Below are 263,704 nucleotides of genomic sequence, written 5' to 3' on the forward strand. Positions count from 1 at the left end.
TCAAATTAAATATAAAATTAAAAAAAAAAAACTTATATTTATATAATAAAAGTATAATATTGTATACCTATACTGTTAAAAAAATAAAAGAAATATGCATTTTAGAAATGCATAATCAAATATAGTGAGATAATCGAGATTAAAACAAAAAAAAACATTTATGAAAATATATATATTTAAAAAAAAAAACAAAAGTAAGAGTAAAAAAAAAAAATAAGAACATTAAAAGTTGTTTTCTTCCGTCCACATTGTTAGCTTTCATAATGTTATAATTATATTATAATAGTTTTGGGCAAATTATACCTCACTTTTAAAAAGTATTGAATTTCTTGTTTTTTGAACACGATGACAATGTAGAATGGTAGTTTTCTTTTTGTGACTTGTATTTTTTTAAATAAACAAACTGTTAATAAATTGTTAAAACAAATAATAATAATTATATATATTATATTATAATACAAAAAATATTGCATCTTGATTATAATATTATGATCGAAAGCATTTAAAAACAAAGCATAACATCAAAAAATCATTGTGTGAATATAAAAAAATGTTACCTACGTCAATGGTATTTAATCCAAACATGATAATGGTAGTATTTTGTTCATACTTAAATTAAAAAGAAGAAAAGTTTTGTATTCCAGTTTAGAAGTTATGAAAAGTGTTTACTACAGTTAAAGGTGTAATTGTTATTTTTTTGTTTATTAAGTTTAATGATGTTTCCATATCTAACTTCTCTGTAATATGAGATTGACTTTCATCTCATCAGATTGGTAGGTAGAAACTGCTAACTTAGAATGCTAATTGAATTAATTAATTACTCCTCAAACTATACATTTCATTCGTATTCTCAGCTAATATTGTTGAGATGGATAGTTCTGTTTAAGAAAAAAAAAAAATTCGTATAAGAATTATTAAGTATTACCAACTTTTGAAAAAGGCATCTAAAAGTGACTAACAACTCATTCCTAGCTTCGTCCTTGTTTTAGAACATTTTGCTCCAATTTGTTAATTTGGTCTATAGCCTAAAATCAGTTAATTATCACGTTTATATTCCAATATGCAATTCCATTGACAATGAAAAATGATCAGGAAATGAAGAAAACTAATTAATTTCTGAAATACAAAGTGCAAATTAAAAAAAATACATTTTTTGGAGTTATATATTGGAGTGAATTAGTAACGGGATTTATAGAAATTTTTAACTTTTTATTTAAGTATGTATATTTTATTAAGGTGTTTTTTATCTAAGATTTATTCCTTTTTCGAAATTGACAGAAATGTGTAGAAATAATTTAGAGATAAAAACAATGATTATTTTGTGAAACTTCTTCTATGTATCTACATAAATTGGTATCAAAAATGAAATAGAACAACATTTAAAATTTAATTGCAGTTGCACCTGCGTAGATTTTACTTTGCAAAAGATTGCGCTTTAGCAAAAGAAACGACGAACAAAAACATTAATTGAAATCTAAAACTCTTTTACGAAATTTCGTGAAGTCATCCATCCCAGGCTTTATAAAAGTCGGTCAAATTTAAAAAAAAAAATCTTGGGATAGTTTTTCACTTCTTATACACTCGTATTGTATTGGATTCATGATATTGGCCCATATGCATACAAAATAGTAAATACTTGTACTAAGGTATAAATAAATGTGAATAGAAAAATTTCATACTTTTCAATTTTTCAAGTAAAAGCATTTAGTTTGTATTATGCATATCAATCATTTTATTGATAGATGGTATACAAAAAGGAGGTCTCGAAATTTTGCTCTATGTACTCTCGGTATAATAAGTTTTAGCATAAATGGTTTAGACTTTAGAAAATTTGTCACCTATCATCTTAAGAATACTCTCTTCATCTGAGGAGGTTTGTTCGGTTGACACTACATTGCGTAAGCAAAAAAATCTTATTTAAAATCTATATTTTAGAGAAATGTTCTGTTAATAGCAGGAGGTAATTTGATCAATCATCTTGGTTACAGACCGTCAGATAAGTCAGCTTGCACAGAACGCTATTCTTGTAAGGCCTCAATTTTAGGAACAAAAATAAAGGTAGGGTGTTTTCATAAACGTCGGAAATCTGCGTCGGTCCAATCGTCTTTCTGCTTTGCTGCATTAATGAACACACCAATTCTGCAGAATAATTGCAGGCCTGCGTTTGTACAATTTTCAGCAGTCACTGAGTGTTCATAAACGTCAGAAAAAAAATATAAAAAAATTACCATAGAATGAGTTTTGTTTAAGCGAAAAAAATTTCTTTTTCAGTTCCCGAAAATATTGTTTTTAATAACACGAAAAATTTGTAAACCGTGTTACATTAGGGTGGGTAAAAAAAAATACTCTCTTCTAAAAAAAAAAAAAAATAATAAAAACACCGAGTAGTTGACATTTAAAACAAATTATCTATGGAAAAAATATTTTTAATTAGGGTGTTCAAGAAAGTTTTTTTATGCGTTTGAAAAAAAATGATTTTTATTGCACAGAAAATTTGTTAAGTGCGTTTTTGCTATAGTAATTTTAAATTCATGCCGAATTAATTAAATTGAATTTGGTTGAATTCCAAGCGTAAATGTTAAATACCTATACCATTTTTCTGAGCCCCCTAATTCGAAAATACCTACCCCAATTTTACATTATATTTCATAAACCATGTTTTACAAACTTTCTTTGCAGTGAAAAATAATTTTTTTTTGTAATTAATTAAAAAAAAAAATTTGAACCACCCTAATGGAAAATTTTTTTTTCTTCGATAATTTGGTCAAAACAATATCCACGTTGTTTTTTTTTGGATAATTCAAGCATTTGTAGAAGATAACATTTTTTAGAGCCAAATTAATACAAACTCCTTTTTTCAAAAAACACGATTTCGAAATTTTCTGTGTCATTAAAATTTAAATTTTTTGAAAAATGAAAAAAGAAACATTTTTTGCACCACCCTAATTAATATGTTTGTTTTTCATTTTTTTTAACAATATTTACATTTATTAACAAAAAAAAAATCGAATCAAGAGTCAAATAAATTTCTTTTATAGTTCTGCAGCAATAAAATTTTGGCTGCGCAATCTGCCCGATGTTGACGACATACTGACGTTTATGAACAGCAAAACTGCAGTTGGACTAAGTTAGTCCGATCGCAGATCTGAGTTTATGAACACGACTAACGCAGGCCTAAGTTAGGCAGACGTTTATGAAAACACCCGTACTTTCCATAATAATAATTATTAAGAAAGTAATTTTATAAGCTTAGAAACTGCTCATATAGTATACCAGTACTTAAGGAGAGTTTGCTTTGCCAGGTTAAATAAGTTCCAATTTTTGTTGGGGTAGGTGATTTTGTAAAAAAATTTTAAAAGTAATGCAAAAAAATATATAAGACTCATGCATGTATTCAAATAACATCTACAAAAATTAAAGTAAAATCACCTTCTCTTGGACAAGAAAAACCTCCACTTGAATATTCTAAATTTAGAACAAAAATATTTCTTACGATTTCGATAAATCTTACAATATTAGAAAAACATGGTGTGAGTCCCGACACATATGGTTGAAATCTTAGTCTAGGATTGATAGAATCTACAGTCCGAAAAATGTATTTTTATGAAAAACTTCAGGCAAAAATCCACCCTCTATAGTAGGTCCAAAGTCTCCAAAAATCCTTAAAGATTTTTTTTATAAACGACGTTTAAACAGGGGTTTGTGAGAAGCTATTCTTATCAATATTTCGTTTATAAAAAATAACAAAACTAAATCATCTTTTATGATTCCACTGGAAAATCGAAACTTTTCTTCCTCACATACTTAAATAAAAAAAACAAAAACAACTAATAAATTATAACCATTTTAAAAATAAAAATTCTATTTTTTTGTAAATATTATCTAAAAAAAAAAACTAAGCCTATTAAACTCCTATCGAACTGAAAATCAATATTCACTCAACAATCAATATGTGCAATTTTTATCGTACTATATTATTCCTTTTTCTCCCATTCTCCCAAAAAAAAAAAACATAAGACAAAAAAATCTTCCCCATTCCTCTCCCCCATTACCTAGAGTAAAGACTTGTTTAACAAAAAAAAATATATATATCTACAAATATATATATAAAAATAATTAAACGAAAAATTTTAAATTTTAATTAAAAAAAATCTTCTCTTTTCGTTAGAAATGTCTAAAAATTTCTTCCACACATCATGTATTATACAAAAAAAAAAAAAAAACTTGAAAAAAAACTATAACAAAACAAAAATAAAAATCCAAACTGAACATCTAAGGCAATATTTTGTGAAAACAAAAGCAAAACAAAACAGAAAATAGTTTAAAAAATAGTAAAATTTTATCAAACAAAACAAAAAAATATATATCCAATTTATACGTATGTATTGAAAAAAAAGAAGGAAAAAAATCTTTAAAACTAGAATTTAAATTTAAAACAAAAAAATACGAATTATAAAAATAAAATCACACAAGGTAAATTACTAAATAAAACAAAAAAATATATAAATTATACTTAAACAACAAAAAAAATAAAACAAAAACCAATTACTTATGAGAGTGCTTGTTAGTTGCTAATGAGTCGTACAATGCTTTATGAATATAAATAAATTTTAAACAAAAAAACAAAATTTAAACCAAATGAATTTTACTTCAGAACAAAAAATCAAAATTAAAAACAAAAAAAAAATATTCTCCTTTTTTATTGAATTTGAATTTTCTTCAACACAGAATTTTCACCAAAATTTTAAACAAAAAAATATAAAAAAAAACTTTATAAAAATAATTAAATGAAAAAATAAATTATATATATTATATATTTAAATATATAATTATTACCTAAGTACCTAAGCCATTTGGCAAAAACAGTAGTAATTTAATTTAAAAACATAAATGAATAAAAAAATATATATACATAAATTATATAAAAAAAAAAAACAACTTAACACCAAAATTATTAAAGCGAAATCATACTGATTCATATTTAGCTTAGGAATATTACATGTATATGTACCTTTACATATACATATATATGTTTGAGAAAAAAGAACAAGTAAAAAACTCATTTAGATTGTTAGCACTAAGCGTATCAATATTTTTACTATTATTACCACAAAATCAGAGAGAAACAAAAAAATTATCTATATCTAATTAAATTAAATTAAAAAAAAAACTTCCAATTAAATTAAAAAAAAAAACACTTCAGAAAAAAATACATAAATCTTTCCAAAAGAGTAAAAAAAAAATACTTTTTAGTAAAAAATACGAGTTATTAAAAAAATACTACTTCTACTCTACCACTTCTACTATAAAACAAAACAAAAAAAAACTATAGTCAAAAGGCCTAGTCTAATGCAGGCAAAGCCAAATGATTCCTGCATATTTTCTTAATACATATTTAAATTATAATTAATTATATAGCCTATTAATTATATTCTTAAATAAAACAAAAAAAAAAAAAAAAACAAATAAATCGAATTGTTACTTCGCGCACTTGAATACTGCGACGACTCGGAATGGGGCTTGTGTTTTGAGATAGCTTAGCTATATTACACACTTTTCCTCTTAATTTTATCCTAATTTTTTTCTCTCTCTCTCTCAGACATTTAACACACACTCACTCACTTACACACACCCTGTGTCCGATCGTACTTAATAAGCTTTAAAAATAAATTTAAATTAAAAATAAAAATTGAATTTAAAAAAATAAAACAAATAAAATCCAATTTTTATGAAGTTTATTAGATATAAATTAAAATTACATAAAAAAAAAGTTATAAATGAATTAGTATGTTTAAACTTCTTTGAAAAAAAAAAAAACAACAACAAGAAAATGAGGTAAAAAAAAGTTAAGAAAATTAAGTCTTGTCGTTTATCATACAAAAAAAGAATTTAAATAAAAATAATTCAAAAAAACACATATTTTTCTGATATTTCAATTCTCTCCTAGTAAACTTAGATTTAATTTTAAAAATTAAGTAAAAAAACAAAAAAAAAAATCATACTAAGGGCCAATTTTTCAATAGTCAGATAAACCTCAGATAGAGCTTATTCCTAGGAATAAAAGTTTTTTTTATATTGACATTTGGCAGTTTTTATTCATCTGATAGTCTAACTGACGATTGAAAAATCAGGGCTAAATCAAAAAACAATTATTTAACAAAAATAATAATAACAAAACTGAGCTAAATCCATTGTTTTCATAATTTTAGAAAAAAAAAAAAACTTGTTTATTCGTTTCTTTTATTGTTATAAACTTGAAAATGAAAAAAAAAACTATGTAATTAATTACAAACTACACTTATTTTATTAAATATTAAACTATTAAAAAAAAAACTATTTATGGAATTTTTATTTGTAAAAATGGATGCTTTAAACCTTGGCTGTTTATTCAAAAGACCCAAGAACTGAAGGTACATGATCATAAAGACCAACCATTTTTTTTAATAAGAATTAAAATAAAAGCAAATATTACTCCAGTCAAAGCGTCATTTGACCTTGCGCACAGAGGCACTGTCAGTTTTTATTTCACGGATCGATAGGGGTATATTCAAAAGGATTAAAACCCAATTTCTCATCACCTAATCATTATTTTTAGCGGAGTTATTCACAAAAATGCATTTTTTGGGATATTTTACTTCCAATCTAATATCTTTGCTCCAGTATGTCGTAGACCAAAAAATGAACATTCATTCTCTTCCTTATAATATTTTCTATCGTTGTATGTAATTTTATTGCATTAAAGTGTGTTACTACAAAATGGCAGCCAGTTAAAAACAATTGATAAATGAACGCATGCAAAACCGGTGCGAAAACACCCAAAAATATCGTTTTCTTGGGAATAATTCGGCTTCAGAATGTCTTACGACAAAAAATAAAGCTATAGATTGTTCGTTACAACATTTTCTATAGATTTGGTCCACATTATTTTTGTTGAAACAAATAAAAAATAAGTAATATTAAGTCAAAGACGTTTTTTTGTTTAGCAAACTCTTGCCTTATTATTTTGTAAACGGTGCAAGTATTGGCTAACAAAATAAAATACTACTGTTGTAGTCCGAGCATGTCCCGAAGATGTCCCGAGAATGTCCCGAAGATGTCCCGAGCATGTCCTGAGCATGTCCCGAGCATGTCCCGAAGATGTCCCGAGAATGTCCCGAAGGTGTCCCGAAGATGTCCCAAGCATGTCCCGAAGATGTCCCAAGCATGTCCCAAGCATGTCCCGAGCATGTCCCGAAGATGTCCTGAACATGTCCCGAGCATGTCCCGAAGATGACGCGTCCCAAACGCGTTCGACGTTGTTTGCAATAAATACATAATTTTTATGACGATTTGTTTTCTTATTCAGTTTAAATCGCCTAATGATACATTTAGAGTGTTAACATTTTTCACAAGCGGTCACGGGAACAAAAGTGATTATACCGAAAAAATAGTTTTCTGACCTAAAATGTTTCACCGATTTTTTTTGAACTGCACTGTATTTATATTGTTTTTAAGAGTAATGGGGCTTTTCACGAGTCGATTTTTGCCGTGCGGCGAAGCTTTTCGACTCGTGTGAACGTAAGTCGCAGGCGACTAAAGTGACAAATCCTAGTCTAACGACATATCGTGCGGCTAAAATCGACTCGTGAAAAGTGGGCATAACAACATAATATATTTCGAGGCATAAAACTCACTTTTAGGTTCCTGATTTAATCCTTTATTATCAAAATCTTTATCCGGCAGTTTCATTTTGAAGGCTTGACTTTAGAGCCATGAGACTTACAATGAACACAAATCTTACTTTCTTTTAACAAGAGTGATGTGATAGACCAGGGTCGATAATTTTTGAAACCAAAAAAAATCATAGTAGAATGAAACCCATTGGAAAAGGAGGTGAATATGATGAAAATTAAAGGAAAAATAAATTACGGGCGAGCCGAGTTCGGGAAGTGGGTGGGTTGAGTTTTTAATGGTAAAAAATGGTATATCTCGATTTCCGGCAAAACTACAAATCCTATAGAAAAAAGTTGTATGGCAAAGTTGTAGGTAATAAAAAGATCTACAACTTTTGTATCAACAATTTTTTCACATAACCTCAAAATTTATGTGAAAAATTCAAAAAACCGAGTTTTTGGTTTTTTATTTTTATCTTTTTCGAAAACAAAAATTTTTCAACGAAATTTGGTGAAAACTTACCTTATTATGTCCCAAATACACTGTAATTTATTTGATTTAAAATATTAATTTGTTCACCTTATTTTGACTTAATACCAAAAAAATACCCTAATTTTCAATCGAAAATTCACGTGTCAAAATATCAGCTTTTTTCAAAAAGTCAGTGAGCATGACGTTCGTTAAAATGTCTATTTTCTGATGGTGTAAAAAAAAATTTTACATTAGTATACTATAGAACATGTTCTAGTAAAATTCAAAAAATGAAAAAAGCTTGAATTCGAAAATTTTTTTATCATTGTTTACAATTTTGGCCTATTTATTCAAATTTACACTTTAATTACTCAAAAAACGTAAGATTAATCAATGTAACATGAAATCTTACGTTTTTTGAGTAATTTAAGTGTAAATTTGAATAAATAGGCCAAAATTGTAAACAATGATAAAAATTTTTTTTCGAATTCAAGCTTTTTTCATTTTTTGAATTTTACTAGAACATGTTCTATAGTATACTAATGTAAAATTTTTTTTTACACCATCAGAAAATAGACATTTTAACGAACGTCATGCTCACTGACTTTTTGAAAAAAGCTGATATTTTGACACGTGAATTTTCGATTGAAAATTAGGGTATTTTTTTGGTATTAAGTCAAAATAAGGTGAACAAATTAATATTTTAAATCAAATAAATTACAGTGTATTTGGGACATAATAAGGTAAGTTTTCACCAAATTTCGTTGAAAAATTTTTGTTTTCGAAAAAGATAAAAATAAAAAACCAAAAACTCGGTTTTTTGAATTTTTCACATAAATTTTGAGGTTATGTGAAAAAATTGTTGATACAAAAGTTGTAGATCTTTTTATTACCTACAACTTTGCCATACAACTTTTTTCTATAGGATTTGTAGTTTTGCCGGAAATCGAGATATACCATTTTTTACCATTAAAAACTCAACCCACCCACTTCCCGAACTCGGCTCGCCCGTAATTTATTTTTCCTTTCATTCTTATCATATTTCCTTCCTTTTCCAATGGGTTTCATCCTACTATGATTTTTTTGTACTTTTTAATGTTTTTGAAGGCATCGGCACTGGTCTATGATGAATGTTATGAAAATAAAAAACAGACCTACAAAAATACATATAAATTAAAATCAGATTTTTTGATTCGGGACATCTTCGATACATCTTCGGGACATCTTCGGGACATGCTCGGGACATCTTCGGGACATCTTCGGGACACCTTCGGGACATGCTCGGGACATGCTCGGGACATCTTCGGGACATCTTCGGGACATGCTCGGGACACGCTCGGGACATGCTCGGGACATCTTCGGGACATGCTCGGGACATCTTCGGGACATCTTCGGGACACCTTCGGGACATCTAATACCGATATACTTGAAAAATTATCAAAATGTCGTTGAAGTACTGCAAAAAAGTCAAAGTTTTTTCCAAGTTTTCTACATTGAGGGCAAATTTTTATAATTTTAGCTATATTGCTGTCCTTCAATTGTTTACCCTGCAATAAAGAAGCAAGGACAAAAGGTTAATATTTTAATATTTTGCTTAACGTACAAAAAATTAGTTTCAACTTTGAATTAAATTAGGATGTGGAACACTACATCATTGTTAAATTTTGAATGATATTCATTTTAAATCATTATGACATTCAATTAGAGTAACATATCGCTGGCTGAGAATTATAAGAGTGTATTTCATACAAAATACAAAAAATGAGTTTTATACACCAACATTTTTGTAATTTCAACGGCTTTCAGATACAATTTAAAAAAAAAATTAGAAAAAAATTAATGGCGACGGTACAGGTAAAAAAGACATACAACTTTCATGATTTCACATATAAATGTATTAATATAATAAGGTTCTATGTCATTCAAATTGTAACATAGAATAGAGCTGTAGCAAACCGTATGTATTCGTTACTTAAATGCGGGTATTCACTTCAGTAACGAGTAACGAAACGTTACTGCCCAAATAATTTCGTTACTCGTATGTTTCGTTACTATAGTACTGAACAAGTAACGAAACATGCGAAACATACGAAACGTGCGAAACATACGAAAAATACGGAACATACGAGTAACGACGATACTCCAATTCCAATACCAATTTGGAAATGCGAAACGAAAACAAAATGGTACACTGCATTTGTCGTGTGCGCATTATTTCGCATCTCGTATCGGTTCGGTATCATTATTTACCCCGTTTGTATGGCGATTTGAATCCGAATTGAATCAGGATTTAGGTCTATATATACCTGAATCGAATTGAATCCGGATTTGTCGATCCGATCCGACTCGGGGAGCTGAATCGAATCGAAAATATGCATATATACCAAACGAATTGAATACTCGAGATATAATTTATGGTGGAAATTGTGTGTGATTGTCTTCTTATTTGCAAATTTTACTGTATGTATGTATTATGATATCTAGTTTTACTTGCACTTTGTTTTTGGTTAGATTTTTCTATTTTACTGCAAATATATTTAAAAGAAAAATTGTGTTTTCGATTCTATTTCAATTCGATTCCTCGATCTGGTACTTCCATATACCTGGATCGAATTTTCGATTCAGTTTCAATTCGATCTTTAAATCAGTCATACAAACGGGGTAATTTATGTATTTTACGATTTTGTTGTTCTGTTTTTGTGTATCAAAAGGGGTAAATAAGAATTCTGTTTCTTTCTCTTTCGTACCTTTTTTTTATGGACATGTGCGTGTGGAGTGAATTATGTGAAAGTGTGTTTGAGTGTAGTGTAGATACATTCCAATTAGAATACCAATTTGGATAGGTATACGAAATGTGAAACAAAAACAAAATGGTACACACTGCATCTGTTGGGGACTGGACATCCGGGTCTGAACACCCCGAGGACAACCTAGTCAGCAGACTTTTTAAATTAAGTTTATCCATGTATAATATTTATTTATATTTTATAACTTAGTCATTGTATAAGGTTAGGCCCCTTCTGTGCCAACAAAATTTTATATCAACCAATGTATCTTAGAAATAAGTTAATTTTAAGTCAATTGTAAATAACAAGTTCAATAAACTAAATTGAAAAAATTGAAATTGCATCTGTTGGGGCGTAGCCGTACTTGTATTCTGTTTTCTCCTTTTTTCCTTTTGTAATTAATAAAAAGAATTTTTCTTTTCCTTTGTTTGATTTGTTTAATTTATTTTATTCTTTAGTTTGATTCAAACAAATAATTACTATTTTGGTTTTATTCATGGTTTAAAGTTTTTGTTTTTTTTTTCTTTTGATTTCAAGTAGGTACTACTTTCTTGCTTGTGTGTGGTGAGGTGGTGTCTGACATGAGTGACGACAACTTTGAATGAGAATATGGAATGAATGTGATTGAATGAAATGATTGAATGGTTTTTTATTTTAGGTTGGCTGCAATGACAATTTTTAAGTTTGGACCGGGAGGAAACGAAACATGGGCGTGTTCGTATATTCTTATTTGAATCTTGAATTGTTTGGTTTCTTAATTATGTTAGTTATGATTCTATTTAACTATATCTGGTAAAAACTTTATTCAGCCCCGGCACATTCATATCTTAAAAAAAAAATTACTTTTAGGTACATCGAAAATCTGATATTGAAAGCAGATTCTTGAAAACTTTACTCTTTGCTAAGCTAGTTGAGCTAGAGAATATTTGTATACCATTTTAAAAAAGATTTCTTGTCATTCAAAATCTTGCATTATTAAATTTTTAATGTCGTTTTTACTTTTAATATATATTTAAAAAAAAAAACAACCAAAATAATAAGTTCTTAACGTAAATCGTGAGACAAAACAATAATACCAAATGTAGGAAATATACGAAATATACGAAATATACGAAACATACGAAATATACGAAATATACGAAAGATACGAAGCATACGAAACATACGAAACATGCGAAACATCCGAAATATACCTAAAGTAACGAAAGTAACGAGTAAAGATATCGTTGATGCGGGTACTAAAACCAAAAGTAACGTATACATGCGGGTACTCATTTTGTCGTTACTTTTACAGCCCAAACATAGAACCCTTTTATTGATTTTTTTCAAACAAAAAATACATTGATTTAAGTTACGTAGAACTTTTTTGCTCAAATTTTTCACAAAGAAATCTTATGGAAATGATCTTTTTTTAACTAAAGTAAAAATAAAAGATCTTTTGATGTTTTTGCTGGTATTGAACAACAGGGGTGGAATCGGCTAACTTGATAGTCAATAGTTGACAGTCAAAAACGACGATTTTGCTCCATAATTCTTCGTTTTTGACTATCAACTATATCGACTATTATACTAGCGGATTTCATTCCAGGGCTTTTGCTAAACAGCAAAGAATTTTTGTATCTCGTTCTGTAGTCTTTAAATTTTTTTTTGGCATACATTTTGCACCGTAGAAGATGATTGTTTTAAGACGACTGTCTTTTTGGAAAAAGCATGCAAAATCCGATTGATTTAATACAAATTTTAATTGTTTTTGGCATGTCTTTTATCTGTGTACCTAACTCAACAAAGGCAGGAATTGCTGTTTTCTATAAATGCAATAACGTGATTTGTGGTATTTATTTTTTTATGTTATTTAAAATAGAATTTGACTGTTTTGTGCAAAACTTGAATAAAACTAAATTAAATTAAAGTCTATTTCACTATGAAATCATTTTATTTCATATAAAATCCATTTATTACATGTAAGCTCTTTATAACTATAAGGTTCTATGTTGAACATAGAACCTTTTTCAAATTTTTTTACAAACTTTTTCATAAAAAGGTTCTATGTAATTTTTTTAAAATGCTCATAGAATCCTTTTTTGTGGTGAAATTAATGTTTTTTTTTCATTGTTTTATGATTTTTTTGGGTCCTTTATAATATTGCATCATGTAACTATTTTATTAAAAAACAAGCCTTAAAAAACTTTGAGATTAATTTTCTCACAACTAAGGTGGGTTGACATCCAACCCTATAATTCTCAGCCAGCGATATATAGATATAAAAATAAAATAAATGGAAATTGAAGTAAAATATAGAATAAGATCGTAAAGACCTATAATTAATTTCGCAAATGAAGCTAAAAAAAAACACACACAAACAAAAAAAAATATAATTTATACTAACATTTGTGAGTGTAAATACTTACGAAAACTTTACGTGGGGCATTTGAAAATGACCCACGTGGGGCATTTGGAAATGACCCACGTGGGGCATTTGGAAATGACCCACGTGGGGCATTTGAAATGACCCACGTGGGGCATTTGGAAATGACCCACGTATGTTTTAAACGCGTTTTTGGACGCGTTTTGGACGCGTTTTACACGCGTTTTGGACGCGTTTAGAAGCGTTTGGGACGCGTTTTGGACGCGTTTTAGACGCGTTTTGGACGAGTTTTGGACGGGCTTGGGACGCGTTTTCGACGCGTTTTTGGACGCGTTTTGGACGCCTTTTAGACGCGTTTGGGACGCGTTTTGGACGCGTTTAGGACGCGTTTGGGACGCGTTTTATGAGCGTTTTTGAAGCTGATTATATTTTTTTAAATCCTTAACATTTTTTAATTTGAAAACGTTTATGAATGTTTCTGTTATCTCAATTTTTAAAAATTTTTTATTTTCGAATTTAAAACATTTGAAAACGTATATTTGTTTGAATAAAGTTAAATTAAAAAAAAAAAAAAATTGTTAAAATACTTCGAAATAAAATTAAGTCCGGCTTTTGTCCTTTCCACTGAAAAATATTGGAGCACAATAATAAAATATTTACATATGTACATAAAATTCTATCCATCATGATGGATAATCCATCCAACCGAAAAAAATAAGCTAATTTGTACCTTTTAGGAAGCATAATTTGTATTTCTCAATTTTTCAATCCACGAGACATGTTAAACATTTTGTCTATTTAATGTGAGCACTGCTACAAAAATGTTTTGTTTTGTGAGTACTTTTATGAGGAAATACAAATACCACCTTTCGGAGAAAAAAAAAATGAATGACTATAACCTTTTTTCCAGGTTAAATGCCTAACCAATGTTTATCAGATGATTGGTTGTTATCTGATTGTAAAATCTATACAGGCTTGGCTGGAATTCTAACATCTATTGCTAACTAGAACAACAAATTATTAAGTTAAATCATTCAAATGTGTATCACCTGTTCGTTTTTTTTTTTAAACATTTGGCTATATAGTCGTAGCTATACAAGGAACTTTAGAACTCTATTCAGATATGTAGATACATTTTGATCATATTAATCTCTGTTCAACGTTGTACACAAACAATTAAATGAGATAGGTACCTACCCTACTTACTTACTACCTTTTACCTAGTTCCATTCCAAACACGCAAACAATTTGTCATTGTTGCATTTAAACAACAACTTTCCACACCCATTGTTTCCCTCCATATCGCCATCGCCATATCTAATCAAAATGGAATATCTCATCCGTTTTCCTGTCTGACTTTTGTGTTTCATATTTGCTTACTTTGTGCACTGAGACTGGCTAAGAGAAGAATAAAAATAAAATATATCGTTATTAATCATTTGTCAATTGCATTGATTACGCCATCATCATCATCGCACAGTTTAGGTAAAGGCATATGGAGTGTATAATCTTACAGGTAGGTTTGTGTGATGATGGCCTATCAGGAAAGGGAAGGAGAAGCCATTTTCATTGTTATGATGTTGCAGACAGAGAATTTGCTATTGCAAAAAAAAAAAAAACATAATCCCGGAATATGCAACTCACATTCCCAAATGGCACAATAATTACCTTTATACCTACCAACTATACAACCATCAAACAAAATCACACATATCCGAAGATCCATCAACCATCACTTCACTGCAAATCTGTTTCTATTGAGATTGAGATACTAACGACTATTTTTCCTCGGCAAAAAACCTCACATCTGCAATTCACTTAAAAATTAGAAGAATTTCACCAGCAATACAGTATTCATTCAATTTTTTATCTCAGACTGCCGAAATTGGCTATCGGTTTATATTCAATTTTGTTTTCGTAGTTTATACTGGTATATTTTTCTAAACAAACAAAGATACTAGTTACCAATTGAATAGTTTGAAGATATTATGAATGTAATGGGTCACATTGAAAATTTGACAAAGTGGTTATTAAAGGAAAGGAAAATTAAGTTTATTTCTTTAGAATGGCACACCAATTTTTGTTTGAAAAATATTTGAGAATTTGTTATTTAAAAGCTACCAAACCAAGTGGAATAATTAAATGGTAATTAAAACTATTTAGAAATAGGTTTTTGTACTTATAAAAATAACATTATTAGTTTAAACATTTGAAACATTGAAGAAATCAATTTTCGAAATTTGATCATAGCTTATGTTTATGAATAGTAAGTTTTTCTTAGAAACGACAAAATCTCAGCTTATGAAAGAACTATGGATTTGGTCCATTACTTTTACAGCATGTGAAACTCCTCATTGTTCGGGCATTTCAAATAAAAATATTGTCTTTTTGTATATAAGACTGATTTTTAAACTACAAAGTCAATTGGATTCTGCGCTAGTGCTTATTTTGTTATTAAAATTATACGAGAAGCATTTCGATACCTTACATCAATCTATATCATAAAAAGTTTCATTGTTAACAGAGTTTGCACCCAGCTCTTTTTTGAGGTCAGTAAGGAAAATTTAAATTGAACACAAAATTCTTTTTTTTTAAGTACGACAAAACAAATTTAGTATCTAAATTATGTGTAAAAACAATACCTTTAATTTAATATATAAATAGTTAAAATAGCCCCATCTGGAGCTAGAGCTAATTTTCTTCGCAAACCAATGAAAAAACAGAGATTTTTGATACTTTTAGCGAGTGTCGGCAATATTTAGACTTATCGAATGGAGCTGAGATTTTGGCTGTCTAAAAATCTGCAAAGGCTGAACATTTTATGGGGTTCCCCCGAAAAAAAATTCGACAAAAAAAAAACAATAAAATACGTCACTTGATTTTTTGCCCCCCGATTCTCTACCAGCTTACATTTTTGCTGCATTAAAAAACATATCCCAGTATATGTTTTTCCACAAAACACAAATAAAAAACATTAAAACAGTATAATAGCGTTGTAACAACTAATCATAAAAAAACTTTGTATAGATATGGCGTATGAGTGCTTTGTTTTCATACGAAATTGAAAAACTAAAACTTTCATATAACTTCGTTTAGTGCCAACTATCAACCAATAATAATAATAATATATATATAATAATATATAATAATAATATAATAATAATTATAATTGCTTTCCAACCACAGACAAACTTTGTGGAGTTTTGCAAAAACGAGCCATTTTGTTGAGTTTTGGAAAAACCTCCAATAATTTTGTTGAGTTTTGCAAAAACCTCTAGTAATTTTGTTTAGTTTTGAAAAAACGCTCGATTTTAAATATTTTTTAAAATTAAAATTGTTCACTTTTTAACATTTTTATTTTGTCATCTTGTGCGCCTGGTCTTGCCAAAAATTTCGATACCAATAACTCATTTTCGCAAAAAATGCGTTTGTTGAGTTTTGAAAAAACGCTCCTCAATTTTGCCTTTCGGAAATGGTATCATTTATTACTGTAAGTGTTGCCGTTGTTTTTTAATAATTTTTTTTTATTTTGATAATTTTTTTTTAGAAAAATGCCCCTCCCACCTAAACAGGGAGAGATAGACCCCCCTCCCAAAGAAAAAAATGTTTGTATTGAGCTCCTCTACAAAAACCCGTTATCAAATCCTGGCGCCCAAGTTATCCTACTACGTGCCGAAACAACATTTTTGTTCTATAACTAAAAGTTCGAATTTCTGTATCTGGGTTGAAATCGAAAAAATTTTTTTTCTAAGCCAATTTTAAACTGATTTTTATAAAAAATACCTCGATTAATTGGGAAATAAAAATAGTTTTAGAATATATTTTTTAAATAGCATGTTGTTTTGAAAACATATACTTTAAATTGATGCCGAAGTTGGGCAAATGACAAAAAAAATTTGATTTTTGAACTTTGACAGATTATAAATTCTAAGTGGTTTAACCGAGTTACATGTTTTATACATTGTTAAAAAGGTATATTTATTTTCTATCAGAAACTATAAAAAAATCGAAAATGGGTAAAAAATTGTCGAAGCTAGAATTTTTTCAATGGGTGAAGATCAAAAAAACCGTTTTTTGCCCGTAACTCCAGATTTTGGGGGTGTTAGGGGATTTTCAAATACCGTTACGTATTCAGTGCGACTAGCTCTACAAAACCTGATAGGTCTCCGCCCGCGTATATTTTGAGTGTTACACCGTGTAATTGGCAATTTTCTAAAACTATGCACTAAAACCTTTGCTTAAGTTAACTTTACAAATTTTAATGGATAAAATCTTCTCCTCCATTGGCATTTGCATTTCCAACACATGCGTCGAAAAAAGAGTATTGAGCTCAAAATATTTAATTCTACATGTAATTGGCTGGCGAAATTCACACTACGCTTTGCTCACCTGTAAAAAGAGTTTTGTTTCTTTCTTCATTTTTCTTTAACTTTTTCGCGCTTCATTTATTATATTTTCAACTCCAATTTGACGTCTACAAATCGGACACACGATTTACTGTTTTTTACCCCCGTAGTCTCTTCTTCCATAACCATCTCAATAAGAGTGAGAAATAACTAATTTATGAGATATTGTAGAAGTTGCAAGGAAGGCATATGTACGTCCATCGTGAAAAGAGTCATGCGGGGCTAACAAAGTAATTAGCATACTTTTCATTTAGAAACTATCTCCACATCTATCAGCGTATCGACACCACAGAATTACAAGTCGTTGTGTCGGCTTCAGACATTCCACAAGACTAATTAGTCTTGGACTTAATAGTTTGAACAACTCTAAACTGCTGGCTATATGTAGAAGGTATCTCCGTCGTTGATCGTCCGATCGACACTCTATCGACACCGGCTATTGTCCTAAATGCCTTTCACACTTCCACCATTATGAGTTCAGTAAAAGGCATAATAACACGAACAAAGTTACTATATGATCCCCGCTAACCTTAATTATCAGTCAAAGTCATAGCGCTCACGAAAACACTCGAACTCTAACACTCTCCTGGACAAGTTCCCAAGCGCTGGGAAATTGACCATTTCCATTGCCATCTCCCCATTGTCCATAGGTTATCCGCATGCAACCATAAAAGAGGAAAGGAAGGTTCAAACAAAAAAAAAAAAAAAGTAGAAAGTATTGGCAATTATGATCCCTTTCCCAGGCGATCGATGCCGACCGATCGATGCTGGCTGTAGCACTGGGCCTGTTAAGACTCCTGGCGCCATCAATAATTCTCAGCCCGCTGCTGGCTGGGTTATATGTTTGTAATCTTAGAGCCAATAGCCACAGAGAGGGCTCCTATTAACCTGTCAGTTAAGCCCAATCGATTTTCGATATTTTCGAAAGGTTCTTACTGTGCTCTTTCCGATCTTTTTTGACGTCTTTTATAGGTTCGAGTCTTTGTTCTCGCAAAAGGGAATGGTTAATGTGGCCGACGCGGTGGACGTAAAATCAAATTAGTTAAGAGGTTCGGTGCTGTTCGGACTACGAATCAATAAAAACAAAGTAAAAGGAAAAGTAGAGCACGCAGAGAGCGCGCACCCTTTTAGGTTCGGTGTCCGCCTTGCGCCGGTCTTATCTTATAGCCTAAGTTTTTCTTTCTGGTTTTTCCTATTGTTGTTCATTTTTTTATCTAAAGAGAAGTGCTTGGCGACTCTCTCTCGTCTCTCTCTCCCGTCTCTAGATTCATTCATTCCTTCATTATCTGTCACAGCTTGATAGCGTAATCGGAGTTATTTTGTTTTTTTTTGCTGTTTCGACTTTATCAAAGCCTAATGTGATTTTCTTGTCATCACTTTTGGGACAGCAGCTGAGGCAAGGAGGAGAGTCTTGGAAGAGAAAGATCTTCACATACTGACTTGATATGGAAGTGCATCATTTCTATATAGATGCAATGAAGTGTGTCGTCGTGCAGGTAAGCAGGAAGGCACAGCCAGTAAGGTAAGCAGGCAGGTAGGTTTCTCTACATCTTTGGTGATTGAGATTAGTTTGCTCACCCGGGTGGTGATCTACTTTTAATTAGGGATCAAGGTGTCTTGTCTACATTAAAATATAAAAAAAAAAAAAAATACAAAAAAAAAAAAGTGGAATCGTTGTTTTTTTTTTTTTTTTTTTGTAGTGTTCAGTATTATGTTGAATTCCATCTTAAATGAAGTCAATGTTCTTCGTTTATAGTTTGTTAAACATTCTTGTTTTTTGAAGTTGTGAAACAGATGCTTTTTAAGGCGATGGACTTTATATTTTTTGTGAGTCACTATTTTATTTTTTTGATAATCTTATGTGAATTATGTACATACAAATATTTTTTTTTTCGTGGAATGTGTGTTTTGTCGAGACTCAACACTCTCGTTATTATACCTGATATGGATACCTAGATGGTGTTTTATCTGAGTGCACTTTGCTTCAAGATTTATTTTGTTGATATAAAATTATTTTTTATTTGTTTATTTGTTACTTGCATCTGGTATTTTTGTTCACTTTTATAATATTTAATTTTACAAAAGATCTGTCTTTTTATTTATGATTCTCTTGTTATTTAATTACTTAACGGGAGTCTGAGTACTTAGATTTATTTTAGATAAAGACTCTAAAGTAAAGTAAGGAAGTCAAAAGGTTTGTTGTTACTGCGTCGGTTTTTGATAGACTTGAAATGCAGCTGACTTGCCATGCTTTGCTTATACTTGTTAGTTGAAGTTTAGAACTATCGCCTCTATTACAAAAAACAAAAAAAAAAATGATTAGATTAATAAACTATACTACATACAAGAAATAGAGAACGTAAAAAGAAATCTGTCAATTTGTACACAGTTACAACTTAAGCACTTGATGAGTTTTTCTCAATGCCGTCTTTACCATAAGGGCACACGGGGCCCGTGCCCAGGGCCCCCATTCTCAGGGGGGCCCCGAAGGAACGAAAATTTCTCTCACACATTTATTCTCAAAACATTTTTGTCGGGCAGACCATCTACCAAAAAATTTTAGTTTTTATATGGCAACCAAATAAAGTTTTTTCTACACCTATACGGAAAATACAATATGTTTTCAAAATGAAAACAAATTATGTGGCGTTGTATGCGGACAAAAATTTAAATCCAAACGACCAAACCTAAATTAAATTTTCCTAAAAATAAGACAATAATATTTTCAAAAAACAAGAAAACACTGTAGGTAAGATTATTTATTATTGATAAAAACAACGAATTCTCTTCCATTATCTTTTTCCTTAAATAATAATTTTGTTGGAAGTTCGCAAAACTGTCAAATTTGTAGTGCGTGTTAAAATCAGTGTAAAAATATTCGTTGGCAAAAAACATCAATACTTTTTCCGTTGGAAAACGTTTAAAAAGAAACTATTGCCGGCTCATCGACGGTACATAAATGTTTTGATAATTTTTTTGTATAAACCTTTTTATGTCAAAATATTCATTAAAATCGGTTGTGTCGTTTACATTAAGAAATCGGTTCTATGGCAAGAAGGTACCGTTAATTACGGTCCAAAAAATATTTTTCTTATTTCAAAAGTGCGTTCTTATTTGCAGCATTACATGTTTTTTTTTTCAAAGCAAAATCCTTATCCGTTTTTGAGAAAATTGCAATATCTCGAAAACTTTATATTGGAGATATCCGTTAAAAAGGAGACATTAAAATAAAATAAAATGAAATGAAATGAAATAAAATAAAATAAAATAAAATAAAATAAAATAAAATAATATAAAATAAAATAAAATAAAATAAAATAAAATAAAATAAAATAAAATAAAATAAAATAAAATAAAATAAAATAAAATAAAATAACGTCTCTTAGAAATCACGTACAAATCGTCTGTATCGAGTTTTTAGCGAATCTATCAATCCGTTTGAGCTCTTTTTTCCAATTCTTCAAACAGAAACTTATAACCGGTACAGGGAAATTATTGGCAGTATAAAATGTACAATTATTGGCAGTGGCAACGTTTGATGTCTCAATGTGCGTATTATTGGCACCCCCTACCAATAATAAAGACACTAGGTACTTTATATGGAACGATATATTGGCAGCCCTTTTTAACCAACCATTGCTTTTTAGCCAACCATTGTACTTATTTTACTTTCCAAAAGGGCCCCAAATTCTTGTGTGCCCAAGGGCCCCAAGATAGTTAAAGACGGCCCTGGTTTTTCTTCTAACTAGGAAATCAAGTATTATAAAATAATTCCAAAATATTAGGTATATCGAAAAGTTTTTGATTATCATTTTGCCACAACGATTTTTTTTTTTAGGCCATAGACTTTTTACACTTTTTTGAATTAAATATTCGCACTTTTTTGTGTTTTTTTCTCCCTCGATCTTAAACAGCGTTTTTTTTACTGTTCACTATTCTAAAAGATGGCATTCAGAAATTCAATTATAAGATTTTTGCGGAAATCGTTAACATTTTGAAATTCTGGGAGACCTCTCTAAATGTGGAATTAGAAAAATAATATTTTGAGTCAAAGGTACCTAAATACCTATACATTATACATTCCAAAGCCGATATCAAAAAATTGATTTTTAATACCTTTATCATTTTTAAACCACTTAGAATTTTTTTTCCTGAAATGCTTTAGTTAAATTTTCATCAACATAGTAGGTACAAGATTTTAACCTTTATGAATATAATTCATCTATGACTTGTTGAACTTATGTTCAAGTCCCAGTTTTTTTTTTTTATAGAAATTTGTTCTGTTGCCACATTTGTTGCACCATTTTTTAAAAGACGTCGATCCATCTTATTAAAAAACCACTTATTTCATTTTAATGAAAATTTTAATGCTTTCTGAAAATATAAAAATATTTTTCTTGATAGAAGAGTTTGGTTTTTGTACTACAAAGTTAATTTTTGTATAAATGATTTATAATATAACTAGCTGACCCGGCGGACTTCGTTCCGCCATTTTTTGTTTTTATTTTTAATTTTCGACTCTATATAATTAGTTAACATTTTAAATGAAAAAGGGAATCAAAACTTGAAAAGTTCGTAAAATGAGTTTAAAAATATTCACTTTTAAACTTTTAGCAAAAGTGGCCTATGTAAAATATGGCCTATGTTAAAAACGGACAAAAAACTTGGGACAAAAAAATATTGTTTTTCCCGTTATTCGTCAAAAATCATTTTAAAATTTAAAAATTTGTAAATGCTTGCGCATGACTAAAGCCTATATTTCCAATAAGCTTGAGATTTTTTGGAGGCTTATAAAAATTACAAAAAAATTAAAAACTACTCAAAAATGTCCCTAAAAATTAGTTGTTTTTCAAAAATTCAAATTTCAAAATCCAGGGCCTATGAAAAAAATCCGTACAAGACGCCTAAATTTTTTTCTTAGTATCTTTCCAATCGTGTAACTCAAGTTTCCGTAAAAAATTTTTACTAAATCAAATTTTTATAAGCTCCAGATCAAAAGATGTAACGTGTTGAAAAATAGAGTTTTATTTTACCGTTATTTCAAATTTGTCATTAGAAAATTAATTGAAACTTTGTACAAATATAGTCTTGCCCATTATCTATCTACACTGTAAATTTCATTTACTTATCTATTGAAGAAAAAAAGATAAAAATAAAAAACTGTTAAAAACGGCCAAAAAACTTGGGACAAAAAAAAATTGTTTTTCCCGTTATTCGGTCAAAAAAATTCAAAAGTTTGTACATGCATGCGCATGATTAAAACCTATATTTCCTATAAATTTGAGATTTTTTGCAGACTTTTAAAAATTCCAAAAAAATAAAAGACTACTCAAAAATGTATCTAAAAATTAGGTTGTTTTTCAAAAAATTTTATTTCAAAATACAGGGCTTATGAAAAAATCCGTTTTAGACCCCTAATTTTTTTTTAAATATCTTTCTAATGGTGTAACTCAAATTTCTGTGCAAAATTTTGCTTACCTGTAATTAGTCTTTTGTCGAAGGTCTATGACTGCAAAAAAAACTTCACAACTTGGTTTTGTAATTTTTTTGAATTTTTTCAATACCTTAAAAAAAAAGTCAACTCTTTACGACTTACCGTTTAGAAAATAGCCTCTTTTTTCAATGTCTTGTTACCCCTATTTACCCTATAAAATCTTAAATTTTGTTTGCCTTAAACCTTCTCCTCTTATGCCTCTTTGATTAAAAAAAAAAATTAAGAAAATAAGTCAGTCGGTGTGGCCGGTTAGCGAACGTACACAAAACCAAACTTTAATATATATAATAGATAACTATCAAAGTGCGCCATTTTGTATGTCTATTTTGAAAGAAAAACCAAAATTACACGGTGTAACACTCAAAATATACGCGGGCGGAGACTTATCACGTTTTGTAGAGCTAGTCGCACTGAATACGAAACGGTATTTAAAAAAGTCCCTAACACCCCCAAAATCCGGAGGTAGGGGCAAAAAACGGTTTCTTTGACCTTCGCCCATTGAAAAAAAATCTAGCTTCGTTAAATTTTTACCCATTTTCGATTTTTTTACAGTTTCTCATAGGAGATAAATATACCTTTTCAACAATGTATAAAACATGTAACTCGGTTAAACCACCTAGAATTTATATGCTGTCAAAGTTGAAAAATTCCATTTTTTTCGGCATTTACCCAACTTCGACATCAAATTAAAGTAAATATTTTCACAACAACATGCTGTTTTAAAAATATATTCTAAAATAATATTTATTTCCAAATCCAACGAAGTATTTTTTATGAAAATCAGTTTAAAATTGGCTTAGAAAAATTACGATTTCAACCCAAATACAGAAATTCGAACTTTTAGGTATAGAACAAAAATGTTGTTTTGGCACGTAGTAGGATAACTTGGGCGCGAGAATTTGATAACGGGTTTTTGCAGAAGAGTTAAAAACAAACATTTTTTTCTTTGGGAGGGGCTCTATCTCCCCCGGTTAGGTGGGAGGAACAGTTTTCTAAAAAAAAATTATTAAAAAAGAACGGCAACACTAACAGTAATAAATGATACCATTTCCGAAAGGCAAAATTGTACATTTAATTCTAATTTTCAAATCAAAATAAATAATAATCGATTTCGAAGTTAAAAATAGGCGAACAAAAATTTTTTAAACTCATTTTATACTATTTTTGTCCAGACTGTGAATTTTGATAAAAAAAAATTACTCACACACAAAACTGCCTCAATTAATTCCTTATCGAACAGTGAAAACTATATGTCTTCTAGTTTCTGAGAAAATTGAAAAATAAAAACAAAAAATGTTTTGAAAAAATAAAAATCTGGTAAAATAATTTTTCAATTTTCTCGAAAACTAGAAGACAAAGAATTCTACCTATAGTAGAATTTTAGAATTTTAAAGCGGTTTAGGAAACGAAGTTTTTCTTACAGTTCAAACTTGTTTCAAATGTGTACTTAAAAGAATTTTTTGCAAGTAAATTTAATTATAAGTTTTTGAAAAGCCAGGCAATTAAGCGGGGAAGGTAGTAAATTAGTTCTTAAAAGATGAATTTTATGTGAAAAAATCCTTAAAATTTGGGTTCTAAAAAAACAAACTTATGCGGGTTAGGCACCTAAGCGAGAGGCACTTATCCGGGTTTTACTGTATTACACCTAGAGCAAAAAAGTATTTTTGTAAAGTTTTTTTTTATTTTTTTTTTTTTAAACATCATTAAAAAAATTACTGAAGGGGGAAAGTCCATTGTGGGTCAAAATAGTCGAAGTGGAAACTGTACAAAAAGATTGTCGTTTTACATTTTCTTAAAATCTATCAAATTTAAATAACCTTTGTATGTAGGTTCGTAACTTACAACCATTATATGACTCTACTACCAACGATATAACAATCATGTAAAAAGAGTTAACAAAATAAGTGACTTGCTTAGTAAATTACAGATATTATTTACCCATAGCTACTCGCGTCTATTAAGAAAATAGTTGTATATTGTTTTTGGACATATCAACTTTAATGCCAATATTTTTTCAATAAAACTTACTTAATCAAATTAAAATTACAAATAGCAGAGATCCTAATGTAGCAGAAAAAAAAGCTTTTAATAATCGAGATTGACAGCAAACAAGGAAAATTAACAACTAAGATACCTAATTATCAGACCATTGACAACTTCTGTTTGTCAACACCACCTGTAGTAGGTATCTCTACACCTTTCCGAACTCTTAAAGCTTCCATCTTAAAGCTACTACTTAACTATATCTTAAACACGTAGTTTATATGTATAAAGCAAAACTCTAAATGTCATTATATTCTATGGCAAGTACCTCCTCTAGATAGATCTTTAAAATTGCATTTTATTTATAGTCCAGGAAAAAGGATTGTATTTTTATATTTTTTTATAAAAAAGGTAAAATATTCTGCCGATTGAAATTAGGGATTTTAAAAGCAGAAGAATACTACAATTGAACTACACCGTCACGTACAGACAACTCTGCTGTCACGTACAGGCAAATTAGCATTATTTCAAACATTTTTCATCTTTTTTTAGTCTGTCTTGTTTTGAAGTACATAGTTTTAAATAATTTGTTTATTTCTTATTTGTAGAAGACATCATTCATTAAGCATTAACCCTTTACTTTTTTGTATTAAGAAAACAAACTAAACAAAATCAGAGAAACATCAGGTACAGACGGGGAAAGTCAACAAAAAAAATGTATAGAGATGGGAGAATTATTTATGTTTCAGAAAATTTATAGAAAATACAGTCAAATAAGGTGAAAAAGGGGTAAACCTTGGAATGAATGCTAATAGAATTTCATTTTGCTCAATACCTTCGTTTTGGCATTCTATAACATACCTCATGTCCGCAAGTCACGATTTTCAAGGTCAAAGCGCGAAATGGAGATTTTCAAAATTAGCAAATATAGACGATGCTATTATATACACACATGATGCATGATTTCAAGGTATTTTTTAATGCTGAATTCAAAAAATCTTAAATCATGGCAATATGACGTCTCTGAAAAAAGTTATATGTGTTTTTCATCAGTCAACCCATATTATTATAACAGTTGCAATCTTACTACCGAAAAACCCTTAAAAGCTATGGTAGCGGAACCAAATTTTGTATGAAGGTTTTCATATCCATTATCATTAAGAATCAAACAATACAATGAAAAAACATATAAATCTATGAACAAATTTTTGGATATGCACTAAAAAAAACATCTTGGTACAATCTTGGAATTAGTGGTAATGGGCAAATTTGTTGGTTTCTATGTTTATTTGGATATTCTATAGTTTATGTCAAAAATCTAAAAAAATCTAATGTCTGCCGCAAGTTCAAATTTTCAAGGTTAACTTAAAGTTAGGAGCAGATTAAAAAAAAATAAATTAGAAAACTTTAGATTCTTATTTGTATACCAACATAACCCATATGATTTCAAGAAATTTTTTAACGCTGATTCCAACAAAACCTACAAACAAATCAATCTCACCATTCCTGAAGAGTAATGTACCTTTCATGTTGAACTGAAATATCTGAAGTGTAGTTTTTCAATTTTTTAAAATCTTTACCTTTTCTTCAAACCAGGAAAATTAGGACTTGCGGACATGAGATTTTTTTTAAGATTTTTGACATAAGTTATAGAATATCTAAACAAAGATAGAAACAAAAAAATTAGCCTATTAGCACTAATTCCAAGATTGTACCAGGATGTTTTTTAGTGTATATCCCTAAATTTCCCCTTTTCCCAAAAAATAACATTTGTTCATAGATATGAATGTTTTTTGCATTGCATTGTTTTGATTCTTAATGATAAATGGATATAAAAACCTTCATGCAAAATTTGGTTCCGCTACCATAACTTTTAAGGGTTTTTCGGTAGTAAGTTAGCAACTGTTATAATTATATGGGTTGACAGATGAAAAACAGTTTTTTCAGAGACGTCAGATTGCCATGATTTTAGATTTTTTGGAATCAGCATTCAAAAATACCTTGAAATCATGTATCATATGTGTATATAATACCATAGCCTATTTTTGCTAATTTTGAAAATCTCCATTTCGCGATTTGACCTTGAAATCGCGACTTGCGGACATCAGATTTTTCTAGACTTTTGAGGTATGTTATAAAATGCCAAAACGAAGGTATTGAGCAAAAAACTGACTGGATTAAAAACGTTTATTTGAACTTATTGTAAGCCTAGACTTATGGCCATTGTTAATGTTAAATGTCATGTGTACACGTGAGCTTGTGAAATGCACCTTTTCCAACTCTAACTCTTCAACTATAATTACAATTTCTTAATTATAAAAATTGCCACACTGTCTCACACGGAATATAGTAAGATACCCAACAGTGCGCCTGAGAAAATAGTATAGAAAATTCAGGTGTGATAAAGACGTATTCCCTATAAATATGCAACCTGCAAAAAAAAAATACAAAAAAAAAAAAGTACCTCGAACAGCGTGAAAAGAGAGAGAAATTGAATAAAAATAATATCAATCTCCTGCCGAGTGTTTTATCTATAAATCTGTCCAAAAATAGATGTTTCTACGATTTGACAGAAATTTTGATTTATTACAACTCGTTTGTTAGCTGCTGCTACCCACAGTTGTTGTATCGATGTTTTTGTGTTGCGTTGTATGTTGTATCAGAGAGCTCTTATAATCCGCTAAGAAGTCAAGATATCCCTGCAAAATCCAAATCCACAATAATTTTTATTACAATCAGAAAAGTAATAATAATGATTCGCAATTACACATGCAAAATTATAAAAAAAAAAAAAACACACACACTTTTCTGGACCGTTTCAAGTCAGTCCGTCCAGGGACAAATTTATAGCCAAGATTTGCATTAATTGTGCTCTCTTGTCACATTATTATTTAAATTATCTAACTTTGTATCGAATATACTAGAATTTCAAAGACAAGTTCCAATGGAACCAACTATCTATCTTTTAATCTTTTCTGTAGCATAGAAGAACATATCTACAACAAAAAAGAAAGGTAATCAGATGTTTTTTTTCTGTTTTTTCTTCTATCGGCAAAGCTTAATGACATTATGAATGAGACAATAAGGAGATATAGGAGCCGCCTTCTTGTATCTTTTCTGTCATCGAAGCAACTAATTCCATTTTCCAAAAGCAAACTCTACGACAATAGTGAATCCGAATCCAACAATTGCAACACAGAGAGCTCAGAGCTCAAAAGTAGAAAGAGATTGAATGTCGTACAGAATGAATAGGTGCACTGGCACAGTGCACAGGCACACACAGGTTTCACGTTTCGCTCGTTTTGAGACCTTATTTCCTGGGAGCGCCCTAGTTTGTTGAACACGCTCCTCTATTCATAGAGTCCACTCACTAGCAAGCAGCATTTCTGCCAGTGACTATTAACTATATACAACACGCAACGAATACTCACCGTTCTTCATACAAAATCGTTCAACCCGAAATATCAGCTAAGTGGGATGTTTGGAAATCAGATACTCTTTTGATGCTGCCAGAGGGAAATGAGAGGGAAGTACCGGATAAACAAACACAACAGACAACTGAACCAAACCAAACCGACAACAACTAAACAACAACCTGGTGAATGGTTCTTTATTCCAATCTTATAACTGTGTTTGCATAACATCGGAACGGAGAGTCCCAATGCCCAAACTCGAGGACGATCGTCATTGTCAATAGCAGAGCAGAGAGTGTAACGTATTTTCTAGAGAGAGATAGGAACTCGCCCTGGGCCTCGCAATCCTCCTGGCAGATAAAAAAAAAAGATGATGGAAGAAAGGTGAACACATTGAACACAATTGAAAAAGGCAGCTAGTTCCTCCAGGTGATCTTATCTTTTTTCTGTTCTCCGGTTGATGATGTAGATGACGATGATGATGATTGCAATCGCACCAGAGAGAGGAAAGATTATTGAGTGGTTCCGATTGTTTGGCGGGACAATAGATATGGGATTACATTTACCTTATACCTACTTATATCGGAGTACCTTTTCCTATTTGGGCGGATTCTGTTACAATACGATGATGATGACAAGCTGCTTGACAGTTAATTAATCACTGAAGTGCATTTAACTGAGAGTAAAATTATTTATTAGCCTTATAGAGGTTGACTTGATTTGATTGGTTTAGGTAATTGGCTGAGTAACAACGGATGGGATATGTCTCATTAAGTGGCTCTATCCAAATTTGATTATAAAGGTTTTAGTCCATTATTGGAAGCAATGTGAGTATATGGTGGGGGTGTTTTGTTTGATTGGATATGAAAGGGACAAGGATATGTATATTTGTATTGTTTTAACCTAATTCTTTTAAATATAGGGGAAATTAAGATTGGGAAATAAAAATGCATGCAACATTTGGAAAATGAGAGTAATATTGTATCTCACCATCTTCATGTTAAACATACTCTAACTGTGTAAGTCAAAAGTAGAATAACTACAAGTTTAACATTCTTGCTAGCATGCATATTTTTGATCTCATTTTAATAGCTTAAACCCTAAACTATAGATAAACTGAAGGCCAAACATAAAAACATTGCATTTTTTTTTTTCAAACTATTCGTCGTTATTACGAAAATTCGAAAATTTATTTATTAAAGTGGATACAAGTAGGATGCACTAAAAGGCAATACAAGCATTTAATAACGGTTTGTGGTTATTTCCATTATTGGCTTCCTTTTAAAAGTGAATTATACCATATTTCGGGTTAATATTTTGAAAAAAAAAAATTAATACCATTCTAAATACTTTTATTCTTTCATTAACAAAAAAAAAAATGTCAATCTGCATTTAGTTGGCAATAGTAAATTCGACTTCTACTCTCTACACCAGGTTCAATGATGATGCACAAAAAAAAAAAAAAAAAAACATGTGTGCAATTCACACGTGCTTGAAGTGAAACCTTAAAAATCATTTTAAAAAAAATTCGAAAAAAATATAACTTTTTTTTATTCCATCACTTTTTTTATATGACAACCTACAATAAATTGCATACCATCTGAAAGCTTATTGTTTCAGCTCAAAATATTTATATCGACCATGTCTATACAACATCTACAAAAAGAGCTAGAATTTTTTTAAACCAATTAGTTTTCATAAAAAAAGCAAAACAATCAATTTCTTTTCTCTTCTAACGCCATTAAATCCATTTTTTAAAAGACAACCTATAATAAATTTTATATCATTATTATTTCACCTTTTATATGACGCAAGTAGTAAGTAAGAATTTTTTAAAGCCAACCATATCGAAATTTCAAACTGAGATTACGGTACTTCCTCTACTGCTAGCTGGTCATCGACAACAAATCTTCACAGGTGTTTTGAGGTATTTTTCAAGTTTTTCAATTAAATATTATATAACTTGTAGAGCACGTACCGTTATGTGTGATATATTAAATGAAAGATAATATTATCAGCATGCGTATTTAAGTTAAATAAATTTGTTATGTGCTCTAGATCAAAAGATGTAACGTTTTAGAAAAAGAACATCTTTTCACCGTTATCTCAGAATTTTGAATATGAAATAAATTGAAATTTTGCACAATCATAATTCATTTAATTACCTATCTACTGTATAAATTTCATTCATCTATCTATTAAAACAAAAAAGTAATGATTAATTGATTTTTCGTGTCGCTTTTCGTTTCATTTTGTTTCAAATCACTACGATACTAAAGAAGTTTTCACTTCAAAAAATGGTTGTAAAAATTGACCCGACAACCAAATGTTGTCCTTCACACAAGGTGTTTTACGGGTGGTAAATCAGAGGATCTTTTTTGTCATGAGCACTGGGCCCTTAAAGTGGAGTTTCTGTTTCTTGGCATCTTGGATCAAGTCACTGCAGATATTTTCTAATGATCGTACATTCCTTGAAATCAAGGGATTGCGGATAAGTTTTACAGATGCAGAATCACCTCCTTGAGGCTTATAGATATACTTGACAGCAGCAGCCATACTTAAGAAGAAATTTTTTAAAACGAATTTGAGCAGCAGTGAATCAGCTTTCTTATGATATAAAATTGAAATTAAACCATTCCAGTTGAAGCTGCTCAAGTTGTGATAAGGGAATGAATGAGCCAACGTGTAGTGTCTCAGCAATTCACCAAAGCCAATCTTGCGTTACAAAAATAAACAGAAGATATGAAGAAATTAAAAAGTGTATGCGAAGGCCGAGAAATTGATGTCCGACTCCGCAGAGTGGTATTGAAAAAGATAATATATTCGTCGTAAGGACTTCATTCTGTAATTGACTGACGTTCATGTATACATTAAAGCTTCGTCGGTCGTATGTGAATGAACCATTAGGAGACGATTTAACGAATCAAAAACACTAAGTTGATCCTTGCAACTCCTAGCACCTTAAAACTTTTCCAGAAGTTCGTCAGCCAATCTCTGGATTATCATGACTGGATATCATTGGTGCGTATGAAGGAAATCAAACACGAAACTTGAATACTGTTGTTCGTAGACGCCTGCATTGCATAAAACACAAACACGTTTTAAAAGATTTGGTGAATTTAGTCATAAAGTTGTCTGCCCATTTGAGGTTTAATATGCTTTACATGCATCATTATAGAAGTACTCGCTGAGAAAAATGGATCTCCTCCCTCCCAGAACTACCATTTTATACACATACCTATTGTTCTGAGCAAAAATGATCGAAAAGAAATAGAGAGATTCTGGGGGCTTGTAAAGTAATGTCGCAAACTAGACGAAATATGAAACTTTCGAGTTGGAACGTTGAAAATGTGAAGAAAGTTGTGAATATTGTGATATGGTAGGTATCTAAATTGGTTGTGAGCAGGTGAATAAAATGAGTGGCTGTAGATTTTCAGAACCCGCAACTAAGCACATTCCCAACAGAAAGAATTTCGGGCGTTAGTAGAGATTTAAACGAACAGGTCAGGAAGACAAACAATGTTTCTTGAATAAGCAAAAAGTTACTTGATTACATCTTATTAGGTAGTGTGAAAAAAAAAATAAATCTATTTTTTTTTTTTTCTTTTAAAAAATTGTTTCTACCGACAAAGGGGTAACGCTGGTACTTTTTCGATCAAACTTGAAACATTTTTAAGCATAATACGGCATCGCTTTTTTGAGCTTTTCGTTGTGATATACCTATGCATTAAACATGATGCAGAGTGAGATGTAAACGTCCTATCTTACCTGTACTGAAAATTTTTATTGGACAGAGTATAGAAGTAAAAAAAAACCTTGTGACAAAAATCTTGCTGAGCAGTGTAATTATTATCAACTTGTGCAAAATACCACAAAAATAGGGCTAAATTTTATGGGGCGGTGTTTGTTTTTTGTATAGAGTTAGTTGGGGTAAGTGCGCGCACTTTTCACTTTAAGGCGAAATTGTGAAGATTCTGTAAGAGATATCAGCATAATTTTTTTTTAGATTTGATAAACCTATACTTTGGGAACAAGAAAACACACAAAAAAGTTTTTTAATTTACCTAAATATTGCATATGATTAAAAACAAAAATCAAATGAAGTCGAAGTGCGCACTCTTTCCCCAAAGTCAGGGTAAGATCGCGCAAAATCTTGGGTAAGAGCGCGCACATAATTTTAATAGGAATCTTGACAGTTTACGGCAACTAAATGTCTAAAAACTTAATGTTATACTTAGTTAAACAAAACTTTATTTCAAAACTTTCAAGTTTTCACTAAAATGAATGAAAATGTTAATGAAAAAACAAATTAAGTTCAAATAGAAAAACTTAAACTTTATTTATAAAACAAAACAAACAAAAAAATATTTCGAATTAAATTAGAAGATTACGGCATTTCTTTTTTGGAATTCATGAATAACAGCCTTCGTTTTTCAATATTCAAGTTTCAAATGTTTCTGACCTGTTGAAAAAAGAAAAGTTTAATATGGGGAGTAGTGCGCGTTCTTACCCACAAATGGACGGCGCGATTTTACACACAAATGTACTTTTTTTTCTATTTACCAAATTTATAATAAAATGCAACAAAATCTAACAAATTTATGACTTTAATCAAATATAAATATGCACAATTCCAAAATATGTACTGCTCTCGGTATATAATGCTCCCACGCCGACGCTACACACTTTTCCCGCACAACTTTTTTTGTTTTGTTTTGAGCCGGGTGTTTTCAACCCGCTTTTAAAATAAAATGGAGCTGAGCACACAATCGCGAAGGTCATCACTTATTGACGTCTTACTAAGCGCTGATTTCCTCATTTTTTGTTTTAGTTTTTTTTGGACACAACTCGAGAAATAAGCACTGCGCGCTCTTACCCACTGAGCGATCTTACCCCAAATGACTCTCTTTAGGCACTGCACCGGTCCACCAGGACAAATGTCTGTTATCTACGTATTTCAATACGCTAAGAAATCCGAAATCCGTTTATCCGGTAAAAGTCAAGGCTTTGAGTGAATATTCTTAGCGATATTTTGTACATTACTGAAAACCAAAAACTGATGGAACCAAAAAGGACAAGCATCGCATCCTAATACCTACATAAATAATCTAGGTTGGTCTAGTTCTATGTAGGTACACACGCGATTTTTTAACCAACATTCAAAAAGGAGGATGTTCTCAATTCCTCTGAATTTTTTTTTATTTTTGTTACCTCCAAAGTTTGGAGTGGGTGAACTGATTTTGAAAATTGTTTTTGTGTTTGAAAGCAGGTGCTTGGTTCAGTTTTGAGTTGACTATGGCATCCATGATTAATATTCAAGAAATACGCCAAAAATTGTCTCTTAAAGAAGAAGAAATTATTAGGAGATTTTTTCGATAGAATTCATTAATAATACTCAAGGCCAGCCTGCATATCGCACTTTAAAGCCCCCCTTTTTCAAAAGGGGGTGTAGGTGCATATTGTTATTACTGATGATGATGAGTATCACTTTCAATTATTTTTTTTCATGTTTTCTAGTAATGCAAATATTTGATTAATGGTTAAAAATGTCTGTATAAAAATTATAAGGAAGTTCCCACAATTTGTCATAACAAATCATGTAGGCGTTATTAATAGTTTATAACAGTGTTCTCCCTGAATTCTTTCATTATTTCGCAATAATAAAAAAAAAAAATCGATACTTTATAGGTACCTTGATTTCTATAACCACTTCATACTAAGTCGATTAATTGTTTTATAAAACGCTCCTAGATCTGCTAGATAAAATATATAGGTTCAATTAACACCAAATATGTGAACCATTAGTCACAACTACAGTATTCTTATAGACCTACCTACCTACAATTTTACTAATCTGTGACAGCTCTCGTCAGTCACAAGTCACAGTAAAAAGTTCTATTCTATATTCTTAACAAACCGCCCAAGTCTCCTAACGAACAAAATTATATTCATCAATATTGTTTATTTTTACGATCACTTATTAGTTAACAAGAAAAAGGTAAATTGGTGCATAATTTTTATCGTTTTCTGTCATCGCACAAAGACAAAGTTCCCCGCCGTTACGTTGCGATCAAAAGCCGATAATAATTTTCAGCACCAATTCTCGCAAAGAGTGGCAATTATTGGCAGTTCTTTTTTTCGCTTCTTTACAAAATTGTAACAAGAAGATAAAAAAAAAATCTTATTCATAACCCAAGCTCAAGCTTAGCTCGTGTTAGCCCTTTTGTATATCATGTCAACGGTTGTCGTCGTCGTTCTCGCGTCATAACGAGTGTCATGGTTTGTAAAACATTTTTATTCGTTGCGGTCTTTTGGTGCAGGCTCTCCAGTGATGGAATAAGAATACAAATTTTGTCAGTTGAGAGATTTTATCTAAATTTTTAGATCTTTAAAGATCACAAAGACTCAAAAAGTTGAAAACCTTGATGAGTTTTTAGGAAACGGTTCTTGAAGCTTTAAATTAAAATTTGAATAACGGAAGTGGACGGATTTAAGTGGAATAGGCTGCATTCCAAATCCACTTAAAGCATGCTTCGCGGTCTTTAAGATACCCTCACCCCAAGGCTTGAATCTGGTGCTCTAATCTTGTATTCCAACACTGTTTCAAGCCTCAGATTTTTGTTTTTTATTAACAATTTTTTTTCGGTTAAGCTGAGTGCTCCAAAACTGCTCTGCAACTTCATAAAACCCAAATCCATTTCTGCGCCTGCTGCGTATAGAGAGTACAAGCTTGACAGCTGTAATTGAGCGCAAATTATCACCTCAATGTCTGACCACCTACGGCCATTATGTGCGCCTTGTCAATGTTTATCAACTTGTCTAATAAATAATTTTTATTATGTGCTTTTATTATTTTATTTTTTTTTTGTTTCATATTCATATTGATAGGTTTTTTTTAATTTTTATTATTTTTATTTTGTCGTCTCCATTCGCGCTGCCCTGGTTGGATAGTGTACTCGGAATCAAAAAAGAGAATAAACCAATAAATTTGTTATAGTTGTAAATGGATGGAAAATTGACAGCTAAATGGAAATGGGGCGGAGTACATATACACGATCGAAATGGAGGGTGGGTAGGAATGTAATATTAGTAGGTTAGGACGGTATAAACAATAGATAGGAATATACGAACGATTGAATATTGTTGATGTTGATGCAACGATGACGCCGTCGTTGTTTATAATTATATGCAAATAAATCTTAGATATCTATTGGAATTATTAGTTTTATAGGGTGATATGGAATTGGTTTAAATTGAAAAAAAAAAAAAAAAAAATTCATTTGTTTGTTTCAGTTAATGATGCGCTTTTATTGAATGTTTCGATTAAATTTGATGTGTTTAGTCTTCAAAATAATTTTATTAAAACTGCGTTTTTATAAATTATCAAACAGTTCAGAAAACATAAATATAGCGTTGGCGTTTTTTGAAATGTTTTTTTGGTTATTCTTCTGTTATAGCTATCTTACGTTAATTTTATTCAGACGATATGTAAAGAGTATGATATTGAACTCACTAAAATGTTCCCAATTTTTTTTTTTTTTTTTTTTTTTTACATAATATTTAAATTTTTGTAAAACTCTTGAATTTTATTTTTATTGTATCAGCAAATGTTCTTAGTTGTTTTGTTCACAAAATATATCGAATTCGTTGTTGTTTTAACTGGAATACAATCATAGAACCGCGATTAGAGATTTTTGTTGTCAAAAGTTTTTTGTGTTTTAAACGATAAAGCTTTTGAAAATTTCCATTTTATAGCAATGTTCTTGAAAATGGCAATAATTATTTTTATAAAACAATTAATTTGTTACTTTTTGAAACTTGAATAGTCCTATTCTATATTAAATAAAATAGTGTGTGTTCACCATGTACACGCCATTAAAGTAATACTTCTTTCTCACAGAAATTCACTTACCATAAAAAAAAACTGTTTTACAATTATGAACACTAGATGGTGCTACTTGCTAATCCTTTTGACATTTCTTTTCAAAAAGTAAATTTTCATACCCCAACGCCGCAAAAGAAGTACCTATAACTTCAAAATCCACATCATTAAAGGCACCCCTCCCATAGAACCGTTTTTAATTTTTTGTTCTTAAGCTTTTTATAACTTTAATGTTAATTAAAAAGTAATTAAAAAAAGAAATTATTTTCAGGATTTAAGAAAAGTTTGAATTTTATTGAAAAATATTATCTTAGACCTGGTAGTTAAGAGTTTTAGGTGCTTCTTTAGAGAGGAAATTTTGAAATGTTATTTTCAGGGTCAAAATTAAAGGTATCTGCCAAATGATCAAAAAATTCAAAAAAAATTTTTTTTTAAATATTGCATTTTTTTGAAAATAGAATTTCTTGAAAATGGACCCATGAATTTTTTTTTGACTTCTTATGTGCCAAAAAATAATTTTTAACAATTTCATTTCATATTTTTTTGATAAATCTTTGAAAATTAAAAATTATATCGATTTTCAAAAAAAAAAAAAAAAAAAAAAAAAAAAAATGCACGACTGTGGTCGCACGTACTTGCTCTTATGCTAAAAGTAACTCGAATGTTAAAGCTTTTTATCCAAGAAAATTAGGAAAAATTTTAAATTTGATATTTTCAAGAAATTTCATAAGTAGTGTAAAAAAATAAAATCGGATTTTATAATTAATTAAACGCCGTCTTAAATGATGTTTTACAAAAAAAACAAGTATGATATTTTTTTACTTGTATAAAAAGGTATTTTTAGAAAAACAAATTTCGAAAATCGTTAAAGCCGGTTTTCAAAAAAATAATTTTTTATATTTAAAAAATTTCTAACATTTTTCAAAAAAAGTTGGTATGCCATTTTTAAGAAATAAATAATTTACACATAAAAACCAAATTTCAAAATTTTTCACCAACCCGTTTTCAAAAAATTGAAATATTTTTTAAAAATCCAAAAATGCGTTTTTTGAAAATTTTATAAAATTTTAATATTAGCTTAATCCAAACGCTTTTACATAGAAATTTTCGTTGAAATCGGGCTAATTTTGTACAAGATATTCAGAAACCAAAAAAAACGTTCTATCACAGGCACCGTTAATAACGGTACAAAAAATATTTTTTTTATTTCAAAAGTTGGCTCTTATGTGTAATACTACACACAAAAATTTTAATCAAAATCGTTAGAGCCGTTTTTGAAAAAAAATTAGCTTTCCTATTTCCGTTATATGGTAGGTACCGTTAGTTTTGGTCATAAAACCCCCCCGAAATTTTGTTTAGAAATTCATATGATGAGAATTTGAACAAATAGATACGACCCACATACTTGTACAGTATACATAGTACAATGTACAACATATTTGTATGCAAAACTTGATGGATTGATTTTATATTTTAGTGATAAATCGAAAATCTCCATTTAAGTCTATTTCAATTTTGTCGCGGTTAAGTTTCAAAAAGCTTTGAACAAAAAAAAATATCTGAAAAAAGTATTTTGTTATAATAAGTTGTATAGACAAAAGCGGATAAGCATAAATTGAGTGCCTCTTCTTTTTAAACAATTTGTTTTTGCTAAGAGTTCACTTTTAAAATAATACATCATAAACACAAAAAATATTCATCATTTGTTTTTTCTTGGGAATGTCATTCTTAAGCCTTAACTACATTGGCTCAAAAAGTGAAAAAGTACAAAAGTGAACATTTTCAAACGCATTTTTGTATAGTTTTTCGGGCTAGAAAATTAAAACAATTGATGCAGAAAGCTTATTTTTTGGTCTAAAAAACAAATCGTGTACTCTTTTTCACAAAAAAATTTCGCTAAGCAGAAAAAAAATATTTCAACTTTTTTACTTTTTCAAAAATGTATGTAGTATGTGTATGTAGTTAAGCCTTTAAGTTGTAACCACCACCCCATTGACCTGTTAAGGCTTGCGTCAACACAGCAAACTAGGCTGACTATATGAACAATCCTAGATATTTGAAACTTTCATTTGACGAAAACGGATTATTTTTGTACTTTCTATATTTGAATCTTAAACTGGTGTAAAGGAAACAAATTTTTTGAAATATATGGCTAAAATTCGGAACTAGGGGTTAAAAATTCCATTTTTCAAATTCATACGTGATATACAAAGGTACAATTTATTTTACATTGAAATTTAATGAAACAAATTCCTTGAGGTGTAAGATTTCAACCTGAATTCGATATTGAGGTCGCGTGTGAATTGAGTTGAATATTTAGGAAAGGATATAGACACTATAAAGGTGAACATAAAATTTCAGCTGTTAAAGATATATCCTGATGTTCAAAGCACAATGCGTTTTGGGAGTTTGAAAATGTAAGGAATTGCTAATATGTTTTTAACACCATTAAATCTTTTTTTTGCAGCTTAAGGAAACTTTCAAGCCGTCAAAACGTCAAAAATGTATTAATTTAATATTCAACACATATTTGGATGTCAAAAATTTGTCTTTGGCTAAATATTTAACCCAATTAACAGACTACGAGATAAGAACATTAATTTTTGGTTATTTCTAAATAACTTTTTTTATACAAACCATCAGTAAGAGAAAAGTCCATTTGTCATTTTATTGCTGTTTAAACCTTTGATTGTATCTAGTGTTTTTTTATATGATATTTTGCGAAACATTTTTCTTTATAAGGCTAAGTAAAGCTTCTAAAATTTTCGTGTTTTTTTTTTTCTGAGTTAGTATGAAAGAAATAAATACGCTACTCCAAGAATCGATAGAAAAACTTGCCAATGGTAGAACATTAGTTGCAGATGTGGGAGAAAATTATAATAAGTCCTAATTTGTGCTAATTTTGACCGAATTTCAACGCAATGAAAATCATTTTAAACTAAAAATTCTTTGTTTTTCAGATTCTTGTGTTTTATTCCTAAGAGAAATTAAAATTAGTTTTTTTTTTAAATAATGTAAATATTACATTAGTCATTCATTGTAAAAGATTACATCTTCTATTGTTGCATCTTCATCAGAAGATATTTTCATGCAGAGGAAAAATAAAATGCACGACTAGGGTCGCACGTACTTGCTCTTGTAGTTCAAAGTATCGTTATCTTAAATAGCTATTGGAAATTTAAGATTTTCTTTAGTGTCGAGAAAAAAAAATCAAAAAAAATTGCAAGTTAAAAAAATTAAAATTAAAATTTTTTTTTCAAAAACTTAAAAAAAATTATTTTCAAAAACTTTTTAAAAATTTTTTTTTATTTTTGACACTTCAAAATTATGTCTCTAAATTTTGAATAAAATTAACTAATGCTTTGATGAAATATATAAACTTAAAAAATATGTCAATTTTTGAAAAACGGCAACGCCATATTTCCGTTCTCCGCATTTTTTGAGAAAAACTAAAAACGCAGTTTTGTTGGAATCAATAAGAGTATTCCGCACACCAAATTTGATCGAAATCGTTAGAGCCGTTTTCGAGAAATTTGCAATACCTCGAAAACGTTATATGGGAGGTATGCGTTAAAATGGAGATATTAAAAAAATAAAAAAAACGGGTCTAGGGAATTACGTAAAAATCATCTGTACCAAGTTTCAAGCGAATCCATCCATCCGTTTAGGCCCTAGCTCGATGTACAGATGGACGCACAGACGCACAGACGCACAGACCGACGGACGGCATGACGAAAACCACTTTTTTGATCTTCTCCATCATCGTAATGTTGGTTTTGATTAAAACCTCGATTTTTTTTTTCTACACGAAACCAATACTTGCCCTATAGAGCAAGTAAAAATTAAAATTAAAATTTTTTTTTCAAAAACTTTTAAAAAAAATTTATTTTCAAAAACTTTTTAAAATTTTTTTTTTATTTTTGACACTTCAAAATTATGTCTCTAAATTTTGAATAAAATTAACTAATGCTTTGATGAAATATATAAACTTAAAAAATATGTCAATTTTTGAAAAACGGCAACGCAGTTTTGTTGGAATCAATAAGAGTATTCCGCACACCAAATTTGATCGAAATCGTTAGAGCCGTTTTCGAGAAATTTGCAATACCTCGAAAACGTTATATGGGAGGTATGCGTTAAAATGGAGATATTAAAAAAATAAAAAAAAAGGGTCTAGGGAATTACGTAAAAATCATCTGTACCAAGTTTCAAGCGAATCCATCCATCCGTTTAGGCCCTAGCTCGATGTACAGATGGACGCACAGACGCACAGACGCACAGACCGACGGACGGCATGACGAAAACCACTTTTTTGATCTTCTCCATCATCGTAATGTTGGTTTTGATTAAAACCTCGATTTTTTTTTTCTACACGAAACCAATACTTGCCCTATAGAGCAAGTAAAAATTAAAATTAAAATTTTTTTTTCAAAAACTTTTAAAAAAAATTTATTTTCAAAAACTTTTTAAAATTTTTTTTTTATTTTTGACACTTCAAAATTATGTCTCTAAATTTTGAATAAAATTAACTAATGCTTTGATGAAATATATAAACTTAAAAAATATGTCAATTTTTGAAAAACGGCAACGCAGTTTTGTTGGAATCAATAAGAGTATTCCGCACACCAAATTTGATCGAAATCGTTAGAGCCGTTTTCGAGAAATTTGCAATACCTCGAAAACGTTATATGGGAGGTATGCGTTAAAATGGAGATATTAAAAAAATAAAAAAAAAGGGTCTAGGGAATTACGTAAAAATCATCTGTACCAAGTTTCAAGCGAATCCATCCATCCGTTTAGGCCCTAGCTCGATGTACAGATGGACGCACAGACGGACAGACGCACAGACGCACAGACGGCAAGTAAAAATTAGTGAAACTTTTTTTTCTTCATAAAAGTTTAAATAAAAGCCATCGGTGGCAAAAATCCTAAAACACTGTTAGATATATTGTAAGAGTCATAAATTGAGAAGAATCTATAGTCTAGATTAATTTCACCTGCAGCCATGTTCCAGTACAATTGAATCATTTATTTGCAAAACATGATAAGTCCATGATTTTAAATTTTTCAGGAGAAGAAAAAAACGTTCTATTTTCTTTTGATATGCGTAGAAAAATTTATAAAAAATATATTCTGTAGAACTCTTGCCTAGCTACAAAATACCGTTTCGTTTTTAATTTTTGGAGCGATAGCTCAAAAGATAAAAAATAAAAACGCTTTTGGACTTATCATACTTTGAAAATAAACGGATGTGAAATTAGTTTTTAAATGGATATGCAATTTTGCTTTTAGCCCCAGTCTATCAAACAATTGTATTTGAGAATAAAATACAATGTCCGGACTAATTATTTAACTTTAAAGTAGCTTTAAACTTAAGATTTTCAGCCATTAATCTAATATACCATTTACACAAAAAGAAGCTGTTGTTTATTTTCAAAAGATGATAAGTCCGGGAGTTATTCTATTTTTGATACTAAAAAAATATTTCGCGTAGCTGTAAAATCGGATATAAATGGAGTAGATACTTCATATTTTAAAGACAGGCGTGGTTATCCCTGGAGTACAAATTTAGTCAAAAAAACGAATTTTGAAAAAAAGTGGACTTATCATGTTTTGCAAATAAACGGTTCAATTATGAAGAAAAATTAAATTAAAGAGGTGGTGGTTTTATGCCTAGAATCAACAATGTCTCCATTTAGGTGGACTAGCCCATGAAACATTTAATTTAATTGGAAAAAAATAATTAAGTAGGTTTGCAATTGTTTTCTTTTAACTAAACATGAGAAATTCTGAAAAAGAATTAATTTTTGCATAAATTAACCCTATAGCTTTGAAGGTCAATCTTTGATTTAGGAACTTGTGGTTTGTATAACACAAAATTCCTTCCACCTACACTTTACCAGTTATTGACTCACGCACTTAAATCTTATTTGCTTTGTAAAATGCGGTTTCTATTTCACTTAATTGAATCCACTAAAATAACTGAAGAACACGAAATTCATCTGCTTAGCATTTATGCTATTTTTAGTTTGAACACCTGATTAATGAACCAAAGTGAAAGGCAAAAAAAAACTACAAACATCATGAATCACAAAAATCCAATACCAACTGTCATCATAGCCATCATCGACCACTAAATCAAGCTCCTCCTTTTTGCTCATCCAATAAAAAAAAAAAGATAAAATTTCAAGTATGTCCAACTTTGGATTGAATTTTATTCCGCTAATGAATTTTTATTTCGCTAAAATTGATCTCTCAATCTCACTATGAGAGTCTTATACCTACCTACCACAACAACACAAAATTAAAACAAAAAATACAAAATAAATATTCAACATGAACACCAATTAACGTGCGGTTTCCCAACTCCAGATTCGATAACATTGCGTCTGAGCAAGATGACCTTTTCCGTTTTTTTTGTAGCTGCTGCTGCTGCCACTGGCAACTGCTGCTGGCTGCTGTTGGATTTCTGTTACATGAAAAAACCATCTTGAAACTAAACGTCAGATTATTGTCCCCAAACAAAAACACCAACAACACGCAACTATTTAATGTAAACACGTCCACAGCGCACCAGCACCGATTTTATCGGAATGCAAATAAATTTTGTGGAAAATATCAAAGTGGGTTCTCCTTCACCCCTCCCACTATCACTGATCAATTTGACGCTGAAGCTAAGGCTGGAGGCTGAAGTGCCGAGCCGGGCTACTATCGGTCGTGGGTTCGATTACACACCAAATAACACGACAGCCGTGAGCCGTGATCAATTAGTCGACTCCGAGATAAATCTTTGCCGCCGCATGAGAAAGTTGCGTAAGGCCCTGTAAAGCCCGGGGCCAGGGGCCTTACACTTTGTACTACAATGCTGCGAGCCGGGCGCTCTCTGGTGAAGACCAGAGCGGAATCACCTTCAGCATCAACCAAAGCTACAAGCAAGTGCCATGTCTCCTACGGGCTTATTTGCATATCCGATGAACACATTCCAACTTCTGCGGCTCTTCCCGTCCCTGTGTTTCTGCGCCCTGCTGGGGGCCTACGCCAACGTGGATGTGAGAGCGCGCGCGCGCGCGCGCGCACTCGCTGATATCAGGTGCCAACCAAAAGGCCATAGCGAATTAATTTTACTGGCAAATTTAAGCCGGCCTGATGTACGAGTAAATAATAATTTATGGACCGCTTCTGCCGCTGTTGCTGCTGCCGAGGAAGATGATGGTTGTGTTGATGTTGAAGCTGATGCGCACTCCAATCAGGTTCATCATTGTCACCACAAGGGGCAATAAGCCATAAGCCACCACACAAGCACCTTTGATGCAGTCTTATCAGCGTGTGGGATCCATTTACAGATCACGATGAGATTCAAGCTTTTTTTTTTATTAGGGAGTGGGTGAGGGCGTCAGTTTAGTTGTTGTTGTTGTTGTTATTCTCATCTGAATGGAGAAACGTATGCAAGCAATCTCTCAAATCGGTGGCGGCGTGATTTATTGTTTGCTCCACCTCGCGAGCAGTAGTGCATTCATCAATTTTCGCTTATCCACTAATTAAATCATTATCACTTCTCACTATACTTTATGCGCATATCTTAAGCTAATTGTTGTAAAGTCTCGAAAGGTACATGAAACATACATTTGCTAAAAAAAAAAAAACAACAATCTTGACAAAACATGCGCTGATGGTTGATGTTGATTTGAAGGGAAATTAATGGACATTGGGGCTGGCTAGGGTGTGAAATAAGGAACACATATCTATACTCTCGGACTTTGCTTATATAGAATAGGGGGGGGTCTATTGGAGGATAGACAGTTGATCAAGATAAGCTAATTGAAAACTTGATTGTTATGCAGCTTTTGTTTTGTGATAACAAAGGAATTTTCGGATTTATGAATAACTTGACCTCTTGGTGAACTTTTTTTCTCCACTGCGATAAAGATGTCAATCAGATGGAATATTGGGTGCTATGCCAGCGCCACGTTTTTGTTTAAATTTAAATTGTTTCTTATCTTTGGCAAATCAAAACTTAAGTGCAATTAAAGAATCAATCTAGTATTCCATTTTTAGGGTTAGGGTCAAATCGCGGAATTCAAATTAGAAATATACCAACAACTGACAATTAGGTACCAGGGTTCGGACTTCAGTTTCAAAATTTCGAAGCTATTTTGAAAAAAAAAGTGAAGTAGATCCAAAATTTCGGAAGTAGATTTAAAAATTAAACTTTTAGAACATTTATTTACAAAAATTTATTTTAAAAAAATTTATTTTTCATCAAAATTATTTGTCTTAACTTTTTTTATAATGTTCTTTTCCGAAAAACCTTTCTTATCAGTGTTGGCGGCGCTGGCTATTTATTGCCAAACAGGCTCCTTGAACTTTTAACTCGCTCTTAAAAATTTTGATTTTCGATTTATAGGATTTCGGCTCTTTTAATTTTGAACTTTGCGATTTAAGGCTCCTTTAAAATCAAAGCATTTTACAGCAAAAATTCACCAAAAATGTGAACAGACAACCAATTTGCATACATTTTTCATTTAAAATTTAATTTTACGCCCGGAAACGAGCATGAAAACCAGAAAATATAAAAAAAATTTAAAAAAAATTATTCTTGAAGTCTGATAAGCAAAAATTTTTTGAAAATTAAAAAAAAAAATTTTAAATCTCATGCCACAAAAATTGTTTGCGTTTTTTTGGACCATTTTTGAAAGCGGCTATTTTTATCTCCAAGATTTTTCAAAATCGGCTCCTTGCCTTTAAAATATTCTGTCAACACTGTTTCTTATCTTTTGGTTGCAACAGTGATGTGGGGTAAAACGGTTAGTTCAGCATAATCTAACAAATTTTTGATCAGGAATTCTTCAAAATCAGTCAAATATACTTTGATACATTTTATTTATATCTTGAATTCGCAAAATAATTGAACTTCACTTATCTTTCTAGATTTCAGTGAAGTTTTATTTCTTAATGCCTCGACCAGCTTCAAAATTGAAGTTAAATCCCTTTCTTTAATTTCTCATAATTTATTGTTTGCAAAATATTTTTCAAGCAAGAAATAGAAGTATTTACTGAAAAAGAGAAGTAGGGAAGTAGATTTTAATTTTTTCCCAAAATCGAAGTAAATCTACTTCGATCGAAGTAAAGTCCGATCCCTGTTAGGTACCTCTTAAAATTTTCGAACTACCTTTTATCACTTTTACTACAATAAATATAAAATTATGGCACTTTTTTATATTAAGTAATAATTTTGAATTTTTGTGTTGCTGTTTAGCAAAAAAATTAAAAATATATATACCTAACCTGAAAAAGTTCTGTACTGAAATGATGAATTATTTATAAAAACATATAGTTTAAAATTGTTTTTCACACCTTTACAAGCATGCGCGTAGGAAGGGGGGGTCCTGGGTGGGCCAGGCCCACCCTAGAAAATCCATGGCCCACTCTAGAAAAATTGACAGTACTATGGAACTTTTAAGCCAGAACTATAATTGGAGGAAGCAGTCGGAAGCTTATGTCAAATTCACATTTTTGTTGTTGTTTTCTTTGTCTTTTTGATAAGTTTTCATCCGTCGAGTGTGGTTGCGAGCACTGTTGCCGTCCGTTTTATGTTCATCCGACAATTATAGTTCTGGCTTTAGTCTGGTATTAGCTCCCACTGACAGTTTTTTTTTTTTTTGCATAATATCGCTTGCTGAGAATTATAAGGTTGTTTGCTATAGTATAAGTACATACCTCGTTTATATGAGCAGACTCAGGGCCAGTTGTACAAACGTGGTTCAGCTTCGGATCAGGAATTTAACTCGTCGATTTCGGCGGATGAGCAGTGGATCAACTTTATTTAAAGAATGGATCTAGCTATTTCAACCTATATGGACCTAGAACCAGTGCTAAAAGTCAAATTTACCACCGAATTCAGAAGATAAGAGTTGCTGAACCATGGATTTAATATTTGTACAACTGGCCCTCAAAGGCCGGATTCAATAATTAGCTTTTTCAACTTAAAATTTTGGCACAAGACTTTATTTTGATATTTAGGCCGTGTGTGAATCGGGTAAAATATTTAGACGAGAATACATTTTTGACACTTTTGAGGTGAAAAGATAATTTCAGTTGTCAAAATAAACATTATGAGTGTGTATTAGGGAAAATTAATATTTTTCAATATACATATTTTATTTTATTGATGATGAAAAAAATTGTTAGTGAATGGGCAGGTTCAGAAACGTTAGGGACTAAATATTTAGGTAATTTCTCGGTCTCTGATTGGTCAGCTGTCAAAAAAAATCATTCCAATTTAGGTAATTTTGTTGGAAAGCTGACTGGAAAGTTAGGCAAGAAAATGTTCCCTAAACATTTAGGAAAGTTTTTTTTGTCAACATGACAGCAGATTGTTTTTAATTAAAGAATTAATTTAGCAAAATTAAATTTATTTGTGCGAAAAACAACTAAAAAGTGCATTATCGGTTATAATTAATTTTATTTATTCATTACAGTTAAGTGAAATTTGGTGTCTTACCCATGCGACCGGTAAAATTCTTAAATAAATTTCGAAATTTGACAATAGCATCTAATCCAAACTAATTTAGTCAATTTGCTCAAATTTCCGTTCAGAAAATGACGTTGCCTAAATATCTAGTCCCTAATATTGGGCAGGTTCAGAAACGTTAGGGACTAAATATTTAGGTAATTTCTCGGCCTCTGATTGGTCAGCTGTCAAAAAAAATTCTTCCAATTTAGGTAATTTTGTTGGAAAGCTGACTGGAAAATTAGGCAAGAAAATTTTACCTAAAAATCTAGGAAAGTTTTTTTTGTCAACATGACAGCTGATTGTTTTAAATTACAGAATTTCGTTAGCAAAATTGAATTTATTCGTGTGAAAAACGCGTTAAAAGTGTAGTATCGGTTATAATTAATATTATTTATTTATTAAAGTAAAGTTAAATTCGGTGTTTGCCCCATGTGGCCTTAATTAAATTTCGAAATTTGACAATAACATGATATCCAAACTAATTTAGTCAATTTACTCAAATTTCCGTTCAGAAAATGACGTTGCCTAAATATTTAGTCCCTAATATTTCCTGAACTTGAACATTTCCTGAACGTGCCCAATGGCAACACAAAAAAAAAATTCACAGGAAAATGTGTGTTGGAAGCTTATGTTAATATTTATAAATTAATTTGACATCATTAATTCTTTTGTTTTGCAGAAAAAAAAAATATATCTACGTTAAAAATTTATTCAAATTCACACAGGTAAATTAAGCCAAAGATAATTTTTTTACTAACCAGACATTCAAATTTCTTAACTTAACCCAATGCCCAAAATTTAATTTCCTACATTTCGGCTTAGGTTTTCAAGTAAAAAATAAAAAGCAAATAAAATAAAATTGACAGCTTGGTAAGGTCAGTTTTTAAAGCCAATCGCTGTCATATATTTTGAATGAATTCAACATGTGTGTCCATCAAAATAAAAGTGCTGTAACTCCATCCAATTGCATTTCGAGATAACAAGCTTTTAAAAAAAGGAATTCCATATACCTAACACCACACAATATAAAAACAAAAAACAGTAACTATCAAAGATATATTGCGTAATTGGAGTTGATTCCTCTTTATATTGAATGATATTAACAAAATACGATACCATTAATCAAAAAACACCTTTTTTAAAAAAATTGAGTTACACAACCATTATTTTTGACAAAATGTAAGTTATTTACAACAACAGAACTTGGCGAATAATTTGCCATTGTAGGGAGCAAAGTAAAAAAAAAATGCATGGGTTCAGGTGGACGATATCATCTGGCCCACCCTAGACAAAATCTCTAGCTACGCCCATGTTTACAAGAAGTTGACCTTTTCAACAACAAAACATTTGCGAAGTTTGTTTTTCTTCCCAGCTGTTTTAATTTTTTTATGATGGAAAGCTCAAATACAATGTTACAGATGATTTTGTTCACACGGATATTTTACGAAAATGCATGCTTTTTCTTTTAAGTTTATTAACACTTTTTTATACTGGCAGCAAGAACGTTTTTAATCCTGATTAAAAATTATTTTAATGAGAAATCGGCTTGGTTTGGTTCACTTTTCTGACCTTGACACTCGAAATGGCTCAATTCGATATCCAATAGATTTATCTATGGCAACTTTTCCAGATTATGCTAAATCAAGTACCTAATGATGGGTTGAAAACTTCAATTTATGATGTATAGAGATAAAAATTTAGGTAGGTAAATAAGTAAGTATCCAAGGTATGGTCAATTTTCATGGTCTTTCCCCCCCCCCCCCCCCCCCTGGTCAAGGTATGAATGGTATTCTTAAAAAAAAATTTAATTGTATATGCAACTTTTTTTTTCAAACGGAGGGGTTAAAGTTTTTTTTTAACATTAGTGTTTTTAAAATAGCGCAACACGCCACAAAATTTCATAACCTATATATGTATTATTGAGCTGCTGGATATGTAGAACAATCTTGCATTTCAAGAGTTTGCACAATTTTGCACCACCGAAAATAAAGACCCCTTGAAAAAAAACTCCTCAAAAGCGACTCTTACTTATAGATTTTTATATTATCTATTATTTTTCTCCAGGGATACCTTTAAAAATATGTAAAGAAATAGTGTTCTAAATTTCAAAAGAATCGGTGCAGTAGTTTTGAAGTTATGAGGGGCACCGGCTTTGAAAACATTAGTTGTGGGAAGAACGATTTAATATTTTGAACTCTAGACTAAAACGTTCGTAAGCGAAGTATCAAAATACACATAACTTGGTCAATTTTCCAATAGATCTACAATTTGAACACAATATTCTTGAGATATAAAAAAACTTTAATGCAAATAAAAAAAAAAACGGGATTTTCCGTTTTTTTTTTCATTCTTAGAAACTTTAATATTTATTAGAATGAAATCTGTAGTATTTGATTAAAAACTACCATGTCATAAAATAATGGTATAAATATGTCCATAATATTGCAAAAAAAAAATCAATTAAAAAACGGAAATACTATTTTTTTTCTAAATTTCATCTTTAAAACTTTATTTCTCAAAAACTATTTAATGAAACAACTTGAGTCAAAAAATAAAATAAAGAATAAATAACTAACATTAAGAAAAGTTATAGCACAGGTTTGTACGTGCATTTTATGATTTTTAATATTTTTTTCTCCCGGCTAATCGGGATGTAAGTGGGTAAACAAAATTTTTCCTTCTGAATAACTTTTTTGTCATTTGGTACCAATTTGATGTGGAAAATGTGCCCAAATGTTTTTGGCCAGGTTTGAGAATTAAACCAAAATACCGCACTGTGCGTCGTTTAAATTCGCTGCTTGTCAGTCAGTCTTATGAGACTTTACTTTATTTCTAACTGTTATTGCTGATTTTTTGTCAATCCGTCCCTTGTGCCCCCCCAGAAAAAAATCCTGGATCCGCCCTTGACTGTACCTATGCCGAACCCTGCATTTGTTAATTAAATTCACGACTGGATCGCGTGTACTTGTTCTTTTAGTTTAAAGTAACTCTATATTAGCAAACAATCAAAGATAGGAAATTTTAAGTAGGATTCTCGAGTTTTAGACCAGTGCCAATAAATTTTGAAAAATTTAGGATAAATGGTATATGAAAGGGGAAAATAAATTACCCACCAACAAATTGGTGGAAATTGGGTGGGTTGGCGGAAAAGTGGGTTGGGTGTCAAAAATCGTGATTTTTTACGATTTCTGTCAACACTAAACCTTCTATCGAAAAAAGTTAAGTACAAAAGTTGTAGATAGTAAAAATGTCTACAACTTTTGCATAAATCATTTTTTTATATAACTTCAAAATTATTGAGAAAAAAGCAAAAATAAAATCCAAAAATGGTTGGATTTTAACAAAACTTGGTTAATAATTACTTTGTTATGTTTTCTGTCTATTTTAAATGATTTTTGAGCAAAAAGTTAATGTATGTATTTTTGACGAATTTAATTTGAAAAAATACCCTATTTTACAACCATTAAAGGTAATGAAAAAATTTTTGATTTTTGAAAAGTTTGGAATGCAATTTAAAAGATTAAGAATAAGGCAGTTCATAATATGTCAAATTTTGCGTAGGATACCGATAATTCAGTATTCGGCCGAATATTCTTCAATGGAATTCACTTCATGAACCATTTTTTTTTTTTCGAAATAATTTGGACATCTTTTTTAGTTCTTCATAAACGATGGGGAAGCAATATCTGTATACCTACTTTTCCGTTTCTTTTTGTTGCGTAAGACCTAAGAAAATTCCATTCAATTGCGAAATCTTTTGGATATAAAATTTTTTAAAGATGTTGTTTTTTTTCCTTTGAAAAATTAATTATATCTTTTTCTTTTTCAAATAAATTTACCAAATTTGAATATTGTCCAGTCAAATCAGGATTTAACTTGGGAATTAATGCTTATAGGCCAAAAATTTTGTTTTGTTCGAAAATTCTGTAACTAACCTCAAAAGCCTATTTACAGGAACCTCGTCTCTGGAAGTCCCGATTTTCAAGGTCCAACGGGAAGGTTCAGGTTCATAAAGTTAACTTATTGTCGAATGATATCAGTATAACAGTGAAATTATCACTGAAATCGTTTTTTTTATACATACGGCTTCAGCCAGAGTTAACTATGGAGTCAATGAGCCTCTTAATATTATGTGCAATGGACTTTAATAAATACTATCAAAGCAATAATTTTAATTTTGTTACTATTTTGAACAACTAAGACACTTAAGTCTGTAGTTGAATAAATAAATAAATAAAAACCAGCTAAATCATTTTTTTTTTAAATTAATTGAACTTGGGGACACCAGATTTTTAACACTGTCGAGGTAAGTTTGAAATATCCAAACAAAGATATCTACAAAATTTATAGTCTATTTTCTATTAGCATTCATTGCAAGGTGTACCATTATATTCGCCTTATTTTACTATCTCTAATCTCTTATTTTATAAGTAAGTATAAATGAACGATATACTCGAAGAAGAAAGCACCTTCTTTAACTAAATCTTAAATGTAAGAGCATTAAACTGCTATAAATATGATGGTGCACAAGCGCACAAAGCTACTTACGATACTTTAAATAATTTTTAGAACTGTGTACCACTTGAAACAAAAAAAAAAAAATTCTCTATAAGTAAATAAGAGACCGTAAAATTAGGCCCACACCAAACGATCAGAATCGGCTTATTCTCATTAATGACCTAATTTCTATTAAAATTAAACTGTGCGCAGCAGCAGCTTAAGGTTTTTATTTTATATTTCCTTATTTCAAACTTATATGTCTATAAATATGAATATTGATAAAACTACATCTCTAAACTATTAAATAATGCGAAAGAGCTGAAATAAAAAAGAGGCTTATTGGCAATACCTACAATATGCAGTTCTTTTTTTTTTTCCTTAAACATTATTTACTTAGGAGTTAAGGCCTATAAATTACTACCAATTACTACAAATTTCCTTCCAGCTACTGTATTCATCTGTAAAAGATCCCTATCCTCTTCGTTTCTTTAACATATCCCTTAACCCAATAATTAACTAAATCAAAATAATAAAAATTATATCTCAAAGGCGTATAATTATGCTATACTAACCTCTCTCTCTCCATGTTAAAATAACCTTACACAATTTAGCAATATAAACTTTAATGACTACCCATGTCCTTAATTGCTTAAAAGCATCAATTTAAGCCAACACAGACCTTGAACCCAAAAAACGAATTAATCACCAATCTTGGATTGTAAAACATTTTTTTTTTTTTTTTTTCAAAAAATACCTCCGCACATTCCTTACTTGGGGCTTCACCAGCTTCTACATACATCAATTCAGCCAGATGCCACCGTCTAGCTATCTTCTTATAAGCCAAAAGCCACTATACACCTCCATACACAACAACAAAAAAAAAAAAAACATGTATTTATTTTAGTAAATCAAAAGCCTTACTTAACATTAACATCTTCATCATGTTATATTTGCTTTGTACCGAAAAAAATTACCATACTACAAGAAAAAGAAAGATGTGCGCGGCTGCGCACTGAGGAGGACCGGCTATAACATTTCAGCCACTCAATCGTGTGCGCACTCTTCATCCAGACACTTGAAATTATTTGAATTGCACTCTTGGGCACTCTTGGGCAAAACTTAAAAGCAACCCAATGAAACATCGAAACTTCACGATTAATGACCCTTGCACCTTTCTGAGAGATATCAAGATCAAGAATAAGATAAATGCAGCTGGATATCTCCAAATCAAGATCAAAAAGTCCCACCAAACAAAGCCTGCATATGTAAACGAAATAAAGCCTCCCATTAGAAGGATCTCTTCGAGGGCAGTCAATTATCTCAATCGGACAAGAAATCCTCTGAAATCTTGCGAGAAAATCAATTCGATATTCTTGCTGGTTCGCGATGGGGATCGCATCTGATCGCATCGAAACAGAGCTCCGTATCTATTTTAAACAAGATGTAGGTGCCATTCAATTACACACACTAAATCCTACATGATACATGGAGATTCGATAAAAATTACTTCAGATTCAGGCTTTAACCAAGCCAGCAAAGGAATGGTGTCCGTCGACGAGCAACGATCTCCCGACAACAAAAGGTAAACTCGCGCAGAGGCAGCAGATGATGATTCTGCATAAAAAGTCCAACACCCAGCGCAGAGATTTCAGCCTCTGTGGAACATCTTGAAATGTGGATAGTCTTCATGTTTCGATATTCATTTGATTTCGATTTTATTTCATTCGAATTTCTTTTTTATTTGCTTTTATTCGAAAACTTATAATTCTTCAGATCTTGCTGCAGGTCTTGAAAGTTAGCGCAGAAAAACACACAAGAAGAAAAACGAGGTGCACTTGTGCTTGTGGCCTGACGATGCTGATGATCAAAAGAGAAGTCATTTTTTGCGTTTGCCAAAGTCATCGCGATTAGGCCAACTTGAATCTTGGTAATAGCACATTTCGCGCATTCACTTGGAATGGAGAGTGTGCAGCACGATGAGAAAGATTATCACAGACGGCGCATGCAGCCTGAAGCACCACAGAGCAAAAGTGGAGCTCACTCTACTGAGAGAGACTTGATTTTGAATGAGCGGGACCCCACCATAACACATTTTTGTGTAACTGTGATTTCTTCCCCAATGGCAATGGATGAAAATGATTGGAGCCATTCTCTCGCACTCTCTGTTATTATATGGGAAATAGATTAAATTGAAGTGGCAATATACAGTTGGAGTGAAAAGTAATGATTCACTTGGTTATTTTCAGCGACAATTTTTGACGTGATAACGTCTTATAAATTGATGAACCATGGCAGCCACCACAAAAAAGTGACGCCATTTTCTCCCGTTCCACTATTGCACTTTCACAGTGCTGCAAAAATTTCAATTCAAAATTAAAAATAATCTATTAGAGATACAAAATAACCTAAAGCTTTATCCAAATAAAGGATTTTTAATAATTCCGTCATTTAATAGGGTAAAAAGGGGTAAAAGAAAATTGCAAAAACTTGGCTATTTTCTTAACGCGACAATGTAAAGAGTTGAATTTTTTTTTAATCAATAGGTAGATACATTTATTGCAAGACTGACAATGGTATTGAAAAAACCTACTTATTTTGGGGTATTTTTGGGTGAGTTTTAATTTTTTTAAATTTTTTGTAGCGCATACATGTACAAAAAATTGGTATTTCAAAATGATTTTTGACCAAATAAAGGGAAAAACGAGTTTTTTTGTCCCAAGTTTTTTTACCGATTTTAACCGTTTTTTATTTTTTTCTTTTTTTCTTCAACAGATAAATAAATGAAATTTATATTGGAGGTAGATAATAGACAGGACTATATCTGTGGAAAATTTTAATTTTCTAGTCACAGTTTTGAGATAACGGTAAAGTTCTATTTTTCAACACGTTCTATCTATTGATCTAAAGCAAATACAAATTTGATTTAACTTTATTAAGATGATGTAACCTTTCATTTGGTATATCACACATAACTGTACATTCGCTACAAGCTGCACAATGTTAAATTAAAAAACTTGCGAAAAGCCTCAAAACACCTGTAGAGATCTGTTGGTAATGAACACCACCAGTGTGGGAAGTACCGTAATCTTAGTTTGGAATTTTGACATGGTTGGCTTTAAAAAATTCTAACTTTTTTTCTAATCATCGCAGAAATAAGATTGAAACGTCATATGAAAGGTGAAATAATGAGCTTTCACATGATATAAAATTTTTTATAGGTTGAAAAAAATTGATTCAATAGCATGAGAACATAAAATTATATGTTTATTTTGCTTTTTTTTGATGAAAATTGATCGAGTTCAAAAAATTCTAGCTCTTTTTGTAGATGTCTAATAGACATGATTGATGTATATATATTTTGAGCTGAAGTAATAAGCTTTCAGGTGGTATAAAATTTAATTTTATTATAGGTTTTAAATTTATTATAGGTTGTTATATCAAAAAAATGAATTTTTGGTGGAAGTGATTTTTTCACTTTTTCATAAGAAATGATTGTTTTTAATAAATTTTTATAATCTTTTAGCTCATTGTAAACATTTAAAAATGGTTTTATACTTTAGAAATACTTGGATTTTAAATGGCATAATTTTTTTGTAAGCGTTTAAAATAAAAAAAATTAATATAATGAGAAAATAAAAAACGTAATTTTTTTAGCTTTTTCTTGGAAATTATGATTGTTTGAAATAAATGAACGCTTCAATTGACTCATTTTAAACAAAAGCATACAACCTGTTTTCTTACGACGTTATCACGTAAAATCATCGTCCGTAAACCGGCTTTACAGACAACCTCTTTTTTTTTTCGTTCGGGACACATTCGGCAAACATTAAGGACAAATTAGATTTTTCCTTTAGTGCCTGGAAAAAACTATCAGCCTTCGAAATGGTCGAAAAAAACTTTTTTGAAACAGGTATCAAATTAATTTGAAACTTTTTAAAAAGCCATCTTCAAAATTTTAAAATGTGGTTGATATTTGTTTGAAGATCACTTTGTTATCAAAACAAATCAAATCAAAAAACCAAGCTTAGAATTATTTCTAATTTAAAAATCGTACCAATTCTTCTTTACTCCACTGTACAGAGACCAAAAAAAGGTCTATTATGATCGTGAGACCTGAGACCTCTCACACTGCACTAGCCAATACCTCTCGATAAACAAACCAAAACATCCACCTTCTTCATCATCATCATCGTCATGATCATACCCCAACAAAATACCAAATATACTCTACTACTCTCAAGTCTTTTCTCTAAAATACCAAGCTAAGGTTGATGCTAGCTAGCTAGAGAGTTTCATGCTTGCATGCAAGCTCCACCAACATCGCAGGCAGGCACCAACAAACCTCTCCGCACATCACAGTCACAGAGCATCAGAAACAGCAGCAAGCGAGTCAGTGTTTCGCTTCGTGTAAACCTTTCGGGTTTCTCAGATTTTTTGGTTCAATTTTTTTTTTTATAAATTTTTATTTGTAGTACTAACTCTAACTAACTACCACCGTTCGGTTGAATCTTTGGTCCAGTTCTGATTCGACTACCGACTCGGAAGGTTGCTCTCTTTCTCTTTTATTTTGTTTTTCCTTTATTTTGTTTTATTTTAACTTTCGTATATTCGATTTTTCGACCAAAAATTTGAAAAGAAAAAAAAAAAAAAAAACTATCTACAAGATACTCACGGGCAAATATTGTATGTTGACACTGTAACCTGCAACTACCTCTCATAAATAGCATAGTGGTCTTGGTCTTCTCTCGTTTGTCGTTTTTTTTTTTTTTGTTGTATAAGAGCCAGCAGCCAGGAATATAAACACCGGATCAGATTCGGATCTAAGTGAAGTTTCAAAAAAAAAAATAAAAGAAAAAAAGAAGAAGAAGAAGAAGTGTACCTTGCGCCAAGGTTTCCCTAGAGAGATCGGAATCTCGTTTTCTGCTCCATCGCACATTTTTTATTAAAAAAAAAAGAAGAATCCAAAAGATATTTCGTGTTTTTGTTTTTTTCATCTTCTCTTGTTAGTCTTTTATTTAATTTTTCCCTGAACCTTATCATACGGAAGAAGTTTCAAAGAAAAAAAGATGGAATTCTTCTCAAGACCCATAATGAGTGTCCCATTAGAGAACAAATGGTAATCTATTTGAACCTTTGAGAGGAATTTTCGGCCTCCACGGAAACGTGATACGCGAGCGCGCGCGCTTGCTCACAACCAGAAGCTCCTATAAAGACCCTTTAAAGAAGTTAAAGAATCCATTTATTTTTTTGAGGAAGGGGAGTGAACTTGTTGGAACAAAAAAGTGAAAAAAAGGTTTTAGAAACCCAAAGCTTTTACAAAAAAAAAAAATAATAATAAAGGCCTTAATTGTCCACCTGTCAGTTTTTCAAATTCCAATTAGGGAAGAATTTTTTTTTTTTTTTTTAAGAAATTTTCGATCAAAAGAAAGATATTTAAAAATCGATTAAAAATTAAAAATCGATAAAAAAATTAAAAAATCGATAAAAAAATTTAAAAAAAAAATCATAAATAATGGAAATTTAAAGAAATTTTAGATAAAAAAAAAAGATATTCAAAAAATCGATTAAAAATTAAAAATCGATAAAAAAAATTAACAAAAAAAAATCGATTAAAAATTAAAGAAAAAAAAAAAAGAAATCATAAATAATGGAAATTTAAATAATTTATTTTTTTAGTGAATAAACAAAATAAATGTGAAGAAATTGTTGTTTGAAAAAATGTTTCAACTGACACCGAAACCAACAACGACAGTGATAATAACAACAACAAATTTACCAACGGCAACGCAGACGACGACGACGACGACGAATTATTCAGAAGCGCCCAAATAAATTCATCGTCATAATTAGAAATGTTGACTTTTCGTAACCGGCCGATACTTTTCTTACTGTGGATTATGAAAATCAGGTAACTGTTTTAATTAAAATCAAAAACCAAAAAAAAAAAAAACTTAATCAAATAAAAAAAAAAAAAATCTAAAAAAAGAAATAAAAAATAAAAATTTAAATAAAATAAACAAACACAAATTAATGTGTTTAACATAAATTAACAAAAAAATAAATAAAAAAAATTTTTATTTTATTTAAGAGATAAGCCAAAATTTATATATTTTTTTTGGTTAATTTTTTTTTGTCCAACATGAGGTCTTCCGAATTAATTTGAATTTAATTATGGGACTCATTTTAGAGAATTTTTTTTTTTTTGAAATTTATAGTTCTCATTCACATTGTTTGGGCGGGGATTTGGATTTTTTTTTTGGGCTTTGCGATCGTTTATTTTATCAAGATGTGGACAGGATAGTATGGAATTAGTCCAAATTTGTTTGGAAATTTATTGCTCTCTAAAGCTTAAAACACACAATCGATTTTGTGTGGTGGAAAAGTAATAAAAAATCGAAGAGGGTATCATCATCATCATCATCAATTTGATCATCAGCTATCAGCACCCAAGATCGATCCAAAATACCATGTTAGGAAGTTGTTTGGGAGAGGGATCTTTATTATATTATTGAGAAGATTGTGTGTGAAGAGCTGTTTATGGTTAATTGAATTGTTTTTTAATGAAATGGGTGCCATAATTATATTGGCTAATCATTAGCCAGCGATTTTTTAATTTTTTTTATTTTCTATTTCTTTATTATAAATTCCGTCTAGTTTTTTTTTAGGTATTTATTTTTTTTTTTAGAAATTTTATTTAAAATTGAATTTGTAATTTGATACAAAAAAGACGACGAGACTATAAATAGTAACTGGCAACTGTTAGGAAGAGTTAGAATTTCACCAGTTTTTTATGAGTCATTTTTTTTTTATAAATTTAAATTTTGTCGTTTTAAATAAATCAAAAAATGACTAAATACGGCGGCGAATGGAATTAATTTTTATTTTTCTTATTTTTTTTTTGTAATAAAATATGAGAAGCTATTAAATTTTTAAATTGCACACCTCGCAGCTAAAATGGGTTTTGTATTCATTTCTTAGAGTCGTATAGAGTATTTGCCTACCGCAGACCCAGACGACGATCGACGTTAGACGTTAACCAAAACTTTTTTGCCATTTTCAAACATTTTTGATGATGATGATGGTCTGTTTAACGTTAATTGCATGTTTATGGTTGGTAAAATGTCCAACTAAATACAATTTGAAATTATGATTATATCTTTGTTTTGACTGTTTTTTAATGTTTCATTTTTCTTGTATTTCTATAAATTATTATTTTTTTTTTGTAAGTGGGTTTTTGGTTCCTTAATAAAATTGTTTTGTTTTTGTGTCTGGTAGATCTGCCAACAACACATTTATTGAGTCTCCAATGGTTTTGTGTTAATTGCAATTTATTTAAACATCAAAATGGATAGGTTTAAACATTTGATTAGCACAATAATACTAATTGAGTTGTAATTCAAATCAATGCAATGCAATTTTGAGATATGCTTGTTAGATTTTATTGACTTAAAGTACTTTACCTTACCTTACCTTACTTATACAATGATTAATTAGATTTCATGTGTTATTTTGATTTAAAAAAAAAAGATTGTATTTACCAGGATAACAACAATATGTAAATAAGTGTGTTGTTTATTAGAATGTCCAAATCAAGAATGAATGGGAAGAAATTGTTCTTGATTGAAACTATCTTAAAATACGTATAACTCTCGGGCGCCACTTTCAATTTGTAACATGGAAAAATTATTAAAAAACGTTTGATCATCGCTTTAAAAATCAAAAATTGAGAAAACAAATTTTTGGCCCAATAATGTCTACAAAAAAGTATATAATTAAATTACACTAGTTTACAAAAAAAATAAAAAATTTTTGGACACCAAGTGCCCTTATACTTTTCGGATAGATTTGAGCCCAGAAAAAAAAATATTTATGGATAGGTTTTTGAGGTATGATTTTTCAAAGTCTCCAAAAGTTTAAGTGCATTGTATCAAAACACTTAAAAAAAATCGACTTTTAAAGGAAATTTTTTGCAAAAAAAGGGTTTCTTGCTGACATAAAAAATCTAAATCTTGCGAATCCTCATAGTTTTATATTTTTTATGTGTAGTACAGTTTCTGGTAAAGATAACAAGATAATTTTCTTCAAAATCTATGGATAAGTTATAAAGATCTGATCATTTTAGTAACAATTAATATTTTCAACTTTTTTGTTATTTTTTGTGTTTTCGTCTATAACTTGAAAAATGGCTCAAAGAGACCAAAAACAGTAGATTTTGAAAGTCCATATTTTATCCAATTTGAGCCGTATTCAATTTTTGTGACCATTATGTTGAAAGATAAAGTATTTTCTTTTCTCCGTTATATGTTCAATATCTATAAATGCTTCAAGGATAAAAATAGACTATTTAGTAAAAACACCAAAAATGTCATGTTTTTCTCTTTTTCGAATAGTTTTTCATTTGTTTTTTAACAATATTTTAATTTTAAATTTTTTTATACATATCGATAGGAAATTTAATTATCTACAAAAAATGACTTGATAAAAATTTTCATATTCGGCTTCCTTTTCAAGTTATAGACGAAAACACAAGAATTTTTTTGCAAACATTTTCTTTAAAAAGTCTATTTTTTTAAAAGTGTTTTGATACAATGCACTTAAACTTTTGGATTGGACCAAAAAAGTTATTCCAGTGTTTGTTGCTTATTTGATCAGCTTTCAGGAACCAGTTTTTGTGTTCAGATTAGTTGTATATTACTCAAGATATAGCCCGATTACTAAGTATGCTGGAAAAAAAACGACAAGAAACTTTGAAAAATTACCTATATCTCAAAAACGAATCCATCGTAATTTTTTTAAAGTTATTTCCGAATTCTTGAGATCAAAGTACGTAAGAAAAAAATAGTGGGATTGAGTGTCCATTTTGGCTGTAAACCAGTGTTATTAACGTTTTTTTTATCGCACCACCACCGACCAGTATCGGTTCATAATAAAAAAATAAAAATGTGAAAATTTAATAGATAATTTTAAAACAAATACATTCACATCAATTAACCATTTCGAGCGGTTTTGTAATTGTTTGTTACAAACAATTTTTATTTTATAGGGCAAACATTTCTAATAAAAGATAGGATTTTGAGAGTTGAAAATTTTAAAGCATAATTTTAGTGTGCCCTATGATATAGTCCATTTTTAAACTTATATGAAAAATTTCATCAGGTTAATCTTAAAACCATTTAAAATTTTTTTTTTTAAGTAGGTACCTATTTATTTTTCTTCCTCTTGATTATTAAAAAATGTTCTGTCGTTGAGGTTTCAAATGTTGTCGTCACTTCTTTTCCAGGACTTATTTGCTAAATTAGAATTTTAATTCATTTTTCTTTTGGCGCGTTATACGAGTAAAATTAATATTTGAGCGGTCATTTTGATGGATAGAAAAAATTCATATTTTAAAATTTTTCAAGTTATATTATACATACTTTTTTCACTCAGAATGTTCAAAATTTTGAATGTTGTGTTTTAAATTATTTCAAATAATAGCGCATGCAATCTGATGAATCCTTATATTTTCCTACTGGCAAACCAACGACTCACTTGAATGCTGCTAAAATCGATCGTTGACTAATTTGACTTCAAACGGCTAAAACGTCAAATCGTAAAGTGTTTGAATTCGAGTTCCCACAAAAAAAAAAAAAATACTTCAAAAACAACGTGATCTCATACTTACATTAACAGGTTTTTAAACTATTAATTTTTTCGCGTTCAAGTAAAGGTAATATTAAAATTTTAGAAAATTTCCAAAAAATACATTTTTGGATTTTTAAAAAATATTTGAACATTTTTTTTTGAAAAATCAATTTTTTGAAAACGGGTTTGTAAAAAATTTTTAAATTTCGTTTTTATGTGTAAATTAATTATTTCTTCATAATGGCATACCAACTTTTTTTTTGAAAAATGTTAGAAAATTTTTATATATAAAAAATTATTTTTTTAAAAAACGGCTCTAACGATTTTGGAAATTTTTTTTTATACTTTTTTTATATTCCTTTCTATACAAGACATAAACTGGCATACTTGCTTTTTTGTAAAAGATTATTTAAAACGGTGTTTAATTAATTATAAAAACAGATTTTATTTTATTTTAATTTTCCCAAATATTCTTGAATAAAAAGCTGTAACATTAAAGTCACTTTAAGCATAAGAGCAAGTACGTGCGACCCCAGTCGTGCAATTTATTTAATATTGAATTAAAGCAAAGAATTTTTCAATGTCTCCATTTTGATAAAAATGGGTACGAGTCTTTGGCTAAGAAATGTTTATGTTCCCAATTTGTGTGTACATTTTTAAAAGCAAAATTGTATTTTTCTCTGTGTCGCTGGGTTTTGTAGAACTAACAGTTGTGTATTAAAAATAATATGTTGTTTGTTTGATGTTTATAATAAAACATGATTACTGAGCATAATTTCAAATATCTCAATATAATAGTGGTTTGATTTTCAATAAAATTGTTACAAAAAATAATGTTCAACAAAAGTAATAAAAACAACTTCTTTGTAACTTGAGACAACCATAAAACATGCCATTACCTTCCGTCAATTCTGTTTTCTGTCAATCACTCTACCTGTATCTTATAGTGTCGGTTAGTAAGTAAATATTTTATATGTATTGTAAATAACATTTAATTTATTATGAATGAATAATCGTTTGCTGTCGAAGGGCCAAAAATGTATAAGTTCAGCAAACAAATTTAATGGTTGTTAACCGCATCAAGGAAATACCTTTGTTTTTCTTTGGCATGTTTTTTTGTTTTAAGCCGTGTAAATTTTGACTTACTATGTATATAGATACCAATTAACACGGTTCCTCAAAACCACAGTCAAAGCCACTAAGCCAATAGCGATAGCGCATGAAATTGGTAAAATCTCGGAATCCAGGGAAAGTCGATGAATCTGTAAAACTAGCAAAGGGCTGCATAGCAAAAGGTCAAATAAGAATGTTAAAAAGAAAAATAATTTTTTTTTCAGGAATTCGTATGATATTTCGAAATTTCGAAAAAGGGTTATTTAGTGTCTTTAGTTTTGGATTGTTTGCCAAATTTTTGATTTAACTTAGTTTTATGGCTTCTTTGTTTTTAGAAAAATAAAAGATTTTTACATTTTAATACACTGTTTAACAAAAAAAAAACGAAATTTTAAAATATTTTTTTCGTTTTGTAGGCCATATTGAACTTATTTAAACTCCATACCTCCAAAATTTTGATTTAGGGACAAAAAACGTTTTTTTAGAACAACAAACATTGCATTTGCTCTAGCTTTGTCAATTTCCAACCGATTTTAATTTTTGAACCTGTTTTCAAAAGAAGATATTTCAACCTTTCCAACAATATGTAAAATATATTGTTTTAATTTAAAACCAATTGAACCTTAATTTTTAGCATACCTTTGAACTAAAAAATATCAATTTTGATAATTAAAAAAAAATATCAAGTTTTAATTAAAGGACTTATTTGTATGAAAATCGATTGAAAATTGACGAAGTTAGAGTATTTACAATGTTTATAGGCCTACAAAAATGTTTTTTTGTTCTTAAATCCAGATTTTGGAGGTATTTTGAAAAGCAAAGTATGCAGTTTTAATAAGTTCAATATAGCCTACAAAACGTGTTAGGTAACAAAAAAAAAAATATTTTAAAATTTATTTTTTATTTTTTGTTAAACAGTGCATTGAAAAGTAAAAATCTGTAATTTTTTCAAAAAAACAAAGAAGCCAAAAAATCAGAGATCAGAAATAACAGTCAACCTTTATTTTCAATTGGTTTCTCTCTGAGAGTTACCATATTGCTTGAAATACGTTTCGGTTAAGGTTTGAGATTTATTTTAAAAAATGAAAAATAACGGTTAAAGGTTGAGATTTATTTTTAAAAATCAAAAATAAAGGTTATCGATTGACATTTTTACAAAAAAATAAATGGAAAAGGTCAACCTTTAACCGTTTTCGCTGAAAATAAATCAAAAATGCTCAATTCAAATGAAAATGTCGAATATGTCAAGAATGTCTTTATATTGCTAAAATAAATATGAAAAGGATGTTTTTTCTAAGTTTATGGAAGAACTAAATAGACTTTCAAAGTTCTTTAGACCCCAAATTATATCTTTTTTTGTTTAAAGTAAAATCTAAAGACGAAAATGTGTTTTCCACTGTGATTTGAGTCGCTGGGACGACAAGCACAACCAATGCAATTTCGAATATTTCAGGAGACCGATGTTCTAATATCTAGGTCAAAGCGTTCAGCTTCCAGAAGTGTTTTCGCCCGCCCAACTTCAAACGGCTATATCTCGGAGTTTTGAAAAAAATGAAAAAAAAATTGTTGATGCCAAAAGGTAGCGGGGACTCTAACCTACATTTGGGTACCACTCCCGTCCCTGTAGGTGCACGCGTTCTCAAACCGGGAGAACTTAAAAGTAAAAAAAAAGTTAAGCCCGATCCTGAAAAAAAGGCATGATGTGGCGGTTTAACATGGAAGATGATTTTTTAAAAATCTGACAATGTGCAAAGCGTAGGCCCATTACACAAGCTATCATTTGGCATTACTCCCAAAATTGCTCTCAAGCGGTTTAGCTTCCAGGAGCGATCAAAGATTCGGGGATTTTTCGAAAAAAGAATTAACCTCAACTTTCAAACGCGATTTTCTCGGAATTTTGAAAAAAAAATCCAAAAATCCGATTATACCACTATCGGGTAGCTGAGAATATAAGCTTTCATATGGCACCACTCCCATGTCTCTAGAAATTGATACATTTTCAGATGAGATTTATTTTTTTCTCTCAGCGATAAATCTCACTGGTTGACCGAAACATAAAAAAATACAAAATAAAGGTTTCTCTCAGACCTTGACCGAAATTTTTCTTTTTTAAAAATAAAGGTTATTTTATGACCTTTATTGAAAATGGCGACAAATAAGAGTTATTAAGGAACCTTTCAAAAGGTTGAGATTTATTTCTGATCTCTGCAAAAAATTAAGTTAAATCAAAAATTTGGCAGTACGTGTCAAGTTGCTTTGTTTTTCTCTCTAAAAACATAAACATCATTTCAAATACCTTTCGTGCTGATTTTTGGTGAATTATTTCTCAAACATTAAATATCACGGTTTTGACTTTTAAATGTCCATTTGTCGAGTTCCAGATTTTTTACATTTTTTTGTTTATATGTGTGATTTTTATATATTAACAATATCTATCGATTCCAGTATCAATCTTTTTTCTATCACTTTTTGTTAAAGACCTTTTTTGTAATTCACCTCAGTTTACCCTATTAAAACTTCAAATTTCTAAAAATTCCCAATATTCAATTATGAACTTTAAAGCGTGGCAACCCTATGCCTTGACAGGATGTCACACAGTCAACTCTTTTTAGACACTACCTTTCAGAAAATACAACTCCCAACTGGTATAACGTTGAGGGTAGGTCTTCCTTGGCGATTTAATTGAAATATTTACTCAAAATTAATTTTTTTTTTTTCATTCATGCTTCACATGCAAAAAAAGGCTATTTTAGATAAAATTAAAAACCTTCTTAATGGCCTTAAATTCCCACCTTGCTGAAAAATAACTGAAACTAAATTACATAAACATTTTCCAAAGCTATCATAGAACAAAACAAAATAAACAAATCAATTATTCAAAGTTTGATGGAGAGTATTTGCCAGCTTATAAGACAATTTTTCTTTATTTATTCAAATTATTAACGTCGCGTCATAACGAAAGTGATTGATTGCTGTCATTCACTTTAAATAATCCTTAACAACTTTAAAACAATCTCTTCAATCTGGAGATCTGACAAAATTAACTGTAAACATAATTTAAATCAACAAATTAGAAAAAAATAAATAAAAATACCACACGACGAAGTAGATCTTTTGTTTCCAAAGGAACGAAGTACGGAAACTCACACTGACTTTGCTGTTTTGTTGTTTTTTTTTTTTTCTTTTTTTTTCAAACAAAACATTAATGAACTTGCTAAGTACCGGAAGCTTCCTTTTTTTTTTTTCATTGACCAACTTAGGTAGGAACTGTGCCATATCCTTCGGAGAGAGAAGAAAACACAAATAATGTGAAAAAAGGTGTATAAGTAGGGGTTGTCGTTTCGTTTTTTTTTTTTGTTTGGAACCTCTTGAATGGTGTTTGTGGTTATCTCCTTCTGAGATTCTTTATCTGATTCTCTTTTTTTTTTCAATTTAAGGGTAAACAAAATAGTTATAAAGGAATGACGAAATACTTATAGAAATTGGAGTAATTATTGCGTATATCTTTTGTATGGTCATGGAATAAAAGTCCAAAAAAAAAACTCCTCCTTTTGTTCAGAAATAATATTAAATTGAATTCAAAACTGTTAAGTGTTTATGACTAAGAGTAAAATTTATGTCTTAATCAACATTTGTATCATTCTATTGTTAAAAAAAAAAACATAGAAACAGTAGTCCATGAATTTTATTTGTGTATATTTTTCCTGTATAGTGTTAGTTTATGTGTTCGATTTAACCATAAACATTGTTTATGATTGTGTTTCCTTGGTCTTAACATGCCAGAAGGTATTTCTCCAATTCAAAGTTGGCAAAGGAATTACTTGAACCATGACCAAGAACTACTGTTTTCATGTTTTTTTTTATTAGTAACATATCTCTCTCGTTTGCTATGGCAGCTAATGGTGTTGTTTTTTTTTTTTTTTTATTTTTTATTATTTACAACAAACAATTAATGATTGTTATAAAATTAATTAAATGTTAAAAAAAAAAAATGTGTTATGTTTTACAAAATTTAATATTGTTGTTTTGTTTAATTACTAAACAAATTTGCATAGACTCGTGGCTCTGACGGGCGTGTAAAATTAAGTTAGAGAATGCATGAAATTGTTTGAACTCCAAAGTGACCCCAGACTGTGAAATGATGTTGATTTTGAATTCAAGGTTTGACCATGAAGTTTTAGAAAACATTGATTTTGAAAACGAAAAAAATTTAAGGAATTGGTGCCAATGCCAATGCTTTATTATTTTGTTTTTCTTTAGTCAATGTTGGGTGACACAATTCACCCACCAAGCCATAGGATTTTGTAAAGTGCATTGGATGTGGAATCATGTAGGTTGTAGGATTCATTTTATAAATTTATCGAATCCAAATAAATTTTCAATCTGTTTTTTTTTTTTTCTTTAATGTTTACATTCTAACCAAAAGTATGCCTTTTGTTAATTTTTGAACTTGTAGTTGACATTACTGAATTTAATTAAAAAGATGACTTTAACTTTCCAAGAATTGTTTGGGTTTCATCAGTTGACGAAATCCTGTTTGGAATATTCAACGGCTTAATTTTTTTATATAAGTTAAGCAAGTTATATAGTTAACACTAAAAATTATAAAAATTTAACAGTAGTTGTTAAATCTTTTTCAGGTATGTTTATCAAACTAAGACTAAGCTATTAGGAGGTCATTTACTTACATAACAGTATTTCCGATTTTTAGCAGCCTTCCGCTATACCAGTTTCAGTTGACATTGATACTACTTTATAAACTTTTTTGTTTATCTAACCGTTTAATAGATATTTGAGGTTCAAAAATCGAGAAATTCTTTAAAAAATCGTTTTTGTTCTTAATTTTGTAACAAATTGAAAAATTATACCTAATTATGAAACGCGCAAGACATATTCTTGTAGAAAAAGGTTGTTCCACAAAAAAGATCTTAATAACTTTTTTCATTAATCAAACCATTCTAAAGATATTCGAGGTCAAAGTTAAAAAAATTATAAAAACATTGTTTACTTTTAAAAATTTTCCATTTCACTGAAAATTCATTATTTTCAAATTAGCAAGATATATTCTTGTAGGGGCTTAAACATTCTACAAATAATTCTTTGACATCAAATTGATTGCATAGAAGATATTCGTATCCAAATCGCATAAGAATGCATAAGAAAACTATTGAAATCAGTGGTCATTAGTTTGGATACGAATATCTTCTAAACGGTTAAATCAATCAATATGATGCCAAGGAATTATTAGTAGAACGTTTAAGCCTCTACAAGAATATATCTTGCTAATAATTAATAATAATTTTCAGTGAATTGGAAAATTTTGAAAAGTAAAAAATCTAATATATAAAATTCTCCTGTCGCAGTGTTTGTTATTAAACTCCTCCGAAACGGATGGACCGATTTTTATGAAACTTTGTGTGCTTATCGGATAGGTTTGAGAATCCGCCAACATCTATCTTTCATACCTCTTAATTGTTAGGGTGGCCCACTCAATTAATTTTTTTATCTTTTTGGAACGATCTTTACGAAATTTTTTGTGTTTGTCGGGTAGGTCTGAGAATCGACCAACATAATTTCCATGCCATAAAATGGTAAGGGTGGTCCAAACAAAATTTTTGAACGATTTTTATGAAATTTTGTGGGTATATCGGGTATGTCCAAGAATCGCCCAACACCTATTTTCATACCACTAAATGGTTAGGGTGGTCCAATCAAAAATTTTTTATATATATTTTCGGAACGATTTTTATGAAATTTTATGTGCATATCGGGTAAGCCTAAGAATCGGCCAACATCTATTTTCATACCACTAAATGATTAGGGTGGTCCACTCAAAATTTTGTTTTGACGTACTCCAAAATTGGCAACACTGACACGAAACGTCAAACACCCAATAATTTTTGTCTGCCAATTTTAATTTCTTTATTTTTATTAAAAAGTGAAAAAAATTCTATTTCATTGATTAATTCTTGTATTATTAAAATAAAAGTTTGTTTTTCATTTACAAAATTACCAAAAAGTAATAAAAAGTAATAAGTTTCTGCAACTATAAACGTATATACGCAACATAACCTAAAAATATATGGGATCAGCACAAAAAAGAGCGCTTCATTTAACTTCGCCTGACCAAAGTGCACCAAATAACGCCAAAAAACATTTGGAATCAAAAATATTCACCAAAACTATGAGTAATAAATTCGGCTCACAATCATCACAACCACCACCTGTTGCTGCTGCTGGGGCTGATGCCTTTGTACCTGCTGTTGTTGCGTCTGCGTCTGCTGCTACTACTACTGCTGTTACTGCTGCCATAACTCCCGATGTCTTTTCATGGTCTATATTTGACCAAAAACTGGGAAATATGTTGGATAGTAAGCTGGAAGATGTCGCAAAAAAAGATGACTTATTACCTCTTCGTCAGGAAATCGAAAATCTTCGTAACGAGAACATCATGCTTAAGGAAGACCTAAATATAATGAAAAAAAGGCTTGAACTTATTGACAGAACGTCTCGGCGTGCGAAGATAATCGTAAGTGGGTTGCAGAGCACTAATTTAAAACTGGCTGTGGACGAATTCCATGACATATGTTCCCGAGTGCTAAAAATAAACGTAATAGTCATCGAATCTCGTCAGTTAAAAACAAAAAATGGACTCTCATATGTCTTTACAATGGAATCTGTACTTCATGTAAATAATATTATGTCTGCAAAAAAAAATCTTGGTGGTACAGACATATACATACATAAAGATTACACTGCGGATGAAAGGGAGATGCGATTTAACTTCCGTCAACTGAGCAAAAGTATCTCAAAGCTCGATAAAAAAGTTAAAATTCGCCTCGGTGAGACTTCGATTTACATCAATGATAAACCCTTCAACTGGAATAGTGGTAGCTTCGTTGCCAAACAACATAAAGACGCTGATTTTTTGAGAAGCTTAGTACAGAAGGCCAACTTCCAGTGCAATGTGATTGTAAGGGATATACAACAACCACCTTCAAAAGACGCCGATGCTGCTTCTACGTCCAGGAATTCAAATCAACATTAGCAACTAGAAGTCTGTCAGATGGTTGCATACAATGTAGCAAACTTAAAAAGTAAGCTTAATTTTTGTAACTTCTTTACGTATATAAATAAGTTTGATATTTTCTTTTTGTTTGAAACTAATGTATTAAATGATAAAAAAAATGAATTTTCACGTTTCTTTGATGATTATATGTTGTATTGGGAAGATGCTGAAAAGTTTCACAGTGCTGGTCGCGCAAGCGGTGGTTGTTTGTTTGGCTTTAAAAAGGCCCTTCAAAATAAATATAATTTTAAATTCAATAATTTTTCTGGTAATTTTGCTCTATCTGCTAAATTCGGTGATAAAAATTTCTACTTCATACCTCGATATTTAAATTGCACAAGGTGGGCTAGTGATTTTGTAAAGTTTGAAGAGTTCTTAGGTAGCATGAGATTTGAATCCTTTTGCATCGTAGGTGATTTAAATGCTCGAACGGCTGATGGTCAAATTGTTGATGGAAATTTTTTGAAAGGACTTGCTTTTATTTCTCAACAGAGAAAATCAAAGGATAAGGTAGCAGACGCGAAAGGGAAAAAATGTTTGGAACTTTTTGAAAATATAGGTGGTGTTATTCTCAATGGAAGAGTGCAAGGTGATGAAGATGGTGAATTAACATTTTGTGGCGTAATGGGTAATTCAATCATCGATTATGGAGTATGCTCGTTTGATTTTCTAGGGTTGATTAACAATTTTTCGGTTCAGAGTAAGCCATATTCGGATCATATGCCTTTAACATTGAGTTTTTCTCCACCCCTACCATTAAATGCTAAAGTAGGTCATTTAGATCTTGATAAAAAGTTAATTTGGTTCCCCAATATGAGTTCTAAGTACACTGAAGTATTAACTCGTCTAGCTAACTGTGAATACATTCAAGCAAATGAATCTATTGAAGTGAAAGTTAGTAAACTAACTAATAAAATAAAGACAGCTGCTGGTGCTTTTAGAAAAAGAACAAAAATTGAATTTAAACAGAAGTGGTTTGACTTTCAATGTTTGCGTGCAAGGAAAAAAATGTTAAAATCGCTTCGTCTCTTTCGTTTGTATAATATAAGCATTTATAAAAACCAATATGTTCGATACAGATTTCAATACTTACAAATTTGCAAAAGAAAAAAGTTGCTTCATCAGCATGCAAACATTGAAAAATTAAACACTGTTAGAAATTCGAGCGATTGGTGGAAATTGGCAAATAAATTGAAAAGTACCTCGCATAAAAAGAGAAGCATTCTTCAGATTGTTGATTTTTATAATCATTTTAAAATTATAGAGGGCTTTCCCTTTTAGATACATTATACAAAATTTTCACGGGGCTTATCCTAAATAGAATAAACGGCTGGATAGATGAGAATGATATTTTATGTGAGTTCCAAGCTGGCTTTCGATCTGGCTACTCAACAATCGACAACATTTTTAATTTAACAAGCATCGTCCATTTAAATAAAAAAAGGAAGAAAAATACATATGCTTTTTTTGTTGATTTTTCATGTGCGTTTGATCTGATACCACGTAATTCACTTTTTTATAAGCTGTCTTGTCTAGGTTTGTCAACAAAAATTATAACTATTCTACAATTACTTTATAAAGAAACAATTTGCCAGGTTTGGGATGGAATCTCTCTTTCTGACTTCTTTGAAGTTAAAGTTGGTGTAAAGCAAGGATGTCTACTCAGTCCAATGTTATTTAGCCTCTACTTGAATGACTTGCATTTACATTTACCAGGAGGTATAAGTGTCGAAGATATAGTTGTGAAAGTATTATTATATGCCGATGACCTCGTTATCATCTCTGATTCCCCTATCGAACTTCAAAATATGATTGATTCTTTATTCAGTTACTGTACGTTGTGGGGTTTAAAAATGAACATCAACAAATCTAAAATATTGGTGTTTAGAACAGGTACTAGAATTTCTAGCAATCTTAGCTGGAAATATGGTTCGGATCGGATTGAAATCGTGAATGATTACAAGTATCTAGGGGTAACTCTGAATTATAACCTATCCTTCAATAAACACTTAGACTTAAAGCTTACAATGTCCAAAAGCACAATCATCTCAACTTGGTCAAAATATATTCATAACCCAAATATCTGTTTCTCGAATAAGCTAAAAATTTTTGACACCGCAGCCCGTTCCATTATGCTATACGGCGCTCAAATTTGGGGATCTAAACAATTTGACCAAGTGGAAAAACTGTTCAGGTTCTTCATGAAACAAATGTTAAAGCTACCCAACAACACCCCCAACTACATGTTACACTTGGAAACTGGCTTGAAAACTCAATTTCTCCGAACGCTCTCTCTGCATTTCGACTATGTCAATAAAGTACTTCAATACCCTAGTAGAAGATTACCTCGAATCCTTGCACAAGAAACAATTGTACAGAAAACGTTTTGGGTTTCAGATTGGATAAACTTAGGTGAAATGCTTAACATTGAAATAGACCTTTCTACCTCATCTTTCAATAACCTTCATAGTATTTTATTGATAGCACTAGAAGCTAGAGAACATGAAAATCACATTGCAGATGCTAAGGGCTCTCAGTTTCATGATGTTTATGCTCATTTGAACTATAATATTACACCTTACTTTATAGATGAAAACTCTCCCTACTTGGTGAGCTTAATTCTTAAAGCTAGAGGTGGTCTATTAAATATTAATGCTAGAGCATTTAAAAAAGATACACTGGGAATCTGTTCAATATGTAATATGGATGAAGTGGAAAACACATATCACCTAATTGGCAGATGCCCGATTTATAAAAATACGAGACTAGCCTGTTTTGGAAAAGAATCTTTGTCCATTGAAGAATTTTATAATGTGTTAAATGGTAGTAACTTCTCTTCCCTTTACAACTTTTTATCTTACTCTCTAAAATATAGATCTTTGTTAATAAATGAATTTGCTTAAAGCAATGAAAAACTTTTTTTAAAAATATTAAGTATGAACTGATGAAAAATTTGTGATAATAAATTTAAATAAATTATTTAAATATTACATTCCATATTTATTATTGTACCTATTGTTAATATAAATATTACAAATCTCATTTTAAATTTATAAAAATATTAAGTTAAAATATCTACAAATGTATAAGTTAAAGAAAATTATTAGCAACTTACGTTACCTATAGTATATTTAAATTTGAATTTATAACGCCAATCTGACAGACAACAAAAACATGTTATGTCAAAACATTGTATTATTACATTAAGATTTTTTATTACTCCTGTTATATTAATTGTAAAATGAAAACTAAATAAAATCTTTTCTAATCTAATCTAAATCTAAATTGGAAGTAAATAGCAGAAGAGGTGTAACGAAGTCCGCCGGGTCAGCTAGTGTTTTTATAATTTTTTTCAACTTTGACCTCGAATATCTTTAGAATGGTTAGATTAATGAAAAAAGTTAATAAAATCTTTGTTAGTTATTTTTCATCATCTTTTTTAATATTTAGGACTTTATGTGGTGTGAAAATAAAAGATATATTAAAAACACATCATTCGTATGATTAACTGAAAAATCTATTTTGAAAATTCGTTTTTTATGTTGTCTTTTTTCATATTTGACAAAAGTTGTTTCATATTTAAAAAAGAGGTTTCAATGAACATAATCTTGTATTGAAAATTTTTCACAAAACTTTTTTGACTGAAAATGGTTTTTAAAAAAATATATGAACCAAATTATTATTTAAAATGTACATAATAGAAATGATCGAGAAAACAACAGAAATGAATTTTTACAGATTAGCTATACAAAAATAACACTGGTGAACAGTGATTTTGTTTAGTGAAGTTTGAAAACCTGAATAAAACTTTAAGAAGATCACAGCATTACTCACCACCCCTCTTCAAGGCGGTGCACACGTCATGTACGTGTGTAATTCTATTCAATTTCCACAACCGCAAGCCCTATTCATTGACCCGATTTCAAATCGATCAATTAAATTACTATAATTGTTTACTTTGAATCAATACAATATAATTGCCTTCTAAGACACTTTGTGGGAATTTTATTCCACCAGCACCTCTTATAATTTCTAAAAGTTTTATTGAAATTTATTTATCCAACTTTACTCATAAATAATTGTTGTGTTTATGATAAAAAATTTTCCCTTTTAAGCCAGTTTAAATAACAGAAAAAACATGACTTCATTTCTCCGAACATGATAATTATACGAATATATCCCATCATCTTACTTATTTGTCTAAAGATTTATGAATTCTCCAAGGCACTTCCTTCTAAACAAAATAAAATCAATAAATAAGTTCCAAGTTCAAGAGAAAAATACTACAATACTAACAAAAACAAAAAAAAAAAAACAATATACAACAGCCCCTAAAGTTTGTCGTCTGCCTATTAGTAATCTGATGACACAACCATTAAACCCAGAGAGAGAGCCCAGACAGTAAACGGATCTTATGGAGACGAGAAGGCTATGGAACTTCCACTTAATTTTTTTTAAGCTCGTGGGATAGATATTCAAAACCCTGATGCTGACAATGCATATATGGAAAAATTGTCTATATGGAAAATATTTCGTCCCGAACTCGCGATGACTGAGTCACACATCGTCACGATGGCCGAATGGATTCCATCCGCATGATTTTTTTTTTGATTTATAGCCCGATTGGCGTGATTTCTGGTAAACACACATATTCAAGTTGGTTAAATTACTAAACTATGTTGGCCAAAAGGGTATAATTTCAGCGAAAATAATTCCACGACGAGAGTGGGCAATTATTTATTAAACTCCACTGCAATCATTACTCATTACCTGACCCCCGCCAGTCTCTGCCCGGGTTGGATAGAGTACGCGAGAGGATTGTTCTCAGAACTTGAGATCATCATCGGCAGATAATTTTAAATTACTCTCAAAAACTGCAGTCAGTCAGTTACGCCCTTAGGCCGGCTCCATCTCGGCTGTGGCCCGATCCGAAAGCCTAACTAAATTACACTCATTCAATTAACCAGTCCTTGGTCATATCGAAATGTTAATCATTCGCAGATCTCTCTCTCAGTCTCGCAGTGTTTTCTCTGGAGCTCTGGCACTATCGAAACTCGAGCTATGCGCCGGGAATGTACTGTGACTCGTATAACCAAATTGCATGCCCCAGACTGGCGATCGCTATTTTTGTGCGGTCAGGAACACAATGGACGGGACATACTCGTATATCTACTACCTTGAAGCTATTGACAACGTGAAGACTGAGTGTGGTGCGCTACGTATAAATATTACCCGGGGGCAATGACGACGTCGTCGTCGAAGTCGTCGACTTTGTTCATGTGCATTCGCACGAAGCATTTAGGGAGATGAGTTAAGATATCACATGAGAGTTGAGTTGAGCGTGCTGCTGCCTCAAATTCTAAAGCTTGGTTTATGGTTTTGGTGTGCAACTTACAACACACTAGGAAACTGAACAACTGTATACCAACAACTGTAATCAGAGCTTCGGGGGAAGCAATTGTTTTAAACTCCTTCACTGGAGAGAGATTTCCTTTTGCTGATAGTTGTGAATGGTGCATGCTCGGATGCTCAACATTTTTTGGTTCATAATGACCACTGTTGCAGGGTTGCCATGTGCTAGTTTATGTAAGATTGTGCTAAATGCTTTAAGAAACTATTCAATTTTTTAGTAAAAATAAAATGAGATTATTATTTAACATTTTTGAATTTTGAATACAAGTAGGTATACATTTATAAAATTTAATTTAAAATTTTTTTTTTATTCTGAAATGTTTATTTGGAATAGAGTTTTACATAAAATTGTATTGACTGAAAATAATAAAGCGAATTTGTCGTTCAATTACAAATAATCGAAATCAAATTAAATCTTAAAATCTAACACACCGACCTCTAACGACTTAAAATTTAAGTATCAAAATTCTTGGCATATTTGGAATGTAGATTGCACTAATTTACGAGAATAAACAACTTCAAAAGCAATTTATTATTCGCAATGTTTGCATTTACTGCTTTTAACTTAACAATCGTTCCCCGATCCTAGGAAATTTTGTTTTTGTTAGTGGTTTCCACTGAAATAAACAAAAAATAATAAAATTGCATTATTTTATGAAAATAATCAAGAAAAAAATGAAGATACAAATTTTCCCATTAAAACAAAATGAATAGCTATATATTCCTTAAATAAAATAGCAAGGATTTCTTTAAAACCATTTTTTCATAGAAGATTAGTACACTGGAGGTAAACAAAAGTTTAGGAGTACATGGACAAAATTATTAACAGGACTTTCTTTGAATTTTATTGTTGCTTGAAATCTACACTATTTTGAACATTTTATGTCACAGAAATAACACAATTTTCCAATTCCAATTTTACACACCTTTACTCTTTGAACAACAGAAGTTGTATTATTTCTAAAAATGGGTAATGACGAGCGACTTCGAAATTTTCAATTATTTCCATTTTTACATTATAAATATTGCTATTAAAGTGTGTTGCTGTGGTGAATAATTAAAACTTCAAAAAAATTGAATTCTGAGAATTTTGACCATCTCTATCTTCTCAAAAAGTAACTACAAAGTGTAAAAATGCTCAGAATCTTGAAGTGCATATTTTTATTTCCACACTTTTTCCCCTAAGTAAAAAAATCGTTTTAAAATAAAATATACGACTGGGTCGCAAGTAGCAAGTAGGTATTTACTTGCTCTTGCAGTTCAAAGCTCTTTTATGTTAGTTTACTTGTAGATTTTAAGAGCTGACTCTATATAAATTTTTAAAAAATTGTATGCTGGGCAAGAGCCGACATTTAGGGCAAAACTTTAAAAAAGTTTTTTGTTATTTGACTTTTTTGAGAAAAACTTAAAATACAATTTTATTGCAATTCCTTTAAATATTACGTCTGCAAACTTAAATCAAAATCGTTAGAGCACTTTTCGAGTAATTTTCTATATATTGAAAATTTTTATGGGAGGTACATTTTCTAAGCGAGATATAAAAAAAAAAACAAAAAAAAAAAAACAACTCTCAGAATTTTTTGTACCAAATTTGAAGAAAATCCGTTAACCCGGTATTGTGAAAAAATTAGTTCTATTTACGTGTTCTATTCATTTCTCCTTAAAAAATGTAAAATATAAAATTTGTCTTTTTTTACCACTAAACATATTTCTTTATGATTTTGATTACTAAAAGAATTATATCATTTGGTTTAAAAAAAAAATTAAATCTGTTTTTTTTTAAGAAAATAAGTTTATACATGTTTAAAAATTACTTAAAAATATAAAATTCAAAAAACAATCCTGGAACCATTTTCAAAAACTTATTTTTGATTTTTTTTAACTTAGTAAGAAAATTTTACTTGAACGAAGAAAACGGTTCAATAACCATTATTAACTGAACAAAAAAAAAAATATTTTTCCCCTTTATTAGTAGGTATGACCTTATTTGCAAAAGAAAATTTCAGCGAAATCTTTTTAGCTGTTCTCAAAACATTTTAACTAAGCTTTAGTGAAAGTGGCTGATTATATTCAAGGTTTGTTTTTTTTTTAATTTTCTTTCTAACTCATAAGAACAAAATTAGAAAATTTCATGCAAATCGGTTAAAACTCTTACGAGAAATAAACATTGAGAAAAGTGGTTGTAACTAAGGGATCCGCCCCCATAACTCGCTTTGTGCAAAGGTTTTGATTTTTCAAATTTGGATTTGCGTTCACTAACTACTCCAGAAACAACCTATCCAAAACCTATATTTTGTTGGTTTATTTATTCTATGATGTTTATCAACGCCGCGCCACGGCGCGCCGTCACCATGTTCTCAATTAGATCTTGATCTTCCCATTATTACATACCCTAAAAATCGATGGACAGTTTAAAAGAAATTTGATCTTGACATTAAAATTAAAGCTTCTGCTTACATAACTTAGAGAATGCACATTAAAGTGAAAGTAAAATTGTGTTACTTCAAGTTTTTAAGTTATAACATCGTTTTTATGAAGTTAAGTCCCTAAACAGCAGCTTCCGTCATCAGCTGGCAGCTATTTTATAACTTAAACTCTGACATCTTCACGCATTAATGATGAGATATGACACATAATAGTTGTTTCTCCCCACATTCATTCATGAAAACACCTTCAACTCTTCTTCAAGCTGACATTATATCAGCTAAGACTAAAAAACTTTTCTTTGAACTTTAGCTTACCGCTCAAAACTCCCTGCAATCTGCAACTACAACTTGTGCATCGTTAACAAAAAATAGAAAAAAAAAAAAAAAAAAATCTTTCGCTATAATACTGTCAATAAAAACTGTCGACGTAAATTAGACATTAAAAAGTATAAAATTACAGTAATTAAGCTTCCAGTGAGAGGTTTTATTTTTCGATTTGTTTCTTTTCTGGGATCGGTTTGGTTCGGTGTTTCTTCGGTCGGTTGGTTTGCCGGTCAATAAAACGGTTCCACCTCCAATTCCATAATTGAATAAAATAAAAACAAACAAACAGACAAAAAAAATCTGTTTCACAGCTCGCAAGTCTCCAGACTGTGTGAATAATATCTACAACAAGTCATCAATAAAATGGCAAATTGTACAACAAAAATAATTATAAAAAGCTTGTCATTCAACCAGCAACCACCAACTTGAGGTCTCTGTGAGTCTGTCGTCATCGGACAATATTATCATCATCTGCACCTTTCTGTCTATTTGAGAGTGTCATCGATCACAGTCACAGGTGATGCATGCGGAACCACACCTAACAAAAGGAGACGCTTTGTATCCGTTTTCGGAGCTCTACGGAACACACGCTATATTCCGCCATCATAGCGTAACGGTCATGCCCTGAAACGTTTCTGGCTATAGCATAGAGTACTCTATGGTTTTTCGGTTTGATGCGTACAAGGCATTCATCGACATCGACAAAGAATGAGCATAATAATAATATTGAAGAGTCGACCATGGCTCTTTTGTGGCTAGTTTCCGGTGTAAATACTTACTTGGCCTCTGACTCTGACACTTTCAATGCTCCTGGCAAAATGGTGGTTGTGTGTTTTTATAGAATCTGCTTTTAAAACTCGATCACTATGAAGTTGCTTCGTGATTTCATCGTTCATCCGTTTACAGGACAGAGTTGCCACAGTTATGTTGCGAGACTATAAAATAAGAACTTAAAAGCAGTAAAATTTGTATTTTAAAGATAAATTGTTGAACTGATAAATTAAATGAAATTTGCTTTCATTTCCTTTAAAATATTGCCTTTCAAATATTATTCGTAATAAGATTATTTCAAATAAATGAAAGCTTAAGTAACAAATGCATTTGGCTAGCAGTTGAATAATGTCAAAAAATATTGGGAAAATTATGTAAAATTGTTCAGGACAATTTTTAAAGTCTGAGTTTTTATGTGACGCGATCTTAACGTCACCATCATTATTGAAAAGAGAGGTATTTCGCGTGAATACTCCACGACAAATTATTTATTTCAAATGCTCTTCCAATAGCTTATACAGGTTGATTCACGAAGAAAGTGTTAAAAAGCCAGAGCTAGAGAGACATGAAAAAATCGTATAGGAGGGATTCTATTTCCCGATGGGACAATTTTCTAGCCTCTAGCAAGAGCCATGGGGAAATCATCGGACGATCGGAAGGTGGTAGGTTGTAAAAAATTACTACATATGAAAAATGCCAAGTAAATGGGAAGAGTCAGAATTTGCGACTGAAAAAGACTGAAATTAAAGTGTTGAGCTTTCGCGATGTTAGTAAAAGCAACAATAACAACAGAAAATAGGCCAAATTTCGAAGCTCTTAAGGAAGAAAAAGATTAGGGCTCCAAGAAATGATTCCAGCTGTTAAAAGATTTTTAATCAATATTATCTATTATATATATTAAAGTTTGGTTTTGTGTACGTTCGCTAACCGGCCACACAGACTGACTCATTTTCTTAATTTTTTTTTGAAATCAAAGAGGCATAAGAGGAGAAGGTTTAAGGCAAAAAAAATTCAAGATTTTATAGGGTAAATAGGGGTAACACGACATTGAAAAAAGAGGCTATTTTCTAAACGGTAAGTCGTAAAGAGTTGACTTTTTTTTTAAATGATAGACAAATTTATTCAATAGTTAAAAAAGGTATTGAAAAAATTCAAAAAATTTCAAAACCAAGTTGTGAGGGTTTTTTTTTGCAGTTATAGACCTTCGACAAAAGACTAATTAGAGGTACGCAAAATTTTGCACAGAAATTTGAGTTACACCATAAGAAAGATATTTAAAAAAAAAATTAGGGGTCTAAAAAGGATTTTTTTCATAGGCCCTGAAATAAAAATTTTTGAAAAACAACCTAATTTTTAGGGACATTTTTGAGTAGTCTTTTATTTTTTTGGAATTTTTAAAAGTCTGCAAAAAATCTCAAATTTATAGGAAATATAGGTTTTAATCATGCGCATGCATGTACAAACTTTTGAATTTTTAAATCGATTTTTGACCGAATAACGGGAAAAACAATTTTTTTGTCCCAAGTTTTTTGGCCGTTTTTAACAGTTTTTTATTTTTATCTTTTTTTCTTCAATAGATAAATGAATGAAATTTACAGTGTAGATAGATAATGGGCAAGACTATATTTGTACATAGTTTCAATTAATTTTGTAATGACAAATTTGAAATATCGGTAAAATAAAACTTTATTTTTCAACACGTTACATCTTTTGATCTGGAGTTTACAAAAATTTGATTTATCTTTATTGAGCATCCTGATAATATTACCTTTCATTTGATATATCATACATAACGCTACATTCACTACAAGCTTCACAATGGTTAATTAAGAAACTTAAAAAACGTTTTTAAAATAGGATACTTTTTTTAAATTTTAAAAGTGAATATTTTTAAATTAATTGGACGAACTTTTCAAGTTTTGATTTCCTTTTTGTATTGGGAATTATGACAAATTACAAAGTCGAAAATAGAAATAAATACAAGAAATGGCGGAACGAAGTCTGCCGGGTCAGCTAGTTATTCTATAACATGGTTAATAAAAAGGGAAGATTGAAACAGTAACAAATAAACCAACATGGCCGACAAAAATAATTTTTCTGTCGAGTGTTAAAAATTAGATTTTTGATATCGCATTTCGGATTTATTAGGACATCTTGTAATAGAAAATAAACTGAAAAAAAAAACCTAATTAAAGTTTTTGAATGAACAAAAACAACTTGTGTGTGTTACTACCAGTAGGCTGCAGAGCTGCAGTAATAACGGCAGCGGTGCGGTCGGTGGTGCGAAGTGTAGTGCTTCGCCGCGGCGGTGGCGCACAGTGCGTCGATTGTATGGAGATGTTGGAAAAAAATCAAATTTTTGAAAATAAGTTGAGTTTGGAAAAAAAATTGTTTTTAAATGTTATTACAACACGTTTTACAAACTTTAGCGAAATTTCCACGCCCCCTGCCAGGCCCACTCCTGAGTGTGCATATTTATATCTAGAAAACGGCTTGCACAATTTGAATAAAATTGAAGAAATTTGATTATCTAGGCGAGTTCAAAAATACAAAATAGTGTCGACCCTATTCGCCCCCTGCCACGCCTACTTTTGTATACATTATTCAATCCAGGAACTTGTATGTATGGGAATTCGGGAAAAAATAAAAAAACAAGTGTTTTGCTAAGATTTCTTGATTTTCAGGCTCTAAATTTGATTGCATATTTAGTTTTGACTTCATTAACTGCAAAACACCACGCAATCGGGCTGTTGGGTTGGAAAAACAAGCATCAAAAAGCTCCCTAGCGGAACACATTATGTAAAAAATACTCGTAAACAAACACTTGTTGCAAGAGAAAGAGCAGGCTTCTGCAAAAAAAAATTACTTTTTTTAAAAGGTATAATTGTTTACTTTCTTTAAATAAAAACATTTTTTTCCCATCGGACCCCTCCAAAAATATATAGCTTATCGAAGTTAGTACTTAACACGCACAAAGAAGCTTTGATTTGGACTCTCAAAAAAAATATAAATTTACATGCAAAAAAAAATAATGCAGTTAGAATAATTATATTTTCTCTCCTGAATATGAATCTAGCAAAAAAAATATCATATCTTCTTTTTTTCTTCAACAAATGCTCTTTTGACCGTTAACTAAAAATCTTACTCTCATTATTTTTTTTTTTTTTATTTATCTTCTGAGCATCTCTGACGACAGAAGATTGAATTTTATCATAAATTAACTGTTGATTCATTCACTCAGACTAATTACCTTGAATTTGGCATACTTGCTCCACATTTTTGGCAATTTTTTTTTTTGATTTTTTTCCACTAGTCGCCGCACTGTGTGGCGTCCCAATCGCTAAGTTGCTTTTTCGAGTCCTACACGGGCAATTTTCATAATTAATTAAACACAAAGCAACTTAGTACCACTAAAGGATTCTGATGATCGGATTGTTCCCCGTGAAATAGCTTTATTTTCAGCCTATGAACTTGAACAATAATACAAGTTGTTGTTGTTCATTCAAAACATTCTTATAAATTGATTACACAAGTAACATCACTGCGCAATTTTCGGATGTTTGTTGTGTTATTTTTGCTTTCGAGTTCACCAAGCTATAGATTAATAGAACAACATTTTAAGAGCGATTGCGTCTCCAAAGTCAATAGGTCTTGAAATTACACTTAGTGATAAGATATTTGACTCGAAAATTTAGAACTTAAAATTTAAGTAAGTCCCTCGAATATATTATGCTAATATACGCATATTACTCATACTACGATAAAAATGAATGATTATATAATAAGTAATTATAATATAAAATCATTACAAAAAGCTTAGGTTATATTTTGACTACGTTCAAAATGGCTGTTAAAAAAAGTAAATTATTTTGATACACAAATATTTTTTTGCATTTCATTTTAATTCAAATACAGATCCTTAAAAAAATTAACCTAGTGCATTTCCAAAAACCAAAACGAATTACTAAAATAAAATCCTATACTTACCACGATTAAAAAAAAAACATGTTATGTAAAAAAAAAACTCGAATTTACTCAACAGAATTAACAAGGTAAATGGGTAATTTTTCCTTTGAGATTTGTTGAGAATTTTTTTTGTATTTTTTTTTTTTTTAATTTGGATTTTCATTTTTTTCGAGTCTGTCACTGTTTTTTTTGGAAACGTTTCTTGTGTTCTTAAATATATGTACATGATTCATAAATTCGGTATTCCATTATTTTGCTTTTCTATTCTTTTCAAAATTTGAACTTACAAAATTTGAATTACAGAATTGTAGTACATAACATTTTGGCACATACAGATTTATGACTTCAACTTCTTACAATTTTGTACTGCAAAACTCTGATAATCTAAAATTCTGTTAATAATAAAAGACAAATTTGTTTTGTTAGCGAAAAAAATGACCATTTTGTTTTCCTTAGCAAAGCAGAATTCAAAAATAAATAATTATAATTATTTACAGAATATCGGTAGGTATACAAAATTTTAAGGCCCGATTTATGACAATTAAAAAATACAGACCCAAACCCAATTTTGTTTCAGTTTTTTTTTTCAGTTAAATTTTATCAATCACTGCTTTTTTCTAAGATATTTTTCTATTAGCTACAACTAATTCTTCTTATTTTCCAGATTAGTCTCAAATTTTACATCATCAATTATCTGCTCTCGAATACCTGGCCTAACGCCCGTCCAACGTCAACTGTGCAGTGAATCTCCCGACGCCCTAATAGCCCTCGGAGCCGGTCATCAGCAAGGTGCACAAGAATGCCAACATCAATTCAGAGGTCATCGATGGAATTGCACCGATGTGTGGCAAAAAGATGTTTTCGGTCATCTAATGTTTGTAGGTAAGCTGTTAAGAAGATATCTTCAAATATAGGAAATGTGGCATTGTTTTTATTATCTATTATCCAGGATCCCGAGAAGCTGCATTTACTTATGCGATAGCTAGTGCTGGTGCAGCACATGCTGTTACAGCGGCATGTGCTCGGGGAAATATTTCACTGTGCGGATGTGACATGAATCAGCGACCAAGTGTCAGTGATAGTAGAAGAAGTGCCAGCAGTCAGGGCATTGCAACAGAACAGCCATGGAAATGGGGTGGATGTTCGGCTGATATTGAGTTTGGTATTAAATTCACAAGAAAGTTCCTGGATGCTCGAGAAATCGAAAATGATGCCAGGAGTTTGATGAATCTTCATAATAATCGAGCGGGAAGAAAGGTGAGTCGATTAACATAATTTTAAAGGCTTTTGATTAAAGGCTCACTTCTAGATTGTGAAGAATCTCCTCAAGACCGAATGTAAATGCCACGGAGTAAGTGGATCGTGCGCTATGAAGACATGCTGGAAGAGTCTACCGTCATTTCGGGTGGTGGGAGATGCGCTTATGAAGCGATACAACAAAGCCAAAATGGTTCAGGCCGTTAAAGGCAAACGCGGACTGACTTTAGTTTTAAGCAAGTATGTAAAACCTTTGGTCTTTAACAGACTTTTTTTATCTCCAAACAGACTCAAGCTCTAATTTTTTGTTTTTTTAGAAAATATCGATTAGGAAGCACACAGAAAAAGCATCAATTTCCAAAACGCATGGAATTGGTCTTTATCCAAGCGTCACCAAATTACTGTGAACGCAATCTCGACTTGGGCTCACTGGGCACCGTTGGCCGTAATTGTAATCGGACTAGCACAGGGACGCAAAGCTGTGATCTATTATGCTGCGGGCGCGGCTATAATACCCACCAAATAAATCGAACTTCTCAGTGCCGGTGCAAGTTTCAGTGGTGCTGTCAAGTTCAGTGTGACATTTGTAATGAAATGTTTGAAGAGTATACATGTAAATAAAAGTATGTATAGGAATTGTATTAAATTTTTCTTAAACAAAAAAAAAAAAATAGTTTTAACAAAAATTTTATTGCTTAAGCAATATAATGACGAAAATATTTATATATTGATTGTTTTTTTTTTTTTAGTTTATTTTTTTTTTCGTAATGTATTATAGTTTAAAAACTAATTTAAATTAAAAAGAAATATGTAAAATATTATAAAATAAAAAAATTATTATAATAATTTGTACTTATTAAATAATTGTGTAAAAAAAAAACATAAATTTAATTAAATTTGTCGTATTTTATTTTTAAAGAATCACCATTAAAAAGAAAACTAATTTATTTTTTTTAAAGCTTTGAGAGATGGAGCACCCCCTAACCTAAACTAAAAAATAAAAAAGAACAACCAAATCTGTGACTCAAGTCACATTAATAAGTATTTTTTACTACTTGAGTGGTATGCTGTTATATAAAAAAAAAAAAAATAAACGACACAAAGACAAAATTTGTTTTAGGAAAAAATTTGATAAAAAATCAGGGTTGACAAATATCAATTTGAAAAAATATTTATTACAAATAAAAAACAGTTAAATTAAAAAAAAAATGTAATTGCATTAAATTCTTTTTTTTTTGGAGAAAATTTTTTATTTCTAATAAATATATTTATATTTATTTAATGCAAAATATTTTGTTTTTAATGCAATTTATTTTTATTATATAAATAATTTTTTTAATGCAAATATTTTTCAGTTGCAATAATTTTTTTTAAATGCAAATATTTTTCAGTTACAATAAATATTTTTTAATGATAAATTTTTTTTCTAAATTACAAATGCATTTAAAAAAATGATTTTTTACAACCCTGTGGAAAACACATTTTTTTTCCATTTGCGTACCTACTAGGCTTTAATGTTTAAGTATAATTGAATTATTATAGAAGTGACACTGAAAAAAATAGCAGCTATAAATGAGTTCAGTCCCACAATCACTCGATAGCCAAAAATTTCCTAAAAAGGACTTTTTTGTTACTAAGTAAACTTTTCGTTTTATAACACATGGATATCTTGTGTGTAATTTCTTTTTTCAGATGAAACTATGAACATCAAAATAAAATAGAACTCTCATTAACATGCTACCTGTAATACTGCGCGCATGCCGAAATGATATATTTCAAAAGAAAATAACAAAAAGTTGCGCATTAAACTAAGCAATACGAGGCTGAAGAAATATTTTTTACATTTTTTATTTGATTTGTTGAAACGATTTAGTTTTTGTTGATTATTTATTTACACCGATGACAAAGAAAAGAAACATTTTGTTCAATTATTGGGTGCAAATGTTTATTTAATTTCGATTTGGATGTGTTTGCTTCTAGGCCGAAGTTGTAATTGGAACTATTTGCACGTTCTTCACGTGCACTGTGGTGTATACGTGCTCTAATTTGTATTTATTGACAAAATGGAACTGAATTTATAAATAAATTAAAAACCAAAAATTAGTAAATTTTAAAAATAAAATACCACATTATTGTTTTTTTTTTTTTTAAACTGCAATTACAAGATTTGGAGAGGAGGTCACGTTTGATCAAGCTTTATAATTTATGTTAATGGAAGCTGACCATTAGGCAAGGTATTTTTAAATACCGAATTGAATGAGACCTGACACGACTACACTAAAATTTTTTTTTCGATAAAAATGGCAATTAAAATTAAATATCTTACATTTTATTTTTTTTTTTTCAGATATTTTGTTAATAGAAAAATTAAAAACAACCGTTATCTCATAGTTCCGAGAAATAGCCCGCAACCAAAAATTTATAAACATTTTGTTTTTTGGTGCACCGACCAGGAATTTTGGTTTTAGCTAAACCATATAATTAAAAAACTTGTATACTGAATATACAATTAATTTTTAAATTTTGTTTAATTATTTCTAATTTTTAACCCATTTTTCGTACTTTGAATACAATAACATGACACTTCTGTCTTCAAACTTCAATGTTTTTGTAACCAAAAATGTTATATTAAATGCAGAGACAGTTTTAAAAACTAGAACAACATTTTTATTTTTTAACTTAATTTTGATATAAATATTTTTTTTATTTCATTTTTTGCGTATAATTATTTTTTGCATAAATTTGAAAAAAAAAAATAAAATATATGCACTTTTAAACAAATGACGATTAAATAATGGCTATCCACTATTATGTACCTACTCAAAGAGCAAGAAAACGATTTTATGATAAGTTTTGTTTTTAGCACTCTGACAAATACCATTTTTTTATATACTTGTTGAACATAGAAAATACATCGTTTTTTTTTTCAAAATTTCCTCAAAATGTGATTTTAAAGGCAAAACATAATTTTTCTTTCTACAGCCAAATTTTAAAAATTACCTATTTTAGAAAGAGGTTATTTTGAAGCGATATCAACTATTTTTATAAGAATCTGGACTTGCATTACTTGCACAAGAACATTTTATTTTTAATTTATATTTTTAAACAATTAAGAATTATACTCAATTTTATTGAGGTAATTTTTATGAAAAAAGCTTTAGAATTGACTAAGTAAAAAAATAAATCCAGATTAAATCCAGATTTTCGGGGTATAGTTAATTTTTTACATGAAACATGATAGGCCCCTAAGGGTATTTCCATTGTAAAGGGTGTGATAAAGTGTCTTATTTTTTTTGTTCCTGATTTTTGTACTATACACTTTATAAGGTATTTAATATCTTTTATGCCTTATGTCTTAAGTTGTTAATATAATATGTATTTTTAAAATAACATTTTTTTAACCTTTCTTACAACGTCACTATTAAGTGTAACGGGTGTGAATTAAAAAATGGATTTCGATGAGTTTTAGAAGCCAAATAGTAATTTGAATAACATTCGTGAATTTCGTACTAAATATGAAAGAAGGTTTAATTACGTTTGCAGTATGCATATAAATGAAGGAAATTTAAAAAAAATGCGGATATGAGCCGCATATTTAAATCACAGGGTTGAGTATTGAGTCTTTGCAAACCCATGGCATGAGGCTTTTTCTTGAGTCGCAGTTTTCAGTTATTTTGCATTGGATTTTAATTCTTAAGCTCTAAAATGAAAAAAAAAAAGTTATGTATGAAAATTGGAGTCGACAAAATTGTACTCCATATGTTGAACTCACCACACCCAAATACCTTAAACATACCCTATATCCTAACAATCACACACAAAACTCACCATTCCCATAATGCCAACCAAACCAACTGTCAAAAAATCTACCTACAAAATATTTTCCCACACACATTATCATCGACATTTTCTACACAAAACTAACCCCCTAAAGCTTCCAAAAAAAAACATCCCCCCACGAACAATAAATTATTATGGCAAAACTTTATCAATCCCCCACGACCTAAATGCGCGGTCGCATAACCTTATCCAAACCAACAAAAATATTCCACTGATTGCAGCTCTTCATTAAGGCTCCCCACAAATATACAATACAATCAAAGCTTCTTACTATATTTCAATGTATTTCCAAAAGTCAAGAGCACTGTTATTCCAAAAAGAGAGTAAATTTCTCATTTTTATTTTTCTCATTTGTATTTTTTTTTTTGTCTCATATAGAAAAAGTTTTTCGGTTTTGTCGTTTTCGGGTTCTAACCGAAATCATCATCAACCATCTTCTTTGCTTTAGAGTTAGTTAGTCGGCGAGTAAGTGCTTATAACGGTCTGGCAACAAAATATCCATTTCTCTGTGTTTTTTTCCCTAAAAAAATTTTTTCCATCCCCTTATACAAAAAAAAAAATACCATAAAAGAAAAAGTTATTAAAAAAAAAGCTGAAATCATAAAAGAAAAAAAATACTAAAGCCTAAAACACACACAAAACCAAAAAAATTGTTCCTTTTAATTTATAAGTCATAGAAAAAAAAAAAATGTAAAAAAAAAATCTTTACAAAACCAAAACCAAAAAATTGAATAAATCCAGAAAAAATGCAAAAAGCAACGGAAAAATAGGAATTAAGCTAAAAAAAATGGAAAATCACTAAAACCCGTTTTTTTTTTTAAGTGAAAACGAAAAAAAAAAATTAAAGAAGAAAAAAAAAACCAAGTGAATGTGTGAATCAAATGAAAAGTGCTATAGATACACAAAAGAAAAACCACACAAAATCATGACTCCGGATTTTGAAGGCCAAAAATATAGAGTTCAAAATTATTGTTGAAAGTAAAGAAAAGCCTGGGTTTTTTTGGTTGGAATTTATATCAGGAAAAACGACACAAAAAAAAATTATATATTTTTTTTTCTTCACCTACAAAGGTGTGTAAGTTATAAAATCTAATTTTTTTTCAATATTCTAGTACTTTTATTTATTCCCTATCAAATGAAACCCATAATTCTGATGAAAATTTCGAAATTTATTATCAAATTTTGAATTAAAAAAAAGAAATCAGAGGGAAAAAAATATCTGAAAATATATACATACCCTACGTTCCTCTTCCGTTTTATCGATTCGAGATACACACATTCAAAAATTTGTGGTGTGATGATGGATGGGTGAACAAAATAGGTGAGGGGAGGGCAAGAGGGGGCAAAGGGGGGGGGGGGGTTCTCAGAACCCAAGAGGGATATAGTTTTTCTTTTGAGATTGTAAATGTATGTCAGAGTATTTTCTACCTACGAGTAAAGCAAAAAAAAACACCAACAGTTATAAAAATATGTACTAAAATTGGAATATATCGCGAGAGCTTCTGTCTATCTTTCTCTTTAGGTATATTATCTCTCTCTTTCACACTCACTCATAATCACAACACATTTGAGTGAGTGTAAGAGCGAGCGGGCTCCTTATTTTTTTTTTTTTATAATAGTGCTGTTGGTCTCGTTGAAACGTAATCCTTGTTGTACTATCCCGGAATATATACCGTTAGCTCATGTTGTTTGTATATGTATCTATCGCTACAACACAGTTCCGGGAAATTTGTGTGAAATTCAAGTGTTTTTCATCAAAGTGACAACTGGAGGGTGCTTTTAAATGAGTGCGAGGTGTGTTGTAGAGTTTTTTTTTTTTTTCTATAGTGTATAGAGTGTAGTGGTGGTTAAATAAATTGGGGTCTTCAACCCTATCTTTTGAGATTTTTATTTTACTGTGTTTTTTTCTTGAGAGTAGGGCATTCGCCTATATTTTTCCCGTTGTTAAGCAATGTAAGTGTTGAAAATTTCATCCAGGAAAGACCTGCTTTTTCAAAAATCATTTCAGAAATTTCTACAAAAGTACAAGTAGGTTGTGTGTAACTATGTTTTCTCTTTCCCACCTCCTCCCCCCCCCCTTTTTTTTCTTTCCCATGTATCTACTCTACTTTGGTGTACTATAGATACGTTATATTCCAAAAATATCCCAAGTCCCTCGCAACGTTTAGTTCTTTGAGCCGAAAAAAGCATTTTTTGTCTAATTTTAGATCAGTGGAATTTTATCGATTTTCTCTTGGTTCCCTTCTCTCCTTTGCTCCGCACTTGTCCCTTTTTTCGACAACTCTCCTCACCTTTTTTAGTTGCGTCGTCGTTGTCGTCGTCTTACAAATAAAAAAAAAAAATTTTTACGAAGAGTACAAATTGACACCAACACTAACAAACTAGTAAAACCCCCAAAACGTGCCCCAATACTCGCCCACACATATCCGTCGTCGTAGTTGTCGCGTCCATCGACTATAATAACGAGAGGGAAGCAACCCTTGCACACGCATCACACACAGAATGACGACAAAGATGGTTTACCCTATACTCTCTATAACAGTGACGACGACGACGATGTCAAAAGAGAAGAAGAAAAGGTTCAAAGCTTTTTTCGTTGATAAAATTTCCAGTGGCCCTCAGGATGACGTTAACGGAACGACATGAATTCCAATACACCGTTAACCCACACGAGTATATTATGTATCTCTTTGGTGCGATGTCTTATATTTCCTTCCCGAGGGATAAATCACTATCTATCTCTCATTTTGTTGTTCTTCTTTGATTGTGTGACTCTCGTGTACCGAGTTATAGAGTCTTATGTCAGACAATGAGGACATAGGACGACAATGTCCCGTAAAAATTTCTTTGATATGATGTTATTTTGGACATGCGCTGAAAAATTTTCAAGTACATTTTCATTGTATGACACAATTTTCAGGAACTTAAGAGAGAATCAAAATTATAGAGAGAGAGAGACAAAGAGAGAGAGAAAAAAAGCGATAGAATATAAAGATTACATAGTTATGATTTCTCGGTTCTGATGAGGAGCTGGTGTATAGACACTTTTGAAAAGGATTTTCATTCATAAAGCTTCCTCCAAGCCCCCAAAATAATCAAAAATCTCTGTACACTCTGGTGAGGTGAGTGAGTGATGTCCAAGTTTATATCTTTCTTATCATTTTATGTGTGTGTGTGTGTGTGAAGTGTGTATTGGAATTGGAATGCAAATGTTTATTTATTTACGTTCGAGAAGAGATTTTGATGTATGGATGATGGCCATTTCTTTTTCTGGCTTTGGCGGGGAATGTGCCTTAACAAAATGTGACATTTCTATTTTTTGACAAAAATATAAAAAAACTGCTCTTTTTTGTAGGACTGTTCTTTTTTTGTGGGCAATTAGGGATTAATTTTATTTCGAGGATTAATTTATTATTTTTTCTTGTGGTACAATTTGTTAACAGAATCATTATTAAGGATTTGAAGTTGTTTTCTTTGAAAAGATTGATAAAATTTATTATCATCTAACAAATAATTCAAGAAGTCGTTATTATAAGCTTAAGAAATTTTTTTGATAAGTATCTACAGAAAAATTATGACTTCAGACTATTAAGAGATTTCAGCTATTATCTTGCTTTCCCCTTCATATTTTTAAGATTTAGAACAAAATCTCCCACTCTTTCTCTTTTTTGTATAGGCTTTATAGAAATACTCGTAGTCTCGTGTAGATTTATTATTTTTATCTGTATCTGTATGTAGTAGGTACCTACATAAAACGATTATTTTTTTTTTGTTCTCTCTCATTAAATAAAGATTCATTTGTTATTTTGGACAGTAAATCTTTTTGTTAACCTAGGTAGGTTATTATAGCAGCAGACATATACACACACACACCCCCACACGTGAATAATAAATATAGACTTTTTTCTTTTATTTTTAAGATGTCTAGGACTATGAATAAAATAAATTTTGTCTGATGTTGGATGGATTGATATTTGATGAAAAATGAGAATTCAGGAATAACAATTACCTAATTGATGGCAAATATATGTCAATTTTTATTAAAATGGCGCCCAATGTGAGGACTTCATTTGCTTCATTTTTTGCCTATTTTTTGTTATTTTTGGATGGATATTGACTAAATTTAATGTTACTTAATATGCTTTCCTGGGAGTGGCAAATAGCTTTCGATTACCAAGAATTAATTACACATTACTACTCGATATTAGTTTAGTTCAAAACTTAAAATGGTTTAATATGACAAGATTTTATCAAGAAAATCTGGTTTTTAGTCACACTTTTGTTCTCACATATCAGTTAGTGTGTAGATGATATGTTAAAAAAAAGTCCAGTCTCAGTTTAACCCACGTAAAAAACTTCATTCGAGAGATTTAAACTAGATCCCGATCATTGATTTTGATAACATTAAATTGAAATCATCTTATAGGAAATTTTAAAAATCAACACAATTTTTGTTTTTTTTTTTTTTTTACCTTTACACACTTTCTTTGAAATTCTCCAATGAATCAAAAGTTTATCCCTAGTTTACCGCACGCAAAATAATGCAATAACCAAACTTGGGGGTTCGCGCGAACCCCAAAGCTTTTATGCACCTCTAATTGTTCATTATCAACAATTTGATGCATTGTCTCTTTCTGTTATTGATTAAGGTGACAGTTGCGGTGTCTTTTTATGATAACACGTATATATAACAGGTATATTTTTGCCAAAATATACCAAATAAAAATTGTTGAAAATAGTCCATTTAAAGTCTTGGGGTTCGCATGAACCCCAAGTTTGGTTTGTGACTTTTTTTCAGAAAAAAATTCCAGAAAATTATATAAAACCGCTTTTATGGAAAAAAGACAAAAAACGTAAACAAAAATGAATTTCGCTCACTGAGTTTTCATCCCAGGTCGAAAAAACGATTTAGAAAAAAGTTATAACCATTTAAACATGCGTTGGGGTTCGCACGAACCCCAATATGTAAACTAGGGTTAAGTTTATTTTTTTTTTTGTCATATCCTTGAACTACAAGATACACTACGACGGACGTGCTACGTAGTCGTGCATTTTTCTTAGTTAGGTCATCCGACTTTTTACATACGTACCATTCCCTAAAGGGTGCCTAAGGCTTCATAACACATCAAGATACATACGTGCAATACAAAAATTTAGAGCGAGTAACATACAAAATAAAATTCAAAAAACTTTTTTACATTGTGTAAAAAAAAAAACGAATTATTAAAATTTTTAATTTGAAATGTTTGAAAACATGCAATCGTAGGAAAAGTGTATAGTGTAAATTAACCCACCTTTTACATCAAATTCGATAATTTAAGATTAAAAAAGATAATTTCAATATATAGTAATAATATTATACAAGCATCTTCATATTTCACTTAATTTTTTTTTACTATTCGCCTTTAAAAAAACGTGGGAAGAGAACTCGGTTTTTGGAACTTCAAAACTTGGAAAGCGACTCTGAAGGAGTAAGATTTTTAGTATAGAAAATTAGAAACAACTGCTTTTAAACGACGAAGATATTTAAATCAGTTTTTTTTTTGACGTGATAACGTCTTATAAATCGATGAACCATGGCAGCCATCACATAAAAGCGACGCCATTTTCTCCCGTTCCACTCTCGCACTTTCGCAGTGCGGCAAAAAATTTCAATTCAAAACTAAAAATAAACTATTAGAGATACAAAAATCTTCTATAGCTTATTTGAAAGATTAATCCAAATGAAGGATTTTTAACAATTCCGTCATTTAGTAGGGTAAACAGGGGTAAAACGAAAAGATGAAATTTGGGCTAAAATCTAAACGCGAAGTCGTAGAGAATTGAATTGCTGTAGATAGATGAGATTAATTTAAAAATAACTGCATTTTCTAAAAAAAAAAATTCTAAAAAATTTTGAAACTAAGCTATAACGTTTTGTTTGAACGTTGCACACGTGTTGGGGCTATGACAAAATGATGATTTTGGGTAAAGGAAATTTTTTTTGACAATTCTAACGATGCCAGGTCAAAATTAAAAAATGAATTTTTGAAAAACACCTTTTTTTTAGTGGTATTTTTGGGTAATTTTTGATTTTTAGCTTTTTTTTGGAGAGTTCAAAATATCTCAAACTTATAGGTTGGAATCGTTAAGTGAGTTTTGACTGAATAACGGAAGAAACAAGTTTTTAAAAAGCACGTTTTTTGACTGTTTTTAACCGATTTTCATCGTTTTTTATTTTTATATTTTTTTCTTTAATAGATACAGGAATAAAGTATACGGAGTTATGATAGACCATGACCACGACTAAATGTGTGAAGTTTCAATCATTTTCGTAAACACAATTTCGACATAACGGTAAAATAAAATTTTAGAATTCAACAGGTTATAACTTTTGACCAAGAGCAGATAGAAATTTTATTAAACTTTTATGAGCATTTTGTCTTGATACAATTACCTTTCATTTGGTATATCACACATAATGGTAGACTAACTACAAGCTACACAATGTTAAATCAAGAAACTTGCGAAAAACTTCAAAACGCCAGAGGAGATCTGTTGCCCCCCAGCAGTGTGGTACCGTAATCTCAGTCTGAAAATTCGACATGGTTGATTTAAAAAAAAATTCTAACTTCTCTTGTAGGCATCTTTGAAATAAGATTGATACGTTATATGAAAGGTGAAGTAATAAGCTTTCACATGGTATATATTTTTTATAGGTTGTCAAACAAAAAACTTGATTCCATAGCCTGAGAACATAAAAATAAATGTTTTTTTTTCTTTTTTTAACGAAATTTGATCGAGTTCAAAAAATTCTAGCTTTTTTTGTAGATGTCTCATAGACCTAATCGATATATATATTTTGAGCTAAGACAATAAGCTTTCAGAAAGTATAAAATTTAAAATAGGTTGTTAGGGAAAAAAATGGAATTAATGACGTGAGAAGATAAAAATTCATGTTTTTTTCCTTTTTTGATGAAAATGATTGTTTTCAATAAATTATTTTTATACTTTCTGCGCATTGTAAAAATTAAAAAATGGTTTTATTCTTAAGAAGAAATACTTGGCTTTTAAATTGCATAATTTTTTTTTGTAAGCTTTTAAAATAAAAAAATTAATATAATGAGAAAATAAAAAAGGTATTTTTTTTAGCTTTTTCTTTTAAATTATGATTGTTTGAAAAAAGTAAACTCTTCAATTGACTCATTTAAAAAAAAAATCACACAACCTGTTTTCTGACGACGTTATCACGTAAAATTATCGTCCGTAAACCGACTTTACAGACAACCTCTTTTTCTTAATGAAGATAATAAGCCTATTTTATAAATTTTTTTCAGGTCAAACGAAAATCAGAAAGACCTTGTTTTTAAAGATCATTCAGCAGATTTGTTTTGACTTATTGAAGTGCGTTATAATGTTGTTCAGTAATATTTACCAAATTTAAAAATTACTTACGACTAAATTTTAGAACTATAAAGCACTTACGAAAAACATTGCTTATGTATGCAATGGTTCTCTTAAATGGAATATAAATATTTAAAATATTTTCTTTTTTTAATATTAAATTCCTAATACATATTGTAAGATACTAGATTCATTCAAAGCCTAGTTTTGATACTAAAATTAGGTAGTTTTGTAGAAGACAATTTTTTCAATTTTTTCATACAATTTGATTGGGCTAATTTAACTGTTCCACTTCCACTTACTAATCATCTTTGTAGCATTTCATGAGAAAGTGAAACTCGAAAAAATTGGCACTTTATATGTTCCATCCATCCGAAACTAGTAAAAATTGAGTCATACTTAAAATTTTACAATGCGCAAAAAGTATAGTATAAAAAGTAAATCATAAATATATAAAATATGAGTAATTTATTCAAAACAATCATTTTTCATGAAAAACAAAAAAAATCTTTTTTTTTTTTCTAACACCATTAAATTCATTTTTTTTAAATTAGAACTTATAATAAGTTTTATATCGTCTGAATGCTTATATTTTTACCTCTTTTATGACGCTTCAATCATATTTCTACGATGCCTACAAAAAAGTTAGATTTTTTTAAAGCAAACCATGTCGAAATTTCAAAGTGAGATTACGTTACTTCCTACACTGGTGGCTGGTCATTAGCAACAGATCTTCACAGGTGCTTTGAGGTATTTTTCAAGTTTTTTTTTTAATTTAAGATTGTGTAACTTGTAGAGCTTGTACCGTTATTTGTGATACATCAAATGAAGGGTAACAATATTAGCATGCGTATTAGAGTTAAATCAAATTTGTATGTGCTTTAGATCAAAAGATATAACGTGTTTCTACAATTATAGTTTATTCGATCACCTATCTACAGTATAAATTTCATTCATCTATCTATTATAGTCAATTGATTTTTCCAGTCGCTTTTTCGTTTCATCGTGTTTCAAATCACTACGATACTAAAGAAGTTTTCACTTCAAAAACACAATTTTTCAAAAGAAGTAAAATGCGAAAATCATAAACATTGGAACAGTTAGAGCAATGTCATTTGATACGATTTCAGATCTTGACCGTGCGAACTCTTGTAACGATTTAATTCAAAATCTACACTTTTGGAGTTCAGACACTATCCATCTTGGATTTGTTCGAAAAGTGATTGGGATGAATCAAACGTCTAATTTGTACCCTCTTTTATTCAATGTAAATGTAACTTTGATTCTTTGCTACACCATAAGTTTAAGATTTTTTTTGGAGCTTAAATTAAAAACTTCTTGTTTGCAAAAAAATTTGTATGTTTTTCAACCGTGACAAAAAGTTGTACAACCCCTGACATCATTTACTAACTTTTTTATGTTTCTATGAAATCGGGTTGTTTTGGTCACTCCATTATATTTGGAAATAAAATCTTATTTCATACTTTTTCCTTCGTTTGGTCGTAATGGAAAAAAATAGTAAAGTAGTTTTTTTTACAGTTTAATTAATTAACAAACTCTATATTTGGTGTTTTTGTTTTTATAGATTTTGAGTAATTCGAATTAGATTTGGTAGAATTTGAAAAGGAAACAATAAATTAATTATTACACAAATATCACACTCGTGACTGTGAAATGGCTGCTTTATTAATTCTATTTTTTTGAATAAGCTGAATTAAAGATTACATCACTGAAATAAAAGCCTCATTCTTCATTTTTGACTTTTGGTTTGACTAGAATTTTTCGTTGGTATTCTATAATAAGATTTTCTTTCAATTAAGCTTATTACTCTTAAAAGATTCAATAATATTTTCCGACAGTTGACGACGGAGCTCTCCCTCCAAAAAGGTTTTGCTCGTAATTAACTAAATGAGTAACGTTTTTAAGAATGCACAAAATGCTTTATTGAGTCACTTCATTTGGATAACTTCAGTTCCTTGCTCAATTCATTCAAATGAAACAAAAGTGATCGCATTTCAAATTTGATTTGATTTTCTAATAAAATTCAAAATAAGAGACAACTGTCTTATATTAGTATAATTTTCTTAGCCTCAAAATGACTTTCAAATCTTTATTTTATGTTATTATACTAAACGAGTGAACTTCACGCACGTGTCAATATGATTCAGCATTATGATTTATCATTTTCTCATGCTAATGATCACACTTCGTTTATGTATATTCATTTGCATATAAAAATGTATGCAAATTTAGAAAAAAAAACTCCTAATTTAACGCTATTTTACTGTATTAAAATTTAGCAGTGTAGGGTGAAAAGTTTATTAAAAAAAAAAATCAAATTAAATTTCACACTTATTAAAAAGATATAGAGAAGAAATGAACTATCATCAAATTAATAGATTGGCGGTTAAAATTTTTTTTTTAAATATTCATATGATTTTCGAACAAGACAAAGAGGTAAAATATGACATCAGTCACCATAAATTTTGTCTCTCAAAAAGGAGATTCAAAATTATATTGAAAATTAATTTAAAACTTAAAGCATCTTTAAGTAAATACACACACGACGGAGATTACAGCGAAATATTCTTATCACTTATATTAAAAATAAAATAAGTGCCTAATAAAAGGCACTCACACTTGCATATAAATATTATTAAAATCTTAGAAAAAATCAGTAAGCCAATATTTCAATTTTTATTTTGTTTAAAAAAATTTATTAACGTTCTCAATTTTGTTGGCAAAAATTGTTTCCATTAACTTTAAGTACCTACCACTTAAGGCTCTTTTCTTCTTTTTCAAACATAATATTGCTCGTCTATGTATAAGATATAAAAGTTTTTGGGAAAAGTCTAAATTTATAGTGCCACCTGCGGCTAAGCGCTATGATACTTTGAATAAATTCTTTAATATTTGGAATTCTTTTTATTAAAAAAAAAAAAATATAATCATCATCATCACTTTAAGAAAAAACATTACTTTTTCTCAATGAAAATGTTTTCTATGCCAGACAAATCAACCATTTTAAAAAGACAGTTGGAATTTTACTGTGGTAAACTGTTTTGATATTCACTCAAGCGTTTATATTATTCCCACATAAAATGTGTCTTATTGTAAGAAATAAACATGAATATTTGTTGTTGTTGTTGTTGTTGTTGGAATGAAGTAAGAGAAAAACGTTTAAGAATCCTCATTTTGCATGTATTTTTTTATTTTCATTGATGACGATGATGATTTAAGTCGTGTATCCTTAAGATCATTTTGATAGCCTGGCGCCGCCTTATAGACACATTCATCAGGAAGAAAACTTTATTGAATATACAAATACAGTCATTTTTATTACAATTCTAAGACTTCTAGTGGCGTCTTTGGGTATAATATTCCAAAAGAAGAAGACAACATGCAATATAAAGTCACTTTTGCATTCCAATGGCTTTGAATTATTTCAATTGAATAAAATGTAAAATAATTCCACAATGATGCATGTTATTTTGAAGATATTTTATTTTTGTGTGTGGGTATACACCAACATAAAAGAGACAAGTTTTTCTTTTTAATGGAAATTGAAGTAGATGGAAATAAGAATTTTTATTGGTTTGAAGTTTCAAGGAGTTGTTTTTTTGATGTTGTCATTTTTTTTTAAGGTGAAGTAAATATTTTGTCAAAACCACAAAAATTTAAGGAATTTCTTGTTTCAAGGACTTTTGAATTGAAGGGACAAAGCATTAAAAAAAAATACATTTTCAAATATTTGTATAAAAACTTTAAGCAACTTTTTATAAAAAAAAAAATTGTCACTGTGCAAGGGTTTACTAATTCGATAATGTCACACCTAGGAAACTGTAGTTCGCTGATAGTAAAAAAAATGACATCTATTTAATTTGTTGTTTTCTATCTCTCATTCTGGCAAATAAAGAAAATTTCAGATTTTGACTAGGACATCGTTATTACGCAAGAATATAACATTTTTTATTGTATTTTGTTGCAACATTAAAACAAAACTAGCTTATTTTGAGTTAGCAGTGTGCAGTTAACAAAATCAATATACCTTCGCATCTTAATTTAAACTTTAATTTTCTCAGTGTAATTGCTGAGCAGTTCTGTGTGCTTTGCAATGTTATTAGTCAGTTTACCAGCTTTGTTCTAATATTTAAGATTATTACTAGCCTACATTATAGTAAAGTAATTAAAATGACAAAATAACAAAAAAAATATTACTCATACACCCTAGTGACCCATTTCGTTAATAATGCATTTAATGCTCTGTATAATTGGCAATACTTTATCGATTTTAAAGATTCAAACATCAAATGAAAGTTGATATAACAGGCTGTTATCTTATCTATTACATTATTATATAACTAGCTGACCTACCCTGCTTTGCACGAAAAAAAATATAAATTTAAATTTGTTTTTTTTTTTTTTTTGTGATCAAAAATATACACATTCAAAGAATTGTTAACATTATGTGTTAAGACCCCAAAAACAAATTTCAGGATTTTAGACGAAAAAAAAAACAATAAAAACTAATGAAATTCCGAAAATGTCTTACATTTGGGCTTAGCTCTTCAGCCCGAGATTATTACAAGTTTGGCGTCAAACCAAATCTAACTTCAATAGATTTTTCAGTCACTTTTAAACTATAATGAAACGTGAGAGTTTACAATATACCAAATACCATGTGATCCCATGGAAAGCGCCATTTTCATAGTTTCATTGCAGAGTTAACGTTTTTTATCATTATCATTATGCATTGGTTTTTTGATACATACAAGTCTAAAAAAAAAAAACTTTTCAAACACGACTAAACGTATAGTTTTCTTTAAAAATGAAAAGGACGTCATGAAACTTCAGTTTTTGCGAAATTGAGTTTGAAAATGTTGACTGGGAAAGGTCATAAATTGAAAAATATAATCCTGATGGAGAATATGAATTTGGATAGGATTCTTATTAATTCAGGAAGTAAAAAAAATGTACATAAGTTTCTTTGAAAAAGAAATCAGAAAATTAAAAAAAAATACTGCGACAATAATGTTTAAGAAATTAGTAAGAAGGACTACGCCTATTTTTAAATAAAAACCAAAAAACAAAACTCAAAGAGATTGGCAAAAAAAGAGCATTTTTTTACCTCACAACGCTAAAGCCAAAGAGAGGGTTATTTGTTTGACCATACCTGGCTGAAGGCTATGTTATATCACTTCAAATTTGTCAGCAGTTGGATTTAAGTTCATATTTAAAATTAAGGCTTTTAAAATAGAGTCAATTTGAAATTTGTGCATTATTTTGAAATTTGAGAAGTTTTTTCTCAGGAACTACAGGAACTTTTGAAATAAATATTTCACAAATCAATAGCTTATATCTCCAATATATCTTTTTTTCATTCTATTTTATATAAACCGAAACCTTTAATTTTAAAAGCCTTAAAATACCTAACCTATAGAGAAGTGGACTTCACCCATTATTATTCTGAACGCCTCAATTATATTTAATTTGTTTCTAAAAGATGCAAGGAACTGTTTTTTGACATCGGTTTTCAAGATGTTTTGTAAGCAAAAAATTAAGAAAACAAAATTGGAAAAATTTATATGTTGCTTTTATCAAAAATATGGAAAATAACACATATCGATAAATAAGATACAATATAATAATTTTCCGCTCAAAATTTGTTTTCAACATACAAAATTAAGCTGAAAATTCATATTATTCGGTCCAATAACTCCCAATTTTTATCTTAGTTGTCAGATTCATGGAGCTCCAAATTTCTTTTTCAAGCACTTAAGTACGACCATTAAAAAAAAAACAAAAAACGTCTATTTGGGAGATCCTTAAAAAATCTGAATTTTGTTTTGATTCTTTAATTTTTTTCTACACACTGTGTCAAAAATTTACGGAAATGGACATGACATAAAATCCAAACACTTTTCTTCTTTGCAGAAAAAAATATCGTAATACATAAATGCAAATTCAATAGTGGATTATGAAATAAAATTGTATAAATCTTGGATATTTGTTTATTATTTTATTGAAAAAAATCTTTTCATCTAAATGTTTTATCCTCTCAAAATGAACAATTCAATTTTAGTTCTGAAATAAAATTGCCTTACACCCATTTGCCATACAATATTAATATTCAAGTCAAGATCTTAGTCACAAATTTAAAATTTCCCCAAAAATAATTTTTTTACTCATCAAAAAAAAAAAGATACAACCGAAAAAAAAAGAAACAAAAGAACATTGCTTATTTATTTTTGGGCAAGCTATAATAGGGTGAGTATATCATAAAATTTAACGAACCAAACTAAATAACTTAGTTTTTTCCATCATCATCATCATCAGAGAGTATCCTTCGAAGAAGAAGTCGATACATAATCAAGTTGTTGTTATACCTTAGCAAAAGTACGTTTTTCTATATCATCAGATACAGATGTTTTCTTTTTATATACACAATGGAAATTTTCTTTATTTCCAAAATATACACAACTAAAATATAACCATTTGGAATAATATTTCTGTGTATATTCAAATTGTTTTTATCCTTGACAAATTAAAATTTGTTTCCTTCTAAATATAAATTTTAATTTTATGTTTAATCAAGGAGTGCAATTTTCATTTTAACATGCATTTTATATAATGTATATTTTCTTTTTAGGTGAAAATTAAAAACATGTTAACAAAAACGATTAATTGTTTTCTAGAAATTTGAATTACATTTATTTAACACAGTTTTGCTTTTTATTTTTTCAAGTATTGCATACAATAGTGAGGAACTGATTTCAAGGCAAACATTGTTTGCGTATATTATTTTTTGGTAATGGTGCTGTATTCAGAATGCTTTAAGATACAAGAGTGTAGACGAAAAAAGCGTATGTTTGTTTAAGACAAACATCATTTGCTGTGTAGTTTTTTGAGCTTAAGTTTTAAAATGGATTTTTAGAGTCAAACAAAGAAGGACATGAGCAAGGAGTATGAATTTTGTGAATTGTGACATGTTGGTATACTATTTTGTTTTTTGGTTAGTATCTTAAAAGTTTGAGGCTTTCAGTATAATGGGTCAAGTCCGTATTAACCCTCTGTCGGCACACGGGTGCGAATTTGGCAGGACAAAAATGAAAAGTGGTCACAAAAAAGTGTCTTTATAAGGGTGAAAATAATTTTTTTTTAAATTGTGAATACAATATTCGAATCCCTCGGAATATTCTACAGCAATTTTATATATGATTCTCTATAAAATAGTGAGATCGAAAAAAGTTCTAGCGACATAAAAAAGTATAAACCAAATTTGCAAAAAAGAGGTGTGCCTACAGAGGATTAAGATTGGTCAAGATAAATAAGTTTGTTTGGTACTATTTTAGAAATTAAAGGGTCATTAAAACAAATAATTATTATTGTTTAGATTTTGTATATTCCACTTGTGTGTTTAAAAATACTTAGCCCTTATTAGTTTTATTACCGTTTGGTACAAGGGTTAATGTGTAGCACTGTCAAACCAGAAGTTCTGGGTTTCACATCCAGCTTTCACTATGTAGGTATATTTTTGTCAGGGGTACTGCCTCTTACAAGAAATTGAGAAAGCCTCCAAGAGTATCCTTGAAAAACTACTTCTTAGTTTTGGATGCACTGCGATTTTAGAAATTCCTGAAGTCAAAATCCCTCCTCAGATATCCATTTGAAAAATTCTCGACTTGAGTAACTCAAGTTGAGTTATGATTTCACTTGTGATGAAATTCTTAGAAAATAAGCTAAGAAGCTAATTTGAATAAGCGGAGTGCACCGACAAAAATTACAATGTACGGATCATAATTTTAACTTTAATTTTTCTCAGCGTAATTGCTGAGCAGTTCTGCCTGCTTTGCAGTGTAATCAATCAGTTTACCAGCTTTGTTCTAATATTTAAGATTATTACTAGCCTACATTATGGTAAAGTAATTAAAACGACAAAATAATAAAAATATTACTCATACACCCTAGTGACCCATTTCGTTAATAATGCATTTAATACTCTGTATAATTGTCAATAGTTTATCGATTTTAATGATTTAAATATCAAATGAAAGATGATATAACAAGCTGTTATCTTATCGTTTACTTTATTGCATCACTAGCTGACCCTTCCTGCGCTGTACGGAAAGAAAAATATGAATTTAAACAATATTCAAAATTATATGTGAAACTATGTAAGTAGCTATTTTGATAGTAGAGTTACCTTTTTTAAGTCCCCAAAAAGGATTTTGCATTTGTGGAAGTCTAAGGGCCATTTTTTTCACTTATCAAAAACGAATTTGTAGTTTGTACTAAAAAATGAAAAGGATGTATTGAAACTTCAGTTTTGTGAAATTTTAAATCGTATTAGAGCTGAATTTGAAAAATTTGTCTAATGGAAAATTCATAAAATGAAAAAAATAATCCTGAAGAAAAATATTAATATTCACAGGATTCTAAACCAATTTTGGAAGTTGGAGATATGTAAGTTTCCTTAAAATTAAACGGTGTTTTGTCATTTAATTGTTAAAATATAAAAAAAAAAAATTGACGTCACTGAACATTCTGATTGCTTGGTCCAAATTTGTAGTTCTATGTTTTTCTCAGCGTTTTTTTTTTTATTTGGATTTAGAGATTTAAATGTTCAACTTGGAACATACTTTGGTATTGTGTTCTCCAGAAAAGGGAGACCTATGGTAATTTTTGCAAATTTTAAAACATCACAATGTCACATTATCGAGTTGACACTCTTACTGTAAAACACTGAAAATCATTCAGAATATGTTTTTTATGGTTAAATACTCGAATTCAAAATAAATTTTTGGAAATGAAAAATTTTGAAAGTTTTTTTTTTGTTGAGTTTTTTGAAAAAAAGTTTCGAAAGCGAATACAAGTTTTACGACCTCAATTTTTTGGAACAATAGTTAGAACACTTTTTGATAGATGAAAAAAAAAGTACAAAAACTGAATTTTTAGGATTTTTTTATTTTCGACATATTGAACAAAAATTTGGAACATGTTTAGGAATAAATTTTAAAATCCGGAACAACTTAAAAAAAAAAGCTAGGTCAAAAACTGTTTCTTTTGCTCTAAAACCCCCATTTTTTGAAAATTTTCAAAAAAAAAAAATATTTCCGGAACAAAGCGTCAACAACCTTTACCAACTTTCAAAAATGTTAATTAAAAAAAAGGGGGGGCTAACTACACTCTGGCACATACAAAATTCAAAAACACATTTTCAAAAAAAATTTTTTTTTCAAAAAATGGGATTGTTTTTCAATTTAATTTTTTTTTATATTTTACCTTAATTTAAAACTACTGTGACTAACTATCTACATATTTTTATTTGAAATGAGAATAGGGGTTTCGAAGAAAGTAGTTATTAATGGTAGGCACTTGTGAAAGGACCGTTTTCTTGATTTCTAGGTCCTTTCACATGTACCGTTTAAAACTACCCTAAATTTTGGCACTTAAAAAACAAAACGTATGTCTAGGTAATGACCTAAAACTACCAAGTTTAACGGAAATCTTTACATTAATCTTTTCATTATGCATTAGGCATTTGGACATTTCATTTTTTTTTTTTTTGTGACATAATGTAAAGAGAGTTATTGGGTATTAAACGATTGTCGTTTCTAGAAATTCAAAAGTCTCAAAAGTTAATGATTTAAAGCTGAAAATACTGAATATTTTGTTAATTGATGCACTCAACTTTATCTGTTATATTCAAAATAAATGAAACTTCCAATTAGAATGATTTCCAGAAATTTCTCATTGACTCAGTCATGGGTAAAAATAAATGATAAATATCTGTTAACTATCTATCCATTAACAACCCATTTTTATTTATTCCTTCTATTTCTAACAAAAAAAAAAAATACAAATCAATTTTCAAATCCTTACTCAAATAAAAATTTTTTTCTCTTTCTTTTTTTTTCAGGAACAAAACATTAGAACTAATTTTGAATTCAGCATAACATCAGTACCGCGGAAAGACCGCGGCATATTATGTCGCGTGACGACTATAACTCTGTGACCGTTGTTAGTTCTGGCATTCGTAGTCCTGGCCGGTCTAGGCGGCTAACTGAATTACCAACAGTAGACCGTTCACCATCACGGGATTACGGTGCGCGTGGAAGTCCTTTAGGTAAATACTCTACTAACTTTTATAAAACCTTTTTATACTTAAAAAAAAAAAGAAAGAAAAAAAAACGAATTGCCTCCCCCTTACCCATATTAATAATGAATATTTAATAATGTAATTGCCATTAAAAAAAAAACTTTGTACTTTTATTCTATGAGAGTGGGCGGGAGCAGAGTACTTGGATAGGGAGACAGTTGAAAAATGCAATACCTGTATTTTTTTTCTCATGTCTCTTTAGCTATGTCCTGCCTAACCCCATTGTCCTGATTTTTTCATCATAAATTATTCAATTGACAGTTAATACCTACAGTTTTTCTTTTATACCTACAGCAAACACGAAGTTCAAAGTTTTTTTTTCTACAAAATGGCATTTACAGAGAGCCTTAATCCATCTGCTACGGAGCTGTCTTCCTTGACTTGTTAAATAAAAAAAAAAAAACAAGTTAAGGTTTAAAGCCCCCTTAGCTTGGACTAGAAAAAAAAATGAAATATTGAATTAGCAAATAAGTTCAAAGAACAACTCAACAACGAGTATAACAATTCTTTGTTAAACTTATTTGCTTTGAATATAGTCCAAGTAAAAGATTTTTCTCTGAAAAAAAAAAAATTTAATAAATATTTGTTTTTTATTAAAAAATAAGAAAACTAATAAATAATCTGCATTCGGCTTGTGTTTCGAGCAATTCCTAATACAATTTTCTTACTTACATCACGCATGCGCATGTGCCATTATTATTTACCTTTCGTTTATCATTTTCTGCCCTCTTAACGCTCATCATAAAAATAAAACAAACAAACAACAAACAATCACAAAACACACAATCAAACACAAAAAAAAAAACATCATACAAAAAAAAAAAAACAGATTAGGCGAATTAGATTCTAAAATATAAAATTTAATTAATTTAATTTTTTGCCAAATGCATTTGGCAAAGAATTAATTGTTTTTGTACATATTTCTTCCCCTTGGCAAGTTAAATAAAAATCAGCAAGCTGGATTACAATTATGGTAAAGGTATTAAAATCAAGGCACTTTTACATTTTTTTTATAAAAAAAAAAAATAAATGCGAAGTAGAATGTACACAACACGCAATGTAGAAAAAAAAACAACACTTTCATTACAAATTAACACACAAACAAAATTATTTTAACACGGAATTTAGAAAGCTTTTGTTTAATGAAAAATTATAGTAGGGTGTTTCAGTGTAAAGGTTTTAATTGTTTAGGTAAATAATGCGAGGGTATCAAGTCCGAAATATGTTTACACAAATTTTACGATTTAAGGAATATTAGTTTCAGGTCATAAAAGGGAGCAGCAGAGAATCACCATTTCAATGAATGCAAAACAAACCTAAAGGTGTAGGTTTCTTTGAAAAAATTTCCTCGGAAAAAGTCAAGAAAATAACTAATACATAACTTTGACAATAAACAATGTTCACCAAACTGTTCCATATCAAGATTCTATCGGCTTTATCAATCATTGGTAATAACCCGTTTGAAAACATGGAGCTGAACTAAAACCCAATAGATCAGAAGTTATTTATTTGCCTTTTTTTTGAGACTTTGTAGAAAAACTTGAAAAATTGTTTAAAAATTTTGCTAAAGAAAAAACCTACAAATTCATGACCTGGAAAAATCTTAGAAAAAGTTTATAATTTAGGATGCACCATGGCTCAAGCGAACCAGCCTCAGACTATCCAGTTCTAGTCAGCTGCTTCCAGATAAGCACATTAACTTCATTGAAGTCTATTTTAATATAGTACGCATTATTTGAGGTGAGAACTTATTCACTTACTTAATTAATCAAAGTTGAAACTGGCAGGCTTTGGATTAAACCAAGTTTAGTTCTTTTACCTGGTTACTTTCTTATTTAATGGACTTTATCAATGAAATATCCTTTCCGTTTAAGATTCATATTGTCGTCTAGATCTAGACTCACATCCACTATTACTACTTGTTCCTTAAGGCGCAGGTAACCACGTGATTTGCCCTATTTCCGGGGTACATCATGCCAAAAAACAAATGTTCGGAGCGAGATTCAGTCTCGTTAAAGACGGCCAATAATCTATCGATCTTTGGGAGCCACGACATCAGGCGCAGGTTCGTTATTTCTTGCCGCTCTAATACACTGAGGGAAAAGCCACCATAAAACCACGTAAAATCAATGAAAACCACATTGATTTAACTATTTTTCGGAATTATTTTGCGTTGAAGATGAACATTTTAAAATCAACGTGGAAAAAAGGTTAATTTTTGATGGTTTCGTATCTTAAAGTCACATAAATCAAAGTAGTTGTTCATCTTTGAAACAACGACGTTTCAACTTCAATTTATTTTTTCCCTGAGTGTACAATTCAATGAGTCCGGCTGTTGATGTTAATGTCTTTAGCGTACTGAAATGGTTGAACTGATTTGTGGATTTGTGCTAAGCACTAATCTACTCCATAGCCAGGTAGAAGAAATCACATTACAACTCCTTACCAAAACCCTACCATATTTTGAATAACACGGACCGATTTTTTTCTAGTTGCACATGAGCTGCATACCTTTTTATTAATGTAGTTTTCCCAGAATCCCGAGTTTAGTCTTCACCAAAAACAGACTAGCCATTTTTCAAGTTTTTCCCTTGGTCCATATCTGTTTAAAACCATCCGAGTCAGCAGTTCTTAAGTTTTTATTACAATTTTTAACATCTTTATGCTGGTAGCAGAATACTCTGCTACTAATCCACATGATATTCATTGAGCTGTTGAAAATGCAGCTTAAATATTTCTTCTACATAACTTCTATTCTTTGATATTTAGGTCATTTCCCAGTATTGTGAAGACCTAGCCTATATTCGTGAGATTTTTCAAACATTCTCTTCAGGATTTTCTTTTTGTCCTTTCTTCTGCAGATCGCAGATTCTGATTCCAGCCTATTGATACTTATCTTTTTTTTTAAGAGACGCTACAACATAGATTAAAATGCTACAAAAGTATCTTAATCTTCTTTACCGTTTGGAGAGGTTAATCAATGAAATGTCTTCATGTCTTATAACTCATTCTTTTTAACATGGTAAAGAAGTAAATCATACGTCACACCTTCCATAGGGATTATAAGACATATAATACTGTTCTTTAAGTCAAATCTGGTTCGATGAAACCACTATCCAACACTTACCACTAGAATAATAAGCATAATTGATATACCTACATAAATTAAAAAGGGTTGGGTACGATTGACCGCATTTTAAAATCTCGTTTTTAAAATCTCGCATCTTAAAATCTCGCATTATGAAATCTCTTATATCGAAATCTCGCAATTACAAAATCTCGCTAAACGAAAGCTCGCAACATTAAAATCTCGCAAACTAAAATCTCGCAATTTAAAATCTCGCATTGAAATAAAATATTTATTAATTCGCGCGCGCGAATTACAGCTGTAATGTAAATTTATTGTCGAGAGTTTAGTTCTATGGAAAATTTTAGCTGCAGCAATCGAGATCCAATAGAAATGCTAAACGAAGGAATAAAACCGTTATTAGCAATACATCTTTACAAAATACATATAAAAAACGACTTCTACTGTCAAAAATTGATTACTTGCGAAGCATAGCTCAAAACCTCTCGCTATCTTAAAATTATTGTTTTTGTATGGAATTATGTATATTATCTTTACTTTTTGTTTGTAACTATTGAAGTAATTTATTTTTCAATTAAATGACTTTCCTGGGAATTTATTGTGTTTTGTTTTTCTTATTTTTTGTTGTTTATTTATGAGAAAAAGATAGAAAAGGTAAAAGTTTGTTATATGCATATTAGACTTCTATTTCATAGTGTTCAAGATCAACTGGATTAAGGATTTAAAGGACTTAATTCAATCGATTTTGTCGAGTTTTACAATGCGAGATTTTTGTGGTGCGAGATTTTGTTATAGCGAGAATTTTATGCAGAAGCGAGATTTTTTCTAAAAATGCGAAATTTTGGTTTGCGGGATTTTGAAAATGCGAGATTTTCTTATGTAAGATTTTAAAAATCCGAAATTTTGTTTTGCGTGAAATTTTTAAAAATGCGAGATTTCGTTATAAGAGATTTTAGTTTGCGATCAATCGTACCGCTCCCAATTAAAAGTTACTGTCACTCAATATCAGCAAGATAATACCGAACAGGTACCTTTCCAATTTTTATAACATAAAACGTTTACTAAGAAATGTCCTATAATTTTTCATATGAAAAGCCGTACAATTATTTAGAAATCTATGATGCAATTTCTACGAATTTTTGATAACAGGGTGATAACAGGTTTATTAATACCAAGTTAAGCTGACTCTTGCTCGTCAATTCTGAACCATGATCTTCGTTCTTCTTAGTTTCCGACTCTTCTAGTTTCTTGAGTAAGCAGAAATAGTCTCATTTTTTCCAGTGGAAAAAGGGCAATACTCGTAAGATATGAATAGAATAGAATTATTATGAGTGATGAGGTTATTACACAAAATTTCAGTTTTGTGAACAGAGATGTAGGTATTGGTCATTTATTAACGCTAAGAAATTTATTTCATTATATTCTTAAAAAATTAAAAATTCAATTTTACATAAATCATAGTTTTTTTTAGTCGAATAAACGAACAAAGGGATTGAAAGCAATGGAAAAATTATGTAAAACCGACCTTGTAAATTGTCATTTGAATAAGTATTCCACCTACTCATCGTGGCAAAATAGACAATACTGACTGTGAAAACATGGCAATTATTCCTCCTTTAATTCATATACCATCCTATTAATACAACAATGTAATAATTCAACGGATATATGCGCTTTCTATTGTTATCAAACGTTTATTTGAGCTATCGGACGTTACGTTTTACAAATACAAAAAATTGTTTTCTCAAAGGATAATTTTATAAGGTAGTTTTTACTGTGGGAACGGGTCGTTATTCTGCATTTGAATAAAAAATTCTGTATGAACATAATTTTGTATTCCATTATTCTGCTTTTCTATTATACTGTATTTCAAAATTCTGTAAATCCAAAATTCTGTTTTCAAAATTCTGCAAATCCATTATTCTCCTTTTTGGTATTCTGAATATTCCAAACTTATACATTTTTAACTTGCCTGTTGAACAATTTATATTCAATTAACAAATTAATTATAACAGTGTATAAGAGCCGTTTGCTAAAACGAAACTTAAGGATTTATGTTCTAAATAAAATTATGTGACAGTCTACGCAGAGAACAAATTAGGGAATATGAGTTTATGTTCTACTTAAATATTTCAGTTTTGTGTCAGCAAATGGCAATAAAAGACCTTACAAAAAAAGATAAATAAACCCTTACCTTACAACAAAAAACAAATACAAAATAACAAAAAACAATGTACATAATGAAGATTCTTGGCTAAATATTACTCGTATTTTGGTGTTCAGGGTATGTCATTGCCATATGCATATTAATTCGGGAGATACTTTACTTCAAAGTATTTTCTGCAGAATTTACAGAATTTTGGAATACAGAATTTTGAAATCCAGAATTTTGTTTTTACAGAATTTTAAAATACAGAATTTTGAATTTACAGAATTTTAAAATACAGATTTTTGAATTTACAGAATTTTAAAATACAGAATTTTGGAATACAGAATTTTGAAATCCGAATTTTGGCCCATACAGAATTTCGACCCCAACCCTTTTACTGTCCTATACTTTGCCTAAGAATTGTCAAAAAGCAGACTATTCAGAAGTAATTTAACTTTGATATCGTTTCAGTGTTCGTCGCACTTGTTTGCATAAGAAAATACAAAGAAAAGTTTTTAAACTATTAAAATTTTCTAAAAGTTGTTATAAAATATACCTAATTAAAATAGAAATTATACAAAATAGTAGTAGTTCTTAATGAATATACAAATAAGGAACAATGGCAAAAATTCTGAAAAGCTGACCTTGTCACATGTTATTTTTTTTTAAAGATAACGGCAACGTGCGGCTAAACTAACAATATATTATACTGACCGCAAAAAAAACATGGCTATTTTGTCCTTTTTAATATTCAGATACTATAGCCTGAATAGAAATACAACAATTCAACGGATGTATGCGCTTTCTATTGTTCTTCTTATAGTTTTGTGTGTGATGTCGCTGGCATAGTTATCATCATATAATATGTCATTGGACATTAAATTTTACAAACCAAACAATAATGTCTGCTCACGTTTCCTTTTTTTATATACATATTTTAACAAAAAAAGGATTAAGGACAATTCTTTACATAAGCTAGGATTTCATTTTCACATTGTTATAGTAAAAAACAACCAATATTATGCAATATTTTATTGCATACTGTTTTTTGAGGTCTGTAGGTTGAAAGTTATGAAGAAAATTTTAATTAAAGAACCTTGTACCTTAGTATACATATATTTGACCAAAACTAAGTAGTATCACAAAAAAAAAAAAAAAATAAGAATGTGTGCAATGCAAAAAAAAAAATTATATATTCTAAGAAGAAAAAAACATTTCCCCAAAGTAGCTTGATTGCAAAGGAAAAACTATTTTACAAAAGGAAGCATTACATATACCTCATAATTTTATATTTCTGAGAATAAGGTAGGTACTGCAATTACTAAGATTCCTTCTTTCATCTTCGAAATAGTTCATAGTGTGGTTCTTAGAAATTAATCAGCGTTTCTTTTGCTTTCAAAGGAAGATAGAAGTGGAACTAAAACAAAAATGTAAACGGGAATCTTTTAACTTTTATTTTCTAGGAATCAAAGCAAAGTAGGCAAAGGATGCTTAACTTAACAAAACCTCTTCTGGTTGCATATCAATCTACAAGTTGGAAAGATTCTGAAAGTTTAAGTTGACTATTGTGCAACGAAATATCCTAGTTCAGTTAATTTGAAGATTACATTTCGCATTGCTGGAAAAAAGTATAGGAATGTAATTTTCTCATAGAAGTGTGGTTTTAGCTGTAAGACAATAATTCAAGGGACATAATGTTATGAATACAAAGAAAAATTAATAAATTGTATGAAATTTTTATTCGAATTGATAAATCAATGCAAAGAACGAACTGTTCTTAAAAATTAGTTCATATAATTTTTTTACGACTGCGCTTTTCATGGTCCATATCAGAAGTCCAACTTTGACGTCACTTATTTTTGCGAACACTTTGTGGCGGAATCAAAAAATGGATTGCTAATTTGTTGCGCAATCCAAAAATTTGTAGCTCGCATAGTTTTTTTAATTATTGAATTTTTCGCAAAAATAAGTCTGAAGTTGATTAAAAACCTCCAAATTTGTAGCTTCCGGAAGTGCATTTTTTAAACTTAAAATTGAGATATAAAATGACTGAGAGGAGCTACAAAATTAATTTTTGCACAACAAATTTGTTTTTGCAAAGCTACAATTTCTAGAAAACAAAATCTTGAATATTTTAAAACCGTTTTGAGCTAAAAAATTGGGATTCAAAAACTGTTGAGGATTCAAAAACTAAGTTTGTGGAGTTGAAAAGCATTTAAAAAGCTACAAAATTTGGAGGTCAACTAAACTCATTGTTTTTTAATCATTTCCACTAACTTTTAGCGAAAAATTCAATAATTCAAAAAATTATGGGAGCTACAAATTTTTGGTTTGCGCAACAAATTAGCATTCAATTAACTACAATTAATGAGATTAATTTTTTTTTTTTTTCATTCCGCCAAAGTAAGGGACGTCCAATTTGGAGGTACATAGTTTTCAAAGCTTATTGACTTATGTTTATCTTGCTAACAACTCGTATGCCTTTAAGGTGAAATGTAGGTACAGTTTCTAATCGGAGTAGACGGTTTACTATATAAATAATATCAGGACCAGTTCAACGGTTCCACAACGGTTATCAATAAAAAAAAAAACAGCAACTCTTTCTCTAACTCATTAAAGCAATTCTAATGCAACTTTGACTATCTCCATGTTTGACTTTTACACATGGCAGATTTGAAGCGTGAACGTGAAATACAACACTGGCATACACCACGCGCATAAAAATACACCCTCTATTTTCGTCGTTGTTTGCTTGAAGTAATCGATTGCAGTTATTTATAAAAGGTCGTTGACGAAAAAAGAAAAAAATGTGGGTAATAAGACGGAGCCTTGTGGAATGCCATTTCGTTTATATCTGATTTGTACTTGTATTGAGCGGTTCGAAATATAGTTTCTAATCAAAAATCGTTGACACTTTCTCAAGAGCTGAACCGTACCTGGCATGTTCATTCATGAACATTCTTTGGACTGAATTTTAATATGCTCTGGTATCCATACTAGAGTGATTTTCATTAATTGAGTGCTGTCCGAACTAATGTTTTTAATTCTCTTATAACAAAGTCAACTCACAACAGTAGATTGGACCGGAATTTTTGTTGTTTCTCGAATTTTTTCTTCAGATTTTCCATAGCTTTTATGATACTCTAGCTAGCATTTAATTGGTTTTCTGTATAAACTTAATCCTAATAAGAAATAATTTCCATTTGCAGTTGCATAGTGTCCTAAATTTCCGCACAATAAACTTTTACAAAATTGGAAATTGTATGGTATTTAAACGCTGTCATTGGATTGAAAAATTATTTGTTATAATTTTTACTGTACATTTTAAAGCTTATAAGTGAGAAAAAAAAACGGTGTCACGAATTCGTCGTTCAATTTAAATCGTTCTATATTCCAAAGAATTCTGAATTCTTTCTTTGGTGCGAAACGAAGATTCTTGAAGAACCTAGATGCTTTACCATTCTGACCTTGCCATCAATTGTATGTTTGGCATAAAACATTTAAAATTTTTATATCCTGTTTTGCTTTCAGAAAATGTCTTCTTCGGTATTAATTTCTCCGTATGAAAGAACAAGAAGCGGTAAGAAATTTGACATTCATGATTTCTTATCATCGAGAACAGACCATAATAAACTTTGAAAAAACTGTAATCTGGTTTCTGAGTCAATAATATCATTGCTTTCCATGCTAAATATCATACGAACGCGTTCAAATAAATTTTTCAACAATTTTTAATAATTATGTTAGTTGGAATTTTAACATTTGTCAGTTTTCTATATGGATACGAATTTCGCTTTTATTACATTTTTTTAAAACAGTTTATAAAAATGCGTTTTTACAAAACTCTTTAAATTCCTGTTTTGAAATATTTTGAAATTTTTAATCTTCAAGCTGTATAATGCAATTTCATACCATTTATCATGCTTTGCTATTTCTTCTTTCATCTCAAGTAATTCATGAGTCTTTCAAACTGTTTTAAGGTACAATTTACTGGCAGAAAAAAAATTAATTTTTCCATTGTAAAGAAATTTTCAGACCACTGTACGTGTGATTTTTCATTCATTAGTATAATGCAACACAGATATTTAATTTTGAGAAAAAGTTAAAAATTGATTAAGTCCAAAAAGTGGGTCAAAAGAATTTTCATTAAGAAAAAAATTACTGTCCTCTTTCCATAAAGCTTGTTCTGAGACACCCTTTGCACGCACTTTTGCTGCTGCTCTGACATATTTACGATTAATTTTAAAGTGCGCGTTAAGTTGAGCTAACTCAAAGTCAAAATTAACTATTTATATATGAACCAACAACAACAAACTGCCAATTTGCATATTATATTCATGAATGACAAAAAAAAAAAAAATACTCCGAGGGGGAAAATAAGTCACGAAGGTTTTTTGAACAAAAAAAAAAAGAACATTTCACAATAGCAAGCAACACAAAAATGACGCACGCTCATAAAGTCTACACTATAACTTTGGTCTATTGTAGAAATAGCTATTTAGTAAGAGATTGCATTGTTCTAGTTCATAAATCAAACAAAACAAAGGAAATTAACGGTTGGTAATTGAAGTTTTTATAGAAAAAATCAGTCTACATGGCCTTTAAAAAAAATACATAAAAACAAACAAAGCTTAACAGCTCATTAAGTTTAGAAGAAAAGAAAAAAAAAAGTTAAACAAGCTAAAGTTTAGTTTTGTTTTTTTTTTTCCAAGAATTCTCTGCTAAGGCCCAAAGAATAGCGTTGGTTATCCACTTCATTTTCAGATAAATTACCTGTCATCATGACATGGATATAAGAAGGATATTGGATACCTATAGGCAGCTAGATATGAACCCTATTCAAGGGTTAAGTAGATATAGAATCTAGAATGATATCAAATGCCTGCAATCGTGAATATTTTACAAGGTTCTATGACCTATTTGCAGTCAGTCGGTAAAGTGTGGTGAAAGTTGTGTGCGCTTTTCAATTAGGATGATTGGCAGTTTTAATGGATTTTACAGTCTATAATATTTCTATAACTTTTCCTTCTGCTCTTGTATTATGAGAGATGACTTATCTTTACTATGAACTGAATCAACTTTGATTTTCCTAACTTATTAATGGTGAGTTAAAGCGAACAAAAAAAAAACGAGACCTTTATTTATTCATAATTATAAGATTGCAAATAAAGGAAAAGAAAAAAAAAAAAACAAAAAAGTAGAAAAAAAAAATAAATAAACAAATAGACAAACAAACTTGAAAAAAAAAAAATGAAATATCTATGTCAGATTGTCTTGTGTGCATTTTGTTTACTAAAAAATTATGTCATGGTTATACTTTTTAGTTTGAAGAAAATGTGGAAAGAAGAGGATTTTGAGAGAAACTATAGTCTATTTTTATTTTTATGTAAGTAGTCGAAAATGATTCTCTACCTTCATTTCTATTTTACTTTGATGGAATAGAAGAATAAATTTTTATGCAATTCTTAGTAAAAATGTCAATAAAAAGAATTCAATTTATTTTCTAAAAAAAAAAAATAGAAAAGAAGTTAAATGTCTAACAGGAGAATCTTAAAAATAAAGAACTTTTTAAAAAAGAAATAACGAAATTCTTAAACTACTTCTGAAAAATGTAAGAAATTTGTTGAGTAGTCAAAGCGTAAAGTTAATTTTCATAATGCATTCTATACATTTTTTTTAAGGTGTTAATGTCTTTGTCTTGTATTTAGCATCAAAATTTTTTATCACTAAGGACTTTCAAAGTATTTGAATCTTACTGGAAATGAAAAGAAAATTGTATTTTTTCGAATATCTCAAAAGAGCAGTTTTTTATACCGAATTTGAAATAAGGGAACCTTTTCAGACAAAAAATAGTCTTGGAAAACAAATAGTTTAAAGATTACACAGGAATAAATATTTCAAACTGCTAGATTTTAAGAGAATGAATTTTAAATTAACGACTCCTCATTCGTAAAAATAAACAAATTAAATTCCTCGACAGAAAAATTAAAACACTATTAAACTGATCAATGTAATCTTATCTGAACAAAACTTTTCTTGGGCGCCCCACTAAAAGGAACATAGGTTGACAAAGTTAATGCTTCCTCGATTCAATCCCAAAAATAGTTGTCTTTGATCATTTTTACCGACTTCCAAAAAGGAGGAGGTATTCAATTTTTTTTTTTTTTGTGTGTTTGTTAACTCATAACTTTGGACTGAGTGAACCAATTTTGATAATTCTTTTTGTATTGGAAAGCTGGTGGCTGCAATGTGGTCCCATTTTAATTTCGTTTAGTTTTTACAATAAGAACTATTAGAAAACTATAAAACACAGTTTTGATCCATGGAAGTCAGTTTTGTTTTTTGATAAAAATGATTAGGTATAAGGTAAAATTTCCATTATAATGGTTTTCAGAGCCAATGAGATCGAAATAAAATTCTCATACTTGAGAATTCCAAAAAATCTATTGCAACATTCCCGTATTTTTTTCTACATGCCTTTTGAGATGTTAATTTTCTTACAACAACCTTTTTGTTTTGTTTTATAAATTTCTAAGTTGATCAAAGCTTCTCATAACAATATTGGAAACAGTATGTAGTCCTGTGTGATGGTCAAACTCATGTGACAAAATACCTATATGGGAAGAGGAGAAAAAATTCTTAGCCATCATCTTGAACTTTTAAAGGTTCACCCTTTTACGTGCTTGGTTCTTCTTGAGCTTGTCGCATTAAAATTGTTTTATTTTTTATTTTTTAACTAAATATTCGATTCTGACACAACAACAACAAAATTATTAGCAAGTTACTCAAATATGATATGCAAACAAAGCATTAATCTGCATTTTTGAATGTCAGTTCAAAATAGTTACCATATAAAAATGAAATTCGCAAGTCCAAACGAAATTGCAATCGTAATTTGCATTCGAATTCTAAAATTTTGGTTTAATGAACTAACGAAATTTGAAGATGAGTTACGTTTTTTAATCACACTTGTCTGCAAGGAAATCCTCCTTTAAATAAAACTTTTTCGTATGTTGATTCCGAATCCGAAGTCAGAATTGATCTAGCACGTCACGTTTTTTAGATATTCCCGTTAGAAAATCTCAAAAACCCATTTTTTTTTGCTGTTTTCGAAGAAATATTTTGTCATAATGTAATATTTTTCAATTAAAATTGTTACGGTTTATGAAAGAACTTATTTTTTTCTTTCAAATTCAGTTTCAATCTTCTCAATATCTCTTTTCTTCTCCGAGATATCTTAATTTAAGTAAGTTTAGTAGGTTTGGCATGTCTTATCATAAAAAAACTAATCTCTAAAAATTAATATATCTTTCTCCCTAGAACAAAAATATACTTTTCTAATGGACTTTAGTATGTTGATTTTGAATCCGAACTCAAAAAATTTCGCTTTAATGCGAATATCTCAAAATTCTCCCATGATAGAATTTTTTTGACTTCGGATTCTAACTCAGCACATCAAAAACTATAAGAAAAGTATACTTTTGTTTCTAGGAGAAACAAATCTAAAGCTTTACAAGGCAGTTTATCGAATGGTTTATTACAAATAAGATATTTCTAAATAGATAAATAGCACATAAAATTACAAAACACGTACCTAAACATTTTGTTTAATGTATTTTATTATGGTTTTCTTTACATATTTGACTTCTTAAATATAATGGGCGTTGATATTTTACATTTTCTTTAATTAAGGTGTTTTTGTTCATCTACTAAAAAGTGAAGGATTTCGGTATTTCTGCTTTTTTTGTAAATCAGTATTTTAAAATATGAGTAAACATTAATGTAAAAGGATATATTTGGTGTCAATCGATAGGCCATATTACGAGCTCAATGCTACAAATAGTTTTAATTTTGCACGAGTTCAAATGAATCTAAAAGGTTGATTTTTTAGAAACTACCCACATTTTTCAAAAAATTATTTGAAGGAGAAAAAAAAAATTAAATTTTGCAGACCAGTGTCATTTAAAAAAAAATTACTTTTCTTTGAGATCTATCTGCCAAGCATTGAAGTAATCAAAATGAAATATGAAAGATCAATATCCGTTTGAAAAATGGAGGTTCTTATCTCATTCATTAAATAGAGTTATCCTATTTATCACCAAACAAAGATTGTCACTTTTCATATGACTTAGTTCTTTTCTTTTTAAACTGATAAAGTGATCACACGCCAAAAATACACAAAAAGCTACACAGTTATATTTAATTAAAGTTCAAAAATACCAACAAAGACAACAAAGACTTTTTTTATAAAACTGTCTTGACTTTTTAGCCGACTTCTTTCAATTACCAACAACAACAACAAATCTCCACCTCCAGATCAACCCTATTTCATACCATGAGTCTCAAAAAGCTACACATATAATACACCAAAAAAAAAAGAACTGAAAATCCATTTTATATTGAATTGAAAAAGTTATTATAGCCTTGGACATTTGGGCCAATATCTATATATCATAGCAACTGCTTTTATTATAGGTTCGTCATCTTTTCATTGTTACTGTCTTCAAAAAAAAAATACTCATACAACACAGCGTAAAAAAATAAATAAAGAAGAAGAAGCAAAACTCAAACTCACACAAAGTTTGTCTTCTTTTTTTTTTAAATGAAATCCTCTACTAAAAGAAAAAAATGTGTCTTCGTTCACATTCGTGACCTATCAATGTCAAAACTCCTTTCAATCAAAAGAATATAATTTTTTGTCTCATCCCATCCCCCCTATTTTTCATCGATTCAAAAAAAAGACAGAAAAAATTCCAATGTATACCCCGAATTGATGATTATGTAGGGTACCCTACATATGAAAACAAGGAATTTGAACATACACAAACTATATCTATTTACAAGAAAGTTATAGACAAAAAAAAAAACAGATAATACAAGTTGAGTAACACAAAACACTTTGCTGCTGACAAAATTTTAATAAAAAAAAAAAAAAAAAGTAGTAGAAACTACCCCAACACCCCAAAAAAAAAAAAACCCCCTTAAGAAACAAAAGAGGAAAAGTGCAAACCAATGTAACGGGAAAGAAAACCTTAAGCTATATCAATTCCGGAAAAGAAGAAAATGGATAACCGGTCAAGGTTGAGTTTTTTCTTCAGCTTCAGCTTCGTTGTCGTCTTCGTCTTGAGTGATGAATCTTCGTCTTCTTTTGCAATTTCAATTGAAAGCATTTTGTTTGTCTTAGTTCTTTTCTTTTTTTTTTTGTATTTTTTGTGTGTCAAATCAGCGAAGTAAAATTTACAATTTGGGTCGCACGGTAATGCTCAAAGATAAAGATATACAAAAAAATGCATTAAGTAAATTTTGTCAAAAAAAATATTTCAAGGCTTTGCTTTGGTAGTAATTTGATGCATTACGAGTTTTGGTTTTAGGGAATACTACCTAGTGATGGGACATGGGAACTATCGAATGATTTAAACTATCGATAGTTAGTAACTGAATAATTTGAACTATCGAATAGTTCATTCATTCATGCGTTATATCATTCAAATAAAAACTATCGAATAAAAAAACTGGAATGAAACAAACTATCGTAAAAAAACTATTCGAATGAGAAATCTATCGTCTAAAAAAACTATTCGAATGAAAAAACTATCGAATAAAAAACTATCGAATAAATAGACTATCGTATAAAAAATCTACTCGAATGAGCAAACTATCGAATAAAAAAAACTATTCGAATGAAAAAACTATCGAATAAAAAAAAAATATTCCAATAAAAAAACTATTCGAATGAAAATAGTAACTAAATGAATATTTTACAATTATCGAAATAGTTTGTTAGTTTTTATTCGATAGTTCCCATCACTAAAACTACCTCATAAAAAAGGATTCTATCAGGGCAGTCCTTGATTATTCAGTATTCACCTTTCCTACTTTAGTCTTAATTTTAAACACAAAAACTAATTTGATAATTGCAAAAAACATATTTAAAGCTTTAATCTGTTAAAAGAGCAACAATGTACATTAATTAAACTTATAACAAGTTTTGTATACACATAATATTTAATTATTATTATTATAAAACTTCAGACTTATTTTACCATAGCCTTTTTTTGACCTCTTTTTAAGTAATTTACCGGACTTGAGCGAGCATAGCGTGTTATTTGTACATTCCAGAGAGCTTTCAAGTAATATATAATCCATTGTTATAGAAAAGGAACAGAAAAAAAACACCTCGAAAGCCTACAATTAAATTTCAATTTAAAAAAAAAAACTACAAAAAAAAAAAAACTAATTCAAATTGCGTGTACAGTCATTAATTCAACAATAAATGGTTAGAAAATTTATATATATATAAATAAAGAAGAAGAATGTAAAAAAAAAAAATGTTAACAATGCAATTAAGGTCACCTCATTGTTAATACGCCTCTTTCTCTATCTATCTATCTTTCTACCATCTTAGGTTAGTTTAGGTTTTTATATATATGTGACATCCGTTCGTTAACTACGAATGACGACAATGACGAAGGGTTGGGACGACATCTAGAAAACACGTAATAGAAAAATGTAATTTCTAAAATGCATTAAAGAAGAAGGCATTTACCCAAACTTGGATGTATACAATTTATATGGTGATAATAGGTACCTACAATATAGGGACATGACATTCAAATTACTTTACCTTAAGAAATGCGCAACCAATTCACGTTTTTTTTTTCCTTCGATGGTTTTCTTTTTTTTCTTTTTTAACTTATTTAGTTTTTCAGGGTATTGTGTTGATTTCGTGGAGTGAAAACAAAATGTATCTAATAAAAATGATGGCAAGAAAAGCTTACAGGATGTGGTTTTTGAAGGTTCATCATTTGCATAGATTTTTTTGAGGACGAATACAATTTTTTCCAAGAACTAGTTTCATGTCATAGCAATGCCTTATGAATGAAAATATCTTGGAATCGACTGTTTGGGCTCATTTCAGACGGAAATTTTCACGTACACTGAGGGAAAAAACGCAACGTAAAATCTAATATGTTCAACGTTGATTTAATGTTGAAAAAACTATCAAGAAACATCTTTAAATTAAAATTGAAACAACGTAAGATTTTTTTTTATTTTTTTTGGACTTCAGCTTTTGTTGCATTTTATCACACTAATTTTCAACAGTGAGATAGCACGTCGTTGGTAAAGCATTCGCCTAGTGACCCAAGAGTTGTAGGTTCGATCCCTAGCGGATGCCAATTTTTTCTTTTTTTTTTATAAATTGATGCTTTTTTCAAAGTTGAAATAACTTTGATTCAAAGATGTTTTATAACGGCAAACAACTTTAAACTAACTATTTTCTACTTTGATTTAAAAATAATTCCGAAAAATAGTTGAATCAACGTGGTTTTCGTTGATTATAAGTTGTTTTTTCCCTCAGTGTATTCTTATTCTCAGAACTTAACAGACCATTTGTCTCTCTTGAAACAAACTAGACCTTAGTTTGTTCATTAACTACAAATTTGTGTCTACTGGGACAGTAATAACACTGAGGGAAAAAATAAATTGAAGTTAAAACGTCGTTGTTTCAAAGATGCACTACTTTGATTTATGTGACTTTAAGATACGAAACCATAAAAAATTAACATTTTTCCACGTTGATTTTAAAATGTTCATCTTCAACGCAAAATCATTCCGAATAATAGAGTTAAATCAATGTGGTTTTTATTGATTTTACGTTGTTTAATGGTGGCTTTTCCCTCAGTGAACGATACACAAAAATGATTTTAAAAGTTTCCTCCATTGATCCAGAATTTTGGATAAAAAGCTTAAACTTTTGTATTCTTTAACTTTACATTGCCATACAAATATTGCTTTTACTGAATGTTTTGATAGTTTGATCATTGGTTTTAAGTTCACAGTGGAAGTTGGCATTTTGTAAGACTTCATTAAAGGCCCTTTCATTTAGCTGAGGATATCATACCAAATGTCAAATATTGGATTAAATATAATTTATAATAATAGTGGTCCTAGTATGCTTCCTTGTGGAACACCAGATGGGTAAACGATTTAGATGGATACAATGTTCACTAATAAACTATTAAAGACAATCTTAATCAAAGCAAACTCTTCGCACAGAATTTTCGTATTAAAAAACTGGAAAATAAATTTAAGTCAGAAATAATAAAATTTCAAAATTTCTAAATCCATTTGACTTTGGGCCTCATACAACAAGCTTCTTAAATCAGCTCTATCCTTTTCAAGCTGTCTACTTGACAGCAACTTCAAGCTTTTCTTAACAACCATGTTTTCTCCGTAAGTAAAAAAAAAAAAAAAACATTTAATATTTCGTGCTTTTAATGACTAAAAACTATTTTGAATTTACTCTGAACAGAGCCATAAAATTGTGGTGCTGACATTTTTGGGTAAGTTGTTTTCTTTGACAACGCCTAAGTTGACCGAAAATTCTGTACTTTCTTTCAATCTTAAAAAAAAGGCGTTCTCCTTATTTTTAGTGAGACAAGGTATTGGTATTAAATTTTGACATTTGAGTGATTACGACTAGGTTAATACTAGGTTTGTCAATTTTATTTAATATCAATTCTTTCCCTTATTGGAAAACACTGATGTGTTAGATCTTTATTTAGGATCTGTAGGATATTTATTTCAATTTTTAAGAAGCACCTTTACTTCCAAGCCACTAGTTTTTCGTGCGGAGACTATAATCAAAATATCAGCAAATAACTATCAGTTAACCAGACTTAGTTTGCCCCTAAAAAACTTAAAACTTAGCTTGAGAGGCTCAGTGTTCCTTATTTCTTTGTGATACGTAACACTGTAGCACTTATTGGTTGAGGGAGTCAAGTCCGATTAGAAGAAACGCACACGGTTACTAATAAGAGTCTAATAAGAGTATTAGTTGATAGCTTTGTATTCAAACTTATTTTCAAGAACGCTGAACCAATTTTTTTTTTTTTTAATGGTACTGGCCAAATTAGTTTTAAATTGAATAAGAGCGCTTACAATGCTCTTAAAATGCACACTTTGTGCATGGAAGAGTTTTTAAAAATTTTAAAAACATATAATTTCTTCTTTTTGTCTCAAACCAACAAGACTTCGTGAGTAAAAGTTATCATTTCAATTGTCAAAAGTCAAACTCTTTCTTAAATTGCTTGGAAAATGTTAAAGAAGTTTATTAGAAGTTCTTGCTTCGTATGCAGTATATTTGAGTCAAGACCTCTTCAAAACACATAGGTACCTAATAATATTAGAGGTAAGCAAATTTATGACTTAAACAATGAATCATTTTCGAAGAAAGCCTTATAGAAGCATAATAAAAGCTAATCCATATGATTTCAATTTTATTTTGATTAATTAAACTGGTGTATTAAATGAGTTATCTGTAAAAAGCCACTTGAAGAAGACAAAAGAAATTGATTCAAATCCGGAAAATCCGTTTGACAATTTTTGAATGAGTATCTCTTATCTTCTGTAAAAATAAATCTAATGACGAAATGCAAAGGCTGGCGTTATTTAAATTTTCTATCATATTTATCTTTGTTTAAAAAAAAAGGTCCACGTGATAAGTTTTAAAGTTAGCACTATTGACTTTCCGTTTGCCAATATTTTTATATAAACTAATTAGGTTACTAAGTTCTTTGTTCGACTTATTTACACTTCAGTCTAACATACTTTTTTCTTCAATCGTGTCAGATATTTTTAATTGTATTTTAACATTGACATAGCTCTTTTTTTCTTTGAAAGTTATAAGTGCAAAAGTTGTTTCAACTTGTTTTATAACAATTTATGTCAAGATCAAAAAAATATTGTATGTATTTTAACATCAAACGCATTCAACCTTAAAATAAACTTTCAAGATAAGTTTCAAGTTTCTTCAAAACTTTATTGGCTTTTTTAATAGCTTCTGCTTGTTTGTATAAAAAAAAGAGTAAGGAATTGTCTTATATTCCAATTTAAAACTACATATCGAATCCATTAGCCCAAAAATCCCTTGTGTCAAATAAATAAATTCCAATTTTCTCCCATCTCCGAATACATTTTAAAGTTCTATCCTTCGACACATTTTAAGGTTCTATCCAGCATGAATTAAAATCCATATTAAAATTATGCAATTCACATCCAAAAACCAAGCTCCAATTGTGTGCAAAAACTATTTCATGGATTTCCCTTGAATTACTTCTTATTTACATAAAAACAAAAAAAAAAAACAGATGAACAGAAAAAAAAAAATTCAGAAGGTATCATTAATCCTCATTAAATCTCATCAACCAACACCACACCAATGCACCCCCAAAGGCAAGGACATATCATGCATGAGATACAAATATATTCTCAGAGATTGTGTCCTCAGTTCTATATTAGCCCACAGGGTATTTAAATGTCCTCTTTCTTATTCCGTATTTTTTACTTGTATTTTTCGTTCATTTTGGTTTCATTTTGTCTGTGTTCTTCGTGTAACCAAATCTAAGCATATATTTTGATATCAAGGATAATCTCTGCTGCTATATCCCTCAAATCAAAAAAAAAAAAAATAAAAACTAGAACTAGGGAACATATTTTTATAAAGAAAAAAGATAAATAAAAAAACAATACTCAAACTCAAAAACACTCATCCACCCACTTAACAAAAAAACATGAAAAACAAAAACAGCAAAAAAAACTCTTGTTCGCCGCTTTTTGTTTCGTTATGATGTTCGTTTTATTTTTATTTTGTTTTCTCATTCAAAAAAAACAAAAAAATAACAAATTTAACGAGAAGAAGAAGAAAAAAGAAATTGAAAAACATAAAAAAATTAAAACGCTTTACACATTACTACTAGCAGACATCCCATCCCTTGCGCACTGTTCTCCCTTGTCATCCTCATCCTTTTATCATCATCATAATTCTATTCTAGCAATGGGCAGTCCATACTACAGAGACATGGATGAGCCGACAAGCCCGGCCGGGGGCGGACATCACCGGAGTAGGAGTGCCAGCAGACCACCGATGTCACACGCCATGGATTATCCAAGTAAAGTTATCGACATATTTTTTTTTTCCTTTTTATTTATAAAATTTCGTTTAAACCTCATTTTGTACCTCAATTTTGAAAAAAATCTTTAACGGTTTTCTTACATTTTACTTTTCAAAAATTTTTTAAAAATATAAAAATAGGAACCCGATATCAATCACTGGATAGAGGGGGATTGGTTGATCCACACGACCGTGAGTTCATCCCCATACGGGAGCCGAGAGATCGATCGCGAGATAGATCTCTCGAACGAGGGCTATACCTAGAGGATGAACTCTACGGCCGATCGGCCCGACAGAGTCCGAATCCTATAGGTAAGATCTTAACGTCCAATAAATTTGTGCATGCGAAAAAATACGCTCTCTGCTCTGCTCCCAGGAATGCCTTTCAAATAATTTTTTCGATTTTTTTAATTTTATTTTTTAATTTTCGAAAATTTAATTTGAATTCATAGGTATCCCATCATCTGATCGGGCATACCTGGGGGACCTTCAGCATCAGAACACTGACCTGCAGCGGGAACTGGGCCAACTTAAACGCGAATTAGAGCTAACAAATCAAAAGTTGGGCAGTTCCATGCATAGCATAAAGACGTTCTGGTCGCCGGAGTTGAAAAAGGAACGGGCTCTGCGAAAAGAAGAAAGCGCCAAGTATAGTTTAATAAATGATCAACTAAAGTTGCTTAGCAGTGAAAATCAGGTAAGTTTTTATTGTAGATTTGAAGTAATTATAATTTGATTTAAAAATAAATACACACCAATTAGACTTGAAAATATAAATAGAAATTCAAGCGGATGAATTGATTGAGTTTTTTAAGATTTCCAAGAGGTGTTATTAAGAAGGTGTTATTAAAAACGGCTTTAACGAATGAAAAAAAAAAAATCTTGTTAAACCCTTTGATAGAATCGATTTCATGATGTTTGACGTTCTCGTAAGCTTATCTAATTTTAGCGAAAATTTTTATGAAAAAAATGTTTAAATTAAAAAGATATTATTTATGGATTTTTACAAAAAATTAAAAAAATTTTTTTTTTTTTTGAAAAATCAATTTTTTTAATTTTTTTTTCATGGGTCGTAAATGTTAACTACTTCTAGTGAACATTCTTTTGAAAGGATTTAAGATTGAAATAGGAAAAGGTACCCCAGATTTATTGAAGGACAACCTTCAAAAATATCGTTTTTAGCATAAAACTTTCAAATGATAAAATCTACTAAATGATGATTTTTTGTCAATTTTTTTTCTTTCTTTTTTCAAAAACTGGAAATTGTTGAAAATATCACCTTTTTTCGCATAGCTTAAAAGTCGTCAATGTTACTAAAAACTTTTAGTACAAATTCTTTTTTACCATTTTCTACGAAATAAAAATAATTTGTTTTCCTTCAGCGAGTATGTTGATAGTCCTTAATACATAAATATATACATATAACATAACTACAAAAATTGTAATTACATTTTTTCCATGCAAGTAATCAGTTTCAAGATGCTGCAACTTTAAAATAATAATAATAATAATAATTTTACACAATTTTTTTATACTTGACACTTTCAAGAACATCTGGTACAACTATGAAGTTAAGTTTAGTTGACAATTCTATTTAAAAACATTCAAAACAAAAACATCTATTTGAATGATTTGAGATTCAAACCAAGTAGGTACATTATGCAATTTAATTTTTTACTAGCGACGAATTTTTAGATTTTTTTTTATTTTAGAGTCGCAAAAAAATCATTTTTTATACATAGAATTTTCAAACAATTTCAAAAAAAAAAAATTGATCTGTCATTAAAATCGAAATGTTAATGAACACATAAAAACAATTTCGAAAAAAAAAAAAATCCATTCGTCGGTATGCTGCCAAAACGCACTAAGTCAAATTTTAAGGGTTTTTAGATTTAAATGCAAAACGGTTCAGAATGATGATATCGATCTAGTAAAATACCACACTAAGAAATATTTGGCGTACTTTATGAATTATTTGAGGTATATTTTTGCACGAAGTCAGAAAAAACAACTTCAATACAGGCCCAACGCACTAAGTTGACTTAGTGCTTTTTACCTGTAACGCAAGAAAAATTAAATCAGTACTAGTTTATAGCAAGAGAATGAGACTTAGTGCATTTTTCCTGTCTTCAAAACAACATTTTTAAATTTGAAAAATGACTTACAAAGTATCTTGTGAGGTAAATGTAAGAAAAAAGCGGTCAAATGTAAACAGATTAATACAAATTGTAAGTTTATCAGCGAGTAAAGACGACTTGAATTTTCTATATGAATCTTAATAACCTTTTAAAAATGAATTAGAATTCTCGTTCTTAACTGGCTTCAAATTAAATGTTTTTGATACGAAAAAAATAAACCGGAAATACTTCAAACTTAATATGAATTTGACCACAATTTTCGAAGCTTGAACGTTTTTAAGAGCTTTCGAAGAGGGAGAAACCTTGTTCCTAATTATCTGCCGGTAAAAAAATGGCCAAGACTGTACAAGGTACACCGAACCTTTAAAATAAGGACAACTAAGAAGAAAGACCTGAGGTGTTCAGAGTCCATTTGAAATTTGTGCATTATTTTGAACTTTGAAAAGCCTTTTGTCAAGAACTAAAGGAAATTTTGAAATAAAGGTTTCATAGATTTCTTTCTTGTATACTATTTTATATAGAACAAAACCCTTAATTTTAAAGACCTTTAAAAATCCGACTTATGTATAGAGAAGTGAACTTCACCCTTTATTATTCTAAACGCCTCATTTGTAAGAAAGGTGTTATTCCTGAAATTTATCATTCTTGGTTTTCATCATTACCTAGAACTAGATGTATTAAGTGAAAGAGATCATTTTAAATTGCTTCCATTTTTAAAGCCTTCTTTTATTAGTTACTTGTTTTTTATTCTTCTGCGTTGTAAAATTTCTGATTTAACTAGGTATAATTGAGATTTTGTCTTTACTTTTGTGCTATAATGTTGTTTCCTTCAACTTCATATGCCAGAAAAGTATTCATTACGAACAAATAATTGCAAATCATTACAGGTAAAAGGCACTAAGTCATGGCTTTTTCTACTTTCGTTCACATAATTATCATTTTGGTTTTTCAAAAACCAAAAAAGTTTTTGGAAACTAATGTCAAAATGTTGAGTTTGTGTTTAAAGTGATTATCTGACAGATAACAGTTAACATTGAATTTTCACAAGAGAAATAATCTTAAAAATCGATTTACTCAAAACTATGTTTTTTGACTTAGTGCATTTTGGCAGCATAGCAACGCATTACTCCTTTTTCGAAAAATTGATTTTTAAAAAATAAATAATTTTTTATACAATAATATTTTTTTTTATTTTTTTTTTTTTTTTAATAAAAAAGAAAAAAAAATAAATCTATCCATTTTGGGAAGAAGAAGTATTTTTCTCAAAATTCAAAAAATATGAAAATGAAAAAAAAAATAATACCACACTCAAAATTTCACACTTAGCTGAAAACCAGTAATAAGTAACATCGGTCAACTACTCTTAAACTCTATGCGCATCACAAAAAAAAAATTCGTCATGTCAACGTACCATCAATATCAAAACTCAAGCGTTTGTCTCATCGTGAGTGTCATCTTACCCGTCAAAGCGATTGCAGTTGATTGAATTTTTTGTAAATGATCACCCAACATTGCACCCTCGGAATAGATTTTGACGTTTTTTTTTTTTTTAACTCAAATCCTTGCTTTGGCGTTTTTAGACGCCAATTCATGCTATATTTAAAATGTCTCTATTTTCTGCGAGTAAAATACAAAAACTAAAAATGTACATTTACAAATTTTTGAAATTTTTCAAAGGTTTTTAATTTATTACAAAACTCAACTTTTCTTATAAAAACTCAAATTGTAAGTGACGAACGCTAAACAATTTTCGTGGAAATTATTTAATTTGGAGAAATTTCTTGAAGAGCCTTGTTTTGAACAAAATATCTATTTCTAGTTAAAACTTAATTGGTCACTTAGGTGTATACGTAACATTTTTTTTAAGAAGAAAATTTAAGTAGGTAAACGTAACTAATTTTAACCAATAATACCTAAAATCCTGTAAATTGTGAAATATTTAAATTGGTCATACATTATTGTTGGCCAAATGATTTAACAAAATTTTCAATCCCGGTCACCGAACACAACATTTTCAAACAATTCAACTTTGTATGTACAAAATTTACATACGTTTTCGAAGTTAATAAGTTTTCTTCAATTTGATCTATGTACAATTACAGTTAAAAAAAATCTGTCATTTAATTATATAGTCTATTGAATAGACCCTTTTGGATGGAACAAATTCGTTCAAGAGTTTTTATTGGCGATTATGATTCCTTGGCATACAAGAATACTCCAGCCAAAAGTGCTACTAAATCCATTGGTGCATTTCTGAGAAAACGGCAACACTGGTCGGTTTTCAGTTTTTTTGATTTAACTCGAAAACCAAGCCTGACTTTGAAATGGTTCAAAGACACTTTTCATAGCATATTAAATTTTCTGTCAAGTTAAGATGGTTAAAAAATTTTAAAAATTATTTTTGACTAAAATTCTAACCTAAAATCAAAGAAAAAAAAGTTAAAAAATTGACAATTTTATTTTTTTTTACTAAATCAAGGGGCATTTTGTGTATGTAGCCGGGACGTCCAAACTTTGTACTAATGAAATAAAGTAGAGGTAAAATCCTTTGATAATATGCATTTTTTAATTTTTTTTTGTCAAGAAACAACTTAAATGTACCTATTCAAAAATTAGCACTTTTTCTAAATTTTTGACTTTTTTAGTTAAAAGCAAGTTTTTAAAACTCGATAAAATTGTATTAATTGGTAACTTTTAGACTTTTAAAGTAAACATACTTCGAGGGATTGATTTAATATAAACTAAATATGACAAACAAAAAAATTTATTTGCATCCTTATGGCCTTTTGTGCAATTTTGTGTATGTGCATTTTTATAAATTCGGGTCGAATAGATGGACGGAGAGCCATTAGCTTTGGTCTATTGCATAGAAGAACATTTAATACCAACTCTTTTACTGTTTTCAATGACCTGAAAAACAATTCTTGTAAAATCCGCGACCAACGAAAAGTTTCTCTTGAAAAACAAAAAAAAAATACTCTAATGAGTTTGAAACAAAATAGCTCAGGCAAATTAGCAAATCAAATTGCACTTTTCGCGGGACAAATTTTTTTCATGGAACGTGTTTAGGTGAATGTCCTTATCGTAAAAGTGAATTTTTTGGGATGATAAGATATCGGGAACAGCCGCCATCTTGGAAAAGAGGTCGGTGCCGTTTTTATTTTACAGGGTGTCCCGTAAGTAATGGATCAAACGAAGTATACTGATAGGGGATCTTAAGGGCTCTCAGAATTTGGTAACTTGTTCATCCCAAATCCTTACGGTTTTCGATTTAATGCAATTCTTGTGAAATTTCGAAAAATCCCTACTTGGCAACAGTATTTTGCTTCCTGCTCCCATTATTGATTTTTGTTTTCTAAAATTCTTTTACAAAAACATTGCCAAATAATAAGGAACAATTAATTAATCAAAATATTTTTTATTCCATACGCCATTTCGCTGCAAATTAACTAACAGTTTCAAGTTTGATAAAAAATCAATTTTTAACTTTTATTTGAGAGCAACACGGCGACAAAAATTTCTACGGTGTGAGAATGGTTTATTATTTTAAAAAGTTGCCCTGCTATTGTAGTTTTCAAAAATGTATAAAAGTTTCCAAAGTTGCAGTTAGATCAGAAAATATTACAATTTGAATTCAACAAAACAGGGTTTTTCACAGCAAAAATACAAACAAAAATAGACGCTTTTGTTCAAAGAAAAATAAACAAATAACAGTTCGAGAAATGTATTTATTTTTGGTTGTTTTTTGTTCTGAAAAACCCTGTTTTGTTGAATTCAAATTGTAATATTTTCTGATCTAACTGCAACTTTAGAAACTTTTATACATTTTTGAAAACTACAATAGCAGGGCAACTTTTTAAAATAATAAACCATTCTCACACCGTAGAAATTTTTGTCGCCGTGTTGCTCTCAAATAAAAGTTAAAAATTGATTTTTTATCAAACTTGAAACTGTTAGTTAATTTGCAGCGAAATGGCGTATGGAATAAAAAATATTTTGATTAATTAATTGTTCCTTATTATTTGGCAATGTTTTTGTAAAAGAATTTTAGAAAACAAAAATCAATAATGGGAGCAGGAAGCAAAATACTGTTGCCAAGTAGGGATTTTTCGAAATTTCACAAGAATTGCATTAAATCGAAAACCGTAAGGATTTGGGATGAACAAGTTACCAAATTCTGAGAGCCCTTAAGGAGGCCTATCCCCATATTTCGTTTGATCCATTACTTTTGGGACACCCTGTATAACTCCATTTTTACTCATTTAAACCAAAAAATGTCCGAGGATAGACTTATTATCAATTAAATTATCTAAAAAATGATATACAAATGAATTCCGTGAGTTAGTTAAATTCAATTTTATAGTCGGTCAAAGTCCGGGTTCTTCTCTCAAGGTTAAGACAATATGACATTTTTTAAAATATCTGAAGAACTTTTGATTTGTTTGGGATTTTCTAAAAGAATGAAATATAGCACTTTTAATTATCTATGAAATGAGCCCTTTATCGTTACTGTAACCAACATAATGTATAAGTTATCTAACGTCGAAGTTCACATTCTACCAGTCAAAAGTGAGAAAATATCAAGTTTTCTTCTATTAGATTGAGCAAATTTTTGAAGTGGAGGTATAACCAAAATATAAGTAAACAGTTTTTTAACTATATTCGTCTAAATATTGAATTCAAAGTTTGAAATCTTTAATGTTAACCTTTATATGGTTTTCGAGGTTTTAAATGAAGTGAATTTTCCAATTAATGTGAATAAGCTAAAGTGACACTATTTAAAATTCTAAATATAAGAACTGATTCTGTCATTTTTCCTAAACATGAACACCTCAATCTCAGCATTACGATAAGTATAACTTAAGATATGAGGTGTGTAAGCCGTTATGTTTTCGAGACTATTGTGTTTAATTTTTGATTGTTTGTTTGAACTATTGAAATCCCAAATATGTTCAGTTTAAAAATCGTATATCATGACTTCGACGTTTGTTGCTTCTACAATGTGATGGTTACAAAAACAATAAAGGGTTCATTTCATAGATAATTAAAAGTGCTATAATTCATTCTTTAAGAAAATCCCAAACAAATCGAAAGTTCTTCAGATATTTGAAAAAATGTCATATTGTCTTAACCTTGCGAGAAGAACCCGGACTTTGACCGACTATAAAATTGAATTTAACTAACTCACGGAATTCATTTGTATATCATTTTTTAGATAATTTAATTGATAATAAGATTATCCTCGGACATTTTTGGTTTAAATGAGTAAAAATGGAGTTATAAAATAAAAACGGCACCGACCTCTTTTCCAAGATGGCGGCTGTTCCCGATATCTTATCATCAAAAAAAATTCACTTTTACGATAAGGACATTCACTTAAACACGTTCCATGAAAAAAATTTGTCCCTCGAAAAATGCAATTTGATTTACTAATTTGCCTGAGCTATTTTGTTTCAAACTCATTAGAGTATTTTTTTCGTTTTTCAAGAGAAACATTTCTTTGGTCGCGGATTTTACAAGAATTGTTTTTCAGGTCATTGAAAACAGTAAAAGAGTTGGTATTAAATGTTCTTCTATGCAATAGACCAATGCTAATGGCTCTCCGTCCATCTATTCGACCCGAATTTATAAAAATGCACATACACAAAATTGCACAAAAGGCCATAAGGATGCAAATAAATTTTTTTGTTTGTCATATTTAGTTTATATTAAATCAATCCCTCGAAGTATGTTTACTTTAAAAGTCTAAAAGTTACCAATTAATACAATTTTATCGAGTTTTAAAAACTTGCTTTTAACTAAAAAAGTCAAAAATTTAGAAAAAGTGCTAATTTTTGAATAGGTACATTTAAGTTGTTTCTTGACAAAAAAAAATTAAAAAATGCATATTATCAAAGGATTTTACCTCTACTTTATTTCATTAGTACAAAGTTTGGACGTCCCGGCTACATACACAAAATGCCCCTTGATTTAGTAAAAAAAAATAAAATTGTCAATTTTTTAACTTTTTTTTCTTTGATTTTAGGTTAGAATTTTAGTCAAAAATAATTTTTAAAATTTTTTAACCATCTTAACTTGACAGAAAATTTAATTTGCTATGAAAAGTGTCTTTGAACCATTTCAAAGTCAGGCTTGGTTTTCGAGTTAAATCAAAAAAACTGAAAACCGACCAGTGTTGCCGTTTTCTCAGAAATGCACCAATGGATTTAGTAGCACTTTTGGCTGGAGTATTCTTGTATGCCAAGGAATCATAATCGCCAATAAAAAGTCTTGAACGAATTTGTTCTATTTTTGCTCTGGAGCTCGGGTCTATTAAATAGACTATATAAATAATTTTTGTAAACTTGAAATCTTAAGCAATGTTTTATTTAAAATAAAAAAAAAAAAAACAATAAATAAAAATCCGGCGTGCTGTTTTTTTTGTTTTCCATTTTGACATTTAGGCCCAATTTATTCTCTCTCCCTTAAAAATAATAAAACTATCAAATCGCATACAAATTTAAAACCTTCAATTTTTTTATGGCGACTTTATATTTAATGAAGTATGAATAAATTGGGCCTCAAAAAGGTTATTTTATGTTAAAAATTAATAAACTGTTCAAACAAATATTCCATTTCTACTGGGTGGTTCTTTTGAATGAAAAACTCCAATATTTCGAATTGAACTTTTTCAAAAATCTTTATCGAAGTAATTTTTCAGCTCATCATTCAAGTTAAAAAGTACATATCTGAAATAATACATAAAAGTAACTAGTGTGAAATCCCTCCAGGATAAATCCACAATTTTTTTTTTTCAAATAAACATTTTAAATGATATAACCCTTGAGGGAATTTATACCTTTTTACGTTTTATATTCAGGTATACATTCAATAGCTATAAAAAAAAAGTGTGTGTGTATTTATTTTTTTTAAATTCCACATCTTTTTCTATTTGAAATAAAGTATTTCCTTCAAAATATTTTTATCCTTAAATTACGTTATTTCCTATTTTTGTTTTTGTTGTAAAATAGAAACAAGCAATGCTAGTACGTCAGTTGGAAGAAGAATTGCGAATGAGAATGCGGCAACCGAATATCGAGATGCAGCAACAAATGGAAGCAATTTACGCAGAGAATGAACACTTGCAGCGTGAAATCAGTATCCTACGTGAGACAATCAAGGATCTGGAGTGCCGAGTGGAGACGCAAAAGCAGACACTAATAGCGCGTGACGAGAGCATTAAAAAGCTCCTGGAGATGCTGCAAACGAAGGGTATGGGTAAGTGTCCCCTATTGTGTGGTGTGTTTTTCCGTTTAGCTTCTTCTTTTTTCCTTTTTATTGTTTTTACTTTATTTTTTCATTCTCTTTCTATATCTGTGTCTACCTTCTATGGTTCTTCTTCTTCTGTTGATAACGTCATTACCTGGCAATTAATATAGTGACCCCATGAACTTCTGACATTTTCCTCCATTTGTTGGTTTGTGTGGTCGTAGGTACATAGTGATTCTCATTGTGGGCGCAAGAGGGCGTTGGTGTGTTAGTGGGCAAAACTAACTACTGGCCATACCTATACATTTATTGAATGTGGAGAGATAGCAAAGTATTTATGTAGGATGAAGAGAAGAAGATGGCATACCTGATTCTATTTGTGTTACTCAGTGGCATTTAAGGATTTAATTCGATTCGATAGTGCATAGCGATTGCAATTGCGAGTTTAGCTTGAAACTATGTTGATTATGAAACGTGATCCGAATTATCACTTGCGAGTGTGTTGGAGTTGTTTGCGGATTTAGTGGTTTATGTGGCGGCGGCGGTAAAGTGCAAGTCATAAATAGCAAAAACCAAATTATCACCGATATTTAGTAATCAGACACCGTAATCAAATGGAATTATATTTGTTTTAGCCAGACCAACCAGTTTGTATGCTAGCAAAAAGAGAATATACTTTAATTTATCTATTCGATTCATTTGAAAGACTTCAGATATGTGTCACGGTGGGGAAATAGTCGTTTATCATTTCAATTGTAAGCTGACCCATAAATATATTTGATACATAAATCAACATCTATTACAGAGGTCGCTCGTATGGATCATTACATACAGCATAGTCATGCACATAACTTATGGATCTTTTGTGACAAGAAATAACAAGGTTTTCATTGTTTCGAATTGCATTGAGAAGAGTCATTTTTTTTTATACTTTTTTATGGTCTAGTTTGATTCTTAAAGGATTGAATCATTAAAAATCGTGAAATGCTTTAATTTTTTTTTTAACAACTATCTTTGCAACCAGTTAGCAGATTTATAACAATTTTACCATTCACCAAAAAAATCGGAAGAAATAATGAAAATTTGACAGCTTTAAAGAAAAAAAAAACTGTTAAAAAATTTTAGGACTTGTTGTTTAAGGTTCCGGGAATAAAAAGTGTTTGTTTTTTAAAATAACAACAATTTCACGGTTGCACAATCGGATAAATTCCGTTTAAACTTTCAATGATGAAGCAACACATTAATCCAATTAGTTATTATTTCTGTGAGTGTTGCAACTATTTTTCGAAGGTTTTTGAATGTGCACCCCACACTCAGACTTGATTCTGCATTCTGAGAAATTTTTTAAATCAACTAATCGTTATATTTTATAGATTATTTTAGTTATTATTAGTTTTTGCCTAACATCTATGAAATTACCAAATGATTTGATTTCATACACATCATTTCCGTTCATGAGAATATTCCATTCTTTGAACAGAAGCAATTTTAAACAAACATTATTTGTATTAATTGGCAGAACATCAAGAAGAAGAAGAAGAAGAAGAAGAATTATTGACCAAGGATGGTCAATAAGCTTATTTTTTGATGGTCTGTCCAATCCGAATTGCTTGATTCAGTACCGACATTTAGAACTTTCGCTTCCATTTTCTGAGTTTCCTGTCGTTTTTTTCAAACGTCAGTCATTAAATATACTTTAAAGTCTATAGATTAAAAATTGCCGGTGTAGCCGTTTTGATTTTTTTAAATTTAATTGAAGATTTTTGTGAATAAAAAATTTTTTTTTCAAAAATTTGTCTTAAACTTTATAAATTAATTGATGCCAAAAGATTTGTCTAGGAAATTCAAGGAAAAAAAATATATGGGAGTGAGGGACAATCTTCCATCGTTCAAGCGAACGATACCTACAATATGTAAATATATATTTTTTAAAAGCTAGAAGCTTAGTAATATTTGTAAAATTAAAAATAAGTTAATTGAATGAAGGGCTTTTGAAAGAATGGTAATTGAACTCTGATTTTTGAAAAAAAAAATTATTGACAAAATTTTAACATGTCGTTTTAAAAACTTTTTCGTAATATAAAATGCATTTATTTTTCAATTCTTTTAGACCACATTTATTATGATTTGAAATTATAAAACGAAATGTCAATATGTATTACAGTTTATGAAAAAAATTAAAAAGTATTTCTTTTTCGAAGAATTTTTTTTAATAGAAGTTTTGAAAGAACATTTAGCTTATTTTTACTTGCGATATAGGTACTATATATGTATCAAGTTATGCATTCGTACAAAAAAAAAAAGTTGAGATAACATTTTTCCATGACATTACGATGGTAGACAATGCCAAAAAAGTGGGTCCCGGAAGTCCGTCTGTCTGTCTGTCTGTCTGTCTGTCTGTCTGTCTGTCAGTCTGTCAGTCTGTCAGTCTGTCAGTCTGTCAGTCTGTCAGTCTGTCAGTCTGTCAGTCTGTCAGTCTGTCAGTCTGTCAGTCTGTCTGTCTGTCTGTATAAGGAGCTACAGCCTAAACGGATGGACCGATTGATGTCAAACCTGGTATGCAGAGTTATTTGGCGACTCTCCAGAGGGGTTTTTGGAATTAATTTTTTTGGACCATAAATAACGGTACTTGTCATATACCGATTTTAGTAAAATTGAAATATCTCGAAAACGGCTCCAACGATTTAGTTTAAAAAATTCAAATGTTAGTTTTGAGCTAAGGTCTATATTTCAATGAAAACATTTTTTTTCGAAAATCATTATTAACGGTACCTGCCATAGAACCGTTTTTTTTAAATTCGAATATCTCCGAAACTTCTTATTCGATTTCAACGAAACTTTTTGTGAAGAAGCATTTATATAATTTAAATATAAACCAAAAATAAAATTTCCAAAAAAATAATTTTTGGATTTTTAAAAAAATTTTGAAAATTTTTTTTGAAAAATCAATTTTTCGAAAACGGGACATTGAATTTTTTTGAAATTTTGTTTTTAGATGTTGATAAGTGATTTCTACAAAATGGCATACCAATTTTATATTCAAACTTTTTTTCCCAAAAATTATTTATAAAAAATTGTTTTTTTAAAAAACGGCTCTAACGATTTTGAAAATTTTTTTTCTAAAAATGCATGTTAATATATCAATCAAAACTGCATACTTGTGTTGGAGGGCAATTTAATTTCAGATTTTATTTTATTTTTTTTAAAAAACGAATTTTATTTTTTTTTCCAAATTTCTATATAAAAAGTCTTAAAAATTTAAACAACTTTAACTCTAAGAGCAAGTTCGTGCGACCCCAGTCGTGCATTTTATTTCTTTTAAGTTCAACATTTAAATATAAAGTTATTTTTTATTTATTAATAGCCCTTACTGTTGAAAAGTTTAAAGTTCTTATTTGAATGCAAAAATTCAGTTTTTATCAAAAAAAAACTCATTGAAATTGAAGTAACTTTAATTTTTTTTTTTTTTCAAAAGTGTGATACATTTTAAATTTTTTTAATAACATTTTTTTTTTTTTTAATTCTGAGTTTGAGGACTATTTTTCAAAAACTCTTAATTAAATTTTTATGCTTAGGATTTAAATTTAAGAGATAAGAACTAGCTTCTGGCTTTTTTAAATATTGTAGGTGTTGCCGTTGTTTTCAAAATATTTTATTTTTGTGTTTGAAGTCAGATTGTGAGAAAATTGCATCTATCGCTTGAACGATGATTGTCCCTCACTTCCATGTATTTTTTTGTTTCCTTAAATTACCTAGAAAATCTTTTGCTATCGTTTGTTTTATGAAATTTAAGCAAACAAAATGGTTTTGTTCAAAAAAAAATTTAATTTTAATTTTAAGAAACAATACGGCAACATCGGCAATTTTTAATCTATAAACTTTAAAGTAATTTTAATTACCTACGTTTGAAAAAAAAAAATATTCAAAATCAAAGCTGTTCGGCCGGGTTCCCTAATAATTTGTTTTAGTTACTCCACTTAAAATAAAAATTGGTGATAGACAGCTGTAGAGATGGAAGTTCTTCACAGACTTGCTCTGTGACTCAATTTTGACAGAAGGTACTGTGTGGTATACCAACTCTGATCAATACAGGTCCGTACTGAGGTGGTTTACAATTTTTGAAAAGCCCTGACGTTATATGGGTTCAAAGGTCGAGAAAACTTATATCTTAAAAACTTTACATTTTAGAGAAACAAAAATATCTACAAACTTTTAGCCAAGGTAATGAATGGTACATAAAGTTGTTTTTGTAGAAGAAGGCACACACATTATCTAATATTACATCTCATCGATCAGCTCAATACATTGTTTTAAAATCAATCAATTGAGACTGGTATGTATTAAAAATGTGTTTATTTAGTACCGGTGATTTTCTACTTCGCATTATCATCACATTTGCACTTATTTTTGCAGGCCTGGTTACTGTCGTTAAAAAAATAGCCATAACTGTTCGAGACGTATAAAAAGAACTGGGAGGTATTGCAGACAAAGAAAACCATTCCATCCTCAATATACTAGTAAATTGCTTCTACAATACGTAAAAACTGGAATCAAATTCTTATATCTCGACTGATATCACTGGTCAACAAAATTTAACTTTTTGTTTGCCACAAGAACCAAAATATACTTTTCTAGTAGTTTTTGGGGTGCTGAATCTGAATCTGAAGTCAGAAAATTTTATTGGCCTCCGTTTTTGAAATATTACCGTTATAAAATGCTAAAAATCGTCAATTTGGCTGTTTTCGAGGTATTGTTTTTATGTGGGGTAATTTATTAAAAACAAATTTGCAACGGTGATTGTAAGAAAAGATAATTTTCTTTCAAAAACTGTTTAAATTTTCCGATATCTTTTTTATTGCTCGAGATATCTTAAGTTTCAATTAAAAAGCCAAAGAGAAACTAAACTTAATCTAAAGCTTAACTCACTGGCGACAAAATTTTTGCCACAAGAACCAAAATATACTTTTCTGAAGTTTTTTGGGTTACTGAACTCGTATCCGCAATCAGAAAAATTCTATTAGCCTACGTTATTGAAATATTACCGTTATAAAAAAAAACCTTTTTTTTGCATTTTATAAGGGTAATATTCCAAGTGTTTAGAACAAAATTCAAATAATCAAAACAAACATTAAAGAGACATTTACGTCAGTCAAACATCACCAATATTTGTTAAAACTTCATTTGCATTCTTCCAGAAATATTTCATCCGCAATACTTGTGCTAACATTCATAAACGCCTATTAATTTCTGTTTGAATTTACCATCGGACGTTTTAACTCTTTTCTTTCTGAGAATCATTTAGATGTACATACATACGTTAGCTTTGTTGCTCCGCTTTATCTCTAATAGTAATATAACTATAAACAAACTATACCAAGACTGGAAACTGAGCGGTCTAATGACGTTTGCCTACAAGCTGCGCGGTGTGGTGAATGTCGTTAATCTATCGTTGTGTTCGTATTCGATGTGTGGTGAATGTCGTTAATCTATAAATGTGTGCGTGTTCACGTCATTTACCAACGTGGTGGCTTTCACATATATTCACAGACGACACTGTACACAAAATTGTTTTGGGGGCTAAGACGTAGGAAAGTTTCCAATCTTGGTATAGTTTGTCGATGGTTATAACCTCCTAGCACAATATTTCTTTGTTCTGTTCAGAAACAGAACTCAGGACTCCAAAATTCTATCTCTTCATATTTGAAAATTCACCGTACAAATACAAAATCAATCTGAACTAGTTTTCCATCATCGATAGATTTTTCTATTTATTTTGTGAGTTAAAACTCAAATGGTCACTGTGGCGTATACGCATTTTTTTTTTTGTATTGAAAACAAAATTGACTGTTGATATATTTTTTTCTTCCACTGACTAATAAATGTAACAAGATTGCTACAATTTTGTTGGCTTAAAAGATAACACTCTACCAGAAAGTCAATGCGTTGACCGTGTAATCCTAGCTTTAGATTTTGCAGCAATTTAAATGATAAAATGTCAAGTTTTCTGCAAATAGTGAAGGTTTTGGATGTTGAAATTTTGGCTAAGACCTACAATTTTTGCTTTCAAACCGATGCTAATAAAAAGTCGCATTGAAAGTAAAAAAAAAAGACACGCTCATATCGAGAAGTAGAACAAAATTTGTATTAAGAAGAGCAACTCCATGGGCAACATAACTCAAGTAGTTTTAAATATTTTTACTTGAGGTTTGGTACAGGTTTTAAAATAATTACTGTACCTAGAAATGCTAATTGATTTTTCAATAAATTAGTTTGAAAAAAAGCATCAGAATTTAAGGATGCAATTTTTGAGTAAAAATCACCTGCCAAATACACCAATTTTAATATTATCAAAATCTCATACATAAGTTATTCTGTATTAAAGTTAAGGAATTTTCTCTTGCGTCAGGTGGATATTTACTTCAGTTATACTGTGTGCAGCGGAACTACTATTGTTTACAAGGTGTGTCTGGAGACTCACTGTAAATATTTTTCTTTGAAAATTTGTGTAATTACTCTTAAATATTTGTTTAATAATGTACCTTTCTTTCAATTTAAACAAAAATCCTTAAAACACAAAAGGGGGCATAGATTTAGCTCGATTTTCATAAAAAGTTTTAAGGGTCGAAAACTAAAAAAATCGGCATGCTGTCTTTAAAAAAAAAAAAATTTTTTTTTGTTTAAGACTTTTTCATAATGTTTTGTCTTTAACAACTTCCAATAGGTACTTTTAAATAAAGAGTGATTTATAGAAGTTTTAAAATCAAGCCACCAGCAAAAGTCTTACGTTGCATTCGAATGAGAGATGAAAAAAAATAAGTTTTTACACTAAAGATGAGCTCAATTTGACAATTAAAGTATGAAAAACTCCAAAATTAAGTCATATATGTTTCCAGACTTTTTAAGAAACCAATATATAAACTTTTTGCCTGATTTTCAACCTTGAAAACTTCAATAACTACCAAATCCATTCTTCATAAATTGACTAAAATCATTTCTAACAACAAACAGCCTCAAAAAAGAAATCTTACTAGGTAGTACATAAATTCAAAATTTCAACTTAAGAGTAATCATATTTCCACTTGGTCAAACTACAAAAACTATTTTAACTAAAATAGGTACCTAACCAAATTACCAACAAAAACCCACAAGTTATTATCGCCAGATAATCCTTGGCAGCAACAACTCGTAAAAAAAAATAAAAATAAGTAACTTCCTTTCATTATCAGTTCATAAAATTCCATTTATTTGTACAATTATATAGCTTTTGTTGTTTAAGCTTCCTCTCTGACAGTCATAAAACAATCGTAGCATGTTTTTGCCAAAAAAAAACTTAAGTTTTTATATCCTCATATTCGTTTTATAAGCTTCATATTATATACGTCGTCGTCTCTTTTGGAAAGTTCAATGGCACTATATCATCATCACGTTTATGACCACCCGCCATCGTCGGTCGTGCCGTCTATATAATAATAGCTCCTACTACTATTTCCATCATATTGGTAGCCACCACGCCGCCAAAAATTATTCCAATTATCACAAAATAAAAAAAACAACAACAACAAATGTTCACCACCAACACCGCTACCACCACCCTCTGGTGTTGTGATGGTTGACATGCATTTAAGTTGAGCTCAACAAGTGCATATATAGTATATTCAACCACTTCTCGCTGGCTATACAACCAATTAACATAAGTTCATGCATAATTGTATAGCATTTGCCACTCTCGTATTGACCTCTGACAAAATAATATTGAAAAGTTTCTCCCAACCAACTAAAAACAATAACAAAATAGTCAACAACGACGTCGGTCGGAGGTATAGGAAAATTGTATTTAGATGTAAAGTGCACCCCAGACCTCTTGCCCCGTGTCGTCGAAAAAGTGCATGTTTTTCCACTTAGACGATCCAATTGATTTCCTGTCCTTTTTGGCTGCCTTCCAATCTCAGTATAAGTTGGCTTAGACCACACATATACCCGCCTTCATCACAATATCTATCTAACAGCAGGTGAAGGCTAAATTTTAAAGCAATATACAAGCTCTCTGTGTCGTCACAACCTTCTCTCTCTTTCTGTCTATATATCTTTCATTCCAATCTCCATAATCCGGACAGAAGAATTACAATTTAATTTGATGTGCCCTTGGAGGAAGTTTTAGGCACAACATTAGAAAGAAAAACTAATTTTCGACGGAAAGAAAACTAAATAAACACACACCGAAAATCGGTTGTTGCAGACAGCTCGTGAAATGAAAATAAACTCAACTCACACCAACCGTGTACACCGAAATATATAAATTTCACAACCCAATGACATGCTGTGTGTACATATTTTCCTGTCCCTGTCCCGGGCAAATCAAACTTATTTCATAACCCCAAAAAATTATTTGGCACTTTATGTGTGTTTTGCACAAACCAAATCCAAGGACACTCGGGCGTATGCGTAACAAAAAAAACAAAAAAAATTAAATAACGCAATACAATTGGGGGTAATTTTGTTGGATCTAATTTTATTTGCGTAGGGATTTTTCGCACACACAATTTTTTTTTTGAAAAGAATGGAGAAGATTGATGAGGGTTATTAAAAATGTGAGAGAGACTTTTGGTGTGTCAAAAATCTCAACGTACAACGCAGTATTTTTTTGCACGCAGAGTGAACAAAAGAAGAAGAAATAAATTAAACAAAAAAGTGTTAAGATTATTTTTACTTATTTACAACCAATTACCTCAACAACACTCCGACTGAAACCGAGTTGCCGTTGGCAAGAGTTTATGACGCTCACTTGGAATATGTAATTTGCCTTAAGTTAAAGTGTCATTAGGAACTCATATCTGAATGACCCTCGAAGCAGCCAAAGCTTAAATATGTATGTAAGCTGGTGTAATATGTTTCGTGCGTTGGTTTTTTTTTTTTTTTTTTCCTTAATTTATTACCAAGTAGGTACTTTTCATTATAGAATTACTTTACTGTACAGAGTTTTTTTTTTTTTTGCATACTATACACCTCGAAATTACGAAGAAGGAGAGTCTCGCTTAATTGTGATAGAGAGGGTGAACGTTCAATTTTGTTCTATTCTTGGTATACACTCTTAATGAAAATAATAAACACGTGACTTTGTGTTAAAACAAGTTGGTTATTAAGTAAAGTATAAAATGAAGGAAGAAAAAAAATAATACCAGATTTCATCCCTTCCTTATTACGAGTATATACATAAAGTGTTATTATTTTTTCCTTATTTTTTTTTTACTTAAACTAGGGATTGCTAAAACATTATTGGGTGATAAGATCTAGGGTTTTATGGATGATATCTTGTGTTTAAGTAAAAAAAAAAAAACAAAATAAAAGGTTTTTTGTTCCTCTCATTTTTTTTAAAACGGATTTTTAAAAGATAATTGGTTGGGATTTTCCATGGATCTTTTTTTTTCTATGTTTTTTTTTTGTTTTTTGTTATCAAAGAATTTTTAACCTTTGTTGTTTTGGTTTATTTATTGAAGAGGAAAATTAATTCTAAATTTTAATAAATTGGATTATCTTACAAAAAATAAAGGTTGATTTAATTTAAGTAATAGGAATAAAATAAGTAATTTTTATATAAATTTTGTTAGCGGTTTTTTTTTAAGAAAGGATTTTTGATATAATAATTTTTTTAGATTAATACTTTAAAATATTATAAGGATCGATTTACAGTTAACTTTTTTAAGCTTCAGGTGAATTAGTTAAAAGTGAAAAATGGCTCTAAGAATTTTGTGCTTATAACTTATAAGAAGATTTATTACATAGTTTTTAACTACCATTTGGATGTCTTTGAAGATATCAATAATTTTACAGAGGACTTTTTTAGATAGAAAGAAGTTAGATAGATCAATTTCAACAAAAATTTTTTTGTTACAATACAAAGTACGCTTAAGACCCGATTTTTCAATCTTCTAATAAACAGTCAGTTAACTGTCTATCGAATAAAGATATTAGGCTCATAAGCAATCGGATTAAATCATTGAATTTTTCAATTAAGAAAGATCACTCAGTTAGCTATTCTACAGAATTTTTTATTCCGCTGTATTTTTATCAAAATTTCTTCCAAAACAGTTAAAGATTTAATATAAAGTACTTAATTCTGATCATAAATTTTAAAATTTTCTGAGAAAAAAAAAAACAAAATTTGGTGTATTTTTCAAAACTTTGAATTATGGTAGCGACCCCTGGAACGTGTTTAAACTGGACCAAATTGTACCAAATTTATATTTAAGGCAGGAAGAACAAAATGAAAGGGTGTCCCATTAAAATTTCGAAAATTGATTTTTAAGAAGCACCCTACCAACTATGTTTAATCCATTTCTTTTTTTTTTGCGGAGAAATTAAAATTAAAACTTAATTTCTCAGAAAAATTTAAGGGCTCTTTATGGATTTCATATAGGTACTTCTGATAAAGAAGAAAATTTCTACATTCTTTTTTAACAAATTCGATCATCACGTTTTTATGTATTTATTACATTTTATCCAATGTGGTGAATTTTTCCTACTTAGCAAATCAAGTGATCAAGGATATGTTAAAAAAAATGTTGTTTTTCACTATGAATTCTGATATTTAAAACATGCGCCGAATTGATTTTATGTTAGGAAAGGTAAAGTTCCAAATAATTCCGCTTGGATAAATATTCATCTAATGGAAAATGCATTTATGAACTTCACTTCGTTCCGCCATTTCTTGCATTTATTTCTAATTTTCGACTCTGTAATTAGTTAATTTTCAAATGAAAAAGAGGATCAAAACTTGAAAAGTTCATAAAATGAGTTTAAAAATATTCACTTTTAAACTTTAAGCAAAAGTGGCCTATGCAAAATACTCATGCATGCGCATGTTTAAAACCTATATTTCCTATAAGTTTGAGATTTTTTGCAGACTTTTAAAAATACCAAAAAAATAAAAGACTACTCAAAAATGTCCCTAAAAATTAGTTGTTTTTCAAAAATTTGTATTTCAAAATATGTACATGAAAAAAATCCGTATTATATCCCATAAATTTCTGTGCAAAATTTTGCGTATTTTGAATTTTTTCATTACCTTTTTTAACTATTGAATAAATTTCTACAAAAAATCCCTAGAATCAAATTGATTGCTTTAACCGTTTAGAAGATATTCGTATCCAAACCAATGCCCACTGATTTCAATAGTTTTCTTATGACCCGTATGCATTGCGATTTGCATACGAATATCTTCTAAACGGTTAAAGCAATCAATTTGATGCCAAGGAATTTTTTGTAGAACGTTTAAGCCCCTACAAGAATATATCTTGATAAATTGAAAATAATGATTTTTCAGTGAACTGGAAAATTTTTAAAAATATAAAATGTTTTTATAATTTTTTTAAACTTTGACCTCGAATATCTTTAGAATGGTTAGATTAATGAAAAAAGTTAACAAGACCTTTTTTGTCTAGCAATCAATTTCCAACAAGAATATGTCTTTCGCGTTTGATTATTATAATTTTTCAATTTGTTAGAAAATTAAGAACAAAAAACGAATTTTTAAAGATTTTCTCTATTTTTGGACCTCAAATATCTATTCAACGGTTAGATGAACGAAAAAAGTGTCCAAGGCCTTTTTTGTAGAGCGTTCAATTTCCTACAAGAATATGAAAAGAAATTTGCGAAAAAGTCAATTGATAAAAAAATTATTTTTTTTTTAGTAGAAGCTTGATGTAAAAATGGAAAATTGCAAAGCGGAGGACCTTCCCATTAATATAAAGAGCTCATATTTGGTGTGTATATTCTAGAGGGGTCGATTTTTTGGAGTACCAAATAAAACAAAAAGAATTGTTTTGATCCACCCTAATACATATAATATATTAATTTCTATAATCACACATACGATTTTCAAACAACTTCAGTTTTGGACAAACAAAGCTGTGGTTACGCTAAAATTATATATAAAATGTATCTTAAACTGGTTAATAGAAGCTTTTTCATATTATGCACTCCTTAGAATTTATAAGTTAAGAACTAAATAAATTAAATTTATTAGGACCTTGAATGTTTTGAATCACTGGTTTATTGCTTTTTTTCCGAAAAAAAAAACACTGAAAAAATCTAATTTATCGATTATGCTCAATAAATGTTTTTCTTGCAGCTTGAATTCTGAAAATTGATTATCTGTCCTGTTTAAGGAAGCCTTTTTATCGTGAACCTCATTCTCTGTCCGTTTTGCACTAAACTTTTCTTCATTGATAGCTTGAGATAAAAATGAGAAATTTCCCAATTTTTTTGCCAAGAAAAACCTTCAATATACTAAAAATTGGTGTGGCAGTAGTTGGCTTCTTTTAAAAAATAACTTCAAAAACTGATAACTTTGATTATTTAAGATATAAGGGAGCAAACCCTGAAAATTGAACTAAAGCCTATCTTTGAAAAATGGTTTATAAAACTGAAATTTGACTTGACTGACGATAAATTTGCAAAATATTCCATAAAATTTTCTATCGTCTTTATGAATAATCTACGCGAAAAGGAGTCTGATGAGATACTGTTTCTATAATCATTTTTTTAGGTTTCGTGTCGTTTATATCAGCTCCCAATCAAATTGTTAGAACTATTTTCGTGCACATCCAAACCGTTACTTGTGATGTTAAAGACTGCTCAGATTTTACCAATTTTAATAGAGGCATGTAGCGTCAATACGTTAACGAACGTATGCCGTAGTTCGCCCCAGTTCTTTTGCCAGAGTGATCCATGATTTAACCAAAGTTAACTGGCGTAAATTAAATCGTAAATGCCCTTAATATTACCAAAGCAACTCTATATTAATCATAGTCAATTCTTGATTTTATTGAGAAAGTTCGTGATTTTGTCAGAACAACTCAGCAGGTAAACCGTAATTCTAGAAAAACAACTTGTTATTCAATTCGAACAATTCTTGTTTATCTTGATGAAATGATGAATGATTACAACTGTCCAATATAAAACATTAAAAAGTATTTGTTTTTAGAAAAGGAATACCTAGGTATATTTGAAGATTTTTGTTGACTTATATTCAAAAAATCATTGAGGTCTGACTTTTACCAGAAAACATTTTCTTATTCAAATTCCAATGAATATAATAGAAGAAAAATTTACTTTCTCAAGAAAATTCGTGATTTTATATTTTGGAAAAATGAAGCCCTACGAATCAAACAAAATTTTATAAGAAAATACATGCAAAAATTCAATTAAATCGGACTTATACTGAAAATACTTAAGAAAACAAAAAAAAATACTTTTTTTTGAAGAATACAATTTAAGTCACTATGGATGAAATAATTATACATAAAAACTTATATTTATATTTAGAAAATACACGGTTGCACTATCAGGGTATATCCTTTTATGCAAAGTTAAGTTTCCATTAACTATTCATAGTTGACACTACTTTACTGTGACGATGCAATTTAATCATAAAACTATTAACCAAAAAGCTATTAAAACTGTCAACATAAATCATTCCTCGCAGACTTAAAAAAAAACAACCCAAATGTATATAGCAGCCGAATCAGTTATTCTAGTTTTCAAACCTTCATTTTTTTAAGAAAACTCCACTATACATACATAAGTAACTTGCGGATATTTGAGTAGGATTGACTCTCTCTCACTATATAAACTAATTATTATCTCTGACACATAAATTGAATTTCCTGACAAGAAATTCCTTTCCACTATATCATAGAGAGACTGGAATGGAATTCTTCTATAGTTGACTATAGTAGATCTCTATCTATATACATAACTCCATCGTCTTAATATCAAAATTGCTTTTAAACCCTCCGGAAATGGGTGTGACTTAACTATACTATATATATATTTTTTTTGTTATAAAATGAATTTTCCTCTTCATGATGTTGCAGAAATAAAAAAAAAAAATCAAGCACCTGGCAATGGACACTGACACCCATCAACAGACAAAAAAAAATATAGTGTCCTTTTTTTTAAGCAAAAATAGTTTTTTTTTTCCTCGTCCTCTCTGATTTAAATAACTAACTGACACCGAAATATTTTCATCATTCACCATTCTCTCTATCCCAAAAAAAAAGTTAAAAAAAAAAACTTGAATTTCTTCTCAATTTCAACTGAATGATGGCAACAAATTTCCCCCTTTTTCCTTCTCTCTCACTCTATTAAGGATGTCTGTCCATTCGGTGACCTGTATATTTTTAATTGGCATAGAGTCGGTTCCATCTCCGGCCATGTAATTGAATGTAAAATAAAAAAAAAAAAAAAAAATCATGTGTTCAATTCACACGTGGTAGAAGTGAAACCTTAAAAAATCATTTTTCTTGGAAAAAAAAAATATAAAAAAAATCTACCTATTTTTATTCTATCACCTTCAAATCCATGTTTTTTATATGACAACCTAGATAAATTTTATATCATCTGAAAGCTTATTGTCTTAGCTCAAAATATATATACCGATCAGGTGTATGAGACATCCACAAAAAGAGCTAGAATTTTTTAAACTCGATGAAATTTCATCCAAAAAGCAAAAAAAAACATTTATTTTTATGTTTTCATGCTATTAAATCAATTTTTTTGTTTGACGACCTATACAAAATTTTATACCATGTGAAAGTTTATTGTTTCGCCTTGTATAATAATGTATAAATCTTATTTCAAAGATGTCTACAAGAGAAGTTAGAATTTTTTAAAGTCAACCATGTCGAATTTCCAGACTGAGATTACGGTACTTCCTACACTGGTAGCTGGTCATCGCCAACAGATCTCCACAGGTGTTTTGAGGTATTTTTAAATTTTTTTCAATTTAAGATTGTGTAACTTGTAGAGCACGTAACGTTATGTGTGATATGTCAAATAAAGGGTTATGTTATCAGCATGCGTATTAAAGTTAAACCAAATTTGTATGTGCACTAGATCAAAAGATATAACGTGTGTTGGAAAAGAACATCTTTTTACCGTTATCTCCGAATTTTGAATATGAAATTAATTGAAATTTTGTACAATTATAACTTATTTAATTACCTATCTACAGTACAAATTTCATTCATCTATCTATTAAAATAAAAAAGTTATAACAAGTTGAAGTCGTGTCGCGTTTTCGTTTCATCTTGTTTCAAATCACTACGATACTAAAGAAGTTTTCACTTCAATAAATATTAAAAATGACTAAAACAAGTTCATTGCCCTATCTGTCTGTTTTGTGTATATAAAGTCCTTTGAAGGACTCTACAGATAAAAATTCTATTTTTACTACATTTTTCTAATTATTTTAATCTTTTATGAAAAATCTTTTTAATGTTTTGCCTTTCCTATCTGACCTTCATCATAAATAACTTGTTCACCTTAGGACCCTCTACGATTAAAAAGCTAATCTAACAAAACAAAAAAAAAAAAAAAAAACGTTGATTGCTTTCAAACTCATTTAATCTTCTCGAATGAATACTCAACAAAAAAATATCTGAAAAACAAAAAACTATCCACCATGATGATAAATCTCTTATTAAAACTGCCTACCGTGACCGCACCACAAACTAATCAAAGCCAAAAAACCATTCGCAATGTTTGCATAAACTCGGTGACCTTTCTAAAAAAAAAATCAACCCAAGGCAAAAAGAACAAACTGCCTGCCTCTCAAATGGAATCCTTTTGCAAAATGCCTTGTTTTTTTTTTTTGTAATTTATTCGTTCGAAAAAAAATATATGTATATAATCTATATATGCACGCCAACCAAACACCACCAAAACTTCCCACACTTGATGCACGAAAATAAATAAAAAAAATAAAAAAAAAAAATATATCTAGCACCTTCGTCCCAAAAAAAAAAAAAAAAAATGACATCCATTTAATGTATTTTTTATGTTTAACGCCTTATTCCAATCGTTTTTTTCTCATTTTTTCTGTGTCTTTTGTATTATCCCAGGTAAAGAAGAAGAACGTCAAATGTTTCAACAGATGCAGGCGATGGCTCAAAAACAGGTATTTCATAAAAAAGCTTTTAAAAATATTCATTTTGACATTTTCGGTCTCTCCTTTGCATTTTTTGCTTAAAATTAAAAAAAAAAAATTATTAAATTTGAAAACAAAAATTAAGGAAGATAACTTTTTTATCTTAGAAATATATAATAGTTTTGAATTGAATAAAAAAAAAATATATATATCTTAAACATAGAAAAAGCAATATATATAATTAAAAAAAAAAAAACTAAAAAAAAAAAAAAAAAAAACTAGAGAAAAAAAATTATTGTAAAGTGCTTCTTATATTTTATCTTGTGCGTATTGGAGTATCTATATTTTTTTTTTTTTCTGTGTGTGTATCTTTATCTATCCGTCACAGTTTTTTCTTTTATCTTTTTTGTATCTTTTGATATCCTTTGGTTTTTTGTTTGACTTTCTTTTTTTTTTTTAGTTTTTTTATGTTTTTGTTAAATAATTTATCGTAATTAATTATTAATTGAGCCTAATCATCCCCCGTTGTGCGCTTCTAAAAAAAAAGTATAAAAATAACAAAAAAAAAAAAAACTACAAAAATAAACAAAAAAAAAAAGAAAAGATTTTTATATGTCTAACAAAATTGCCATTTAGTGGCTTGCTTCTTTTGGGTCTGTTTGCGCTTTAAGGATGCGATGCTTGGCTAAAAAAATAAACAACAACAAAAAAAAATATTATACTAAAACTAAAAAAAAAAACAACTAATACTACACTCTACTACTACTACTCTGCTCTCTCTGCTATAGCCATTAAAATGTATATCTATTTTTTATATAAGTAGATAAAATTGCTTAGATATGGTTCGTGCACATAATAACTACAAACTGTACATACTACATAAGAAATTGTATAAAAAAAAAAACTAAAAAAAAAACACTGGGAAAAAAATCATAGCAACAACACAAAACACTCACATTCATAATTTCATGTATACTTCTACTCTGTCTCTCTATACCTATACCTCTATCTCTATCTATATATATTCTCTTTTAAAAGATTGACAACAATGCCATCTATCGGTCATCACATGGACATCTCACTTGAATAAAAATATAAAAAAAAAAATAAAACAAAAAAAAAAATAACTGAATGATGGATGATTTTTGTGTGGCTTTATTATAAACATATAGTGTTGACTCTGATATATAAATATAACCTACTATATAACATGTGTGTATTAACTTTATTTTTTGTTTTAAAATCAATCAAAAAACTTTATTTTGTATTTTATTCAAAACACTGCAAACAAATAGTTCACCTTCACTTTTTTTTTAATATATTTAATATTTATAAAAAAATTAATAATATTAATTATAAAATATTATTTGCATAAATATATTGTTTGTTAGTTTTTTTTTTTTGTTTTTGATCCAAATAGTTAAATGTGTTTTTTATTTTGTCAAATATAATTTTTGTGTAGAAAAAAAAAACCACTGTAAAAACAATTATTATAATAATTTTAGAGAGAAAAATATTATATACACATTTTTTTTACACTAAAAAACTAAACACTATTGCGTTTTACTCTTACTTTTTATTAAGTAAGGTTCATTCACATAAATACAACATTCACATTTACAATAATCATCATCAATATCATTGCATCTTGTACAAAATGGTTGCTGTTTTCGACGGAAATGAAATGCCAAATTATGGATGGAGGAAAGAAAAATCCTTGGAGCCTTCGATGACGTTTAGTTGGAAAACTAGTTTTCGGCTTTTTTTTTTATATATGGAAAAGAAGATTTCTTTCGATACTTAATTATTAAGAAAAAAAATGTTTTATTATCAATATAGGGATCTTTCACTTCAGTGAATTTCTTACACACTTAATTATTTGAATTGTTAAAAATATAGCATCAAAGATTAATATGTAATAATACGATATAATCTTTAAATAGGTGAAAAAACTCAAATATTTTCAAATGAAGTTTATTAATCCTGGAAATTTTTTTAAGGAATGGAATTTTTTTAATTTTGCATTATTATTTTTTTCCCTAAAAATTTCATTTATCATCCGAAGAAACAATTTTATTGGTCTTAGCCTTGAATGAAGCCTCAAAAGACTTGAGATAGTCCCGAAACCCATGCGTTCCGAGCCTAGCACAGTACAAAAACGAAAACTATAAACGCATTTTTCTCGAACCACGTTTTTTTCCGCGCCGTGCAACGTAACTCAAAAACTAATGAAGCTATCGACTTGAAATTTGAAGCAAATTTTTCCTTGAACCATTGGTCATTGCATGGACCTAAAAGTTGAATTTAGTTTGTACAGTTAATATTTAGTTTAAGTACTTCTTTGTAAGAAAAACACCGTTTTTTTCGTTTTTTTTTTATTTATAATTTTTATTTTTCATTTTAAAAAAAATATTTTAGGTTCATGCAATGCGTACTAATATCATCTAACGGAAAAAAATTTTCGTTTTGATTTAAGATGGTTTCCTGGACCTGTGCGTTGCACGGCGCAAACTAGAGGCGCCAACTTTGAAGGGCTCTAGAGCCGCCATTTTGTTATTTTTTGATTTGAAAAAATTTTTATCAATACTTAATTTGGTCAGTAATATCTTGTTCTTTTAAAAAACTTAATAAGTGCTTTCAGTTTTTCATACAAAATTATTGAAAAAGCTGTCGTCCAGAGGGTTTTCCCCCCTTAAAAGAGTTTAAACTTTTTCGTTAAATGAATAAAGATACAACAACGTTAGTGTCTGTTAGGGATTCTTTTAGAATGATGATTTCAAAATGATTTTCCTGTTTACAGTGAAGATCTATTTAACTTGAAGTAACTTGGTTTTTTAAATATTGGCTTGAAGACTCTATTTGACAATGGATTTTATTATTTTGAATTAAAATTTCATCTTATGTTGATGCAGATGAATTAGTATTTAGGTATGAAGTGATGTTGTCGAGATTTTACTCATCTTTTTGAAAGAGAATAATTTAAGCACAAAGGAATATTATTTTTACAAACTTTCAATAACTTTTTGGCAGATATTTCTGCAGTGACTCAAGCTACAGTTTATCAACACTACCAAACTTGAAAACGTTTTTTTAGCTTAAATTTAAAAAAAAATGAGTATGAAATTCTAAACTCATAAACACCTAGTTTCAAGACAGAGAAATGAACAGATAGACAGGCAGAACAGCAAAACCCACTTTTTCCTTAGCTTATGGAAATTTTTTTTTTGTTTGCATTTCAAAATTATTGCTTACCATAAGCTACTTCATTTAAATTTTCTTATTAATAAATTAAAAATTAATACAAAATAGATTGCAGCTGAAAATAGTCATTTATATGCACTTAAGTATTGCAATGTCTCAGATTTGCATTATTCCCAACAATATGGTATAATTTTTCAAGTTTACCCAAAGCGTAAATAGAAAAAACAGGATTTTCAATTAAAAAACAAAAAAAAAATACATGCTTTTATATTTTTAATTTAAAATTAGCATAGGATTGTTGGACGTGTCGACTTACACAAATTCATATATATCCCAATAAATGGAAATGAAAAAATCCAGTACCTGGATTTCATACCCTTGTTTGATAATAATTATTGACAAACTCAATTTAAATAAAATAGTTACGGGTTATTTTTCACAATAGCTCAGAAAATTTTAATTAAAATAGTTACAGCTTATTTCACAGCAGGTATATCAGTAAATTTCAATCACATAAAGATGTTTAAGCTTAAATCCTTAGTTCATAAGTTCAAAGGTGCTAGACAAAAGTAAAAAACCTTTGTGCACTTTCATAAATAAATTTTTTTATTCATCAATGGTTCCATAACCATTTGGAAAATTGCACTGTTATTGCACTTTTTCTCCGAAACGATACAAGTAAAGAAAGACTGACTAATATGTTTGAAATATGCAGCTAGCTCTCGGTCTATTAGTTTATGAAATATAAATGAATTATAAATGAAATATTTAGCTGAAAGACATGTTCAAATTAGCATACTTGAAATTTAGACGTTATCAAAAAATAACTTACATAATCATTCATTAGTACACATTTCGGAATTCGTACATACTATAACATCCTTTTAAGATAGAACTGTTTTCTTAGTTGCATATAGACACACCTATAAATTAGTTCACTATCTCCACTCCAGAGGTACATGTTTTCATAAGACAAAAAAATGTCCCACTTCAATATTAAAAATATTACACAAATTCACAAATAATATGTAAGGTTTTGTCCTTCTTGATACATACCTATTTCAACGGATAATTTTTCCAATCACTCTGTGTCTCTATACAAATTATTTGTCTGTTTAAGCTAAACCACGCCTTTTAAGAACAATATTATAAATTTAAAAAGAAATTATCAAGTTTGCTGCTCAGCTCTTTCGTTTTAAAATTGCCACAAACTTTTGAAGTAATGTCGATAAAAATTCCTCTAAGTTTGGTTGATAAATACCAAAGAGTATTGTGACTATAATCTTTAACAACCTTCTAAGTGTTTCAGACTGTTTAATCGATAATTTTTAAGTAGACTTACTGATTCTTCTGAAAGATCGGAGGAGAATTATATCACTTAAACTAAATTTTACGCTTGTTTTTTTTTTTTTTTTTTTCTTTTCCACTCAATTAATATCAGTTTAGACTATTCAATAAAATATATCTTGATTTTGGTGGACATTTAGACAAAACTATTTTTATTTCTGTCCATTCTATTATCTCATATTGTGACAATTAATTATCATGACAAAAACTTGAGAAATGTTGTAAATTCAGTTATTGGGCACGTTCAAACACCTATCGGATAGGCTATCTGGGATACCCGTATCTGGAATATCTTTTTGAACAAAGAGGTATCCAGATAGCTTGCCCAAGCAGCTACTAAAAAAATATGTAAATATTGAGAAGAGGAAACTTCTTCTTTTGAGCAAATTACATTTTTTTATTGTTGAATAGTACTTGCACAATCGCTTTGACTTTATTTCTTGCAATTTTTTTTTTTTTTTGAAGCTGAATAATCGCCCAAAAAGTAATCAAAATAAAAAAAAGCCAAATGTATATCAGCTGATCACTCGGATACCTGAGGTATACCATAAATTCTGGGATACCTTCAGATTATTTTTTGACAGAAAATGGTTCGTTTCCTTGCTAATTTTTAACATTGTTTACAACAACAAAAAGCTATCCGATAGCTTTATGTTAGATCTTTGAACGTGCCCATTGAAAAAAACACACACTTTTTGACACTCTAGCTGAGAAAAGACAATATTTTCTATAGCAAGATAAACTGTGTAAGATGACTCAAATTTCATAAACTCGGGAATATCCTGCTCATACAGAGCCCAGTTGGTGGTTTCTTAAAAGTTTAAACAAGTATATCTTTTTGTGGACAAAATTTACAAAAAAAAAAAAACTTTTGGTTTTATAATTTTGACTAAATGAGTTGAGATTTGAGGTTTTGCAAGTGGTATTGGTCTACAGATCTTTCAATTTGTGTATTTTTTACAAGAAAAAGTGTTACATATATTGTCCAGGGACCTCGGAAAATTTAAAGTTTGACTTTTGCAAATGAATAAACAATGTCTTATTTTCTTGGCCTTTTTTTATCTTTTATTTCTTTAAATATATAAACAAAGAAATATTAAAATTTTAGTTACATTATTAACAAAAATCACCAAGTTTAAAATATCTATGTAAGCTGAGAATGAAAAATGTAGCTAACACCTTTTTCCGCCCAGGCTTCAAGACCGAACATTTGACTTTTTTATTGCCTACAAAATGTAATTTGTAAAGGTTACAGTAGGCTTTGCATTTCACAACTTGTAATTAAAGCCGATTGAAATGTCAAGAAACCTCATTAATGGAAACAAGAGATACTTCAACATTCAAATTCAACAGAATGTTAGATAATTAGTTAAGACAAAAATATGCATAGAAGGTACCTGCATCCTTCTATAATTATTGACTTTCACATCTCTTATTGATGTATTCTAAGAAGCCCTTAAAAGGTTGGCCTTTTTCAAAAATTTTCCTTCAAAAGAATTTCAAACTCTCTCTAGAAACAAAAAAATAAAGAGATATACACCTACGCATTCTTTCTTTCTTCCTTTTCAATACAAGATTATAAATTAAATTTTATTTTTCATCCAAAAGAATTTCTTTAGTAATATCTATACACATATACACTTCATTGAAGCATAAAGAACAAACTTATTACTCGTAGGCATCATCTCTTTTCAAAATAAATGTCATATCATATTAAACCTTAAATTTAATTCAGAAAACTTTTCAAAAAATATTTCCATAGAACTTTTTTTACGCCTGCCAACCATTTATTTTTATTTATGGAATTTAGAAAATAAAAAGATAAAATTAGACAGTAAAAGTTTAACTTTATCCCGTAGGATTCTACTTTTACTAAGTGTAGGTAGAAATATATTCCCAATAGAGAATTAATACCAGTTTGACCTTTCATTGAATTTATGAAATTTAATACGATTTGCCTTTACTTTTTGTATCGGGAAAAAGGATTTTAAAAGTTCAATTCCCATTAGTTTAATATTTTAAAGAAATTTTCATAATTTTTCCCGTAAAAAGTCAAAGAATTTAAACTGAAGAAAATTAACTATGAAAGTCATGAGATAATACAAAATAAAATTAATTATTTAGAAACTAACTAACTTGCCAAGGTTAATTTTTCATCAAGTTGAAAATAAAGTTTTTTTTTTAATCAGCCATTTACAAAAGTTTCCCCTCAAAATAGAGAGACAAAAAACCACCCACAAGTAACTAGCTAAATTTCATTTATTCACATGAACTAACTTTAACTCTTAGAATATTTCATCCATTGTCAAATTAGCTTCAAAATATCATCAACAACAACAACAAAAAAGAAAAAACGAACTTACCCACCAACCATATCCAAAAAAAAAATTGTAATTGACTCAAACTTAAACAACATAGGTAACCTATCATCAATTTTAAAACATTGCTCAAAAAGTAAACCGAATACATTTTGCCCACACTGTAAACACACACACACACACACCTACACACCTACTGACCCACAACATTTACAACCACCTTAGCAAGCAAAAAACTTCGAAAAAAAAGCAAAGCAAACAAAAACTAAAAACACAAATGCAAAGGGCTCCTACGGTATAAAATTGCTGCCATTATTCGTCGTTCACTTCCTCACATGCGTTTATAGTGTCTTAACACATTCATAAATTAATACCAGAACAAAAAAAAAAAAAAGCTTTTAAAAAGCTCAAATTTGAAAAGGTAATATACTACCTCTCTACAAAGTTTTAAAACTTTTTCCCTCAAATCGATGACGACAATGTGGGGGCTATACTATGCAGCCCCCAAATAAAAAAAAAAGTTACACCCTTCAATAGGGAAAAAAAGCTCATACTGCACTTTTCTAGAAAAAGCTTTTTGAAATTAAAAAAAAAAAAAAACAAAAAGCTTTCATGTGCAACAGAGACACAAATAAAATGCACCACTAGTTAAAAATGACCAACAATATTTTTCAAAAAATAAAAGCTTTCAGAAAAAAAGCTTTTCCTGCACTTTACCACACACATATATACAAACTTTCCCTATTCATATATGTATGTTGAAGTCTTTTTTCTACCCATCATTTGCACTCATCATCATTGTCGTCGTCCTCGGAAGTCTCGCTCATAATCATACAATACAAAAAAAAAAATCAAAATTGAGAAGAAAAAAAGCTTTTCTACTTTCGAACGTCAAGAAATGAAATGAAAGACGAACGAGACAAAAAAAAAATAAAGCAGCCATCATCAACATCATCATCACAATCATTCTCTGTGTCCTCGTTCGAACCGTTATGTGCAATTAGAGCCTCCAATATTAAACTCCTGCTGACATTCTGGTGCTGTGTCTTGTGTGTGCTTATAGATAGTGTGTAAATGAAGCCCTGAGAAGAGCACAATAATAAATATACAGCACACAAAAACACAGAAATAATATACAAGAAAACCTTCATTGTCGTTGTCCTCGTCCTCGTCGTCATTGTCTCCTTGTATATCTCATCAAATTACACAAGAGAAGATACAATATAGTGCCTTCTTCACATATAAAAATATCCTTGTGATTCGCGTGAAAAATAACGGACAACAAAAAATTTATATTATTATTACCAACTTACACCCTCACTAAGGGACTCTACTGATTTTTTCAAACTAAAAAAAAAAACAAAAAAGGATCCCAGGCAGGACCTCATAACTTTTCTCTCTTTCGTCGTCGGTTGGTCGTGTTGTTTCGTTTTACATTTTTCCATTCATTCGTGTGCGTTAAAATTCCAAAAATAAGTTGCATGCATCGTGCGTGCCCCTGTGTCATGCCTATACTCTCGTAGCTTGCATAATTTAATTAATCAATATTGTTTCCTCGCTAAGACAATTGTTCTTCGTCATCGTCGTCACTGTCGTCGTTGTCGTTGTCGTGGTCGTGGACGACATTCTTTGTGTTTTCGTTCTACACTTTTGACGGAAAATTGTCGTCGACGTTGTCGTTTGGTCTTCGTCGTCGTCTCCGTGTGTCGAAACTTGAAAGGGGGGTCTTGAAAATCGATATCACAGAAGTCGCGAAATTCAAGACAAACGACAAAAAAAAAGAAATAAACGACAAAAATAAATACAAAAAAAAAAATAGAAAAAAAAGTCGAGCCCCAAACGAAGTGTTTGCATATAAAGTGTTGAAAAAGATCCTTTTTTTCGTCCTCGTTTGTTTTATTTTTCTTGTTTTTCTTTTTTTTTTTTCATCATCACACTGCCTTCGACAATAGAGGAGAGTTAAAGGAGCCTTCAGCTTCAAACTTAGAATCCACATTGTATTTGTGTGTGTGTGTGCTGGATTAGTTTTTTTTTTTATTTTTTTGTATGTTCTTTACATTTCATTGCGTTTTCACATCCAAAGATTAGTGTTTTATTCGATGCTCGTGCGAGGGTAGTTTTTTTTTTTTTTTGTGCGCACAAGGGAAAACAAATTTTTACATTTCATTACAATTTTTTTTTTGTTTAAGTTTGGTTAACAAATCCTTCGTCCTTCGTTTAGAAAATAGACCAAAACAACAACAAAACAAACAAAAAATAAAATAAAACATATATAAAACAATTTAACACGACATAAATTTTTTTAAATAAAAGAAGAAAAAAAAGAGAAAAAAAACACCAACAATCTACTACCTACATTGAAAAAAAAAATAAATATATCCCGATAAAACCAAAGGATTAACTTTGTTGAATCGTATGGACAATGCATATGTATACTACAAGGTATTTACAAACAGCAGCAGCAACAACCCACCCACTACTTTCATCATCATCATCATTATTATCATCAACTCAACAACATCATCATCATCATCACATCAAACATATACTACTACCATAAAACTACCTTCAACACATATAAACAACAAAAACAACATCATAATGAAACTAAACTCAAATCATACATTTTCGGGGCCGGTGGGGCATGAGAGCGAGAGATTGCAATAATAGCGGCAGCAGCAGCAGCAACCTTTTATCCGTATGTGGGCCAACAAGGGCTCCATATACCTCCTCCCACCCCCTTTTTAAACAATCCCCCCCGCCCACAATTTTCACCCCACCACCTCTTTTTCACCCTCCCCCCCCCCCCCCCCTCCCACTGTATATGTACTTCGCATCCCCTAGAAAAAATACTTTACGTGTCGTCCTCGTCGTCGCTCTCTGGTGCAACCTTGTAAAGATAGTTGTGTGGTGGGGATATAAAAAAAAAAAAATTTTTTTTTGTAAATTAAAGCTTGTGAAGTATTATTTGTTTTTAATTTACCACTCTTTGGCTTTATTCTGTAAAATTGAAAAAATATTTTCTTTAAACAAAAAAAAATATATATATAGTTTTACTTGTGAGAGAATGGAAATTTGTTTGTAGCACAACAATAATTTTTTTTTTGTGTTTTTTTTTTTTTTTTTTTTTGTTTGTTGGAGAAATTGATTTTGTTTGTTTCTTAGAATTCCCCTTTGTATCAAAAAAAAAAAAAATTGAAAGGCGAAAGAATTATTTATATTTAAAATTATATTTAACCAAAAAAAAAAAAAAAAAACTTATATCATATAATATTTTAATGTATGACACTTATTTCTTTGTAAGAAAAAAAAAAAAAAAAAGTTTTACAAAAAAAAAAAAAAAAAAACAATTTTTTATGGACAAGAGATATTGAGGCTGCCAAATAATATAAATCTTTTACATTGAAATGAAAAAAAACCAGTGCATCCTTCCTTCCTATCTTTAAGTGTATCCATTTTAGAGAGTCGAGAGTTGAGAGATAAATTACAGATTCAATTGTCAGTTCTTTTGGAAGTCCTTGAACTTTTTTTGTGTTTTTTTTTCTCTCTTTTTTGTGTTGTTTTTGTTTTTTTTTTTGTTTTTGTGTGTGCGTTTTATATATGACGATGATGATGATGCGCCCACCCACCACAACCATCATATAACCATAACAACCAAACCGCCTTAGCCACCCCCCGCGTCATGATGTCTGGAGGGTTATTTTTTAGTGACATGTTGCAGAAGCATTTTGTGTGTTGTTGAGCCATAAATATTCTTTGAAAGAATTTTTTTTTTTTATTTATTCGTCTGAAATCTTATTTTTATTCTATAGATGTGTCTTCTTCTTCTTTTATTATAATATTTCTAAGTTTAGAGAAGAGAGAGAGAAAAAAAAAGAACATCTATTATTTTTTTTTTCTTAAAAAAAAAAAAAAAAAATTATAATAAAAACTTCAATGTTCTTGACTCTTTGAAAAGAATCGATTTTGTGGTTGCTTTTTAGTATGAGCCTATTGATGATGATGGTTTGGTTGGGTACCTACCTCTCTTTCTAGGTATTAAGGGATTATTAAGAAGTCGAAGAACGCTAGCAAAGAGATAGGGTAGTTGGTGGAAACATATACAATTTAGATTTATATTTTTTTCTATGTTATTTTTTTTTTTTAATCTTTGTTTTGACGAGAAGTATCAATTTTCATATAATGTACATTATGAAGAATATTAGCAAGAATAGCAGCAGCAGCAAAGTCTTCATATTAAATTTATTGATTTTTGGATAAGGAAGTGATTGGTTTTTTTTTTTTTGTTGGTTCTATTCTTTTCAATACACAACACATGTGCTAACATTATATTTTTTTTTTTGTTGTATTGTTGCCTATTGTAAATTGAGTTTAATTAGTTACAAAAGTTGAATAGAAACTTGATGAACTGTAAAAGTGAGAGACACGAAGCATTTTTTTTTTTTTTTTTTTTTGGAGTCTTTTGTGGTTCTTTTCTTTAAGTTTCTAAGAGATTATTAGAAGGGAATATTATTTACGAAAAAGTTTGGAAGGAATATTTATTGAAAGAAGACAGGAAGAAAATTAAGTTAGAAATATCTCTCAATCTACTTCAATTCGAATTGAGTTGGTAGTCCTTTTTACTTGTAACTTTTTTTTTTTAACTTCATCAGATTTGGCACACTTTACCTATATTTCATCACTTTTTTTCCTCTTTTTTTTGTGTGTCTAAGCCTCATTTATCTATATTCTTATTTAGGACAATATTCTTTGGCGAACTTCTACTATTTTTTTTTTTTTCTTAAAATGGAACAAAGATATGACAAGAAAAAGCTTCAAAATTTATTAGATTTTTATTGTGTCACATCAGTTTAATTTATTGTTTTTTTTTTTTCCTTTTTTGCCTTGAAAGTTATAAGCAGTGTTAAATAAATTCTTCTGTTAAAACAAGTCAATTACTAAACCCATTTTAATAATATTGGCCATTTATATATGGAAATCTTTTGAGAAAGTTTTCAAATTAATTTTATAGGTTAAGTAGGGAATTTTGTGGACTTGATTTACTCAAACCTTAAATTCTTCATGGATCTATCGTAATGATTTATATTTTAAGGATGTGTCAAGGTTACAATGGGTAACAGCTGGTCTTTTAATATCATGTCACTCATTATCCTTTGAGTCAAATTCTTTAAAAAAAAAAATACAAACATAATTCCAAAAATGTCCTGTAAAATAAGTTTACCTACAAGTGTCAGGACAACGTTTTGGGAATTGTGGTTTAACCTCAATATAAAGGAATATGTTTTTGAAAGTCAATTAGGTTTCTATTCTTTACAAATAGACTGCTTGACTTTTGATTATGGCAAACAAATTTTCGAATCTATTAAACTACGTACTAAAGCTCCAATTAAATGTTTCTTTCAGCAGTTACAAACAAATAAAATATATGTTTTTGATATCAAACTTTAAGAAGTTTCATTATGTAAATAATTTAAGTACAGTCAATAAATAATAAATTACCTCTGTGCTTGAAAAAACCCTCAAGTAAGCCATTACAGTCTTACCGCCTTTACATTTTTTTAACTTTGCTTTGACCTATTCTGGTAGGCGCACATTGGAAAGTTGACCTTTTCTTGCGAGTGGTATAAACATGTTGACACAACTTTTTTTCATATGAATAATGCGAAATTGTAATTTGAAATTGGCTGAGTTCTAAATGGCAATGTCCCAAATGTAATTGATTTAAAGATAAACTTAAGACTGCAGAGAAATAAATCCAATTCAATAAATGAAATACCTACTATAAAGAAAATGCCTTCCTTTTGATAAAGTACTTTGTAGACGCAATATCCATGACCTATTAAATTTATTATACTTTTAAGGGTTTATCAAATTCATATGCAGATCAAAACAACCGAAATAGTTTTTTTTTTTTTCATTAAAAAAAGTAATCAATTGATTTTATCTTGTTAATGTGCAATGGGATCAAGCAATTTATTGTTAACAAGATGAACTATAAGTTCATATAAGTCGAAAATTTAACTGACGACTTAACTCTCTCGAGCTATCAAAAGATGCAGATTGGAAATTGATCAAAGAACTCAAATTATGAAATTCTAACAAAAATGCGATGAAACTTCGCCTATTTATTATAAGTACCTACCTACCTACATGGGACGAGGTTATTGGGAATAAAAGTTACATGGAAATCGTAGCCTTCTCCTTTGCAAGTTCGATAGGTAAAAGATGCTTCAAATCATCACTGCGAACAACACATGACCTTGTTTCCAGTCAAGATTATTATGAATGATTTGTCAATTAAAACGAAAAGTGTTCGAAATTCTTTAGAGTTAAATTTCATTACAATCGAGTACCTACCAATGCAATTACTTAGTCCAACTATTATAACTAAGACCTTGAAGATATTGCTTTTAAGTTGCTGTTGATATATTCAATGATTTACAAAAATGTATTGGAAACAGGAACATATTTTGTAAAAGAATTTGACTTTTCTTTAATTGAATTTTTTTTTTTTTTTTGGTGTACATTTATTTAAAACGTTTTGTTAAAACAAGTAACAATATAACATAATTATGATTTGAACATAAAAAGTTCTTATTCGTACACTGAGAATAAAAATGTCATCTTAAAATAAGATATGAGGAGCACATTAAATTCGATCCCAATGGTTCCTAGTTCTTTTTTTTTAATTGGGGTATTCAAGAAATTAATGTGATTTGTCACCTTAATTTAAGGTGGAAGTCATCTTAGCAAAAAACGATGCAGAAATCCGCTTAATTCTATGTGGTCTTTTTTCTCCGTGTAATTTTTAGTTAGAAGTTGAAATGTGTGTGTCGTGTCGTGCTTGTCGTATCTAACTTTTTAAAGTATTTTAATTAGAATTTAGAGCTTTTTATAATTACTTAACAAAACTAGTGTTAACGATATTCCTGATGATCAGTTCAATAATTGCAAATGTTTAATGTATGCTGGCGACATTAAACTCTATATCAGAATCAAGTCAACTCTCGATTGTATTAATTTACAAAGAGACTTGAATAGGCTTTTCGAGTGGTGTGAAGTTAACGACCTTCATCTAAATGTTTCTAAATGTCAGTGTATGTCTTTTTATCGAAGTCAATACCCAATAATTTTTTCATATAGTTTAGGTGAAACACCTTTAGCCAGAATTATTGAAAAAAAAAAAATCTTGGGGTTATATTCGATATTAAATTAAACTTTTCTGATCACATTGACTATATTTACGGTGACCATCCGTCCCGGTTTACCCGGGACTGTCCCGTATTTCTACAGCTTGTCCCGGGTTTTTATTTAAGAAACCCGGGACGTATAAGTGTCCCGTATTTTGTAATTTGTCCCGTGATTGTCCCGTATTTGCATATTCTCTGATTTTTGTATTCAATATTTTAAATACTTTGTACGGAAAACAAGAAAACAGTGGTTGGAAATTAAAATTTTTCTAGTACGCTGCTGAAGCAAAACGAAACATTTTTTAAGTCTCCAAAGTAAAAAAACGATTAAAAACTCTCCATATATTCTTGCACAGGTAAGAATTTCGTTGCCTAAGCTGCTTACTGTGCAACGAAAAGCAAAATTTTCGTTTACGATTTCGTTGTGCTGGTTTTGTATGAAAATTTTCGTTTTTCCTCTAAACTAGGCTTTAGTTTTTTTTAAATGTTCGTCAATTATTTAGTTCCAGCTTCTGTTTGTCAGGTTGCTACACCAGGAAAAATGTTTTCGAATAATGAACAACATATGGAAGAGTAAAGAACCCAGATAAGTTTCAAAACTTTTAAGGACATGTTAAAAATTGTGTTAAGGTTCTTACAATTTCAAAACCATTTAAATAAAAATGTTCAAAAACAGCTCTCCCGAATTTGATTAAAAAAATATTTTTTTAGAAGTTATTAACAGACAATATTAAAAAACCATTTTCTTGATTTCTGATTTCGTAAACGACTTAAATGATTTCAACAAAAACGCTGCAATAAAATCGTTTAGGAAATCTTAATATCAAAAAAAGGAAGAATTATGAAAACTCATTTAAAAAAATTTTTAATTTTTTTTTTTAAATCAATATTTTCAAAACGATCCAACGAATTTTTTATCCGTCCCGGGTTTGGCTTCCAGAAATATGGTCACCGTAACTATATTGTATCCAAAGCAAGCTCAATGCTTGGTTTCATGTATCGTAACTCAAAAGATTTGTCAGATCCTTTTACGTTAAGATCACTATATTTCAGCTTCGTTTGATCTATTTTGGAATACTGCTGCATTGTATGGAACCCTATACAGGGTGTCCCAAAAGTAATGGATCAAACGAAATATGCTGAAGGGCCAACTTTAGGGCTCTCAGAATTTGGTAACTTGTTCATCCCAAATCCTTACGGTTTTCAATTTAATGCAGTTTTTGTGAAATTTCGAAAAATCCCGACTTTGCAACAGTATTTTGCTTCCTCCGTTCATAATTGATTTTTGTTTTTTACAATTCTTTCACTAAAACATTGCCTTATAATAAGAAATAATTAATTAATCAAAATATTTTTTATTTCATACGCCATTTTGCTGCAAATTAATTAACAGTTCCATGTTTTATAAAAACTTTATTTCTTTCTTTTATTTCCGAGCAACACCCTGAAAAAAAATTGTATGGTGCGGCACTGGTTTATTATTTTGAAAACTTGTCGTGTTATTGCAGTTTTCAAAAATGTATAAAAGTTTCCAAAGTTGAAGTTAGAACTGAAGATATTACAATTTAAAAGCAACAAAACAGGGATTTTCAGTGAAAAATAACAAAGAAAAATAAACACATTTTCTCGACTGTTGTTTGTTTATTTCTTTTTAAATAAAAGCCTCGATTTTTGTTTGTTATTTTGCTCTGAAAACCTCTGTTTTTTTGCATTCAAATTGTAATATCTTTCGTTCTAATTTCAACTTTGGAAATTTTTATACATTTTTGAAAACTGCAACAACAAGACAAGTTTTCAAAATAATAAACCAGTGCCATACCATACAAATTTTTTTCAGGGTGTTGCTCTGAAATAAAAGAAAGAAATTGAGTTTTTATAAAACATGGAGCTTTTAATTAAATTGCAGCAAAATGGCATATGAAATGAAAAATATTTTGATAAATTAATTATTTGTTATTATTAGGCAATGTTTTAGTGAAAGAATTGTGAAAAACAAAAATCAATTATGAGCGGAGGAAGCAAAATACTGTTGCAAAGTCGGGATTTTTCGAAATTACACAAAAACTGCATTAAATCGAAAACCGTAAGGATTTGGGATGAACAAGTTACCAAATTCAGAGAGCCCTAAAGTTGGCCTATCAGCATATTTCGTTTGATCCATTACTTTTGGGACACCCTGTATATAAAACTCATTCTATGAGAATTGAAAGGATTCAAAAATGGAAAAATTACCTAAAAAAAAGTCGGATTTCTTAAGAAAAAATATTTTATCTCGGTTATTTATGAAATATTCCCAACAATGTTATACCATTTTGAAAAGAGAATTGAACACATCAACTTTTAAATCAACTTGCCGAAACATCGTAGTGCATTTTTTTTACACTACGGCTCATTGAATTAAAGCCATGTATAATTTTAGTACTAAGTTGGGTAAAAAAGTAATATTTTCTTTAAAACTGATGCAGCTGAGTTAAAATTTTTGAATGCAGGGTTATTCAAGGTTCCGTAACAAAAGAAAAAAATGAGAAAAATTAAGATTTGTAGTCACGGCACATAAAAAACCGTCACAGGGTGACCATTTTTTCGACTTTTTTTTCAAATGCCCATAACTCAAAAAATATATGGCTGCGATTTTTTTATTATTTTTCTGATAACTGTCACCACCTACCCTATCTACCGTTTTCGTTTCGACGTTAACTTTACTTTTGTTACACCCTGTATATATATCATAATTCTTATTGTATTCTGTAGTCTATAAGAGATTTATAACTCTGCTTGACGAAATGAATAAAATGGAATCCAAGTTGTAATAGTTCCTATAGTTGCTATAAATATATATTAAAAATTCTGGTGGTGGAAATGTGTTTTTTTTTTTCTTTTTTTACTTTTGTTTCTTACAAGGGTGTAAATAGGAAACGAAATTTAAAAAAGACGATATAAAAAGTATCACACGATTTTGTGTTATAGTTAAAAAAACCATTGATCACCTTGAAAATAAAATAACAACTATAAGACATGGAATTAAGAATTTCCTGAAATTCACTTGTTGAATCTTAAAAGAAATGTTAAGACCACTTCAACTAAATACTTTGTTTCAAACAACTCTTTTTTTTCTAATCAACATATTTCCACGAAATTGTGACCCAAAATTGCTCCAATTTTTCAAAGGCAAAATTTCTGGCTATACATGTTATATTCTTAACAACCAATACAAGTTCTCAAAAAGCATGTACTTTTTCTTAATGTCAAAATGAACAAATATTTTGGTATATGTATTAACTTCCAAGATTAAAAAAAGTGATACATACTTGGTTATCCTCTTAAGTGAGTACCTTGCATGATTTTTTATAAATCCAAGACTACAGAAAAAAAAACGTGACCTAAGAGTTGTTAAAATCTCGTTACAAAAACACAATTTTATCTAAGATTACGCTAAGGCAACATGCACGTGCAATGTGATGTTTTTTTGTCTATCAATATTTTCTGTTTGAAATGCTCGCACATACGTACGTGACAAAAATCGCTCTTATAAAAACATTAGTCCTTTTTGAATATTATCCCTATTAACATTTATAGGTATGGCAAAAAAAAAAATAACACTGCTAAAACCGCAGTGCAGGTAATATCCACATAATACATTAACAATCCCACATACTGAAGAAGCTTTCGCATTATTTTTGATTAATTCAACAACAACACAAAAAAAAAAAAAAAAAACCTTGATATTTCTCAAAATGTCCCTAAATAGCTATACACATATCCAAGTGTATGTATATCCTTTAAATGAACAAATAAGTCAGACAATTCGTCCTTTTTTTTTTTTGGTGTTGTTATATGTCTTCGGTGTTATGGTTCATTGCGCTTGATGTGAGATAGTATCTTTGTTATATTTCAAAAAAAAAAAAAAACCCTAAATGAGGTCATCCACTAGATATGGATATAAATAGCCCGAAATCAGTTTTTTATCTTCTTTGAATAAACAAAATTTTTGGCAAACATCAGAATGAGAATTGGCATATTTCATATAAAAGTTATAACCACTTTATTCTTGAATTTCAGACAAAACAAAAAAAAAACTATTTATAAATAACTTAAGTAGAGTGCAGTAATCAATAGTGTAAGGAAATTATAGTTTTTGTATGAGTGAAGGCAGTAGATATTGGTTGGTTTCGTTAACTTTTGTATATGAATATCTAGTAAAGTGTCAACTAGGAGTGAAGAGTGAATATATCATATCTAGCCTGTTACAATCTGTGACAACCCCAATTTCAGGATATTTCATTGTCTGACACACTTTGGAGTAACTACTATATTATACTTCTATCTATCTCGTCCTCCATAATAATGTTTGCATGTTAAGACTCAATTTACACTCGGAAATGTATACTTACTTATTATTTTGTTGTGCGCTGCGGTTTCATTGTGAATATATGAAAAGGCACTCCCCAAAGGATATATGTATGTAGTACCTTTTTGGTTCTTCTCTCTGACTTTATGTGGAGATATACTCTTGAACATGTTTTTCCTTTTGATAGAAATAATTCAAACGAATGCACTTTTCATATACCTACACATGTGACACTGTGACTGGAGGGTGTCATATAGAGAGTTACTCCCAAAAGATCATCCAGGAAGAAGTAGCTATTTGACAGTTAGTCATTGTATAGAATGTAAATAAACATGTTACTGGATGTCGTGATGAAATTTATAAAAAAAAAAAAAAACAATGAGTGTTTGGGGTTGAAAAATCATCAATGAGCTCATAGGACCAGCTCAACCGTTACACGTTATCGAGTTGGTACCATTTTGAGAACTTAAGAACAATCCTACTAAGTACCTCAGAATAGGGTAAAAGCGGGTGAGATGGCGCGGCGGGGGAGATGGCGCACTTTAAATATCTTTTACATTTATTGCTCTTAAAATTTATGAAAAATATTTTTAGCTTTCTTTAAATATTTTAAATCGAAGTAGCCAGTATTCGTTTCTTTGTCTTTGATACAAAAAATAAAAAAAAATTCAAAGTAAATCATGTGATGATTTTTTTCGAATTTTTTTTTTCGCTCTTTTTTTTTGTTCCGATATTTTGTGAGTCGTTGGGATCTTAGATGCCCTTGATACACCAATACAAACAAGAGAGTATAAGTTACGGATTGCGCATGAAATCTGAGCTCTAGTTCTATCTGCTTTTTATGGGTGCTTACGAATAGGAATTATCCGAAAAAAGGTGAGATGGCGCAGTTTTTTTGCGGGTGAAATGGCGCATTCCGTACAAGAATTTTTCAATTGAGTATAGTGTTAGCATGTGCCATATCACCCTCGAAATATTTTTTTTTAAGTAATTCAGCCAAGCTCACATTTTATAAAAAAGACGACTAGTTGCAGTCTATTATATGGCATGCATTGCTTGACTCTTTGACATAGTTCAACCATTTGTGCAATGAATTTGGCAATAGAAACCTAAAACAAACTCATGCGCCATCTCACCCACCCTATAGGGGGAGATGGTTTTTTTTAAACTTTTTTTCTATATTAATTTAAAAATATAAATTTAAAATATAAAATTCTGTAAACCAAATAATACGTTGGATATTGAATATAGAACATTTTTGCATTGTTAGAAATATGGAATGTGGTTTACTTTGTAAAATATGACAGAAACAAAAAATGTATGCCATCTCACCCGCTTTTACCCTACTCCTTTTGATAAATGGCTTTGACCTCATTGACAAGTTGGGTGGCAGCCTAAAAATCTTTGTTAGAAAATCTGGAACAATATCTTTTATTTTCTGTATTTGGCGGATATCAGTTGAATCCTAATTGATAGTATTCTTATTGTTCTTTTTTCAAATGGAAGTACATTATAACTTCTTATCATATTAAGAACAGAGACCAGAAATAAATCTTTATCGCCATTTTCAATAAAGTTCATAAAATAACCTTTATTTTTAAAAAAGAAAAATTTCGGTCAAGGTCTGAGAGAAACCTTTATTTTGTATTTTTTTATGTTTCGGTCAACCAGTGAGATTTATCGCTGAGAGAAAAAAATAAATCTCATCTGCAAATGTATCAATTCCAAGAGACATGGGAGTGGTGCCATATGAAAGCTTATATACTCAGCTACCCGATAGTGGTATAATCGGATTTTTGGATTTTTTTTTTCAAAATTCCGAGAAAATCGCGTTTGATTAAAATTTTTTTTCGAAAAATCCCCGAAACTTTGAACGCTCCTGGAAGCTAAGCCACTTGAGAGCAATTTTTGGGAGTGATGCCAAATGATAGCTTGTGTCATGGGCCTACGCTTTGCACATTTTCATTTTTCATCTTTAAAAATTCATCTTTCATGTTAAACCGCCACATCATGCCTATTTTTTCAGAATCGGGCTTAACTTTTTTGACCTTTAAGTTCTCCCGTTTTGAGAACGCGTGCACCTACAGGGATGGGAGTTGTACCCAAATGTAGGTTAGAGTCCCCGCTACCTTTTGGCATCAAAAATTTTTTCATTTTTTTTTTTTTTTTAAATTCCGAGATATAGCCGTTTGAAGTTGAACGCTTTTACCTAGATATTAAAACATCGGTCTCCTAAAATATTCGAAATTGCATTGGTTATGCTTGTCGTCCCAGCGACTCAAATCACAGTGGAAAACACATTTTCGTCTTTAGATTTTACTCTAAACGAAAAGAGATATAATCTTGGGTCTAAACAACTTTGAGAGTCTATTTAGTTCATACATTATTAAATACATAAACTTATAGAAAAAACATCATTTTCATATTTATTTTTGCAATATGAAGACATTCTTGACAAATTCGACATTTTCCTTTGAATTGACCACTTTTGATTTATTTTTAGCGAAAACGGTTAAAGGTTGACCTTTTCAATTTATTTTTTTTGTAAAAATCTCAACCATTGAGAGATATTTAAAAAAATAAAAAATAAATCTCAAACGATAACCTTTATTTTTGATTTTTAAAAATAAATCTCAAACCTTAACCGAAACTATTTAAAGTAATGGGGTAACTCTCAGAGAGAAACCAATTGAAAATAAAGGTTGACTGTTATTTCTGGTCTTTGATTAAGAAGGATATTTAGCAGATCACACAACTTTTTGAAGAAATTGTATTTGTATCATTTGATATTTATTTATATAAAGTTCTTATGATCTTCAAGTTCACTAATATATAAGTGCTTTAAACTTGATAAAGTAAGTAAGTGGAGCATTTTTGTATTAGTAAATATTTGCGTGTTTTGTGGAATAGATTAAGAAGTTTAACCATTACAGCAAAAATTCCAATATTTTAGAATATTTTGCCATTATGTATTCATCATGCGGTTCAGTGTCCTTTTTGGTTCCGGTTTTCAAGGGTTTTTGGAGCACTATAATTTTTAAGAATGGTTAATACCTAGCTAGTGAGAGCAGCTGAATTATCTATCTGCTGATAACAAAGTTAAACTATTGTACTTTGTTAGTTGTAAAATCTTATAAATGTTTCACTTTGACTAAAACAGAGAAAAGCTCACGGGTTGAAGGCATCGGGACCGATTTGTATTTTCACTTCTAAAAATTCTATTTTTACTCAGAAGTATGATGACTTTCAATAGATATAAATGACAATAGAAAGTCATCAAATGTGTTACTTTCGTAATATTCTCATGACAGTAATTATTTTAATACTGTAGTCGAGTTCCAAACCAATGTAAGGCACAAAGTACTTGGTCATAATTTGTTTTTGTGCTATCCCAACTAACAATTTTGCTTCTATAAAGCTTTATAGAAGCAAAAGAAGCATGTATAAAGCTTTACAGAAACAAAATTGTTAGTCGAGATGTTTCAAATTATGATCGATTTAACCATTTTAACCATTTTCTGTTGTACACATGTACATATCTACTTTTACAAAACCGAAATTCTTCATCCAACTTAAATTCACGTAATGCAGTCGCATTATGATTAGATTCTTTTTTTCCAAAGCTACAATTGCATCTCAGAATTTTCATCACTTTCATTTGAGAAGATAATATTTAACATTTTTAATCGAGCTTTTCATTTCAATATCAATACTTGACTGGAACTCGATTGCCTGTCATAATTATCAACAACATGCTGACAAATTTTTCCGGGGAATTCGTGAAAATTCTCAAATATGTTGACAATTGTCACAGATTTTACGACAATTCTAGCAAATTTACATATTTTATGGAACAGGATTTAGACAATTATCAAGTTGTCATTTTAAAAGCTTTCATCTGTCGCACTTGTCAATTTTTATGAAAAAAACACTCGATGTCCTACCTTTCAAAGACTATCTTTAGTTTTAAACAGGAAAATTTTTCAGAAGAAACCTAAAAGGTCTTTGAAATGCATATGGCATAAAGTCAATTATAGACAACTTGTCGAAATATTGTCTTAGGCCCGTATTACGGTTATCAATACCTAACATTGATCGAAATACAACAATTGTGAATAGGTTCTATTTTTACCGACTTCCAAAAAGGAGGAGGTATTCAATTCCTCTGTATATTTTTTTTTTTTTTTTTAATGTTTGTTACCTCATAACTTTGGACTGAGTCAACCAATTTTGATAATTCTTTTTGTATTGGAAAGCTTGTGGCTGCAATGTGGTCCCATTTCCCATAATTTTGTTCAGTTTAAGCCACAGAAACTATTAGAAAAACCATAAAACCCAGTTTTGATCCATGGAAGTCGGTTTTGTTTTTTGATAAAAATGATTATTGTTTGGACGTTTCATTTCACATTAATTTATTTCTTCGTTGATGGCTGTTTTACTTGCGATATAGGTACTATAGGGCAAGTTTAGGATTCGTAAAAAAAATCGAACTCGAGATAACAATTTTACATGACATTACGATGATGGAGAATGCCAAAAAAGTGGGTCCGGCAATTCTGTCTGTCTGTCTGTCTGTCTGTCTGTCTGTCTGTCTGTCTGTCTGTCTGTCTGTCTGTCTGTCTGTCTGTCTGTCTGTCTGTCTGTCTGTCTGTCTGTCTGTCTGTCTGTCTGTCTGTCTGTCTGTCTGTCTGTCTGTCTGTCTGTCTGTCTGTCTGTCTGTCTGTCTGTCTGTCTGTCTGTCTGTCTGTCTGTCTGTCTGTCTGTCTGTCTGTCTGTCTGTCTGTCTGTCTGTCTGTCTGTCTGTCTGTCTGTCTGTCTGTCTGTCTGTCTGTCTGTCTGTCTGTCTGTCTGTCTGTCTGTCTGTCTGTCTGTCTGTCTGTCTGTCTGTCTGTCTGTCTGTCTGTCTGTCTGTCTGTCTGTCTGTCTGTCTGTCTGTCTGTCTGTCTGTCTGTCTGTCTGTCTGTCTGTCTGTCTGTCTGTCTGTCTGTCTGTCTGTCTGTCTGTCTGTCTGTCTGTCTGTCTGTCTGTCTGTCTGTCTGTCTGTCTGTCTGTCTGTCTGTCTGTCTGTCTGTCTGTCTGTCTGTCTGTCTGTCTGTCTGTCTGTCTGTCTGTCTGTCTGTCTGTCTGTCTGTCTGTCTGTCTGTCTGTCTGTCTGTCTGTCTGTCTGTCTGTCTGTCTGTCTGTCTGTCTGTCTGTCTGTCTGTCTGTCTGTCTGTCTGTCTGTCTGTCTGTCTGTCTGTCTGTCTGTCTGTCTGTCTGTCTGTCTGTCTGTCTGTCTCTATCTGGAGCTGCAGCCTAAACGAGTGAAGTGATTTTCTTCAAACTTGGTAGTTAGCAGTTTTTGGTGATTCCCTAGAGGGGAAATTGAATTTTTTTTTTATGACCAAAACTAACGGTACCTGCCATATAACGGAAATAGAAAAGGTAATTTTTTTCAAAAACGGCTCTAACGATTTTGATTAAAATTTTTGTGTGTAGTACTACACATAAGGGCCAAGTTTTTAAATAAAAAAAATATTTTTTGTACCGTTATTAACGGTACCTGTCATAGAACGTTTTTTTTCGTTTCTGAATATCTCGTACAAAATTAACCCGATTTAAATGAAAATTTTTATACAAAAGTGTGTAAGTAAAGATAATATTAAAATTTTAGAAAATTTTCAAAAAACGCATTTTTGGTTTTTTAAAAAATATTTCAAAATTTTTTTTTGAAAAATCAATTTTTTGAAAACGGATCAATGAAAAATTTTGAAATTTAGTTTTTATGTGTAAATTAATTATTTCTTCAAAATGGCATACCAACTTTTTTTTTGAAAAATGTTAAAAAAATTTTATATATAAAAAATTATTTTTTTAAAAAACGGCTCCTACAATTTTCAAAATTTTTTTTCTAAAAATACCTTTTTATACGAGAAATAAAATGGAATATTTGTTTTTTTTTTAAGATATTTTAAAAAGGAGTTTTATTAATTATAAAAACAGATTTAATTTTTTTATACCTACTACTTATGAAATTTCTTCAAAATATCAAATTTTAAATTTATTGAACAAAAAGCTTTAACATTATAGTTACTTTAAGCATAAGAGCAAGTACGTGCGACCCCAGTCGTGCAATTTATTTTAACTTGTTTTTGGAAAAAAAATTTAAGTAATTTGATAGAAACAGGTATTTACTGAAGAAACCTCTGAGGTTGCTCTCTCAAAAAAATAATAATTCTATCGACAACAATATTCACTGAAACTTGAAAATTAACTTTCTTATTGCAATGCATTTTTTTTTTGACAAAACCTATTTTTTGACTGAAAAAAACAAAAATATGATGAGAAAAATCTATCGTTATGAAATTTGTAATTCATGGAAAATTTCATACATTTCTGTCATCCATAATACCAAGTTTATAAAAAGAACCATTCACAATAGAACTCAAATTCACAGCAAGGACATAGTTTACCAAAAAATTTTATTGTTCATGATGGTAATACCGCAATACATTCAATTTGTTGATAAACATCAATATGGTGTTGATGTTTGACAACTTCCAATAAAAAAGTAGTCCGAAAAGTTTTCGAAAATTTAATCGGTTTTCAGCCACTATAATGCAACTTCCTTATGTACAGTTTGTTTAGATGGTTGAGTTATTTAAAACCCAAGACAAGACTATAATCACCAACATCAATGGTTTCGCTCTGTTTTTTTTTTTTTTTTTGAATACTTAATTGTTCCACTTTAATGATTCTTCAAAGGAATTAATGTCCACAAATGATATCGGGAACATTTTTATATCTCAACTAAATTAAAATCCAATTGAAATTTTAATTTTGAAAATCTTAGGTGATATTTTTGAGTTTTACGAAGGAGGAATCAATCTCATACAAATTTGTATTCGTAATAATCTTCAGTAAGTAAAAAATACTGTTGCTAAAAGTCTTCTAATATGCGTTTTTTTCACAAAATTTTAACAAATGTGCTTCTTTTTCGATAGATATTTTATCCACTATTTTTCAGAAATAAAATATGAACGACCATCAGAAATTATCACCAATATATTGTCTCTCAAAGTTTGTCATCTTTCAAAAACAATTTTTACAAAAAAAAAAAGAGATCAATTTTCAACCACAAACAATGCATATAGATAAATATCTATAAGCCCTAAGTCAAATTCAGCAAATAATGAAAATTCCTTAGTCAGACTGAGTATTTAAGATTTTCTTATGCTGAATATATTTACCTTTACAACAAAAATGCCTGTCGGCACAAACATTTTCCCACAGATTAATATATAAAAAAAAAAAAAAAATCAAACCCCCTATAGCAAGCAGCACACAAGTTAGCAGTAGTAACGATAAGAATTCCAAACATTCCTATAAGGCTTATATAGAAAAAGTCTACATATATATGTATACCTCCTGGTTCAGCAAAATGTACAAGATTTCTATCGTTTTTATATTAAATAGGGTGCTGTGTCGGTGTGGTACTAATTTCTTATTGCAAATACTCGCTGTTAAACGTCGATTAAGGTCATGTAAAAACCAAAAATATTCCACTCTTCTTGGTATAAAGAAAGGTAAAGAGAAAAAAAAAAAAACAAACCCTAGCTAACTAATTTAATACCAACAAAAATTAATGAAAGTAAAAGGCTCGACTATACCAAATACATACAGTTAAAGCTTAAAGCTTATGCTTTGTTTGGATGTTCTTTTTTCTATTAAAGTATCTGTTAAAGGTTCTGTTCGTTTATAGAAAACATTTCTCTTAACGAAAATATTTAAGGAAGAAAAAAAAAAAAAAAAAAATTAAACCATTCCCAATGGACATAAACATTACAACTTGTGTATCTCCATAAAGAGTTAGAGGGTACACATGATATTATTATAGATATACCCACAACATCTAACTGGGAGAAAAACATAGAAAATTATAGTCCCTTTTGGCATATAATCCCCTTATGCATTGGCCATGTATTTAAAGATAAACAAGCCGAAACAAATGTTCCCAGTTTAAATTAAGTCGATATAATTAAACTAGTATTAGCAAGCAATATGCTGTTGAAAATTTGCCTTGCTAAAATTATAAACTTTGTATGAGGGTTAATAAAATAAACGTTCTTCCTTAGAGTGATCTATATTTGGGTAAGGTTTTTTCTCAATCTATCAAGTGCAAAATGATGGGATTAGAAGAATGTAAGAAATAATAAATTGGTGTTTTGAATTAAATATGTATATCAAAACTTAAAGAGGTCCCAGAAATCAATCTTTCTTAACCAAAGTGTGGTCTTTAAGAGTTATTTTTATTGATTTTGGGTTGACATTTGGTTTGTTGAAGAAGAGCTATTAAAATAGATTGTAAGATTAACTTCGAATAATGGATCCAAAAACAAAAAAAAGCAAAAAAAGCATGAATTTTTATGTTCTCAGGCTATGGAATCAATTTTTTTGTTTGACAACCTATAAAAAATATAAACCATGTGAAAGCTTATTATTTCACCTTTCATATGACGTATCAATCTCATTTCAAAGATGCCTACAAGAGAAGTTAGAATTTTTTAAAGTCAACCATGTCGAATTTCCAGACTGAGATTACGATACTTCCCACACTGGTGGCTGTTATTTTACCGTTATCTCAAAATTGTGCGTACGAAAATGATTGAAACTTCTCACACATATAGTCGTAGTCATGGTCTATCATTACTCCATATACTTTATTCCTGTATCTATTAAAGAAAAAAAAAGATAAAAACAAAAAACGATGAGAATCGGTCAAAAAGCGTTTTTTTTTTTAACTTGTTTCTTCCGTTATTCAGTCATGCATGTATGCATAAGGCCAAAACTTACATGTCCTATAAGTTTCAGATTTTTTGAACGCTCCACAAAAAAGCTAAAAATCAAAAATTACTCAAAAATACCCCTAAAAAACAAGGTGTTTTTCAAAAATTCATATTTCGAAACGCAGAGTGTTGGAAAAAAATCCGTTTCAGGCCCCAAAGTTTTTTTCCCTCATCTTTCACCTGGCATCTTTAGAATTGTCAAAAAAAAATTTATTTTACCCAAAATCATCATTTTGTCATAGCCCCAACACGTATACAACGTTCAAATAAAACGTTATAGCTTAAATTCAAAATTTTTTAGAATTTTTGCTTAAATGCAGTTATTTTTGAATTAATCTCATCTATCTATAACAAAAAAAAAATTAATTCTCTACAATTTCGCGTTTAGATTTTAGCCCAAATTTCATCATTCCGTTTTACCCATGTTTACCCTATTAAATGACGGAAACAGTAGTTTTCATCAAATGCTATTTGATTAAATTAAATGCTGCGATTAAATAGCAGCTATTAATAGTTGATCTTTTTATATGCTTCTCACTGCAATCACTGCGCCTTAAAATCGCAATTACATTAAGTCTCAGAGTAGAATGAACTAGTAATCAAGTTGAAATTCAGGGCCGTAATACTTATTTAATTTAAAGCTCTGCCAACAATAGAAGAGAAAAAAGATTTTGTCTTATAATTTTTTCTGATTTTCTGAACTGATTTTTCTTATGCTAATCTTCAACACAATTTTTGACATTATTGTAAAGTGATTCTGATATAGTTTGGTGTAAAATAGACTTAGAAATTTTAACTCTAACTCTTCAGATTAATTCTATTGTGTATCTAAACCAAATACTTTTAATAACATTTCATTATCGCGCTTCGTATAATCATGCACCATTCGTACATGATTCTCTTAAATAATTTTTTCTTTGGGGTTACTGGGAGCAAAATTTGCTTTAATTTTATTTTTTTTAAACAATTATTGACAATTCTCGTTTTTAATTTGACCCCTAAAAAGTCTAATGTATTACATTTAGGCAATTTATTTCCTGTCTTTAACCACAAAACTTTTTTTCATCTTTTTAAACTATTGAATGGATTACATATAACGAGTTTCTTTACACTAAGAAATTTAGACTTAATTTTATAGCTACATTAGAACCAAGAAAAAATTAAGTTAAACTACCACAACAACAAAACAATAGTTTGTTTATTTTTTTTTTTCCAGTAACCAATCCTATTCACATATAACCAGCTTTAATGTATCTCTTGTCCAAAAAATACGTTTTTTTAACCAATATAAAAGAAATCAATATTTTCAAACTCTCGAAAAATATTAAATGTATCGAAACAAAAAAAAAAAAAACTTAGATTGCCTATAACACATTATTAACAATTTTACTTACCTATATTAACTTTACCATATAATTACGTAGTAACTGCATTAATCATCCCTCAAAAAAAAAAAAGTCTAGCTTCCTTCATTTCTATATAACAAAAAAAAATTTCTTTATTTTCATTTAATTTTTTTTTTTTTCTTTCATTTAATTTAATTTATACCCTATCCTCATGATTCTTATAGCTACCAAACAATTTTTTGCACTTTTTTATATAAAAAAAAAATTAAATAAATTACACTTCTCCAATCAAAAAGTAATATTGTGTAATATTGTGCTTTGAAAAAATTATCATATATACCAAAGAAATAATTTATTTACAAAAAAAAAATAAATATTAACAAATTTAAATAATTCTTTTGTCATCATATTTTTAAAAAAATAAAAAATAAATAAATTGCCAAAAGATTGAGATTTTTCACGAAACTTATCGATGGTAATGGCTCCTAATATTGGCTATTTAAATAAATTTAAAAAAATTTAAAATACTTTTCTTGTATTGTTTATAAACAATGAAAAAATCAAATTCATAATGAAAATCAAAGTAAATAAAAAAAAACAACAAATTTTTTTTCTTAAATTTTAAATTAAAAACTAAAAAAAAAAACTATAAAGAAAATATTTTACTAAACAAACAAAATTTTTTTTAATTAACTAAAATTTTAACTTTTAACTAATAGCGCTTTTAATTAAAAATAATAATAATAAATAATCATTCCAACCGGCGAATAATTTCAAAAAAAAAAATATCATTGTAAATTTTGCTATTAAGTTTTGAATAAAAACATTTTTTTAATGAATTTTACTTATACCTTATTACTTTTTGGTTTTGTAAATAAAAAAAAAAAAATTATACAAAAATTACAACATTTTTTATTCAACAGTAACTCTATGCCGTATTTGTTTCTATTCATAATTTTTTTTATACTACTAACTACTACTATATGCATTTCATGTTTTCGAATTAATTTTTTTTTCCTCAAAGAAAATTCCGAAAAATTCAAAAAAACTAAATACACTGATCAAAATTTCCAAAATTCAAAAAGAAACTTATTTTTCTCGCTTTTTTTTAAATGAAATGAAAGACATAAAACAAATATCCATAAACTCAAGCTGTATAATCTCTATCTTCTTTAAATATGCTTATTTTTTTCAAATTTTTTGTTTTTTCCAAAAATTCGTTTTCATTTTTTCATATATTTTTTCATACAGATTGATAGTTTTGACTAAAACAAAAAAAAAAAATATTTGAACATTTTCGTTAAGTTTCTTTTCTATCTTCTTACTTCTATCGCTTCAATTTTTAAATGAAAAAAAAAAATACCTCTGCACATTAACACATTAAAAAACAGACATCTTACCTGACCTTAATTTTTGAGCAAAAAAAAGTTGTATATCTCTCTCAAAAACCTACATATTCCTCCCCCAGAAACAAAAAATTAATACACAAACAGTCATTCTCACACTTTTAAAAAAAAACTATATAATACCCACATTAAAGCATCATGTTTGCTGAACGAATGCGAAGATTGAGAATCTATGTTTGTAAGAGACATAAAGACATCATTATTTGATTGTGCATTTTTTAACAAAAAATTTAAAAATTTTTGAAAAAAAAAGTTTATTACAAAATAAAAAAAAAAAAAAACATTCATACATGAAAAAATGTCGTTGTTACCGATGAACCAGTTTTTTAATCACTTAAGAAGCAAAATTATGTAATTTTTTTTATCAAAAAAAAAATTAAAACATAAAAAGTTTGACAGCCATTCTGGGCGCGCAAAATAATACTTAAACAAATTTTTTTTAAAATGAAAGCGATTTTAATAAAATTTAACAAAAAAAAAATAAATTGTTTGGTTAAACTTTAACAATTAATAAAAGCAAAATGTATAAAAACAAAACAAAAAACTATAAATATAATTTTTTTTAATTAAAAAAATAAAAAAAAAAAAACTTAAAATGAAAAATGAAAATTATGGGGCCAATAGTCCGTAAGTGTTCGGGCAAAATCTACTTTGGTGATGTTTATATTAAAAAAAAAAAAAAATAAAACTATAAATAGTGCAAGCGATGTTAATTTTTGTTGGTTACCTTAAAAATATATATAAATTAAATAAAAAATAAAATTAAAAAAAAAAAATCATATATGAGTAGATACAAAAAAAAAAAAAAACGATTTAATAAAATTAGAAACGGAGCGCCTTTTTGACACGCAAAGAAACCCAATTTTTGAATCGTAAATTTCAGATGTATAATTTCAACAATCCAGCTGGAAGCCCTCCACTGCCCGATATACTTGGTCAATACTATTGCCCGTCACCGCTAGACATGTATGGTACCTCGCCCCCAACGGGTCTCTCCTATGACCCAGTGACTGGAGCATCGATGAGTTGTTTTGGTCCATGTGGGACTACGTCGCCGCCAATGGCACGTCGAAGACGATACAGTATCGGTGGCATACCATCGGCCACAACAATGAATGAATTTTATAATTACTCGTCGGCTCACAATCAGTCGGCCACGAATATAGCCAATTTGCTAAATGAAGCGAATAAATCAATATCACGCTCCTCGCAAATACTCAATTTAAATCCACAACGCATGAGCTGCCCATATGGCCGACCTGTTTCAAGTTATCCGCAATTAAACCTCGGCGAGACGTCTCCATATTTAAATGACAACCTGATGCAAATGTCAACGAGCTTCTCGTCACAACCGAACATGTACTTCCAGTATGACAAGCCGTCAGCAGCAGGTGTTGCGGCTTATCAACAACAACAACAACAACAGCCGCAATATTCAAGACTTAGGCCAGCAGTGTCCTCGACACAGCTGAATTATCCTATTTACAATCTGACTAGTAGTAGCTACCAACAGCAACTTCCACCACATATGACACACAGCTCATACCAAACACTACAGCAACCCACAGCCACACCATATCAGGCGGCAGGTTCATTGCTAAGTCAGCAACGCAATCAAATGCATTCGTTTCACGCTTCTAACCCTGCACTGTCACAATATCACCAACATCATCTTCATCAACATCAATATCCGTATCCATTGTCATCAATATCGCAAACCTATCAGCAACATTTGCAGCAACAACAGCAGCAACAGCAACAACAACATCCGCTTCATCATCAATATAATCTGGGCAGCGGCGGCTATCCCCAGCAACAATATGGAACTGGTGCTGGTGGCACGACTAGCAATTTGCATCAACAAATTCAGCATCAAATGTTGCCGCAACATCATCAGTATCATATTCAGCAGCAATTGCAGCAGCTGAATACTAATGGCGCTGGTGGCGGTGTTATTAGTGGTGGTGGATTGGGAACTTCTGCCACCGGTGCTGGATTTAATCCATCAGCTGCGTCAGCGTTTGATCATTTGCATCCATCGCAACATCATCATCTTCATCATCCTCAATCATCCACATTGTATCATGTTCCGCCATACTCGAAACTAGATTTAGATTACAATAAACCACCTGAGAATAAAAGACAAGTAAGTTTTAAATTTGACGTAGATACGCTTTCGATAGATTCTTAAAATTAAAAAAAAAATTAATACAAAAAAAAGCATATTACAAATTTAAATTATATAATTTATTTATTTAACAAAGAAAAAAAAATATATAAAAAACAGAGAACAGTTATTTCTAATGCACAATCTAGGGTCGTCTCCTGTGTAGCGATTTTTTTTATTTTCTTTTTTATTTGATTTTATCTTGAGACTACACAAAATACCGGGGATAATAATCGAATGGAAATGGGGAAAAGTATCTACTTATATATAATCAACACCTTAATATTATCCGCACATAAAAAGGCTGAAATAATCTATAAAACTTTTTTTGCTAATGATACGATGATGTCTTTCCTAGTATGGTAGTTTTTGAATGATAGGTTTTTAACTTATTTGTCAAAATTGGTGATTAATTTTTTTTTATATACTTTGTTTTCGCAGAATTTTGAAATTAGTTAACTCAAAATATTATTGAGTATATTTCATAGAAACTGTATTATTTATTCAACTTATCCCTACATTACGAGCTCACAATTTGCTTTCAATTAACAGTGGTAATTTTCAAGGTTTTGGAATTAGAAATATATCCTTAAATTATTTGCAAGGGATCTATATAAAATACAATTTTTTTTTTTTTTTTGTTCAAAACAAGTTGCAACTTAACGTTCAATATGGTAACAGAATTAAGTCTATCAATTTCTTCAAGTATCCGATTTTGAATACTTAAAACCATCATATATAATTAAAGATTCGAATACCTCGAAAAAATTAGATGTTATATTGATTTTTTAAAATTTAAAAACAAATATTTCGAATAGCAGACATGTGTTCAAGCAGAAATGCAACGTGGCCTAAATCAATTGTATCTTCGAACACCTTCAAGCTTGCTGACATTTAAGGGTCAAGGTCGATTTCCCTATAGCTTTGCAAGAACCTTACTAGTACCTGGTGGAATTAAAAATTCTCACTTAAGTCCAGCTCTTTCTCAAATGGAGAAAATCCTAAAGTAAATGTTTGAAAATAGTTTCAACTTGAGTGACGGCTATGAACCCCACTTAAATCCAGGAGGAACGCTTTGCTGATATTTTTCTTCAAACCATTTTTAGAAACAGCGCTACCCAAGAATTTTGAAATTTACAAATTTATTGATACATTTTGGGGTAATTTGTATCAAGCATATTTAATCCTTCCTCCCATTTTAAATCACACAAAACGCTTGGTACCAACTTTCTGGAGCTTAGTGCTGTTTGTAGACCCTAATGCTGTCTTTTGCTAGAGCACACTTGAAATTAATCAGAACATTTCTGACTTCATGCACTCCAAATAACACGGCTTCTACAGCCTTTTTTGCTGGTAACCTAATATAAACGCTATCAGTAAGTTCTAGGGACACTTTGTTGAAAATCTTTTAATTTGTTTGAGCCTTGATATTGAATAGAATATTGAATAGAATATACGATAGTGGTTCGATCAGTTTGAGCTGATGTGAAGGTATGCAAAATAAGAATGCGAAAATAAAATATATTCAGAAGATTAAATTTAGTAAAAATCAAATAGTTCTTGCTACCGACTTTTATTTGCTGACCAATATTATTACAACTAATTGTCCGGCTGATGATGCACATGAAACTTGCTAGGGTTCCGCTTATCGAAGCTAATTTTTGTTCCATAACTGCAGAAACCTGTTCAACTGGATTCATCGATTGAATAAGCAACTACGAAAAAAGCCATCAACTGATATTAACGAAACCACTGTGCTGTAATAGAGATTCCGTTAAAAAAGCTTGTTCGTTTTCCAAAACTATATGCTGCAAGCCATTGTATATATAGTTTCATAGTACTATCATGAAGAGAAACGATCTTAGGAACTCTGGTGGTGACTTGAAAAAGCAAAATTTGTGTGAAATAAATACACTATATGAGCGCAATCTCAAAAAAGTTGTGGCATGAACTAATATTAGATTCGACTTCATGATAGTACTACCTATAGAAAAAAATAAACAATGCTGCAAGCAATCATTAAGCTTCCAGAAAATTATGTGACTTTAGATAGGAATTAATTAATTCAAAGACCTTCACGCATGTTGTTCGCAAGAATACTTTCAAACGCCCAGACTTCCTTACTTTTCAAATCTCGAAACTAACAACAACAAAAAATATCATTGAAATTGGGCTATTGTGAATCACTTCTATATATTATTTTTGTGAATTTTAAAATATTTAGATACTGATCAAAAATCTGAATTCGTCAAAAAAAAATACGCGGCAAAATTCAAATAACAAAATAACAATTATTTGAAAAGTAAGCTCTTTTTTTTAAAGAGAAGAAAGAATTATACTATAAATCTATACGTCTTATCGTTTTTTGTGTGAAACTCATCAAAATATCTAAAAAAAAATATTTTTTTTAAAGAAGTGCTTAACATAAGTCGTACTCAAAAAAGGATTAGATATGCATTATTTATTATTGTCTTTTCTCTTTAAATAAACAATTTGTTTATGTGAAAGCTCACTTTTCAAATAATATGCCAAAACACACAAAAAATACATTTTTTGCTGATTTTTTTTTTGTAATTTCTCATAGTTACCGTGAAAAATTTTGTTTCACAAATTCAGGTTCTTTCTCAGTACCCCAGAAACATATGTACATCTAGTCATTTTAGTTAGCTACACCACAATTTTCCATTTTGATTTTTGATTCTGAAAACATTTTGACTTTACAATTAACTTTCTGGTACATATGTATATGAAACGTTTATACCAAATTTTATCTTGCTACCAATTATTTTTCAAGCCTAATCGTTTTTTTTTTTTGTAATTATTATGTAAAAGACAATATTAATAAAATGCCCAATTACTTTTAACATGATGGCGGTTTATTAATGATTGATTTTTATTTGTTAAATCATACGCTAAAAATACTTTTAAGTCATGTTAAATAAAAGTAAACACTTTTTATTATTTTAACTTTTAAATGCAGTTAAAAATGTGCAAGAAAGAAAAACTCTTATCACTTCCGGGTGGAATCCAAAGTGTCACAATTTCTCAAACTTAATTGTATCTGTTCTACTACCGAACTGCTATAAAAGCCATTTCAAGTCGACTTTTTTTATATAAAGTTTTGTACCTTTTTAATGGATTCAAGCCAACTTAGGGTATATTTCTATTTTCGACAAGCAGTTTAAACGATATAATTGTTGACCATTTATTCTCAATTTTATCGAAATTGAAATTGAAAAAAAATTGAAATTGCCCCTAAAAGTAGGCCGTTATAGAAACTTGCTTTACTTTCCTTTAAAAAAAAAAAACAATTTTCATATAAAACCCTACTCTTTTCGATGGTCAAATTAGGTCCTTATTTTCACATTTAAAATGATATATATACAAAACAAATTATTTTGTTTATTTATTTAATAAATAAATCAAGTAATTTTATTTAAATTTTTAATTATCATTCAAAATCTACCAAACTGGAAAGAATTAACCATTTTTCAACGATCTTTTTAATTTTATATGAATGGCATGGTGATGTTTTTTTCTGCTCATTCGTAGTTGCCAAATATTTTTCTTTACATATATTTTAAGTTTTTTTTGTTTTTTTTTTTTTATTTTCTCACTAAGTTAGATATAAGAGTAAGTTCATTTTAAAAACAAAAAGAAAAATTTACAGATTTTTATTGTATAGTGGGCGATGTATGTATCTGTGTATCTGTATATATACGCAACCTATGAGAGACAATTATTATAAAAAAGAAACTGAAGATGTTTACAACCGTAGGCAATGTTTTTGTAAAATAAAACACCAAACGACGACGACGGTTTGTCTACTTGTGTAACAAATGGCAATGATATCAGGAAATGATGCCGCCTCCAACCTTTCTCAACCCACCTTTAACCCCCACCCCTACTAAAACAAACTCATACATTCATAAGTTTAGAAAGAATGAATACAACAAAAAAAAAATGGATAGAGGGATAATGAATAAAATAGAATACTTCCCCAAAGCGCACTCATGCTTGTTTCCTTTACTTCCTTTCGTCTTTGTTTTATCATTTTTTTTTTTATTATTTCTTTTTTTTTTTTTGAAAATATTTATACACACGGTAAGGATATAGAAAAAAAACGAGAAGAAAATAACCGAGACCGACTCGTCTCTCGCTATTATAAGTTGAAAGGATTTCAAGGAAAATATAATTCACCTTTTTCGTGGTAGGGATATTTTTTTTTTCTTTCTTTTATTGTTATTTTCTTTTTGTATTCTTTATTTTGTGTATAAGTGGAGAGACACTAAGGCATCAGATTTTCCAGGCAGCGAGTGTGTTTTGATTACTTTGAGATAGGCAATCACTTTATTTAAACAAAACTTTAGTCCTTAAACGACTTAGCTTAGAAGAGATTTTGGAAGGATATTTTTTGATTTCATAACGATTTGATATTTTTTTCTTTCTTTGTTTTGTTCTTGTATTTATATTTTTCTTTATTTTCTTTGTCATTTATACCAAGTTTAGAGAATTGACTTAATGATAATTGTGCTCATTGGATTAAAAAAAAAAGAATTCCCAAGAAATTTATCTTTATTGAGTTGTTTGAAAAACTTGAAATGAACACTTTTTATGTGCTGCGACAGTTTTGATATCAATTTTAATGCTTGGGTTGTTATTTTTTATTTTGCTGTACCAAAATTGAAAATCCCATGAGATTTATTTTTGAAGGAAAAAATATATAAATTATAGCTATTTATGGAGTGAAATCGAAAAAGTTTAGAAAATGTTAAGGTCATTTGGGTATAGATTTGTTATTAAGGAGAAGAAATAGTGGCAGATTTTTAAATAGAGAGCTGTTAGATAAAGTTCAATAGACTACTTCTGTAGAGAATTAGATATTTTTATCAAAATCTAAAATAAGTATAAATATAACAAATATACAATGGCAATTTTAAGACCAAATTTAAAAAAGTTATTTTAATGTTTTGGTATTATTCTAAGGATATATCATTTTGTAGGTTCAATAATATTTCTGAATATGAAGGGCTGACTAATGGTAAACAAAATTAGTTGATTCCGTTTTCTAATTATCAATATAAACATTTTTATTTTAAAGAATTTTTATGAAAAAAAGTTGCGCATACGCCATAGTGACCGTTATTGTTTAAAATCTTAAAATGAACATTTTGCTCAGGTTTCAAGGTGATAAATCAAAATACATTGTTATTATACTTCTGTAAGATCTCCGAGGTAACTTGGCAATTCATTTTTCTTCCAAAATTTCTAGGAACAGAAGGTATAACATGAATAAAATGTGTTTGTTTACATTAAATGGTTTAAAATAGAATTATAAAGTAAACACATTATGAAAAGATTGGTTTTACAATTATTTGAAAAGCAATCAAGTGTCGACTAAAGAATGGTATAACTAAAAACCAAAGCAATTCAGATTGATCCCAGCAAACATCAACATCCCAGCACAAAACAACTGAAATTCTAAAATAAATTTAAGTTCCGCTAAATTTTGTATGGAGCTGCTTACTGCATATAAAATTTGATTTCAAAAATTGATTAAAAATACAAAAAGCTTTCAAATTTTATCAATTTTTTTTTTATTTAATTATGTATATGAAATCTAAAAAATAACCTTATATTATTTTTGGATATTCAAACATTTAGGATTATACCATTTAAAGAAAAAAAGTAAATTTTTTTAATGTTTCAAAATACTTCCTACACAGACTTATTAAATAATTTTATTTTGGACAGATATCAGTATTAAAAAGAAAGTTTTAGCTTTCATTAATTAAAGCCTGTTCAAATACAACTCAATTACCAAATTTACAAATACCTATTAACCCATTAGTTTAAAATGATTCAAACGAGAATACTAAAAAATAATCCATCTTATTGATTAGAATTCAATTTAACACCTCTCAACATTTGAATAGTAATCTTACACAATTACAATATCTCTTAATACAAAAATGATATAAAAAATAGTATTGCATTTATTGAACGTGTTCATAGCCATACATTTACCACTTCTCATTATTTTTTTTAAACAATTAAAGGCGTCAAATGTTCTTAATTTCTTATACATTGTAATTTAGTCAAGTTATTATTAAGTTATTTAATTGTATAAAATGTTAAAGTTCTGTTGTAATTATTTTGGGTGTCAAAATTTAAGTTTATAGGATGCTGAACACGAACATGAAGTCTTCCAACAAAATTTCTCAATGTAAACTAAAGATATTACAGAAACAGACTAAAAAAATTGATTTTTTAGTGCTCTCTAAAAAATCGCTCAGAGTTAAAGAAGAGAAATTTTCAATATTCTACGTCACATTCATTTTGATATACGACTTTTGGATTCCGCTAGAAAACTTTTTTTTTTAATCCATACAAATCAGTAAAAATAATAAGAAAAAAATTTTACACTCAAATGATTTTTTTAATAGTCTTTTGAGCAGCAGATGCAAGAAGTACATACAAATAATAATAGATGCGGCATAATTGGTCATTTTCTCTGATTTTATTCTTAAATTTTTTTTGAAAACAACAGATCGTTTTTTATGCAATAAGCAATAACTCAAAAAAAAAACACAATTTTTAGACTTTTTCGGTAATTTCTCCTGATTACCGTGAGAAATTTAGTTAAACAATTGCTAAATCGTATTCAATACTATTGAAAATCACAGTTTGTTTGTTAAGACGATGAAGGTGGAGTTACATTTTTAAAAAATTGTTCAAATTATTGAGATTTCAATTTGAAACTTAATTTTAAAAGAAATGTTTTTACATAGTAGAAAATTAAATATATTGAAAAAAGAATAAGTTACAACATTAAAAACCTCACATGATGCTAAAAACTGAAAAAACCCTTTTTATTCTAAATTCTACCATCATATACTCCAATTAATATGTTCTATTTCCTTCCATCGTATTTTTTTTTTTAATTTTTTGAATGTGTATTAACCTGACTGTATCTCTACAAATATTTTTAATTCAACAAAATTTATTCAATTTTTTCATTATAAAATAAAATTGGCTGCATTCTTCAAAATTCTTACTAAAACATTACATTTTGGTCTTCTTTCTTTTTTTTTATTTTGTATTTTTTATATTTCCACCAATGTAGTTTATCAAAGCAGGATTACGAATATCCCGATACATGGGGCCCTTATTCATATGAAGTCCTTCCCCAACTGAATATAATAATAAAAACATTTTTTAAAGGTTGTGTCTATAATTTATAATACTACATCATTAAAAAAAAAAAAACTATTAATAAAATTTTAAATCTTACAAAAAAAAAATTCATTTTCTTTCATTAGTTGTTGTGTATTAAAAAAAAAAGTCTTTCATTTAGTTAACATTTTTATTAAGGAATATCTTGAACATTTTGAAATTAAGTAGGAAAAAAACACAGTAGTTTAAAAAAAAAATTAATAATTATATTTGAAAAATTAAATTTTCCAAAAACAACAAAAAACAATCATGACTAATAAAACTAATAACAATGTGATGTATAGGGTGTATCTGCAAATTACAATCAAATTGACAAAAACAAATACAAATTTATTATAAATTATTCAGCTGTATATTTTGCTTTTGTAGTTTTTTGATCCTTAGATAAAAAAAAAAAAACATAAAATTTCAAAAAAAAAAAGAAGAAAGAAAAAACATCATCATGCTTTGCCAAACAAATTTAAATTACACTATGCTTTAGATTTCTATTGTTTTTCTTATGATTTTTTTAACATATCCGGTTGCAGAAGAACTAGAATAACAAGGAAAGAAAAAAAAACAGCAGAAAAACAAAAAAAAAAACACCAGTAGATTAGAAAATGTACTATAACTCTTATTATTGAAAAAAAAAAACACTATAAAATTATAATATTCTATATAAACTATAATATTATTCCAAAGAAAAAAAAAAAAAAAAGTAGGTAGAATTTACTCTGGCGAATGCCACTTTTTTCTCTCTCTATCTCTCTCTTGCGTGCGTGATCTCCCAATTAAAAACTGAGACAACAAATTAAAAAAAACAAAAAAAAAAAAACAAAACACACTCACTACAGTTGCTTATAACTTAGGGAAGAGCCATAAACTACTCTCAAATTCAACACCATTGCCATAACTCACCCTATAAATAAAAAGTAAAAAAAAAAAATATATAAACAAATTCCCTCTGCAATTTATTATTAACAACAACCACACACCATGACAAACATGAACAAAATAGAAAAAAGTATCACAAGAGAAATCATAAACGAATAGAATTTTTGAAACGAAATGAAATAAACGTCAATTAAAGAAGATTGTAACCATAAAAAAAAAAAACAAACATATATATATACATAAATAAAAAAAATATATTTAAACAAAATATATATAGTCATAGGTTGAATTTGCCTTAAATATATTTAAAACAAAAAAAAAAAAAAATAATACATGCATGCAATTCCATAAAAAAATTGTATATTTAATTTAGACAGATGAAAAATTAAAATTAATAAAAAAAAAATAAAATAAAAATTTGACAGGACGTGTTCACAATAAACTAAAAGCTCTCTTTCACAGAAAGTCGATAGTTTATATACCAAAATATTATTAAAACAAAAAAAGATAAAATTTTATGAAATAAAAAAGTCTGTGTTAGCTCAATATTACGTTTAAAAAAAATAATTTTAACTTTACTTAAATTTCTCAAGTTTTTAACGTTTTAACAAATTTTAGCCTTTAGTCAAATTTTTAAACAAAAAAAAACAAAGAAAAATCTAATTTAAAATTTAAAAAATTTTATTATTAAATAATAAAATTTAAAGAAAAATAAAATCTTGTCCGAGACGAATCAAAAAAAAAAAAAAAAAAAAACATATTTAAAATTTAAATGGACAACGGAAACTTTAATGCATTTCTTTTTTAGCCGTGACTGTTCTTTTTTCTATAAGTGTTTAACAGTCTTCGATTAAAAAATAAAAAAACAAAATATTAAAAAAAAAAATGCTAAAAACTTATTTCATAAGTTAAATTTTAAGCAAAAGTAAAACAACAACAAAAAAAAATATGAAATAAAATATATTCGCATTTTTCAGTCTGATCGATTTATTATTAAATTTTTAATTATGTAAAAAAATATATATATATAAATTATGTATACTGTTAAGCTTCTTATACATATATATATATACAAATATATATATATAAACTATATAACTTAGATTAACAAAAAAAAAAAAAAAACAAATTCTTTTAAAATGATTAATAAACTTATTTTGCATTATTCAAAAAAAAAAACAACAAGCAAACGTATATTTTTGTACAATTTTTTTGTATATTTGCCACAAATGTCAAATCAGATTTTTTGTGTGTGTATATTGTGCACGTGTGCGTTTTGTCTGTGATGTCCTTTTTTATATTTTTGGGTTTTTTTTTTTGTTTTTTGTATGTTTTGTTTTGTGTGTGCGTACGTGTGTGTTTCACAAAAAAAAAAAAAACAATTCATTTACATATTCATTGTTAATGGAATAGAGGGCGCCTCTATTTATAGTAGGTACAATTGGCATAACGTGAGGGATAGTATTTGTTCAAATTACAACAACAACAAAAATAAAACACCTAAGAACAACATAAACCACAACCAACAACAACAACAAACACCGCATCGCCACGACATTCTCACGTTTTTGACATCATACCCTACATCAATTGGCATCGTTTTAACTACTCTCGTCATTTTCATTTGTTTTTTTTTTTTTTTTCTATTAACTTTTCTTTTTTTTTTTGTTTTTGGAAAAGCAAGGGTAATTTTGTTGAAGGGTTTTTTTTTCACTTTCTCAAAGGTAAATTTTTTGCAGTACAAAGTAATAAACAACAAAACAACACGCCTTTCTCACAAATAGAGAGGGGTTAGAGAGTGAATTTTTTCGTCTAGGTAATAAAGGATTTTTTCCTTTTTGTTTTTTTTTTGTTTAAGTGTTTGACTTAAATTTGCTTATTTTTTCGGAATTAATTTTTATATTCTTTTTCTTATTCTAGTTTTATTAAACTGGAGCTTATATATTTTTTGCCTCTGTGTGCCTCAGTTTTTTTTTTTTTTTTTTTTGAGCTTTTTAATTTTTTTTTTTAAGTTTTGTTTTTTTTTTATACTTAAATAACCAAATAAAAAAGGGGTCAAGTATGGCGAGAATAGCATAGCATTGCTCTCTGTGATGCACAATATGTATTTACGGATATGAGAGAGTATATGTATGTACGTAAAACGAGTGGCTTGGTCTTGCTTTTTGGCCTACATTAAGGCTAACAAAAAAAAACAAAAACAAAAAACAAAAAAAAAAACAAACAAAACGAATTTGTTTTGTTTTATTTGTTGAATTGTTATAGTTTAATTGCTTACTTAGGGAAATTAAAAATATGCATATTTTAATATTTTAAAATGAAGTTTTGTTTAGAAAAATTAGCTAACAAAAGATTTTAGTAAATGGAGTACTTTTTAAGAAAATTAAAAATATTATGGTAAAAACGTTGGGTTATGGAAATTTGATTTTCTTGTGAGAAAGTTCGCATGTATTTTAGAAAATACAAATATTTATATTAAGTCACTGAAGAGATCTCTGGATTTACACGTAAACTAGGATTTGGTGGATAATAAATATAGCATATACAATTATTCAGGATTATTTCCAAGGATCGACGAAATAAATGAATACACTGGTACGAGAAACGAAGAGATATTATGAACATTTTTAAGCAATTGATAATAAAATAAATTAGAGTAATGTTAAGCTGATAATAATTCCTTTTATTTTTTATAAAAAATTAACAAGAAAATAAAATTGGTGGTAACACCGATTTGTTTTTCAAAGTGTCATTAAAATGAAAATTTTAACGCATTAGCATTAATGTATGTAATTCTTTTAGCACTCCTCCCTCATTCGTAAATGCAATCAAATACAATCACCAATCTTTTTGATGATTTCAAACCTACCAAATTTCACTTACCAAGCTCAAAGTTATTGTTAGATTAAACTTATTCTATGAAACAATTTTAATTGAAACTTTCGTTTTACGTGAGTAAATACATTATTTTTAATTAGTTTTTTCAATACAAAAAAAATAACCTTAAATATTTTAAAAATTATTCCAATTTTCTTGAAATAATTATATTCTTCCAACGTACTCGTATGTGTAGCTAGCAGACTACACAAAATTTCAAAAACATTGAGCAAAGTTATCCTAAGATCTAAACTAAAACATGGCTCCGATATTATAACAGGTCTTGAAATTTAGTTTATTTACAAATATTGATGAAACTGTTTAAAATTTCAGTTTCTTATATGATTGTTAAGAGGTGGCGCATCGATTTTTTATACAAATGACGTCGCCCAACTTACTTCTTCTTCTGACTTTTTTAAGCTTGGCAATCAAATATCAGCGCATTTCTATAGAAAATTTTATAATCCTAAACAGTTTTTCCATGCACATATCAATTCAAAAGTTTGACTTACGGTCAACAATCGGGCGACATTTTTAATAGAGTGAAGATTTTTTTTTAATTTAAGATGTTACCTACTTCACTTTGTTACATTATAAAGAATTTTGTTAAATACAATAAACATAATATTAAGTTGTTCTTCGTACGCATCAAGACCTAACTTAATTTTAATCAATTCCAATCCAGGTTTAACAAAAAAAAAAAAAAATTTCTTTTAATGCATTTGCATCATAAATTGTAAAAAAAAAAATGCTTATTACAAATAAAAAAAAAAAAACGTGGATAAAAAATTTTAAGTTTTGCAAAAAATAAAAATATTTTGAGTTAAATAAAAATATTTTACAAATATAAAATTTTCTGCATTGAAATAAAAACTCTACGCAAAATGTGTGCATTAAATATTTTTTTTAATATTCTTCGGGTTTTTCACAATTTTGAAATCAAAACTGTAAGAAATGTGACGAATATAAAAAAATGAATGCAAATATTTGCACTGAACTTTTTTTTTTTCAATACAGGAATTTTTTCATTTATAAAAACATTTTTTTAATACAAAATATTTTCACTTACAATACAAAAATTTATTTTCAATGCAAATATTTTTTATTTGCATTAACTTCAAATTTGTAATGCATTTTTTTTACAACCCTGTTCCTAACTATCAAAACAAAGATTCACCGAAAATGTAGACCAAAACAATAGGGACCAAATTAATATGTTATGCTGTTTACCTTTGTTCAAATGATAAGAAAAGTTAAGGGCCCCAAACGACTTAGTCATCAGTTTTCATTTTAAGCATTTGGGATGTTATGAAATTTAAGGATTTTGTATTGCAGTGAAAGGTATACCTCCATATTAGACGAGTCAAGTCTCAAGCCCACTTCCCTATAAGTGGGATGTTTAAGGGTCTTAAAAATTTATTGTTTTTTTTTTTATATTAAAAAGAACGGAAAAATCAAATTTAGATATGCACCAATAAATCCATAAATTCCTATCAAAGTGATAACCACATATCTTATAACCACATATTTTATAGGTTGTGACCCTCTGATTCTCTTTTATTATATAATTTATATTTTTAACACAAATATTCTGACTAGCCCTCGTTTATTTATTTTAACTTTATTTTAACTTTAAAACCAGTGTAAGGACTAAATTTACTTTGTTTTGCTTAAAAAGGTTACGATATAGTTTTTAGGTAAAAATACAAAAACCTTTTTATGAACTATTTTTAAGCTTTCGAGCTCGAAAAAATGGTTTTACTGTACTCCCCATAATTTTCGAATAGAATAGGTAACTTCTTAACAATCTGAGGTCAAGTACAAACAAAAGTAATATAAAACAAAACAATTTAACAAAAATAAATGTGAATCGCAGCTAAACAATAATGTAGAAAACTAAGGATTAGTTATTGTATCGAAAAAATGTTATTCCATTAACAAAAAACAAAAAGAAAAAAATAATAATATTCGGGTGTGTTTGGTGTTGTTTTATATGGAAAATGAAAAAAAAAAAAAAAAATTGGATTCGCTTTTCTTGCTGATATTTTTCTCTATTTGTTTAAACAATTTTGGTTGAAAAAAAAAATGCATGGAATTTCGTCAACTCTCTTTTCCTCTGTTACCTCTTTCTTATTTTTGTTTTTTTTTTCAATATTCTTTCACTCCACAGAAATCATCTTAATACCACACACAGAAAACATCGTTTATTCAGAAATGTACCATAAGAAAAAAAAATTGTTATTTTCAAAAACAAACACAAAACATTTTAACAGAGTTTTTGGTCCAAAACACCACAGTCATTCTTTATAGGTTCAAAACTACAACGATTTTGTAAAAAAAAAATTCATAAACTTCTCATAAATTTATACAAAAACAATCATAAAATAGTTTCTTTTTGAGCTTTGCAATACTTATAATAATAATTATCTTCCTAATATCTTTTTTTAGTTAAAAAAACAAAAAATTAAAAAAAAAAGATTTCTTATAATTCATACACATGTTTCTCTGCATTTCTTTCATAACTTTTTTTTTGTCGAAATAATAAAAAATTACAAAAATTTACAAAACAAACAAAAAATTCCAATTTCCATCTCAAAACCAAAAAAATTCAAATTCAAAATCAAAATCAAAAAAAAAAAAAACATGAAAAACAACCACAAATTGTCTTATAATTAACCCTCGTTCACACTTCCAAATCCCACTTGTTTGTTTAGTTGGACGAATTCCGTCTTGAAATACAAAGAAGGGATCAAGAGATTATGGCGATGGCCGCCAAGATGAAAACGCTCGAAGAACAACATCAGGTGAGAGGACTTCCTTAGTGCATGACTCAAAATTTTCTTGGTAAAATTCAAAAATTAACAGGACTATCAGCGTCATATAGCGGTTCTGAAGGAATCACTGTGCGCCAAGGAGGAACATTACAACATGTTGCAAACGGATGTGGAAGAATTGCGAGCGCGACTGGAAGAGAAGAATCGTCTGATTGAAAAGAAGACACAGGGTACATTGCAAACAGTACAGGAACGCAATCGTTTAACGAGTGAATTGACCGAACTGAAGGACCACATGGATATTAAGGATAGAAAAATCAATGTTCTTCAAAGAAAGGTAAGGAATTCTCGGTTTGTTTTTAATTCGGCTGTGAAGGACCATATTTCAAATTTTTCCTTCTCTCTTTCTATCTCTCTTGCATTTACAGATTGAAAACCTTGAAGACCTGCTGAAAGAAAAGGACAACCAGGTTGATATGGCCCGTGCCCGTTTGGCAGCAATGCAAGCTCATCACAGTAGCTCCGAAGGTGCTCTAACTAGCCTCGAAGAAGCCATCGGTGATAAAGAGAAACAAATGGCATTGCTTCGTGAACAAAGAGATCGTGCCGATGCTGACAAACAAGAGGAACGTGAATTGCATGAACGTGAAGTTGCTGATTATAAAATAAAACTACGTGCTGCCGAAAGTGAAGTTGAAAAATTAAATACCCGCCTGGACAGAGCTCTATCTGAGAAAGAACGATTAGAAATCAAATTGGAAGCATCACAGAGTGAATTAGGCAAATCAAAGGTTGAACTGGAGAAAGCAACTAGTGAAGTTGGACGCAGTTGTGCCGATTGGGAAGCCACTAAACAGCGAATTGCCCGCCTCGAATTGGAAAATGAACGGCTGAAACACGATTTAGAACGTTCCCAGGTACTAGTGTATTTTTACAAAGGGATATATGACTTAGTAATTCCTTTTAGTGTGTTGTATTTTATATATGTATCTATAAAACTATATAAACATACATACAGAGATACAAATGTTTCTATGTATATTTATGTGTTGAAGCGCATATACTATGTACTCATGCTTTTAGATGAATGGTTTGTATTAATATTTATATAATAATTGTTGCCATATTTATTCTTACTATCAACATATCTACATTCTACACTTACATTATAATATGTAGAAGATTAAGGGCCAAGCTCCAAAGTATAGGGAGGTTAAGGCAGTTCTTACATATTTTTTTTTATGGAAAATTGTCACTTAAGTAATGCTACTTACGCTACCGTTACTGGTCTTAAGTATTACACTGTGGACCTGTATTGCCGACACCTATTGCATTATATTTAGTACAATGTCGGTAATGTAGTGTGTTTACATAGAATGATGTATAAACGTGTTTATCAAGCAATGATAGTACTTACACTTAAGATTCCACTTTTAAATTTGGCTTGTATTGCGGAAGCCGGTTGCATTATTACAATATCGTTTCACGTCGATAATGCAGTTTGTCTGTCGTGCAACTGAGGACGGTCCTGTCTAAGGAGCAGAATATCGAAGAAAGTTAGATGAAAGCCATTTCCCAGGTATTTTTAACCTTAAAAGCTCTCTCAAACTCTACCAACAGCGTTTTTTGTCTCTGACGTTCAGGTGTAGAATTTATGTTACTCAACGTTTAATGAGAAATTCATACCAAAAAAGCTGTCGTCAGCGTTTTTTATACGAAATTACTGTTTTTTTTTTTGTGGTAGGTCGTAGGAGACTTAAGTGCTTAGTCTGTCAAAAGAATTTTGATTTCCAAGCTTTACTTTCGGGTTATAAGAAGTTATGCTAACGAATATAACAGTCAAATTCATAAGCATATTAGTGACATGTAATTATACCTAAATGACATGCAACTAGGCGAAATGCAATGAAACTATTTGTAGCTAGGCAACATGCAGCTAAGAGTTATGCAGCAACGCGACATGAAATAAAGACATAAAAATAAAAATAGCATGAAGAAATAAGTCGACACAAAGAAAAGCAACAAGAAGCATATCAACATGAAGCAAAGCGACATGAAGCAAAGTGACATGAAGCAAAGCGACATGAGAAAAGCGACATGAAGCAAAGCAACATGAAGCAAACCTACATGAAGCAAAGCGACATGAAGTAAAGCGACATGAAGCAAAGCAACATGAAGCAAAGCAACATGAAGTAAAGCAACATGAAGCAAAGCGACATAAGGCAAAGCGACATGAATCAAAGTGAAATAAGCAAAGTGACATTAAGCAAAGGGAAGGTCAGCAACATGATGCGAAGCAACATGCTGCAAAGATAGATTCAGTAGAAAAGTTGATGATAAATTAGACTGCCCAAAAAGGTAGTATACATATAGGGGACATGTAACAGAGTAACATGCAGCTAGGGCCACTAAATGACATACAGAAAGGTGAAATGGAGACGGGAAGAATGCATATAGCCGATTAGTAGGAGAGATTCGTTAAATTAATTAGGTAACTCATAGATTAGCAGCATTTTCTTATGTTTAATCGCAGAAATATAGCTTCGCAACATTGCATACAGACAGTCTTGTTCACAACATCTTTGAACTCTATCTTGTTGATGTTTTGGATTTTGTTTTACTTCTACCTATCAGAATCTATTAGGGAAGTTGTTATATTTTTATTTTTTTAACTAAAATAAAAAAATAAATGAAATAAATTGAAACTATTATTACAAAATATGGCGTAAGTATTTATGTTTTACGTAGTTTATTTGTAGTTTGTATCAACTTGTGTAACTTTACATATAAAGCACAAAATGATTATGAATCTTAAATCTAATACTTAAATTAGACTATCTTAATATATAATGTCTCTCCAAACTAATATTATTTCCAAATGCAAAATATTTAAAACAAAAGCTTAATAAATGTCACCTTCCCATTTGTTACCCTCTCATATCAGAATCAAATACATATATCCTAAAAACTACCCATACAAAATTTAAACTTTAAACTTGATCACCAATTCTAACATATATTATTTTCTTACTCATCTAGACAACATTCGGTCGATCCACCTTGAATACATCACAAGAGCTCGATCGGGCTCAAGAACGTGCCGACAAAGCATCTGCCGAACTGCGACGTACTCAAGCTGAATTACGAGTTACTCAGGTTTGTTATAATCCTTTACTATTATTTGTTTTTAAAATTACTTTAAAATATAATCTCTACACATTATATAAGACGATCGTAGTTGGCTTTTTAGGTTTAGTTTTATAAATTAAAAAAAAATTTGTTGATGGTCATACTAAATGTGATCTGATGCTAAAATCTAAATGTGAATCAAATTTAAAATTTAAAAAACAAAAATACAAAACAAAAAACAAAAACACATTGAAACATAAAACAAAACACAGAAAAATGTTGTTGAAGAAAACAAAATATAGGTCTATTAATGGCTATTGTATGACCAGGTTTAAAACTTACATAACTGTTATACACAATTTAGACGATTTAGTCTAAATTCTGACTGACAGTAATGAATTAAAAAAAAACACTTTTAAATTTAATTGCATAATGAGTATAAGTATACCTTTCATGCAAATTGATGGTGTGTATACATTTTGACATATTTCATTTCATTTTTGACACAATGCAGTTTTTGGTCATTGTATTGCTTGGATTCATGTCTACATGTATTTAATCGACATTCACTTAATTTACTTTAAAATCTTAAAGCACTACAAGTACCTAAAAAATTCAGAGAACACGTATATCACAATATGAAACGCAACGAATATATAAATAAAATACACTCTTTTGTATAACAGTATAACAGAATAATTAATCGTACATCTGTCTATTTATGACGATCGATATGAAATTCTACGTGCATGAATTCTGCTGTATAACAGTATTGATCTTTCGTGTAATAAAGATCAGATAAATCTGAGCTTGTGTCCGCTTGTCACCTTCTGTTGGAGTAAAAATTGTTATACTTTGTGAGAAATCCACTATACAGGAATCACTCACTCTTCGCTAAAGAAAATTGGCAGTTAGTCTCAACGCCTAACCACTCAAGTGTATTATTGATGACTTGCATATTTGTAATTTTAATAAGCTGTTCTTCAATAATTTTTGACATTTCAACTGTTATAATCCATCCGTTAGTTTTAAACAAGTTATACTGGAATTATTAAAGTAATGTACAAAACTGAACTAATTCATGGAAATCATAACTGTTCAAATAAAAACTTTTCTAATATAAAGCCTTATAGAAGCTAAAAACGCACCTTTAAAGCTTTACAGAAGCAAAATTATTTGCTGAGTATGATTTGTTAAACTTTCGTTCACTCTTGCTTTTGCAGGGACGGAGCACTCCAACTCGTTTTTTTGGTTGTTCTTATCTGTCAGAATAAACTTTACAATTGTTAACTGCTTTTTGACAGCTGTCACTTTCGGCAACTAAACGTGGTCAATATGATCGGCCAAGATCTTTTTTCTTTGACAACATTCTGTAACATTATTTTTTCGTTTTAAATTAATTAATTGCAAATGTTTTGATTTTCGCTTTTAAAGTTGGTTAGATTTTTTGATATTTAATAAAAGTCTCTTTTTATCTTTAAAATAACTATTAAAAACTGACGCGCTGACATTAATTTTTATAGGGCGAAACAGAACAACGTTTTGTGAGTAATTGTTTCCAAAAAAACACAAAAAAAAAATCCAAAGTTTTACAATCCTACATTCGTTTTTTTTTTTTCTTACAAAAATTTTGGTTTAAACTCTTTTTTTTTGGATTCACTCACTTTGTTACTAAACATTTCAAATCAAATTTTAAAAAAATAATAAAACTCATTTCGTAAAACATTTTCATGAAACAAAATTATGAAACCAGAGGTTCTTTCAGAATTGTAAAAATGTAAAAAAGTACTATAAACCTTAATAACTTAAAGGCTATGTAAGCAGCTTTGTGAATTAGAAGCTGCTTTCAGCAAAATGTTGGCCAAAATTTTTGCTGTTTAAAAAAAAGAAAAACCAATATAGGTGCCAATAAATTCTTCTTAAAATTTTTTTGCTGCTAAAATGCATCACCCAGTTCCTTAAAAAAATTCAGATAAAATCAAAATTTACATCAAACACATCTTTCAAATCACATCAATCTTGAATGCTGCCATTTTTAAAGCTCTAAACACAATGCAAACCAAATACAAAATGGCTGCATTCAAGGTAAAAAACACACCACAAACAAAGCTATGCACATGTTTTGGCTTCATACTTTTTTTTATTTGAGTCTTTCTTGTTTTTTTTTTATTCTGATTCCACTAATCATGAGCAGGAATATTATTCAGATAAAAAAAATTACGCTAATTGATGTCATGTTTCATTGAATTAATTGTAAAATGGTAGTTTTCTTTTAGCTAAAAATACAAATTTTAAAACTCATGTTGGCAATGTAGTTCTCACAAGTTTTTTGCTAAGATTTCTTTTTCAACCAAACGTTCTACCAACAAAAAAAAAATAGTGATGCCAAATTGTAAAAACTATTTGTATTTTCTGCGAAATATTTCCAGTCGGATGCGGAAAGAGCACGCGAAGAAGCTACTGCCCTGCAAGAAAAACTCGAAAAGAGTCAGGGCGAAGTTTATCGACTGAAGGCGAAACTGGAAAATGCTCAAGGCGAACAAGAAAGCTTCCGACAAGAACTCGAAAAGGTACAGGCAAGTGTTGGGCGAATTCATGCAGAAAGGGATAAGGTAGGGTTTTTGTTTTGTTGGGTTTATTTTAAACCCCGTTCAGACTATACTCAAATTCTCATCTATAAAAGGCATTTGCCGAAGTTGACAAAGTGAAAGAAGAACTGGAACGAACTCAAGCGACACTCGGAAAGGCACAACTACAACAAGAAAAACTGCAAAACTCACTGGACAAAGCTCAAAACGAAGTCGATCACCTACAAGATAGAGTCGATAAAGGAACTGCCGAAAATCGCCGACTTGTTCTTGAAAAAGAAAAACTCACATTCGAATATGACGACATGCAATCACAATTGGACAAGGCTCTGGGTCAAGCTGCACGTATGCAAAAGGAACGTGAACTTTTGGCTTTGGATATGGAACGAATTAAGGACAAAATGGACAAGACACAAGTACTGTTATTATTGTTGTTGTTGTTGTGTTGTGTGTTATACAAACAAAAACTTAAAATTATATATAGATATCACTTGCTCGTATACAGAAAGAAAGGGATACATTGTCTGATGAGCTGGAGACGATTAAAGAGCGAGGAGAAACAGCCCAAACGCTCCTAATGAAGGCACAACGTGAAAAGGAGGCAATGCAAACCGATGTTGATGTACTCAAGGAGAGGTATGAAAAATCCCATATGGTCCAACAGAAACTTCAGGTAAGATAAGGTAGTTTAAAACAAAATATTTATAACAAGTTTCCAAATTGCGCCACTAGATGGAGCGTGATGATGCTGTGACAGAGGTAGAAATTCTCAAAGAAAAACTTGACAAAGCATTGTATGCCAGTCAAAAACTTATCGACGAGAAGGACACATCTAACAAAGAGTTTGAGAAGATGCTTGAGAAATATGACAGAGCACAAAATGAGATCTATCGACTGCAATCAAGATGTGATACTGCAGAAGCTGATCGAGCTCGATTAGAAGTTGAGGCTGAACGATCAGGCTTGGGTGCGTCGAAAGCCCGCGAAGACCTGCGTAAATTACAAGAAGAGAGCACTCGCCTCCAAGAGGCCTGTGACAGAGCTGCTCTTCAGCTTAGTCGATCCAAGGAATCTGAGGAGAATGCTCGCGCAGAACTCGAACACAATCGTGAACGATTCGATAAGATTCAAACAGATCTCCGAAGAGCACAAGCTGAGAAGGAACATCTTAACGGTGAAATGGAGAGACTCAATTATGAACTTGAGAGAGCACACAATACCCAGACCAAAGCAAGTTCGTCTCTGGAAGCTGTTAAGGAGGAAGTCACACATTACGTTACCGAGCTTGAAAAGATGCGTGAACGTTATGAAAAGAGTCAAGCTGAGGTACGAAGACTCAATGACACAGATACGTATGGTCGTGAAACAAGACGTCTCAAAGAAGAGAACGAACGACTCCGAGAGAAACTTGACAAAACACTCATGGAGTTGGAGACAATTCGAGGCAAATCACAATACGACTCCGAATCATTCGAAAAATATAAAGACAAATTCGAAGCTCGTGAACTCGAAATTCAAAATATCGAATCGAAATTACACGAAACCACATTGCAACTGGAACTCTCCAAAGGCGAAGTGGCTAAATTGCTGTCAAACCAGGAGAAGCAACGAAGCGAACTGGAACGCGCACATATTGAACGAGAAAAGGCTCGCGACAAACATGAGAAGTTACTTAAAGAAGTCGAACGATTGCGACTGCAACAACAATCTGCTGCACTTAGTCCGAGCACTAGCACTACTAATCCTGCGGAGAGACAAGAAATTGATCGCCTGCGAGATCGTCTCGAAAAGGCGCTACAATCGAGAGATGCCACCGAACTTGAAGCCGGTCGCCTTGCCAAGGAACTGGAAAAAGCACAAATGCATTTAGCCAAGCAACAAGAAACTAACGAGTCTACGAAGATTGAGTTTGAGCGTATGTCAGCTGAACTTAGTCGAATGCACGAGCGTCTTGAAAAATCAGAGGCTGAAAAAGAATCGTTGAGACAATCAGGTAAGGGACCTTCACAAACAAATGGCCAACTAGAAAAGGTTCTGCAGAAATTGGAGGCTGATAATAAGCAAATGATTACCGAGAGGGATCAATTGGTGCAACAGTTGGAGAAGAGCCAAGAGATGTTGATGAACTTCCAGAAGGAACTGAATAGATGCGAGCAAGATTTGCAAGCGCAACGAGAAGAGAACCGCAAACTGCGCAACGGACATCCACCATCTGCTGGCAACGGTCAAGAGGTACAACAACTCCGAACCGAATGCCAACAGCTTAAGCAGAGGTTAGAAGCTGCTGAGAAGGCTCTGCAAGCAGCAGCTGCTGCCGCTGCAGCAGCAGGTGGCAATCCACAGGAGATTGAGAAATGGCGAAAGGTTATCGAGCAGGAGAAGAATAGAGCAGATAATGCCGAAAAGGCAGCCGGTGAAATGCATAAACGAATACAGGTAGGTTTTCTTCGAAAAAAGTGCTGCCAAATAGGTTATAAATATTTTCTGTTTTGACAGATGATGGATAAGACATTGCAACAACAGCACCAGCAAATGCAGCACATGCAGAAGCAGTTAGCACAAGCACAAGCAACTCCAGCACCTGCAGGAGGCGCCGCGCCAGATACTAGTAAGGAACAAGAGAAGCTCAAAGCAGACCTACAAGCCGCGTGCCTTGAACGCGATCGATTCCAGCAACAACTGGAAATGTTGGTACAGGAATTGGAGAAGAGTCAAGTAAGTAAAAATCACAATAAAATCTTTTTATAACTCTTTAACCCATATTTACATGTGTTTCCAGCTTAATTTGAATGATGCAACCAAACAATTACAAGCCGCACAACAACAGCAACAACAACAGTCAGCTAACAAGGGACCAGCCGATGAGGCTCAACGAAAACAATTTGAGGCTCAAGCCAAACAACTTGAAGAAGTACGCAAACAAATCGATAATCAAGCGAAAGCAATCGAAGGCGAACGAAAGATCATCGAAGAGCAGCGAAAATCTATCGAAGCGAAAAGAAAAGACATCGAAGAGAAGGAAAAGAAAATGGTCGATTTCGATGTACAGTTGCGAAGACGAAAAGAACAAATGGATCAGCTGGAGAGGTCATTGCAACAACAAGGTGGCAGTGCTGCCGTTGCGGGCGAGATGAACAAGAAACTTATGGACACGCAACGACAGTTGGAAGCGTATGTTTTTTATAAATATATTTTATATTTTGTTTGACAGATTGAAATGTCAAAATAGTCGAATCAATTAAAAATGTTTGTGTATGTGTTGTTACATGAACAGCTGTTGAACTAACAATTTTGTTTCTATAAAGCTTTATAGGAATTATATTCCCATCCGTAAACCTTTTTTCATAAATGTCTTGAATATTTTTGTTTTCTTTCTGATAAAAAGCGTGGTGAAAGAACTGCATCACACCAAAGAAGAGGCTAAGAAATCAACAGCTGAAACCGAAAGACTCTTGCAACTCGTGCAAATGTCACAAGAAGAACAAAACTCGAAAGAGAAAACGATAATGGACCTACAACAGTAATTTTTCCCTAAAATATAACAGTTTTGAAAATTTTGAATCACTGAATTCATGTATTTCAGGGCCCTCAAGAATGCTCAAGCCAAACTTAAACAAGCACAAACTCAACAGCAGCAAGCAGATGTACGAAAATGATATTTTGTTATAACAGTTTTGTCTAATATAACACTTTTTTTTTTCATCTTATTTATAGGCTGGACCCGCCGGCTTTCTCAAGAGCTTCTTTTAAATTATTAATTGGACTGTTCCGTGTTAGCGATTTACAACTTATAGCGTTAAACATCTTTATATTAGTGGATGCAAAGCAATTGACTTAGCGGTGACATTTAAAATGCCATTTTGGCAATTAAGGAAGTAAGTATTGGCTTGTGTTATATGAAATCTAAAAAGGGCCAATATGTAATTTTTTTTATTGTGAATAAAAAAAAATAGATTTAATGCTTCCAAGGTTAAATAAAACTTACCTACTTAGATAAAGTAAACTATAAATATTTTGATTTTTTAAGTTTAACTTCTTTGAGCGCGTTAGACATGAACAAAAGAGTGTGTACAATACAAGATTGCAACAATACACATGTACATTGTACAGACGTGATTAAAGTTATATTTTTCACAGAAATTTACAAGGAGGTTCACACAATAACAAACAAAACTGTTTTACAGTTATGAAACCTAGATGGCGCTACTAATTAATCCAATTGACATTCTTACCGGACAGGGCACCATTTTCAGCTAACTTTTAATGTTTCTTTCGCCTCTTTTTTCCTCAAATTAAAGAAAATGCTATATAACTGCCTGCCGGACAGACATTTTGTTAAATTGACTACCTATCTGTTTTGTGATCTAAATTATAGGATTCACATTGGGCGCCATTTAAGTTTTTTTTTTAGTTATTTGATTTACAAGTCTTTTTTAAATAATTTTTTGTTTTATGTTATGTACATAAAAATGTTCATTAAAAGGATATATGTATTAATTTTTCTTTAAAATATCAAGCGTTGGGCGCCATTTACTTGTACAAACCAAGAATTGTTCAGTCATTTTTGTAAAACAATGTTTCAAATATATTCTTCATCTCATTTTTTTCCCAGACTATTGCAGCAACCACTTAAAATTAACTTAACAATAAGAGAAAAACAAAATGTTAAAAAAAGATGTGCTGAATCTGTGTTCAAACAAAAAAAAAAACAACCAGGGATATATGAAAACCAAAAAATATACTACTCACAAAAAAAAAATCGGCAAAAGTGTTGTAAAATTTGCAAGAAAATTTATTAAAGAATGCAAAAAAAAAAAAAAATTAGAACAATATTTAATAAAATAAAATAAAAAATGATTTAGAAAAAATAAAATAAAAAACTATGTTAATAGTATAAATGGTATATATATCTATATATATATATTGAACATAATATACAAAATTTAAAAAAAATAGCTAAAAATAATTATCAAATTAAATTTAATAAAATAATTTATAAAAAAAAATTAAATATATATATATATAAATAATTTATAGGTAGCTCAGATAAAGGAAATACAAAAAAAAAGAAATCGTTTAAATATAGTGTAAATATTATCATATATATATATATATAAATATATTAAATAAAAAAACAGTTACAAAATGAAATTAGTAAAATTTATATATATATAAATAAAAAAATTAAAAAAAAAAAAACTGATATAATATTTCAGCAACGTAATCACAATAATACAAATTAACTATTAACAATAATTTAATCAATAAAAACAAAACTTAATAAAAAATAATGATCTTACAACAGCAACAACAACAACAACAACAACAAAAGAAAATCGTTACCTTCATGGCAAATTTTATTAAAACAAAAAAACTATTTATTTATCTCAATCTATTTATTAAAAACAAAAAAATAACACAAAAAAAATACTTTCAATATCACTTAACAAACTATCTCTTCTATCGTTCTCTCTGTGTCTTTTTCTTCTTAAAACAAAACAAAAAAAAAAACAAAACTAGTTTTTAACTAAAAACACAACTCTTATTCTATCTGGTGCTTGAGTGTTTATATATTATTAAAACTTAGTTTTATTTTTAAATAATAATTAAATTCTATATATTAAAAATATATTAAAAAATGGAACTCGAGAACGAATAAGATATGAATGATTTTTTCTTTCATTTAACTAATATTTACTGTTAATTTTTGCTTTTATTTCTTTTTTTTTTTTTTGTTTTCTGAAACAAAAAATATCAAGATTTTACAAAAGAAATAAATCTTTTTAAAAAACAAAAAAAATTATTAACAACACTGCCATGTTATAATTGTTTTTATTTTAATTTAAAAAAATATATATAAAAGAATAAAACACACTCTTAAATGACAACAAACAACAAAAAAAACTGTTACAAAACAATACAATATTGCAAAATCATATCATTTAGATTTATGTAGTAGGAAATGAACAAAACAAAAATGAAACAAAAAAAAAATATAGGAACGTGTATATGATACTCTCTCTCTATCTCTCAGAAAGGATTAACTTTTGAAATAAAAAAAATAAAAATAGCAAGAATACATTATGAATGTTAAACATATATATTTCTAATGGGAAAAGTAAGTAATTTGAAATTATTAGCTAGAATGGAATACCACACACACAAAACAAAAAAACACTATCTAAGCAGGTAAGAAGGGTCTCTCCCGTATCTTCTTTACTTCTTATTCGATTTTTTGAGATTTTTTTTTTACTTTTTTAATTTTTATCTCAAAAAAAGTTCAATTTTTGAATGTTTGGGGAACGCATTCTCGTGTAAGCGTTCCAGGGAGTAGCAATTATTTTTCTTTTATAAATAATTTTCCTATAGCTTTCTCTCTGATTGAATCTTTCACAAGTAATTCACAACTTTAGTTTAATTAATTTCCCAAAATGTTTCCTGCAAAATAAATTAATTAAACGGCATTTTTAAACAAAAAAAAAAAATAAAAGTATAAAATATATAAATCTTTATAGAAACAAATAAACACATAATATTTGACCAATTGAATAAGATAAGGAATACAATTTAAATAGGAAAGCTTGTTAAGACAAAACAAACAAAAAATACCAACACTCATAGTTAAGTTTTTTCTACAGTTAGAATTGGACTCCATTTTTCTTTTTTTTTTTCTTTTTCAATATTTTCTTTCATAAAATACAAAAAATAAACAACAAAAAAAAAAAATCCGCTATACTTAAGGAATTCAAACAAAAAAATACATAAATACATTTTAGCTACATTTCTGTAAATTCATTATAGTCAAATTAAAAAAAAAAAACATAAATTTATAATAAAAATAAATTCATATATAAAAATTACCCTTAATTTTATTTTAATCATTAAGTGAAAAAAAAGTAAATATACAAAAAAAAAACGTCTATGCTTGTTAAATTTACAATAGCGACTCAACTCAATCTCAAAAACTAATTTTCAAAATGCAGAAACTACTTTAAAAAAAACAAAAACTATGCAACTGCCCAGCAAAAACAAAAAATAAATAAAAACATCCACATCCTCCCAAACTGTAGGTGCACTGAGAACATAACTTCTATTTTCTACTATACGATACTTTCTATTACAAGTTATTTAATCTTTTTTTTTTTTTGTAATTTGTTTTTTGTATTGTACTTAAATTTCTATATAACAAAATAAATAAATAAAAAAAAAATATTTACAAGATGAGATAACTTTCCACCTTATACCTACATATATCAACTACCGATTTTTAGATAATAAAATAAAAATTAATTAAATAAAAAAACGAAAGGTTTGGGAAGGGCTGCATTTTTTTGTTTTGGGGTCATGCCACAAGCGTGACTTATAGCCTTATTGTTTTTATTCTTCTGCAGTCTGGGAGATGATAATTATTATAAAAAAAAAATGATTATGCCGGTGTTAGAAAAAGCAAATAATAAATTTAGAAAAGTCTCCATAAAATTTATATGTTATTCAAAAAATTAAAAAAAAAAAACTATACATATACAAACATATATATATTTATAAAAAAAAATTAAAGCAATTGTATTGAAGTTATTGAATTTATTGTAAGTTTAAATTTTAAATAAAAAAACAAGTGACAATGTTTTTTTTTTTTTTTTATTTTTCATTTATTTTTAGTGTTTTGTTAGAACAGTTAATATAAATAAAATAAGCAGATCGGCAGAAAAAAAATGTATGTACATATGCAGTATGTATGTATGTTGATGTAAGATTTATTCATTTTTTTACCTCGATATTCATTGGTTAGTAAAATAAATTTAAAAAAATAATAAACTAAAAAAAAACTTCAATATTTCAACAACAAAATAATAATAATAATATTAAAAATAAAAAACTTGCATTATATATACAAATACAATAATATATAATATTGTATATGTATATACACAAATATGTACATTTTTCTGTATGTATATCATTGAAAGTAAATAAATAAAATTTCGGCTAATGTTCAAACAATATATATATAAAAAAAGAAAAAAAAAACAAAAAAAAATGCAAATATATATATATATATATATAAATAAAATATACATAAACAATATAGAAATAAACAAAAAAAAAAAAGAATAACAATAATATTTATATCGTAAAATTAAAACCAAACAAAAAAAAAACCAAAAAAAAAACATAAAATAATAATAATATTATACTACTAAAATTAATATTCTTATTATTAATAATAATTTTCAAATTTAAAGAAAAAAAAACATGAATTTAAAAAATATACAAAAAAAAAATAATATTATCGTTATCGTTATTATGTGCAAAAAAAAAAAGAAAACCAATGCAAAATTATTATTGATAATGACTATATTATTATTATAAAAAAGAGGAAAATTATAAAAAAAAATTAAAAAGTAATATTATTATTATTGTATAGTTTAAAAATAAAATAAAACAAAAACAAAAAAAAACAGTTTTCCTTTTTCCCTTTATATCCATTTTTCGGTTAATTTTTTTATTTGTTATATAAATACAAAAAAAGTATTATTAAAAATTAAAAAAAAAAATTTAAAAAAACTTGAAGAATGTTATGTACATTCTAACAAAAAAAAAACAACAGAAACAAAAAAAAAAACAAATAAAAGATGTATTATTCGAAATGTTTATATATAAATGTCGACAATGTCATTATAAAAAAAAAATGTTCTTCAAAACTGCCTACAAATAAATTTATTTAAAATGATAAATTGATTTATTATTTTGGAGTTGGGTTTTTTTTTTTACGAATAAACAAAGGTAAGGACTATAAAGATTAATGCAAAAATATAGGGTTGGGGTCAAAATACTGCCGGGGTCAAAATTCTGCTTTCAAAATTCTGCTTTTTAAAATTCTGTTTTTCATAATTCTGCTTTTCATAATTCTGTTTTACAAAATTCTGCCAAAAATTAAAAAAGGATTTGGAACATGTTAAAAAGTGCGCGCTTTTATGAATTATGAAAAACAGAATTTTAAAAAGTAGAATTTTGACAAAAGAATTTTGACCCCGGCAGAATTTCAGATTGTTTTACAGTTGTACAGAGTACTTGTTCTTTTTGAAAATATTTTTTTATTATGCTTTTGGGGGTAGATTTTATGGGCTGAATCTAAAAGCACAACATTTTTTCACAGTTTGTTTTTGAGTTCGGAGACCGTTTTAAGCTACATTTTTTGTTTTGGAAAACATGTGCTCGCATCGACAGGTTGTGCGAAATATGCAAACGATTTTATATGGCAGTTTTAAATTGTCCCAAATCTGACTGAATAATACTTATAAAATTCGGCCATATCCACTTCACAGAAATTTTGAAATTACTTGAGAGTCACACTAGAAATCACATTCCTCCATTTCCATATCATTCGCCATTATTCTATTTTAATGGAAAAAAATCAAAGAAAATGAAGGGCACTTGCCTTTTTGGTATCCCAAAAAGCTAAGTTGCATTTTAGATTTTATATTTTATATTTACCTATTATTTTCATATTTATATTTATTTGTTCATTAAAAAAATATGCGAATGTGCCTTCAACAGAAAATATAAATCATAACCTTAATCTCAAAATTATTAAAAATCTCGAAGGCAGCAAAGTTATTCGTTGTGGACCGTATGCGGCCCGCGGGCCGCGAGTTTGACATGCCTGATGTAGGGGAAGAGCAGACATGGAGACCAAATTTTTGTTAAATAAAATTTTTTTGTTTTTTGTTATTAGACTTTTTTGAGAAAAACTAAAAATTCCGTTTTATTGCAATTGTTTGAATATTACGTATACGAAAATTAATCAAAATCGTTTAGCCGTTTTCGAGAAAATTGTAATAACTAATTAAAGATTTAAGGGAAGAGCAGACATGAGTGATTAAAAAAAAAACGGAAATACAATATTTCTATTATCCGTATTTTAGAGAAAAACTAAAAACTATTGATATTTAGCAAATAAAAAGCAGAATTAGCAGAATTTTTTTGTTAAAAAAAATGCTGGCAGAATTCTGAAAAGCAGAATTTTGAAAAACAGAATTTTCTTGAAAAAAGCAGAATTTTGAAGTCAGAATTTTGACCCGCTCCCAAAAATATACTCTAACCAAAATCTTTTCTTTAAACACCTTGAAACAACTTTACACCAAAAATGAAGTATGTACAATGTACATAATCACTCCATGAGGATTATGTTCCCAAAAGCCAAAATTGCAGTTCTCTTCTCGACAAACAGTTTCAAATCATATGCCTTTCTTAACAAAATTTGCCGGTTTTCACTTTTCTATCCGCAATCTGGTATTACAATATATTAAATCTTGTTTCTTTTGTTATTAAAAATTTCATGGGGTCTAGCGAAAACAGGCTATAACTCAATCAACTTGTTTACATACCTACATCATATTTCCCTATGAAAATGACGTTTTGACTAACGGCCATATTATTCACTAGTTTAAAAAATACATCTGGATGTAAAAATAATTCCAAATCCAAAATAGTTATCCCAATTTTAGCTATGAAAATAGTTAAAAAAATAGTTAAGATAGTGATAGTGATTATTATGGATATGGATTTATTTTTGACATTTCAATTTCCTTACATCCAGATGTATTTTTTAAACTAGTGAATAATATGGCCGTAAATGTCTAATCCCTAATATTTCCTGAAGGTGCCCATTTTGTCCATTGCATAATGGTATTTTTTTTACTTTTTGTACTTTTTATTGTTTTGATGCCTTTCATTTAGTTCGTAGTTCAAATTGCTAAACAAACAGAATTTTTATACTAGGAAGATAAGAAAACTAAACAGATCTAAATGTCTTCGTGTCAAACTGACATAATTGCAAAATGTCCGCTTGCTCAAATGTAAATTTCACTACAATGGCCACTTATTGCAAAAACTGGGAAATTTACAAGAGTAAAAGAACTTTTTTTCTTTCATGCGCCATTTGTTTCTGGAAAAAAAAGCACAAACATTGTTCCTGTCTACAAAAAAGCTTTCTGCATTATTGTTAAATTTTTATCCGTCCAAAAAACTGTCAAAATATGAGTTAGACAACTTTCACATTTTTGACTTTTTGAAAAAAAATGGCTGTTTTACACCCAGCGAAAAAATAGTTATTCCGGTTTTAACTATTAAAATAGTTATTTTTTCTCTGAGTGTAGTTATGCTTTAAGTCATGTTTTTTTGCCACAATCGAAATGTGAAGCATCTGGGGCCCAATTTCGCAAGAGTTCTCGAGGCAATTTACACTTTTTTTTTCTCGTGTACAGAGAAGAATTCACTCTTGCGGAATTGGGCCCCACGGAACATTTCTGCATCAAAAAATTTGGAGTGCAAGACACTTCGAGTAGTGTCGCGTTCAAACGACCCGTGGCCCCTCCTTGGCCTTGGTATATAGAAGTACGAATTTTCCAATACAAACAAAGAAATTTCTAAGAGCGTACATAATTTTGCATAATGGACCTGTAAATTAGTCCTTATTGATTTTTCTATTAGATCATAATGGCGACTATTCTGAAGTAATTTTTGCCATGTGGCGAATATTTTTGATGTAGCTGTTCTCAAGAAAATCTACTGTTGATCGAAGTTGTTATCTTCATAGTAGAATGTCCAATTCGACTTTTCTCGAGCGGCGGCATATTGTGCGGCTAAAATCAAGTCGTTCAGTCATAACCTGAAACCAGTGAGTGAGTTTATTCGTGAACAACTTTAAAAACGTCTTTTATTGTTTTTTATCGTCAAAACGAGGTTCATAGTGACTGGTCTTTAGAAAATCCATTTGTATTAAAGTTTTCCAATGGAAAACGACAAGGGTCTACAAAAAAAAATATGTTTCCACCTTAGGTTTGGATAAACCAAATAACTAGTTCACAATACTTCTTTTGAATTGTCCATTCTGAGCAATGGTTCTTGTACATGCTGAATGTACATTTTCTGGGTTTACATTTGTATGAAAAAAAATTTTTTTTTAAATTTTTTTGGCCTAAAAACTAAAATAGTGCAGAAGAGAAAATTTTCAAACTAATTTTTTGACAACTTTTCTAAATAGAAAATCTTTAAAAACGAAAGCACAATATTTAGATTTTTTTTTAAAACAAACAAGGTTTATATCTACGCGTTTTCACAAAGTAATTGTGCTTGTGAGAAAAAAATATTATTAGTTGAGGTTTCATGCTTTGAGAATTCTCTGAATCCATTGCCAAATGAAATTTACTATCGAGTAGATGAAACAAATGAAATACGTTTCTAAAGTTAATTTTATTAAAAAAATTAGCGAATAAAATACTAAGGGCCACCCAACTAACATTTCAGCTTCGGTTAAGGTATTACAAAAGCTACATTTCAGCTTCTTTTAAACTTTAGTAAGGTTGTTGGGCATGGAAAAAGGAGAACGTTATACAAATTTGACCCTCTATAAGGATCTTAAACGAAGCTTTACCGAAGCTCTACCGAAGCTTTGAGATTTGACAGATAGCTTCGGAAGAGCTTGTATAGCTCTTTAATACATGACTTATCGAAATTAAAAAAAACTACAAAAACAAAAAAGAATTCTTTTTTAACTGGTTTTAAATCATGAATTTTATCTTTTGATCTGATATAATAGGTGTGTTTTTTTGTTTATCTATATAGATTTTGTGCAAAAAAACGACATCGAGATTTTTGAAATCAAAACAATTTACGTGTTAAATACAACAAAAACTTTATCTGTATAGATTTTTGAAAAATCCAGATAATAGGTGTGTTTTTTTGTTTATCTATATAGATTTTGTGCAAAAAAACGACATCGAGATTTTTGAAATGAAAACAATTTACGTGTTAATTACAACAAAAACTTTATCTGTATAGATTTTTGAAAAATCCAGATAATTATCCAGATTTTACTTTCTCTCGATAGAAAACAGTACTGCCAAGGTACATTACACTTATTAAATGTCAGATTCCAATAAACGACAGCTGCAGTTGACAGATATATGACAAAAAAAAATTTAATATTTAAAATTGAATTCAATTAGGAATAACAAACAACACAAATCAATGTAAGTATAAGCATATTTTTTGGAAAAAGATGAAAATTGTACGATAAACTTTGGTTTTTTTTTTAATTTAATAATTTTAGGATTCACGTGTTTGCAAGAGTGCGATATCTTCCCCAAAATTAAAGAAAAAAACCTGAAAAGGAGATGGAAAGTAAATCAATTTATTCTTACAATGAACTAGCGTATTAATCTTTTTTTCTAGGAATTATTTCACAAAAGAAGAATTCTGTGTACTATGCGCTTGGGTCTTAATCGTGTCGGTACCTTCAACCCTCACAGCCAAAATGTAATGTCAAATGCTCTTGGAATGCGCGCTCGTTTGCGAAAACGTCTATTCTTAGACGATCAACATGAATAAATGATAACAAAGCTCTTGTTGTTAATAAATTGCATCGTTAGAATGCTCACCACAAAAACAGTCTCTTACATTTTTAAAATGATACACGTCATGTATGCGTGCGCTGCGAAGAAAAGCAAATACAAACATACCTCCCGACACATATTCCCCCAGGAAACACTTTTCATCCCAAACAGCAGACAGCAACAAGCAAGACAATCCTAACATTGCATTATGCAGCTCATTCAACACCCAAAAATCCTTCAGCTCCCGTTGATGAAAAACCATTTCATAAGAGATCGCTTCACTGCGTTCAAACTTGGACGACATGTGCATGATAAGTGAAGTGTGGAAACAAATGGCATGTTGAAAGTGGTAATTGTTTCAGAGCATCATTTAGCTCCCCAATTGGTTGCAGGTAATATTTTTATTGATTCTCCTTTTTTGGTTCGATATATTCCTTATGTACTCTGCCTGCATTGATGTCGTTTTGTTTCTGTAGGACATGTCTTCTACAAATGGGTCTAAAGCCCCCATCGAGCTCCCGAGAAAATCTGCATGAATCTTCTTCGCAATTGCTTTCCCCTCCTAAACAGTTATGCAGAGGGAGGAATTAAGGCAAAACACATGGATTCCCAACCCAACTTAACCAACCCTACAACTGGACATCCGGGTCTGAACAACTCGAGTACGGCAGACTTTTTAAACTAAGTTTATCCATGTATTATATTTGTTTATATTTTATAACTTTGTCATTATTATTTAACGTTAGACCCCCTTTGTGCCATCAAAATTTTAAATGTATCTTAGAAATAAGTTATTTTATTATTAAATTGCAAATTGCAAAATTAAAACGTAATCCGTTTTGCTTTTTCTCATTAAGATTTATCTGACAAGTTTCCAATCCGATATGAAAATTAAATGAACAAATTTGTGCGCGCCTCACTGCATAATCTCGGAACTGCACTTTTACATCAGACTTACAAAATGTTTCCATAAAAAATTCAACACATAACTTTGTATTAGTTTTTAGAAATAAAAAACATACTCAAAGAAAGAATTACTCAGCTTTTGACAAAATTTACCTATATATTTATTTAACATTTTTGTTTCATGTTTTTTTTTTTTTCATAAGTAGGTACCTACTCAGTAAATACTCTTTTACTAATTTTCATTATCATACATACACAAAACAAAAAAAAAAACAATCACCGATGCCGAGGGCACTTCGGTATTCCATAAATCAAGGCGACCACTGCCGTCGACAGAAGCGAACAAGGCGGGATGAATTGGAGACCATAACATAATTTGAATTTTCTTCAAATGAATATAATGGTTTAGTGTCCTACAAGTAAATACAAAAAATGTAATACATATTGGTCGTTATAGTAGATATTAAATTTCACCTTAAGACTCCATAACTTTATTGTCCAATCAATGGACGATGTAAGAAACAAATCACCAAAATCTGTTGTAGATTGATTTGGATGAGTTGATATTCCCGTCACTGGACCCAAATGTTTCTCATAGACTTCAGACACACCCGAACGTATTCCATGTCGATAAGCTTGAGTAGAAACAACAATTTATTTATAAGCAAATGAAAAATCACAACAAACTTTTACCATAATAAACATTGCCATCTTCACTACCCATAACCAGATTGTTAATCTCATTCGATGGAAAGGACATGCAACTGATAGCAATTGGGTTCGATTGCCGTGGCTGCAATTCCAGTGTATCTCCATGAGCAAAGCTTGCCATCGGATGAGATCGATAACACATTGTCTGCATTCTGTGTGCCAACCATTTGCAAACAATATACTGGATGCGTATGTGCAGTTGCACTTAGAGGTGCTCTGCTGGTTTAGCAAAGCATGTTGACATAACGGCACTTTGACAATGGAATACATCTTCGGGTGTTTGTTTTTTATATTTTGTGTTCCAGACCATTACAACACCATCTGGTTCATTGTGACTCTCCTTAAAAAATTTAGTGGGTTTTAGATAGAATCGTAGAAAAAAATACAAATGCAAACCTCATGATTGTGATATGAAACAACAACCAGTTCAGGAAAATGTGTTGGCCAATCCATTGAAGTGACGCATCGATTCTTAGACCATCGGTCTTCGTGGAAATCTCGATTCAATGACAACCTAGCATGTGTCCTCTCATCGTTTGACTCCTATCACCACCTCCAATGTATTCGGTGTAGATGTCGACATTCTCAGATAGAGCCCTTTCGAAGACACGTCCAGCGGGTAAAACAAACCTTTGAAAGTCCGCCGACAAGATGATCATCTGTTTTTGTTCTTCCGATAGTTCCTTAACTGAAAGCACAAATGTTAAATTAATGTAAAGAGAGGAGAGAAAAAATTCACTTACTTTATTTTTCTCTTCAGGTTCTTTTTTGTGTTCAAGTGGTGTTATGGCTGATGCAACTTCCTTCATAGTGGGCAAACCATGTGGTAGAATTCCTGGTGGTAGTTTGGAATGGAACCCATTGTCGATGTGTGGCAGCGATCTCTGTTCGTCATCTCCTTGGGCATCATAAGTAAGCATAGGTAAAACAGGAACAATTCTACGATTTTTTTTGTTTGTTTTTTTTTTTTCTCTCATTTTGTTTAGAGCTTTGTTTTATTAAATTTTAATTTTTTAAATAAAAAAGCAAAAGCAAACTTTTTGACAGACAGTTGTCAAAGTAAATGTTCAGTGCTGCCAAATTTTAACACGGATTCCAAAAATCTCGATGTCGTTTTTTTGCACAAAATCTATATAGATAAACAAAAAAACACACCTAATTATCCAGATTTTACTTTCTCTCGATAAAAACAGTAGTGCCAAGGTAGTTTAATTGTTGTGTTCATATAGAAATATCTGAAAATATTAACAAAAAAAAAAGCGGAGAAAACGAGGTTTGAAAAAAACTCTCATAGAAAAAAATAATCAAAAATTTGTTTGACATGGTTGCATTGAAATGTTAATATCTCGAGATATACGCAATGCACTTTTCAGATAAAAGTCTTAAATGGATCCTGATAAGATTGTTGAACAGATATGTATATAAAATTACCAAAGTTTTTTCGAAAAATTAGAAATAAAAATAAAAAAGTTTTCACATTTGATTTTAAGAAAATCGAAAAAAAATTCAATATGGCTACCTTCAAACGCTTATAACACAAGAACGACGCAACTAATGTTAATGGTCATGGTCTTAAAATGTAGCTAAGAATATACAGATCATTTTTGGTTTTTTGTGAAAAAAAAATTTTTTTGAATCCAACATGGATGCCATGGCCATATGAAAATTTTTGTTTGCATCCAACATGGATGTAATGGCCTTCCCACTTCGGAGTTAAAATAAAAAAAAAAAATAAAAGCAACATTTTTGACAGACAGCTGCCAAAGTATATGTACAGTGGTGCCAAATGTTTGCATGGATTTCAAAAATCTCGATGTCGTTTTTTTGCACAAAATCTATATAGATAAACAAAAAAACACACCTAATATATAACATTCCATTAGTTTTTAGTATATCTATTAAAGGCTTGGCCACACCGGAGGGTACGCGGTAGCGGTAAGGGTAGCGGCAACGATATTTGTATTAAAAAAATTCCACACCCGAACGTTGATGTGTCAGTTTGGAATTTTTTCCATACAAATACCCGTACCGTTACCTGTACCTCTACCGCGTACCCTCCGGTGTGGCCAAGCCTTAAGGCTTGGCCACACCGGAGGGTACATGCGGGAGCGGTACGGGTAATTGTATGAAAAAAATTTCAAACTGACACATCAACGTTCAGATGTGGAATTTTTTTCATACAATTACCCGTACCGCTACCGCATGTACCCTTCGGTGTGGCCAAGCCTTTAAAGGCTTAGCCACACCGGAGGGTATGCGGTAGCGGTACGGGTAGAGGTAACGGTACTTGTATGAAAAAAATTCTAAACTGACATATCAACGTTCAGATGTGGAATTTTTTTCATACAAATATCGTTACCGCTACCCGTACCTCTACCGCATACCCTGCGGTGTGGCCAAGCCTTAAGGCTTGGCCACACTGGAGGGTATGCGGTAGCGGTACGGGTAGCGGTGAGGGTACTTGTATGAAAAAAATTCCAAACTGACACATCAACGTTCAGGTGTGGAATTTTTTTAGTACAAATATCGTTACCGCTATACCGCATACCCTCCAGTGTGGCCAAGCCTTTAAGGCTTGGCCACACCGGAGGGTATGCGGTAGCGGTACGGGTAGAGGTAACGGTACTTGTATGAAAAAAATTCCAAACTGACATATCAACGTTCAGATGTGGAATTTTTTTCATACAAATATCGTTACCGCTACCCGTACCTCTACCGCATACCCTCCGGTGTGGCCAAGCCTTTAATAATAATTTTAAAAGAATATAATTTTTTTTACCACAACCAGGAATCGAACTTCGTATCTGCTTGGTGGTAGTCCACCACTCTACCCACTCGGCCATCCTAGTATAATCATTAATGAAATCAAAAACTTAATCAGTTCAAATAGCAAAAAAATGTCCGAGCTAAATTATTCAATAGGTGTGTTTTTTATTACAACCGGTCTTAGGTAGACAAAAAAAACGCAGTCTGGGCTAAGCAATTTACATGTTAAATACAACAACACCTTAGCCCCTTGGGCTTAGTTGTTTAGCCCGGAGATTTCTCTGGGCTTAACTTTTTGAAGAGTTTTAAATCTGTGCTACCAAACTAATATTTTCATAAATTGTTTAGAATTTGTTTAAAAACGTGAAAACTCACGTTTGGAAGGACAAAATGTATTAAAATAGTTTTGCTAGCATACATTTTTGTATCTCTTTGTAAAACATACATGAAAAATACAAAAAAATGACGAAAGCGAAAAATATGACAATTCTAAATTTTTGTTGTGTCTGCTGTTTTCGGAACATTCAATATACAGTGCTGCCAAGATTCCAGGTTAAGCCCTGAGGCGTTTTTTTTGTCCAGTTAAAGGCTTGGCCACACCGGAGGGTACGCGGTAGCGGTACGGGTAGCGGCAACGATATTTGTATTAAAAAAATTCCACACCCGAACGTTGATGTGTCAGTTTGGAATTTTTTCCATACAAATACCCGTACCGTTACCTGTACCTCTACCGCGTACCCTCCGGTGTGGCCAAGCCTTAAGACCGGTGGTAGTAAAAAACACACCTAATGTCAAAACCAAAAAGTGTCCGAGCTAGATTATTTAATATCAAAACCAAAAATCAAATACAAAACTTGGTAATTTCTGTTAAGCTTCTATAAATTCATTAAGCAGGCTTATCCGAAAAGCAAGCTTTCTTCGTTTAAGTTTCTTTAGCTGCGTTCCTTTGGAAATATTTATCTACTTTTTAGTACTTAAAACTACTTTGAACTACTTTGCTATACTGAAAAAGTAGTTCAAAGCAGCTTTAAGTACTAAAAAGTAGATAAATATTTCCAAAGGAACGCAGCTTTTAACAGTATTTAAACAACTTATTAGAAGTAGCTAAACAAGTCCGAACTTCTATAAGCAGTCAAATTCTGAAGCAAGCTCAATACAAGCTGTATAAAAAGTAGTACCTGCGAGATCTCAATTTATAGCAGCTGTTGTACTAGTTGGACATTGGTACCAAGTGCCTAAAAATTATTTTAATCCCAAGAAATCATCATATAATTTCATGAGGATAAAACACAGTATAACCATTATATGTATATATAGTAAATTTTCTTTTTAAAAAAAACCCTATTCAGAAGTTCTAACTCACTTCACTCAAGGCTTGGCCACACCGGAGGGTACATGCGGTAGCGGTACGGGTAATTGTATGAAAAAAATTCGAGATCTGAACGTTGATGTGTCAATTTGGAATTTTTTTCATACAATTACCCGTACCGCTAATGCATGTACCCTTTGGTGTGGCCAAGCCTTCACTCTTTTCATACAAACAAAATCATATGAACAAATCGTTCAATCTAAATTCAATAAGATTTTGTTAAGAAAATTATATTAGTCAGCTATTACATGAAGCCTCAAGAGGCGCGCCTCTTTTCAAAACCAATGAGTGCAAAAGAGAAAGAAGATAAAACAAAAAATTATCCGACCGGAGAGTCGTGGGCCAAAATTCTGAGACTCTTTTTTGACGTTTCTTTTTCCACTCTTTCTTTTTTCAACATTCCCTTTCATTTCTTTTTGCTTCTTGGTGGAATACAACAACAACAATACTTAAATCAAAAGAGAAATGTCAAATTTGAGTCTTCGACTCAAGAGGCATCGTGTAATAGTACGCGCCTCACAGAATGATTATCAAAAGAAAATTCGAAAAAAGAGTCGCGCCTCTTGAGGCTTCATGCAATAGCTGACTTAGTCATTCTGTTTCCATCCTAACGCCCTCCATAGACCAATTCACAATAATCAAAATAATTCGAAATCAGCCATCATCATTCGAAAATTCGAATATACGAAAAAAACAAACATGGCTGTCCTTTTCTCCTTTCGCAAGCAAGTACACCATCAGAGAAACGTCAGCTCAGCTTTGATTAGCTTTTTTTTTTCTGATTACCAACTCTCGGAATTATAAAGAAAGAAAAAAACCTCTTCTCGACTTCCATCAAGAAAAAAAAAAAAAGTGATTTTTCTATTCGTTGTTTATATAATTTCATATAAATTTTTATACAAATACAAATCCGAATAAAGTGAAATAAAACAATAAACTTCGAAACAATCGAAAAACCGAATCCATAAAAACAGAAAAAAAACACACAGAAAAAAAATTATAATGGACCATAAAAAATCACCAGTGCGACGACAAAAAAGACAATCGAAGGCGATCGAAGACAATTTTTGGGACTGCAGTGTTTGTACTTATAAAAACACAGCTGAAGCATTCAAATGCCGAATGTGTGACGTACGTAAAGGTTAGTGATCCCAATAAAATAAAAAAATACAAAAAAAAAAAAGAAATTGCAAAAAAAAAGTTAAATTATCTCTATTTTTTTCTTGTTTTTTTCTTCTCATTTTGTGTTGAAAACAATTAAAAATCTATTTTTGTTAAGAACAAGGAGCAGCAACGCGCATATTGCGTTTTTTTCCATTTTTCTAAGAAACGAATAAAAAATGAACAAAAAAAAAATGTTTGTAATCTGTGTCCTCGTTCTCAATCGAAATAAAAAAAATGCAAAATGCCTGCCTCACCATTTCCATCGCCTTCGCCATCCAATTGCCCAACCCAACCCACCTTCTTTTCTTCTTCGTGAGGAGGAGAGAAGAAAAAGAGTGTGTGCCAATTTTTTTTATTATATTTTCGAGTCGAGTTGAGATTTGTTTGTTTTGTTTCTTTGCATTGCTTCGTGTTGTGGGATCTCTGAGCTGCGTGTTGTAGGTGGAATGAATGCAAGAATTTCTTTTATTTATTTTTTTCTTTTCTGAATACAATTTGTAATTGTTACTGACTTAACTGGGACAAACCACTTGATACTAGTTACAATTTATGTTGTGATTGTCGTATGTGTATTTATGGCTTTTAATAAGACAAATAAATAGTTAGACCGAAAATAGCCACTATCTGAATTAAAAATTGATTGATTCGAAGTAGAAATGACGAAATAGGGTGAAAAAGTCGATAAGAAACATTTTTTTTAACTCCATTACAGCAGCGTCGTTAATCTGAATCTATGATCTTCCATAGTGTGATGAAAAATGCAGATACACACACATTTTAAGCAAACAAATTCAGAAGTTATCATTATTTGAGTAACAAGACTAGCTCATAGCTTTATTTTACTAATGCACGTCCAGCACTTGCCTCTGCAAAACTAAATTCTAGCTAGGACAGTAATCAGGTCATTTGCAAAGAAAAATAGACAAAGATCTCCTGCTACTGGATGCTACGACACTGTTGTTTCATCAGCCTACTTGTTTCCAATTTGAAAGTACCTACATAGCTTCAAATTCATCCAATAATAAGCTTCGCCCTTTTCTTGCAACAAAATGCTTTTCCATTGAGATTTCAAAGACAAATATTCCACTTAGCTAAACCACTTAATTTATCATATCACTGCACGGAGTCGAATATCTATTTGGAACGCCAAAAGTGTTGTCCCACCCATCAAAACGAAATGGGAAAAAAGCTGATGTTGAATGTATGTACAGCTATGGACAAAGAAATGGCACACTTTTGATTTTTTTTTACAAAAATTGGATTTATTTGGGACCTTTTAACTTATATGTTATAATTTTTACATCAGGGCATGCATTAGCTTATGGGAATTCATAAAATTAATAAAATTATAAATTATTTTATTTCAATTCAATTTTTAAAAATATAATTTCTAGAGAATACCCTTTTTTCTTGTGGACAAAGAAATAGCCCACATTCCGAAAATCATAAAAATAATCATTCCTAAGCAAAAATTCTTACAATTTCCAATAAATTCAATACTACTAAGTTAGTAACTTGTTAGTAGACCACAGTTTTTCAAAGTTCTTTCGCACCTCTTTGGTAAACTTTCAACTAACGTCTGGTATCCACTTTGTGGAGTACGGCACCACGCTTCTTTGATTCTGGCCCAAAGATCGTTTGAATTTTTGAATTTCCTTTTCCCACGCTTAACCTTGACATCAATTTATAAGTTTTCTATGGTGTTAAGATTGTGAATTTGAGATGGCTAGGTGCAAACATCGATTTTTTCGTCCGAAAACCTATCTTGTACTATTTCTGATGCATGTTTGGGTGATTGTCATGTATGAATATCTAATTAACTGGCGAGAAATATGGTTCCTCGGTATTCTAATGTAATATTAAGAACAAAAGAATTTATCAATTTTGCCATCCACCTAACCAATGGGTCCTTACCATGCCAGGAAAATGCGCCCCAGACCATCAAATCCTATCCTCTTAGTTTCATCGTCTTGAGATAATACTTTGGCTTGTCCTTTTAATATTTTAGGCGATGGACAAATGTTTTGTCATCGGTTCCAATGCGGTTAACCTTTATTTCATCACTCCAAAAGACTCTCATTCAAAACAGCATGTTTTTATTCAGATGTTTTATAGCTAATGTTAGGTGATCTTTCATGTGTCTTTTTATATCATTGGATTTTTCTTGCTTACCTGTCTGTACAACTCAGCATCATTAAGTATCCTTATTAAAAGTCTGCTTGACACTTTTTTCGCCGAATTCTATATTTACTTCGGGCAAAATCGTGCGAGATGACTTAAAAGGCTCACATTTGCGTTTCTTTGTGATCGCTCTATCCACTCGTATGGACGTTTTGCGGGGAAGAAGTTAACGCAATTTAATTTCAGAGTTTAAATTTCTATTTGCTCTTTCCAAATAAATGGCTTTATCCATCATTTATTCGAAAAATTTAGAGTTTAAGCTAATTAAGAAGGATTTTTCCCTTGACTATGAGGCTCGAAAGTAATTCTCCCTTTTTTCGCAGTTTAATGATGTTTTCTGCCTATTTTTTTTTTAAAATACTTGTTAATTAAATAGTAGCAATAAAATGAATGCATTTTCGTCTACAACTTTTGAACGCGGAATAAAAACTTAACGGTTAAACAAATGTGTGCTATTTCTGTGTTCACTAGCGAAAGAGACAGAAAAAGCATTATATTGCTAGTGCAAATAAATATAGAAAATAACGGTACTTTTAAGATATTTTTGTCTCCATCACTTTATTTCGATAATATACCAAAAGAAAACAATTTATAAAAAGCATTCCTAATATCTAAAATTCTATTCGCATGATTTTTCTCAATAGTGTGCTATTTCTCTGTCCATGGCTGTATGTATGTAAACTTCTGCTAAATTAGTACGCTTTAAAGTTTACCTTAAATTGACTCAGAGTAATACCTAATAACCAAACAATACAAAAAAAAAAAACTCCATATAGAAGACTTTTTCTATGAACATTCTAGTTATCTAGAAAAAATAAACTTAAACAGTTCCACTTAAAGCTTCTCCGTTCTTCTATAGAAAAAAAAGATGAAGTTTTAAAAGAAAAAAAAAAAAAGGAAATCCGACAATTTTCGATTGGGACCCTATCTTCCCAGAAAAATTCTTCCTCGGGAGTTTTCATTAAAAAAAGGATTGGGTCCAATGAATTCTTTACATTCCGAGGCCTGTGAACCTCTGGCTACAATGGTCTCTAGGAAGATCAAATACGCAACTTTCATTAGGAAAACATAGCATTTCGACACTGAGTCAAAGACAACATCTAACGGCCAATTTCTTCACAAAAGTCCTAAGTCAGCTAAGTACCAGACCTAGCTAGACCAGGTACCAGCACTAGAACTCGGTCCTAATGAAAAGTTAGGACCCGAGCATTTCTTCACATATATAGGACCCGATCTAAGTTCACAAGAGAGTACTAAGAACTAGTACGTATAAATCTGGTATAACTATCATTATGACTATATGTATTTTGATAAGTGAACAATTTTATTTTGATATTTTTGAGCGAATTTACAAAATTAAAAATAGAAAAAAGGATAAAATAATAAAAAGAAAAATATGGACGAGGCTGAGAAACGGCGGATCGTCGACATTAATTCAGCAGATCCATCTTAAGTTAAGTTTTGGATAGACGTTTGGAACATAAATGTATTTTAATAAAAATAAAATAAAAAGACAAGTTTAAAAAAAAAAAACGCATTCCTGTGATTATGCTTTTTTTAAATTATAATGCGACTAGCATTATTTTATCATGACTTGTTGGTGACTCGAGACAGCCGTAGGTTTTCTGACCACACGTTTCTAGACTTTAGTGTAAATTTAATTGTTAATGGCTTTCCACAATGTCTATAAACAGAATTCTTCTAGCAAGAATAATTTGTGCTGGACATTCTGGTTCACTCAGTCCAAAGTTATGAGGTAACAAACATAAAAAATAAAAAATACAGACGACTTGAATACCTCCTCCTTTTTGGAAATCGGTAAAAAATGAAATTCACTGGTTTGATTTCAGTATTAATGCCGCTAGCCTACCGATTTTGAGGTCCTAAATATTACCGAGTCCTAACTAATACTCGGTACCAATTTGACAGTCCTATAGCTTAGTACTTTTGTGAAGAAATTACTTGGTACCGATTTGAGTACTAACGATTGGTATAATAACCTAATTTTGAAGAGCTAGCTAGTACCGAGTCCTAACTAGTACTCGGTCCTAAATTGATAGTTCTAGTGCTTAGTACCTGAGTGAAGAAATGAGTTGATACCGATTTGAGTACTAACTTTAGGACTAGGACCGGTATTAGTGCCGTAAGGAATTCAACATAATTTCTTTTACTAACCTTTATGAAGTAGATTTTAACTTATTTCTTTCACAGATGATTGTCATAATCTATAATGTGACAACAACTCCAACATTTCATTGCTCTATCATAAGAAATTCCCCGGGTTGACTTCAAAAAATGTCAGCTTAAAGTCAGAATTTTACCGTGTCTAAAACCAACTGAATGCGCGTGTCTTTGTATTTGTTTTACTCCAGGAGTTTAAAGTCATGTTGCTATTATATTAGTCAAATAGTATTGCCTCGGCTAACCTAATAAGAATTTCATGCATTTTTCTTTGAGTTGTATTTTTCATCTTTTAATTTAACCTTAAGATCCCTTATAGGCGTCTTAACGGGACTAACCTACTAGGCTACCATAAAAAGAAAATGGGGCTTAGTACGGATGGACGAAAAGGAAAACACTGCTCACTTCCTCTGTCACTGTCCAGCACTCTTCCGCACTAGGACAACATTTTTAGGGAACTATATCTTTAATGAATTAAAAGAACTATCCGAAATCTCAGGCAACAGTCTACTGAACTTTGTCAAATCCTCTTCCCGAGTAGATTTACGATTTATACGATTTGTATTGAATTCGTTGAAAGTGCGTTCCATTGAAAATCGCTAGTAAACTACTAGTAGTACTTTGCCACCTCCCAAAGGAACAGGGCTATTGCCGTTCTATTTGACAGTAGGGCTGCTTTAACAACCTATGCAATAGTGGCCTATTGCAATAACTTACAAACTAAAATTACCAAGCACTTTTTCACAAAAAATTGTAAAACAATGAACAAATTCTGTTGCACAAATGTTAAATTGCATACAAAAAGTAACAAATTTGTAAAAAAAAAAGTATTAGGTACCACAAATTTGTGATTGTAAAATGCATTTCGTGAAATAGGCCAAAGTCAAAGAAGTACTTACAAGTACAACTACCGAAAATGTCTAAAAAAATAATAATTTACGAACCCAAAGTGACTTTACTCCTATTAAAAATATTGGCTGTATGCATGTACATTCGCTCAAACTATTTTTCGAATTTATTGAATGATACATTTGAAAATTGGGTTCTGAAAGCCACAATAATCTTCGGTTTATGATAATCATTGTCCACGCGTCTGATTCTTATTATTTTCCGCTAGCTAGATGGTCGTTCTCACTTACAATCTTTGTCATCAACTTAAACGAACGCTAGTTATCACAATATCAGTTGTCTAGTTTTCCCTTCACATGATTTTTCACCGCATATAAGTTTAGAGATGAAAATCGTGAGCTATAAACAACAAAAGATATCTTCTCCGCAACATAAAACTTATAACACATTCATTTGGGAAATTCTTCATGGTGCTTAATGCTTATAGCCCACCAAGGCTTTTTTAGCATCGTAGTTACTTGAAGAGGTCGCTGGAATAACATATTCATCGAACATAGTATTTACTAGGTTGTCTTCTCTTGATTTAAATAGTTCGTCAGTAAAGAATTGTACGATTTTTTTTTTTGGAAACTTTAAAATTTAGAAACTTGAAAATTGTTCTTAGATTGTTTAGAGTTTTAATAGAGCTTTCGAACACTACCCGTGTCACAGCAATTTTCATTAGACTCGACCGTTTTATATTTTACGTTTTTTCTTCCGTCTAAGAAATTGATTTTCATCACTTTTTTTCTACACCTAGAAATTATGGGTTTATTTTTGTATAAGCTTCTGCTTTGCTGCTTTAAGTCTCTGCATAACCAAAGAATCTCCAACTCTCTGGCTTTTTTAAGTGCTTCTGAGATTGATCTATCGGATGCATAGGCCGGGGCTGTCTGTTCACCAAATATATTTCATTTGATTGGAATTAGTGACGCTACCATCGAGGCAATTCTTCGGTATTCACTGATCTTTATCCATTGCTACATTGGCCCTGAGTAGTATTGTTATTTTTCTACGCACTTGTTTTTAAACTAGGAACAAGCCTTAGAGCGATCGTTTAGCTATAAAATTCATTTTAGAAGCAGCAGTTATCGGTATCTCTCCTCTGTCAATATATGGAGAGTTTTCAACAAAACCCATTTGAAGTACTTTTAAGGAAACTTATCTAAAAATATACGCATTCAACTAATCAAATATCAAAAGCAGTGAAGAGAAAAAACGAATGTCAACACATTAATTCTTCTCATCTTAAAAACTACTAACGCAGCATTTACTTACTTAAAGAACAACTGAAGACATCAGAAACTTCTACAAATTAATACAAAATATATATTTTCAGGATCAAACAAAAACACAAACCAAAATAATAATAAAAAAAACCTCACAAAACATACATAAACACACACACAGAAGTCTTGATAAAACAGTTCTTATATTCTGCATTTTCAGTATTAAACTCATTCGGCCTTCTTGCAGGCACATCAACACGGAAACCCCGTCTCAACTCAGCCCTCGTAGCTCAACAAGCTGCCACTCTACCTGGAGCCTCAGGTGCAATGCCAAATGGCACCAAACCAGCCTCCACATCCAAATCATCTGGGCATGATAGAAATAAAAATAAAAAATATCCTGCCCGTTTGAAAAACGTCGATCGTTCGACAGCACAAACACGTGAAGTAACTGTTAATTCCGTCACTGTGTTCATAACCGAATACAAACCGAAGACATTAGCTACTCGAAGAGAATCGAGTGAACAAAGTTTCAGCGAAAGTAATGATTCCCGTAGTTAAATAGGTAAATTTTAAAACATGGTCTTCTTTATTTTCTATTTTATTTTCTTGTGTTTTTTTTTTGGTTTCTTCATAAAAGACCCATAAAAAATTTGCACACACAAAAAATAAAAAAAAAAAAATGTTGTGCACGCTTAGATAAAAATCAAATAAGCTACATAATTCTTTTCTTTTTAGAAAAAAAAGTAAAAAACATAAAAAATTAATTTATATACATAAATGTATATAAACTTAAAAAAAAAATATCACAAAACAGAAAAAATAATCAAGAGAATAGTTTAATTTTTAAATAAAACAAAAAAAAGGAACAAAATAATGGAATTTCTTGTGAATATAAAAAATATAAGAAAGTTTAAAGAAATTAGGAAAGGATGTTCGACGAGGACAAGTTCACTGCCTCGTGAAATACACAATTCTTGTTCATTTTTTTCTATATAAATAATACTACACACCACACACCCTTTTATCTCACAAAAAAAAAAAAAACTATACAAACACATGTAAAGAACAATTTTGTTATAAAGTTTATATATTTTTATTTTATATTTTTTTTATTATATTTTATTTTTTTCTTATATAACGTGTGATAAAAATTTGAATAGTATTTATGGATAACAAAAAAAAGAAGAAAAATGGTAGAATTATAGAATAAGAAAATTAAGGAAAAACAAAAAATTTATGATTTTTAAAATCTGGGATTGATAAAATATGTATATGAGTAAGTTCTCTGCCAAACGAATTTTTTCAAAAAAAAAAAAAAAAATTATTGATCTCGAAACATTGCGGGGGAAGAATTGCATTTTCCAAAAAAACATATCACAAAATGCAAAAGTATACAACTCGTAAACGGCAGAGTGATTGTACATAATGTGTTTGTAAATTTTCTGAGGCGCGCTAAATAAGATGTAAAAAATTAAAAATTTAAACAAACAAAAATTAATTATTAAAAATTCTAAGACAAAATTCAAAATTGTATATTTGTCATTTTTTTAAAACATTTTTTTAAACAACAAAAAATAATTTAAAATTTAAAAACAATGTGTTCTTTTTGTATATTTTTTGTTTTTATTTTTTTTTTTAATTCTTCTGTAAAATGCACACACACACAAAACAAACAATATTTAAACAAAAACAATTTATTATAAAATATCATACTAAAAGTAAAAGTAAAAAAACACAGGCTTTCAGTTACAGTGTACCCAAGCATCTCTATCCAACTTCTCACATGAAATAGTGTATTTTTAACAAAGACTGATATATTATTATTGTAATTATTATTAATTATTATTATTAGTTGTAATTTTTTAAATAAAAAAAAAAGAAAAATTATTACATAATTTTATGTGAAACAGAAAAAAAGAAAACAAAAAACTTCAACATCATACAACAGCAACCCGATCAATGTTGGAAATATAACAATTTGATTTTGAGGATGAATAATAATAAATGAAAGGCCTGTAAGCATTTATAAAAATTGGTAAATATATATAAAATTAAGTTTCCTATTTTAATTTGTAAAAAATACATATTTTAACATTTTTTTTTTTTAATACTGAAATCACATTTACTGATGCGAAGAGAATTTGACAAGAGTGCAATCGAATATTATTCAATACTATGTAAAAACTTAAAATAGTAAGTCTAGACTGCCCATTTAATGTCGTTAAAAGGTTATAAATTAAAATTCTTAAAATTAATTAATTTTATGTACAAAATTCATTCACATTTTATTTTGAGTTCTTAACAGTAGCTTGACTTGCTAGATTTTAGAAACACCCTTTTTTTGTCAAAATAGTTTTTTTTTTTTTAGTCAAATTGATCATTTTTCTTTTAAAGAATCGTCGTTTTAAGAATAATAAGGATCGAATTTATTAGTGGAGATTCGGTGTTCTGGGATGACTTCTTGAAAGGCTTTGGGAAGCAAATTCTTCGAAACGCTAGACTTAAGTTTTTAATTTTTATTCAAGTTCTATATTATCAGAATGATTTAAAAAGAACAAAATTGTGGAAACATATAAACATTGTGGATTTGGGCCTCAACCAACAAGCTTCTTAGCCAGCGTGTTTCACCTTAGACGAGGTTTACCCGTACATTTCGTTGTTGAACATTCTTCTCCAATCATCAATGTTGACGGGACCAAAAATCGCTCGAAGAATTTTTCTATTGTAACTAACCAAAAAGTTTTCATTTACCTTCGTCAAAGTCCATGCCTCTGCACCATTTAGCAGGAATGATAAGAATCTTGTCTTGTAGAGGGGCACTTTAGTTGCTCGAGAGAGTGCTTTGCTGATCAATTGCCTTTTTAAACCAAAATAGCGGTTGGCAAGAGCAATCCTTCGTATTATTTTAGCGCTAGTGTTGCTGTCTGTTTAAATAGCAGAGCCTAAGTAGACGAAGTCCACCTTGATTTTATGGCTGCTCATAGTGAAAATTTGTCGAACACGTCGGTGCTGTTGAGTGTCATTTTTGGGGACGTCACCATATGCTTGGTATTGTCCTCATTGAACTATAAACGCTTCCACTTCGAGGCTTACAAAAGCGCCACTAACATCACGCTGTATTCTTACGATTATGGCAATATAATGGGAATATGGAAGCAGTTGAACGTTTATTTTGAATAAAAATGAAGCAACAAAATCTTCTACTGAATCAAAGCGTTTTGGAAATAGTTTCGAATTATACTAGACCTTTTATTAATAAAGGCAAGGTTTTATAAGAAAAAGATATAGACGTCTTTTTGCCTTTTCTTTTAAAGCTTCTTGGTAAACCGAATAAAGTTTCCTCTAAGGACATAGAATTGAAAATCTAAAGATTTTCATCCTCCAACTAACGCAACTTTCTAAACCGAAGTAACAGTAGTTTTCTAAAGTAATTGGGCTCAAGGTCTCCAATACCATGTCATTCCTGGATCTGCCTATTTCCTTTTTTGTGTAAGACACTATTTAAAACAAATTTTATCAGCAGACTTTCAAAGGTAAAGGTTCCTTCCACAGGACTATTTCGTAAACTTAGTCGTCCAGATTTCGTATCAACTGCTCAGGAGTAGAAAACTCGTTTTCAATACTCTAAATGCGGTTCAATTCGTGCACCGTGAAATGTAGGAAACGAACTACCAAACAATTCTTACTTGCTTACATACTAAAAATTCGACGTGCATTTAGGTCTATATTGATTGATATCTCAAAAGACGATATTAATTATTTTCGTTTTCCTAATTTTAAACATTTTTGTTTAACTGTCTCAAGCTATAGATACCAGAATATAAATGCACTAAACACTGTAGGAATTAAGAAGGTAGTTTTCCTATTTTTAAATTTTCTCAAAAACATGAAGGCTTAAGAACATATATGGTTTTCAGTTTTTGATAAGGAATTTATTGAGGTAGTTTACATTATCGATTTAACCCGTATTGAAATCCATAGTCTTGACAAAATTAAATGTACAACTATAGTTTGAAAAAGGTATCATTGATAACTGTAAGTGTTGCCGTTGTTTTTAAATATTTTTTTTAGTAGTTTTATAGAAAATTGCCCCTCCCGCCTAAAGGGGGGAACATAGGCCCCCTTCTCCCATAACAAAATATGATTGTATTGAATACCTCTACAAAAAACCGTTTTCAATTCTCGGCGCCTAAGTTATAGTACTCGAGCCTTGTGCTGCTATGAATTTTTCTCGAAAAAAACACGTTTACGGGGGGTATCCGATTTTGGTAAAAACAGATTATTATTGTTGAGGCCTTCAGGAACAAAGCCTCGTTTTTAGTTTTTGTCGTCATTTAGGTCAACCTTAAACTTGTTTAGGCTCACTGTGACCATGAATGCTCAATTTTTTTTTACGAATCACAAAATTAACATCACGTACCTATAAAATTCTGGGGTACTTAAAAAAGTCATTAAGTTTATTCAAATGGCCATCCTAGTAGCGATCAATTTTTTTTTTCTTGGTATAAAAAAGTTCTAAACACGTATGAATTTGAACCGATTCTTTATTCGATAGGACATCCAGTAATGTCTGATTTCTGTGATCAATTTTATTCCAATGGCAATAATGTGTGAAATTTTGAAAAAAAAACTTGATAACCATTAAAATCTCAAAAAAATGCCGTTGTTGATTTTTCTTCGCAATCAGTGTAAATTTGCAATACATTTTAAAAAATAATATATTTTTAATTCAGTTAGTTTTCCATTTTATAAAATAATATGATTTTTTAAATATTGACAACGAATAATTGAAAAACAAAAAAAAAAAAAAAATTAAAACTTAAATTATTATTAACAAAAACCAATATAAAGGTGTTAGATTAAATAAAAAAAAAAGAAAAAATAAACCACACACACAGACACCAAGAGCCAACAAGAATCCGAGAAGAATATTCGACTTCTTTTTTCGGAATAAAAAGTATTAAAATAATTTTTTATTAAGTTTGATGATAATTTTTTTTGTAATAGAAATTTATACCCAGCTTTTTTATTATATTAATCAATTTGTAGTTTTGTAAAAACTAGTTAAGTTAAATAACAAAAAAAATAAGAAAAAAAAATAATAATAAACAATATTAACATTTATTCAATTAATCAATAAATTAATTATAATAATATAAAATAAAAAGTTTGTAAAATTCTATACTAGATGCTAAAAAAAATGCATTCAATTTATGTACATTTAATGTAAAGTTTGGCAGTTGATACAATGTTCAACTGTTCTAAAAAAAAAAAACAAAACAAACAAAAAAAGTAACAAAAAAACAAAAAAAAAAAGGTCAATGAAATAAAATATATATATATTGAAAAATTTAAATATTGCGTTTTCATTTGAAGATTTTTTTTTAAAACCAGCGGAACAGCACACACTTTAAAAAATTAAAAATCAAACACAACATTTGAATGAGTTGTTAAAAGGTCAACATGAAAATTGCTCTGGGTTCTGATTTTGTTCTGAATATTGACTCAGGAATACGTGTTTTTAACTCCGGATGTTTCTATATTTGAGCTGATTACCCAACCGAGTTTGGCTATTAATGAATTTTTTTGTATCAATATTTCTCCGTAACTCAAGAACAGTAGCTATCGAAATCAAAACTACTGCAATCAGTGAGAATATTTTTGAATAAAGGAAGTTTTAAAGTTTCAAAATTTTGGAATCTGATCTGTTCAAGTTTAATGAAATACGCCACCTCTAAATTCATTCTTTAGTTTTTTTTTCTAAGAAAATGCAAACAGTTTTGACTCTATTGAAGTGAATAAAAAATTTTTAGCTTTATGGCTTATTGTTTAATATTTTTCTCTGCCTCTTTTTTGCCATGATCCTCCTTTTTAGTCAAAAAAAAAAAAACAAAACCATCTGCACCACGTCCCAGAACCTATTAAATTTTTAACAGCTGAAAATTTTTTTTATTCACCTCAATAGTGTCAAAAATTTTACACAAATTTTAAAAATCAAAATTTTGAAAATTTAATTCAAACTAATTTTGTTCAACATTTTATGTATTTAAGTAGGTAGCTCTAGTTTTTAAATGATTCATACATAAAAAGGCATCCAAATCATAAAAAAAAAATTTGTATGATATTAAAATTATAGCTTTTAGAATGGAACCAGTGTGATTTTTTAGGCTTACTAAACCCAAATACATTAAGTCCTATCTTGTTGCCGATACCAATAAATTCATAGGGAAACTTTTCATAATCATTTTCGTTCCCATGTTTAAAACATGGGAAACATTTCCAGGGAAATTTTTTTCAGGATTACCCCCATCAGATTTGATATAGGGCCCAATTATGACTAGCGAGTCGATTTGGGAAACACTCATATCGTGGTATTTCGATTAAAAAACTAGGACAATCTAACCGCAATGCAGTCAAAATAAAGAAAACGATATAAAAATATAATTTTTAAAAAGGCTAAATGGCTTTAAAGGATCAATAACTTTGATTCGCTAAATTTTTCTAGAGATTCGCGAGTCATAATAGGGCCCATAGATTTTTATTTTAAAATGTGTCAGCAGGTGGTATCACCAACATGGACTTAGGAGCATTTTTCACTGCCAAGATCTCAGTTTGGAAGACGCTGGCCGGGTTAAACGCACCATCTTAAGTTCAGTTTTTTTTTGACGTTAAACGCAAAGAATCATCTGAATGACACTAACGAAGAATCTACATTTTTCTTTACTTGGATTGACTTTTAAAAAAAGAACATTTATTTTTCTAGGATATTAAAAACAGTTCAAGTGATTGTAAAAAAAGAGTTATTTATTAATATTTTCAGTGAGATCACTTTAGTATTTGTAAAAATTATTTTGTTGGATTTATAAAATCCTTTTCTGCTATCCACTTATGTATGTTTAATTTTGCTTTGATCCCAACTTCATTAAGTTTTTTTTTATTTCTTTATTTTTTTTTATTATTCCATTTCTGCACATAAACATGCGGAGGAAGAACACAAAATTATATTAATATCATATCAACAAATAACAATAGCCCTGTTCCATTGGAGGTGGCAGTTTACTCTTGAGTAGAAATCTAGTACAACAACTACACATTCGTATCTCCTCGAGTAGAAGATCATGTGTTAATTTCAGTACTAGATCTACTTATGAGTAAACTACCACCTCCAATGGAACGGGGCTAATAAATGTCCAAACACAAAAAAAAAATTAAACAAATCCATTTATAACTTGTATTAAAATCACAAAGTTCAATTTTGGTGTGTAGCACATTTGGTACGTTTACCAACTTCACCAACACAAACACACCCATCTGAATTTTTAAATAAAAATTTCCACCTGAAAATCGTAACTAAATGTCAAGAAATGTAACTAAATGCCACCTAACTTTTTATGAAATCTGACCAATCAGAGCCTTTGAAAATTCAGATCTTAAGTTCAGGTAGCCTGCGTTGAACGCGGGGACTGCTATCATCGGAGAGCCTGTAAAAGAACTGACAAGGTTCAGGTTTTCTGAGTAAAAAACCTGCACCAACCCCAGTATTAATTTTCGATCCATCAATGAAAATGACGATAGCGGACTCATAAGAGTAAAATTTACTGTGTTTCCAATCTTGTCTGTTAAAGAAGCTGGCAATAAAAGACTTGTTGAAGTCTAAAGCTGTGTTTTTTTGGCATTGATATATCTCTATCCGCAGTTGGTGTTTACATGTATTCCATAAATAACACGTAGCCGCCGATAGGAATAGAATCTAAGCCAAGCTGGGGATAGAATTTTGACGAAGTATATAAGTTTACATTTTCCTTTCTGTGTGTGCATGTGCATATAAATTTTTCTTCAGTGTTGATATTTGGGATATTCTACCAAAAAACACACGCTTTATGTAAGGCGAAAGGGGTCATGTAATCTGTTTATAACGTTGTTGCCAAATTATAGAAAGGATCGCTGCATGGCCATTTTGACTAGTACTCCAAATGTTGGTTTGGCTGAGTCGTAGGGCACTGTTACTAGGTCTATTCGTTGTTTTACCGCTCCAGTGCACTCTGAGTCATGTCAATCAACTGTCACAAAAATCAGAGTTTCTCGGGTTTTATATTACATCGAACACCTCAGAGGTTTACTTTCATCAGCTGATTTCTGTTTTGACATTATTTTCTTTATTTAGTTTCTTATTTCATGAATTTTGTGGAAAATATTATATTTACCACACAAATTTTGTATCCACAAACGACAAATCACTTTTCGCATTCCAAACATTTTTTTTTTTTTTAATGAAACAGCTGATTTGATTTTGATAACTCTGAATTCCGCGCTCTGACAAAATACCCAGAATTATTCAGGGTGCGTTCATAAACAAAAAATACCAAGACTGGAAACTTTCGTACGTCTTTCCCCCCAAAACCCTTTTGTGTACAGTGTTGTCTGTGAATATATGTGAAAGCCACCACGTTGGTATATGACGTTAACACGCACACATTTATAGATTCACGACATTCACCACACATCGGACACGAACACAACGATATGTTCACGACATTCACCACACCTTGCAGCTTGTAGGCAAACGTCAGTTGACCGCCGAGTTTCCAGTCTTGGTATTTTTTGTTTATGGGTGCGTTCAGAGCGAACATCGAACACAGAGGAAATAACTCTGGTTGAAAAAGGAGCTACAAAAAACGCTTGACAACGGATTCGGAGCGACCCAGAGTGCCCTAGAGCTCACAACGAACAAACCTACTGTTTGCTGCTAATTCTTGTACAAATACATAGATCTAAGGGAGTGAGATTTAGGATTGCTTCCAAACCTACGGTTAGGGTTGTCCTCATCACCCTCGTAGTACTAATGCATAGGCGCAGGGACATAAGTCCCGAATTTTTTTTTCGGGACTAATGTCCCACTTTACTAGGTCATACGTCCCGAATCCAATTCGGGAATTATGTCCCACCTTACTGAGACATTAGTCCCGACAAAAATTTTCGGGAATTATGTCTCACGTATATTTTTTTTTTTTTCGCCTAATATATTCTATTAGAGACTATAGCTGACGAAATAATAGAACCGATATTGTTCTCACGATTTTTTTTTCGTAGTACCAACTCCAATGTATGGTACTGTTACAAAGCTGTTGGAAAACAAAAGCAAAGTTTGCAAATTTATTGGTTAGTCGAAATTGCATTGTGACAAAATATAAACAAATGTATAAAGTGAAAGTTTAATAATTGAAATTTGTGATAACCGATATGAGTTCTTATCAGGATGAAGCGGAAAAAAATGTCTCAGATTCGAATCTCTTTAATTTGCACAACCCAAACGCGAAGCGGAAAAAAATCCATTTTGAGGTGTGGAAAAAAATAAAAATTCGCACGAATTTTTATTTCCACACCGTGGGCAAAATTTTTTTCCGCTTCGCTTTTGGGTTGTGCAAATTAAAGAGATTCGAATCTGAGACATTTTTTCCGCTTCGCGTTTATCGAGTTATAACACAAGCATATCTTTGGAACAAACATTAAACTGGCAAAATATTGTCTTTGAAGTATGAGTTCCATTTTTTTTCCTTTGCAAACTGAAGTAAGACAAATTTTATATACATAAAACTTATTCTTTGCAAAGTTGAAATGATATAAAAATCATAATGGTATTATTTCGCTTTAATAAACCGAAACGAGGCACATTTATTTTTTTTTTTTTCTGAAAATAAATTGACGTGAAAGAGAAATTAAGCCAAATGTTGAAAATGGGTTTATTTATCCTTTGAAAATTAAAATTATGCCAATTCTCGAAAGACTTCCTTGTTTTTCACTTGGACTTATTTCATGGCACCAAAAAATAATCTTATGGATTACTTAATACCTACATATGTATATGAACATTTATGTAAAAATGTGTATGTAAAATATGTAGTTTTCACTTTATTCAAGACTTATGTCCCATTTTGGACTAAAAAATTCAGATTCTGTCTCAGAAGGGTGGGACATAATTCCCGAATTGGATTCGGGACTTATGACCCAGTAAAGTGGAACATTAGCCCTTGATTTTTTTTTATCCGAAGATGAGCTAGACGAATAAATTAATTCACTTAAAATTACTTCCATTTGAACTCAAAACTATTTTAATTCTTTCTTGAAGCCGAAAAAAAATAATTATGAAACAAAAACTTGTCAAACATAAAGGTGTTAGTAAAAGAGGGGTTAATCTGCCAAAAAATCCAGATCTGGAAAATTGATCTAAGATCAATAAAAAGAAATCAATTTTTTTTTTTGGCCAAACGAAGACAAAAATTGTCAAAATCAGTTTTTTGACAGATCTAAATCAAAAAATAAATTGATTTTTGTACCAAACGAAAACCCCATAAGAGTAAATTAATTCTATGATATTGTACGTACATATCTACTTCTGAACAACTCCTTTGAAGAAATTATATGTTTCAAATACAATGAAATAGTAAGGTTTCTTCAAAAAAAAATAAAGTTTTGAATTATCTGTAACATCTACAAGTCGTAGCTTACCCCAACTAAACAAAAATAGGTGTCCATTTAATTCTACTGCAAAATCAACAAAAATAATAGTGTACCTAACATACAAGTTAAAAGTGCAGTCAGTGGTCCCCATTGCTGATGCGTTGAAAACAATCTTCTTCGCATGCTAAAAGTGATTCCCAGTTGATTTTATTGACAACCAACCAACCACAGCCTTAATTTCATCAAATCAGGCATCAGTCCATTAATGTGTTGTGTGGTCAAAATCCTACTATCCGATCTAGGTGCATAGGTTACTATACAAATTCGACAAAAATTGAAGTTAGCTCCGATAAGGTTGGTAAGGTACCTATATATTTATTCATTAACAAAGCCTCTTTTTGCCAAAAAGTGCAGCAAAGTTGAAGTTGATTTTACTAAAATATGATGAGACTTGCACAAAATGTGTTAAATTCTATCTAAAACAATCTCTTTCTGTCTATATTTTCTGTTAGAGGTTAGAAAACGATTTTATAAATGAGGGTATGGTGAGAGTAAATATACCTAAGCTTTTGTTAGCTTATGTACATATATATGCAAAAAGTGCAAAGTCTGCTTAAACATGCAAACGAATTCTCGAGCTTAAAAACATTTAAATAACAAAATTACTACAAAGAGTTAGAGGGTACACACATCACTCTTCCAGTTTCTCTTCGCAGTCTTTTTGTGCGAGCCTAGAGCCTCTCCTATTTCTATCTATAGCTATAGCTACTACCAATTCCTAATCACAAATATAACAGGCTTTAAGATAAAGTATGAAACTCGTGCCTCATCACAGATACACACAACTCGAAATATACTATAACATCCCACACACACACACACAATCTATAGATATAAATATGTAGCGTGCGTTAATCTAAGCATGTGCTTCCTATTTCGACAGAGAGAGAGTCGAACTTTAAAGTACGAAATTTACCATTTCAGAGCTGCCTGCTACCTACCCTCTGTGCATGCACAACATAGCACAGCACATACACCGAAACCCATACTTTAGTTTGGAAGCCTTCCGGCCCCCAAAATAATAACCCTTTACCCATCACCCGCACCATTGCCGCCCGGCCCGGCCGCCCTTTGAAACAGCCACCCAACCTGTTTATCTTAAATTCGCATCTAACCCATTGCACGGTCAGTCATCAGGGCCTCGGAAGACTGGAGAGCAGGCACAAGGATGAGTTTGTTCTTTGCTATACGTTGAGGGGTGGTGGTGATGGTGGTGGTATGCTGTTAGTCCATGTCGTCGTCGTTGTCGTCGTCGACGTCGACGAAGTCGTATACAGTCGTTATAGAAGGGGGTTGAAATTCAATGACTACACATCCCCTTTAAATTCTATGCTAGTTCGCGATAAGGCTTTAAGTTTTTCTCTTTAAAACCATCCCTCTAACGTTTGCTACCCCTTGTGTTGGCTTCGTGTCTATACTCTGATGGTTGCTGCTTGCTTTTCTGGGTTCTCGAATCTCCAGCTAAGGAGAGAACTTTATATGCAGCTTTCTCTAAATACACGTCGACTTCGACGACGACGATGACGACGACGACGAAAACTTTGAAATCGTAGACCGGGCAAAAAGGGTGCAAGGCAAGCCCAAGCAAAAGATATAGAAACTGGGGCCGGGGGTTGAATAGAATATTATACAGAAATATGTACATATCGACAAAGATACTGTGTACTATGGCTATATATCTATACTTAAAGCTATACAGAGTATTTTCGTTTTTCCCTTGTTTGTGTAATATAGGTGGAGGAATGGAATTCTAAGCGGGGCAACAAGCAGGGGGGGGGCGGTTGGTTTGTGCTCGTCTGGAATCTTGTGATGTGCTGTTTCCTCGCCTTCATCGCTCCCTTTTCTTTGTCCATAATATCCATATACTATACTTGTATACTCAACCAAACATCGTTGAGCTCAGAGTTCTTGCTATTGCTGCTTATTCTAGCCGTGGTTGCCATATATTTTCTGGATTTAAAAAAAAGGCGAAATTATTTTCACCCCCATTTCCAGATCAATTTCGCTCAAGTAAGTTCGTCAAAGTAACTATGTCCAGTCCCCAAGCAGGTATTTTTGTCATCCTGATTTGGAATTAGTGAAAGTAGGTAAATTTTCGTAAGTCCTATAATAGAAGTTAGATATCTTGATTAATAAAACTGTTGGCGTAGGCTCCTAATTGGCGACTGAACATCAAAAAGGTGGAGACAAGTTAACAAGAAAAAACGTTTTCTTCAAGTCGATCTTGAAACACCTAATTTGCATTTTGCGCCTGTATAGCTGCTATACATACCCTAAGTGGAGCAAAGAAATTGCTTGAGGCGGTGTGGGACTCCAAAAAAGGAGCTAAAGTCTCTTACGAAGGTTACGATGATCAAGTGCAGTCCTTAACTTAAACAACTGTTAACGTGGTTGTTTTTTGTATTTGTAGATAATTTTATGACAAACAGATTTTCTATAGACCCCTATTGACCTCCGAGCAACAGGTCACGAGATATATGCGAAAAACTGATTTTCGTGACCTTTTGACCTCTATAACTTCTAACGCGGACGCGATATCAATGTCGATTTTTCACATCTTCATAACAACGCCGTAACGAAGGTCTATACCAAAATCCAGCCCAGTAGGAATTTTTCCGCAGATAAAAACTAAAATTACTGGACTACATATATAGCCTGTTCAAAACTTCCAAATCTCGTTTCTAGACTTGAGACTTAGAAATACAAAAACCTAACCAACTCAAAAAAAAAACATATGTAATAGATTACGATAGGCAGATCCGAAAGCATATACTACCTATTGGAAATCGATATCAGTTGCAAGATTTTCTTGAAAACGTTAAGTAAAATAAAATTTTACTTTGCTTCAGTAACGAGTAACGAAACGTTACTTTCTAAACAGTATCGTTACTCGTATGTTTCGTTACTGGGTACTGAAGTAACGAAACATACGAGATACGAAACATATGTAAGAGTAACGACCGCATTCCAATTTCAATACTAAATCATCCGATACATGAGATACGAAACGAAGTGATACACTCAATTTGTCGCATTTAGCAGCTTCTATCGAAATCGTTACCTTAGTCGGAATGCTAACTCCAGATAATTATTCTGAGTTCACTTTTATCTCAATAAAGACAGTAGTGCCAAGGTATCGTTGTGTTATCGATAATAATTTATACAGAAATATCAAAAGAGACACGTTATGGTATTTTCTCTATGGGGCCGAAACCAATGTGTTTATGACCTTTTTGTTAATGGTCTTGAAATGTAGCTTAAGAATATACAAAAGTTTTTTTGGTTTTTCAAAAAATTTGTTTATTTTCACTGCAAAATTTTTAACTAAAAATAAAGCAGAGAAAACGAGGTTTGAAAATCACTCTCAATAGAAAAAAAAAATGTAAAATTGTTCGACATGGTTGTATTGAAGTGTTAATATTCCGAGATCCACGAGATGTACTTTTGAAATAAAGGTCTCTAAAGAATTGTGATAAGATTACTGAACGAATATAAACAAAAAATTACCAAAGTTTTGTCGAAAAATTAGGAAAAAAAATAAAATAACTTTCCAAGTTTGATTAAAAAAAATCGGAAAAAAAATCAGCATAGCTTCCTTCAAAATCTTATAACATGAGAACGCCGCAACTTAAATTAATATTTATGACCTTAAAATGTACCTTAGATTACACAAATTGTTTTTGGTTTAAAAAAAAAATTTTACACCGTCATGCCTACCAACGTACGAAAAATACTTAAAATACCTACCAAACACACGAAACGTATCAAATACATAAAATATACGAAATGTACGAAACATACGAAACATGCGAAAGTAACGAAAGTAACGAAACATGCGGAACCGTACGAAATATACGAGATATACGAAAAATGCGAAACATACGAAAGTAACGAGTAACGATATTATTGATGCGGGTACTAGTATCAAAAGTAACGTATACATGCGGGTACTCATTTTGTCGTTACTTTTACAGCCCTATATACAAAGTCCAGAAACTCGGTTCTCAATATAAAACGACAGAATCCTTTTTGTATTTAGAGTTTAATGAACTTTTCGTCCAATATGATTATGCCAAACCCAAATTTATTTATAGCCGTGATTTATTGGTAACTTAGTACTTAGCTCAGTAAAATTTTGCACGAGAAACAACAACAAATGATTGCTAAGGATAAACAAAAGTTTTTTATTTGTTGGTTTACAGAGAAATTATTTTTCTTAACTTAAAGGCTTATATTTGTCAAAAGTGAAAAACACATAACCAACTCAGCCAAAAATGTTGGTTCTTTAAAGCTATAAAGTAGCATCTGTAAAATCTTATTCAAGCAAAATTGTTAGTTGTATAGTAAAAAGGGGCTGAGTCTATTTTCATTCAAATCCTCTTTTATTTTCACAATCTAACAATTTTGGTAGTGGTTGTCCTTCTCGATTTTCTTCGCAAAAAATTTAAAAATTGGTAGCACGAAAAAAAGAACATCTAAAATTAAGCGGATTTCTGTCTAGTTTTATGCCAAAAGAAGAAGAAGATTTTCATTTTTGCGTATTTTTAGTTACTAACTTTGATTAACTAACCTGTACCGATAATTTTAAATTCTTTTTAAATTTCATCAAACTTGGCAACCATCTATCCTATAGCTTCTCTATCGTTTCGCAAAGCACAAGGAAAATGGCTTTAAGAAACACAAACGTACGCACATACATACATTAAATTTATATGTGGACGACGAAAGACCGAAAGGAGCACACGAGGCAGGACGTAAGAGTATAGAAGAGCTCAGCAGAGTTAAAGCGGGAAGCGGGTAGGGATTGAATGGGGGAGCACAGAGAGACAGAAACGGGCAGGGACTCTGGCAAGGCGAAATTATTTCTGTACGTATTCTCGAAGCAGCACATTCGTTCGCCTTCGCATGGCACATCCCCTGCTCCAGCTCCATACTACGAGCTACGAGCCTTTTGGCTCTTATGGTGGTGGATGGATATGCAGGCAGCTATACGTTTTTGGCCCACCACCGCACCGCCACCATCACCATTGCCGCCGCTGCCACTAGATTTTGGGTTGAGTTTGGAATTTTCATTCAGTTTTTTTTTCTTTGCCAGAAAATAATTTTTTTTTTTTTATATATTTTTATCTTTAAAGAGGAAGAACCCAGGATGAAAAGAAGTTAGCGTATATTTTAGAAAATTTTTAGCTTTAAGAAGGGGATGTTTGAAAAATTCGTTTCTTTCGCACAGAGAACAAAGTTATATCAGTGGAATAGGAATAAGTTGCAAGAAGGGAAAAAGAATGAAGATTCGAGAGAAACACATTCTGCGCGGGGGGATAGCTGTTGGCTGTGTTGTAGAAGAACGAAAAGAAGAGTAGTATAGTGGGAATATTGTTGAATGTTTTGTAATTAGAAAAAATGCCAATTTGTTTCAAGTTTTTTTTTTATTTATGTATTTTTTTTTTTTTAACTTGAAATCGAAATATGAAAATTTAAACAAAATTAAAGAGGGGTTGGCCCGCCAATGAGAAGCCCTCTGAAACCCCTATAAGTTTCAATTTTCATCCGCATGGAGCAAGAAACACCTGCTTTGCATACATGGGTTGTTGTGTTGGTCGTATATGGACGGTTGGTCGGTCGAATCGTTCGAGTCGTGTCAGCAGAAATGCTTGGTCAATATTTGGATATAAACAATACGGTTATATTGTTGTTTTTGTTTTTGTTGTCACCCTCTTTGTATGACAATATATTCGTATACCTAGTTGGGTAAACAAAACTATGTTATTGTCTCCAGGTATAAGCACACACAACACCAGAACACACGAACGATAAAAGAGCTAAAGCTGTGTGTTATTATGAACTCTGGCTAAAGGGAAACCCCTTAAGCACTTGACCCTTCAGAGTTCTCAAAAAGAGTTTTATTTTGGCTAAAAATCAAACTTGAAAACTTCAAAGTCAAACAAATATGTGAATCGAGGTTGAGAGTGATGAGTAAAGTATTTCTAGAGAAAAAATAAATAAAACAAAAATATAAAGCGTTGGTGTAGTAGGTACGAATCAGAGCTTAGGTTCATGAGGAGGAAAAGTTTTTAAAATGTTTTTTTTTTTTTTTTTCTCTGTGAGATTCATCAAGAAAAGTTTATTTGTGCTGACAGAGATGAAAGACAGCATACAGAGTGCGCGGCAGGATGGGTATGATATGGAGTTAACACAAATATTTGAAAGAAGATTCACATTTTTTTTTTTGCTCTTTGTTGGACTTTAAGGCATTTTTTAATTTAAGAAATACTTTTTTCCCTATCTAGAAATAATTTGTGCATTCTCTTTTAGTCGGGTGCAAAATCTTAAATATTCTAATAATATTTGAAGTTAAACCTGAAAAATCTACTTTTACATGAGGTATGTGGGTTATAGATATCTTGTCCTGTTTTTTCCATAGTTAACCTTGAATGCTTTTTACTTCTTTAAAAATAATTTTGTAGTTGAAGTATCAAATAACAAGACTTCCTCGTTTTATCAGCTTCGCGGTCGTTTCATAATACCTAACGGTGGAAAGGATATAAAAGAAATTTATACAAGTTGTTGCGGCTTCTCTTAGCTACTTCATATTTTATATGAATATACATATATACATATTCAAATATCATACCATCAATAACAATGTTCAAACATGTAGATATCGATAGATATATCGATTTAAAAAAGATCTAGGTAATTATATTTTTTTGGAAGAAAAAATTCCATTTCCATCATTTTTAATATGTTTATTTCAAATAGAATTCTGCTTTTTAAAATTCTGTTTTTTAAAATTCTGCTTTTCATATTTCTGTTTTACAAAATTCTGAAAAAAAATTAAAAAAGGGTTTGGAAAAGGGGTCTAATGATACCTATCTTCGAAAAATGAATAATTGAAATTTTTTTTAGTTTTCAACGGTACATACAGTGGCGACAAAATAAATAGCACATGTATACCCTAAAATTTCTAAAATAAAAGTTTTTCGCACTTTTTTAACTTAAAAGAGCTGTTTTATTAATGAGGAAGTAAGAACACAGATATATTTGATTTATTAAAAAAGAAATTAAGTACATTAAATTCTTTAACAAAAAATAACAACAAAATCATTAATACAGCTCAATTTTTTAGGACAAAATAAATAGCACACTTCCTAAAAACAAAAACAAATTAACAAAAATTTTAACACAGTTAAAAGAAAATAACTAGTATTTGGTTGGGTAACCCTTATTATTTATCACAGCATAAAACCAGCGGTTAATAAACGTCACAAGACTCCGAAATCGTTCAAAAGGTACTGAGTACCAAGCTCGTAGAAATTCCTGCCAAATTTTGTCCAAATTTGAGGTATCAGACCTGTTAATCGCTTTTCCCACGTCACTCTACAAGTACTCAATAGGATTCAGATCTGGGGACTGGCTTTTCAATTCCATAACACCGATTTTTTGGACGGATAGCAATTGTTTCACAGACTTAGTCTTATGTTTTGGATCGTTATCCTGTAGAAATGTCCACTTTAAAGGCATTTCCTTCGCAGTAAAAGGTAGAATAGTGTCCCTTAGGATCTCCTTGTACTTAAGGTGGTCCATAGTACTCTCTATCCGATGAAATGGCCCCACTCCATGCCAAGAAAAACATCCCCAAACAAGAATACTAGCCCCACCATCCTTAACAGTCTATATTTTATACTGCGGGTCACATTTCAACTGTCCCACGCGGGGAATTTCCGTATGGGGCATTTGGAAATGTCCCCTATGGGGCATACATTTTGTATTGTCAAAACATGATAAAATTCCCGGACTTATCATCATTTGAAAATAAACAGCAACTTTTTTACGAGTAATTGACTACACATAAAGAAGCTGACTATTGACTCAAAATCTTAGGTTGAAAGCGTCTTTCAAGTAAAATAACTACTCGAAACATTATATTCTATTCCCAAATGCAATTGTTTGATAGTCTGCGGCTTTAAAAAAAATTTCATATTAATTTTAAAACTAAATTCACATTCGTTTATTTTCAAAATATGATAAGTCCAAAATCGTTTTTATTTTTTATCTTTTGAACTATCGGTCCAAAAAGTAAATACCAAACGATATTCTGTAGCTAGGTAAAAGTTCTACAAAATATATTTTTTATACATTTAGCCACACTTAACAAAAGAAAATAGAACGTTTTTTTCTTCTCCTGAAAAATTTGAAATCATGGACTTATCATGTTTTGAAAATAAATGATTCAAATACCTAGAGAGAGCAATGAACAAAACGTTAACGTATGATCGTAATCGTGTGCGGTAATTCGACCCCAGAATTTTGAAGCCAGAATTTTGACCCACTCCCAAACAAACTCACAAATAAACAAGATAAGAAAGAAATTCTTATCATAAAACTTGGCGCCCAACGTGAATAAAAAAGAATCCAAATTTGAAGAGTTTTATCCAATGGCGGCGTTCTTTTTGGTTGAAAATTATAGTGTCGGAGAAGTAATCCAAATTTTAAGATTTTAAGGCAAATAATGTTTTAAAGTGATGTGCATCGAGAATTCTAAATGAATACCGTTAAAACAGTAGTATGAAATTTTGTTGGTCTTTTTAGAATTTCAAACACTCAATGAAGCACAAAGGAATTCAATTTTGTTAAAATTTATGTAGGTATGTCAATTTGAAGTGCTATAGTTTCTAAACGGTTAGTGATATTTGCAACAAAACTTTAAAGGACAACTTTATGTTAAAAAATGTCAGCTGCAAGTTTGTAGAATGTCTTTTGCTAAGACCTCCGGTTTTTAAAATATAAATTGTTGTGAGCTACGATCCAATATAACAGGACTCACTGACCGAGGTAGTTTCTGGACTTTTCATCGGTTCGAGCTTGTACATCAAAAATCAGCCTCTTACAGTTTTTTTCCTTGACAAATTCTATTTTGACTGGGTTAGATCTACATATATGCTTGACATTGCCATATACGTACATTTATGTACGTGCCATGACATAGCTCCAAGATTTAAATGTGAATAAAAAACAAGTCCTTGATTTTCCAAATTCTGTAAATAATGTTAAAATTATCATTTACCGAACTGTGCAGCATAGTTTCCAAATCTAACGGACTTCCGTAACTTTTAAATACAGAATAATTCTATGGGGTTTGGTATCGTCAAAATCGTCATTTTGAGAAAAATCCTCCGAATCCAGTTTTATTTAATTCAAATATATTGGGATGCATTTTTTTTTTAAATAATAATATTTACACAAATAAAATAAAAAATTTTTAATTTTTAAGCGTATTTATATGTTTTTAGTGAGATATGTTGTTTTGGCCAAACTATTTTTCGTTCAAGAATAAGTTTTCGAAAAAAATTGACTTATGTTGCTAATACCAAACTCCATAGAATTTAAATATCGAGTCATCTTCAAATTTTCGTAAGCGCCAATTTAAATTATGAATTCTTTAGCGAAAATGATATAACTTTTTTATCTTAATGTTATCAACAATTTCTTGACAACATTCACATAAATATCGTCTCGAATAAGTCTTAAAACCAAGATATTTTAGAAAATATTTTAGAAAAAACCTTTTAAAAAACATATTATTTTTTAAATTATGTTTAATTTTATATCCCGTTTAAAAATTAGTTACATATGAAAATAAATACAAGATGAAAAAATGGTATATTTTTTACTATTTATGGTTTACTTTTCCTTTTCTTTAGTTAAAAAGTGGAGGAAAGTTGTACAAAGGACGGGTGTTACTTTGCAAAACCCGAAAACTTCGGGTTATTAGATATGTATTTGATGGATTTGACTCGCTGTTGATTTGTCATAATTAGTTCAATAACTAAAGGTGTTTACAGTTAGCGGTGAAAGATTTCTTATGTACCTATGTACTTTTTTTTTGACTTAAAAACAAATTGTCTTATAAATTCAATTATTTTGACCGTTTTGGTTGCTAGACTACATAGTTGCAAATTCACAAACGTAAAGCAAGGTATTAGTTTGATTGAGGTATAGCAGTTCATACAACGCATCGTGCGTCGTAGGGGTATTTATACCAAAAAGCTGATCAAAAGTCTAAAATAGATAAAAAGGCACCGCAACATGTGACAACTATATTTACCACGCCATTAAGCCAGTTTCTTTTTTTAATTTTGATCAATTAAGGTGACAGTTCAAAGTGTTTTTTCACGAAAGCTGAAAAAGAAAAAATTAACAAAAAAGTAATATAGTAGCCCTTGGTACCTAAAAACTTATTAGTTACCAGGTACATAACTTTTTTCAGTATTTTTTCCTATCAGGTAAGAAAAAAAAAGTTCCTCCAACTTCCGCCATTTTGTTTTATGATTTGTTTTCTGCATGGGTAAGTGGGTAAAATATATGTAGGGGAGAGTGGGGCACATTTGAACACTTTTTGCTTTCGCAACTGCTTGAAAGAAGTATGTTCGTTTTCTTGGTCTGTAAAGTTTACTAACATTGAACAGTAACATTGAACTTCAATTTCAAATAACATTTAGTTAGTAAGACGAAATATTTCTATTCAATTTTGATGTTCAACCAACATAGGCTCTTTTGTTCAAAAGTGAACAAGGAAGGGGCACTTTTGAACAGCAGTATTAGTTTCGTTGTAATGAATAAATAACACTTAAATTTTTATTAGTTTTTTAATAAGAACATACACAATCTCAAAATTGAGTATTATATCATATTCAAGGAACCAAAATAATAAAAACTCAGAAAAAATAACCTTAAAATTTAAACTATAGTTATCACATTTATTTATTAAATAAATTTTATCTTCTATTACATTTAATAGTTGAAAAGAAAAACAAAAAAAACAAGAAAAATTCATTTAAAATATAGGTAACTGAGAAAAATGGAATTTATACCATTTATGCTTCTCAGAGTAAAAAAGATTTATTTTGTGGTCAACCTATATTTCTAGACATTAAATTCAAATGTTAACAAAGCGGATGTAATTGGTGTAAGCAGCTTGACTTTAATTTCTATATCTCTTAAGCGGTATAATCGAGTTCTCATCGAGATCAGTCTAGTAGAACTTGAAGAATTCATTCATTTTTAATCTTCAATAACATTGTACCTACTATTTCCATTTTTTTCTTTAATTTTGCCTACAAATGCTAGTTTCATTATTCTTTTTATAAGAACATTACGATTTATTAAATGAAACACATTCAAGTTTCTTTAAAATGTCTGATACAAACTGCTTGGGGCGTTTTGAACATGTTCAAAAGTGCCCCAACATACTTGTTCAAAACTGCCCCAACTGTGCCAACGACATTAATTGTTGAATAAATATTTAACATTAATATATTCATTTAAAAATTCACCGTGATTAAGTTTAAAACTTATTAACCATTAATAAAAATTGTATTGCGTTTTGAAATCACGCACCAAATTTTGTTTAAACTCTTACAACTAATAAAGTGAAATAATGAAAAACCACTATAAAAATCACCTTCCACCTATAAATCTGATAACCAGCTAAGATAACCAAGGAAAGTCATTGACGTTAATGGATATGGTGTTGACTGGTTCAAATATCGAAATACTTCTAAAAAAAATTGATAAACTAAAATTTTATATACAGTGTTCAAATGTGCCCCGTGTTCAAAACTCCGTGTTCTCCCCTATACTTTGTCCCTTTTCGCTTGCGATACTTAGGTACTAAATGGCTCCGAAATCTTAAATGCATCCTATGTGTAAAATTTTGACATTTATTGAATGGTCAACAAAGGTGAACTGTTGTAATTGTTTACTCAGCTATAAATTTGTTTTACTTATTTTGTTTGCGGGTCACTGTGGTGTATGTGTAACTTTTTTAAAATGAAATATGCCATTGGTTAACATAAACTGTTCTGAAAATATGATATATGAAAATATGTATTTATAAAATATGGTAAGCAATTTTTGTATTTATTAATTACACTTTTAAAGAACCTTTTTCACTCAAAAATACCAGCAAATAATTTTGATGAATTACTCGAATTTAATTGCTTGAGTGTGGAAACCATCATTTAAAAAAGGAGAGGTCTTTGTCTAAGCCTATTTCAATTTCTTGATTTAACCAATGATTGTGATATCGAGCCCAACATTGACAATTCACAAAATGCAAAAATTTGAGGAGAACATTCGGTGCGCAGACATGGATTTTAAAAATTTGTGAAAAGCCGCCGCATTTTTAATTACACGTTTGTGTAAGTATAGAATCAAGTTTTAAAATTTTTGGTGATTTTTTTTTTCAACAGAAAAAGGCTGGACTAGGATAACTCTTTCAGCAAAGGATTAAAAAAAAAAGTTCATTTCCATCTAATCTATGTTAGTTTAGTACAAATTGTTATCATCACTGAACCTAACATAACGACTTAATATAAATTATATTATGTGATGTGAATTTTCTATACATATTTAAATGTAACGGCCAAATGATTTAAAATCTAATAAACCTAATGGTTGTTCGATGATATAATACAATGGAGATTTCATACCAAAAGACCAAACCTCCTATTTCAAAGTTTGTATTTCTATTTTTTGTATATTGCCGATTGACCTCGCATCCGCACTACCGCCCAATGCCATTCCCATATAATCCGCATTGGCTTTCCCCAAAAAAAAAAAAAAAAACCATCACATATTCACTATATTCAGTCCATAAGCAAAAATAAATTTATTTTTGCAAAGTTTAAAATTTTAAATTATATTAAAAAAAAAATACATGAATATTCGCGTGTATTTTATATTTTATAAAGAATAGATGTGTATTGTGTGCAATGCATTTATATAAGGATAGGTTTTTTGAATGACGACAGCAACAACAACAACAAAAAAAAACAAAAAAAAAAAAAAAATAAATAAATAAAATGGAAAATAAATACAAAAAGTTACCTCCCTTAAATAGGTATACGGTATTTTGCTCATTGAGCTTAGCATATACTATTATTTATAATATATGTACTACATACAGTACATATATAAGTATGTAGTAAGTATACGCGTGAATGTGTTCATATTGATTTTAGCATTGAAGTTGACGATAACTGAACACACGAATGTCCCTACATACATAATTATATATGTACTGTGTACATTTATACATATATAAGAATGGACCATAAGGAATATTTGGTTGCTGCGATGATGATGGTCGGTGCGGCATGGCAGCAGGCGTTTTATATGGGTGGTATTCCTTGGAGTTGGGGGTTTTTTGGGTGAAATAGCAAACAAATTTGTTAAATTTAACTTATAAACGGAGATATGTATAAATATTAAATTTTGCTGCATTTTCATTTCTCTTTGCATCTATATTCTATATCTATATATCCTAGCCATAAAGCTGGGTGTGGTGCATGATGCAGCTGATGTTGCTTGTGCTGCACAAATTGATTGGAGCCTTAAAGTTATTAATTGATATATGACAGAGGTCCTTTAAGATAGGCTATTTGTGTAAGCACTCTATTTTCATTGGAAAATTTAAAATAACGAAGCTTATGGGCAATAATACCTACATACATATTTGAAAACGTGTTCTTAGAAAATATAGTTTTTATTATGTGGTTATGTATGTAAATGCAAAGCTAACAAAGTTGATATACGCACGTATGGGCAGAAATATCTTATGGTTCAATGGTTTCAATTGAATTTTAACTTCTTAATATTTATACCAAGGAATAAGGAATATCTATAATATATATGAATTATTTCTTGGTTTTTAATTGTGTATACTATATTGACTTACAAAAACTTAACCTAAAACCTTTAACCTCTTCTTTTATATTAAAACCTACTGCATAATAAGATTTTAACCGAAAAGCTTGCCTTCTCGTTGTCGTTATTTTAGAACATTAGAAATTCATAGCAAGGTATTCATCGCATTGTATGTCTGTACAAATGATAGTGCTATGCTGCATTCATACAAAAGAATAAGGTCCGAAATATTAAAAAAAACGTTTTTTTGCATTTTTTAACGGTAATATCTCAAAAACGGGAACTGATTAGTTGTTTTTGACTTCGGATTCGAGTTCAGCACACCGAAAACCTTCAAAAAAGTATATTTTTGCTTCGGCAATAAAATCCTTGTAAACCAATGTTATAGAAGCAAAATTGTTAGTAGGGATATTCCAAGTTGAGTTAAAGGTTCGATCACTTCTGAGCTTAATTCCTAAGGCTTACTTCGTAAATTAGCTAAATAACCACAAAATCCTGTGAGATAGGTATCCGTGTCTTACTTACGCTTTTGTCTAGATACATACATCTGTCAGATTTCTCGGAGATCAATAAAATTTTAGTTTTATTAGTACATTAGAATAAACTAAAGCTGCCGCCACGCAATGAGCGTACAGCGATCGGGCAATAAACGAAAAATCTTGAAGACAGAGGTTTTTATGTTAGCCGTGCCAAAAAATTTGAAAGCTTGTGATAACATTAATCAAGTTCTTGGTATCTAATACAACCCTCTTCCTTCTACAACACTCACAGGAACTAAAAAATTAAAAAAGAAAAAAATTTTTCTGGGCGACACGAGCCGAGGTGATTTCGCTCGACCGATACTTTATATCAATCAAATATAAACACTATTTGAAAGTTAAATCTTGCCTTCTAATGCATTCTTTTCAAATAAAAAAAAATAAAAATGATCGAACAAAATATTTAAAAGTTAACTAGCTGTGAAGATTTTTAATACAAAAAAATGTTACGCATACGCCACAGTGACCAATTTTTGTTAAAATACAAATAAATAAAAAACAATTTAGCTAGTCAATTTAAAATGAATCAACTTGATTTTTATTGACACTAAACGGAGTGTCAAAATAGTATTACCTATGCAGTTGTTCAATAAAATTTGTACAAGTCTATATTAATAAAGTAGTGATAAATAAATCATATCATAATACGGCCGATGTAGTTAAAATATTTTTAGTTGTTCATCAGGAGGGCCCTAAGGTATAGGTTTCTTGTAAGAAAATAAATGTTTAAATAAAAGAATAGCTGCTTCCATCATGATGTTTTTTCTTTTTTTACCTATGTAAATAATTTTATTATTCAAGTCTGGTGCCAAAAAGTTTTATTTATAAGTAGCGTAGATATATATAAAAAAAACGTCTTTAAAATTTAATTTTTTTTTTATATTTTGATTTAAGATCAAAGCCATTCAATATAATCTCAAAAATATATCGTTTTATATTAGGAGATACAAAATAAAAAAGAACTTTCAAACTTAATTTCTATACATTTTCCAAGTTTGAACTTAAACGGTCACTCGGGCGTATGTGGAACATTTTTTTGTAACCAAATTTGTTTGGGTTAAGAAATACCTTTGTAGTACATCTTTTGGCTATTGTAATTTTGAATCGATAAGTCAAAGTTTTACATTTGATGTGCTGCTCTTTTGTTGTTCAATAAATTCCTTCCATAAAAGTGCAGCGAGTGAGATGATTAGGTCATGTGGAGCGCATGGACAACAATGTTCCGGCCAAGGAAGGTTTCGATTTCAGCGCAGAGGGACGAGAAGTAGAGAAGACCTCGTCTTAGGTCGCGTAACCAAGTGCAAAGGGACCTCAATTGACTTGGAGTGTAAAACAGGAAGCTTCGAACTTAGGATAAACTCTATCTTAAGTTTTAGCTAGAGAATTTTGTCATTGATTCTACAAATCTAAGATTTTATAGAGGAAAACCGCAGTAACAAAGTTAGTATCCAGGGGCGTACGTTGAGTTGTCGGGGCCCCGGGGCAAGACTAAATTTTTGGGGCCCCTTTTGATATTAAAAAATAAGAACAAAGAGAAAAGTAGGTAATACGCCCACTTATTTTTTTTGGGGCCCCTGATGTAGGTACCTATCATTTGTTGGTCGCTAAAGTTATGTAAGTAATATTTTTTTGGGGCCCCAAGATAATATGCAATTTTTCTTTCAAAAAATCAATTTAGTTTTTTGGGACCCCTGAGGTAATACTTTTTTTTTTTAGATAAAATACTATGTGGCCGGCTACCAATTCACTGAAAAATATAATTTGTCTCTCTTGTGTCCGAAGTGATTCATGTCAAGTATCTTATCTTTTTGCATCGATACTTTTATACCTAACCAGTTGCCTTTTCTGTATTGTCTCCTTACGGGGCCCTGGCGTAATATTTAATAATTTTACAATGAAACTCGTGGTTTTACATGAGCAATTGGAAATTTCAACGAAAAAATTCGTTACTTTACTGTTTTGTCAAACTTTTATATTTTTTTTGTCAAAAATAAGAAAAAGCTAAATGAGGTACAAAAAATAAAATTCGTGTGTTACGATTTCCATCAACTAGATACTAGGCATTTTCAACATGAATTAATACATATGATAAAAAAAAAACTATGCATCTTTAAAGACTATTTTTTACGATTTTAGAATTTTTACATTTATTATACTTTTGTAAATAACAAAATTTTTAAGACTTCAATATTAAAACAGTTTCCTTTTTTTTATATTTCAAGGCAAACCAACACAACATAAAAGACATGAAAATATCCCCCGAATGTCCATCAATTTTACCTAAACTTTGATGATTAATTCCACTTGCAACCCCCTCGACATATATATATCTCACCCATCAACCAACCCAACCTTGTTCGTACATTAAAGATTCGTTTCGCATCGACCACTCGGCTCTCTGTCAAGCTCTTATCAACCTTCCACCACTCCCAGAGTAGAGAAGCACTAGATGCCATTCCATCTGTCCAAGATGATGAAAACTTTTCATACCCCCTTGGGCTCTATACAAAAAGTAGGTAGGTACCTCTACTTCTTGTTGGGTTCTTGGATGATGGCCTGGCCATCATACTTCCTACATTAAACTTTACCTACTTTTGAATTCACAGTTAAAGCCAAATGAAAAACCCCTCTCGTACTCTCTTCGTGTTGGTCGTCGTCGTCTTATTTCATAATACAAATACAACATTTTTGATCCCTCGATACCTTGTGTCTTGTATGTGACATCTTATGGACACATGAACCAACATAATGTAACTCCTTCTGGGGGACTTCTTCGTGTCTTATTGTGGTCTCTTCCTTAACATATCCCATCATAGAACGAAAGACACTCTATACCTTCTCTTGCAAGCAACAGCAGCAGAAGAAGAAGTAGCAGCAACCCCCAAGGACGGAAATCTTGGTCACGTAATAATGTGTTTGCATTGTGCGTTTAGGGATCAGGTGCTTTCTACGACTTATTGACAAGAAATCCCGTTCCAAAGTACGTATATATTAGATAATACACACACAGATGGCGTGGCAATCGACGAACGAACGGACGGACGGACGAACGGGTCGGTCATCAGCGTCCTCTCTCGGTGGTTTTCCGGTCCGGCCTTATCTCCGCGCTGCGGGCTTATGTGTGTACAACATTTTTTTTATTTTTTTGTTCTAAAAAAAAATACATCAGTGGGAAACCCACATATCGATCTCTTCGGGATAACCTAGAGGATGAAGACGAGAAGGCATAGGAGGGAGCTTTGGTGGTCTGAATGAGTGAAGATGGTCGTATAGCGGTCTCGTCGTCTCCAATGGGATGCGTGGGCAAAATTGCATGTGCGTGTTGCGTTCACCGCCATCATTTTATTTTATTCGTTCGTTCTCTTTCTTTTTTCTTGTTTGCAGGCGGTTTTTGTTTCGTTTTTCATTTAACAGTTTTTTGTGCGATTTTTCGGTTTTTCACGCACCAATATTGATGCGTTGCATTTTTAGCACACACACACACCTTGCAAAAAAAAAGAACTAAAAGGAAAAGGAAAAAAAAAAAAACAAATAAATGACCACTCCGCTGATGCTGCTGCTGCTGTTGCATTGGCATTGTGCATACACAAGGTGCGTGTGCGTGTGACTTTTGGGGATGGATGCTTGGATACATTGAATCTGGATCCGACTAAATGCACGCATTTTATATGTATCTCTCTATGTCTAGGTATAGATAGAGTGACGTTCACGTTGGCTGTTTGGTTGCCAATATAAATTTAAGCAGGAACTGACCGAGCACAGGAGATGGATGGAAAAGGGGGATTTCATAGAGTTTGAATATGGAGTAGGTAGAGATAGATAGGTATGAGAGAGAGGAGGGCGAGATATGTGTGGCGCTGCTGCTGCTGCTGATTATGTTCGACACTACACATGGCTCTAGCTACACATCTATCTATCTCTATGTGTGTACCTATGCACATTGCACACACAATGCACACATAATTATTTTAGCTGCATTATGGAGACTATACGACTTCAACGACGACGAAAGGACGTTATGGACGTTTGAACGGGCGACGGTGACGGACAAACGGGTCGTCAGGCTAGGCTAGGCCAGGCCGGACCCGGGTAAGACGTCGGACGATAGAGCTGGGCGAATAGCAAACATAGAGCTGCAACAGCAACCAGCAGCAGCTATCGTATATGTGCGGATGTTTGAGAACATCTACCTAAAAATTTAAGCAGATAAAGCGGCAGGCAACACCATCATCATCAGCCAGAGCCAGAGCCAGCTCAACCAGAGTCAAAGCCAGTGCACACACAGCCTGCGACATATAGTAGGTATAGAGATTGTGAGATACGAGTAGGAAGCTCTACTCTCTATAGATATAACGTATATATCTATACATCTCTACCTACTATACTACCTCCATCACACAGAGCAGCGAGCCAGAGCGACCATCAACCGTAGCTATAGACGAATATTCTGAATATACACACATAGTATAGTAGGGTGACAGGGTTGAATTTATATTTAAGATGTCATAATAAAAAATGGCGCCCTAATTTTAAGAAATTTGTATGGGAATTCTTAAGAAGGTTTAAGTTATTTATAGAAGTTGAAGAAGATATAAAAATAATCGAAAACATATTTAAAGCTTCTATAAAACTCCTATAAAACTTCTTAAAGTCTTATAATATATGAAGGGAATATATGTGTGTCTGACGTTAGGTAATATTGCTTGTTATTGATATTGTTCTCTATAGAAAACCTGACAGATACTGACAGTATAACAGTTTTTTTTTTTTAACTTCAATACAGGAAGTCATAAACTTTACCAAGTGTTTTCCTGAACATCAAGTCATAAAAAAGATAGGAAAATATAAACTTTTATGGTGTTATACTGTTATACAGTCTTTCAAACTGCTTAATATTAAAAGAAATAGATGAATAGTGTTATACTGAAGTAAAATAAAAAAGAAAACAGTCTCCGGGAGCACTTTCTCATATCGACTTACATCAAAATAAAACTGTATATTGTTATACTGTTATAAAATGAATACAAATATATAAGGATATATTAGAGATGGCTTCATTATAACACTTTTTCAAAGTAGGGATCAAGTCGCCTATTCATTGTTTATAGATATTAGTGAGTAGCGAAGCTTAAGAAAAGGCTGTATCCGGAAACTTGCTAATGTATAACAGTTTTAAAAGTTTATTGGCACAAAATATTGAAAATAAAAGTGAAGAGTGAGTGATTTAAGTACTTTCTCCCCAATCATGCAGTGGCGGAAAGCCTTGGCTCTTTTGGTCATATTAACAATATAAAAATAAATCTGTTATACACTCGCTCTGTCAGCATTTGACGTGTCAAAAATTACGGCCAAACAAAAAGAACTTTAAAGTCAACCTTAGTAAAATCTTCTCTTCCAAATTTCATTCGGAAAACATCAGTTTTTAGGCAGAAAACGACTCAGTTTTTGTACCTACCAACCTTTCTTGCGAAACCAGTTTTTTAGGTACATTTTTTGCAAATTTCGTTTCTTCAAGAGTATGTGCTTTAAATCTTTACAAAAAAAAAAAACAAAAAAAAAACGCCTTCATATCCCACAAAACTGTCAAAACGACCCTGCACCAACATAGCAACTCTCATACTCACGCTCACTCACTCACCACTGGTATACTTGCTATACCAGTGTGACATATAGACAACGGTACACTCGGCCCATCAATTCAACAGTGCCGAGTGGAAGGCGTTCGCCGTACTCGCATACAAAATTGCTGCCTCGAATGTACTGAATGTGCACCAAAAAGTATTCATTTTACTATACAACAATCTTCTGTGTTTCAAAATTCAATACTTTATGCGACGATCTGTATCCCCGTTCCAAGTGCCCAAAAAGTATGCGAAGCACATTAATGCCGCCTTAAGTTTGACATATCTCGGCACTTCATGGAGCGACGCTCCATCAAATTTTGAAATTTTCTTCCTGGGTTATTTCATACATAAGAAGCTTGCTGCTTTATGGGGCGAATTCGCTCCAAAAAGTGCCATGAATTTACTATGGAAAATGGCTGTGTTGAAGAATATAATACTTTATGGTACGTTAGGCACCAAAAAGTACCAAATACTTGTTGTATTTTTCCTATGGATAGATAAATATGAAACTTGATGGAAATGTATCTCAGAGCAGTGTAAAATGTATTTTTCAATATGAAGTAGTGTGAGTGTTACCCTATACCAATTTACTACCTATCTGTATATTCCTAACCTGCCGAAGGGGAAATTCAGCACACTCTCTGGCATTCTTTTGTCGTTGTTCGTCGTCGTTGTTATGTTATTCACATTGTCGATGACGACGGTTGGAGAGAGAGAAAGAGAGAATTCAGCGATAAGAATCCTTACTATAAACTGATATCACAAGTGAGGGAAATTTCATTCCCCTTTAAACCCTCACCCCGTCAGTCAGACCAATAGTTTTGTACAAAAAAGGAATGTTCAAACAATTGTAAACAAACTGAAGTTTTTTATTTCGAGTTTTGCAATTTTTTTCGTTTTCTTCTGTCATTTCACAGAGAAAAAATAGAAAGAGAGGAGAGTAGGGTTACCTTTGGCAATTTATTGGTTTTTTTTTTTTGGAGGGCGATAGGTTAAATGTTAGTCATTGACAGACGACATATAGAAAGAAATAAAGAAGGAGGAAATATATTTCAACAATCTCATATTTCACAACTCTTTCCTATACATTTTCCTGTCAGTTTCTATAAGTTATAACAGTTTATAACAGTTAGTGGATCTGTCAATTTAATTTTTAAAATTATATTCTTTCAAAATATATGTCAAAAATTCGATTTTTCAAAATTTTGAAAAGTATAACGTTGGCAGCTCTGTTAGATAGGGAGGGAGTAGGAGCAGTAGAATACTTTATAATACTCTCTCTCGTTGCTTTCCCCTCCCCTCTAACATTTTTAACTGAGCGATGCGATGTCATCGTGGGCTTATTCATTTCATGTTTGAATATGGAATTCCTAGTGAAACGATGCCCTTGTATTATGGAGCTCTAAAAGCAGGCAAAGGCAAACAGCAATGTCTACTATAATACTACCTCTGCTCTATTGCCAAAGAGTACCTACCAGCCAGCCAGCCTCAGAGCCATCTATCTATCCATCCAGCTAGCTAAAGCTATATAGAGCCCAGCGAAGCCAAATGAAGGCCAACCGCCGATTATGATTAAAGAATGTGGAGCGATCCTTTCAATTGCAAATGTGTGTGATTATGACAATGACAACTCTGCACAGAAAAGCGGTTGGTTACACGCCGCGCCGCCATACAACTAGATGATGATGATGATGAAGATTCTCCCATTTTTTTTGTTTTTGTTTTAGAGGATTTGTTTTTTATTTTTTTTTTTTTTTTGTTTTCAATTTTTTTTTTTTTATTTTTATAGTGTCGGCAACGCTTAAGATACCCACCTAGTTTGGTTTGTTGCGGGAATTCACAGAGTCACAGTAGAAAGAGTAGTCATCTTTATAACGGAAATCCCTGAACACCTTAAAACTGAAACACAACTGATTTAAGATCACAGGATGTGTCTGATCAGGACAACTTCCTGTGTGAAGAAATTTATAGGGGGACCATTGGTGTAGTAGGTTAGGTAAGGTATATATTTGGTTGTTTTTTTTTTTTTTTTTATCTTTGTTGTTGTTTTGTTCAAATTGAAGCAAACTTGAAGCAAGACAAAAGATGTGATTATGCAATGCATATATAGAGTGCAGTGTGCATTTGCTGCTGCTTCAGCTTTAACTAGTTAGATATGTCGGTATGTCGTCAGTATTTACGATGCAGGCAGGGGTTAAATATATGTAGAAATAAATATACTGAATATACATATTCATATATTTATTTTATTTACAATCATGTGAGTTAATTCAGATTAGAAATAAACTTGAGATTAAGTTGAATCTAAATAAAAAAATAAAAATAAAAAAAAAAATTAAGTAGAGTGGGGAATTGTGGAGGTTATCATCAGTTTTTTTTTTTTTCTTACGTAGTAAATAGTAGTTTCATCGGTTAGAGGTATAGGAATAAAGTAGTTTTTATAAAAAAAAAAAAATTATACAATATAAATATTTATCTAGAAGTTAGGTAGGTTTTATACCAATTTATATACTAAAAGCTTACATCATATAGAAATGCAGTATAGGTATTTTTGTTGTAGATTTCTAAGAATTTTAAATGCATAAGTTTATAAATTGACCGCGGGAAACCCATTTTTTTGTATTTATTCATTTGTTTTTTTTTTTTTTTTTTAATTTAACGACGCAATAACATATTAAAATAACTTTCGAATAGGTGGTATTTATATTGAGGAAAATTATGAATTTAAAAAATGTTGAAATTGTAAAATAAATCTTATCAAACGAGTTTTTTGATAAGGAAAACTGCCTGTTTTTATATGTTGATAACAATATTGTTGCCAGATAACAATGCTTTTATTAATGCTTTTACGAGCTGTAATGGAAGAAAAAAAGTTGGAATTACATTTATGTTTTTTTTCGTTCTAAATACTTGTCTTTTTTGTTCAGTTTTCAATTGCAAACCAGCAGATTTCCAAGTGGTAACAGTCACTAATTGACCAACACTCATGGATACTGAATCTGTTCCTTATAGAAATTTTGATAAACCTTTTGAAAGGTTCCTTAATAAATCTTATTTGTCACCATTTTAAAAAAGAAAAATTTCGGTCAAGGTCTGAGAGAAACCTTTATTTTGTATTTTTTTATGTTTCGGTCAACCAGTGAGATTTATCGCTGAGAGAAAAAAATAAATCTCATCTGCAAATGTATCAATTCCTAGAGACATGGGAATGGTGCCATATGAAAGCTTATATTCTCAGCTACCCGATAGTGCTATAATCGGATTTTTGGATTTTTTTTTTTTTCAAATTCCGAGAAAATCGCGTTTGAAAGTCGGGGTAAAATTTTTTTTCCAAAAATCCCCGAATCTTTGAACGCTCCTGGAAGCTAAACCGCTTGAGAGCAATTTTTGGGAGTGATGCCAAATGATAGCTTGTGTCATGGGCCTACGCTTTGCACATTATCAGATTTTTAAAAAATCATCTTCCATGTTAAACCGCCACATCATGCCTTTTTTTCAGAATCGGGCTTAACTTTTTTTTACCTTTAAGTTCTCCCGGTTTGAGAACGCGTGCACCTACAGTAATAAGAGTTGTACCTAAATGTAGGTTAGAGTCCCCGCTACCTTTTGGCATCAAAAAATGATCAAAATTCCGAGATATAGCCGTTTGAAGTTGGGCGGGCGAAAACGCTTCTGGAAGCTGAACGCTTTGACCTAGATATTAGAACATCAGTCTCCTGAAATATTCGAAATTGCATTGGTTGTTCTTGTCGTCCCAGCGACTCAAATCACAGTGGAAAACACATTTTCGTCCTTAGATTTTACTTTAAACGAAAAGAGATATAATCTTGGGTCTAAAGAACTTTGAGAGTTAGAAAAAAAATCTTTTCATATTTATTTTTGCAATGTAAAGACATTCTTGACATATTCGACATTTTCCTTTGAATTGACCATTTTTGATATATTTTCAGCGAAAACGGTTTAAGGTTGACCTTTTCCATTTATTTTTTTGTAAAAATCTCAACCATTGAGAGATATTTAAAAAAATAAATCTCAACCGATAACCTTTATTTTTGATTTTTAAAAATAAATCTCAAACCTTAACCGAAAATATTTAAAGTAATGTGGTAACTCTCAGAGAGAAACCGATTGAAAATAAAGGTTGACTGTTATTTCTGGTCTCTGTATTCAGCCTCAAGCAACAAGCATCTTTAGTCATCTCAGTCCCTAGCTAGCTGTTGCGTTTCAAATTGATTAAAGAGGTTGTTCTCCTATTGAGCTGAGATGCGGCCTAAAGAGGTTGAATTCAAGAACTCGCCAGACTGGTGTGTTGGAATTCGTAAGTTCCACATTTCCCAGCATTCTTAACGGCTATATTTTTAGCTTTTCTATCGATGTCGCTGTAATGTTATAACTGGACGTTCGTAATAATATCTATACTAGACGTCCAGTGTTTATATAATAATTATTAATGGCGCCCAACGCAACACAATTTAAGAAGCAACGGAGTTGCATTAAAATCTAATGTCAACATAAAATTTATTTTTAAAATGGCGCCCAACGTAGAAAAAAATTATTCTTATCTGATATTCGACTACTTTTT

General features: G+C 30.2%; 4 protein-coding genes and 1 long non-coding RNA gene across 24 annotated transcripts; 4 read left to right on the forward strand and 1 right to left on the reverse strand.

The window, feature by feature from the left end:
• Positions 1–19,395: 19,395 nt before the first annotated feature.
• Positions 19,396–84,106, forward strand: LOC129919873 (protein Wnt-2). Of its 5 annotated transcripts, none has more exons than XM_056000993.1 (6): positions 19,396–19,508; positions 57,143–57,374; positions 82,836–83,053; positions 83,121–83,428; positions 83,481–83,668; positions 83,746–84,106. In XM_056000993.1, the coding sequence occupies exons 2-6, from the start codon at positions 57,319–57,321 to the stop codon at positions 84,047–84,049; spliced, it is 1,074 nt and encodes a 357-aa protein (XP_055856968.1). In that variant the 5' UTR covers positions 19,396–19,508; positions 57,143–57,318; the 3' UTR covers positions 84,050–84,106. The 5 variants fall into 5 exon arrangements, with proteins under 5 accessions (XP_055856968.1, XP_055856977.1, XP_055856954.1 ...); XM_056001002.1 differs by lacking the exon at positions 19,396–19,508 and adding an exon at positions 55,831–55,855; XM_056000979.1 differs by lacking the exon at positions 19,396–19,508 and adding an exon at positions 55,899–56,011.
• A 3,592-nt stretch (positions 84,107–87,698) lies between these two features.
• LOC129907885 (trichohyalin) lies at positions 87,699–208,946 on the forward strand. Of its 13 annotated transcripts, none has more exons than XM_055984357.1 (22): positions 87,699–88,339; positions 104,571–104,777; positions 124,882–124,998; positions 125,142–125,312; positions 125,453–125,697; positions 134,149–134,395; positions 150,289–150,344; positions 196,163–196,252; positions 196,314–196,559; positions 196,651–197,145; positions 199,262–199,378; positions 200,875–200,895; positions 201,781–201,963; positions 202,035–202,355; positions 202,424–202,612; positions 202,672–204,375; positions 204,436–204,654; positions 204,719–205,110; positions 205,325–205,459; positions 205,523–205,583; positions 205,654–205,814; positions 206,552–208,946. In XM_055984357.1, exons 2-21 carry the CDS (start codon positions 104,639–104,641, stop codon positions 205,687–205,689), a joined length of 5,184 nt encoding a protein of 1,727 aa, XP_055840332.1. In that variant the 5' UTR covers positions 87,699–88,339; positions 104,571–104,638; the 3' UTR covers positions 205,690–205,814; positions 206,552–208,946. The 13 variants fall into 13 exon arrangements, with proteins under 13 accessions (XP_055840332.1, XP_055840335.1, XP_055840342.1 ...); XM_055984360.1 differs by having other exon boundaries at positions 196,323–196,559; XM_055984359.1 differs by lacking the exon at positions 87,699–88,339 and adding an exon at positions 88,893–89,062.
• Positions 208,947–214,703: 5,757 nt separating this feature from the next.
• LOC129906144 (uncharacterized) lies at positions 214,704–216,169 on the forward strand. The gene is made up of 4 exons (XR_008770725.1): positions 214,704–214,973; positions 215,054–215,124; positions 215,176–215,728; positions 215,813–216,169. It is a non-coding gene; the product is annotated as an uncharacterized LOC129906144 (long non-coding RNA).
• A 204-nt stretch (positions 216,170–216,373) lies between these two features.
• Positions 216,374–218,060, reverse strand: LOC129906143 (cytoplasmic dynein 1 intermediate chain-like). Its single transcript, XM_055981794.1, has 5 exons — positions 217,697–218,060; positions 217,350–217,641; positions 216,936–217,293; positions 216,717–216,877; positions 216,374–216,655 (listed from the first exon to the last, which is right to left on the reverse strand). The coding sequence occupies exons 3-5, from the start codon at positions 217,102–217,104 to the stop codon at positions 216,554–216,556; spliced, it is 432 nt and encodes a 143-aa protein (XP_055837769.1). The 5' UTR covers positions 217,105–217,293; positions 217,350–217,641; positions 217,697–218,060; the 3' UTR covers positions 216,374–216,553.
• Positions 218,061–221,717: 3,657 nt separating this feature from the next.
• LOC129905160 (YY1-associated factor 2) lies at positions 221,718–232,514 on the forward strand. 4 transcript variants are annotated; one of them, XM_055980563.1, is made up of 3 exons: positions 221,718–222,229; positions 228,952–229,296; positions 229,372–230,294. In XM_055980563.1, the coding sequence occupies exons 1-2, from the start codon at positions 222,091–222,093 to the stop codon at positions 229,290–229,292; spliced, it is 480 nt and encodes a 159-aa protein (XP_055836538.1). In that variant the 5' UTR covers positions 221,718–222,090; the 3' UTR covers positions 229,293–229,296; positions 229,372–230,294. The 4 variants fall into 4 exon arrangements, with proteins under 4 accessions (XP_055836538.1, XP_055836540.1, XP_055836539.1 ...); XM_055980565.1 differs by lacking the exon at positions 229,372–230,294 and adding an exon at positions 230,645–232,514 and having other exon boundaries at positions 221,719–222,229; XM_055980566.1 differs by having other exon boundaries at positions 221,735–222,229; positions 228,979–229,296.
• Positions 232,515–263,704: the final 31,190 nt, after the last annotated feature.

Source organism: Episyrphus balteatus, chromosome 1, assembly GCF_945859705.1.
Source record: "Episyrphus balteatus chromosome 1, idEpiBalt1.1, whole genome shotgun sequence".
In the NCBI taxonomy this organism is placed as follows: domain Eukaryota; kingdom Metazoa; phylum Arthropoda; class Insecta; order Diptera; family Syrphidae; genus Episyrphus; species Episyrphus balteatus.

Bases quoted from the DNA above. Each gene is read 5' to 3' on its own strand.
- LOC129919873 (XM_056000993.1), top strand. From the start codon at position 57,319: ATGTTGACTTTTCGTAACCGGCCGATACTTTTCTTACTGTGGATTATG. The intron at 83,054-83,120 runs GTAAGCTGTTAA...TCTATTATCCAG, and splicing joins CGGTCATCTAATGTTTGTAG to GATCCCGAGAAGCTGCATTT. The intron at 83,669-83,745 runs GTATGTAAAACC...TTGTTTTTTTAG, and splicing joins CTGACTTTAGTTTTAAGCAA to AAAATATCGATTAGGAAGCA.
- LOC129907885 (XM_055984357.1), top strand. From the start codon at position 104,639: ATGTCGCGTGACGACTATAACTCTGTGACCGTTGTTAGTTCTGGCATT. The intron at 134,396-150,288 runs GTAAGTGTCCCC...GTATTATCCCAG, and splicing joins GCTGCAAACGAAGGGTATGG to GTAAAGAAGAAGAACGTCAA. The intron at 205,111-205,324 runs GTATGTTTTTTA...TCTGATAAAAAG, and splicing joins ACGCAACGACAGTTGGAAGC to CGTGGTGAAAGAACTGCATC.
- LOC129906143 (XM_055981794.1), bottom strand. From the start codon at position 217,104: ATGCAGACAATGTGTTATCGATCTCATCCGATGGCAAGCTTTGCTCAT. The intron at 216,878-216,935 runs GTAAAAGTTTGT...TTTCTACTCAAG, and splicing joins AGATGGCAATGTTTATTATG to CTTATCGACATGGAATACGT. The intron at 216,656-216,716 runs GTGAAATTTAAT...ATTTACTTGTAG, and splicing joins TAAAGTTATGGAGTCTTAAG to GACACTAAACCATTATATTC.
- LOC129905160 (XM_055980563.1), top strand. From the start codon at position 222,091: ATGGACCATAAAAAATCACCAGTGCGACGACAAAAAAGACAATCGAAG. The intron at 222,230-228,951 runs GTTAGTGATCCC...CTGCATTTTCAG, and splicing joins AATGTGTGACGTACGTAAAG to TATTAAACTCATTCGGCCTT.